The sequence below is a fragment of the Pelodiscus sinensis genome, chromosome 1 (genome assembly GCF_049634645.1).
Source record: "Pelodiscus sinensis isolate JC-2024 chromosome 1, ASM4963464v1, whole genome shotgun sequence".
Lineage (NCBI taxonomy): Eukaryota > Metazoa > Chordata > Testudines > Trionychidae > Pelodiscus > Pelodiscus sinensis.
Window position 1 is genome coordinate 231,597,516 of NC_134711.1, and position 247,094 is coordinate 231,844,609.

The 247,094-nt window shown below is 43.6% G+C and overlaps 4 protein-coding genes and 2 long non-coding RNA genes across 15 annotated transcripts; 5 read left to right on the forward strand and 1 right to left on the reverse strand.

Moving 5' to 3' along the window:
* Positions 1 to 246: 246 nt before the first annotated feature.
* Positions 247 to 45,978, forward strand: IL18R1 (interleukin 18 receptor 1). Of its 7 annotated transcripts, XM_075917380.1 has the most exons (12): positions 247 to 465; positions 9,901 to 9,961; positions 13,392 to 13,473; positions 15,188 to 15,428; positions 22,568 to 22,745; positions 25,031 to 25,184; positions 27,179 to 27,244; positions 29,508 to 29,661; positions 37,262 to 37,398; positions 39,433 to 39,594; positions 41,017 to 41,175; positions 43,402 to 45,977. In XM_075917380.1, exons 3-12 carry the CDS (start codon positions 13,419 to 13,421, stop codon positions 43,803 to 43,805), a joined length of 1,710 nt encoding a protein of 569 aa, XP_075773495.1. In that variant the 5' UTR covers positions 247 to 465; positions 9,901 to 9,961; positions 13,392 to 13,418; the 3' UTR covers positions 43,806 to 45,977. The 7 variants fall into 7 exon arrangements, with proteins under 7 accessions (XP_075773495.1, XP_075773503.1, XP_075773492.1 ...); XM_075917388.1 differs by lacking the exon at positions 9,901 to 9,961 and having other exon boundaries at positions 247 to 2,042; positions 15,191 to 15,428; positions 43,402 to 45,978; XM_075917377.1 differs by lacking the exon at positions 9,901 to 9,961 and having other exon boundaries at positions 247 to 2,042.
* An 11,246-nt stretch (positions 45,979 to 57,224) lies between these two features.
* Positions 57,225 to 107,754, forward strand: IL18RAP (interleukin 18 receptor accessory protein). The gene is given in 12 exon segments (XM_075917392.1): positions 57,225 to 57,344; positions 62,070 to 62,247; positions 81,280 to 81,550; positions 82,140 to 82,314; positions 84,442 to 84,616; positions 84,755 to 84,826; positions 85,098 to 85,221; positions 91,405 to 91,559; positions 94,806 to 94,943; positions 103,889 to 104,059; positions 106,730 to 107,062; positions 107,065 to 107,754. Coding segments are annotated over 11 exon segments (1,764 nt in total). The 5' UTR covers positions 57,225 to 57,344; positions 62,070 to 62,177; the 3' UTR covers positions 107,145 to 107,754.
* On the forward strand, positions 65,486 to 71,591 carry LOC142825487 (uncharacterized). Its single transcript, XR_012899884.1, has 2 exons — positions 65,486 to 66,379; positions 68,203 to 71,591. It is a non-coding gene; the product is annotated as an uncharacterized LOC142825487 (long non-coding RNA).
* Positions 107,755 to 115,175: 7,421 nt separating the features above from the next.
* SLC9A4 (solute carrier family 9 member A4) lies at positions 115,176 to 160,824 on the forward strand. Its single transcript, XM_006127647.4, has 12 exons — positions 115,176 to 115,860; positions 121,635 to 122,098; positions 128,083 to 128,342; positions 134,235 to 134,452; positions 137,050 to 137,252; positions 138,827 to 138,913; positions 140,456 to 140,526; positions 144,424 to 144,585; positions 151,070 to 151,166; positions 154,739 to 154,870; positions 156,529 to 156,619; positions 159,898 to 160,824. Exons 1-12 carry the CDS (start codon positions 115,605 to 115,607, stop codon positions 160,257 to 160,259), a joined length of 2,403 nt encoding a protein of 800 aa, XP_006127709.2. The 5' UTR covers positions 115,176 to 115,604; the 3' UTR covers positions 160,260 to 160,824.
* Positions 160,825 to 186,703: 25,879 nt separating this feature from the next.
* On the reverse strand, positions 186,704 to 190,972 carry LOC142825538 (uncharacterized). 3 transcript variants are annotated; one of them, XR_012899946.1, is made up of 3 exons: positions 190,720 to 190,856; positions 187,890 to 188,047; positions 186,704 to 187,695 (listed from the first exon to the last, which is right to left on the reverse strand). It is a non-coding gene; the product is annotated as an uncharacterized LOC142825538 (long non-coding RNA). The 3 variants fall into 3 exon arrangements; XR_012899940.1 differs by having other exon boundaries at positions 186,706 to 187,695; positions 190,791 to 190,972; XR_012899934.1 differs by having other exon boundaries at positions 186,921 to 187,695; positions 190,801 to 190,969.
* Positions 190,446 to 240,492, forward strand: SLC9A2 (solute carrier family 9 member A2). Of its 2 annotated transcripts, none has more exons than XM_075917393.1 (12): positions 190,446 to 190,864; positions 201,740 to 202,203; positions 205,581 to 205,831; positions 215,729 to 215,946; positions 217,894 to 218,096; positions 218,956 to 219,045; positions 220,603 to 220,673; positions 223,234 to 223,395; positions 224,695 to 224,797; positions 225,659 to 225,790; positions 229,234 to 229,324; positions 235,713 to 240,492. In XM_075917393.1, the coding sequence occupies exons 1-12, from the start codon at positions 190,621 to 190,623 to the stop codon at positions 236,078 to 236,080; spliced, it is 2,397 nt and encodes a 798-aa protein (XP_075773508.1). In that variant the 5' UTR covers positions 190,446 to 190,620; the 3' UTR covers positions 236,081 to 240,492. The 2 variants fall into 2 exon arrangements, with proteins under 2 accessions (XP_075773508.1, XP_075773509.1); XM_075917394.1 differs by having other exon boundaries at positions 224,695 to 224,791; positions 235,713 to 240,490.
* The last annotated feature ends 6,602 nt before the right edge of the window (positions 240,493 to 247,094 follow it).

Here is a 247,094-nt window from a genome sequence, read left to right on the forward strand (position 1 = left end):
GAAAATGGCGATCGGGGCTTTCTTGTGCAAAACCGCATCTAAATTGGCACGGACGCTTTTCCGCAAAAAGTGCTTTTGCGGAAAAGCGTCCGTGCCAATCTAGATGCTTTTTTCCGCAAATGCTTTTAACGGAAAAACTTTTCCGTTAAAAGCATTTGTGGAAAATCATGCCAGTCTAGACGTAGCCCAGTCAGGGGCTGGTTGGAAAACATGAAGGGAACAACCTAAGCTGAGGACTGAGAGTTCGGGCGGGGGGGGGGGGGGAGGGGGCAATGGATCCCCTAACCTCAGAGGTCTGCGGCATCCTGGCCTTGACTCCTGTACCCACATCACGTCTGTGCTGTGCTGTGCTGAATCCTGGAGAAGCAATAAACCCTCTCTATTCTACTGGCTGTTGGAGTCTGTTCTCGCTGCTACGGGGCTGCAGGGAACCCTGATGCGTCATCACACCTTCTCTTCTAACTGGTAAGTAATCTTAGCTCCTGTTTACTTACTCTTTAATATTTTTAAATCTCACACATTTGCATATCTTCAGTGAATGTCACGAAGGTGATGTTTATACTCTCAAATCCTTAGTGCAATCTGGAGTGATTGTTTTTCAGTAATGTATTTACTTCAAACATTTCTGGAAGAAATTATCTATCACATTCTCCTCTTCATAATTTAGACCATAAAACATTTTAAAACAACAATAATTGCAAGACTAAGTAGATTTATGCAGATAGTATCTCTTCTAAACATAGTGTTCCAAGTATCAAACATGTGTTAAAGCTCCAGAATTGACACCTCAAGATTTGGGTTTGGATAGATCTTGCTGTTGATTGTTCAAAATGTACAAAAATGGAAATGTGGCTGTAATTGGTATTTTGTTATATTTCACAATAATTAGGAACACTGTTTCTGTCAGTTAATTTCCAGGTTATCACCTGCAAAAAACCCCAAAGTAGCCTTTGTAATGGAATCATGGTTAAAGCTGCAACACGGCCCCCCCCCTTCTGAAATGGCACCCCTGTTTCTGGCAGTGCTTTTCAAATGTCAATAGGTACTGACAGATGGGTAAATAGATACCATGGGGATTTTGATGTGGCACTGAAAAAGTCAGTGAAAGTAAGTGGGTGCCAACCCAACTCTGTCAAGAGCTGACTGGGTGCTGCAAAAGCCAGCATGGAGTTATTTAAAGAGCTGGGGAGTACCCTGGTTGCAATAGGACAGTACCTGTAAGGTACTTTAAGTTACTTTTACTGTTGCTTAGGCACCCAACTATCTTTATAAATCTGGTCCTGTCACTGTGCTTACATGGTAAAGTTTTGCCAATCAAACCAGTATAGCTCTACTGATCTGAGTTCACTAATCTAACCCTCTATGGGGAATGTTTTATTAATTATGTATTATTATTATTATTATTATTTAACATAGCCCCCTTCCCAAAGGACACAAGCTAAAACCAGCCATCTTACACTTGAAGAGTCCACACGGGGAATTATGCTGGTATAACTATATTAAGTTAATTTTATCTCTTAGCTTGTACTAGTATAACATTTCTGGGCAGACAAGCAGGCAAGGTAAGTAGGCTCCGCCCCGTGCCTCAGCGGGACTCTGACCTGAGGCTGCCCTGCATTGCTCTTAGTGCCCTCGGGGGGTAGCCAGCTTGTCCGCGGGCGAACCTCTGCTTGGCCTGTCCTCGGAAAGGAGCCCGAGCCTCAGTTTCCCCACCTGCAGGTGGGGCATTAACTCCGGGCTGTAACGCCGCCTCCTAGTGCGTGTCAAGCAAGTGGGGCCGGGTCGCGAGCGGCGAGGGCTCCACGCAGGAAAGGGCGGCTGGGCTCAGCAGCAGCAGCAGCTCCCGCCTTAGCAGCAGCCCGGCGCATGTGCCTGGACGGCGGCGGCGCTCAAACCGGGACTCTCCGCGCTCCAGCCAGAGCCCGGTCAAGGAGGAGGGCGGCTTGCTGGAGTCTGCCGCTCAGCAGCGGTCCCTGCCCCGGTGCCTCCCTGGCAAGCCCGGCTCTTTCCTCCTTCGCCACCTGCCGCTCGGGTCAGAAGAGGTAGGTAGGGGTGGGTCGGTGTGTGGGGCGGGAAGTGTGTGTGTGTGTATATACACGTGTGTACGGACCGTACTTCGTTGCTGGATGGGCCGCTGTCTCTAGAGAATCCCCCCACCCCGGGTTGCTGGCCAACCCCACCGCAACTTCTTCAGCGGGTCGGTGGCTCAGCTAACCAGCCCCAGGTCCTGGCCGGGACGGTGGAACTCCCCGCGGCCACGCGAAGGTGGAGCGGATAGTCCCAGTGCCCAGGTCCCCTGAGGGAATCTCCGGTGCAGAGAGATGTAGTTACGTGTCCTCACCTGTGTGCCTGCCTCAGAACGGATTTGAAACAATCTGCTACTCATATAGCTAAGAGCCAGTGAGCAACCTTGTAGTGTGTAGGAGCCAGGGGGATCCCCCCTGCACCTCACTATCAGTTTCCTAATTACTCCTTTTGTAATTTCACATGCACTGGTTATTCATTTTTTTTCTAGCTAGCTACACTTTTTACCCTGCCTCTCTATTTAAAATTTTCGAGGCGGCTTACAATTAAAAAAAAAAAAAACCCACAGTAAATGTGTATATAATGTAAAATACTTTCTATATTTGATTGCATGATTGTTTGCCTGAATCTACCCTATGCAATTTAAAAGTCTCAGAAGAGTGGCTGTGTTAGTCTACAAAACCTTTTTTTTTAAAGGTCCTTTAGCACCTTAGAGACCAACCAAAAATATAAAAAACAGGACTATGTAGCAGTTAAAAGACTAACAAGGTGGTTAATTAGGTGATGAGCTTTCCTGGGCCAGACCCACTTCCTCAGATCAAATAGTGAAAGGAAAATTGGCACAACCATGTATTCTAAAGGATGCAATTAGAAAAAGGAACACATGAAAAGGACAAATCAATTTTCAGAACAGAAGGGGGATGAGGGGGGAGAGGTAAATGTCTATGAACTAATGATGTTAGAGGTGATAATTGGGGAAGCTATCTTTGTAATGGGTAAGATAATTAATGTCTTTGTTTAGACTGAGGTAAAGTGTTGAATTTAAGCATGAATGACAGTTCAGAGGATTCTCTTTCAAGTCTGGTGTTAAAAGGTCTTTGAAGCAGGATGCAGGTAATCAAGTCGTTGAGACAATGCACTTTCTGGTTGAAATGGCAAGACACTGTTTTTTCTTTAAAAGCGGTGAGGAGTCCTATGGCACCTTATGGACTAACTGAAGTGTTGGAGCACAAGCTTACGTGGGCAAAGACCAACTTCGTCAGATGCATGTAGTGGAAATTTCCAGAGGCAGGTATAAATATGCAGGCCAGAATCAGGCTGGAGATGACGAGGTGGATCCAATCAGGGAGGATGAGGCCTACTTCTAGTAGCTGATCTGGAGGCGTGACTACCAAGAGAGGAGAAGCTGCTTTTGTAGTTAGCAAGCCATTCACAGTCTTTGTTTAATCCAGAGTTGATTGTGTCAACACCTCCAGATCAGCTACTAGAAGTGGGCCTCATCCTCCGTGATTGGATCCACCTCGTCATCTTCAGCCTGATTCTGGCCTGCATATTTATACCTGCCTCTGGAAATTTCCACTACATGCATCTGATGAAGTGAGTCTTTGCCCACGTAAACTTATGCTCCAACACTTCGGTTAGTCTGTAAGGTGCAACAGAACTCCTTGCCGCTTTTGCAGATTCAGACTAACATGGCTACCCTTCTGATGTTTTTTCTTTGTGATCCTGTCTAATATCTGTTTTGTGGGCATTAATTCTTTGGCGAAGAATCACAGGCATTTACCTCCCCCCTTCTGTTCTGAAATTTGATTTGTCCTTTTCAGATGTGTTCATTTTTTTGGATTGTATCTTTTGGTATATATGGTTGTGCCAATTTTCTTCCACTATTTGATCTGAGGAAGAGGGTCTGGCCCATGAAAGCTCATCACCTAATAAACCATCTTGTTAGTCTTTTAAGTGCTACATAGTCCTGTTTTTTGTTTCAGCTACGCCAGACTAACACGGCTACATTTCTATCACTAACCAAAAATATAGATAGTATGATGAGCTTTTGTGGGCACAACCCACTTGTAACAGCTTGTAGCTCTGAGACCTCATTGTGACTGTCTTTGCTGATCCTTGACACATGGAAATGTCACTAAATCAAACTGACTCAAGGACGGGTAGGTAGTTTAATCAGGCCAGTTAATGCTATATGGGAAGGAATATAACATACTTATTTCTCCTTAATAATACCATTTTGAGAGCAGCAGGAATTCTTTAGTAAGACATTTGGATTGCAGGTTCCATATTCACCAGTTTAGGAATGCTAACATTCTCAACTGGATATTAGCCACTAGACACCGAATTGGTGTCAGTAAAGAGATATATATTCCTTTGCCTCATCTAGCATTCCTCTCACGTCAGCAGTTCACACAGAGCCATTGAGCACTTTTCCCTTTTCAGTCTTTAGAAACCAATGATCTAAAGGTATTCGGAAAAGTTCTTTCTGTGTTGTTTCACCAATCCAAAAAGATTGCTATTTATTTGTATTTTAGTAGTACCTAAGAGCCCAAGTCATAGATCAGAGTCCCACTGTGCTAGATGCTGTACAAACATTGAACCAAAAGACAGTCCCTTCCCCAAAGAGTTTATAGTATGACAGATGGAGTTAGATGGGGGAGTACAAGCAAATAATGAGACAATATTGATCAGCATGATCTGCAGAGGGCTCAGCTGGGGCACTGAGGGTATGTCTAGACTATAGGCTTTTTTCGACAGAGGCTTTGTCGAAAGATACTGTCAACAAAGCGTCTGTCGAAAAAGAGCGTTTAGACTATAGCCAGTTCTGTTGACAAAGCAAGCCACTTTTTCGACCAAGTCTAGACGCTCTCTTTTGAAAAAGCACAGTGTGGATATAATAGAGCCTTTTTTCAACAATAGGGCCTCTGTCGAAAAAAAGTGTTGTTCCTCATAGAATGAGGTTTACCACCATTGACAAAACTGCCACGTTCTGTTGACTTACTGTCGACAGAACTCGGCGGTAGTGTAGATGCTGGTATAGCTTTGTCAACAAAAGTCCACTTTTGTCGACAAAACCCTGTAGTCTAGACACACCCTGAAAGAATTGCTGGGCCCCTCAGCTAGGGATGTAAAATCCCATTTAATTATGTAACTGGTTAAACATTAGGTTTAACTGGTAAACCAGTTAAGCAGGATCCTGGGTGGCAGATGGCACGGTGGTTCAGGCAGGGTTGGAGCAGCAAACTGGTTAATTGTTCACATTTCTACCCTGGTGTTTGGGGTGTGTGTGTGTGTGGCTCCACGTGTCCGGAAGAGGCAGAGTTGGGGCAGCCAGCCCTTTGTGCCACCCAGACCATGTCCTTCTCCTGCCCACTGCCAGTCCTTAGTGCGCAACCTGGAGTGTGCCATCCAGGACTCCAGTAGTGATTTAAAGAGCCCATGTCTCTGGCTTCCACTGTGGCAGTTGGGAGACCTAGGCCCCTTTGAATTGCCAAGCTCTGGGGCCGTTGACCTCTTTGACCCTCCCATTGGCAGGCCTGAGCTCAGCGAATCAGCAGCATAACAGTTGTCAAGTTTTTTGTAGACTTCATGGAAGAAGAGAATTTTAAGGAGATATTTGAAGGAGGCTATTCTGGTGATTAAACAGAATAAAATAGGTATGGAAGGGAAGCATACATAGTAAACTAAGAATCCTGAATAGCCTGTAGTTTGGACTCTACAGCTGGAAACAAGTTTATAGGGAAGCTCTTGATAATATGTAAAGAATTAGTGAAATACTTTGTTGCTGCCATTTGTTAAATTTCATCTCCAGAGACTGATTTTGCTTTCAAACCGTAAATAATAACTCTTGCAGACTGTCACTTAAGCCAAAGATGGTCAAAACCATTGTTTGCTAGTTCACTTTTTTTCATCAAAAAACAACAAGGAGTCTGATGACACTTTAAAGACTAACAAATTTTACTGTATTATGACATAGGCTTTTATGAGTTGTGACTGACTTCAGATGCATGGAGGGAAAGAAAAAGAAATAGTACGGGTACAGAGATGGGAATGTTACATCAGAGCTAATTTAATTAGACATGTAAAAAGTTAATGGTTATCCAGTAAGCATTTACCTTACTGGAATTCTTACCGGGTAACTGGTCGGATGGCCAACTGCACCAGGCTGGAGCAGCTCTGGCTGAATCCAGCTGGTCACGTTGGGGTGGCTGGCAAGGCTGGGCCTGTGTTAGGCCCTTGGCCCAAGCTCTGCTGGAGCGACCCAGGTGGTCAGGCAGAACTCTGGCCCTGGCCATGCCAGAGTGGTCTGGATGGTCAGGAGTGACCTTGGCCGCATCATAAAAACATAAGAATGGCCATACTGTGTCAGACCAAAGGTCCATCTAACCCAGTATCCTGTACTGTATTTGTCTTGCAGTCTGCTTATTGACCACCCATGCACTATGATTTGTCACCACACACAACACGGAAGGCCTTACAGTCATTCTGAAGGAAATGGATGCTTCCTAACAAATGAGCCTGTAAACAACGAATTGTGTAATGAATTAGGGGAAGAAGCAATGCACTTAAACTGCAGCAAGGAGAGGTTTAGGTTGGACATTAGGTTGGATATTTCTAATGGTCAGGGTGGTTAAACCCTGGAATAAATTGCCTGGGGAGGTTGTGGAGTCTCCATCACTGGAGATATTTAAGAGCAGGTTAGATAGACATCTATCAGGTCTAGATCAGTGTTTCCCAAATAGTGCTCCGCGGAACCCTGGGGTTCCGCAAAGTGAAAGTAAGGATTCTGTGAGAATCTGATCACTCCCCCCCCCCCCACCCCCAAAAGCTGGTCTTAGGGGCAGGCCAGCATTTTGTTTGTTTGTTTGGGGTTTTTTTTTTTTTTGCTAGACAGTGTTCCTGGGTGGGTGGGTGGGTGGGTTTGTTTGTTTGTTTTGGTTGACCGGTTTCCCCCGGCAGGGGCCTGTACCCTTCCAGTTCTAGTAGTCTTAAGATTCTAAATGATGGTTGCAGCTGGTGCAAGATCATATAGCTGAAATATGGAAGGAAAAGATGAAACTAAACATTGCTAAAATGCAAAGGTTAACAGTGCCCAAGCCAAAAGAGATCTCAGCTGGCAAAAAAACCCCACCTCGAAACCAGTCTTGGTCAAAGCTTAAATGTAAAAATGAATAGCAGTTTAGAAATGTAAGCAACATACATGAGTCATTTCTTTATAACTTGCAATTTACACACATGGCCCCCAAAGCTCTTTGAAAATCTAAAATCATTTTAAAAACAAAAATATTCAAAACTTCCGCTAGTAAAACTTCAACTAGACAAGAAAGTTTAAAATATTTAGTCTCATAATAAACATAGCAAGGGACCTCAAATATATATAAATAAATCGTCTTTTTAAAAATTCCACTAAAAACCATTCAAATATTTTATTCAAAGTTGCAAAACTGACAGCTACTCTTTATCTGGCAGTGAGCATCTAGTGACAACAGCCTTAACTTTGTTAGTTAACTCTTCAAGTGAGCGGATGCTTTCACAAAGTTAAACTTTTTTTCCTTAAGTGATTAATATTAAACATTAAATAAGTGAAAATATAAAGAGAAACCCAAAATAAACACCCTAAATCCCTTTGTCAGTAATAAAGCAACTAAAACAATAAAAATTAACATCAAAATAAAATTTTTAAAATAATGACAGGTATTCCTATCATTCCCAGCTTCCCAGATTCAGCCGCTGCTGAAACTAACCAGCGGCTGACTCCAGGAAGTCCGAAGCAGAGCTGCTCTGCCCCGGATTCCTGGAATCAGCCCCTGATCAGTTTCAGCAGCGGCTGACTTGGGTACACCTGGGACCGAGCAGCTTGGGTGCTGCCGGGTTGGTCTGGCAGCGCCAAGGGTTGGCGCTACCAGACCAACCCGGCAGTCCTCCAGCTGCTCTGTCCCAGGCATCTGAATTGAGCCGCTGTTGAAACTGACCAGCGGCTGACTACAGGAAGCCTGGGGCAGAGCAACTCTGCCTCCGGCTTCCTGGAGTCAGCCGCTGATCAGTATCCGCAGCGGCTGACTTGGGGACACCCGGGGTAGAGCAGCTGTGATGCTGCCAGGTTGGTCCAGTACGCCACTCCTCGGCGCTGTGGGACCAACCCGGCAGCACTCCAGCTGCTCTGCCCCAGGCGTCCTGATTCAGCCGCTGCTGAAACTGACCAGCGGCTGACTCCAGGAAGCCCGGGGCAGAGCAGCTCTGCCTCTGGCTTCCTGGAGTCAGCCGCTTCCTGGAGTGGCGCTGCGGGACCAACCCAACAGCATCCCAGCTGCTCTGCCCCAGACGTCCCCAAGAGCAGCTGGGGTGCTTCCGGGTTGGCCTCACCGCGCAAGGAGTCGGCGCTACCGGACCATGCCGGGTTGGTCTCGCCGCGCTAAGGGTCGGCGCTACTGGACCAACCCGGCAGCACCCCAGCTGCTCTGCTGCAGGCATCCCAATTCAGCTACTGCTGAAACTGACCAGCAGCGGCTGAATCAGGGACGCCTGGGGCAGAGCCAGACTATCAGAAGGGGGGGCTATGAAGGTTCGGGGGTGGCATCCTTCCTCATAGCCCCCCCTTCCGATAGTCCGGCAAATCTGATAATCCGGCACCCCTTGGGTCCTAAAGGTGCCCTATTATTGGAAGTTTACTGTACTTAGCTTGGTGAATTTTCCTGTATTGTTCAGATATTGTACCTGATGTCTTTTTGACAGGAAACGTTCCCTCAGATTGTTCTGTTAATTTTTAAGAAAGGAATTAAAACCATTCTCAACATTACAACTTTGTCCTCTTCTTTGAAAGAAATCTTTTTTAAGACAAATTTAAATGGAAACAATTCTCTCACATGTTCCCTAATCATGATTCTGAAGGTGGTTACAGATAATTTGGTTCAGTTGCTACAATTTTCTAGAGTGTGGGGGAGAAACCCAAGAAAATCATTCAGATCTAGTAGAGAGAAGTTAAGGACCTGCATCTTGCCTGTGAATAGTAACTATTAGTCACAAGTCCAGATATTATGAAGCATTTTGCATTCCACTCTGTACCTTAACCTCTTCTGCCTGTTTCAAAGATAAATTTGAATCAAGAGTAGAAACTCTTAAAATGTGCTGCTAAAAAGGAAAAAAAACCCACAATACCAGAAACAAAACTACTAAAAAAATGGATGAGCAAGTGAAATTTAAATAGAATAGATATTAAATGGTGCTGCTGTTTCTATATCAGAAGTTCCATTCATCATGCAAGTGTAATTGGCCAAAAAAGTATAGGATTTAAAAGTCATACATTTTTAGATTTCAATTTCAAACCTTATGTAACTGTCCACATGTTGACTACCATTTTCAAAGGTTGTCTAAAAATTTTGCTTCTTAGCTGGTTAGGATGCCTGCTTCTAGGGAAAAAACTTTGGCTAGAAAATATTAGTAATGTAAACTCAAATAATTAAATAAACAAATCCTGCATTCATTTTTGTGCATAATCCCTGAGGGCACATCTCCACAGCAGCATTGTTTCAGAATAACTCACGTTATTCCGAAATAACATAGGGTGCATCTAACTACAAGCCTTTATTTCGAAAAAATGTCAAGCTGGAGGACTTCTTACTGACTCATGGTAACCCTGATTTCATGAGGAGTAAGGGAAGTCAAAGGAAAAGTGTTCTTTCTTCAACTTCCTGCTGTGTAGGTAGTGCCAAAAGCTGAGTTAAGCTATTTTGACTTAAGCTACGCAAATGACATAGCTGAAGTTGTGTAGCTTAATTTGACTTTAGCTCTGCTGCATAGATGTACCCTTTATAATCCAGATATTTATTTCAGGTTAAACAATGGGATCTTATTCATGTTACTTTTGGTTTTTAGCTCAGTGGTTCTCAACCATGGGTATGTGTACCCCAGGGGGTGAGCAGTGGTCTTCCAGGGGGTAAGTCAGCTCATCTAAATATTTGCCTATTTTTATAACAGGCAATATAAAAAGCATTAGCAATGTCAGTACAAACTAAAATGTCATACAGGCAATGAATGACTTTTATGCTGCTCTCTATACAGTGTCCTGAAATGTAAGTTCAGTATTTATATTCTATTTGATTTATTTTAGAATGGTATGGTAAAAAGGAAAATAAGCAATTTTTCAGTAACAGTGTGCTGTGACACTTTCGTATTTTAGTCTGATTTTGTAAATAAGTAATTTTTAAAGTTAGGTGAAACTTGGGGTATGCATGACACATCAGACTCCTGAAAGGGACATGGAAATCTGGAAAAGTTGAGAACCACTGTTTTAGCTAATTATTTGTTTGAGTGTAGGCAAGTTTCAAATTTCTTCTAGGACTAACTCAATATGCGTTACACAAGGAACAATAAGTACTCCCCATACTTAAGGAAATCAGGTGTTTCAATGCACATGCTGTGATTTTTACTTTTGGAAATAGGACATTTATGTAAGGCTACAAAGTGGAGTACAACCTTGAAACAGGTAGCAAACTTTGGGCCTGCACCCAAATAATGCCATTGAATTTCAGCGAATGGGATCAAACTCTCCATGACTATAGGTTGAACCTCTCTAGTGTGGCATTCTCTGGTCTGACAACATTCCTGCTCCAACATGATTTTAGTTAGCAGGATGACCACTGATTATGGGTGTGGCCAAGTTTCCTGTGGTCGCAAAAAGTTTGTCTACAGCCATCACCCTTGTTCTCAGTGTTCTGTGCTGTTCTTTAGCTCTAATGTACTCCTACATGTCTTCTACGAGCCCAGTAAGCAGTGGAAATGTTGGTAATGCTGCTAGATAGTATTGACCTCCTTGTGGTTTGGCAGCTTCTCTGGTTCAGCCCTGGTCAGGTCCTGAGGGTACCAGACTAGAGAGATTTCAACCTGTAGTAAGTAGCTCAGGAGCTGAAAAAGTCACAATAGTCCAGTTGCTAGGGAGGAGAATTTGGGTTAGGTATTGTCCTAAGTAAATAGATTTTTTACTTCTTTCATTATTTCTGGAATATTTAAAAAGAAAATACCCTCATTCTGTTCTCCCAAAGAAGAATCCAGTCTAGGTGGTAAGTAATACCGGCTCTCAAATGAAATGTTGGAAAATTAATTTATTTCTTTTTCTATGTATGTATGTGTGGGGGACAGGTGGGCTGGGGAGAAACAGTGAATCTTCATAATGGATCAGGAAAAGTGAATGAAAGAGTGGGAGAACATTTAAATCTAGTTGTATTATTTTATTTGTAATTTATTTTTAAAAGTGCTATTTTAACGATGCAAGACATGGCAGTTTTAATTCAAAATTGTAAATCTCAGTGGTAAGCTTATTCTTAAATTGCAAAAGGTTTAGTTAAGATGTCCCCAAACAAGCCTGAAATCAGAAGATTGCTTCTGTCAGAGCTGTCCATTGAGTCCTAAATTATACTGTGTTCCTTGGACATGTTACATGTTACATGTTCAGGCATGTGTATTCATGTGAGTTAGGGAGAGGGATGGACTAAAATTGCCTCATCTGGCGGTAGAGGTATGTAGTACTGTGATTGCTCTTCATTTTTTATTCTGATGAGTACACACAATTTTTACATTTGTGAAGTACACCAGTACAGTATTAGAACTGAAACTATTAGGTGCTGTGCTGATAACTCCTTGGCCCTCAATTAGTGCATAAACCAGTTAAAATAATGTATCCCTCTATCTAATTGGCACGTGAAATAAAATCAAATTGAATATTGGTGTGCTTCCTGATTTGACAACAAATTTTTGTATTTTTATCTGTAACTATAGATGTGTCCATACTAGGGGCTTGAGCTTATGGTCATTGAAGTCATTGGCAAAATTTCCATTGACATGACCGTATTTTAGCAAATATACCTTGCACCCAAATATAACCCGCACCCGAATATACCCCGCGGTTTTTGCTATTTCAGTAAAAAAAAATCTTGTATACCTCGCGCACGAGTATAACCCGCAGGGTATATAAGACTGTGCCGGGGGTATATTTAGGGTGCAGGGGTATATTACGGTGCGGGGGATCAGGCTCCCAGGCCGCAACCGAACAACGCAGGGAAACTTACAAGGGGCACAGCAGCCGGGAATGCTCTGGAGCCGGGGCAGAGGCATCCCCAGCAGAGGTGCAAGGCGGGAGGCTCCCAGCCCAGGCTTACAAAGGGAAGGAGTCTGGAGCAAGTTGCGGTCGCGGGGCTCAGCAGCCAGCAGCAGCGGTGGGAGTCTGCGGGCGGCCACGGCTCACAGGAGGGGGGTGCAGGCATGATGCTTGTTGCTCATTGCTCCTGGGCGATCCAGCCAGGCACCCTTCCCTGCCTGCAACCGCCGCACGCTGGACCCGCTGTGCGCTCGCTTGTTGCTTCCAGGCTGGCGCCTGCTCCATCACCCCGAACCATGCCCTGCTTGTTGCTTCTGGGCTGGGGCATGGTTCGGTGCGGCCCAGGAGCAGCAAGCGAGCACACAGCGGGTCCGGCAGGCAGCGGCGGCGGCGGCTGCTGGCAGGGGAGGGTGCCCGGCTGGATTGTGCAGGAGCAACAAGCAACAAGCACCATGCCTGGCCCTGCTCCTGTGAGCCGTGGCCACCTGCAGATTCCCGCCGCTGCTGCTGGCCACCAAGCAACTTGCTCTGGGCTCCTTTCCTTTGTCAGCCCAGGCTGGGTGCCTCCTGCCTTGCGCCTCTGCTGGGGATGTCTCTGCCCCGGCTCCAGAGAGTTCCCAGCTGCTGCGCCCCTTGTAAGTTTCCCCGCGTTGTTCAGTCGCGGGCTGGGAACCTAACCTCAGCCTGGCAAAGGTAGTGAAAGGGTGGGGGGGAGGGGCTTCTCTTCTATCGAGTAAAAAAAAACCCCTATATATCCCGCGCATGAGTATAGCCTACGCGGAGGGGGGGTGCGGGGTTTGTAAAAACGAATATGACCCGTGGGTTATATTCGCTAATAGACAGTAATGGTACAGTCATGATGGAAAGCCCTTACACCCAATAATTAAGGTTTGCAGGATCAAGTCTTTAGTTTGGATACATTCATAGCTAGAGTGAGCAACATTTTGTAATGTACAGTACTTAATCAGATATGCATCAAATTAGAAATTATATAGAACATCTAACATGAAATACAAATACTGTAAGGAAATGAGCCACCTCCAACTGATATGAATCTTCCCAGTAAAACTCTTGGATCGTGACTATGTACATTTAAATACACTTGGATAAAAAAGAATAACTTTCTGGTGGAAATCTCTTCTTCATTAGACATTTGTTATATTACTCGTGAACTTAGTAGTAGACCAATTTGTTGCGTATGTGATGAATCAGGTACACTTGTTTTTCTTCCAATACTCTGTCAGTTAAATTAAGAACACTTCACTTTTTTCAGAGAAGAAGATACAAGTCAGTCAAGAAAATGGCTTTTGGAAGTCTGATTATATTTTTAATGTTCCTCAGCAAAGCTACATTTGGTAAGCATAAATCAGTATAATATTGACAATAAAACATGGCATTATTTGGTATACTAATGGTATTTGGGCGATTTTCTTTTTTTAACCATTTTATTTTTTTGAAAAATGCAATTTTTAGTTGACTGACACTATTTGTGAATTTGGGTCAAATATGGCAAATAGATGCCCCAACATATTTTTATTGAAAAAGTCTAAATATTTTGTTTCAGAAATGTCAAAATGAAACATTTCAACTTTTTGTTTTTAAAAGACATTTTATTTAGAAATTTTAATAAACAAATCAATCAAAAAGGATTTGGATTTTTTTATTTCAGCTACAAAAGTGGAAGAATTTTCATTTTGAGTAGACTGGTTTGGCCACTGAACTGAAAAGTCAGTTATTTGTGCAGTCCTAGTCAGTAACTTATAATGCAGTGTGTTTCTGCTTCTACTTTCTTTTGCAGTATTGGAATCTACAGTACAGGCAGTCCCCGACTTACGAATGGGGCTTTTCTCGCCCTGGAGCTCATGGGCGGCGGGTCGCCACCCGTGTCCTCCGGGGCGAGAAAAGCTTCTCCCGGTCTCCCTGGTCTGCTGGGGGTGGGGGGTCCAGCAAAGCTGCTCGACCCCCCCAACAGACCAGGGACACCCGAGCAAAGCCGCAAACTGATCAGGCTGATTCCAGGAAGCTGGGGGCAGAGCAACTCTGCCTCCAGCTTCCTGTAGTCAGCCCCTGGTCAGTTTCAGTGGCAGCAGCTGAATCTGGAGCCAGTTCCGACTTACATACACATTCAACTTAAGAACAAACCTATAGTCCCTATCTTGTAAGTAACCCGGGGACTGCCTGTACATATCAGGAATTAAGTAGAATAATGGATAGTTGTTCTAATTAAATTCATAATGGGTCTAGACTAACCACTTTCAAAGCTTGGTAAAGCACAGATCCAATTCCAGACTTCACAGTTTTGATAGATCCATCTTTAAATAGCAAAGTTGTAAAAGGAGAGGAAAAGAGATGGTCTTAGAGATTAGGTTCTGACCTCCACCAAAAGTAGTAGCTTAGGTCCTGATCCAAGGTAGTTACAGTCATCAGAACATTTCCCATTGACTAAATGGGCTTTGGTTTAGAGCCTTGGTCTTTAAATAGCCCCACTAAAATTAAGCATCAAGATTCTACTCCACCTGAATACGTTCCTGAATAAGGATCGCAGAATTGGGCTGTGACAGGTATCAAGTGAGCTATAACTGAGCCAGGCACTCTGATCACTTACAAACCAATTAAATCCCCCCCAGCCCTCCTTTTGGATCTGTCTGTGACTAATTAGCAGATTCAAATGGGCAGAGGAGGACTAAAAGGATAATTAGTCCATTAACACAGGTAGTAGAAGAAAGGAAATGCAGCAAAGGGACAAATTAGTGGAGCTAGAACAGTCTATGGGTGAAGAGAGCTCTTCCCTGTCCTTGGCAGAGGAGAAACTGATGCTGTAAATGTTTTGATCAAATGTTTTGGGGGAAGAGCAACATAAACAAACTATAGGGTAGTGTTTAACAATAGAAAGTATCTGATTCCTTGATACAACCACATTCTTCAGTAGCTACTGGATCTCCTGAAAGAAAATCTGTTTAAAAAGAAACCAGGTAATTAGCACAGCAGACCTGTCAGGTATCATTAGAATCAGTTCAGTCTTATCTCAAAGTGGTGTCTTGCTTCTTAACCATTCTTTTTTCTATGAAGAAGAACTGTGCCCCTTGCATCGTTCCATTGATGTACTTGAAGGAGAATATTTTTTTCTTTGCTTCCCTGGATCAATACAAGAGATTTTCCCCAGTAAAACGTACACAGTGACCTGGTTCAAAGAAAGTAAAGGGAAGGTGAATTTGATCCAAGAAACACAGAGACTTGTTTTAAGTGGGAGACTTCTGGAGTTCTGGCCAATTGAACTTGGTGATCTGGGGAATTACACTTACAGACTCAGGTGAGTACATGCCTAGTGGATAAGACAGAGTCTTTGCAACTGTATAAAAATAATACCTGATCCACCACTACCCTAACCTTGTATAGTCATTGGCACCTATGCACAGGGTATGCTTAAAGCAACATTTATTCAAGTGACATTAAGGTACACAATCTATTATATATTCTGAAGAGTTTGTGGATTACTTTGTGCGAAATAAGGTCATACTTCACGATTAACTACAGATAAGAAATTTTGCATAAACAATCCTGCTACTTAAATTAGCTGAATGCACTACTTTTTACACTGGAATATGATGGGTGAAAGATTTAAATAATTATTTTAAATTTCATTGGAAAAAAGACATGACTATCATAATTAGAATTAATAAAAAATATTTGCTAACAAAATTAAAATTCAGTCGCCTGTTCAACTGACACTTTATTGCAAAGAAAATGTTTATTTTTACAAATCACAAAATAATTCAAATTAGCTATGGAAAGAGTAATGTAAGTTTTACTTGATAGGAGTTATCTTTTTCAGCATTCATTTTTGTTTTATTTACTTTTTTAAGAATGTATTTGCATATTACCTACTAAAATGGTAATGTTATAAACAATCAGAATTGATTGCTCAATATGATTGTCTAAAGATTTTTATGCACCAGCAATTTATTTCGATTTATTTTGATCTTTATTTCAACTAATACAGTTTAAAGTTCTTTGTTAATTATATATGGTAATTTTTCAATAAAATGAATAATGTTTGAAGTTGAAATCCTACAAGTTTAAAACTGTTCTTTTACTTCCCTTTTACAAACACGTTAATAAAAAATACCATTACATATATTTAATGTCTTGAACTTTCCTATAAGTGTAATCTGCGCAAAATGACTTTGGTTGGTTTACAACTAGTAGGTGAGGCCCATTGTTATTAACTACGCAGAGTGCTTATAAAGTTTAATATTAATTGCAAGTAAAGCAAACCTCTCAACATTTAAGCAAAACTTTTGTTAAAGAAGACTAGTGTTTTTTGTTCCTTCAAGACACTGCACATTGTGTATGTTTAGAAACAGATTAATAACATACTTCTTGTAATTGATATGGAAGAATTTATCTTACATTGAGTAATTCTGTGTGAGTGTTTCTGTTGAAATCAATGGGATTAAATTTATGTTAAGGTAATACACAAGATGAGTAACAATGGCATAATTAGGCTCTGGTTTCTATACAGAATTTTGCGTAATTGGAACTATTAAAAGCACAAATGTAATGGTTATATTTGATTTCTCACTGAGTATACTCTTTCACCTCAAAATAGCTTTTACAAAGCAGTGACTCAAATGGAGCAGTAAGACTGCTGCACTCTTAGTTGTAATATTGTTCAGTAACCCAGGAAGAAAGTTTAGTAATGGCTAAATCAGTTTTGAAAATTGGAAGATGTTTCAAGACACAGGCTAAAAATAATAATTTCTTTTTAATAGCGTAGTATTATGTCATCCAGGGGCTGTGCTTTTATTATGGAAAATTTGAATGGTCTTTTTAAAAATTACAGCTTAGATCTGTGACTGCAGAAGTATCGTAATAAAAAAATACAAAACTAAATACTCCGGTAATAAAAAGAGCCAGTATTTCATGGACTACAACTTTCTTAGGCCTAAGTTAGCAACAGAAAGTTCCATTATTTTTTGAAATAGCAAAACAACTAATGTAATTATTATGATTGTATTTGTTTTAACTTACATTTATTTTATTTAAATATAAACTTAAAATATAGAAATAATGTTCCGAATTTTGATGAAATAAAAATGGTTATTTATTAAAATAGTGGTTAAACATATTGACTTTTTCATGAAAAGTGAAAAATATTGATACCAACATTTTTTTTCCAAGATAATTCAGTATAGAAAAAGTAAATTTGGTTGAAAATTTGCAACCAGTCTATTGGACCATGGACTCAACGGCAGAGTTTTGGGAGGATAGGAGGGCGGGCAGCAGCTGTACACACTAAGGATGTTAAAGACTAGTCAACTATCTGATAAGCATATAGTTTTTTGACTAGTCAATCGGCACTTCTGCATTCCTCCTTCGAAATGTACAAGATCGCCTGCTGGGGCTCTTGTATATTTCAAAGGAGGAATGCAAAACTTCACGTACAGCCCAGGGCCAGCAGGAAGCCCTGCTTACTCTGGACTGCACGCAGGTGCTTGCTTTAAAGAGTAAGCAGGGCTTCCTGCTGGCCCTGGGCTGTACGTGAAGTTTTGCATTCCTCCTTGAAATATACAAGAGCCCCAGCAGGAAATTCCATCGACTAGTCAGTTAATCACATTTTAACATCCTTAGTGCACACCTGGGTGCTGCTTGCTTTTCTTCCTCTTCCCCGGACTATCAGGGAGAGAGGAAAAAGTACTTGGATTCTGTGCATGCCTCTTACTCCTGGCTGGTGAAGGGAAGGGGAAGAAGAGTAACGGAATACAAGTATTTTCCCCTTGCTCCTTGATAGTCTGGGGAATGGGAAGAAAAGCAAGCAGCGTCCAGGTGTGAACAGCTGCTGATCCCCCTACCCTCCCAAAACTCTGCCCCCTGCTCTCCTGAAACTCCGCCCTTGCATGTACAAAAAGAAATAGGTGAATTTGATTGAATTACTTATTCATGATGTATTCTTTACTCAGCTGTTTTGACCATGAAAAAAAATAGAAGTTCCTTAAAGAAAGCAGAAATAAACCAATGAAACATTTTCATGACAAATCACTGTGCTCTGCGGGGGGGAAAACAAACAATCACAAAATCAAACAAACCAAGCTCCCCCCACACAATAAATACAAAGAGGGAAGATTTGTTTGAGTCCATTTACCAGTTTAGCACAGAATTGACCACAGTTAGCACCATTTCTTGTCATGAATGTTTTTGATATATTTTTCAGGAGGAGTTGATTAAAATCTTTCACACATCTTTGTTGTTTGTATGGTTTTACACAACACATATCTTAAGTTCCTGTGGTTAACTGGAAATCAGGTCAATAAGCTCTTCCATAGCGGTTGAGTGATTTTTTTTGTATCTAGGTCAGTGGTCTCCAACCTTTTTACACCCAAGGTCTACCGCCCCGCCCTCTCTATTCTCCTCCTCTCCATCACTTGCTATCCCCAATCCTTATACTGCTGCTTTTTTTTAAAGGTTTTTCAACATTTGGAAGTGGTGCTCAGCCAGGGTGCACCACGCTCCACGTGGGCTGGTGCAGAGAAGAAGCTGCCTGGTCAGCTGGCTGTGGCCTTCAGGCCGGAAGAGGCTGAACCGTGCTCCAGCTGATTGGGCGGCTTCCCCTCTGCACCTGCCCACAGCTGGAGCTAAATGCAGCCTCCCTGGGCTGAGCACAGGGCAGCCGGGCTGGAGGGAAGATAAGTGGATACCTGGCCAGCTGGCCATGGTGCTCAGCCAGGGTGCACCAAGCTCCACATGGGCAGGTGCAGAGGAGAAGCCGCCGATCAGCTGGAGCACGGTTCAGCCTCCTCCGGCCTGAAGGCCACAGTCAGTTGGCTGGGGTGTTTCAGTCCTCCCGGTCTCCCAGCTCCCACCATTCCTTGCAGCTACTCACCTGTGTTGTTGCTTGGTGAGTAGCTGCTCCTCAAATGAGGAAATCTAATGTAAATGTACTGGGCAGGCACGCAGTTCAGAGAGGGCTTGAGCTACTCTTAGAGCCCCTGAGATCTACCAGTAGATCGCGATCTACTGGTTGGTGACCACGGATCTAGGTGATATGTAAGTAACTGAAAAGATTAGAGGTAGAAGTCAGTGGCAATCAAATGACACACTTTACGGTTCTGACCCTGCAAATAGTTATGCATTTATTTAGCTTTCATAGTGCGGGCCCTGCTGAAGTCAATGGGTCTACTCCCATGTTTGAAGCTAAATACATGCTTACGTGATTTGGGAACAGAACACTGAGCATTAAAATGGTAATACTAAATCAAAATCTGATCTTGATGGTGAAATAGCTGAGGGATGATTTGTAATATAATTTGTATTCAGTATTTTTTCGGGGGGGAAGTGAAAACTTAATTGCAGCTTTATGCATTTTCAGTCTCCAAGGTGCTTTGCTAAGGCTGGCTACATGTTTTGAATGTTAATGATTTCAAGTCCTGCCTCGCCCTGGTCGGGTTGGGATGGGACGGATGACAAAAAGCTGGTCGGCCCCAGGGCAGGAGGGATAAGGGGCGCCCTGACTGTCCCCGCCATGTCCTGGGGCCCCAACTGTCCCTGGGAACCCTGGGAGTGGAAGCAACAGGGCTGGGGGAGGAGGGAGTAGGGTTGTCATTGTGGCAGATGGAGTTCTGGGAGGAGGCACTTTTTAGATACAAAGCCAGGCGTTTCATCATCAGAGCTGTCAGGTAGGCAAATATGGTCTCCTGCTGTCTCACCTGCTGCTTCCTGGTGGCTCTTCTTTCCTGGCATTCAGCTATTCAGTCCAGGCACTCAGCCCGCATTTCCTTTATGAGGGAATTCATGCAGTCTGTCTGTTCCCTGAAGATCTTCTCCCTTGTACATTTCGCCTGCAGGTCTGAGCCAGGTGGGTAAATGCTATAAGAGGGGGATTATGCAGTGCGCTGGCTGCAGTCTCAGTTGTAATGGAAAGTTACAAGGGCACATATTACAGGAGATACATTGTGTTTAAAATTGATCCTAATCTGTTAGCCTACACCGAAGTTCTCTGTAAAGACAATGGAGATGTGTTCTGTGCAAGGCTAAAGGTTTGTTTTAAAGGGAATACTTTACAGGAAGGGTACAGGGTTCTCAGGAGAGCATTGGGACACCTTTGGTTTAGAGGCAGGCAGGCATGGTAAGGGGCCAGCCAGGGCAGGAACCTGCAGGTGAGAGGTGATGGTGGCAGAAGGCAGCTTTCTGCTGTGTCCTGCACACATCAGGAGGGGGTCCCAGCCTATCAGAGCCTGGAGGTGGGAGGGGGTTGTGTATCTGGCACAAGCAGCTTGCTGTGGAGAGTGCCTGAAGGACGGCGGGATGTGTGTCCTACACTCGTGGCCTCCTGAGGAGAGTGCTAATGGGTTCCCCTCCTCATTCATCTAGGTTGCTATGAGAAAGAGCCGTCTTCTCTGAATCACACCAAGTGATTGGGAGTGGATGCTGACTGAATGTGGCCATAAACTGGACCTTATGTTGCAATGCTTTGTGGTTTAATGATGCCAGATCACTTCCTTGTGGCTTGGCATGAGAGGGTGTCCTACCATGGAGAACGGAATAAGGCAGGACTCCCCAAAAAGCTTGTGAGAAGGATCAAAAAGTTCCTATCTGAGAGCTTCATGGAGATGTGCCGGCAAAACTCCTGCTCCATCTGCAGACACATTAACAAGCTATTCCGTGTCCCCTGATACTGTGGAGACAGGCAGTGCACTGCACATAACCTGCTTGTAGTAAGAAAAATAGTGAACTCCCCAGAATTTCCTTCCCCGGGGTTGGTGCTTGACTGGGAGACATCCTGGGAGGGAGGGGTCTGGCTCCAGCATCATGAACAGCTCTTGGCTCTCGAGACTCGTTGGTTGCCCATGGTCCTCTTCCTTCCCCTCTGCCACCACACTGTCCTCCATGCTGATGCCAGGCATGTCTTGGCTGAATTCCATGGACACAATGGGGAAGCTGGCAGTCCTTCCTCTTCCCCCTTCCCCCCCAATCACATCCAGTTGCCCTTAGAAGTGGCATCTGTGAGGTATTGCGCCAGACCATCCACTCCCCTCCTTTGCCTTGTGGTAGAACTGCCTCAGCTCTGATTTTGATTTGGCACTACCAGGCATCCCTGGAATAACATTTAGCTACCAGGCAGCTTGTGATCTTTGCATAAACATCCATATACCTCTTGCTAGTTCATAGCTTAGAGAGAATGGATTTGTCTCTCCGTGCCTTGATGAGGTCTAAGGTCTCCTGGAAATTCTACGCTGGCACTCTTCTGCACTCCTGCAGATTGGAGCCTGTCAGAACAGAAGTATTCAAATTTGTCACTGTGTTTGCATTGGTCGAAGTCACGTCCACTTGTGGCATGCTGTGCTGCTTGCTTTGAGATATGTTCGCAATGCTAGCCACGTGGCAAATGCAATTCTAATTTTTTCTGAGCTTTTTCTGCTTATCTGGAGAGCAGCTGAGGCACAAGTTCAGGCCATAGTGGTCAGAGTGGGGAACTGCGGGAGGCTTCCTGGAGGCCAATAACCCTCAGGACCTGACTGGTGCCAAACCAGTGAATTTGCTGACCCATGGGAGGTCAGTATTGTCTAGCAGCATTACCAACACTTCCACTGCTTACTAGGCTCGTAGAAGACATATGGGGTAAATTAGAGCTAAATAACATCATAGAATTCTGTGGAGCCAGGATTGGTAGCTCTAAACAAACTTTCTGAGACCACAGGAAACTTGCCCACACCCATGGTAAGTACACATCTGACTAACTAAAATCATGCCAGACTCACAGATGTTGCTGGATCAAAGAGTGACAGACTAGAGAGGTTCAACCTGTATTTAACTATCGTACTATAGTAATTAAATGTGTCTTTGGGGTACAGTAGACTTCTGATAATCTGGCATCTTTTGGACCTACGTGGTGCTGGATTATAAGATTTGCCGGAGAATCGGCAGGCTTTTTAATCAGCTGGTCAGGAGCGCTTGGCATTTTGATACCGGAGTACCAGGAGTGCCAAACAGTTGGATGCCGGACTATCGGAGTTTTACTGTAATATGTAGCTATGAAATAAAGTGTCCATGCTCAGTAATAATGTATGCTTCTCCACGAAGCCCTCAGGATTCACAAACTATTTTTAAAATTGTTATAGCAAGCCTCAGTGAACTAGATGAATAAGTCTGTAAAACCACTAACTGGTCATTTGAAGCTACTTACGTGTCATTATGCTAATTTGTACGCATATTTGCTCCCATATATTGTTTTATTATAAATAATTATTAAACTGATTGAAGATTCTCTTTTGGTATGCCTGTCTGTTCCTTATTCTGGGATTTTACTGAAAATAACACGTAATTTATGTGGGGGAAGTAATGAAAAGGAAGTAAAAGAAAATGGGTCAATATAGATTTTTTTTTTTTTAAATTATTTTAATTTGTTGTGTAATTAGCTAACCTACGTGACACTTTTTTCCTTTTATTTCATAGCAATGGAACATATAATGTCACATCACAAAAGTGGTCTCTGAATGTACTCAAAAGAAGTAAAGACAGTTGTTTTAACACAAATCATTCATCCATGCAAGTTAATGATGCTGGAAGAAGTTGTACATTGAAATGCAGTGCTGTGCCCCACAGTAAAAATGTCACCATAATATGGTACAAGGTAATTAACAAGCAAACAACCCATCATCACACATCATCAAGGGACTTACTTGATTTGCTTATATACTAGTTGGCACTTGGAAGTTTTGGTGTTTCAGATTATTTAGCATTAAGAGATGAAAAATAAATTCCATTCTTTAAAGTGAATCATAACCCTATTCTTTACTACAAATACTACCAAATCAGAGGATCTGATTACAACACAGTGGCATTTGTAATGAACTGTGTTCCATAACTGGGTTAAAGCCTTGGACAGAATACTTTCATCCTCCTGTTGCTTACGATGCTGGATAGCCCTCTATTCCTTCACTGATTTATAGGGATGCCATTTATCCACTCCCATCAGTTGGGATCAGAGATGACTCGTGGTCATATAGGGGCAGAGGAGCTGTCATGCTTGATCAGATCAGTAGTCGGTCCTGTCCGGTGTCCTGTCTCTTGCCAGTGGTCAGTGTCAGTTGCTTCAGAGGAAAGTGCAAGAAGTCCTGGAGTAGTCAGTTGTTTGTTAACCTGGTCCAGGGAATGTTTCCTACTGACCCACAATGGTTAGAGATTGGAGTGTGCACTAAAGCATAAGGGTTTGTATCTCTTTCCAAAGTCTTATTTGTTTTTTATTACCCATATAAATGTCCCATTCTTTTTTGACCCCAGCTAAGTTCTTGGCCTCTATGGTAACTTGTGACGATGAGTCCAGCAGTATACATTGTGTGAAAAGTATTTCCTTTTATCAGTTTTATATTCGCTGCCTTCATCATTCATTGAATGTCTCTCTCTTCTGTAATGAGAGAGGTGAATAGCAGTGCGTATCTGACAGCTTTATACCATTCGTAAATTTCTAGTATAATTTGGGAATGGTGTTCTATCAAACAAGTTATTTTGTTGAAATTCCTCACAATTTAAATATCTTTTTAATCAAAGACATTATTTAAATGGGTAACAATTTTGAAAATAATGATAAAGGGATTATTTTGAATCCTGGAAAAAGATTCTGAAATGTTGAATCCTCGCCCCGCCCTGCCCTCCATCCCCCCACCATCTTTTTTTAAACACACAAATACATTCTCTTTCTCTCTCAAAGCACGTGCGCGCACACACCCAAATTATGTCTGTGGAACACCAGCGGTCCACAAGCTTTTCAGGTGGTCTGAAGATTGTTCCCTGTAAGGTGTGCACGGACTAGATACCTAATTAGAGTCTCACAGGCATGGCTCCACTTATTAGGTGCCTGTATCCTCACATCTATACTGTGTCACTTAACATCAGTAAGGTGAGGTAGTGGCTTTTGGAGAGAGAGAGGTGATGGGACAAATAGGAGGGGGAGCAGTGTAGGGGAAAGAGAGATGGAGGGAATTTGGGACATGCAGGGCTGAGGCAGCCAGAGAAATAGGTGACTTTACCCAGCTACAGGGCTGCAGCTTCTGGGGGAGAGAGCCCGCCTTCCCAGCTTCAGCAGTGTGGGCTGCTATGGGAGGCAAGAAACTTGTATTGATATTAAAATATGAGTTGTGTGATTTTTTTTTTGAGAATAAAAAACCCTTTATTATTATTAAGAGGTTTTTTTATATAGCATTTTTTATCCAAAGTGCTTTATGATAGTTAGCTAATGGTATTAACAACATTTGGGAAGAGCATTAAGTTGTCCATCAAGATCCCTCAGCAATTTTCAAGTAGTCTCCTCCCCTCCCCCCCCTCCAAAAAAAGTTTGAGAACCATGCAATGGGGAGAGCATTCTCTTCAACTAATGAATTGGCTAAGCTTCTGGAGGAGCCTAGCCAAATTTTTGAAAAATGGATGCTTAAAATTCAGTTCCTCAATATATATTTAGATACCTTGAATAAATGTCCTGAATTTCAAAAGTACAGAGCAGACATTTGGGCAGGGGAGGGTGACACTCAATGAGTGACTTCACTTGAGAAGTGCTGGGTACTGAAGATTTTTTGAAAATGAGGCCTCTTGTTTAGGTGTCCAATTTGAGATAATTTTTTTAAATCTTGACTCCAGTTTTCCAACATTGGAGTAGCTAAATTGAATACTCAGTTGGGAACTTAATTTAGGTGATTAGCTTTGTTTACACCATTTCTCCTTATTTGTCTCTTATATTGTCATTTGGATGTCCAAAGACTGCATTTGGGTGCCCATGTTTGAAAGTTGGACCCAAGCTTTTTAGACATTTTGGAGTATACCTCCCCAGAAGGCTTCATTTTAAAATATTTATTTTCTCATTGCAAGCTTCAGAATGTATTCTTAGCATGAAACAAAATATTTAAATGTTCTTTATTGATACAGAACTGTAACATTTATGACTCTGCAAACAAGGAGGAACTGATTTTTTTAAACTTAACAGTTGAAGACTCTGGGAATTACACATGTGTGGTTTCACTTAGTTATGCAAGAAGGGCATTCAACGTCACAAGTACAACAGAGCTGATGGTGGCAGACGGTAAGATTGTTTCCTGGGGAGTCTGAAGACCATGTAATTATATGATTAAGGTGCACTTCCTGTGCAAAGTCCAGTTTCTCAGGTTTTGTGAAGAGAGATAATGGCCTACATTCTTCCAACTTTAGATAGCATTAGGTCATGCAGTTAATTGCATATTGTGATTAGTTGATATAAGCATGCTGTCTATTTTACAATTCAACATAAAAATTATGCAGCTGTACTATGGAATAGAGAGAAATGAAGTAAAATCCTGAAATATGCATGAGTTCAGAAAAGAGTGAACTTGAAAAATATTATCCTAGTTCTTGTTATACTATGACACCAACTACCCCAGGGATGGACCTGGCTCCCGCATTTAGAAAGCAGGTATGGAGGTGAGGTGGGTTCTCTAGTGAACTCAATCCCTGCCCACTCGGGTAGTGGCTAGGCAGCCAACACTGGCTGCCCCCAGGATGGAGGTGGGTTAGGGTTACATCGCCACATATCTATCTTCCTCCGGAGAAAGCAAAAACAATTTAAAAAGCAAAAAGAGATGCAGAAAAAAAAATCTACTGGTTTTATTTAGTCTTATGTGAATGTTCTGATTTCTTCCCACCCTTCCTCTTCAGTTCTATTAAATTTAGCAAAGATTTAGTAAGTAATGCAAACATTTGGGCCACAATGGTTCACAGCCACTCTGGAAGAGCGTAACAAGTAGGGTTCCACAGGGATCGGTTTTGGGACTGGTTTTGTTCAATATTTTCATCAATGATTTTAGATAATGGCATAGAGAGTACACTTATAAAGTTTGCAGATTATACCAAGTTGGAATGGGTTTCAAGTGCTTTGTACGATAGGGTCATAATTCAAAATGATCTGGACAAACTGGAGAAATGGTCTAAGGTAAATAGGATGAAGTTCAATAAGGACAAATGCAAAGTACTCCACTTAGGGAGGAACAATCAGTCTCACACACTTCTCTAAAGGAGTACTGCAAAGAGGGATCTAGGAGTCATAGTGCACCACAAGCTAAATATAGAGTCAACAGTGTGACACTGGCAAGCAAAAAAAAAAAAAAAAGCAAATACGAATCTGGGATGCATTAACAGGAGTGTAGTGAGCAAGACACGAGAAGTAATTCTCCCCCCCCCTCCATTTTTGCGCTGATTAGGCCTCAGCTTGAGTATTATGGCAAATTCTGGGCACCACAGTTTAGAAAAAAATGTGGAGAAATTGGAGCGAGTCCAGAGAAGAGCCAACAAAAATGATTAAAGATCTAGAAAACATGACCTATGAGGGAAGAATGACAGAATTGAGTTTTAGTCTAGGAAAGAGAAGACTGAGAGGGGGCATGATAGCAGCTTTCAAATACTTAAAAGAGAGTTACAAGGAGGAGAGAGAGAGAAATTATTTTCCTTAACGTCTGATAGGACAAGAAGTAACAGGCTTAAATTACAGCAAGGGAGATTTAGGTTGGACATTAGGAAAAACTCTCAGGGTGCTTAAGCACTGGAATAAATTGCCTAGGGAGGTTGTAGAATCTCCATCACTGGAGATATTTAAGAGCAGATTGGATAAACATCCATTAGGGATTATTTAGATAGTGCTTGGTCCTGCCTTGATTGCAGGGGACTGGACTTGCTCACTCACAAGGTTCCTTCCAGTTCTAGTCTTCTCTGATTCAGTGATTCCAGAATTGGCCTTTTTAGATGAATCCTCAAGAACCTCATAAACTGAATGTTATAGGAGTTGGTGACAAAAATTCAACAAGACCTAGCCTTTTGCTATTTTAAACTACTTCATAGTGGCAGAATGTCAGCCTATTGTTATTGTCATGCTGCTGTTAATCAGATGAAATTATATTGATGATTGATCAATGTTCATAAATATATTGGTAGTAGGCTGAAATCTATATGATGTGCTTAAACCATAGACTGAAAAAGAGCCAATGTATCATTTTACAGAGGTGGTATGTTAGTAAAATAGTGTTTTAAAATATTACATTTTTTCCTTAGATGCAGCTGAAATTGTTAAATTGGAAATAATTGAACCTGAAGAGACTTATGTCAAAGCACAAATAGGTATCTATCTGAAGAATCTTTGTGAATGTATATTGTTTTGTTTTGCTCTCTATATGGTGTAGTTGAGTTTTTTGAAACTCAGAACTGTTTGCAAGTTCTCTTTGCTCAGCTCCATAACTCACTGTTGGGCCAAGTGTTGCTATGTGGCTTCCCTTCAGATGAGTCATTGTTTCTAGTGAATTGCATGAACAATCACTGAGTTCCCCCTGTTCAAGAGGAAGCTGAGTTGCTCACTATGGCCAGCAAAAAAGAGTTTTAGTTGTTTTTAACCAGCTTCCCTTTTCCTGGTTCTGTAGACCTTCAAGCCCTGTTGGATGGCTGAGGCCTGGTCTACACTAGGAGTTTAATTCAAATTTAGCCGCATAAGGTCGATTTTTTTTTTTTCTAAACAATATTCTCACTCTACCAAGCCCTTTTTGTTGACATTAATGGCTGCTGAAATCAGTTTTGGAGTCACACAAAATTCAACCTTGCATGTTCAAATTTTTGGAAGTGTAAACCCAGCATTGAGAACGTTGAGGTTCTTGGCCCTCAGGAGACATCCCACAGTGTCCTACTCTGGTCAGAACTTGCACCTCTGCTGCTTTCCAGATGAACAGGAAAAACCCCAGGAAAGTTTGAATTGCATTTCCCGTGTGGCCAGCACACCTCAGACCAGGTAGCACACCTGAGCAGCATATGTGGCCATGACTTCCATGAGATCAAGTTCCGTGAGTCCCAGCTCCCAGGTGCTCAAAAGAGCACCAGCATGGAGTATGCAGGAGCTCTTGGACTTCATTGGGGTATGGGGAGAGGAATTCATTCTCTCTGAGCTCTGACCCAGCAAACAAAATACTGATATCGACATGAAGATAGCATAGTATCTGGTGGAGAAAGGATACTCCAGGAATGCTCAGCAGTGCCATGTTAAAATAAAGGCGCTAAGACATTCCTGTCACAAAACAAAGGAGGAAACAGGTGGTCTGGTGCAGTGCCATAAACATGCCACTGCTACAACCAGCTTCCTAAGCCAGATAGGTTCAACAGGAGAGATTGCAAGAGTCCCACATCAGACTATTCTATATGTTAGTGGTATAACACACTTCTCTGTGATGAGACCTCTGTTCAAAACCATTCTCTACTTCTGGAAGAAGGTCTCCCATGTCCTACGTGAGTTTGCTGAGCTAAAAGTTACAAAAACAGCACCCCAGACTCCTCCATCCAGTTTTTAACGGGATGCAGTTTGGTAGTCAGCCACTGAGTAAGCCTACTGGATCTGGCCACACACACAACTTGGGCAGATGAGTGTCTGTCTTTCTCAAGTTTGTGAATCACTCTGGGACTTAGGTGTTCAGGTACCTACAGAGATGCAGTATGTTCAGAGGCAAAAATGTAGGTGCCATTAGAATTTTTACCCTGAAAACATAGGTACCATGTGAGGTCAGTCACCTCCCTGGTTTGGTAGGAGTTTGAAGATCACAGTGGTGCCAAAACTGAAACGTGGGCACCTAAACCCCAGATCTTTCTGGATCTAGGCCTGAACCACCAAATAATACTCATGGAGTTCTAAAGTCAGGCAGCTCTTGTCCTCTACATTTATGTTGAACACAGCGCATAGCAATAACAAAACCAAGAATGTTTCTCTGATAATGAAATGCCTGTGCTATTAAATTAACCTTACAGTATTTGAGGGTCTCTAAACTGATGTCTGTAGTAACACATGGGCAAATGTAATAGTAAAATGTCAACACTGGGAGCTGACACAGCTGAAATGTTTCATCATTGGACAGAAAATAGCTTGTGATGTAGGGATATAAAAATGGAGGAATATGTCTTCTCATATGGAAGAATTGTGTGGAGATGTGAGAAAAGACTTTTGTAATCTGGTGTGCCACCTACTCATCACACATGTAGCTTGAGTGTATCTCCTTAGTTACATAACTGGGTTATATTAGGCTTTTGAAAAAAATGACTCATCACCCCTCAGCTGCAGAACATCTGAATATCTATCAGGTGAAGCCATCCAAATGCATTGCTAGTATCACAACAGTTAATGGGCTCAAAATGTTGTAAAGAGGAAATGCCCGTTAATTTTCAGTACATTTGCATGGATACTGTAATACACAGAATGCTTGACTGTGTATTTTGACATGCTGGGAGCTGCATTGATGATTGTCCTATGGCATTCACCTTGTATCTCTGGCAGTCCTACTCCCCTGTGCATAGGGAAGGTGTATACTATTCATGTGAAGAGATGTTAATTTTCATATTCTGTTTTGCCTAGGTAAAGAGGTGACACTCAACTGCACAGTTTTCTTGGGTTACTCAGGTGCTGCCAGTTTTGAGTATACCCTGTACTGGGCAAACAAAAATATAAATTCCTGTTCAGAGAGTACTAAGGAGGAATATTCAATATGTGAAAAGGAAGATGTTGTTTTGTAAGTATGTTTGTTGCAAAATATTTTACTTCTGTGTCTGTGCAACATAACATTCTACAGTTTGTGGCCTGCAAGTTAAGTACAGTAAAACTCCGATGGTCCGGCATCTGCTGGTCCGGCACTCCTGATGGTCCGGCACCATCAGGAACCCGGAAGTGCTCCGGGCAGCCAGACCATTGGAGCTGCTCTGCTCCCAGCTTTCCCAATTCAGCCACTGCTAAAACTGACCAGCGGCTGAATCTGAGAAGCCGGGGGCAGAGCAGCTGGAGTGCTGCTGGGTAGGTCCCATAGTGCTGCCCCTCGGGGCTGTGGGACCAACCCGGCAGCACCCCAGCTGTCCCCTATTCAGCCGCTGCTGAAACTGACCAGCAGCTGACTCCAGGGAGCACGAGGCAGAGCTGCTCTGCCCCGGCTTCTTGGAATCAGCCCCTGATCAGTTATAGCAGCAGCTAACTTGGGTACACCTGGGACAGAGCAGCTGGGGTGCTGCCGGGTTGGTCCCTGCAGCACTGAGGTGTGGCGCTGCGGGGGCCAACCCGGCAGCACCCCAGCTGCTCTGCCCCAGGCGTCCTGATTCAGTCGCTGCTGAAACTGACCAGCGGCTGCTGAATCAGGGACACCTGGGGCAGAGCCGGACTATCGGGGGGGGGGGGCTATGAGGGGTCTGGGGTGGGGTGGGGGGATGCATCCTGGGAGCCTGTCCTGGGAAGAGGCGGAGGGCTGGGTGGCAGCGGGTGGCTGGCTCTTGCCGTGCCAGGGCAGGGTCTGCTGGCTGGGTGCTGTCAGGTTTGTACATCTCCCCCCACCCCACCCCAGACCCCTCATAGCTCCCCCCCTCCCCCCCCCCGATAGTCCGGCTCTGATCTGATAATCCGGCACCCCCTGGGTCCTAAAGGTGCCGGATTATCGGAAGTTTACTGTATAACATCTGAGGTTCCTTCAGTCCTGTCTCTTATAGTCTACCTACCAGCTGGCCATAAATTTCCATGAAGAAAGAGTGAGCATGGCTTTTAATGAAGCATAACGTTTTGTTTTTACAGTCTATCACTGAATTTGAATATGCAGTGCCCTAGGCATAATCATAATTATGCTGGAGTCTCCCATTGCTCTGCTGTTTGTCTTAGTAGAGGCTTCCTTGGCAATAACTTTAATGTCCACTGCGTCTGCAAATTAACTGTGAAAAATTATCAATGAGAAGGAGAGAGAAATATGTAATTGTAGGAGAGCTAGGCAAGAACTGGAAATTAAAAACATTCTGAGATACTGAAATTTCAGAATTTTCCAGGAAAGGAAATTCTTGGAAACATTATTTTTGGGAAAGCGACGTTTCACTTTTGCGACATTATAATGTTTTGTTCTGAATTTTATTTTTAAATATTTTTTTAAGGAATTCTAAACTAAAAATTATTTAACATTTAAATAAAAAAACTGATTTTTTTTCTAAATGAAATTTTGTAGAAACCATCATATTACAACAAAAAGATTTAAGTTTTGATAGAGGCATTTTCTGATGAAAACATTCTGATAACAGAGATGAGGTTAGTTATGTAATATTGAATATGGTAGATCTTCAGAAGAAGGCATGTGTTCGAGGTCTTTTTATTTTGACCAATTTAAATGTTATAGCTAATATACTAGTTTTGAGTAATCTCTGTGTAGTGAATGAGACACTTTTCTGTTCCTGTTGTGTGGCCAGAGCAGAGCATGGAAGAACATGAAATAAGCCAGGAAGCCAGGCATGGAGGATGCAGTGACATCCATGTTACTGACATCTGTTATGGAGCTGCTGCTTGGAAATTATCCAATTCTTTTATGCTCAGTTGGATGAGGAAGATAAGGAATTGCAAATTCTAACACATTGTTTTCTGGGATCACTGTATCAGTTTGACCATGGAATCACAGCCCTTAGTCTCTCCAGTCTGTCTTGTCATCCAGGCAGACTAGACTTAATGATAAATGGTTACTTGCACCAAAAATCACAAAATATTCAGGTTGCTTTCCTGTGGGCCTTATAGTATAGAATACAGAGATTACAAATCAATTTAATGCAGACATCAATTTACAAGCATTCTATAGGCTCAACGCTAAATACAGTCGTATAAGACTAATACCTCTTTTGAGTAACTCTAATACATAGATGACATTCTCTATTCTCCAGCTATGAGTTAGTCAATTCTTTGCTAATGCCCACAATCTTGGTAAGAGCTGGCATCTGGCCTGTCAGTATCACACAATCTAGTGTGAGTCATAATTTTAGAGGGGAAAGTGATTTTTGGCATGATCAGCTCTGTTAGTCTCGATTCCCTGTATCGTCCCAGATTGGTCTACAGTATTCAGTGAGGAAGTTAACTTATTAATTGATTAATAATGCTGTAATAAAACACCAGGGAAGGATTTTATCTCTGGAGATGTATTTAAGGGAAACATTGACTGATGGGCACCTGTTTTGCTAAATTTTTCTCTAATATAATTAATATAAGGATTGACTCCTCAGGTTGATTTATCAATATTAATTATTTCACTTTATAAAAAAAGGGGATAGAAAAAACCATGGGAATTACCACCCAATTAATGTATTGGATTTTCATTAGATATCTTGTGGGGAGATTAGAGAACTGAACGGAGCAATGTACTTTAGGGTATGTCTACACTACAAAGTTAATTCGAACTAACAGCTGTTAGTTCGAATTAACTTTGATAGGCGCTACACATACAAACCGCTAGTTCGAGGGTTTAATTCGAACTAGGTAAACCTCATTCTATGAGGACTAACGCCTAGTTCGAATTAAGTAGTTCGAATTAAGGGCTGTGTAGCCACTTAATTTGAACTAGTGGGAGGCTAGCCCTCCCCAGCTTTCCCTGGTGGCCACTCAGGGCACCACCAGGGAAACTTGTCTGCCCCCCTCCCAGCCCCGGAGCCCTTAAAGGGGCACAGTCTGGTTATGGTGCCCGTGCCAGGTGCAAACCTGACAGCACCCAGCCAGCAGACCCTGCCCCTGGCACGGCACGAGCCAGCCACCCGCTGCCACCCAGCCCTCCGCCTCTTCCCAGGACAGGCTGGCGGCTCCCAGGAGCCTGCCCGGAGCTGCAAGAGGTGGGCGCCCGCCTGGTCTAGTGTGGAGATCGTGGACCTCATCCAGGTTTGGGGGGAAGCCTCCAACATCCACGACCTCCGCACTAGCCACAGGAAAGTGGCCGTCTAGGGCAGGATAGCTGCCAGCCTGGCCACCCAGGAGCAGGTTTGCATGAAAATCAAGCTGGTCCAGTGAGACCCCCCCGACCCTGAGCCCTGAGCTTAGAACATAAAAACATAAGAATGGCCATACTGGGTCAGACCAAAGGTCCATCTAGCCCAGTAGCCTGTCTGCTGACAGCGGTCCACGCTAGGTACCCTGGAGGGGATAGACCGAAGACAATGACCAAGCCATTTGTCTTGTGCCATCCATCTCCAGCCTTCCACAAACAGAGGCCAGGGACACCATTTCTACCCCCTGGCTAATAGCACTCCATGGACCCAACCTCCATGAATTTATCTAACTTCTCTTTAAACTCTGTTCTAGTTTTAGCCTTCACAGCCTCCTGCAGCAAGGAGTTCCACAGGTTGACTATTTGCTTTGTGAAGAAGAACTTTCTGTTAGTAGTTTGAAGCCTGCTACCCATTCATTTCATTTGGTGTCCTCTAGTTCTTCTATTATGGGAACTAATGAAGAACTTTTCTTTATGCACCCTCTCCACACCACTCATACTTTTATAGACCGCTATCATATCCCCCCCTCAGTCTCGTCTTTTCTAAGCTGAAAAGTCCCAGTCTCTTTAGCCTCTCTTCATATGGGACCTTTTCCAAACCCCTGATCATTTTAGTTGCCCTCCTCTCTCTTCCCCTCTCCCACCTCCTTTTCCCAGTCTTCCCAGAGGTTAATTCCCACCTCCCCCACCCCTCCAGTTTTGTTAAATAGAGTTTCTATTTTTGAACACACATGTCCTTTATTTTGTACATCAGGAAGGGGGGCTAGGGACGGGTAAGTGGAAGGATGTGACGGAGGAATGGGGTACGAGCCCCCGATGGGGAGAACTGGGGTGGCTCTGCGGGCTTCTCGGGGTAGAAGCTCTTCTGCAGCCCCCCGATTGACACCCCTTCCTCCCCAGATGGCAGCCTGCGACAAGTGCAGCCAGGCTGATGGCCGAGTGCTGTGATGTGCCGAGTGTGGGCATTCAGGGCACTCCAAGCCAGGACTGCTTTGCTGTCCCTCATCAAGGTAGACAAGCGAGCGGGGAACCCTGAGAACTATATGTTTGGGGTGGGGGTCAGGTCCCTTTAAGCACAGCCCTCGGCTAGCCTGAGACAGCAGCTCCACGCTCTAAGTCCTAATCTGATGCCCTGCCGGCACTGCTTCCAACCATCCTTAACCTCGGTTCAGGGTCCACTAAATGTGGACATGCTAGTTGGAATTAGCAAAACGCTAATTCGAACTAATTCAAATTAAGTTAGTTCGAATTAGTGCTGTAGTGTAGACATACCTTTATTTACTGGAGAACAAGCGGGTTTTCAAAAGGGTCACTCTATTTCAGAACTCTTTTTTTTTTCTTATTTGATTCACAAATATGTGAATCATTAAGAGGAGAATATTGTATGTGGCTCTTTGAGTCTATTGACAGCGATCATCTGGTGGGCCAATTGGAGATTGCTAGAATAGATACCTAATTACTTTTTCTTTTAAGGGCTCTTTTCAGACAATGACTAAGATAGGGATAGGCCTCTGGAGAACTAAGGGTATGTCTACACTAGCTCGGTAGTTCGAGCTAGGTAGGCAAATGAGGGCAACCCGAGTTGCAAATGAAGCCCGGGATTTAAATATCCTGGGCTTCATTTGCATCTTCCCGGGTGCTGCCATTTTTAAATACCCCTTAGTCCGAACTCTGTGCCCGCAGCCACATGCAGCACGGAGTAGGTAGTTTGAATTAGGATCTCTAATTTGAACTACCAGTACACCTCGTTCCACGTGTGGGCATGGAGTTCAGACTAAGGGGGATTTAAAAATGGCGGAGCCCGGGAAGATGCAAATGAAGCCCAGGATATTTAAATCCTGAGCTTCATTTGCAACTCTGGTTGCCCTCATTTGCCTACCTAGCTCGAACTACCGAGCTAGTGTAGACATACCCTAAGTGGTCCATTCCAGTTACAAAGAAGCCTTAACATGGCTGTCTTTCAGGTCCTTTTCTTCTCAATTTTTATATTGATGATTTTGTTCTAGCATTAAAAGAGGCTCAGTATTTCCACCCCTAAAATTATGGCTCACATTGTGACTATTTTATATGCAAATATAGTTTTACTATAATAGATTCCTTGGTGATTGAAGTGCTCTTAAAATGTGTTTGCTTTATACTCACAATGGTGGATCTTTTGATAAATTAAAAAAACAACAACAAGTAGTGTGGTAGCACTTTATAGACTAATGAAACATGTAGTGGCACAGCCCACTTCTTCTGATAGCTCGTGATACCATCTACATGTTTCATTAGTCTGTACAGAAAAACACAACAAATGGTCTGGTAGCACTTTATAGACTAACTCGGCTACTCCCTGAAGCTTGATAAATTAAATTATTCCAAAATTAAAGTAATTTTCTTTAGTTGGAGATGGAGGCTGCATAAATGTAACATTGATAGACATTATATTGATCAAGTTAGATCTTGCTCTTATCTAGTATCTGGTTCTCACAAAATGTCTTGTGGGATGAGCATATTCAGGTAACAAAAGAGAAAGTCTCAGATTCACTGCAAGTTCTGTTACATTTTATCTGGACTTCTGGGGTCAGTATAAGTGCACCAGCCCTTGGAGTTTTAAAGTATAAACTCAAATTTTGTATGGCACAGAAATGTGGAAGTAGAATGAGTCTCTGAGACTAGAAATGATTTTATGCAAATTTCTTAAGTTTCATGCTCTGTGAAATAATACTGCAGTCAGTCTCCTTAGACCTGAACTCTATTCTATCCAAATTCCTAAACTGTAGTAGTATTTTTTTTGATTTGCATAGGAAACTCAGAGCATTTGCCATGGTTATGCTTAGAGGAACAGCTCAGCAGGAGTCTGTTACATATATTTCCTTGATTAGAACATATTCAAAATGCTTTGCACTCTCTAGGTTTCTCAAAATTAGAAATGATTAGATTTAAGTTTTTAAAAGATGAAATCCCTGATCAAGTTGAGAATAGAGGATATTAATAAGCAGTTGGGAGTGGCAATTGTTTCTATTTCAGATGTCACTGTAGTTTCCCCCGTTAAAAGACTTATGGGTATGCCAGATATTTAGAAAGTCTGTGTAATAACATGGTAAGAAAGGCCTTCTCAGCACTCTCTATTATTTATTCATGCAGACAGCTTATTTAGAATGATATGATGCTGGCATTGGGAAGTGTAATCGCCTTTGAACATGCATCTTAAGGCAGATGGAAGATCTATCCCATCATTTATTAGGGTGCATCTACACTGCAGGGCTTAACTCAAAATAAGCTATGCAAATTGAGCTACGTCAATTGCATATCTTATTTTGAAATAGCAAGCATCTACACCGCACTTATTTCGAAATAGAGCATGCTTCCTTGGACTTCCCTTAATTCCTTGCACAATGAGGGTTACAGGAGTCTGTGTAAGAAGTCCTCCAGACACTATTTCAAAGTAACTGCCTTCTGTGTAGATGGGGACTATGTTATTTTGAAATAGCGCTAGTTACTTCAAAATAGTTTTGCAGTGTAGATGTACCCTTACATTGTATTTTGGATTGCCACTTGAGGTCAAAATGTTTTCCTGTATTTTAGTGCTGAATGGCTTGTTCTATGACCTCTCACAAATAAAATATGTATTAGGAACTGATGATTTATTTGTGATACAAGTGGTTGCCCTGTTTGCATGGTCCACCACTAAAATAAGAAAAAGGCAAGTGGCATGTTGATCATATGTGCATTAATGTATTGATGAGTATTGTAGTTTATTATAGCTTTGGATTTAACTGTATTAGTGTGCTACTTTTTTCTGCATTGGTCCAAGGCCAGGGTGCCATTAATAAACTACTATGGATTGTAATGTATAATAAATCTTGGATTTATTCGTGCATGTGGACCTGGGGGCAAAATAGGACCATGCTGATTCTCCTCCACTTCTTACTGATAGAGTATGATGTCCTTAGTGAAAAGATTAACTTGAGTTTGACAATGAGAAGAAAAAGTGAAGCATTGCAGTTACATGTCTAATATATGAGTTGGTTTATTTATTAACTGTTCTTTTTTTTTTAGTACAGCTAGTTTATTCTAACCTGCAGTCATAAAGAATCATAGAATGTTAATTTCTTATGGTAATAATTTGGTAAACATCAGGTTTTAGCTCTTAGCTGTGAAGCTGAATAAGACTATCTTGAAAGTTATTTGAAAGCTATGAGTGCCAATTTTTAGACTTATAAAATCCATTTGGGCGTGAAGGCTATTGGAAACAGCCATCCCTTTAAGAACACATTACATTTAGTATTTGTGCATTTAAATTATTTGATTAAAATGAATGCTTTGTAATAAGGAAAGAATGTTCATTAACTCTGTGCCTCTGCTGTAGTAATTCAGGAAACAAGAAGTATGTCTCAAAACTATTGTGGATTAAAACAGTTAAAGAAGAGGACTTCAATTCTAACTATACCTGCCTCTTGAAAACTCCAAATAAATCACGGGTTAAAAATTTTACATTGAAGAAAGGTAAAGTATTATATAAGACCCTTACTTCTGAAGTTTAATGATTTACAAATAACATATGTAGGCATTAAATAATTGGATTTTTATTGGTAAATGTCAGTTTCACTATACACAGACAAACTGATGACAGGCTATTTCATCAATAATAATCAAAATAGAGGGTGATGAGTAAAAATAGTAGAGAGAAAATAACAGTTTGAAATCAGTGCCAGTTCAGAAATGACTGTTACTCATTTGCTTATTTAAAATCTTATCTTGAATTTACACACATGCACACACAACCAGTATGACAAGCAAGAAAGAGAGAAAGAAAGATGTCTAAAAGGAACTCTTGATTAAAAACAGGTGAGGGTATCTTGGGCGCACAGACATATTTGTGTTAGAGAAGAAACAGGCGACCCAGGAGCGGATGGGGTAAACGGAACCACTTTATTGCCTATGCACGTTTACTTCAGACATTCAACACAATGTCCGAGTGGCAACAACCTGGCATTAGGCAAACCCTTTTATCTATTTTAGTATGTTAATTCACATGTCTATCACTACTTTTCCTAGAGCTTTATTTAGTAATGTTAATTCCCATAAAAATGAATATTAAGCAAATAATGAATGCAATTATACCCACCCTTAATTACTATTTACAGAATTTCTAATTAAATCAACATATTTTTATGCTACAAACTAAAAGGTTACAGAGATTACAAGGATTTTAACCCTGAAGAGATTTATACAGTACCAATGAGGATAAGCAAAAGACACAACAAACTAGAGCAGCTGCATACTTATCTGCTTTCCTAGGCTGCAAAGTGAAGGGGAAAAGCATGTTTAAGCATAATGCTGTGACTGAACTCTGAACCACTAATGCAACAAGGCCATTCCAGACCCCTATAAATTGTACTCTCCCCCCTCCCCCAACAATATGGACAGTTTGGGATGATATGCAATTCAGAGTGAAAGTCATTTCACGCAGCCACAACTCAGTTAATTGGGCTTTGTGGGTGAGGGGAGGGTCTGAGGAGGTAAAATACATCTCCTGATATGGTGCTGGAGCAGGGTGGCACCCTGCAGAGTAAACTTTGAAAGCTTGGTACTGTTTCGTTCCCTAGTTCAATACAAACTGATTCATGGCCATATGAGATGTTACCAGGAAATGATTCACATTGAAAGTTGAATTCTCTAGTCCTAGCCGTAAGATAATGATTTTTACTAAGAACCAGGGGATAGGTAGACCCGACTCTTCCCCCAGCTCCTGGGGATAGGAAGATTAGCAGCTGTGTCAGCCCCTGCCTATCTGTATCCCCTCCTCAGCTACCAGGGAGAGGAGAGCTGGGGCTGCATCAGCCCTGGCCTCTCGCCCCCCCTCCCCCCGATCACTGGGGAGAGGAGGGCTAATAACTGCACCAGCCCCAGCCTGGCCATCAGGGAAGGGAGGGCTGGGGCACCCTGCCTGTTGGCATTCCCCTGCCACTGGAGCTGGGCCAGTCTCAGCTTCTGGGCTCCCCTCTCCACTCTCTGGCTGTCAGGGCCACAGCCAGCCCATGCCTCTCGGCCCCCCCCCCCACACTCTGGTCACAGCCATGGCTTCTTGGCTCCTGCCTGCCTCTCCCCCCACAGCCAGCCCCGACCACTTGACTCTACCCCCAGAGCAGCACTAGCCTCTTACCCCCACCCCACGGGGGGTGGGGGGGAATGAGCGTTTGCTGCTAGGCCTCACTCGGCCCTGCGTTCTTCCCCCACACCCCCTCAGTTGCTGAGGGGAAGGGGGGCCACTCCGAGGCCTCACCAGACTCTACACTCTCCCTTGGCCACTGGGGAAGTGGGAGGAGAGAGGCTGCAGCATGGCAGTTAAGTTATGCTGGGGAAAGAGGAGGAGGGAGGGGGATAGGAGGCATGTGGGACACAGTGTGATGTGATGAGGTCACTCTCATCCCAAAGGAAAAACTTATATAGAGAGAGCGAGCGAGAGAGGAAAAAAAAATGCATATCATGAGCCAGCCATGTCACAAAGTTCTAATTGTTTGGGCTTTTGTTTTACAGGGAACCCTCTAGATCTCCCTCCACACGTATTTACTACTGGAATAATCGTGACTATATTCTCGTCACTTGTTGCTGTGCTCCTGGCAGTTCTTTCTGTAATATTCAGAGTTGACTTAGTTTTATTTTACAGAGACATCACTGGAAAAGATGATACTGTAGGAGGTAGGACTTGGCAAATGCTGCCATTGGTACAAGTTCATGTAGTGATATAAAACTATTAATAAAATAGTATACTCTGACTTCCGGTAGGTCCTATAAAATAGTGAGATGGAAACAAAAAATCCAGGAGAGGAGGATATTGCACAGGGATGGATGGAGAGGAGTAAGCAAGGCAAGACTTGGCTGAGGAGAGGAAAATAAAATAAATGAATAAGAAGTGTGTGGCTGGCAGAAACAGCATTGAAAATACAGACGTGACTAGGGCCGTGTCCAGACTCAGGGGTTCTTTCGAAAAAAGTAGCCTTTTTTCGAAAGAACTTCCCCTGCGTCCAGACTCAAGCCGCGTTCTTTCGAAATAATTTCGAAAGAACGCGGCTTTTCTTTCGATGGCAGTAAACCTCGTTTCACGAGGAAGAACGCCTTCTTTCGAAAGCTCCTCTTTCGAAAGAAGGCGTTCTTCAATGTAAAGAGGCCATCTTCGAAAGAGAGCATCCAGACTCGCTGGGTGCTCTCTTTCGAAAAAGCGGATTTCTCTTTCGAAAGATCCGCCTGCAGTCTAGAGGCGATCTTTCGAAAGAGCCTCTTTCGAAAGAAGCCTGCAGTCTAGACATAGCCTTGGAGTAGGAGAAAATAGCAAAGCTGTCAGATAGCATTGCATATTGTTTTAGCATGCATCATCCTGTAATGTGTCCTGATTTTTTTTCATTCTGAGAAGGAGTGTATCCTGCAGCTGTCAAATTCTTTTTACATTCACCTTGCTAAATCCTTGTTCTTTCCAGAGATCACTGGAAAGATGTTGCTCCAATGTCAATGGGGATTGTCAATGTCAACCTTAAGGAAGGCAGGTTAACACAAAGAAGCATTAGTGTGGCCCATGCACAAGAGCTCACCACTTGATATTGACAGTTGGTCTACTTGTACTGTGTCTGATCTTCCCTTTGTGGTTTAGTTTCTCGGAAGGTTGTGGTAATACAGCCCTCATGGTATTTAGATGCCTCAGATTTCTTTAACCCTTGTCAATCTACATTGCTAGATTGCATTGCTTGGTAATCTCCTAATAATGCATAGAAAAAAATTGCAACATACATCAGTAAATCTCAAAGTAGTTCATAGTCTTTAATGTTGGAGAGAAACTGAAAGAAACCTGGAATCCCACAATATCATTTTTACAGACTCACTTTTCAGAGTAAAACCACATTTAACGATGCAAGTTTCTATCCATAAGTGCAATTTAATTAGGTATGATTAGTGCCGGGCATAAAACTGCACATTACAATAATTTTCAATAAAAAAGGGACACAGTTTTTAAAGTATTTGTGGGGAAAAAAGTGACTAGATCTGTGTGTCAGATTGAAACTGGTCCTGGATATTTTGTGTGAAAGGTGACAGAACAGAAGGATGAGACAAATTGACTTTTTTTTCCAGATGGTAAAGAATATGATGCTTTTGTGTCTTACCTGAAAGACTCCATACCTACCAATGTAGAAGAAAGAAAATTTGCTCTGGAGATATTGCCCAGGACACTAGAACAACAGTTTGGATACAAATTATGTATATTTGAGCGGGATGTATCTCTTGGAGGAGGTAAGCAAATAGAATGCCATTGATACTGAACTGGTACCAAACTTTCACAAAATGTAATTTGTAATTAGAATGATCTCTATAAATGTGACATTTTTGCTTTTTAAACATGATTCTATTTTGGAGTACGAATGACAGTGTACACATTAACTGACATACAAGCAACATCAGAAGCTGTTCAGAAAGTGTAGACTTATTCTGTCCTTCATTTCAGTGTGTAGAGGTAACCAAAAGAAGAGCTTGAGCCAATGGCCGTTGAAATTAATGGAAAGACTCCCATTGATTTGAACAGTCTGAGTCATCCACTAGGTGCATCTTAGCCACAGTGTATAAAGTGTATAAAGGTGGGGATTAGCTCAGTGACATTCTCTTTCCCTTCCTAGAATCTGAAGGGCAGTCTTGGGCATCCATAGTTCTCAGACAAGAATAAAGAGGGTGGCGCATGGTTACAGCAGCTCTCTCTGCCATATTCTTGTCTGCTGTCAGACATAAAGATTGTGCCTCAGTGCTTCTTTAAGCTTCATAAATACCCCTACTCCCTGCCTAGGTTGCTTGAGGGCCTGGCATGACGGTCATCAAGATGTGCGCAGATTGCATTAGACACACTAATGTTAGGAGGCCAGTACCTTTTCTCTTTCCAGCAGCGTATGGAGTTGGAGCAGATTTTGAACCTTGATGGAACAAAGACCATAAAATTCTGTCAGCAAAAATATGTTGCCCTGCCCCCTAACCAAGAATAATCGGTGCAGGGTAGAATATTGTCCTTTATCTAGTTAATCTTCTGAATTAATCTTCAGCATTTGAAAACAAGCTACCTTAGGTGTTACCACAGAATGGGTGTGAAAATACTGCGTATGTCTTTCTTCATTTCGGGAAAGCTTTCTGCTTAATGCTTCTCAGAAACCTGAGAGAGCTAATGATTTGAAAATTAAGCTTGGCTTTATAATGCAACTATTTTTGCTGTATCTGTGCTATAAAAAACATTTTTCTATAGCACACAATATTAATTATCTTTGTAATTTTTAGTATGTAGAAGCTTTTATTAAAATTGACTGAGTTATAGTGGACACCTATATGATGAGTGCACCAGAAATACCTTAATAAGATAAATGTGATAACATGACATTTTGAATATTGCAAGATTTTATAAATAGATGACCCTTTACAAAGGTTTCAAATCTCAGACAGCACAGTGTGATTTCATGTTGCTCTGAGGTCTTATAGGGGAAAAATGTTTCTGTAAAGTTTTGGCTGTGCATGAGTATATTGTTACAGGTCATTTGCAGGATATAGGGATTCCCGATTTAATTTCATTCACTATTTTTAAATAAATATTTCTGCAGTCCCTGTTTTTAAAAAATATCAGGTTTTGAAAACCTGCAAAATAATGCTTCAGAGAGGCAGCCGAGTTAGTCTGTAACAGGAAAAACTTAAAGAACAACAATAGGTGCTACTAGTCTATTGTTGTTGTTTAAGTTTTTCCTATGGTTCCTATGGTTTTTCCTAATGGTTTGCTAGATGTCATTCCACAGCAGGGCTGTATTAAGAGGGGGGCTAGCCGGACAGCTGCCCAGGGCACCAAACTATGGATGGCATGTGATGGCAGCTGTAAGATGTGTAGTGCGCTGGGGGGGGGCGGGGCCGCATGTGCGCTGTACGCCCGCTGCCCGGGGCACAGGAATAGCTCGAGCCGGCCCTGTTCCACAGTAACACATACTGTTAGAGAGAGTGCTAATATTACCCACACTTGGTTATCTGTGGTACTGATACTATTGAAGGTGTGAGTGTCTGGTGGTACCAAAAAGTAGTAAAATGAGGGTTAAAAGATTACTGAATGTTATGGGGGTGATTAACGGTGCATGGCTGATGACTTACTGTGGAAGTACTCTGATTCTCAGGGTGGACCTTCATCTGTTTAAAAAAGGAACAGACAGAGCTGATATGTTGGTTTGTAGTTGCTTTCCAATGAGAAATTAATGTATGCTGGCTATAGGCAAATTAGGATTGCATTGCCATTTTGCATAAACTGCTCACAATTTAATATCTGAGATTTTTTTTTAAATCTTTTCCTTTTTTTCACGTTACTCAGTAGTGGGATAGACTAGGAAGAAACAAAACACACCGTAATTTAGTCACTTTGAAATGTGTCAAAATATGACTAAAAGATGTCTTGAGTTAATGTCTATACATTTCACTGATTTTCTTAAAGTCTGTATCTTTAATTTACAGCTGTTGTTGATGATGTCCATTCATTTATTGACAAAAGCAGAAGATTAATCATTATACTGAGCCGGAACTACATTTCAGACAGAGTCATGTATGAACTTGAGACTGGACTGCATAAGGCACTAGTTGAAAGGAAAATTAAAATAATATTAATTGAATACATGCTTATAAGTGATTATAATTTCCTGCCAAAATCACTGGAGCTTCTACCATCCAGGAGAGTTGTAAAGTGGAAAGAGGATAAGTCTCTTCCTTTGAATTCCAGATTTTGGAAGAATCTACGGTACCTAATGCCAGCGAAAGCTTCCACATCAAACATGAGAAGTCACAATGATTCTGTGAGCCCTACTTCAGAAGAAGGAACTCAAGCAACATCTGTGTATTGGGAGTCTAAAACATTCTTATAGCCAAAAACGGAAAAAGAAACATGCTGCAGAAATGAGCTCATGATGTTACTTACATGAAAGATACTAAGTGTGCATGTTTTAGGGAGGCGACATGGTCTAGTGACTAGAGCACTGGCGGGGACTTGAGATAAGAAAGCAAATCCTCAGCTTGTATACATTGTCATAGTCCAGAGAGCTAGGTTATCCCTGCCCCTCACTCCTTGGGGCTATGACAGTTTACACAAACTGGGGAACTGCCCTAAGAATTCTAAGTTCACTGTGCCTTGGATTCATTGTGTGACATGGGGCACATCAAAAACCTTTCTGTTTCAGTTTCTTCATTTCTCATAGAAAGACTTTCTACATACACACATTTGTGCAGCCATTTAAGGCCTCTGAATATTCTATATTTTCAAAGTATTATTATTTACAAATATGAGTTATTATTTATGCTTTCTGTTGAGCTAGCATGTAAGGATTCCAGTCAGGGATCAGAGCCATATTGTACGAGGCACTATACAAACAAATAACACAAAGACTGTTTCTGCAGTAATTAGTTCAATATCTAGGATTTAGATAATATAATACAGGTGAATAAAGTGACAAATCAGGGGAGGGAATTAATGGGTTGAAAGAAGAGGACAGGAGGACACGATAAAAGCAGAAAGCTGGTATATTTGCATATATTAATTCTAATCGTAGTCTGACTAGTTACTGGTGGTCACTGCCCAGACTGGTAGAGCCCTACAAACCTGTGGATATCAGTTTTATATCTGCATATGAGGATACAGATACAGTTCATTTTTTGCAGATATGGATGTGAGTACGAATTTTGTATGTAGAACCCTGCAAATGTGTGGATATATGATTTATATCCATGGATATCCACATCTGTAGATGTCAATATAGATATTCACAGCTCATTTTTGTGGATACAGATGCATATACAAATTTTGTATCGGCACAGGGCTCTACTGACCACTGCCAGATGGTAGTTTTTAGGAGGCATCATGGCAAAGCAATACTCTCTTGCTGAGTGATATTCAGCTCAGAGTACTCTGAACAGCTGTTAAAATGAATGCAATTAGGAATACCACTTTCTCCAGATATGCCAATAGGTACGACTTGTATCTGAGCTGCTTCCAGATGAGACAGTGGAGTTGAGGGGGGTCTGAAATATTTTCCCCACTCTTTATTAAAATAATTCCAATATCTAGGTTACCAATCTTGGTACTCCTGTGCCTTGGTACTGAGAATATTTCTTTAAACTAGGTCAGATTGGCAGTATTTTATACAGATTTTCACAGATGTAAATGGTCACATAAGGCAAAAGACAGTGGTGAATCTAGACCTCTATTTTGGCTTCTAGAATAGCCGATCTTCTAGGCTTATCCAGTATTTACAAGATTCAAGTACATAGCTGTGCAGTTGCACTTTGTCAGGATTTTTGTGATTATGTTTTTGAACATGGCTTTCAGATATGCACCTGATAATTTCTTTTTAACCATGCAAGACTTGAAGCTCATTTGAATTATTTATTAATTTACTTGACTTTGTTCAACCTGATGTTCCTAAATCTTGCCACTTAGTAAAATGTTCTTGCCCACTTTATGTCAGATGTAGAACCCATGGGGAATTTGCAATCAACATTGTTGGGATATGTAAAAATTAGTAGGGGTCTGGGAAAACTATACATCAGAGGATGGGGTCTAGCCAGAATAGGCATTGCATTGACCTTTAAACATGTTTTTCCCCTTTGTCCTGGCAGCCCTGGAAGACGGTTGCACTGAACAGTGTCTTGTTTTGTCTTTGCACATGTCTGTAAAAGACATTTTCAGGGTTGAAGTGCTTTCCCCACCCTATAAACTGCTGATTAAGACAATATGTAATGCTGATTCAATTAAAAACCAGTAAACAACATACAGGGGTGGGTATAATTGTATTCATCACCTACTTATTAATATTCATTGTGTAGGAGTTAAGATTACTAAATAAGGTTTTAGGGAAAGTAGTGATAGACGTGTGAATTAACATACTAAAACAGATTAAAGGTTGTAATTGTTGCCAATTTGTTGCTACTCGGACATTGTGTTGAATGTCTGAGGTAAACGTGTGTATGCAATAAAGCACTTCCGTTCACCCCATCTGCTCCTGGGTCGCTTGTTTTTTTTTTCTCTAACAGACACAATTCCGTTCCTGGCTACAGAAGAGCCTGCGGGGAGAGAATAAAATTGACAAGATGCTTCGAGGCAGGCAGTTGGCAAGCCAAAAAAAATCTCTCTTCTTCTTCTCATTTGTGACATTTTGTTACAAATTAGAATGTAATATTTTAAAAGACATGACATTTTTTTTATACGAAGGGATTTCCACTTTCCAGACAGCTCTAGTCAGATATTCCTATTGGCTATTCCCACACCAAACTGAGGAAAAATAAATAGGTCCTCAGAAATTCATGCAGGTTCTGAGAGTCACGATTACCTCTTTGGTACTGTAATCTGAAAGGAAGGTTCGTATTTTAAAAAATGCTCCCCAAAACAAATGTGTGGTGCAAAATTTATTCCAGCTGTAGCTATACTGACTACATAGAATTACAATAGGTTAATTTAGCCCTTGGGATATAATCCAGTACACCAGGGAACAATGGAAAAAAATCAAGCACAAATGAAATTGAATTCTCAACTGTATTTCTATTATATATACTGCAAAAGTCCAACATAAAATAGCAAGCAAGATACACCTCACAGATGACCTGAAAAAAACCTTGCTTATGCCCAACATAGGAGAAATTGTTCAACAGTAGTTTATTACTAGAAATGTTACTTCATTAATACCTGTTAATGAAACTCTGGATTGTTGGATGCATGCAGCACAGTTTAGAGGAGGATGACTAGTTCCTGTATCTCAGCAGGAATTCCAGGAATTATTTTTCCTGTTTGTAAAAGTGTACCATCACAGTCCATCCCTCCTATGATACAAAGGTATCAAGGGGGAAGACTAGTGAAAAAGTACTGTATTTAATAAATGAGGGATGGGATCAAATGAATGATATTTCCAATATAAACGAGGTATTGAATTTGTCTTTAAACAGTTGTAGTTTGCCTTGTAAACACAGGTGTGCATAAAGTGGACATAACAGAATGTTTGAACATATAGGCTGCGTCTAGATTGGCAAGATTTTCCGGAAATGCTTTTAATGGAAAAGTTTTCCGTTAAAAGCATTTTCGGAACAGAGCATCTAGATTGGCACAGACGCTTTTCCGCAAAAAAAACCCCGATCGCCATTTTACCGATCGGGGCTTTTTTGCGGAAAACAAATCTGAGCTGTCTACACTGACCCTTTTGCGCAAAAGCTTTGAGCAAAAGGGACTTTTGCCTGAACGAGAGCAGAATAGTATTTCCGCAAGAAGCACTGACTTCTTACAGTAGGAAGTCAGTGCTTTTGCGGAAATTCAAGCTGCCAGTGTAGACAGCTGGCAAGTTTTTCCGGAAAAGCGGCTGATTTTCCAGAAAAACTGGCCAGTCTAGACACAGCCATAGAAAACAGCACGTGCAGTTGATACTGATATACCTCTAATGCTATCAGTGTTGCTCTCTCCCTGTCACCAAACCCTTCAAATCCTGAATTAAAGGCCATGGACTGAAGGGCTGTGTCTAGACTGCATTCCTTTTCCATAAAAGGGATGCAAATTAGACACATCGCAATCGCAAATGAAGCGGGGATGTAAATCCCCACCACTTCATTTGCATAAACATGGCTGCCGCTTTTTTCCGGCTCGGAGCTTTGCTGGAAAAAAGCGCCAGTCTAGACGGGGATCTTTCAGAAAATAAACCCTTTTCTGAAAGATCCTTTATTCCTCTTGTATATTGCAAGATTTTGCTGTATGTTAACTGTATCAAGGGACTGCCATGGTTTGGGAGGCTGGCACATGACAGCATTTGCTGCTCTAGAGCTGCAACTTGGATTTTAACAATCGAGTGGATGAATTTAGATCTGTTGTTAGCACATATACTCTGCCATCCAAAGCAAAATATAGATCAATATTAATGCCAAACGAGTTGCTTCTGCTAGCTTTTTCAAAAATTACTTCTAAGTGACAAAGTTGAAAGTTGTAAAAATATATTTTGTTTTAAGAAAACCGATCTCGGACATATCTCTTAAACACTAGCTTAGCTCTGTCCCCACCCACATACTTTTTATCTGTATGTTGCTCTATCTAGGTATTAATATGGCATTAATGTCTCACTGCGTAAGATGCATGGTGCAAAGATGATTGGGAAATTCCCTACCACTGGGGCAGATTGTACTTTGCTGCAGGAAATTATAACCATCTGTACTGAATAAATTCTTTTATCATACAGAGTAGCAACAGGGGCATTCAGGTCACTAGGCTGAATTATACTCTATTATGTGCATGTAACCTCCCTGACTTCACAGTCTGGTAGGTGTGACTTTTCCTTTCAACCTCCTCAAGTTCTGGCAACTGCTGCTCGAGCAATGCTAGCGGCTCTGACTCATGCCAGGAAACTGATTACGGGTTGGAAATTTTTTGCCTGCTCTGTGAGTGTGGGTTGTCAACCACAGCCTAGGATGGGGGTAATGTGCAGATACTCCACACCAATGGGGCATCATTAACCTATGGAGGTATAATACCCCCACCCTCAGGATTCCAGGCATTGTCTGGTGAGTGTGTGTCCTATGCTATCTGTTGATGTTTTCACTATTTCTCCCTTCCTAGCTCTGTCAGCTTGGGATAGACAGGGTGCCTATCTTTCCCCCTGTTTTTCACACACAAAACAAACCTTGTGTTCTCCTGAGCAGAGGAACTATAATTACTGTTGGCCATTGCACAAAAGGTAAGATGTGGTGGACAAGGGGTGGGAGGAGAAGATGACTCCCAGAACATGCCTTACCCCTGCCACCTCAAGCATACTTGCTTTACAGGATCGGATCAGATTAGCTGCATCTCTAAAGAAGAGCAGGGTGGAGACCAGGTTTTTAGTATGCAGATTACTTTTAAATCATAGATGGAGGCTAAGACTCAGGTTTGGATGTGACAGTACTGAAAACTGATTAGATTTTGAGATAAAATGGTGGAAATCTCATTAGATCAGCAGCTTTGATTCAAAACCTGTTCTTCCAAGACTTCCGTGGCACCTGATTTGGTATCAGAAAAAAATAGTCCCTTTCCAGTCTTAGATCTGTTCTAAACTCAAACCTATGGGATCTCTTATACCTCAAATGTGACCTTCATCTCTGATATTCAAAGGGGTCAGGGTTTGAGTTTTTGGCTGTTCCTTCCCGTGCCTTTTAATTTAACAAATACTTATTACACACATTTAAACATGAAGGGTAATAATCTCCAAATAACATATTTAAGGGAGACAACTATTCACCACATGGGATAGGTGTAAACAAGAGGAGGCATAGCTTGACTGCTCTTGTCCTTGTGATGTTCCTCTCAAATTCATGCCTCCAGGAAGGAGTCAGATATGTCTACAGGTTTAGATGTCGTGTGTTGATCTGATATGTGTGACAGCAAAGAGGAAGGTTTAATGATCATCACAGAAACGTTTCAATGTTTAAATTTCTGAGAAGTATGAATGACCATAAAATAAAGGAATGAAAGGACCCAGATTTAGAACCAAGTGCTAGAGAAGAAGAATGATCTTGTGGATAAGGTGCTGATTTCATACTAATAATATCTGGCTTCAGTTCCTGTTCAGAGCTTTGTTGTGAGTTGGGGCAAGTCAGCTGGTCTTTCCATCCTTCTGTCTAGTTGTTAAATGAGAATAACTATTGCTTCCTATGCCCCAACCTATCTCCATCATGTCTTTTTAGACTGCAAGCACATTGGGATAGGGACTGTCTCTACTTACTATGTGTGTGGGGCTTAACCTTGTTGGGGCACCTATCCTTTCCTTTAATATAAAAAGTAATAATCAGCTGCTGTTGATATATAGGGACTGTCCTTGTGTTGAAAGGACTGATTTTCACCTGTTGGGCTTTGAGCATTTGCAGTTGCAAGTCATCAATGATATGTTTTTTGAAAATTTCTAGAGAGATCACTTTTACAGGCTTTGGGACTCAGTAAAGATCAATAAGGTACTTGTAAAATGCTCACAGGGAATTGTCTGGAACAGTTAGAAAGCTCTACTTTTAAAGGTTTAATTTTTGAAATGAATGAAACTAAGAGGCAGCAAACAGCCTCCTCTTGTCTACACCGTAAGCCTTTTCACGGGTGTCAGGCATATTGTAGATGAGCACTAAGAATTAAAAGAAAAAGTAAAATAATGAAACAATTATGCCATCTGTGTAAAGGTTCAGTTCCGCAAGGTGCAGCAGACCTCCTGAGAAGTGTTGGGCACTTTTTAGCTTCCATAGGCTGCAATGAAAGTTGAAGACACGCAGTATTTCTCTGTGATCTGCATCTTGCAGATTTGAGCCCTACTGTGGCCACTGGAATGTGTGCATTTAAATCTATGGCAATATTGATCTGACTTTAGTAACCCCAAACCCCTATTGGAACAAAACACCCATATCGTACTCCTCACGAGGGGAAAATGTGCATCCAACAATCAATGATGCCATCGTGGGAGTAAGTGGGAGCTGCATATGCAAAGAGAAGGATGAAGCCTAATGCTTCTTATAGACGTGTTCACATGGCTGGACCTCTGGACCCCCATGGAGCCACCCTGAAGCTAATGAAATTGTATGAAGGGGGGGTCAGGGTCAGGCCTATGTGCTGTCACTGTGCCTGTCTGGGAGAGAAAGAAAAGGCTGAAGCAGGATGTGGTAGTCCGGGGTTTATGGCAAATAGAATATGAAACAAGAAATATGACATGTAATTGCTAAACTGAGGCATGAGTGTCATGCTGTCTGGAGTGGTTCACGAAACATGGGTGCCAATGAGGCAATAACTCACCAAACTTGTTGTGAGTTCTATACTTAGATTTCAAGAACTACACCTGTTTTATCGGGACCATCACAGACAACTCTTGTGATAGAAATGTAGCCGTGTTAGTCTGGGGTAGTTGAAGCAAAATGCAGGACAATGTAGCACTTTAAAGACTAATAAGATGGTTTATTAGATGATGAGCTTTCGTGGGCCAGACCCACTTCCTCAGATCAAATAGTGGAAGAAAGTAGTCACAACCATATATACCAAAGGATACAATTAAAAAAATGAACAAATATGAAAAGGACAAATCACATTGCAGAACAGAAGGGGGATGCGGGGGGGGGGGGGGGGGGGGAGGAAGGAAGGTAAGTGTCTGTGAATTGATTATATTAAAGGTAGGGAGAGTGGGATGTTTGTGAGTTAATGGTATTACAGGTGATAATTGGGGAAACTGTCTTGGTAATGGGTGAGAGTTCAAATTCTTGTTAAGTCCTTGTTGGCAAGTGTCGAATTTTAACATGAATGACAGTTCAGAGGATTCCCTTTCAAGTGCAGATGTAAAAGGTCTTTGTAGCAGAATGCAGGTGGCTAAGTCATTTAGAGAGTGTCCTTTCTGGTTAAAGTGGCAAGAAACTGTTTTCTCTTTGTGATCTTGTCTGATATCTGTTTTGTGGGCATTAATCCTTTGGCGAAGTGTCTGAGATGTTTGTCCAATGTACATAGCAGACGGACACTTTCGGCACATGATAGCATAGATTGTATTTCTGGATGCGCAGGAATATGTGTTCTTGATCTTATAACTCACTTGGTTAGGTCCAATAATGGTATCAGCAGAATGAATATGTGGACAAAGCTGGCAACGGGGTTTGTTGCAAGGGAAGGTACCAGGGTTGGTATTAGTGTGGTATGTCCTGTGGTGGTTGGTAAGAATCATCTTGAGGTTAGGTGGTTGTCTATAGGAGACTATGGGTCTGTCTCCCAGAGCCTCTTTGAGTATGGTATCCTGTTCCAATATAGGCTGTAGTTTATTGATAATGTGTTGGACAGGTTTAAGTTGGGGGTTGTAGGTGATGACAAGTGGTGTTCTATTGTTGGTTTTCTTGGGTCTGTCTTGAAGTAGATGGTTTCTGGGTATTCGTCTGGCTCTTTCAATTTGCTTTTTTATTTCTCTGGGTGGGTAGTTGAGATTTATAAATGCTTGGTAGAGATCCTGAAGCTTCTGGATCTTGGGCATTCAGCTCTTGGGCATGCCAAGTTATTTTGCCACTCAGGCAAACCTGCCTCTGTGATTAGATGGTTCCTTACATGAAAAACACAATATTCACAATTCTCCCAGCACAGGTGCTGACTTTTTTTTCCTGTGAGTATTCCACCCCAGTGCCATCCTGAGGCCCTGCCTAGCCCATACCCCAACTGTTTCTGCCCCTGCTCTGTCCCCTCCACCAAGCACCTCCCATAAGCTGCCCAACAGCAGATTGGCTGCTGATTGGTGGCCCTGCTGAACAGCTGTGGGTACTGAGCAACCCCCGTTTTATTCTAGGGGTGCTTGAATTCTGGAGCCCCCATGGAGTTGGTGCCTCTGCCCCCCAGGCTCAAAGGGCCCATTACCCTAGATCAATTGCACGTTAGCTCTCGCATCAAAGACAAATGCTGACAGCCAATCCTGTAACAAACTAAAGATGTATTAACTAGGAAAAAGAAATGAGAGTTATTTAGAAGGCTAAAGCAGATAAACAGGCACACACAAAGGAGTCAGTCTTAGGTTTCAAAAGTAATAGAAGCTGCTGTGATCTGCAAGCTCTCTATGGGCTAACCTAAGCTAAGCAGCTTGGGGATCCTTCACTGAGGTTTAGAAACATTGCCCACTCCAAATGCCAAGCACTGCAGTGATACGGTTCCTTTTGCTCAGGGATTTTTATTCTCTTTCCTTGAAGTTGAAACTGTGATGGGATGAGAGTTTGGCATACCCTCCCTTCGCGGGTGTGGAAGGGAGTTTGGCATGCCCCCCCTTCGCGGGTGTGGAAGAAGCAATCGATCAGGTCACTTGACCACTGATGTGCCATAATGGTTCATCCAGTGTCTATGGGCCTTCTGTTTTTGGGCAGGGGATGACACTGCCCATAGCAAACTAGTATTTCACACTTGACAGTGCTTCTCTCCTACCTGCGCTGGAAGGAGAGGTGTCCAGTTTAATAACATAACCTTGTAAAATTACAAAATAAATACTTGCTACTTTATACCATGAGATCTAGGTGTTATAAACGAGATTAATGCAGGCAGCAACTCACAAGCATTTCATAAACTCCAAACACTAAATACATTCTCATAAATTTACCACCTATTTTATCAGCACTACCACACTAGAGAGACAAGTTGGTTTCACGCGATAGATTTGTCAATGTTCCTTGAAGCATAGGAGCCTTGACATGAACTGACACATGATTTGCCAGTGTCACATGAGACCTAGTAATATGAAGAGAGCATTACATAAAAAGGTACCTGTTTGATGATTATCATATGTGGGTGCTGATCTCTGAATATTTAAGTGACTTACTACTCTATAAGCAGGGTCTGTGTAATCATTATCAGCATTTTGACAAACCTCCCTCACCAGAAAACTTTCTTTGTTCTTCCTGCTTTGAAATGAAACAAAATAGCCCACAAGTTTTGTTTTGTTTTTTAAACGTGGCTAACAATAGATTTTAAAGAAATTATAGGCTCTAGACCAGGGCTGGAGAACATATGGCCCAGGGGCTGGATATGGGTTCTGGCTTTCCTCTGGGCTGCCCAATCTGGCCCTGCTGCCATCAGGGGTATCCCGGGATTCCCAGATGGGGCTGCCCAGCTACTGCTGTCCCTACTACTTCCAGGAGAGGGGGGTCCCTGCCTGGCTGCATGCCTCTGGAATCCTCGCTGCAGCTGGGGGTTTCCCACCAAGGGCTAGGATTCCCTGGCCACCTGGCCCAGCTGATGCCACGGGTTCCTAGCTGGGATGGAAGCGCCCCTGGTTCAGCTGCTGCTGGCCCAGCCCTGGCTCCCCAGCCCCTGGGGTTCTCTCAGATGGCTCCAGTTCCCACCTCCCAGGCTCTTTGGACCAGCAACATCCATGGCCCTGCCAGACCACGGATGTTGCCAGCCAGAAAGTCCCAGATTTGGGAGGCTCAACCTGTATCGGCACAGGAAAAGGTTCAGAAAAGGGCAACAAAAATGATTAGGGGTTTGGAACGGATCCCATATGAAGAGAGATGAAAAAGACTTGGACTTTTTAGCTTAGAAAAGAGGATACTAAGGGGGGATATGATAGAGATCTATAAAATCATGACTGGTGTGGAAAAAGTGAATAGGGAAAAATTATTTACTTGTTCCTATAACATAAGAACTAGGATTCACTAAACGAAATTAATAGGTATCAGGTTTAAAACAAACCAAAGGAAGTTTTTTTTCATGTGGCGCTCAGTCAGCCTGTGGAACTCCTTGCCAGAGGATGTTGTGAAGACCAGGACTTTAACAGGAATCAAAAAAGCGCTAGATACATTCATGGAGATTAGGTCCACCAGTACTTATTAGCCAGGATGGGTAGGGATGGGTAGAGAAGGATCATGTGATGATTGCCTGTTCTGTTCACTCCTTCTGGGGCATCTGGCATTCAGGGCCGGCTTTAGGAAGTGCAGGGCCCCATTCGAACAATTTCCACGGGGCCCCGCAGCAATTTTGGTTGAGGAAAAACAAACAAAAAAAGCACACAAGTTTCAACAGGGAGCCCGAGGAGTTTTTTTTGATTGAACAAAAAAACAAAAAAAAAAAAAAAAAAAAAAGCACAAAAAATCCCCCGCCAACACACACACATACCCTCCCGTGGCACAGGAAAACCCTGCGCTAAACTCACACCTCCTGTGGCGCAGGCAGCCGACGCACTCCTCCTCTGGGGCCAGCAGATTTGTATAATTGTTGGTGGTGCCCCATTAAGCACACCCCAAGCCCCCATTAACCATGCCCCCTGACCCATATTAACCACGCTCCGTAACCCCCGTTAACCAGGCCTCTGGAGGTAACATGCTCGGGTCAAGATGGACACATGACCAGAAGTAAAAGGTGTCATGTCACCCCTCTCAAAGGACTTTTCCCAATATCCTCCTACCAACAGGGATTAGTTTGGCACCCACCAAACTCCCCTCATGCAACTATCCTGCAATTGCATTAACCCAATGTGTGTGACATTAACTTGGGGGCAGAGAGGCTGGGGGAGGTGTTCCTTCTAAGCTAAGGCTATGTCTACACTTGTGGCTTCTTGTGCAAATATAGCCATTCTTGCACAAAAATCCACAGAGCAGCCACACTGCCCGCCTGCTCTTGTACAAGGAAATTTACAGTATGGCATGGTAAGAGCTATGCAAGAGCTACGCTCTTTTCTAACAGGTGTAAGCTCTCTTGCACAAGAGGGTAGTGTGGATGCTCAGCTGGGATTTCTTGTGCAAGAAACCCCTATGGCTAAAATGGCCATTGGAGCTTCCTTGTTCAAGAGAGCATCCACACTGCCATGGGCGCTCTTGCGCAACAGCACAGCTCACACATGGCAGTGTGGACATGTTCTTGTGCAAGATTTCTTGCACAAAAACCCTTGCGCAAGATGTTCTTGCACAAGAAGCCGCCAGTGTAGATATAGCCTAAGAGTTTCCTCCAATGAGCAGAATTGATTTTGTGTTGTGCACCTGTTTTGAGTTCATGTGGCTTGTTTGGATGTGCCACTGTGGCGCCCAAGTTCTTAATAAATGTTTTATAAACCTTAACATTTTCTCTCTGCTGCCATGTCTCCTCCCCTTGCTCCATCAGCTCCCCTGGTGCCTGCTGCCCCCCAATTTCTCTCCCTCCTCTGCTGTCCTGACTCCTGCCCTTCTCACTGCCCTCAGCCCTCCTGTGATCTGCCCCCCTCCACCAGCCCTTCTCTCCCCCTGCCCACTCCTCCAGTGGCCCCACTCTGATCATGTGAGCTATCCCTCTTCTAACACCTCCCTCTACAGACCTGCTCTGCCTCTCTCCTCTGGTGCTGGTCTCTCCCCTGCAGGTATCTGCCCTTCTGCTTCACCCCAGAATCCCCTGGCACCTGCACCTTCCCTTACCCCTGCACCCTCCTGGTGTCTCCTCCTTCCCTTACTGCCCCTGTCCCCGTTGCCCTCTTTTTCCTTGATGCCCACCCCCTCACCACTCTCTGCCTCATTCCCCTCCTGCCCCTCTGTGCCCTCCATCCCCATCTTTCTCATGCCCACCCCTTCTTTCAACCCTTCTCCCAGCACCTCCCCCTCCTCCCTCTAGCCACCAATGCCTTTCCCCTCTCCTCTCCTCTCCTCTCCTCTCCTCTCCCAACATCACCCTGTCCCCCCTCCCACTGACACCTCCCCTCCTGCCCTTTCCCTCATTGTCTGCACTTGGCCCCCTGCCATTTGTCTCTCCTCCATTCTGTCTCTTGGTGCCTTCCCCCTTCTTCCCCCTCCTCCTCCACACAAGCCCCTTCCTCTCCCTCCCCTCCCCTCCCCTCTCCTCCCCTCCCCTCCCCTCCCCTCCACACAAGCCCCTTCCTCTCCCACCCCCTTCCACTCCCCCTAGTTTTCCCTCTCCTCTCCTTTCTGCCTTCTACTTTGCGGGGCCAGAGTCTGTGCTTGGGCCCCGGACTCCAAACCCCAGGCCATGTGACGCAATGTGGTGCCCAGCCATTTTAAAATCCCAGGCCATGACACCATGTCACACCCAAGCATCTTCCCCACTCACCTGCAAACACCATGCATGGCAGCAGCAGCAGCAGCAGCACGTGCTGGTGAGGGGGAGCCGCACTGAGAGCCACGCACGGCAGGGATGGGCTGGGGCCAAGGGGGACGCTCTGGGGGCAGGTGGGAGGACGTGCAGGGTGGCCAGAAGGTAGGGTTGGGGGACCGCTCCAGACAGAACCTGGGGAGAGACCCAGCTCCAAATATTGCTGGCGCAGGGCCCCCTGCTCTGAATATTAACTCACTGCCCATGGCGCCGGCACACTTCCGGGTTCAGGGTGCAGGGCCCCATTCAGAGGAATCGGGGGAATCGGCCTAAGGCTGGCCCTGTGGCATTGTCTACTGTTGGAAGACAGGATACTGGGCTAGATGGACCTTTGGTCTGATCCAGTATGGCTGTTTTTATGTTCTTAACCCCCAACCCATTCCTACACCCTCCCTCCTGCTCAGATGCCATACCTCAAGCCCAATTCCTAAAAGCTCCCTCCCACACTCTGAACCCCTCATTTTTGGCTCTGTCCCAGAGCCAAGGGGAGCCCCATACAATCTGCTAGCCTGGGCCCCACTGGGCTCTGGTATACGAGGGGAGGGTAGGGAGTGCTTTTCTGTTTCTTTTGTTTTGCTTTTCACTTTTGTGCAGCTCCCAACTGATTTTTCTGTAGGTCAGCGGCCCTTGCATCAAAAAAGGTTCCCCACCTCTGCACTTAGACTTTCATATAAAGGTTGCACAATTTTTGTGCTGATCTTACGAGAAAACTAGCCGGAAATTGAGTATAAACATTTTACAACTAAGCTGAGAAAGGAAGGGATGATGACTTTGAGGTAAAGGAAATTCCTGTAAAGGAAACAGACTCACAGCTAGAACTAACCACAGCTCTTATCAAGTATGGTAGGAGATGCAGGTAAGATTTTTAGATATTACTTCTTTCAAGTAAAGTTTTTAACTGACACTCTCAAACTGTCTTCTCCCCTGCTTTTTACCTGTTTTATTGGATGGTTGGATGGTTGGGTGGATGGTTGGATGGTATACTTTAATTGTATATACATACTGAAATACTGTATTATCTTTCTGTGCTTATGCAACCATGGCAATATGCATATTTTAGTTGTTGTTTCGCAAGATTGTCTAGTTTTTGCTTCTTTCGTGGATGTATCTGGCTTTTCTCATCTCTAGATTGTTACTATTAATTGCCTTCTAGCCTTCTCCCCTGAGAGTCTGTTCTCTTTTACATTGATGTTCCAGGAGTGACTCTGTTGAAGTCAGTGGAAGTACACTGATGTTAGAAGCTATTTTGTGTATGGGTGAGATCAGACTCAAGACAATAAATTCTGTCATTCTCATGCTACTCTGCACTAGACCTTCAAGGGCTACCCTGACCCAGAATCTCTCATGAACTGGATTGTAATTTCTTCCGATCAAAGTTGCTATATAAACAAAATAATACGTGGCGTACATAGGCTTGCTACTATTCTGAAAGAAACCTGGAGGATCTGAAATAGGGTAGGGTAACATAGTTCAATAGCCTTTTAGACTTTAATACTTTACCACAGGAAGTGAAGATTAGATTTCAATAATTATTTTGTATCTGAACAGCTCTCCCCAAGTGGAATCGGTATCCTGGCTGGTGGGGCAAGGAACTTAGTTTTCTTCCCAGTTAACTGTAGTAGGGAAATTTGTCCCCTTCAAGTATTCAGTACATATCCAGGGGATGCTGGTTCTGCATAAAAAAAGCTGGATTGATTAAAAAAGAGATTGCTTTCTCCCCTGCATTCAGGTCCTCACTATGAGACCGTGCGCACTGCCACGCAGCCTAGGTTGCCCATCATTGCCCCTTCCACTTGTGATGAGAGCCTAGAATTAGAAATTGATGCAAACCAATAGGTAGTAGTGGAAGGGAAAAAACCTGGCTGGGCTTTATTTCAGTGGCAGACTTCCCAGTCTCTTCCTGATGCACAGAGTAATCAATCAACTTTGGGGTGTATCTCGAAGAATCATCTTGCTGACCCTTCCTCAAGCCAGCCTCCTGTCACGTGGTAATACTGCAATGAAAATTAACCTGCTTTCTTTGTAGTGTGATGGCTTTGATAGACTATCTCCCAGGTGCACCCCAAAAATGCTAAATCTGGCTTTGGGCAAAAGTGTTAGAAAGTGCATGATTTCTCCCTTGCTGCCTCCTCAGAAGGTCAAAGGGAGAGAGACTTTCCCTCCCCAAAAGAAGGGTGCTGAATGTTGGCTGTCGGGAGGAACCTGGAGGAGGAAAACAGTCTCATCTGGTGACTGGAAATTTAGTGTGGGTGCATTTGTGACAGTGAAGATACACATCAAAAGAATGTCCCAGGATGATTTTACACAAAATACAGAAAAAAATTACCGTTTCTAAGAAATAACAAATACATTATGGGTTGTCTTTAAATGAAGTTCTGACCTACCCTCTGTCAAAATGCTTTTATGCTGCACTTTCTGCCACTGATTGTCTTCAGAATTAATGTAGCATAAAACAGAGCCTTCTATTACTAAGAGGAAGTCACCTGATTCAGCCTAGCCCAAGACCCTTGGAATTGCAGCTTCATGCTGATTTTAAAATCCACGAGAAATGGGCAAGATGAGCAAGAACCGATTTAATATCAAAACAGAGGTGGGAAATGTGAACTATAATTAACACGTATAATGACAAACAGCAAGCCCTGGTCAGTTCCTGGCAGAGCAGCTGTCTATGTAGAATAATTTCCCTGTAGGCTGCAAAATGGGAGTGTGTTCATTAATGCTGCTGATGTCAAAATAAACTGGGGGAAGGAAGTGTGTCTCATTGCTTGTGTGAATGGGACCTGATTTGCATAGTGTGCCCACAGACCAAAAAACTCAACCAGGACTTTTTTCTACAGCATGAGTCAGTGCCTGTTACATGAATTTGCGAGTGCAGAGTCACTTGATGGACTGATGATAGATCAAAAAGAATAGGTAGCCAAAGTACTCACAATTCAAGTGTAGCTAACATACACAATCTTATTGTGAGGCTGAATAGTTCAGTTCAAGCCTTGTATGATGCCTAGACACTGCAGAAGTAGACACTGTACACATACTGGCTGCGTCTATACTGGCATGATTTTGCGCAAATACTTTTAATGGAAAAGTTTTTCCGTTAAAAGTATTTGCGCAAGAGAGCGTCTATACTGGCATGTGCCTTTGCACAAAAGATTTGCTTTTGCACAAAAGCATCCGTGCCAGTGTAGAAGCTCTCTTGCACAAGAAAGCTCCGATGGCCATTTTAGCCATTGGGCTTTCTTGTGCAAGAAATTAACGTTGCTGTCTACGCTGGCCCTCTTGCGCAAGAATACTTGCGCAAGAGGCTTATCCCTGAGCGGGAGCGTCAAAATATTTGTGCAAGAACCACTGATTTTGTACATTACAAAGTCAGTGTTCTTGCGCAAATACTTGCGGCCAGTGTAGACAGGCGGCAAGATTTTGCACAAAAGCGGCTGCTTTTGCAGAAAATCATGCCAGTCTAGACGCAGCCACTGAGAACATTGTTATTATTGCTAACTAGAAGATTCGCCTGGCATTGCTTGGGTCCTTAATTCACATAAGTTTTGGTTTTTTTCATTTAAATCATTGCTCTAGGGTGGGGCTGGGGATGAGGGGTTTAGTACGCAGGCTGCCCTGGGGAGAGAGGACAACTCCAGACTTTTCTTACCACAGCAACTTGGGGCCAGGGGAGAAGCATCTGTCCATGGCTGCTGCAACTCCAGCAGGCATAGCCAGGGGAGGGGTGCATGTCCCCCACCTGGGGGACAGACAGACAAACTCTCAGACATATATAATAGATAGCGGTCCCTTATTCCACCTCTGCCTGCTGCAGGCCTAGTGGGGTCATAACTGATTCAATCTCCATCTCTGCTCCTTTCTTGCGCCCTTGTAGTCATTCTGCAGTATAATTGTCCTTCCTACCAGACCCCTGCTTTTCCATTTTTATGAGAAACAATAAAATTCCAGGTACATCCCATTTTCCTGGCACAACCAAACCCTGACCTTGCTTTAAGTTATGATAAGAGGAAGGTGCATAGCAAATTTGGTGGTCCTAGCTCCTGCTGTTTAGGAGGAGTTCTTCAACAAATGGAATCACAGACAGACCACCGGACAGACAGATGAACATTTCTAACATATATAGTAAGAACTTTAAAAAAGACACAGGCTGTGTCTAGACTGGCCAATTTTTCTGGAAAATCAGCCACTTTTCCGGAAAAGCTTGCCAGCTGTCTACACTGGCTGCTTGAATTTCCACAAAAGCATGGACTTCCTACTGTAAGAAATCAGTGCTTTTTGCGGAAATACTATGCTGCTCCCGTTGGGGCAAAAGTCCCTTTTGTGCAAAACTTTTGCGCAAAAGGGCCAGTGTAGACAGCTGAGATTTGTTTTGCGCAAAAAAGCCCCGATTGTGAAAATGGCAATTGGGGCTTTTTTGCACAAAAGTGCGTCTAGATTGGCCATGGACGCTTTTCCACAAAATGTGCTTTTGCGGAAAAGCGTCCGTGCCAATCTAGACGCTCTTTTCCGAAAATGCTTTTAATAGAAAACTTTTCCGATAAAAGCATTTTCGGAAAATCATGCTAGTCTAGACATAGCCACCATGATTGTCTTGGATGTCAGACTGAACTGGCTTGCCTAGTGGAATTATAACTACAGCTATGATGAGGTTAGCTATAACCACTCGAGAGATCTTGGAGTTGTGGATAGTTCTCTGAAAACATCCACTCAATGTGCAGAGGCAGTCAAAAAAGCAAACAGAATCATTAAAAAGGGATAGAGAATAAGACAGAGAAAATCTTATTGCCTCTGTATAAAACCATGGTACACCCACATCTTGAATACTACGTACAGCTATGGTCTCCTCATCTCAAAAAAGATACATTGTCAATGGGTAAAAAATGATCTCTTCCCATATGATGAGAGATGAAAAAGACCGGGACTTCTCAGCTTAGAAAAGAGGAGACTAAGGGGGGATATGATAGAGGTCTATAAGCTCATGACTGATGTAGAAAAAGTAAATAAGGAAAAGTTATTTACTTGTTCCCATAACATAAGAACTAGAGGTCACCAAATGAAATTAAGAGGTAGCAGGTTTAAAACAAACAAAAGGAAGTTTTTCTTTTTGCAGCTCATGGTCCGCCTGTGGAACTCTTTGCCGGAGGAAGTTGTGAAGACCCGAACTTTAACAGAGTTTGAAAAAGAACTAGATAAATTCATAGAGATTAGGTCCATCAATGGCCATTAGCAAGGGTGTGTAGGAATGGTGTCCCTAGTCTCTGTCAGAGGCTGGGAATAGGTGATGGGAGAGGGATTGTTTGAAGCATCCCTGTTCTGTTCACTCCTTCTGGGGCACCTGGCATGGCCACTTTTGGAAGACTGGATACTGGGCTAGATGGACCTTTGGTCTGACACAGTATGGCTGTTCTTATGTTCTTTTGTAAAAATATGGTACATACCAATTTTCAAAAAGACATGATCTCTTAGTGGGAAATGATGTCTACCAATTTTATGCTGCAATGTTATGCACTGTGTGAAATACCACTTCCCACTCCCGTGTAGAGTGGACTTTCATTCAAAATAAAGCAATTTTCCTCCTTTACAGCAAAGATCATGTTGACAGGAGGCATTTCTGATCATCTGTTCCACAGTACTTCACAGGCCAACTAAGAACATATGTTTCCAGAGTGAATCAAAATTGGAAAGGAAAAAAATGTTTATTCTTTGCTGGATTCTACTATTGTTTATCAAAGGAGCAGAGGTTAGAGAGTTTAATCTGTCAGGTAAGAAATTGTTTCATGTTTGTGGAAATATTTCAAAAAATTAAAATATTTTTATTGGTTGGTAAAAAAATGAATTTACATCCCACCACCATTTCATGAATTTTCCCTGATTCTGTGTAAGATTTTCTTGTGAATTATAATTTTATGCATTTTTGGTTAAACACTGATGAAGTGCTTGGGACAGCATAAAATACAAAATTCATAGCCCAGGAGTTATAATGGAAGGGAATGGACATGTCAATATGATGGAAAAATAAAAACTGGAATTTTCAGAGCATAATGTAACAAATTGCTGCTGAAACTCCACTGGAGAATACGTCAGGATTAGATGACTGTCTTGCCATAGATTTTCTCCCTTTCTTAATCTCATCACCACAATCCGTTTCATTACTTTGAATGTCCCTTCCTTACATTTTATTGGGTTTCATGGTGCTATGTATTAGTGGAATTTCACAGAGCTCCAATTAATTTCTCTTGGAAAAGCTGCAGGGTGCCAGCTGTGATTCCTTTGACATCTTCATCCAAGGAAAAATACTGCTTCATAAAAAAGAAGAGGTCTACAATTGGAACTTTTGGGGACTTTTCTGTCAGAAAATCATCCTGGAGGAAAATAAAAAAAAATGCCCATGGGAAAATGGGGGCTCCCCATTTATCACCCCTGATTAGCCATCCATTGACTCATAAGTAGCTATTCCCCCCCCCTTCCTTTCCCTCTCCCTCACCCCACCTTCTGTACTAAATCTGATTTATCAGTTTAATGATGTGTTCACTTTTTTCATTGTATTCCTTTGGTATATATGGTCATGCCAATTCTCTTCCAGAATATGATCTGAGGAAGTGGGTCTGGCCCACAAAAGCTTATCACCTATTAAAACCATCTTGTTAGTCTTTAAAATGCTACTGTACATAGTTTTCCCTTTTGTATCTACATGTTTTGTTAGTCTTTAAAGTGCTACCAGACTATTTGTTGTTTTTTAAAGTGTATTATGTTCTGAGTAAGTAGTACAATAACGCACAGCTGTTTTTATCAGTAAAGTCAGTACTGTTAAATGTCTTCATTACCATCTTAATGGCTCTTTAACAGTTTCATTGTTATGCTAATAAGTCTGGCAGGGTGGGAGGCTTTTTCACTTTTGAGTTAAATAGATTCCCTCCAGAGAGAGACTGGCCAGGCTGCAGCAGCCACAGAACAGGGATAGGAAGAGGTGGTGGGGCTGAGGGGTATTAAAACCCAGCAGTGCCCCAAATGTTCAGGTACTCTAAGCAGCTGTGTATTCTGTGTATGCCTAAGGATAACTCTGATAGGAAAAAATGAAATTGGCAAGAGCATTTCAGGTAGGCAGCCAGAAGGCCAAAAATTTCTGTTTCAGTTCTTTCACAACAGAATATTTTAGAATTTTTGTCCTGTGAAACATTTCAAGGTTTTTCCTTTTTGTCAAGAACCAGGACTATTTTTTCCCCTGAAAACTTGATAATTTCCTCCTCGGCTGGAAATTCTGTTCTCTAGGCAGCTGTAACTGCAATAGACTATTGTTCAAAGTGATACGTCATAGCTAACAGGAAGATAATATAAGATTATCTTCACACAGTTTACTGATTATGTATCCTGTTGCCACATCATTTGATGCGGTGTTCTGACAAGTATCTTGCTCTATTTTAAGTTGATAACTGTTTGGCTGTGCATGCTCTCTTTGCGTGCTGCCCCAGCTCTGCACAGATAGCAGTATGTCAAACCCAGAAAGAACCGCCAATGACCACAAATCAGATAAGGGATTAAGGCACCACCCCAGGTTTTTTGTAAATCAGTGGCTCCCAACTGCTGGTTCACGGACCAGTGCTGGGCTGTGAACTGCTAGCTGTCAAGCCACCACGCACTGCCAGGCCATGCACATGCCTTGATGATTGGCTCGGTGGGACTCTGGAGCACGGCCCTGTTTGCCCAGAAATCCCCCTTCTTCTCTCCCCAGGATTGTCTCTTCTTCCTGTGCCCAGCACTGCATTGGCTTCTCTGCATGATACTGCCTTGATACATGGAATGCTGCCGGAGCCCTGGGGCGGAAGGGCCCCCAGGGGCAAGGGTTGCAGAGTGGCAGGCAGCTTGATAGGACCCAGCAGCAACAGCAGCAGGCAGGAGCTCTGGGAGCCAGGGCTGGGATTGGCCCCTAGAGCAGGAAGCAACTCGCAGCTGCTGCTTGCAATGACTCTGGGTCCAGGCTGTGGGACCTGGCAGGGCTGCTGCTGGGTCCCCGGAGCCTGGACTGCAGCCGGGAGAGGGAATTTCAGCAGGGCCAGTCCCGCTACTCCTGAGGAGCCTCTCCCAGGGCAGACCAACAGCCTAGCCAGCTCCTGCCCCAGGGTGGGCAGCACTTGGGGGACAGGTAAGAGAGACTCCCCCTTTCCCTCCGGGAGTGGTGCCTCCAGTGCCCTGGGGCTGCAAGGGGAGTGTTTGTCCCTGGGCTTCTCCCAGTGCACCTGGCTGTGATCCCTTTCTGGGGCCCAGAGAAGCTGCTGCCAGCTTCCAGAGTACTGGGAACCAGCCTTGGGGGGCCGCCAATCTTGGGGGGAGGGGCTGAAGAGGGGTGGAGGCAGGTGAAGGAGAACAGGGATGTGTGAGGCGGGGGCAAGAGGTCGATGTGGGAAGCATTAAAGGGAAGTTGGGGGAATTCACTGAGGACTTATGGGGAGGATGGGAGCAGAGGTGCAATGGAGGGAACTCTGGGAGGGGATCATAGGGAGAAAAGGGGGGATGCGGGGAGGGGAAACTGGGAGCAAGAGCAGCCTGGCTGGGGAAGGGAGAGACACGAGGCAGGGGTTGTACAGAAGGAGACGGGGGAGATACAATGGCAGCTCCCCACCCCATGAGGTAGGTGGAGGGAGGGCAGAGGTGATTGGTGGTAGCACTTGGGGGCACCAGCTCTTATGCCTCTGACAAAATTTCAGTTGCTAAATAGGGTGCCCTGTATGCCCCCTGCCCCTGTGGGTGCCCCTCCTTGTATCCTTCCCTCTGCAGGCACCAGTCACCACGGGGACAGGGGCTGCCCCACCCAGCAGCCAGAGGAGAATTCTTTCTGTGATATTTTTTTTTAGTGTTGTAGATATCAGCAAACTCTCACCCATTACGACATGTATTGTGTGGGTACAGATGTGATGTAAAATAACATGTGACCTCTTACAATTAATTACCATAATGAATATGCAAAAATGCAAATAAAATGTTACTGGTGTTGCCGGTGTTAGGCCCTAGAAGAATAGGCCTAGTGCAGTTATGCTAAAGCAAATGTAACAAAGGTTTCTGGGTAGTCCCTGGGTAGAACTGGAGATAGGTTCAAGCAGGGACGCATCCTACACGCTTGCTCAAGTTGCAAAATGAGATAAGCAAGAAGCTGCATTTTTGTACCTGCTGTGATGAGGAACAGTTTGTTTTGAGAACTGATAAGGAGCCTCCCTGTTTCTGCTCTCCCCATTTGTTCCAAACTCCCTGTTTCTGTTCTCCTTTGGCCATAACGAACTGTCTCCTTATTGCCCAGTACCTGTCTTTTGGGCTGATAAGAAATTGCTGATGCATTATGAATTGCTTAAGGCCATGATGTATAGTTGGCCAGATATGCATGGGAATTAGAGGTTTCTAACTGATAAAGGGGGGTTGGTTGCTTGGGCGAATAGTCTATGACGCGACGGAACTGTCTATATAAGCCTACCTGTAAATGAAATCGGGGCTGGTTCACTTTGGAGACGGGCCGCTCTCTATTGTAAGTGCGCACTATTCAATAAAGAGCTTGTGATTGGATCTTGCTGGTGTTGCCTGTCTCTTTGCGGTCAGACAACGAACAGAGGCCGTCCGGGTTCGAGTCCCCGACAAATTTGGCACCCCAGATGGGACCCGTCTGACTCTCCGGTGCAGAGGATCGGACTCCGAAGCAACGCAGCGCGCATCCTCCGGTTTTGAGGAGCCTTGCCAGGTGGCCTGATCCCTGCTCCGGCGATAAGGCGTGTCCTGTGAACCAGCTGAGGCCCGCAGAAATCCAGCAACATCACCTACCCGTTGTGTAGGATCCAGGACCTCGGGGTTAAAGTCCCTGAAGTGTTCGGGGTTAAAGTCCCTGGAGTGTTCGGGGTTAAAGTCCCTGGAGAGGTAAGCGCGCTCGGTATTGAGAAATTGGGTTAAGGATCCTTTGGCTAGTAAAGATGGGACAGGGCGGCAGTAAGTGCCCGGGGGACGCCCCGTTGACCCTGATCCTAAGGGATTGGAAGGACATTTCTGGAACGGCCGGTCAAGCAAAATCTAAAATGAAGGATTTGTGTCAAACACAATGGCCTTCACTCACTGCTAATTTGTCCCCGGATAATGATTGGCCAGACTGCGGGATGTTTTCCGTAGAAAGAATGAATGCCCTAAAGGACATACTGGTCAATCTTAGACCCGGACAAATGGAATATTTATTGTATAGTATAATTACAAACCAAAGGAATTTAAAAAGGCTCTGCAGGCTGTGTGTGTAGAAAAATCTGTTAAACTTCCCCCACCCTATGCCCCGGAGGTGGTAAAAAGAATATTCCGTACCATTTTCTCTATCCATCTGCCAACCTGGGCTGATGTGATTCAATTGTTAAATACCCTCCTCACGGAAAATGAGCATCAAAAGGTTAAAGAAAAGGCTGGAGCACATCACCAGAATCAAGCTTAGAGAGGTATGCCCACCGCTGAGCCTAACTGAGATCTGAATTCGGACGGGATGCAAGGGAAAAGTTTACCTAAAGTGGTTAGCATTGCGACACGGGTGTACAATAAGAGAGGAGAAGAGAGAGAAAGAAGGAATTAAGCGATTGTTGTTATATATGAAGGGAAACCTGCTTTAAAAATGACTCCTTGTTTCTTGCAGCCTCTTTTAATTATCTAGGCAAAGAAACAATAAAGTTTAAACATTTGGCTATAGACACTTTGTTAAATTTATTAAATAGAAATAAGGAATTCTACTGAAACTTAATTGGTTAACTGCATAAAAGAATAAAATCTATACATTGTAAATTTGTAAAACCTGCACCCTAAGGGTTAAATGTGTCTTCCAAGAAAACTAATTATTGTTTTAAAGAAATCCAAGCCCAGAAACTTCACTGTTTTTCTGTTCAAAGCTGAGTTGATAGCACTTTTGGCTTGCTTTCAGATCCAAGGTTGTGTGTGTCTGCAAACTGCCTGTCTGTTCTGGAAAGGGGGAGCATGTCCCCCATAAGTAAGCCTGTAACATTGTATATAAGTCTTTTCAGGAAAAGAAAACCTTTTTGCTTGCTAAAATATTAACTAGCAAGGGTCTTGTTCTAAGAAAAAGTTTCTGTGGCAGTAAATTATTTGAAGCTTCACACATTAGAGAAAAAAAAAAAAGCCTGGTCTGCAGTACAAGAAAGAAACTGAGGCATGTCATCTTTAACTTAATAATTAAACAATGAAGTAATTTACTCAAACCCTCTGAAGCTAGTGTGCAAAACAAAAGCATACCATTAGGTAACAGCAGGCTAATCAAAAATTAGCAAAGAACATTGGTAAAGAAAGTATTCTAAAATATAATGCACAACCCCAGTGTGGGTAGAAATGTTTTCTTTGTCTTTCAGATTATCAAAAAGCACTAATATTAGCTGAAAAGTAACTGAAGAAAAAAAAAAACATGGTTCTGTGTCATGACATAATAAGTTTGTGTTCTGTGTTCTATCCAAATTTGTCTTGTGTGTCCTAATTGTGATATATGTATTTCAAACATTGTTGTGTGTACGATATTGTTGTTTTAATGAAAGAATAATTTAAATCCCTTAAATAATTTTAACTTTGTGCTTTACACAGATGGTTTTTGCTTTTCTAATTCTAGTGGAGTTTTAGTATCAGACTATGCAGTTTGTACTGTATGGAATGTAGAGGAATCTGCTCCTCTACCTGCTGTTTTTTCCCTTCTCTCCTATGATCACCAGCTCCTTTGCCATCTCTTTCGGAACTGGCCCTTCTGCAAGACCAAGCCCCAGAATCGGGAAAGCAGGAGTGGAGACTGGCAGGGTGCACCTTGCACCCAGACCACTACTGGTGCAGCTCTGATGGCCACATTGTTGCCCCAGTGGTCTTGCTACTTCACCTTGCCTCTGTGCTCCATGGATTGTTACACGTTGGCAAAGGTAAAACAAAATTAGTTTGCTCCCAAATTCTCCCAAGCAGCCAAAGATTATTGTCTGGCTTGCCCTGTCTGCCAAGCCCACAATGTGGGTAAACCTGTAAAGACAGTTCCGGCAACCAGACCTCTGCCTTTGGGACCATGGCTGAATTTACAAATGGACTTTATTCAATTGCCTAAATGTCAATCTTTTGAATATGTGTTAGTTATTGTTTGCTTGTTTTTAAGATAGGTAAAAGCTTATTCCCTGCAGGAAAGCTGATGCCATCACAGTGGCAAAAAAAAAAACAAACTTCTAAATCATTACATCCCATCATGAGGAATACATTTTGTGATTTCCAGTGATAAAAGTACCCACTTTACTGGACAAATTGTTTAAAAACTGGCAAAGTACTACTCTATCAGACAAGCACCGCACTGCGCATGACACCTGGAGAGCGCAGGAGCAGGAGAGAAATGAAACAGGATTTTAAAGAACAAACTTGCAAAAATATGTAAGAACTCTGGCTTAACATGGGTAGAAGCACTCCCAATTGCCCTAATGAGCATAAGAGTGACTCCTAATTAGAAAACTGGACTCAGTCCACATGAAATTGCATGTGGCCGACCTATGAAATTGTTAAGCAGCCAAAAAATTGACCTGGCTGATGCAACACTTATTAAAGAAAGCATAGTCAAGTATTGTCAAGAACTTATGAGGTGTGTACAGTCTTATCATTCTCAGGTTAAGGACGCCTTCCAGGAGGTCCTGACTGTGCCGTGCCATAAACTACAACCAGAAGATTAGGTTTGCGTGAAGGTTTACCAGTAGAAGACTGCCCTGGAACCCAGGTGAAAGGGTCCCTACCAAGTCCTTCTGACCTCCCATACTGCTGTAAAGTGTGAGGAATTGTCCGCCTGGATTCACGCCTCCCACCGCTAACCGGTTCCAGTGCCTACACAAGTTGGCCCCAACAAAGAGCACTGCAGACCTGGTACCAAAAACCCAGGTCCAGAAGTAGACGGGGATCAGCACAGGCCTGGTACCGTCAATCCAGGCCCAGAAGCAGACGACATCGGACTTCAAGGGAGCCACGCACGTTCACCCCACCACGAACCGGGTGAACCAGAAGCAGACGACATCTGTGCCCAGGACAAATAGACTGCTACCCCTTTGGGCGACCTGAAGCTTCAACTTCGACTGAGGAAACCTTAGACTGGTGGTGTCCTTTCCCGGAAGGAAGGCCTCGTTTTCTGGCCTGGGTTCTTATGTTTTTACTTTTATTATTTGTTATCTTTCTCTTTTGGTAGTATAGGATGTAAAGGCTGTAGAAACTAACAGTTCTAACACCTTTGTTCATCTTGCATATGAGCTGAAAGCTCGAATGCCAGAATTACATAATACATCATGGTGGGTGTGTTCCCTAGTCCCAGTGGATAGTCAAAGAGGGTTGCTTATGGTTCCCATTCCCCTTTGTGCAATGAACATGACATGGACCCCATCTTAAAAGGATTCCTCAGGAAATCTAAACATTACTTAGGAAAAGACTGAGATTAAAAATAGAGGATTCCTGAATGTATAAGAAAACCCAGACATTAGTGCCTATTAAAAAGGTAGTCTACTGATTCTAGTATGCTTGTCAGAATCAGTCAGTGCACTTGACATTTCCCATGTCGGGTCTGCTTATACTCTAACTGAAGATAAATACCAAATTATCAATGGTACAGCTGACTTTCTGATCCCTAGGTTAATGAAAGTAAATATATCGTCCTGCGTACCTTCCTTCACACACACCCATTATAACTGCTCCTCTCTAAATTGTACTCAGTGCTCTCCTGGACCTAGCAACAAGTCTCTCTGTTTATGCTCTTATCCGAATGGTCCAACCCTACCCATCGGACCGGTAGGATAGAGTCCATGGAACCAACCCTTATTTAGAGTGTACTGAGTGTGCGGTAACAAAGCATATTTGACCCTTCCTCCTTCATGGAGTGGATCCTGCTACTTGGCCTGGTTGGAGCCACCTGTTGTTTACCGCCCTCATCTCCCCACTGGAAAGATTAGAAATATGAGGGACGCTGAGACAGATGCTAAAGAATCTCGTCCTCTTACTTGGCGGGCTGTGAATGATTGGACAGGTGTTTGTGCAGCATTTCCCAATGCTTGTGGAGGGGCCTTTTATCGAATAGGAGAAGGAGTAATGAGGCTTCAAGGAATTTTGGAAATAATGGCTAATATCACTGCTGATGCTTTAACTAATCTGGCTATCGAGCAGAGAAAGATCCGGCAGATGGTTCTCCAGAATCACTTAGCACTAGATATTCTGTTAGCCTCTCAAGGAGGAACATGTACCTTAATTGGACAAGAATGTTGTGTGTATATTCCTGATGTTTATAATGCCACTTAGGACAGAGTGCATCATCTTATGCAAGTAGCAAAAGATCATGGAGGAAAGAAAGGGGATTCTTCGTGGAGCGACCTGTTTAGCTGGTTTCCAAATGTCGGTGGTTGGCTCCATAACCTACTTCGTAGCGCTGTCATTGTTATTTGTGGTTTGGTAGTTCTCTATGTCCTAATTCGTTGTGGATGTTGCAAGTAGTAAGTTGTTACAATGTGTCCCAAGAGTCCCTTCACGGTACTCTAGGGACAAAGGGGGGACTGTTAGGCCCTAGAAGAATAGGCCTAGTGCAGTTATGCTAAAGCAAATGTAACAAAGGTTTCTGGGTAGTCCCTGGGTAGAACTGGAGATAGGTTCAAGCAGGGACGCATCCTACACGCTTGCTCAAGTTGCAAAATGAGATAAGCAAGAAGCTGCATTTTTGTACCTGCTGTGATGAGGAACAGTTTGTTTTGAGAACTGATAAGGAGCCTCCCTGTTTCTGCTCTCCCCATTTGTTCCAAACTCCCTGTTTCTGTTCTCCTTTGGCCATAACGAACTGTCTCCTTATTGCCCAGTACCTGTCTTTTGGGCTGATAAGAAATTGCTGATGCATTATGAATTGCTTAAGGCCATGATGTATAGTTGGCCAGATATGCATGGGAATTAGAGGTTTCTAACTGATAAAGGGGGGTTGGTTGCTTGGGCGAATAGTCTATGACGCGACGGAACTGTCTATATAAGCCTACCTGTAAATGAAATCGGGGCTGGTTCACTTTGGAGACGGGCCGCTCTCTATTGTAAGTGCGCACTATTCAATAAAGAGCTTGTGATTGGATCTTGCTGGTGTTGCCTGTCTCTTTGCGGTCAGACAACGAACAGAGGCCGTCCGGGTTCGAGTCCCCGACACCGGCACAGAGTGCCGGGGGGAGCGGAGAAGGGGCAGAAGGGGGGGGAAGGAGGGGAGGAGAGGGAAGGGGGGGAAGGTGAGAAGGGGAGGGAAGGGGGGGCTTTTAGGGTGCTTGGACCTAGAGCAGGGGCGCTTCATCGATTCTTTTGATCTTCCACTCCTCCGAGTTACCTAGGATCATGCCCAGTGACCCCAACAGCTCCCTCCTTTGAGAATACTCAACAAACGTTTGTCTGAGTTTTCTCATATTCTGAGGACAAAAGCTGATTAAGTGCTAAGGAACTGGGGTCATTTATGAGAGGGTATAGTGGGGTTCCCAGGGAACGGGAAGTACAGATTTTATGTAGGAGCGTTTTACAGCAAATGATCAAGAGGAGAGTGATGAGACATAGTACAAGACCTGTAAGCAGGAGGCAAACAATGCCTCCCCCCAGTCCGCCCAGGCTAGATAGCCAGTTCCAGAGGGAATCAAAAATTGTAGGGTCTTGCTCCTGGGCTTTCCACTGATTAAAAGCCTGTTCAGCTGACAGGATGTGTTTGTTAATATCCTGCGAGTTTTCTGGGACATAGGTACAGCATTCATTGCCCATGATGGCACACACCCCACCCTGTGAAGCCAGAATATAATCTAAGGCTTGGCGGTTCTGGAGGGACAGTAACCGCAGTTGGTAAAGCTCCGAGTTAAGGCTTTTCTCTATGGCCAAGGTGTCATTGGCGAACTTAGTGAGGAACACAGAGAGTCACCGATAAAGCTGGGCCAGTTGTGCCACCCCATAGGATGGGAGCAGGATCATCCCAAGCCTGTCCCCTTCACCAATGGGCTCAGGAGTGGCGTGTAGAGACCTGGTACGCCTGGGGCGACCAGGCGGGAGTTGGGCTAAAACGCAAAGAGGAGGGGTAAGGTGTCCTATATAGCAGCTTCCGTGCCATCGATGGGGCAGCCACTTATAAGCATAAGTTCCACATATATAAAAGGACTGGCCATTTGCCCCCATGCCATTATAGCCCTGTAAGTCACGCAGAGCAGTGCGGCGCGAGTAAAATTGCAAGCCCTCACCGGAATCTTGACCTGACGCATTGAACAAAGGGATAGAGGTGTTCGCTATGGGGGACAAATAATACTGGCAAGTGCTATTACCAGCAAACCAGGTGTGTTTTTCTGTGGCAGATTGCTGGCAATAGAGGAGCCCTGGGGGAACGGAGTGTAGTCTAATGGGCGATGGGAGATGCGTGCTGTTTCAATAGGGATGTCAGGACTCATTACTTAAAGCATATTTTTGCTCCTGGGTACAATTTTGGGGAACCACTCTCCAAGGTAACCCTGCTGCATGGTGAGGGATTTGAGAACACACCCAGCAGTTGGAGAGATTAAATTCGCGGGCAAAGGCAACCTTTAGGGCTTCATATGTGTTAGTAGCCAAGTTTTCAGAGGCCCTTCCCCATCCTGCATGTGTGGAGGGCGACACGGGAGACAACAAGAGACTGGCACCTGTGGCCAAAAGTATTAGTAGGGAAAACTCTGCATTAGAACCCATGGTAAGTCTACTGGACAGGGCAGCTACGTTCTTAACAGACCCCCTAACCCCTCAGAGCTTTTTAAACAACAACTTAAGTCCCAGAGCGTCAGTGGATGATGCTCTGGCGGGCTGGACGGTCCACTGTTCTGCTGGTGGCGATGTGGGCACTGCTTTCAGACGCGAGTGATGAATCCAGTTTTTGTGTCCCTCAACCTTTGCTGCCGTGTGGGAAACCAGCAGGACGGTGTGGGGTCCCTTCCACTTCTCCCGGAGAGGCTCGTCCTTCCAGGTACGAACGAGCACGGAGTCTCCCGGCTGCAAGCAGTGGACAGGGGCATCCAGCGGAAGAGGCTGTGAGTCTTTGGTGTACCTGTGAAGAGAAGAGAGAGCAGCAGACAGAGAGCACATATACTGAGATAAAAAGCCGCATCCCAGTTCCCACTCCCCTGCCTGAGCCGGTGTCCCATTCATAAGCCATGCCCTTCCAAACATAATTTCGAAGGGGCTAAGCCCTAATCTACACTTTGGGAGAGTGCGGATGCGGAGCAAAACAATGGGCAAAGCATCAGGCCACCATAGGGAGGCTTCTTGACAGATTTTTGAGAGGTGACGCTTACGGGTCTGATTTGTGCGTTCCACCACTCCACTGGCCTGCGGTCGCCATGGCGTGTGGAGCTTCCACGGGATTTGTGGCTGCTATGTGGTGGACCACCTTGGATGTAAAGTGGGTTCCGTTGTCAGATTCCATCCACTAGGGCAGCCCGAAGCGGGGGATGAGTTCCTTGACAAACTTGAGAGCCACAGTCTTGGCTGTACAGTTACGGCACGGGAAGGCTTCAGGCCATCCGCTAAATCAATCCACTAGGACGAGGAGGTATTTGAACCCTTGAGTCCGTGGGAGCTCAGTGAAATCTATCTGCCAAACCAATCCCAGGCCTGGGGTGGGTTCCAGAGTAGCTGATGGTACTGAAAATCCTGGTCAAGGGTTGTTCTTTTGACAGACCAGACAGTTGGCCTGTATCTGAGATGCTAGGGGCCGAAGTCCAGAGGTTAAGAAGTATTTATTCATAAGCCTCTTTGCCGGCGTGAGTGGTTTGATGTAGTCTCTGCAGCACTGGTTGGATTAGGTCCTTTGATAGGAGGATCTTTCCTTCTGTGGAGTGGAGCCATCCCTCCTTTTCCCGGAGCCCGAGCTTGGTGGCTAGGTTTCTTTGTTCAGGTGAGTACTGATGGATCGGGAGCTCCCCCACGGATGGGATGAGGGCCTGCATATAGCCGTTCTCTGCTTCCAGTGCTTGCACGGTGGCAGCACGGTTGGCTTCCTTGTCTGTCCGGGCATTTCCCTTTGCCATGTCTTGGTCGTCCCTCTGATGAGCCTTGCAGTGTACCACTGCCACTGCCGAGGGTAGTTGCACTGCTTCCAGGAGCCGAAGAATGTGGGCCCCATGCTTGACCAGGCAGCCTTGGACTGTCAGCATGCCCCTCTGTTTCCACAGACCAGCATGAGCATGTAGTACTCCAAAAGCATATCTGGAGTCGGTAAAGATGTTGACCCGTTTTCCCTCTGTCAGTTCGAGTGCACGGGTCAGGGCTACCAGTTCAGCAAGCTGGGCAGATGTCCCAGCAGGCATACCCTCGGCTTCCACGGTATCGTGGAGGGTCACGACAGCGTAGCCTGCCCTCCTTTGCCCGTCTACCACAACACTACTACCATCAGTGTACCACTCACAATCCGCATTAGGGAGCGGTTGATCCTTTAAGTCCGGACGGCTGGAGTATTGGGCATCTATTATCTCCAAGCAGTCGTGTTCCTGCTGCTCTGTCTCCAGTAAAAGAGTGGCCAGGTTAAGGGAGGGACAGGTTAGCAAGGTCACTTCGGGGTTCTCTAATACCTTAGCCTGATACCTAGCTACCCAAGCCTGGGTTAGCCAAAGACCACCCTTAGCATCCAGCATTGCTTGGACCATATGGGGAGTATACACTTGCATGACCCCCCCCCCCCAACGTCAGCTTCTCGGCTTCTTCAAGTACTAAGGCTATTGCTGCGACCACCCGTAAACATGCCGGCCAGCCCTTGGCTACTTGATCGAGTTGTTTGGAAAAGTAGGCCACGGGACGTCTCCAGGTGCCTAATAACTGAGTAAGCACTCCCAAGGCCACCCCTTTTCGTTCATGTACATACAGTTGAAATGGCTTGGAGAGGTCTGGCAGACCCAGGGCTGGGGCTTCCATCAGTTTTCTTTTTAAAATTTTAAATGCTTGGTCGGCTTCTGTGGACCAGTGAAAAGGGTCCTGATCTGTTCCCTTAACACATTAATACAATGGCTTAGCCCACAGTCCAAACTCTGGAATCCATATTCTACAAAAGCCCGTCATACCCAGAAATGCCCTGATCTGCTTGCGACTGCGTGGGGTGGGAATTTGGCAGATGGCCTCTTTTCTTTCATTTGAAAGCTGGCGCTCCCCTTGCCGTATGTGGAACCCCAGGTACCGTATTTCTGGGAGGGCGATTTGAACCTTACTCCGCGCTACCCGATATCCTCGGAGTCCAATAACGTTCAGGAGGCTGACGGTGGCTTTAAGGCAGGGGGTTAGGCCCACAGCGGCAATTAACAAGTCATCTACATCTTGCAGAAGGAGTACCTTGTCCTCATTGTCCCATTCGGCCAGGTCTCTGGCCAGGGCCTGGCCAAAAAGGATGGGGGAATTTTTAAATCCCTGGGCCAACACTGTCCAGCAAAGCTGTTTCTTAACCCTTTTTGTGTCTTCCCACTCGAAAGCGAAAATCTCCTGAGATGGAGCATCAACCGGAATCGTGAAGAAAGCATCTTTCAAATCAAGAACTGAAAAGTGGGTATACTGTCCTCCTATGGAGGCCAACAGTGTGTACGAGTTTGGGACAAGGGGGTGCAGCGTCTTAACCCGTTCATTAACCACCCTTAAGTCCTGGACTAGTCGATATATGCCATCCGGCTTCCGGACAGGCAAGATGGGGATGTTCCAGGCTGACTGACATTCCCGAAGTTTACTGTAGCTTAAGAACTGGTCTATAGTCTCCTGCAACCCTTCTCTGGCTTCCCTCTTAATCGGATACTGTTTGATCCGCACCGAGCTTTTGCCTGGGAGGAGCTGAATGCTGACAGGGGTTTGGTGTGTGGCCTTTCCTGGGATCCCTGATGACCATACTAGGGGGTACGCCTGATCCTCCCACTGGCTCCACTCAGGGGCTTGCACGGCAGAGGGCTCAGCTGCAAGAGTCATTATCCAGGCATTCTCGGGGGGTAAGGTAAGGGTTATTTCATCCTGGGTGAAATTCAGGGTGGCACCTAAGCGACAAAGCAGGTCCCATCCCAGCAGCGGCGTTGGGCACTCGGGGAGATAGACCAGCTTGTGAGTTATAGTTCTGTTTCCCAGAGCGCATTCTGCTGGGGCATACACTGGACACTGGGCTCCTTTTCCTGTGGCACCCACCACAGTGAGGGAGTCCGCCACGGGCAGCTGAAGGGCTTGGTTTACGGCGGTTCGTGCCACCCCAGAGTCCACTAAAAAGTCTATTTCTGAATTTCCCACCCTCATTTTTACTCGGGGTTCTGGGGGCAGGATGATCCGTTTCCCCTGACACCCCTATTCATGAGTCTCTGCTGCCATCATGGGGGCACATTCTCTTTTGGGGCATTCATTTTTCCAGTGTCCCTCCTTTCGACACAAGGCACACTGGTTGCGACCCAGACATCTTCCCTGCAGGCCAGGACGCCCGCGTCCACTGCCCTGTCCTCTTTCCTGTAACCTTCCCCTAGCACCAGCCTGTACTGCAGCTACCATCATTTTCACTTGCTTCTTTTCCTTTTCTCCCTCTCCCAGGGAATAAGCCCTATTTGCAGTTTCCAGAATCTGTGCCATGGACATGCCCATTAAGTCCTCATTTTTCTGTAATTTCCTTTTAATATCAGGGGCTACACGGCTGGTAAAGATCCCCTTTATAATTGTCTCAGTTGCCTGGTCATTGGGATTTGCGTTAGTATTTTGCCGGATGGCGTCCCGAATCCGCTGCAAAAAGGCAACCAGACTTTCCTTTGGTTCCTGTATTAACTCATATGGTTTTGCCCAGTTGTTATGTCGGACAGCTGAGTGCCGGAGACCATGTAAAAGCAACTCCTTGTAGGAGGTGAGATGGGTGTACTGCAAGGGGTCATTAGGATTCCACCTAGGATCTGCTAGGGGAACCATGTCTGCAGGCTCAGGGAGGTTTTGTGGATCCCTTTCATGTCTCCGCTGTGCCTCCTCCCTTGCTTTGGCTATAACCTGATTCCGCTCCACCTCAGACAATAGGGTCCTCATGAGGATATTACAGTCATCCCAGTCAGGCTTGTGGCTAGCCAAACACCCCTCGAACACTGAGATAAACCGGCTTGGGTTCATGGAGAATTCTTCAGCCTGTACTTTAAAGGCTGCTAGGACCACTGGGTTAAAAGGCACATGGGTGTAAACTTGCATAGTAGTGGCCTGGCGCCCCTCGGCTCCTTGGCGGGCTACCACAGTCTTGGTAATCAGTGGGTAGAATCCCACAGAGGGACCTGAGGCACCTGTTCCTTATATAGTGGGGGTGCTGAATCTGCCATTACAGCTGTAGGAAAGCTCTGGGGGCTCACATTAGTTACTACTGCACCCGACGGAGTTAAATTACACTGTTGCAAAATATCTGTTTTATTTCTTAAAGCCATAAACAACTGCGCATATAAATGTTCATGCCATTTACCCGTTCGCTGACAAAACAGGAGTAATTGGAGGATCGTGTTATAATTGATTGATCCTTCCGGTGGCCACCTTTCCTGGTCCTCCAGCTGATATTGAGGCCAGTCTACTGTACAGAACCTTTTCAGTTTACTTTTAGTCATGGGATCTGATCCAAACACTTTCCAGAATGCATTCTAAAGGCGTACACCATGCCCTGCCTGTCACCTGCCCCATAACCTCAGGAGACACTGGGCATCCCCAGGTCTTAACAGGCGAAAGTCCACCCCACTGGACTGTTCCTACCTTATCCACGGGACTGGTTCTGCACCATCGCCCGCAACTGCTTCTCTACTATTTGAGCGCGTTGCACCGTTGTGCCCTCCGGGGTCGATCAAACTGTGTCTTCGCCGAGGCCCCCGATAAAGTCATCGGTGCGCGCTGGGCGTCGGTTGTTGCCGCAATCCATCGACCACCGGGAGGGGTCTGGGTAAGGCTAAATTTCAGCCTTGAGCCCCACATTGGGCGCCAAGAACTGTTGCTGGCACAGAGTGCCCGAGGGAGGCAACAGCTGGGTTCGGTGCCCAGTGTGCACGCTCCAATAAACACACCGGTTTGGAGAAGCGAAAAAAGTTTATTTGAACGCTCAAATAGGTGCCAGGAGACTGGACATCTCAGATCATCGGCAGTTTTTCCTCCTTATATACCCAGGTTGTTTACTTGCAGGAAAATAGTGAACTGTAGCAAGATTTCCACACTGGGATATGTTGCCAGCCCTATCCTCCTCCTCCCCTCTACAGAGACACATCTGAATTCTATACCACTGATAGTAACTAGGCAACCTCAAGGTCTGTCTTGCTGTTCCCAGCTATTAGCGAGCCAGAGAAAAGTTATGCCGGGGGGCGGGGGGGAAGGGGAGGGAAGGGGGGGAAAGTGGGAAGGGGAGGGAAGGGGGGTGCTTTTAGAGTGCTTGGGCCTAGAGCGGGGGTGCTTCATTGATTCTTTTGATCTTCCACTCCTCCGAGTAACCTAGGATCATGCCCAGTGACCCCAACACTGGTCCTCTAAAAGTTTATGAATGGGTTTTCCAGTCCGCAGTATAAAAAAGGTTGGGAGCCACTGTTGTAAATGAAGCACAATAATAGCATCTGGTAGACACTAAGAGGATGTATGCCTGCGATAATGGACACAGCTCAGGCAGTGGTAGGACTTTCCACTGTCCCCTTGGCTGGACAAAGACTTCTCTTTATACATAGATACAAAGAAGTTATGCATCACTCCTTATGTATCAGGTGCAAGCCTCAGACATACCTGGAAGCCACCTCGTACATGTTGGTTCAATCAAAACATCCCTATCCATCATGCTGTCATTCCTAGAATGCATCAGTACATTTTTGTTTACCTATGGAGAATGTGCTGGTGTCGAGTTTTTCTGGTAATATCCTAGAATGTGTTTACATGATTTTTGCCTGATACCTCATAGTTGTGTTTCTGCAATATCAGCCCTATTTTTGCCAGATTCTGTGAACAGGTCCTGGCACTTGCTCACAGCTCCACTTCGCTTCATACTAGCAAAGTCTTGACTATTACTTTAATCCAGGCCTTAGGCCTCGTACCAGGCCTCTGATATACAGCCTTATATTTTAGGCTCTCTTCCTACTACATGTCCCTCTGATATAGTAGGACAAAGAGACAAAGGAGAATTTATGGTTGTGTATTGTTGAGAGCATTTGGATATGGAGGCTGCCATTGACATATGCAGTCTAAAGATAATGGCATTATATCTGGCAAATATAAACATAACATAATGACAATATTTTTATGTATTCATCACATCTCACAATAGGATATATAAGATCTTTCAAAGCATAGTTTAATTAGCATTGATGCCATGGAGATGAATATTATTATATCCATTTTGCAGATGAGATGAGAAAACTGACATATGGAGAGCCAAACAACTTGCTCAAGATCATATAGTTAACTCAGTAGTAGAGTTTGCATGAAACTGTTTTTATTTAAGTTTATGCTCCTCCTACATCACCTGGATGTCTTCTGTGCGGAGTGAAATTTAGTTAATGTAAATTAACTTTTGTATTAAACACATAAAAATAAAGATGGAGATAATGCTGTAATTGAATCATGATATTATGTCTACAGCAGAGGATAGCGCTGCCCATGAAAGATCTGGAACTTTGAAATACTTTTTTTTTATTAATGTACATAAGTAAAATCAAAACAAGACTGCAACATAATAGTTTGTGTTTAAAGACATGTGGCCAGGTCCTCAGGTGGTGTAATCAACATTGTCATCGATGGAGCAATGCCATTTTACACAAACAGAAATGTTTTTGGTTCTCAGAGCCTAGTCCAACTGCAATTAAAGTCTATTGGAAGTTGCAGGGGGAGCTGAATCAGACTTATAAACCCCAGACAGTCAATGTGAATTTATATTAATTAACTGTTATTGGACTACATTTTCAAAGGCAACTGGTATAGTGGTAGCTGTGTTGGTCCCTGAATATTAGTGAGACAAGATGGGAGAAGTAATATTTTTTTATAGGAACAACTACTATTGGCACACGATACAAGGTTTCAAGATACACATAGGTCTTTTTGTGTTGGGTAGGTGTCAGATGCCAGACTCCACCCTGAACAGGGGCATCCATCTCACTGTTTTTAGCTCTGTAATGCAAGCCTTATGAGCCCAGGTCAACAGACTCTGGGTACGTCTACACTAGCCCCCTAGTTTGAACTAGAGAGGCTAATGAGGGTGACCGAAATTGCTAATGAAGCGCGGGATTTATATATTCCGCGCTTGATTTGCATATTCCCGGCCGGTCACCATTTTGAAAACTGACTAGTCTGAAGTAACTGCCCGTGTCTACACGGAGCAGAGACGCGCGATTCCGAGATAAACCCCTTAGTTCGAATTAACAGTTAAACCGCATTCTATTAGCAATTTCGATCGCCTTCATTAGCCTCCCTAGTTCGAACTAGGGGGCTAGTGTAGATGTACCCAGAGTCTGTTGACCTGGCTAGTGTAGACGTATCCTCTGAGACTCACTTTTTTCAGACTATTTTTCAGTATAGACATAATTTAAGAGACAATGCCTGAGCTATTAGCTGGGAATATGCTACTTCCAGGCTTCATACAAAGTTATTAGACTTTTATTTCAAACACTAGGAGCCAAAAGATCTTAAGGACACTAAACTGTTAATTTCATTCTCTGGAGAGAGAGGGAAGGCAGCTATTAGGGGATGGATAGATTGATTCTGCTGGCCATTTTCCTCTCTCTCTTCCTCTCTGTGCAGGAATGCTATATTCATGTCAGCTTGCACTGACAGGTTTGTTGCTTACTTTTCAGGGTGTCTTCATAAAGGACCTGGAAGGATTTATCGTGCAGTTGCTAATGAGGAGTTTCTCTTGGAATGTGTTTTGCCATCCCAAAACCGGACCCACATGTTCAATAACTCATTTCTATATAAAAGTAAAGTGCTTTGGTTTTGGCAACACAAACCTGAAGAACCACTGAAGGCTCTCAACAATGAAACCACTAACCCTACTCAGGAAGGGAATGCCCTTTGGTTCAGACCAATAGGGATTAATGCTGCTGGAATATATATCTGTATGATAAGGTATGTCAGGGTGTCAAGAGGCTTTCTTTGATGTACAGCCATTGATAGCTGAAAATCATGGAATCATGCAGCTAAAGGGCTGCAACGTCAAGAGGTCATCTAATCCATCCCCCTGCATTGAAACATGATTAAGTATACTTAAGCCAGGGATGGGGGGGGGGGAAGAAATGGTGGGTCACTAGTGTTAGACCCCTCTTCCCCCCAGCAGGCTACTAATGCTTTATTTACCTGCGCCTCCATAGGTACAGCTAATTGTAGCTTTCACTGGTCGTGGATTGCCATTCCTGGCCAATGGGAGCTGCAGGAAGCACCATGAATCAGGATACTGCTCCCTCCAGCTCCCATTGGCTGGGAACAGCGATCCACGGCCAACAGGAGCTGAAATCATCCATACTTGTGGAGGTGCAGGTAAATACAGTGGCAGCAGCCTGACAAGGGCTAATCTGGGCAAACTGGATTGTGGGCCTGTATTTACCTATCCTGGACAGAAGTTTGTTTAACCAGTTCTTAAAAACCTAAAGGACACTAAACTCTTCCTTTGTTCTGATATGTTTTCCTTTGACCTTGGTTTCTTTGCTTTGCTGTACAGGGAAGAAATCTCATGCCTCAAAAACATCATAGAGGTTCAAGCAAAGAAGAATGCAAATTGTTCAGATAATGGCAAAAATGAGCTGTCTCTTCCCATTGAAATGGGACATTCAATTTCCTGTCCTGGGATACACTGTTACAGTCATTTACAAAGGTCACCAGTGACATGGTACAAGGTAATGGTCACTTTGTTCCAAGTATGTGCAAAATAAAATAAGTGCAGTTCTAAGCTACATTTGGCCACAACTTATACTGAAGCAAAATAAAATTGTTCGCAATGCACTGAAGGGAATATTTTAGAAGTTTTTAATTAGAGCTGAGGTGAAAATGGATTGTTTTTTAATTTTGTGGAAAATGTCATGATATGCGGGGGAATAAATGTTCCAGAATGGAGCAAAACCAAAAATTCTAAATTTCCCATGAAGTTAAATTAAAACAAAAAATTCAGGTGAATCAAACCATGTTTTTTCAATAAAATTGAAACATTTCATTCTGATTTCAACCCTTTAAAACTTTTGATTTTTTATAAATTAAAATATATAAAGATTTCATTTTGAAAACTTATTTAAAAATGAAATATCAAAATGTTCCATTTTGAAATTGTTTTAACATACCACATTTGTTTTGTAAATTAAATTTCATCAAAGTTCGTGTTTTTCAAAAAGTTTTTATTGAGATTAAAATGGTATTTCTTGAAAAAAAAATTTGCTGAAAAATTTCTGACAAGCATTACATATAAAGGCCGTAAAAATTGGCTCCAAACTAAAATTTGTCAGACAAGGAAAGGCTGTTCTTTCTTCTTTTTTTTTACCATTTAAAAGTGATCAGATCTGTATAAAGTTAAAAAAGAACAATAAATGGAAATTACTATTTAAGATATTTCTTTGCATTCAGGTAATCCCAAGTATGAAATTTAGTACATTTTCCTAAACAGAGTTACCTGCTATACAGGAATAACTCTTGATATATTGTACCTAACTATGCATCTGGTGTTACCTATGGGCATGTCTATACATTAGGGCAAAAATCGAGGTAAGCTATGCAACTTGCATAGCTTTTTGCAATAGCTTAAATCGAAATATCTTAATTCGGCTTTTGGCGCTGTCTACACGGTAGTAAGTCAAAGGAAGAACTTTCTTCCTTTGACTTCCCTTATTCCTCATAAATGAGGGTTACAGGAGTCAGAGTAAGAAGTTCTTCAGCTCGCCATTATTTCAAAATAATGGTTTGCAGTGTAGACGCTCTCTTTATTATTTCGGAATAACATCAGTTATTCTGAAACAATGCTGCTGTGTAGACATTGCCCAAATGTTTAACAAAGACTAGAACCATTTCTGTATAAAAAAAACCTTTTGAATTTCCTGTAAAAGATGCACATTTTCTATGACAAATTTTCCTATCTGGTTTCTTTCTGAACCAACTTTGAATTTGCTTGTTCTGTTTATTTAAGGCCTGATCCAAAATCTTCTGAAGTCAATGAGACTCTTTCCATTTACTTTAATGGACCTTTATTGAATTTAGTCATTCTAGAGGATAGATGCAACAAGTAGTCCTGTGGCACCTTATAGACTAAAAGATGTATTGGAGCATAAGCTTTCGTGGGCAAAGACTCACTTCGTCAAATGCATGAAGTGGATCTTTGCCCAAGAACTGGGTCTTTGCCCACGAAAACTTATGCTCCAATACTTCTGTTAGTCTATAAGGTGCCACAGGACTCCTTGTCGCTTTTGCAGATCTAGATTAACACGGCTACCCCTCTGATACTAGAAGATAGATGTGTATTAAGATGCTAAGAATGGCTGAAATTTTTAAAATCATTTAGTGTTGCTCTTAGTGAAAGCAAAAACAATAGCTGTATTGCCAACCCTAAGAATTCAAAAATCATGAATCATACATCAAGAAACAATAAGATTTATTTAAAAATCATAATGTGTAAAGAAAAGTTTTTATTTTATTTGCCTTCTGGTAGCTAACTTTTCAAGTCCCATTTCATTTTATTTGCAGAATTTTCTCTGCAATTATGAATGTTATAAACTAGCTTTAAAAAAAAGAAAGAAAGGTGATATTCTCATGTAATCAATTGCCTTCAGAAGTTAGGGGTTTGCAAAAACAAACATACACAAACCCACCCTAAATCTCATGAGACTCGTGGTATATTAGACACTGCTATTAACTTCAGTGGGAACAGAGCTGGGTCAGCATTCAGCTCTCTTGACAATCATGCTCTAAGATTTTAAAAGAGAATGTAATTAGTAGCAAAGAAAAAAATATCTAGTTCTTTCATTTTTTTTTCTTTTTGCTAGAATGGAATTCGAGTGACGAGACAGGATTTTAGACCAGGTCTAAAACTTACCAATGATGAAATCCGCCTGGTTCCTATTTATAAGCAAGATGCTGGTATTTATATATGTGATTACATTATATTTGACAACAGCATCCAGTGGATAATGAGACGAGTAATTAGAGTAAAAACCACTGGTAAGTAATGTATGAGCTCAAAATAATAAAATATCTGTAGTAACAGCTTATTTGCTGTTGGTAAATTACCCTAGCCTAAGTCATGATAACTACCTTTTCACTACACATAATAGAGTTTTATACTTTCTTGTATCGCAGCACGGCGGAATACTGTCCACACCCCAAACATCTTGTATCCCAGTGGCATGAAGACCCTTGAAGTAGAACTTGGTAAGTGAGAGCTTTTTAGGGTTTTTCTGGCCTGGAAGGACAGGACAATTTAATGAAGTACTGATATATTACTGGATGATAGAAACCAGTTTTAAGGCACGTATGGATCTTAGATCAAAACCTGAGACAGGGTACTGGCAGTATATGCCTTTGTTGGCATCAAAGGGGGAAAACGCATCTCAATCCAACAACAACCACTCTCTCAGGTGAATTAGGAGAAAGACTTTCCAGTAACTTCTGTAAATGGTGTCTCTGTGTTTGCTTTGGACAGGAAAACCTCTTAAAATGGAATGCAAAGTATTATTTGGCTATGAAAATAATGTTCACTCTGCGATAACTTGGTACAGGGACATCAAAGAAAGTAAAAGCGAGCTATGTCTGCTGAACTCAACAGGGTAAGGAGAGAAAACAACCAAACAGAAAAACTGAGCTTGGTTACTTTGCAAGCAAATGTAGAGTCTTCAGTATTGCCTTTATTTAATATACTGTCTTTTCACCTGGAGAACACTGGAAGTTCATTTACAATGAATCAGAGAAACACTCATACTAATGTGAATGACACATGCACCTTCTTTCTAATATGATATTATACATTAGCACTATACTATGTATGTGTGAACAGGTCTGTGGGTGTGTATACTTGTATACAAATATGTGTGTTAAAAGAACATTAGGGTTATACAGTGAAGCACTCAAAAGTTAGCAAGTATCAGCAACGGGGCCGACAGCCACCATGGGCTCTGGGGCAAGGTATGTATGTGTGTGTGTGTGGGGGGGGGGGGGAGGGGCTCTGCATGCACCTTGAATGAGGTGAGGCCTTAGGTGGAAGGGGCAGGGCTGAGATCAGTCAGCCGTTAGTGCCACCCAGACCGCTCCACATCACACAGGAATTCTGTGGCAGAGGCAGAGAGAAATCCAGTCCCCAATGAATGCATTTAACTGCCTTAACCATCAGACCCTCCTTTCTCTTTGATTGCAGTCCCCCACTTGAGTCACTACATACCTTCAAATTCTGTGACAAATGAAGTAGGAGTCCTACAGACGACAATCTCATTCACTACACCACCCTGGTTAATCCTGTGCACTGAATGAGACAGGATCATGTGGAAAAATGAATATGTGATCATGTCATTAAAGACTGTATCCTAATTCATATTCACAGGGGGGCTGAGTTAAGGTTGCACAGGAGACTTTAATTTGGATATTAACTTTTAAATGCTTGGCTTTTCAATCTTTAATGAAGTGTGTGTGTGTGTGTGTGTGTGTGTGTGTGTGTGTGTGTGTGTGTGTGTCATTTCCTAGATTAAAAAAAATGAGAAATCAGAAATCCTACTATATGGCATCATATTGACTCTCTCATGGGACATCAGCCAGGTTGGAATTTTTAGATCCCTCACACACCTCTGCCACTTGAGCTAATGGAATACCTGAATGCAATAGTAGGTTGTCATTGTCTGTGGACCAGTACTAGAGGAGGATGTGCTACATACTTTGCCAGTGGATTTCACAGGAACTTGGTGACAGCAGAAGAATAATGAGACTCAGGAAACCTGGGCTGCATTCCAGGGTTTAGAGGGGACTCTCCGCTTGTTTTCCAAAACACTTAATCCTATCCACTCTATGCCAGCCAGAATGCCCTGGACCCATCTGCTTGTTCCACTTCCTGTATCCTTGCCCAGCCAGTCCTATTTTCCCTCTCTGGGTTCCCCCATCAGATTCTCACTCTCCCCCCCATATTCCAGTCTCTTCCACCCACACATACTTCTAATCATAATCTCCTTGGGTATGTCTACACTACAGCGCTAATTCGAACTAACTTTGTTCGAATTAGTTAATTCGAACTAAGCTAATTCGAACTAACGGATCTAGACTAAAAAACTAGTTCGAATTAGCATTTTGCTAATTCGAACTAGCATGTCCACATTAAGTGGACCCTGAACCGGGGTTAAGGATGGCCGGAAGCAGTGCCGGCAGCGCATCAGAGGAGGACTTAGAGCGTGGAGCTGCTGTCTCAGGCTAGCCGAGGGCTGCGCTTAAAGGGTCCCGACCCCCACCCCGGACAGACAGTTCTCAGGGGTGCCCCGCTTGCAAAGCAGTCCTGGCTTGGAGTGCCCTGAGTGCCCACACTAGGCACATCACAACACTCAGCCATCAGCCCGGCTGCACTTGCCGCAGGCTGCCATCTCGGGAGAGGGGGCAATTGGGGGGCTGCAGGAGAGCTTCCACCCCCAGAAGCCCACAGAGCCAGCCCAGTCCTCCCCATCGGGGGCTCGTACCCCATTCCTCCCTCACCTCCTTCCACTTACCCTTCCCTAGCCCCCCTTCTTATTGATGTACAAAATAAAGGACAATTGTGTTCAAAAATGGAATATGTCTTTATTGAACAAAACTGGGGGAGACTGGGAAAAGGAGGTGGGAGAGGGGAAGAGAGAGGCTGGGAGAGGGGAGGGCAACTAAAATGATCAGGGGTTGGGAACAGGTCCCATATGAAGAGAGGCTAAAGAGACTGGGACTTTTCAGCTTAGAAAAGAGGAGACAGAGGGGGGACAGGATAGAGGTCTCTAAAAGCAGGAGTTGGGTGGAGAGGGTGCATACAGAAAAGTTCTTCATTAGTTCCCATAAAGAAGGACTAGAGGACACCAAATGAAATGAATGGGTAGCAGGCTTCAAACTAGTAACAGAAAGTTGTTCTTCACAAAGCAAAGAGTCAACCTGTGGAACTCCTTGCTGCAGGAGGCTGTGAAGGCTAGAACTAGAACAGAGTTTAAAGGGAAGTGAGATCAAGTCATGGAGGTTGGGTCCATGGAGTGGTATTAGCCAGGGGGTAGGAGTGGTGTCCCTGCCCAAGGTTTGTGGCAGGCTGGAGAGGAATGGCACGAGACAAATGGCTTGGTCACTGTCCTCGGTCCATCCCCTCCAGGGTCCCTAGGGTTGGCCGCTGTCAGCAGACAGGCTACTGGGCTAGATGGACCTTTGGTCTGACCCAGTATGGCCATTGTAAGCTCAGGGTCGGGGGTCTCAGTGGACCCCCTTGATTCTCTTGCACACCTGCTCCTGGGTGGCCAGGCTGGCAGCTCTCCTGCCCAAGCCGGCCACTTTCCTGTGCCTAGTGCGGAGATCGTGGACGAGGTCCACGATGTCCGTACTAGCCCAGGAGGGTGCCCGCCTCTTGCGGTCCCGGGCAAGCTCCCGGGAGCCGCCAGCCTGGTCCCGGGAAGAGGGGGAGGGCTGGGGGGCATCGGGTGGCTGGCTCGATCCGTGCCAGGTGCAGGTTCTGTTGGCTGGGTGCTGGCAGGCTTGCACCTAGCACGGGCACCGTAGCCAGCCCGTGCCCCTTTAAGGGGTCCGGGGCCGGGAGGGGGGCAGTAGAGTTTCCCTAGTGTTGGCCAGAGTGGCCACCAGGGAAAGCTGGGGAGGGCTAGCCTCCCACTAGTTCGAATTAAGGGTCTACACAGCCCTTACTTCGAACTAGTAAATTCGAACTAGGCTTAATCCTCGTGCAATGAGGATTACCTAGTTCGAACTAAGCGCTCCGTTAGTTCGAATTAAGTTCAAACTAACGGAGCGCTAGTGTAGCGCCTATGAAAGTTAGTTCGAACTAACGTCCGTTAGTTCGAACTAACTTTGTAGTGTAGACATACCCTTTGTTCTGCTACTGCTACACCCTCCTCCCTTAACACCTTGTTCAATTTCTTTCTCCCCTCCCCACCTCCTGGAAACCAGTCCCAGGGGCTCCTCTTCCAATCTCACTCTCTTCCTCCCCTCCCCACTAGTCTCTTGTCTCAGTCTCTGTGCCCTGACAGTTTCAGGTTTATCCTTGTACCTTGGCTCCTCATTAGACCTGTCTTTCCTCTGCCCAGACCCATTTCCACCCACTGGTACCCAGTTCCAGTCTGCTTGTGCAGCTAGTCCCAATGTCTCCCCAATTCTGCATCCAATCTCAGTGCCCCCCCTTAACTGATAACTAGCTCCCTGCTGCCCCTCACTTGTCCCTTACTGGGTGTCCTTCATCGGGTTGCTCCCAGTCCCAGTCTCCTCTTCAGCTTCTAGTCTCAGTCGTGTGGTGTTACTCGTCCCTGGTTCCCATCATGACTCTGAGTCACACTTTGTACCTTTTGGTTCCCAGTCCTAGTGCCTGCCTTTCCAACTCCCAATCACAAAATCTACTCTTTCAGTCTGGCTTTTGTCCTCTTCACTTTCAAGTCAGAGGGCTTCCTGCATGGGCATCAGCAAGGAGAGTCATTGAGAGCACACAAAAGACAAGCTCTCTGCTTTCAGTTGCAGTGCCTGGCATTGTCTGAGCAGCTGGAAGGAGCAACTCTAAAAAAATCTGGCTTTGGCCTGGCCCCTGTGGGATAGCATGTGCAGTCACTCTGGATGGCATGTGCAGTCTGGGCACAGAGGATGAAGCATGCCCACAGAGGACAGAATAGTTGGAGATTTTAGCTGATATGCTCAATAGGGATTTTATAGAGTTTGTGCAAACTGAGATTTTTCAAAAACTTCTAGCTTGGCCAAATGTGGGTAGTTTTTCATAGGATCCACAAAAAGCACATCTGTGACACACAGACCAGATTTGACATACTTGCTCCAAAGTGCTGGAATGCTAGAGCTTCTTCCAGTAAAGGTCATGGGCCAATTTTTTAAAAGGCAGACATTGGGCATGGAAAAAATGTTGTCCTTTGGTAAAGTCTGACAAAATTGTAAGGAACTGAAAACAGAATCTTATAATCTAAAATGTCACACAATCTTAATATTAGTCAGTGTTACCAACCTCACCTATAATGATAAAATCAAATCATTCATAAGATATTGTAAATATCTGCCAAGAGTACTCTGTTGACACTCTTCTTTCACTCTCTATTATATATATAATGATATCTTATGGATGATTTAATTTATTATGATTAAAGCCGCTGACTGGCACATGTGTGATATTCCAGAAATCAGTAGGTTATCAGCTTCTACAGATTGGTGCAAAATGGTTATAATGAACATTGTCTTTTTTAGAATTCATTTGGAACTCAAAATCCACACAAAGCAAATTGAATGATTTGTAAAAATGTGGGCATACTGCTCAATTTGGGGTAAATGGTGAACTGCTTTCAAGGAAATCAAGGTGATTCGTGGATTTGAGTCAAAATCACATGCTAATGTGATTTCACCAAATGATCAGGTGAAAGAAATGTGGTGGGATGCACAAGTATCCCTTCACCTGCAATGCTTAAGTGAAACACTGCACGGTCTGAACCAAATTGTGAATGAAATTTAATAAAGCCAGTCCCACTAGTTCTCACATTACTCTGTTCAGATGACCTCAGTTATTGGATGAAAGGTGTCCATGCAATATGGGACATGATTCTACAAATTCTTAGTGTCCCGCAGCACCTGAGAATTTTGCTAGCATCAAATTCTTTAAAGGTCTTTCAGTGCACAATCCCTCACCATTGCTCTAGTGTCTGATATTTAAGGCTGTAATTCAGCTAGGTACTTAGGTAGGTGCCTAACTTTAAGTACATGTCAATGGGACTAAGCATGTGCTTAAAGTTAGGCATGTGTTTAAGTATTTTGCTAAACCAAGGTCTGTGGATAGAGCAAAAGCTCTTTGTGAGTATTAGTGTCTTACTATGATATCAGAGCTTTCATACCAGGGCATCATTTTTCTTTTGTGACATTGTCACACATCCATAGGATTGGTGTTATGTCCCCAGCTTTGGAACACTTTCAGTATGTTAGACCTAGTATGCCACAGGTCCCACTTTTTCTCTTTGGTAAGCCACATGGTTTTACTGCTTCCTTGGACTGGACTACTGGGCTTTCAGCACTCTGGCTTCATCCATGAGTTCCATACAGCAAGTGTAATTGAGACAGAATTCTGATGGAGATGTGTACACTCTTCAGGGATTAATGCACCTCATCAAGCATTTGCAGCAACATACCAGGCAGTATTGTCAAAACAGTCAGGTTTATTAGTTAACTGGAATGCAGGATAATAAGTCCTTAAGTAGTATAGAGAACTGAAGGTTAAAGCACAGTCCATTCTTGTTAGCCCAGAGTCCAGTCAAGCTGAAGAGAGCTACTTGGTTTAAGTGCTGTCTAACATCCTTCATCTGGCTCCTGGTGAGTGTCCTGAATACTTTCAGCAGCCAATTCTTATTTTCCCATCTCATGCCTCTGCAGTCCTTTGTTCTCAGTTGGGGAATAATGCTCAACCTCTGTGTTGAAAGGTGGAGATATCCAAATCTCTCTGGGTCGTTGTCTATGTCTGGGCAATTGGATTTGCCATTGTTTTTTCAAATGCTCACTCTTATGAAGACCAAACCTTAGACTGCTAAGCAATACCCAAACCCGTGTCTCAGACTACCCCGAGAGCAAACAGTCCTTTTCCATCGGCTGGGTAACAATGGAGCATATAGGGGAAATTAAGAGAAAAACAAGGACTCCTAAAGTATTACAAAATATTCCTACTCCTTCCCAGACATGCAAAGTGAATGATAAGAATTTTAGCAGCTCTTTTTTTGTCCTGTGACTTGTGTAAATGAATAGTAGATGGATAATAGGAATGTTTCTCTGTTTAGGGTTGAGGTAAAAGAATTTGATGGAGAATCATTTGTTCATGTTGCCATGCTCAGGGAAGTTACTGAAAGGGACCTCAACAGCAACTTCATCTGCTTTGCTAACAATTCTGTGGGAAACTCGACAGGAGTGCTTAAGCTAAAAAGGAAGGAAAGAGGTAATTTATTTTGATCACGGTCACTAATATGCTGGTCATTATCATTGTCCGCTATTGTTCAATAAGTTATCCTGACACTGTTCTGGTTTTGGTGTTGCTCAGTACAGTGTCTAATTCAGTGCTTGTGAATGGACCTATGCATCGAGAAAGCCAATTGTCCTCTGAATTCCCGCCATTCTTTGTGAATCTGTCATTTTACCAGTTTATTCAGGGAAAGCTTTTCATCCTGAAGCAAGTGGCTAGTGACTTGGTTTGGAGTGACAGGGGGAGAGGGGCAGGACTGGTGGTGGTTGTGCTGCAAAAAGTAAACACAGAAGGTTCCAGAATATCTGGCACCAATGGGTGAAATTCATATTCCCTGTTATTTCCACCTTCCCATTTTAATCATTTCATAGCCTCTAAGAACTCTATTAAGGGGGCAGCAATATCTGGCTCTCCAAAAGGTTTTTACCACCTCAGTAGTTAACATTTAGGGTATGTCTAGACTACATGCCTCTGCTGACAGAGGCATATAAATTAGACATACCGACATAGTCAATGAAGTGGGGATTTAAATATCCCCATCTTCATTAGAATAAAAATGGCCACCACGTTGTGCTGGCTCAGCTGTTTGTTGGCATGAACTGGCAGTCAAGATGGGGATTGGTCGACAAGGAAAGCCTTTGCCGACCGATCCCTTATACCTCGTGAAACGAAGTTTACAGGATCGGTCGGCAAAGGCTTTCCTTGTCGACCTATTCCCGTCTTGACTTCTAGTTTATGCCGACATACAGCTGAGCCGACACAACGCAGCAGCCATTTTTATTCTAATGAAGTGGGGGATATTTAAATCCCCGCTTCATTGACTATGTTGGTATGTCTAATTTACATGCCTCTGTCGGCAGAGACATGTAGTCTAGACATACCCTTAATGTCTAAACAATGACTGTAGACAAGGTGATAGCTTCATGGAATGGACAAACATGCTGCCTTAAAGATGTCCCCACAGAAACAGTTGTAGGCTCCATTGTTTAGAAAGGTATCCAATGGATGGAAATGATGCCCCCCTTCAGAGTTTCCCTGAATTTCTCCTAATTAGGCTTCCTGAAATTCCGTCTTCTTTTCTCTAAGCTTCTCACAATGGATGAATGATGGCCCATGTGGAAAGTTGTCCAGGACAACAAAGCTAGTTGTGGATGACCATCTAATGATGAGACCGTCTAGTAAGAACATCTTCAGTGCCCATCTGGCCAAGATGACAATGAACTATTGCAGTTAGTGCCTCCAACCACATTTTAATACAGTCTGTTTTGAATGTGTTCCACCTCCACAAGAAAAGTACCAAATTTGAGTTAGACCTCTTCCTCAGAGGAAAAGGACTGAAATGTGAGGCAAAACTGATCTATGTTGGCATCATACTGGACTACTGCTTGAATTTCCATGACCATCTAAAAAGACTTATCTCACAAACAGAATCAGCAAATTAGCCAGTTCAACCTGGTGCACAAAAAGTGCACAGACACTCTGAACATTGGCTTTGGCCCTAAGCTATATCTTAGGGTGTGTCTAGACTACATGCCTCCTTTGACGGAGGCATGTAGATTAGCCAGATCGGAAGAGGGAAATGAAGCCGCGATTAAAATAATCGCGGCTTCATTTAAATTTAAATGGCTGCCCCGATCTGCCGATCAGCTGTTTGTCGGCAGATCGGGGCAGTCTGGACGCGACGCGCCGACAAAGAAGCCTTTCTTCATCGGCACAGGTAAGCCTCGTGAAACCAGGTTTACCTGTGCCGATGAAGAAAGGCTTCTTTGTCGGCGCATCGCGTCCAGACTGCCCCGATCTGCCGACAAACAGCTGATCGGCAGATCGGGGCAGCCATTTAAATTTAAATGAAGCCGCGATTATTTTAATCGCGGCTTCATTTCCCTCTTCCGATCTGGCTAATCTACATGCCTCCGTCGAAGGAGGCATGTAGTCTAGACACACCCTTAGAGAACACTGTTCCCTTGTGTGGTGATGTTTGCCTCACATAATCTGGTCAATCTTGAATTGAATTAGACTATGCATGCCCCGCATTTCTGTTCCGTGGCTACCAGTTCTGAGCAACATAGCAGAGCTGTGTGGTGGGACTGGGCTGCTGCAGATCCCACTGGACCCTTAGCCATTATAACGGGACCAGGTAAAATGTTCTTTGTGGTGACTGTGATTGGATGGGCAAAACCGCCCAGACTGTAGTAACTTGTGGAAAAGCACTTTAAAACTTTTCATATTTCACTTTAAAGAAGGAATGAAAGATCTAATGTCTGTTCTAACAGGAATTAAAGTGTTTTGCATGACTTAAGCAAGATTTGTTTTATTCTTTTAGGGGTAAAAATTGTCTCAATTCTATTATGTATATTACACCAATGTGTATTTTTGTTTGTTTTACAATAGACTTGCGGAGTCTGTCTCTCTAGTGGGATTTGCAGAATCTCAGGTTTTTGTGGGTGGGAGTGGGATAAAAATGCAAGGAGCAATGAGGGAGTGAGTTGGAATGGTATTGCGGAGCAGGACAGGAGAAGGATTAAAAAAATAGTCCTGCACAGAGTCTACAACATAGCCCCTTCTTACATTCATTGCAGCGTCTACAGCCAGACTGGTGGAAAAACTAAGTGTCAATCTAGGTATCCCACTGTACACTGACATTTTCAGTCACCCTCAAGCACCTCTTAACTGTGGAGTCTGTTGCAGACTCAGCTGCCAGATCGGAATCTCTGAGCAGCACCCTGATTGTGCAGTGAGTGGCCAGCTAAAGACATTTGGAATGGTTTCCTTGTCACAGATCCAAACCATTTGATCCTGGGATTTGACCTGCCACATCACCTTTGGACACTTCTGAACAGGTTCCAAACTCGCCAGGAAATATGTGCAGCGAAGCTCTGCATGTGCAGTCTGTGAGACAACCCACTTTGTTCAAGTGGTTTCCATCACTCAACGGTGCATATTGTCAACTAGTGTCAGGGGACTAGATTTCATGGTGGCATTAGGGTCCTTCATTCTGGGGATGAAACTGCCGTTGGGTGGCTCGGCAAGCATTGCAAACACTAGACGAATCCTCAGCATGCACTTCTCATGCAAATGACCACACTTCTTTAACGTTTGGCAGTGGGCAGGAGCAAATCTTGTCAGTCAGCTTAGTCCCCATCCCTAGCATTAGCATATCTTGTAAATGTCAGGGTTTTTTGTAAACATTGCATTTTAACAGCAATAATTTTGTTCTTACAGCACTTTTCAAATACATATTGCCTAGTGTGATTGCACTTCTAGTTGGACTCTTGTTGGGCAGTGCGTTTGTTTACCAGCATTGGATCGAAATAGTGCTGGTGTATCGAAATTACTTGGCCAAGGATGAAACTATAGGAGGTAAGAAAAATAGAACTATGACAGAGAGTTTTTTTAATTCAACTTTTTAAATTGTTGTTTGAAATATTTGCTAACCATTTACTTAAATGTGTTAAATCATATTAGGGTGACTTTCCATTGATTTCAGTGGTCTTTGACTCAGGGTCTTAGAGAAGCTGGAACACGTGGGGCAGTACATATTTACTGACTGAAGGCTTACAATGAGCGATTTACAGTATCAATCATTTAACCGGGGAAAATCAGAGTAGGAGACAAAACCCCATAGACAGAGGAGTGAGGTGTTTCCCTTATTTTAAAAAGAGGTTCTCACACCATTTCCTAACTTAACCTCAGATTAAACCAGTAGATTATCAGAGTGAGGAAATAGAGACATCTAATCATTTATTTGCCTATTTAATCAACATGATTTCTCATGAATATAACCAAGGAGTGAGACAATGTTACTTGATAAATCAACTTACAAGGGCACTTATTGGAAATATTTATATTTTTTTCTCTAAAGAAATACATGTTGGTCATAGTAATCAAATTCTGTTCATGAATATTTCAATAGCAACCCCAGGCCTCCACCAGAGTGGGGCTCCCAAGTGCTACAGTCTGTAAAAATGTGTAGGAAGTCTCTCTTCCTGCCTCAGATTGCTTACAAAGCTAATTTGCGGTGGAGCAATCTGGTGGTTTCTACCATCAAGGCTTTTTTCTGAAACACACCTGGCCCTGAATTCAAGTGAGTATATTCAAAGGGCAATTAATGAATTACTCTTTAGAAAAGTGATCCCAGTCCATTCCTGGGATAAAGAGGTGTTGACTCCTGGAGAGGTAAAGCATCATTTCTGTATCTAGTTACTGACTGATTATTCCCACTGTCCCTTACAGTCACTCCACCATTCTTTTCCTGCCCTACATGCTCTCTCTCTTCCATTTTCCTATTCTTTCCATCACTAGGCACAGTCTCCTCTCATTTCATTTGTTGACACTCCAAAATTCCCCCACGATACTGCGTCACAAATGTGATGTTTGCCAATCATCAGCCTGATCACTTTGCTTGTACCTTATATCTCTTCCTAGCAACTCTTTGTTTTTCCATTTAGATTGCAAGCTCTTTGGCCCAGAGACCGTTTGTAGTGTGCTTACCATAGTATCATGATAGAGATGCAGCCGTGTTTAGTCTGGTCTAGCTGAAACAAAAGACAGGACTATGCAGCATTTTAAAGACTAACAAGATGATTTATTAGGTGATGAGCTTTTGTGGGCCAGACCCACTTCCTCAGATCAATATCTGGTAGGAAATTGGCACAACCATATATACCAAAGAGATACAATAAAAAAAAAGTGAACACATATAAAATTGATGAATCAGATATAAGAACAAAGGAGGGTGAGGAGGGAAGGTTAGTGTCTGTGAGGTAATGACATTAGGGGTGATAATTGGGGAAGCTATCTTTGTAATTGGTGAGATAATTAGCATCTTTGTTAAGACCCATACGTAGTGTCAAATTTAAGCGTGAACGACATTTCTGAGGCTTCTCTTTGAAGTCGTGTGTTAAAATCTCTTTGAAGCAATATGCAAGTTTTAAAGTCATTGAGAGAATGGTCAGTCTGGTTAAAATGGCAAGCAGCAGTTTTCTCTCTGTGAGAGAGCCTGATGTCTGTTTTATGTGCATTGATTCTTTGGCGAAGTGTCTGAGACGTTTGTCCAATGTATATAGCAGACGGACACTTTAAGCACATGATGGCATAAATTATATTTCTGGATGAACAGAAATATGTGTTCTTGATCTTGTAACTGGCATGGTTAGGTCCAATAATGGTGTAAGCAGAGTAAATATGTGGACAAAGCTGGCACCGGGGTTTGTTACAAGGGAAAGTTCCAGGGTTGGTATTAGTGTGGTATGTCCTGTGGTTGTTGGTAAGAATCATCCTGAGCTTAGGTGGTTGTCTATAGGAGACTATGGGTCTGTCTCCCAGAGCCTCTCGAAGGGTAGTATCCTGTTCCAGTATAGGTTGTAGTTTATTGATAATGTGTTGGACGGGTTTCAGTTGGGGGCTATAGGTGATGACAAGTGGTGTTCTATTGTTGGTTTTCTTGGGTCTGTCTTGAAGTAGATGGTTTCTGGGTATCCGTCTGGCTCTTTCAATTTGTTTTTTTATTTCTCTGGGTGGGTAATTGAGGTTTATAAATGCTTGGCAGAGATCCCAAAGTTTCTGGTCTCTGTCAGTGGGATTAGAGCAGATGCTCTAAGGGCTTGCTATAGACGATGGATCATATGGTGCGTCCTGGATGGGAGCTGGAGGCATGTAGGTGACTGTAGGAGTCAGTGGGTTTTCTGTAGAGAGTGGTATCTAATTTACCATTGGTGATTTGTACTGTGGTGTCCAGGAAATGGATCTCTCGTGTAGAATGGTCCAGGCTGAGCTTGGTGGTGGGGCGTAGGTTGTTAAAGTCTCTGTGGAATGCATCCAGTGTTTCTTGGCCATGGATCCAGATCATAAAGATGTCATCGATGTAGTAAGTGGAGAAGGGGCAAAAGGGGACGGGATCTGAGAAAACGTTGTTCTAAGTCAGCCATAAAGATATTAGTGTACTGTGAGGCCACGCAGGTACCCATGGCTGTGCCGCTGATCTGGAGGTATAAGTTGTCCCCAAATTGGAAATAATTGTGGGTGAGAACAAAGTTACATAGGTTTGCTACCAGATTGGCAGTGGTATCCTGTGGGATAGTGTTTCTAATTGCTTGTAATCTGTCTTCATGTGGGATGTTGGTGTAGAGAGCTTCTACATCCATGGTAGCAAGGATGGCGTTATCAGGGGGTTATCGATGTTTTGTAGTTTTCTCAGGAAGTCAGTAGTATCTTGGAGATAGCTGGGAGTGTTGGTTGCGTAGGGTTTGAGAAGAGAGTCTACATAGCTGGATAATCCAGTAGTGAGCATGCCGATACCTGAGATGATGGGCCGTCCGGGGTGTCCAGGTTTATGGATTTTGGGAAGCAGATAGAACAATCCTGGTTGGGGTTCAGAAAGTGTTTTTGTGTGGATTTGGTCCCGAGAAGAGGAAGGGAGTTCTTTAAGGAGATAGTGTAGTTTCTTTTGGTATTCTGAAGTAGGATCAGAGGAGAAAGGCTTGTAAAATGTGGTACTGGAGAGTTGTCTAGTTGCTTCCTGGTCATAGTTGGACTTATTCATAATGACCACAGCACCACCTTTGTCAGGTGGTTTGATTATAATGTCCGGGTTGTTTTTGAGACTCTGGATAGCATAGTGTTCAGCGCGGCTGAGATCATAGAATCATAGAATCATAGAATAATAGGACTGGAAGGGACCTTGAAAGGTCATCGAGTCCAGCCCCCCACCCTCAAGGCAGGACCAAGCTCCGTCTACACCATCCCTGACAGATGTCTATCTAACCTGTTCTTAAATATCTCCAGAGAGGGAGATTCTACCACCTCCCTTGGCAATTTATTCCAATATTTGACCACCCTGACAGTTAGGAATTTTTTCCTAATGTCCAATCTAAACCTCCCCTGCTGCACTTTAAGCCCATTACTCCTTGTCCTATCCTCAGTAACCAAGAGGAACAAATTTTCTCCTTCCTCCTTGAGACACCCTTTTAGATATTTGAAAACCGCTATCATGTCCCCCCTTAATCTTCTTTTTTCCAAACTAAACAAGCCCAGTTCATGAAGCCTGGCTTCATAGGTCATGTTCTCTAAACCTTTAATCATTCTTGTCGCTCTTCTCTGTACCCTTTCCAATTTCTCCACATCTTTCTTGAAATGTGGTGCCCAGAACTGGACACAGTACTCCAGCTGAGGCCTAACTAGTGCAGAGTAGAGCGGCAGAATGACTTCACAAGTTTTGCTTACAACACACCTGTTGATACAACCTAGAATCATATTTGCTTTTTTTGCAACAGCATCACACTGTTGACTCATATTCAACTTGTGGTCCACTATGACCCCTAGATCCCTTTCCGCCATGCTCCTTCCTAGACAGTCACTTCCCATCTTGTATGTATGGAACTGATTGTTCCTTCCTAAGTGGAGCACTTTGCATTTCTCTTTATTAAACCTCATCCTGTTTACCTCTGACCATTTCTCTAACTTGCTAAGGTCATTTTGAATTATGTCCCTATCCTCCAAAGAAGTTGCAACCCCACCAATCAGGTGGTTCCTTAATTGGATAGCGTGAAGCAGAGTCTCTCACTGTAGCCAGTACAGTATGTTGATCTTAATGGGTTGTTCACTTTCAGTCCTTTGGGTACGACCCTTATCTCAGTTGCTATCATAACAATTCAACTACCACCAATGATTTATAATATGGCTACAGTGACCTCCACTGGTGAAATGAGAAAATGCAGACTTTTAGTGCAAAGGATTCTTTACCATTATTTTCATGGGGTAGCTGAGTTAGTCTGTACAGGATAAACTTAACACTTTAAAGACTAACAAAACATGTAGATGGTATCATCAGCTTTCGTGGGCACAGCCCACTTCTTCAGATGACCAGAGTGTTGGATGTTCAGAACTAAAATAAATAGGGAAGAAGCGGGGGGAAGGAAAAAAATGGGAGAGAGGGAAACAAGAAGAGGCAGTGGGTATACAAATATCAAGGGGAAAGCTGAGCTGGAATGTAACAGGAAAAACAAATAATCTATAAGCACCTAAAGACTGGATAGTCAAAAGAGGCAGATAAGAACCATTAGTTTGCACTAGAAAAGGAAGAGTACTAACACCAGATACTATACAGAAAAAGAACCATTGACATCTTCATTGTTTGGTAGGTTGGTAATGTCCCAGCCACCTTTATTTAATCCATTAGCATGAGTATCAAACTTGTGAATAAATTGTCCTCCTAGTCCTTCCCTTTGTATTTGGCTTGTGGAATTTATCTGTAACAAAACAGCCACTTGAAAATCTGTTAATGAGTGCCCAGGCAGATTGAAGTGTTCCCCAGCAGGTTTTTGTATGTTCCCTTTACAGATATCTCGTTTGTGTCCATTAATTTTTCCCGTAGGGACTGTCCAGTTTGTCCAATATATATCGCAGTGGGGCATTGTTGGCATTTGATGGCATAGATTACATTCCTGGATGTGCAGTTAAGTGAACCTCTGATTTGGTGGCTTATGTGGTTGGCTTATGTGGTTGGCTCCAGTGATGAATTTGCTTGTATAGATATGTGGGCAGAGTTGGCATTAGGGCTGATTGCAAGGCTGGGTTCCTGGATGTTTATGATGTAGCTGTGTAGCATGGTTACTGAAGAGAATTTTTTTCAGGTTGAAGGGTTGTCTGTAAGCGACAATAGGCCTTTCCCCCAAAGCCTCTGAGGGTACGTCTACACTGCTGGTTTTGCTGGCAGTGAGTATGCAAATGAGGCATGGACTAGCATACAGCCATGCCTCATTTGCATCATGTATGCACGCCATTTTTACACAAAGGGTTTTTGTGGAAAAAAATGTAGTGTGGACATGGGTTTTTTGCGCAAAACCCCCGTTGTCCACAAGATCTTTATGCTCCAAAAAAGGAGGTTTACCTATCTTGCGGAAAATGGGGGTATTTTTGCTCAAAAAACCTACATCCACACTACTTTTTGTCCACAAAAACCCTTTGTGCAAAACTGACGTACATAAATTATGAAAATGAGGTATGGCAGTATGCTAATCCAAGCCTCATTTGCCTACTCACTGCTGGCAAAACCAGCAGTGTAGAGGTAGCCTGAGAGTGAGGGATCATTTTCCTAGATAGATTGTGCATAATGCATTGGAGGGGTTTAAGTTGTGAACTGTAGGTAATGACAAGTGGACTTCTGTTTTTTTCTCTTTTGGGTCTGTCTTGAAGTAGTTCATGTCTGGGTACTTTTTTTGGCTCTGTCAATCTGTTTTTTTACTTCTGCAGGTGGGTATTTCAGTTTTAGGAATACTTTATATAGATCCTGTAGGTGTATGCCCCTATCTGTGGGATCGGAGCAAATCTGGTTGTATCTTAGGGCTTGGCTGTATACAATAGATTGAGAAATGTGTCTGGGCTAGAAGCTAGAGGCATGAAGGTAAGTGTAGTGGTCGGTGGGTTTCCGGTATAGGGAGGTGAAAATTTGTCCATTATTTTGTCCATTACTGTAGTGTCCAGGAAGCGGATTTCCTGTGGAACTGGTCCAGGCTAAAGTTGATGGTGGGGCGGAAGTTGTTGAAATCCTTGTGAAATTCTTCAAAAGTCTCTTTTCCATGGGTCCATATGATGAAGATGTCATTGATGTAGCCTAAGTAAAGTAGGGGTGTTGGGGGGGGAGCTGAGGAAACGTTGTTCAGGGTCAGCCATAAAGATGTTGGCATATTGTGGTGCCATGCGGGTGCCCATGGCTGTGCCGCTGACTTGAAGATACAAATTGTTTCCAAAACGGAAGTAGTTATGGGTGAGGACAAAGTCGCAGAGCTCTGTAACTAGGTGTGCAGTGCTGTTATTGGGGATGGTGTTCCTGATGGCCAGTAATCCCTCTTCATGTGGGTATGTTGGTGTAAAGGGCTTCTACATCCATAGTGGCTATGATGGTATTTTCAGGTAGATTACTTATGTTTTAAAGTTTCCTCAGGAACTTAGTAGTGTCGTGGAGGTAGCTAGGAGTGCTGGTAGCATAGGATCTGAGGAGGGAGTCAATATAGCCAGATAATCTTGTTGTATGGTGCCAGTGCTGGAGATGATGGGTCGTCCATGTTTTCCAGGTTTGTATATCTTGGGTAGCAGATAGAAAGCTCCCGGTCGGGGATTAGGAAGGGGTGTTAGTGTAAATTTGTTCCTGAGCAGCATCAGGTTGCTTCATGAGCAGTTGTTTCAAGGTTTTTTTTGGTATTCTTTAGTGGGATCCCAGGAGAGAGACTTGTAGAATCTGGTAATGGTGAGTTGTCTGGTTGCCTCCTGTTCATTGTCTGTCCTGCTTATGATGACTACAGCACTTCCTTTGTCAGCCTCTTTGATTATGATGTTAGGATTGTTTTTGAGGCTGTGTATAGCATTGCGTTCTGCATGACCGAGGTTGTATGTTATATGTTGTTGTTTGCTGACAATGTCAGCTCAAGCATGTTTGCGGAAGCAGTTGATGTAGAAATCAAGACTCTTGTTACGACAGTTAGTGGGGGGTCCACATAGAAGCTATCCTCTTGTGGGATCGGTGGGGGAGAGCAGAAAGATCAGTGTGTTGTACATCGGTGTGCTGGAAGTATTCCTTCAGGCGGAGGCAGCGAAAATAGGATTCCAGATCCCCACAGAACTGAATCATTTTCATAGGAGTAGTGGGGCAGAAGGAGAGTCCTCGAGGTAGGACAGATTTTGACTACCCAGTCTTTAGGTGCTTATAGACTATTTGTTTTTCCTGTTACATTCCAGCTCAGCTTTCCCCTTGATATTTTTATACCCACTGCCTCTTCTTGTTTCCCCCCTCCTCCCATTTTTTTCCTTCTCCTCCTTCCTCCCCCCCCTTCTGCCCTATTTATTTTAGTTCTGGACATCCAACACTCTGGGCATCTGAAGAAGTGGGCTGTGCCCACAAAAGCTCATGTTACTATCTACATGTTTTGTTAGTCTTTAAAATGCTACCAGACTATTTGTTGTTTTTTATTTTTACCATTATTGTATTTCTTAGTATTTAAGGTTTACAAAGGGACCATAACTCACCCTCCAAATCTGTGAGATGAAATTTACATGCTTATATTTTTTTACATGCATACTTTTCTGAACATGATGAACTTAGATGTAGTTTCACAAACTGAACTTACATCCAGATACAGAGTTTTAGTGACACTGGCTGTGCCTCACTTAGGACAAATGACCTGTTCTAGATCACATAAGAAACATAAGCACAGATTAGCAACAATAACCTTTCTTATAGTACTGCAAGGTGCTAAGCACACTTGCCTTAATTCAGTAATGCACTTATGTGCATGTTTATTTTTAAGCATGTGAGCCATTCCATAGACTTTAATGAAACCAGCACCTTGCAGAACTGAGCCCCATCCAGTACTTTTGTTCTGAATACTAGGCAATACAGTCAGTTCACAGCTGCCCCTGGGTGTCCCCAACATCCACTACTTCCTTGTCCATATTTCATCATTAATTGCTTCATCTCTTTACTCCTCAAAAGTTTGTTTTTAAAATAGAAATACTTATATTTTGATTTAAAATAAAAATATATCTGTGTGTCACAATAGCCAAAGATGAGTCCAAACTAGAATGGAGATCCAAACTTTATCAAAGCCTGGGTAAATTTGGGTCTGAATTTGAAATCCACAGCTCCACTCTATCTTTAATGGGACAGATCAAGAACCCAGGAAGTGGACCTGACCTGAACTGTGACCCATCTCTATTTATCAAACCTGGATTTTTATAGCATTGTATTAAATAATGCATGCATTTTTATGACAACCTGGTGTGTAAAAGAGATGGGTTTTTACTTTCAATAAAATGCACTGCATTTCACAAGCAGCTTGTGCACTGGAAATGGTCATGCTTTTCTTGAGTAGCCTTACCCTTTTATGTGATATAAATGAGACATAAAAGCTGACTACAGCACAGAGCAGTAAATTTGACAATATCTCTAAAATATGTAATTTAGTGGGCAAAGGCCAGAGCTTCAACTACAGCAAAAAAATGTGACTTGTTTTCTGCATGCTTTCTGAAACTTAAGTAAAGGTCTGATTTGCCATCTCTTTGCATCTGGCTGTGAATGTCAATAAAAGCTGCAAGGAAATAAAGAAGCAGGACTGATCATGAATTAATGGACTGACTCCATTACATGATTTGACAATTGTTTTCTCTTAATCAAGTATATTTGGTTAAATTAATCATTTAGATGCTGTGACTATAATGAGAATTTAGCACGATCTAAAGTGATAGGGTACTTCAGAAATAACTTAGCTAGATTAAATGCCTGGCAGATTTTTAATTGTACTTTCCTTTTTTAGATTGCAAAGAATTTGATGCATTTGTGTCCTATGCAAAACAAGACTCCTTTGGAAGTGATTCTACTTGTCTTAATGAGGAACAGTTTGCTCTGGAGGTCCTTCTGGAGGTCTTGGAAAACAAACATGGATACAAACTGTGTCTTCTTGACAGGGACATTCTTCCAGGAGGAGGTAAGGTCCCACATGATTTGTGGAAAACATCAGGAGACACCTCTTTGCTCCAATTGAATTTAATTTTCAAAAGCATTATTCATAAAAAATGACAACCATGTGATTTGGTCATGGTGGTTCTGCTCATCTCATTGGATCACAACCCCTAGGGTGTGTCTAAACTACATGGCTCCGTCGATGGAGCCATGTAGATTAGGCTGATCGGCAGAGGGAAATGAAGCCGCGATTTAAATAATCACGGCTTCATTTAAATTTAAATGTCTGCCGCGCTGAGCCAACAAACAGCTGATCAGCTCTTTGTCGGCTCAGCGCACTAGTCTGGATGCTTCTGTGCCAACCTGAAAGCCCTTTATCGACCTCCCCGTTATGCCTCGTAGGATGAGGTTTACCTAGAAGGTCGATAAAGGGCTTTCATGTCGACAGGGGAGCGTCCAGACTGCCCCGATCTGCCAACAAACAGCTGATCAGCAGAGCGGGGCAGCCATTTAAATTTAAATGAAGCCGCGATTATTTAAATTATGGCTTCATTTCCCTTTGCCGAACAAACAAATCTACATGGCTCCGTCGACGGAGCCATGTAGTCTAGACGTACCCTTAAAGTCTAAGGGTATGTCTATACTGCCACCTATGCTGACAAGAATATTCCACCCCTTCATAAGTTACACTGACACAAGTGCTAGTGTGCACAATGCCGTGTCAATAGAAGACCTTCTTCCACCATCATAGCTTATGTCACTTAAGAGGTGTCTGTGTGGGAGGGGTAAATGTTGACAACAGAGCTCTCTCCCATTGGCATACAGAGCCTTCAGTTAGCGGTGCAACTGTAGCACTGTACATGTCGACATGGCCTAAGACATCCTATTCACGCAGAATGTCTGTGTGGTCACTGGAGGCACATGAAGGGTGGAGCCAAGTTCTTTTTCAACTTTTCTTAAAGGACTAATACATTTTTTGTATAAGCATTTTTAAGATTTGCTTGATAGTGAAGCTAGAGCTTGTCATATATTTTCTAGTGGAACAGTTCTCCATTGGAAAATGCTGATTAGATGAATTCAAAAAGTTTGGTTTTTGTCAAAAATTTCAATGGGAAATTATTTAAACATTTCATTTTAGTAAGGTTGAAATAGTGCATTTTGAGTTTCTCATTTTACCTTTTTGTATATTTACCTGAAGATTTACCTGGTGTTATTCAGGTCCTTAACTCAGATACATTTTGTTTTTCTTCATTTAAATTATTATGCTGGGCTGGGGCTGGGGATGAGGATTTCAGTATAGACCAAACCCACCCTCTCTCACCACAGCAGCTTGGGGCCAGGTGAAAAGCCGCTTGTACCTCAAGCGGGCACAACTGGGGGAGGGGTGCATGTCCCTCAGCTGGGGGACAGATAGACACACAAACAGATACACAAACAAACTCTATGAAATATATAGTAGATAGCTGTCCCTTTCTCCATTCTTGCCCCCTTCTGGCCCAATGCCATTATAGCTATCCTGGTCCCCATCTCTGGCCCTTTTCTGGCTCCTGTGGTCATTCTTCAGTGTATCTGTCCCTACTACCAGCCCTCCCCTTCCCTTTCTATTTTATAAGAAACAATCAAATTCCAAGCACATCCCATTGCTTTGGCACAACCAAATCCTTAGTGTGCTTTAATTTATGATTAGAGGAAGCAGCATATACATTTGGTGGTTCTAGCTCTTACCATTTAGGAGGAGTTCTTGATCAAATGGACTCACAGATGGATGGATGAACAGACAGACAGATGCACAAACTCTCTCAAATATACAATAGATATAATATGTAAAAGTCGAAATATGTAGACTTTTATTTTATATGTTAGATAGTATAAAGATTACAATGTAAAGACAAAATAAAATATTTTGGAATATTTCACTGCACATAAAAATTTGAGATTTTGATAGTTCATTCTCATTTGGGATTACACAAAATTTTGAAATCTCTGAGTTTTCCATGGAATAATAATAACTGTTTTTCAACCAGCTTTTATTAGTCTCCCATCCATTTCTAAATATATATATATATATATATATATATATATATATATATATATATATATATATATATATATATATATATATATATATATATATATCACAAATTAATCATTTGTCCACATTAAATATGTTTTTATAATGTATTGGGTATGTTCTGCTATCTGTTGGATGCCACTTTTTTTCAATATATATATATATATCACAAATTAATCATTTGTCCACATTAAATATGTTTTTATAATGTATTGGGTATGTTCTGCTATCTGTTGGATGCCACTTTTTTTCAATAAAAAATAAAATTACTGCAGAAATACTGGGTCAAATGCTTCACTGTCATAGAAGACACATCTCCACTGAGGAATTTGGCTTAAAAAGAAGCGATCTAAATTCTACTTATAATTAAAGAGAAAAATCATTTGTCTAAACTGTGTATTTGGTATTGACTTTCTAAATGCTCCTGTAGTTTCAGTCATGTTCTATTCTTCCTACAGTGTAAGTGCCATTGCTATGTGCTGTTAAACAGTTTTATTTTCCTCCAATGTTGGCTGCATTTATGTAGTTGTTAACAGGATTATATTTAAATTTTTTAATGTTTTTGGTGCTTGAGTCTGAAAAGGCCGAAGTGTAAGCTAGCACTAATCATTGTTTCTTTTTCAGCTTACACTGATGATATCGTAACAGCTATTAAGCAAAGCAGGCGAGTTATAATTATCTTGAGCCCTGGCTATGTCAACGGACCCAGCATCTTTGAACTGCAGGCAGCGGTGAACTGTGCTTTGGAAGATAACATGATAAAACTGATTTTAATTAAGTACAAATCGTTCCAAGAGCCTGAGTCTTTACCTCCGCTAGTGAAGAAAGCTCTTAAAATTTTACCAGTTGTTACCTGGAAATCTTCTAATGCTTCCTCACCAAACAAACAATTCTGGAAGTACATGCGATATCACATGCCAGTGAAGAATACCAGTGGGTTTGGTAAAAACAGTCTAAAGTTTTTTTCCAAAGGTTATTTAACATGGCTCTCAATAGCAGAACGGCCAGTGGGAGAAGTCAGCAGACTAAGAAAGGGTGAGGTGATTGTAAAGGAACTTCCTATATCTGCCACCAGCTTACCACAAATTTAAGGGCTCATCATCTTTTATCTCATTGACAGCTCACCCTAACATAAAGTGGAATAAAAAACTGTCATAATGTGATAACCCTAAAATCTTCAGTACAAGCAAGTGGGACTGTGATATGTTTTCCTTTTATTATCATATTTAATATTTATTATTTTCAGCAAAGTTATACTCAGAATTTGGGCTCCACTGTGGTAGATGGTGACAAACCTAGGACAAAAGAGAACTTAAATTGTAACTATGTTATTAATAAGAAATAGTAATAATATCATAATTCCATTTCTAAACACTATACACTGTATACACAGACTTTCCTGTGTGAAGGGAATTAAAAGCAGAAAGCAATATGGCTGAGGTTTTCATTTGCCTCACTCTGCTGTTATCAACTCATTAGTAAAACTCCCCTTGATTGCAGTGGGAGCAGAGTTAAACCAAGGTTAAGCATTTTTGAAATTCCAACCATGGACTCTTTTGTATGTGTTCTTTTTGCCTTGAGGTTGAAAATAAGGATACACCAGTTTAAAGGTTTGCTTATTGCATTGTGTTTTCCTATGATGTTTTTCTATTTTTCTTGAAAAAATAAAAAATGTTGAAATAAAAAAGACTCCAAAGGAATTTTGTATTGTAAGTTTTCCTATATAGTCCAGAGGGAGCAGCCCTAAATTTCTTCACCCAGATTACTACTTTTTTGGTTTAAAAAAATCCACAAGAGAGGGCCTGTGGAGAGAAAAAAAAATCTGTGAGGATCCCCTCACATGGCTATGTCAGAATGACAGGGTTGAAATTATTCTGACATAGAATGGGGAGAAGTTCCATCTCAGAATGTTGGGGATCCTCCCAAATATCTTCCGTTTGCTCCCCTCAACCTACTAGCATCACCTTACTCTGTCTGAGTTTTACTTCAGATGACTTGCTGTCATCAACTGGACATGAACAGCACTGACTGGAGATAGAATTTCAGAGTGGGGTGACAACAACATAATGAAAGTACTGCAGCCTGTATCACCTCACAGCTCATATAGGCATTGAACAAGAGGGGAGACAAGCTGTAATCCAATGGAACTATCAGGTATTATTGTTTTAGGGGATTGAACCAAAGCATCCTGATGATTCTTGGAGTAGGGGAAAGAGTAGTCTACTAGATTAGAGACCTTTCACTCAGGCAGATACAGTACACATACACCACTGGCATGATTTCCAGATGTATTGAACACCCACTGGTCCCTCTGAAGTTGGTGAGAATTTCAGGTGCTCAGCAGCTCTGCTAGTAAGGCCATAAACCAACCTCCCTATTATCAGTTACTGGGCTAACTATACCTCTGAACCTTCCTATTCTGGTACCTTTCTCAGGGTGTAATCATGCAAGTCTCTTACTCTCACACAGGGCCCTGGGCAACCGGGCCTGACCGTGGATGGGGAAAGGGACCATGGGTGGGGAAAGGGACAGTTGTTCTGGAGCCCAGCGATTCAGAAGGATCCAGGGCTCCTCGCTGTTACCACCTTTACTACTGGTGTAGCAGTACCCAGAGCACCAGGCCCTTTAAATTGCCATTGGAGCACTGCATGGCTCTGAAGGCTGCCTGGTGGGGAATTGGTTCAGCATGCTCCTGGCAGCATTGAGAGCTGGCTGAACCCACCCCACCCCTTCTGCCAAAGGCCCCACTCCTCCCATGAGCACAGAGCTGGCCTTCCCTCATATCTTGCCTAAGGGCCTGGCAAGTCTGTTAGTCCCTCCTGTAAAAGCAGTCGCCTAGTGCTAATCACAGTTACCTCAGCAGGTCTAAGCTATGTTTGGTTCCTCCAGTTTTGCTCCTGCTGCAGAGATGACTGTGGTATCAAGTGGCCAGACAGCCTTCCTATAGCAGAGTATTGTTTATTTAGAACCAAAGCATTTAAAAGAAAACACATCTTAAGTCAATGAACGGTCTCTACACCTGCCTCCCATTCTTGGGAAGGCCTCATCTGCAACAGACACACCTTCTGCAGAGTCTGTATTGCATGACAGTCTGCTTTCCCCAGAAACAGCTCACAATTTTTTCCAGAGTAGGGTTTCCAGTTTTGGTTGGATGTTTTCCTGCAAGTTTCCTCACATGACATAATGTTCCATTAAAGATTTATCTTGAATTCCTGGAGACTCCCAGACAATCTTGGAGAGTTGGCAACCGATGTTCCCACTGATCTTTTCCATCCATGAGCAGGATAAATTTGTATGTGCACCAAGGCATGTGCAAATGTGTATCACCAGGGTGTTCTGCTAATCAGTTGGGCAGCCTTTGAATCTCTCCTGACCAGCGGCACGAGTGCACAGCTTACAGGGAACACTGTTGACAACCCTACTCCAGAGTTCATCTCTCTCCAGAGAGTGTCCTTTAACTAGTTAGCATCCTTTTGGAAGCTCCCATCATCAGCAACACAGCTGTGTAACTTTTAGCTAGAGACTGGAAGTCATCTTCACCACAAATAACTCATTGTCTTATAAGTCTCCTGAGTGCTTATGAGGAACATCTTAGAGACATTTTGTTGCCTCCTGGTTTTGTTCCCAACGGCCCCCTGTTGTGCTAGATCCGTGGTCACCAACCCATCGATCGTGAGGCCTCGACCAGTCAATTGCGAGGCATTCTGGGCCTCCCATGTCCTCCCACCCCCAAGAAGCCCCACTACCTATCTGCAGCTGCGCATCACTTCCAGGGGTTCCGGAAATGCGCTGGCTGCATCCTTGCCCCAGGTCTGTGGCATGCTGGAAACTTACCGGGGGAGTCCCCAGAGGCGCGTGCTGGGACTTGCAGGGGGCACATGCGCGGACTTCCCTGCTCCACAGGAGGGGGGAGTCAGGCCTGGAGGGGGTCTGTGACGGGGGCTTCCCTGCTCTGTGGGAGGCGCGCACCAGCCCTGGAGGAGGCATGCGACAGGGCTTCCCTCCTCTGCAGGGGTGGGGAGGGGGAGTCCTGGGAGGAGGCGGGTGCAAGGGACTCTCTGCCCCCACTGGCACCCTGCCACAGAACCCTGCCCCCACTGGCACCCTGTCTCCTGCTGCAGAACCCTGTCCCCTGCCCTCCAGACACCCTGTTCCATCTCCCCAGCTTCAGAACTCTGTCACCACTGTCCCCTGCTGCAGAACTGTGTCCCCACTGGCATCCTGTCCCCTGCTCCAGCACCCATGAGCAGCCTTCTCCAGTACCATGTCCCCTGCTCCCACCAGCACAGTTGGGGCCACATTAGTGAGGCTTCAAGGGGGTTTGGAAGAGGGTTTTTTTTTTTTTTGCATCTCACTTGTGTGGCCGTGTGGGGGTTTCGGGGTGCGATCACCCCCTCTTGGTCCGAGAGGGGGGGTCAGCGAACCCTCATGCCCCCTCCTAGGGCTTGTTCAGTCCCTGGGGCCCCGATGGGGGAACCCCCGACAATGGGTGCGATCACCTCCTCCCAGTAGGAAGGGGGGGTCAGCGAACCCGGCAATAGTTATCCGCCTCTGCGGGACAGGGCAGCAGGCCCCAGGTTTAGAGTTTCCACTCGCTGAAGTTCCGCCTGATGGCGTTCTTTCACTAAGGTCGTGGGTAGGGGGATATTTCCTTCGTGGAGGGAGGGGGACCCGGCCCCACCCTCTCTCCGGGTCCCAGTCCGGGGCCCTAAGCGACGGGGCTCGCTCGCGCCCCGACGCGGTGGACGAGGGGGGTTAATCCCTCCTCAACTCGTCCACCCAAGGCCGCCAAAAGCGCTCCGCCCCGGACTCCTTCCTCCCTCCGGGCGGTGCCCGCCAATCGTGCCCGCCAGCTTCGCACCTACCCTGGTTCGGGGTCCTGCGGTGGCTCGCCTCCGGAAGCAGTCTCTGGGGAGCGCTCTGGGGTGCCGTTCCGCCTCCGGCCGTCCCGCTCCCGCTGTGTGCGACGCGGTGGGGTGCGCCCCCCGTCTGCCGTGGGGCTGAGGGACCGCCAGGGGCAGTGGCTGTCCCAAAGACCTCGGGACCAGCGCCGGGCCCGCAGCCACGGGGTATGCCGCCCGGGCTCCGTCCTGCCTCTGGATCGGCTCCGGTGCTCCTGCCAGGAGCCTGCCTTCCTCTCCGCCGGCGCCCGGCCCTTTTGAGCCGGCCCGCCGCGGTAGCCGCTCCCTGGGGCCCCGCCCCTTCCGGGCACGCCGCCGCGCAGCGCCCCGCCGCCCAGCTGATCCGCTCCCCCCCGCCCCCGCCGTCCGGGGACGCGGGGAAGGAGCTAAAACGGCGCAACCGGCGCAGGCGCGGGGGAAGTGCCCCCGCCCGCCGCCGCCTCCCGCCCGCGCTGGGGGACCGCCGGAGAGCCGGTTCCCCGGCGTCAGTCTCCTGGGGATCGGGGCTCCGGCCGCCCCGCCCCCCGACCAGTGACAGGCTGTCACAGGCCCCAACTGACTTTTCTGTGGGTCAGTGACCCCTGACTCAAAACAGGTTCCCTGCCCTTCTCATAAATAAAAACAATGCAGAAACTTTTTGTGCATGACATAGTATTTTATTTAAAAATGAAGCCTGACCAACCAAGCCCCCATCTGGCCACAGCATCATAACACTCCTGCTCCACCACCCCCAGACGCTAGATCTGAGCCTTTCATACACTGGAACCCCCTGCTCTGAGCCCCTCACACACTCCAAACCAAATTTCTGCACCCTCACATCCACAAGCCTTTGGCTTGCTTAGTACCCCAACCCTCCATCTGACCCCAACACTGCCCGGACTGGAATCCCCTCCCTGAGCCACTATCCCCTTAGCCACCTCCTCCTGCATTCAGATTTCCTCCCAGAGCTTGCACCTCTCACCCCTTCCCACACACAAATTTCTCATTCCCACCCCAGAGCCTACACCTCCTGTCTCAACCCAGGGAGAGTACGGCTTTTTTCTACATGGCTTAGCTGTCTCTGTTTATTGTCCCAAATGGTGTGTTTGGAGGCCCATTTATTGCCCCAAATGGACAAATCAGGGCCCCAATTAGTGTCCCATGTTGAATATTTGGAGCAGTGCTTAGGGCCCAGAATGCACTATTGGGAGCTGCCGTTAGGGCCCTGTTCAGCGTTTTGTAGCTTTCACCGATAGCCATGTCAAAACACTGGAAGGTTTACACAAGTTATTTTTCAGAAAATGGAAAAAAAGGATGGCTGCAGGGGACAAAGACATACTAATGAATCCAATATGATTGCAGCTTACAAAAGTGTTTGAAATTGACTTCAGTAGTTTCATCCCCTATGCTGTCCTCTGAGTTTTGTTGGAAAAGGTGGAATAGTGCTTGTTCCCCACGTTCTGCTGTTTTCTGGATTAATTCAAAGTTTGTATCAGCTGTTTTCTGCTTCTGCTAGTTGTTGGGATGTGTTCAAAGAGCATATTAGCACTACAGTAACATGACAAGATGGTCAGTCAGGGTAAAGGCAATGCATTTGCTCCAGAATCATGTGAGGATGTTCTTGAGCCTTTAGGGTACGTCTACACAGCAACATTATTTCGAAATAACTTAGTCCCCGTCTACAGAGCAGGCAGTTATTTCAAAATAATGTCGAAATACTGCCAAGCTGGAGGACTTCTTACTTCAACTCCTATAGCCCTCATTGTATGAGGAGTAAGGGAAGTCAGAGGAAGAGTGTTCTATTTCGAAATAAGTGCTGTGTAGATGCTCCCAATTTCGAAATAAGCTATTTTGAAATAAGCTACGCAATTGACAAAACTCAATTTGCATAGCTTATTTCAAGTAAGCACCGCTGCGTAAATGTGCCCTTAGACAATACTCACACAATCTTATGCCAGAACTTAAGTGGGAAAACGATAGCTTGCAAATGGACATTTCAGAGTTTTCATTTTTTGTCTTGGACAAGATGTGGTCTACTTTCTTGTCAGAAATTAATTGTGAGCTGAAGAACTGTATATTCCAGATCTTGACCTTCAAATGGCTTGCTGGCTTAGTTAGTGGCTTTCAGCAGGTTTTGTTAGAGTCATCATATCTGACTCATAAATCCTTCAATGGCAATTGGCTTACAAGAATATCCTGCTCCTGGTATGCACCAAAGAATATCTCGTAAGTCAAGATCTTCAATAAACAAGAAAGTAATGCCAGGAAAACTTGCAAAGAACTAAAGGTGGTCAGATCCCAATAAGCTTTTACATGCAAGGCTTTCAACCCCATCTCAGAGATCATATTAACACAATTGGATGATAAGCTGCGTAAATACATCAGAGTAGAAGAAAGTTTAGTTTTTGACAGGCAAGAAGCTGAAAAGTCTTAGCAGCAAAGACCTAAACAAGCATGCTTGAGATTTAGCAAACAGCTATCCTGAGGATTTAAACGCAGAGAGCTTTCTTTCAGAATGAGCCTGAGCTCTTCACCAGTTTTTGCAAATGAATCTTGAAGGATGACTTGGAAACAGAGGTGCTCGATAATCTCCTTAGCAAGGTATGATATTCTGTAACATGGAAACTAGTACTGTGTATTTTTCTGCTCCTGAGAGTGTTTAGCCTGGTCACACAGTCAAGCTTGATAGCCAGGCATTGTTCTTCATTCTGTGTCTCCTGGAGTCATGTTTTTCTCCAAGTCACCTGAGATCATTTTGATTTTTCTCACCTGGAGAAGAAACAGGCTTTTGATCAGTGATGAACACACCTTTGTTTCAAGTTAACATTTCTGTAATTATGATACCTCAGCTTGGGATCTGTTTACTAATGGGAGACAGAAGTAGGGTTAGGGCGTTTGGGGCCCTGGGCCAAAGCAACTGTGGGTCTTCCCCATCCCTTCTGCCTGCAGTCACCTCCCTGCTCCCTCCCCAGTGCTCCTGCTGGGGAAACCCAGGGCAACAAGGTGGAGAGGTGCAAATCCCTAAGCTCTGATCCCACTCCCCAGCAGAAGCAGTGGGTCAGGGCATAGGAGTACCCATTTTGGGGGTTCCTGGGCATGAGCCCCATTGGGTCAGTGGCCAATCTGTAACTCATGGGAGACATTTCAGGCAAGATCCACAAAGGAGACAAGACTCAGCGTTCAAGTCCTAATGTTTAGATGCCCTGCCACTGAGGGGAATTCACCCATCCCAGTTAGGCACCCAGGCTCTCTCTAAAAAGTATGGGGACACTGAAGTTAGACTCTGAAGAAGGTGATCCTCAAAAGCCTTCAAGCTAGGTATGGCACTATCTAAACTAGCCAATAGGGAATGCCAAGGAGTAGAATGAGTTCTAAGCCCTGCCCTTCAAAGGCATTGAGGCTCCTAAATCCAAACTGAAGGGAGGGATCTGTGCCTGCTTGGGATTCATAGCAGAGAATCCTCTGCTGGAGCTAAGCACATCATGGGCCCTCTCTTGCAAAAACTGAGAAGGTATTGGTGCCACCACCCTGATAACCATTAGCCCAGTGGGTAGATCACTCATGCAAGATATGGAGACACAGGTTCAAATGCTCTAGTTTTAACTGATGTGGAGCAGGGATGTGAGCCCAACTTGTATGTGAGTGCCCTTACCACTGAGCTATGGGACATTGTGACTGGGTCTCTCTCTCTCTCTCTCTCTCTCTCCATTTCTCCTGTTGAAGCTGTTTCATGTATGAAATATTAAAACACTCACTGGGCCAAAAATCATGTGAGGATGACTGTACAATATGTCAGGTAGAGTTTTTATTTTGGGTCTGCACATCCTAAACTCAAAACCCCAGTCATCTGAAGAAGTGGGCTGTCCCCACGAAAGCTCATGATACCATCTACATGTTTTGTTAGTCTTTAAAGTGCTACCTGACCATTTGTTGTTTTTTAAGTTTATCCTGTACACTACAGACTAACTCAGCTACCCCCTGAAGCTTCAGTCTTTAAAGTGCCTCAGGACTTCTTTTTATACATTGAGAGTGCAACTTCGTGGATATCCACTAGATGTCACTAACAGAACCTTTGAAGGGTCTATTTTCAATTAAACTGGTTTATTACAAATAAAGTGAGTGTATACCATTAATCAGATGCTTGAGTTACCTGCTGACTTGGGCACATAGAGTACATGAAGGAGAAAGAGAGGGAGGAAGACAAGGTTATGGAGCGGGCAAGTCTACATGTTCAGCATTTTGGGATCTTCGCCCTGTGATTTTTTTTAACGTGTGGTATTTGGTAAATGAGTTCTGTTCATTATTTCCTAGTTTTCTCTGTTTCAAGGAAAACTACTAAGCCTAGAGCAAGTATAAAAATCTTCAGGGGAAGAGAGACTGCATTCCTGAACAGTGCAAGGTTGCTGAAGTTCTTATCTGGATTTCAAAAGCCTGCATATACCTGTGTCTTCATCTGAATTCAAAGACACTCGGATGTTGGGACTTTTAAAGTGATAACTTGATAGATAATTTCCTAAGGCAATCTCGATGGCTAGGGTCAGTGCAGACAGAAAGAATACATGCAGTCATGTGTACAGTACATATTACATATAGTATAACAGAACATTTCTGCCCCAGACATGGGCTCTCAGATATTTATGCATGGTAATTTTTTGAACTGGTTGCTGTTGCTACTGACTCTTGAGTGCCCTTCTGCTGCTACTTATTCTGATGTATCTAACCTGGGCAGTAACTCAACAACTCCACCTGACCATCACAATGCTGAGGGCTCTCCTCAGGATGAGAGACTGGATATTTTTACAGTGGATTATAACTATGTGCAAATTCCCTATGAAGTTACACTTTGGATACTTCTTGCATCCCTTGCAAAAATAGGTAAGTAGAACATGGCTAGGTGAAGTTTTTCTTTTGGCAGTGGGAGGTTGGGGGTGAGGGGGTGGGAGGGGAGAAAAAAACTTTTGTAGGTAAGAAGTTAAAGAAAGCAGTAAAACATGTTTGATAGCCAAACTGTTTTATAAATGTAGGAGAATGTTTCTAAATTATTGAGATTATTTTTGAATGCCCTTTGCTGGAAAAAACAAATGTCTTAGTTGTCATAATGCCAACTGCGTAGGCATCAGAAAAATGTTATAAATGATACCATGTAAGTTCTCTGAAACCCAGGACCTTTCTAGGCTACAAGCAGGTTCTGTCTGTCCCCAGGGAGGGGAAGCTAGCAATCTCCCCTTTTTCAGCTGTTTCTAACTTTAAATGGGACAATATATCAGGCGTAAGTGCAGCATGAAAGATTGAGATTGCATGTCCTGAACTTCAGGCCTAATTAACTTTGTGGGGGAGGGAGAAATGCTCAGGCTGGGGGGAATGGAGGGAAATATATCCCTGGAGATATTTTGAAATGTTTACTATTTGAAATAGCTCAAATGAAATTTTACTGGTTGGCCTGGATGAGAAGGACTAATGGGCAGAATGTAGACTAGCAGTCAGTGTACAAGATACTGTAAATGCAATTTATCATATGAACATAAACACCCACATACCTATTATATTGTTCAAACATACACATACATTTATTCTACAAGTATATATATGTGTATATATGAATGAGAGTGAAAGAGAGTGTACTATTTGCAGCATCAGGGCCATATTTATAACAAAGATTAGTTGGCATGTATCCTATATACAATAATTCATTATTATTAATTAGCATTTATATATTAGTTTCTAAATGGTACAATCATGTTGGGATCCATAGTGCTAGGTGCTGTACAAGCATATAGTAACTTTACAGCTCCTGCCCCAAAAGTTTACATATAATATCTGAATATTCCCATTGAGTAGTTGGTCAGTGAGATTGGTTGACTCCTGAAATTTGCCTTGTGATATAGAACTTTTCGTGTTTGAGCCATCCAGCATATAGGGAGCAAAGATAGTTGTCACTGACAATTGTTTCCCTGTGTGAAATTAGTTGATGATCTCAAGCCAGCTCTTAGAAACATGTCCTCATTAGTAAAACCATCATCAAATTCAGCACCAACTTTGACTCCTTTCTTGTTCACAGATTCATAGATTCTGAGACCAAAAGCACTGTAGCCATCTGGTCTGCCCTCATGTATAACACAGGCCATAGAACTTCCCCACAATAATTTCCAGAGCAGATCTTTTAGAAAAACATCCAATTTTGACTTAAAACTTATCAGTTATGGAGACTCTTGATAAATTGTTATGTCTAATTATTCTCACTAAAAAATGTATACCGTAGTTCCAATCTGACTATGTCTAGTTCAGGGGTTCTGAAACTCCACGGCACTGCGGCTCCCTTTTGACAACAAATATTTCTACATGACCCTCAGAGGGGGTACTGAATCCAGAGCCTGCCTGAGCTTTGCCTCCCCAGGCAGGGGCCAAAGTCCAAATCCCACCACTTGGAGCAGGAGGGCCAAAGCCTAAGGGCTTCATCCCTGGGCAGGGAGTCTATAACTCACCCTCGACACCCAGGACTGAAGCCGAAGCCTGAGCCCTGCGTGATGGAGTCCAGGTTTTGGCCCTGGGTGGTGGGGCTTGGACTTCAGGCTTCGGCCCAAGGCCTCAGTCAGTCTTATGCTAGCCCTGATGATCCTGTAAAGCAGGGTTGCAACTCACTTTGGAGTCCCAAACCACAGTTGGAGAACTGCTAGTCTAGCTTCAACTTCCAGCTGTTAGACTGTGTTATACCTCTCTATGCTGGATTGAAGAGTCCATTAGTGAATATGTATTCTCCATGTTGGTATTTATAGACTGGAGTCAAGTCATTCCTTAACCATCCCTTTGTTAAGTTAACTAGACTAGTGTTTCTCAACCAGTGGTACCAGTACCCTTAGGAGTACTCAAGAGAAGTCTGGGTACTTCAACACAACTGATATTTGGAGAAAACTGAATTTTTGTTGTAAGTTTTAGAAAGCTTTATTATTTTTGTACTTTTTATACCCAAAAATTTCAGCGCCTGCCTAGCTACGATTAAGTTGTTTAAACAAATGTGTTGCAATGGTAGTAAAAAATTGTGTGTGTCTGAAAACTGTAGGTACTAGGGGTACTTCTAATTTTTTTTTTTAAGGGAGTACTTCTTATATTTTTTTAAAGGGGTACTTTATGAAAAAAAGGTTGAGAAACACTGAACTAGACTAAACTCATAGACTCATAGACTCCAAGGTCAGAAGGGACCATCATGATCATCTAGTCTGACCCCCTTCACAATGCAGGCCACAGAATCTCACCCACCCCCTGCTAGAATAATCCTCTCACCTATATCTCAGATATTGAAGCCTTCAAATAGTTTGAAGACCCCAAGATGCAGAGAATCCTCCAGCTGTGATCTGTGCCCCATGCTACAGAGGAAGGTGAAAAACCTCCAGGGCCTCTGCCAATCTACCCTGTAGGAAAATTCCTTCCCGACCCCAAATATGGCGATCAGCTAAACCCTGAGCATGTGGGCAAGACTCATCAGCCAGACACCCAAAAAGTTCTCTATTGTAACTCCTATCATCCCTCCATTGACCTATTTCCCACTGATAATGAATGGTCAATTAGTTACCAAGATCATGTTATCTCATCAAACCATCCCCTTCATAAACCCATCTAGTTTTTTCTTGAAGCCAGATAAATCTTTTGCCCCCACTACTTCCCTTGGAAGGCCATTCCAGAACCTCACTCCTCTAATGGTTAGAAACCTTCATCTAATCTCAAGTCTAAATTTCCTACAAGCCAGCTTATATCCATTTGTTCTTGTGTCCACATTGGTATTAAGCTTAAATAATTCCTCTCCCTCCCTGGTATTTATCCCTCTAATATATTTAAAGAGAGCAATCATGTCCCCCCTCTGCCTTCTTTTGGTTAAGGTAAACAAGCCAAGCTCCTTGAGTCTCCTTTCATAAGACAGGTTTTCCATTCCTTGGGTCATCCTAGTGGCCCTTCTTTGTACCTGTTCCAGTTTGAATTCATCCTTCTTAAAGTTGGGAGACCAGAACTGCACACAGTATTCCAAATGGGGTCTCACCAATGCCTTGTATAATGGCACTAACACCTCCTTATCCCTACTGGAAATACCTCGCCTAATACATCCCAAGATCGTATTAGCCTTTTTCACAGACATGTCACAATGGCGGCTCATAGTCATTCTATAATCAACCAGGACTCCGAGGTCCTTCTCCTCCTCTGTTACTTCCAACTGATGTGTCCCCAGCTTATAACTAAAATTCTTGTTATTAATCCCTAAATGCATAACCTTACACTTCTCACTATTAAATTTCATCCTATTGTTATCACTCCAATTTACAAGGTCATCCAGCTCTTCCTGTATGATATCCCGATCCTTTTCTGAATTGGCAATAGCTCCCAACTTTGTGTCATCCGCAGATTTTATCAGAACACTTCCACTTTTGGTGCCAAGGTCAGCAATAAAAAGATTAAATACAATTGGCCCCAAAACTGATCCCTGAGGAACTCCACTAGTAACCTTCCTCCAACCTGACAGTTCACCTTTCAGTATGACCCACTGTAGTCTCCCCTTTAACCAGTTGCTTATCCACCTCTCAACTTTCATATTAATCCTTATCTTTTCCAATTTAACCAATAATTCCCCATGTGGTACTGTATCAAATGCCTTACTAAAGTCGAGGTAGATTAGATCCACTGCATTTCCTTTATCTAAAAAATAAAGGAGTCTATCACTGTAAGGAATGTTTATAATCCTTTAATCACCCTTCTTGAATCATAGACAACAGAACTGAACACATTACAACAGCAATTACACTTGTGCCAAATACAGAGGTAAAATAGCCTCTCTACTCCTACGTAAGATTTCCCTGTTTATGCATCCCAGAATGATATTAGCCCTTTTGGCCACAGCATTGAATTGGGAGCTCATGTTCAGCTGATTATTTTGTTAACACAGCAGTGCATTAGGTCAAATGGAGACATAGGAATTGCTGTGCTATACACATAGGAGATCTAATCCAAACTCCTGTCTTCTGAGTGGCCAGAACCAGATATGTCAGAGGAATGTACAAGAAACCCCAGAGTGTACAAGATGGGATTACCTGTTGCATTCATTGGCTGCTATTTCACCTCTATGGTTGTAAATTATTCAGACCAGAAATGAACACTGTTGCCATAAAAAGGCTATTTTTGTTTTTAAAATAGCTTTCCATGATTTCAGGTAATTTGGGCTAATAATTTTCACCCTTGGGTGTTGGTAGCTTAAGAGGTATAATTATGCCATCAACTGTGAAAATAATGTCTATAGTTTAAGGCACCAAAGCACTGCCAATGATTATATAGTTATTCTTAGTCACTTCACATGCACCATTCGATTTGGTTGAGGCTGAATATTAAATAGGAATAATGAAATCAGTGGACTTGAAATGGTGTGAAACTGGTACTAGTGAGAGGAGATTCAGACCCACAAAGCTTTCATGACAAATGCAAACATGTACATGAAAAGGCCTACCCTTGCAGTTGCTGGCAAAAGAGTCTTTGATTTTAGTGGGAATAGATCTGAGTCCAAAGTTCAAATTCAATAGGATCATTCTTACCAGGAAAACAATCACGAGGAAAATGGGAACTGAATTCAATCAGAGCTGTGACATCTTCTCTTCCCATTTCTTTGATGGCTGCAGGGAGATCTTTACTTGTGGCTCCATCTAATACTGATTTTATTCAGAGCAGAATTACAAAGCTCAAAGTCTGTGCTCAGAAATCCTATGCAAGAACAACATAGAGGAGCGTCAGAAACATGCAGCTTGTAGAGATTCCTCCATAGAGATTAGTCCTTCTGTGGAAGGGATCAGGGATTCCAACACTTTTAATCTATGGCTCACCTAGGATCTGTTCAAGTCTCAAGAGATGTGCCTGAAGCAGAGAGTTTCCTTACATTTAGGCTGTTGCCTGACCTCTCTGCAGCTTCTGGACAGCATTCAGCCAAGGTCTCTCCTGATGGTGATTGCCCCTAGAGTCTTGTCTGGATGTGGGTGTGAAGGGAAACAAATATGCTAATTTGCCCCATGGGTTTGGCAGCAGCAGAATTTACAGAGCTTGGCCACAGTGCCTACCTAGAACTGTCATCCCTTTCTCATCTGTAGCTGAAGCCCTCTGCCCAGCCTTCTTGGAAGGGTTACTGTAAGTTCTGAAAGAAGAGAGGAGTATCCTTATAGATGGCTTTCTCCACTTCAGCACCTACCCTATTGTGATGCTGCACTTTGGTTCCATCCCTGGGCACTGAGAGGAGTTTGATGTAATGAGATTTTATTGGGTTTCACCTCATCCTTTACTGCCATTGAGGATATGGTTTGGTGTGTTAATTTTCCTTGAGATTGTAGAGCAGCTGTTCAAAAATGTTTCTCCATGCTTGTAGACAGACACGCATTAAATAAAAAATGTAAACTCGGGGTGGGAGTTGGAGATATTCAGGGCCAAATTCTGCACCCAGTTATGCTGATATAAATCCAGAGAAATTTCCTTTGGATTTGCTATGGATTTATGCGGGTGTGACTGAGAGCAAAACTTGATAAAAGATATTGCAACTTGGGGAAAACATTTGTCTGAAGTCAGGAAGAGTTGGCAACATGGTAGCATGAAAACCTTTTGAACTCAGATCACTTTCCCATGTTTTATTCAAGGTTTCCATCTCTACCACCGACTGCCAAACCTCATGCCGGAAAGCTGCCTTCTGATAGTTATTGGGGCACTAGTCGGAGCAATCATTTTTGGCACGGATCACAAATCCCCACCAGCAATGACTACAAACATTTACTTCCTGTATCTCCTCCCACCCATTGTCCTTGAGGAGGGGTACTTTATGCCCACTCGCCCCTTTTTTGAAAATTTTGGGTCCATTCTATGGTGGTCTGTCCTGGGATCCCTCCTGAATGCATTTGGCATCGGACTCTCTCTCTATGGGATCTGCCAGATCGAAGCCTTTGATCTCACTGACATTAACCTGCTGCAGAACTTGCTCTTTGGCAGCATGATTTCAGCTGTGGATCCCGTGGCAGCGCTGGCTGTTTTTGAAGAGGCCTCCGTTAATGAGCAGCTTTACATGATGATATTTGGAGAGTCTTTGCTAAATGATGGAATAACTGTGGTGAGTTTGCTTTTGCCATTTATTTTAGCTCAAATCACAGAGGCAGAATATCATAGAGGAGAACCAGAAGGAACTCCACTGGAAATGCACTTATTTATTTATGATTGTTAAGGATCATGTGTGTATTTCAGTGGTGCCTAGACACTCTAATCAGGGATTCAAGCCCCATAGTGCTAGGCACTGTACACACATATCACATCCAGATAGTAAACACTAGACTAACCCATGAAAAAAGCCATATTGTTATAGCACTGCTGGAAGTGAGAGGAGAATCATGTTCCATATTTATTACTCAATAAATGACACCCACCGATGTGAATGACCTCGCAATAACTGCATTGTCAGTGATGCAGGGTCAGACCCTAAGCATTGAGAACTGTATTGGTATTGTAGAAGCAACAAAAGAAACCAGTCTATTCCAATCAGGCCCACATTTCCAAAGAAGCTTGTGATTTTGGGTGTCTCCATTTTTGTGTCACCAAAGAGACAACTTTAAAAGGGCCTGATTTTCGGAGGGCAGATGCTCATATCTTAATCAATCCTTTGTCAATCTGACACAAAATTGGTGATAGTAGAAAAATAAACAAAACCTGAATTTTATAACACAAAAGGGATGGTATTTGTGAAATTCTTTTCCAGGTGTTCAACCAGCTCTGCCGAAACTTGAGGCTCCCAGAATCACACGTCACTTAGGCCTTAGGACCTGATCTAGCAAAGCTCTTCTGGACTGCTTAACTTTAAGCATGCAAATTGTTTCATTGAAATCAATAGAACTACTGGTGCTAAAATTCAAGCATGGGCTTAGTAAATGTTTGGCTAGGGTGTTTTTTTTAAATCTAAAACACAGGCATCAAAAACAATTCTGACACAGGTTGAACATCAAGTGCTAGTGGAAATGTGATGTGTTGGAAGACTCATTGTTGAAAGTCTTTGCAGCTCATAGTACTTTGGGAGTGGTTTTTAAAAAAAGGGAAAGAAAGAGACTAATTTGATCTCTTGAGACCCAATTGTTATGAAATGGTCACAGGCTCCTAATTCCCCAATCAGAATGAAAATATATTAAAGTTAATGATGCATGCAATAAATCCTTGCTACTTAAATTTGTACGCACATTTCTTATGAGGTAACTCATTAATGACTGGTGTCCTTTTGTTATAACAGTAGCTTTTTAAAAAGACATTACATATTTATTAGGTTGAACAAAGGAAAATCTGAAGATTTATACAACATTGCTTGGATCCTTAACTCAAATATTTTTTCTTCATGTAAATCATTTCTCTGGGGTGGGGCTGGGGATGAGGGGTTCACTATTCAGGCTGTCCCTGGAAGATGACTACCCCAGCCCTCTCTCACTGTAGCAGCTTGTGGTCAGGTGAGACGTGCCTGTCCATGGGGGCATCGCTGGGGGAGGGGTGCAAGTCCCCCAGTTGGGGGACAGACAGACACACAGAAAGACACATAATCAGTTAAACTCTTTGGAATATATGGTAGATAGCCGTCCCTTTTCTCCACCTCTGCCTCCTGGTGGCCCAATGAGGTATTAGCTGTCCCATCCCCATATCTAATGCCTTGCTGCCCTCCCTGTGGTCATTCTACAGTATAACTCCCTTCTACCAGCCCCCTCCATTTCCATGTTATGAGAAACAATCAAACTCCAGGCACATCCCATTGTCCTGGCACAATCAAACACTGATCTTTCTTTAAGTTATGATAAGAGGAAGCTGCATATCAAATTTGGTGGTCCTAGAGCTTACTGTTTAGGAGAAGTTCTTGAACAAATGGACTTGCAAACAGATGCAGATTTCTAAAATATATAGTGAAGATAATATCATGGAAAAAAAATCCTTAAAAACTAATAAACTGTGGAATTGGAATAATGGCTTGGAAAATATTCCTATTGATGTGACCTGAGGCCTAATAGCGGTCACCTTAGCCATTTAAATTGAACCATTATGTTCACAAGAACTCTTTTGCCTGTGAAAGATAAAAGGGCTCAATAGAAGAGCTGGTTGGCTGATGGGAGCCTTTTTATCTTTCTCATGCAAAGAGTTCTTGTGAACATAATAGCATAACTTAAATAATCAACATTTTAAAATTGTCTTGGGCATAATGAAACACAGGAGTAACTTGAAAGGGTGGTTTTTCTAGGTTTGCTGCACCTGAGTGGACACTTGTATTAAAATCAAAATATATTATTCATTTAATCTTTACCTACAGCGATCCATTATATGCATAGATAATTTATATTCATTGACTTTACTCCCTTCCCCACCTCCCACGGTCTCTATCAAAATCATCATGTTGCTAATACACAGTTGTTCTGTGTTTCATTGTGCCCAAGACAATTTTAAAAAGTTGGAGAATAATTTTTTTAGAATGTATTTAGACATAGATCGGTGTTCCGCAAAGTGGTCCGTGGATCCACTCTGAGAAAACTGCTACTGGGCTGCTCCAGTTTATTTACTTACCTGCTCCATAGCCACTGAGCTTTGCTGTTCCCATTGGCTGTGGTTCCTACAGGTTCCCTTGGCTGCAAATAGTGAATCACAGCCAATGGGAGCCATGAAACTCCGTGGCTGCAGAGCTGGTAAGTAAACAAACCGGAGCGGCCCTGAAGCAGCTTTCTCAGAGTGGGTCTGTGGACCACTTTGAGAAACACTGACAGAGTAAGTTAGACATAGACTAGGTTAAGATTAAAAAATTATTTATCAATTAACTAGGCAAATATTGAGCAGTGTTGCAGCACCTTAGAGACTAACAAATTTATCAGGTCATGAACTTTTGTGGGTAAACCCCACTTTATTTATTTATTTATTGCAGTTACATACTAACACAGCTACTCCTCTGAGAGTATGGCTAGACTGCGAGGGTTTTTCGGGATACCAGAGGTATCCCAAAAAACTCCGCCACATCCAAGGAAAGTGTTTGCTCTTCTGCTTTTTTTTACAGACGAGCAAATGCGCTCTTTCGGAAGTCCCTGTATTCTTTGTTCCACGAGGAAGAAGGGGGCTTTTGAAAGAGGGTTTTTTTTTCCAAAATTTGGCCCAGTCTAGATGGACCAAATTTCGGAAAAGTCTTTTCTGACAAAAGTATCAGAAAAAGGTACACAAAATATGGAGCGCATTTTGCGTTTCTTTTTCTGATAGATCCTCGCAGTCTAGAGTACCCTGGGACTTTTAGTCAAATATTATGAAATAATACAAAAATGGTCAAACATTTTAAAGCACTAATTTATTAGAATAGTAACAAAAATGAATAAGCCTTTATGGGTTCCATGAGAGTTAACCTTGGGTAGGTACTTAGGCCTAATTACAAAAACAAGTTCCTTACGGGAGTTATTTTAATAGAGAAGTGCAAAACACAACGAAATTAAGTGCTGGAAAATGAAAAAATGGCACCATGATGCTACCAAACAAGTAGGCTGCCACCTGCACTACGGCATTCTTGCTTGAATATTTGACAATATTCGACTGAGATCAGATAGCAGGCAGTCAACTGACGGATCAATTTATGCATGACTGGCTTTTCAGGTATCATTTAGAAGTCATCAACAAAATCTTCCAAAAAGCTATAGGCTGTCTAACATAACACTTAAACTTATAATCACATAAGCTACGTCTAGACTATAACTGTAAGTCGGAAAATGATATGCAAATTGCAAACCACAATTTGCATATCTTTTTCTGCTTTTCTGTCGAAAGAGGCTTTTCTGATGTTTGGCATGTCTACACGATGCCAAATTTTGGAAGAACCTGCTCTTTTGACACAACTCGTTTTCCTCGTAGAATAAGGTTTACAGGGATGGAGAAAGAGTGTGTCTGCTTTTTCGAAAATGTTTTTGGAAAAGTGGACACGTTCCTTGGACGCAGCATTGCTTTTCCGGAATCCCGGAAAAGCACAGCAGTTTAGGCGTAACCTTAGTGGTGACCACATCACAACAGAAAAAAAGTTCTGCTCAGGTAATAAATGAACTCAGTCAATACATTAAAACTCAACACAGTGGGAAAGCTCCATTTTACCAATAGCACCCTCCTAATGCCCTCAGTTGACCTCAAAACCTCTATTAAAATCCTTAAAATATTTCTGTCAATCAAAGGATATAAATACTATGTCTGATTGATGTCTTAAAGGGAAACTGCAATATAACTGCCAAACCGCACTGTTTTAGGCAAAATATAAACCAGATCTATTAACTACAGAAAGATTTTAAGAGATTATTAGTAGCAGGCATAGAGATCAAAGTTAGTTACCTAAGAACTAAACATAGAAATTCAGTCTAAATGATAGGTGCTGACTCCATAGGGGCTCTGGAGCTGGAGTCATACTCCCTCCTCCCTTCAGTGACTCTCATCACTGTCACACCCACTGATCAACTCTTTCCCCTCCATCCCAGTGCCTCCCGCTTGCCATGAACAGCTGTTTCATAGCATTCCAGAGGCTTTGGGAGGGAGGGAGAGGGAAGGGCAGAGATGGGGCAGGCTCAGGTGCAGAAAGATGTGAGGCAGGGGTAAGCAGGGGCTGGAAGAGGTAAAGGAGGGGTGTGGGTTTGGGGGAAATGGTGGAATGGAGGCAGGGCAGGCAGGGAGGATAGGGTTGAGCAACCCACATCTAGAAGGGAAGTCAAAGCCTATGATCTAAAATCTAACTTGAATAGCCTTAAGCAAGATTAGAATCAAGCAGTGTTTCACCTTACCAGAAGGTACAAGCAGCTAACAGCTGTTCCGTACACAGACTAAACCACCTTCCAGCATGGGACCAAACTTGCCCAGGTCAAAGACTTTGCCTTCCAGACATTCTTCCAAGTTGAAATGGGGTGGGGTGAGGCCAAATGATGATGTCACTGTTTTTTTAATACTTGCTTCCCGCTTGCTGGAAAGATCTTTGCTGTGAGGTTCTGGGGTGTGTTTTTCCACTCCCAGAGTCTGCCTTTGGTGAGAAGTCTCTGGGTAGTGGATTGGCTGTTGATCAGCAATTAACGCCCATCTGTCTGGTGACAACTACTCTCTTGTTGCAACTGAAAGGCTGGCCATGGATGTTCACAACCTCCCAACATAGTTCAGTAATAAATATTACAATACTTCATCGATTCACATACAATGAGAGGATATCCAATCCAACCAGATATTAGTGTTCAACACATCATGATGCCTCAGAAAGCATAATTTATGCAGAGTACCTCATAGTGTAATTGCATATTAAACCACAAGTTGAGTACTATGAAGCTGGAGTTACCTTAGTTTCATTTAGTTTCTATTCTATTCGATTCGATTAAATTTAATTCAATTCAGTTTGATCCTTAAGTTCTTACTTTTCCCTCATCCTAGTGCTTCTGAGCATCTTCTTTGCTACATATTTTATGGTATCTGATGCATCATGTACTATCTCAAAACATAACACATTCCATACACCAGACACAGGGGATATGCCTACACAGCAGGGCTAAACTTGAAATAAGCTACGCAACATGAGCTATGCTACTTGTGTAGCTTAAGTTGAAATAGCTTATTTCAAATTTGGGAATGTCTACACAGCACTTATTTCAAAATAGAGCATGCTTCCTCTGACTTCCCTTAAACCTCATAAAAAGGTTACAAGAGTCAGAGTAAGAAGTCCTGCAGCTGGACACTATTTCGACATGTTGAAATAACTGCTTGTGTGTAGATGCGCACTTTGTTATTTCGGAATAACGTCCATTATTCTGAAATAATGCTGCTGTGTAGACATAGCCAGCGTGTCCCAGACTACCTGTCTTGTTCTTTTTACAATATGCATATGATACATTCTCTGGCATTTTGTTCCATTTCTTCACTAGTGTTCGGACCTCTGCCAAGTAGATAATTTGAGGTCCTATATGTTCAGATTGAATCTACAATTTTACTAAGGAATGAGAGTATACCACCATCTGTAGTACATATAACTAAAAACATTGGTAAAATCTACTTTTGAAAGATTTCTCATTTGCTGTCTATTATTTTTGCATTCAGGTTTTATATAATATATTCATCGCCTTCACCCAGATGCATAGATATGAAGAGATTGAAACTGTTGACATTCTTGCTGGATTTGCTCGTTTCTTTGTAGTGGGGCTAGGAGGAGTGCTGTTTGGCATCGTGTTTGGATTTGTTTCCGCATTCATGACCCGATTTACGCAAAACATTTCTGCCATCGAACCACTGCTTGTCTTCATGTTCAGTTATTTGTCCTATTTGTCTGCTGAAACCCTCTACATCTCAGGCATTCTGGCGTGAGTATTGAATAAGAATTTTCAAATGTCTCCCAGGGACAGAATTCCATTCTTAACAACATATTTTGTTTGGGGCTGGTATAATGATTTCTGCTGTCCTCGGCCCATTTTTTCCCCCAGTTTTGATTCTTTATGAGTCTAAATGTGCAATCTAATCTACTAAGATAGCTGTTTAAACACATCAAGATCTGATAGCAGAACAACGTACGTGCCATTATTTATTTCTATGTGGCATCCGAATAACATTATGAGAGGATGTAGTCAGTGTTCCCTCTAATATTTTCCAATGGTGAGTGGAGTGAGTATTGTCTTGTGCACCAATATAGAGGTCATGTGCGCTTGTTCGGATGTGTGCCACCATGATACCCACAAGTTGCTAACAAATATCTTCTATATATTTTAAAAATTATTTTTACTGCATCCAAAAGCAAGAAATAAATATAGCAATGTATACTCTCATACTGTGCTTTTCCTCAGTAGATCACACAATATTTTACAAAGGAGAGCAAATCATCACTATTTTATAGATGTGGAACTGAGGTATAAACCAGTAACATGTCTAAGGTCAATGACACATCCAGGTTTCAAACCCAGCTCTCCCAAGCCAAAATCCTATGCACTAGCCACTGGGTCACAATATTATAGCTAGAAGGATTACGGTCAAAATTTCTGAAGTCAGATGACTGGATAAATTATCCCATAAACAGAGATGTTCAGAACCTGCATCTCCAACAGATTTCAGCTCCTGTATTTCTCAGTGTCTCACTTGTCCTGTCTGACACATACCAAATTCTTATGACAAAAGAACAGATTGATTTTAAATATGCAGATTGATTTTAAAGTGTTATCTGCTTGCACTAGGGTTTCCAGCTCCTTTTCCTGGGTGCGGTGGGTAGTTTCAAAAACCACAGATGCCAATTAATTAATCCTGTGCTCTTCCCAACCCTGCTCTACATCCATTTATTCTGTACTTCCCTTGCCAGCCTGTGCCTTATCCCCTGGCATCATTTTTCAACCCCCCCCCATTCATTAACATGCACTCCTGCGCTGTTCAACTACCATTAAGAATAAACATTCATACTTGCATGTGCAGCTTGGCCAATCGCACATGCTAATACCATTCCCATTTCCCCAAGCACACCAATGTTTTGAAGAAAAAGTCAGTTACCCGTTTGTGCACCCAGCTCTCAAACAAGCCACGTGGTGTTCCGCCAGAGCTGTAACTGGGGCTGTGATTCCAGTTTAGAGATGCCTTCAAGGTAGCTACGTATCACCTATACAGCACTTTGCGTGGATCCCCTAACACACGACCCTGGCTGGCCCTGGGTGCCTGAGCACCTGCTTGCCACCCAGCACACGGCTCTGGCCCTGGCCAGAGCCACTGGAGGAGCAGCATCCTGCAGCTCCTGGGGAAGGGCTGAAATTAGAGCCAAGGCCAGGGCCAAGGCCGTGTGGTGGCTGCCCTGCTGCTCCTGGGGTAGGGCGGCCGCCTGCCATGTGGCCCCATCCTAGAGCAGCTGAACAGCCATTGCTCAGCTCTGCTGTAGAGGTGGGTGGGAGGCAAATTCTTGGTGCATACCTGCACAGGCATGCCCCTTAGAGGGAACACTGGATGTAGTTATATACAACATTGTTAATGTCAAAAGAACAAAGAATCTCGTTCTCAGTTAGAGCAATGTATATCAATTGTAACTCCATTGATTGAAATGGAATTATATTCAGGGCTCGACAAACTGATGTTTCCACTCGCCCATGGTGAATAGATTTCAGCGGGTTGCTCCATGTGCCCCATTCACTGGCGCTGCGCGCATGCGCAGTGCCAGTCTAGCGCAAGCGTGGTGCGGGGCTGGCGAGTAGCTCTTGCTGCAGTTTGTCAAGCCCTGGTTATATCTATATTAATTTTGAATTTGGAACTAAATCTGGCCCAAATATAAAACTCAGAAACATTAAACACACATGCGTATATACGTGAGCACACACACACACACACACACACATGCATACATATGGATGGTTGGATATTTATAGTGTGCATATTAAAGGCCAAGACAGGATGACAAATGTGAAAGTGCTCACTCTTGCTGGTATGTCATTCATGGGAATGTTGATTAGTAGAAAAAACTAGGTGGCTTGGAGAAGTCAAGCAAATGCCAGATTACAGGATGCCAAAGAGTGTACTGTACTTTCAAGCTCCTAAAGGGTCTAGAACAAGGGTGGGCAATAACCATTCATGGCCCAGAGGCTGGATACAGTTTGCTAGGATTAGCCCCTGGCAGGCTGCCAGATGCTGTGTTTATCTGAGCATCTCCAGGTATGGGCCATTTGCTGGTCCCATTGGCTATTGTTCACTGTTCCCAGTCAATTGGAGCTATGGGAAGTGGCATGGGCTGGGCCACCGTGTTGTACAGCTCCCATTGGCTGGGAATGGCAAACTCCAGCCAACTGGAGCTGCAAGTGGCCATGCCTACAGATGCTCAAGTAAATAAAGCATCTTTCAGCCAACCAGGTGCTCACTCTGGTGAACCACATGTGGCCCACAGGCTGCTTATTGCCCACCTGTGCACAGATTTCAGAATGCTTACAAAGAGGATTTAGTGTCCTTTGGAATCACTTTGGATGACTTGGAAAGAATGCCGCTCTGGTTGATGTAGTCAGCCTGTAGATGGAGTGAGGCATTGTCAGGCAGACTGGATCAAGCTTTGTGATAACTGGCATCAGTGCAAGAAAGAATCTACTGCTCGGATTCACAACATCGCCAGTGCATGGGTGTGCCCTACCTGCATCAGACTCAGCAGCCATCAAAGAACTTATCAGTGCATACTCTGAGCTCCATAAAGAGCAATGATTCCATTGATTAAAAGTTAGATTTTTGACTACAGTAATCTAGAAATAGTTCTATCACGGAGGATCTGATTCCAAATGTGTTCTAAATGTACAAGTGTGAGATGAAGAGGGAAGGTCATAAAGGACAGTATTTTATAGTAAACACAAAGGAAGAGAAAGTGGGTACATTAATAGGAGGCAGACGAGGGGGACAGGGATAGGAAAGAAGAGGGAAAGGATAGAGGGACGAGTGGAAATGTGCAGGGAGGCAGAGACAGTGAGGCGCAGCAAAGGGAACGTGAGCCAATTAATGGAGAGGAAAAAATACCAAAGTAAAAATGGAAGAAGTAGAAGACTGATGACATCACCAATTCTGAAGATAATTCCGCGGACTGATGCTGAGTCCAGTCTCTGGCTCCTGGGCTGGCAAATACCAGGGCTTTCCTTCCTGCCCTGAGTGCACATGAATGAGTGGGGATGGGACTTCACGAAGCCTAGTGTCCCTGAAAAAGTGAAGGCTACGTCCAAAGAGGACTCTCTCTTAGTGGGGACAGATGTTTGAACAAGTGTCATTATGAGTGCAAAAATGTTACCTTAGCTGTTCACTGCATGTTTCAGACTCTGACTAGTTTACAAACACCAGTTCACAGTCTCAGCGGAAAGCACACATATCTTGCAGGATCCTCTGAGGCACCTGTGTTTGAAAATTTAACCCAACTGTTTAATTAGATATAAAGTGCCTTGCCTCATACTCCCAAATGTGTTTATAAAGCAATATTAAGATGCTTCTTCTTCCAATCTAATTATTGACATATATATAGTTCTAATCCAGTTTTTCTCCACTGTTTTAAACCTTGTGTATGTATTTACACCTGTAGCAAAGTGGCCCAGATCCTGGTCCATGTTTTGCCCATTAATATATAATATATAGGTAATTGACAAAGCTCTCACTGGCTTCAGGATCAGGGCCTATCAGAGCTGAACATTAATTTATTATTCATGTATAGATTTGATCAGTCTTCTTGTACCATACAAATCACCTCTGTGAATGTTCATTATATAAACTTTATTTCACATGGGTCTTATTGCATTAATTTATTGAAAGTAATAAAATAATAATTTAATCAGGGTTTACTCTTCTTAGCAGCCTATTGCATATGTTAAGTATCAGAGGGGTAGCCGTGTTAGTCTGAATCTGCAAAAGCGACGAGGAGTCCTGTGGCACCTTATAGACTAACTGAAGTGTAGGAGCATAAGCTTTCGTGGGCAAAGACCCACTTCGTCAGATGCATGTCACGCATCTGACGAAGTGGGTCTTTGCCCACGAAAGCTTATGCTCCTACACTTCAGTTAGTCTATAAGGTGCCACAGGACTCCTCGTCGCTATTGCATATGTTATTGCTTGTTTTAGAGATGGGAATTTACAATTGCACCATTGATTATTGATGATTTTTGCATTTGGGTTATGAAAATGTATTATGCATATATCTTGAAAAGTCATCAGTATTAAACATTAATGTCTACTGATCTTGTCTTAGGATGTCCTTGGACCTGCTGAATGTCTCTGTTCCTCTGCAATACCCTACAGCTTTGTCTTTTTGGAAGAAATAGGAGACTTGAGGAGCGCTCAGAATATTCTGAGCACTCAAGATTAGAAAAATATTGCCATGTAGAAGGGTGATAGAACTAAAGTGATATAGATGGAAATCAGCTAGTTGACATGCTGGACTGTTAGTTTAGTATTCAATCTGCTTATTTATTTACAGTGTCCTTTAAGTTGAGGAAAACAAGACGGAAATGAGGAAGTCTTGAGAAAATGTTTGACTGCTGATTTAACAGAGAACACGGGATCTGCCATGCTGTAGGATACAGTAGAACCCCAGAGTTATGACATGCCAGGAGTGGAGATTGTTTGTAACTCTGAACAAAATGTTATAGTTTCTCTTTCAAAAGTGTACAATTGAACATTGACTTCATAGAGCTTTGAAACTTTACTATGCAGAAAAAATGCTGCTTTCCCTTTATTTTTAGTAATTTACTTTTAACACAAGATTTTTTTTTTATCCGTTGTTCCCTGATTGAATACTTCAGTCAGATGTGTGTATGACTAGTCAGTTTGTAATTCTGGTTTTTGTAACTGAGGTTCCACTCTATCTTACTCCATTATCTCATTGTCTAATTATCTTCAGTGTGTGAGTAAGATGCTCTTTTGTGTGAGTAATAGTATCAGCACATGGCCCACATTGATTATTGATATGTTTGGGCCAGATGGTGGCCTGGTTCACACAGCCAAACAGAGAAGTAATGAGCTGTATAGTGTCCTTTCACTGCCTCATTCAAGCAGTCTGCTTTTCTCCCTTTTTGAGCCTGCATATGAGCCACAATCTCAAATGCAGAAGGGAGAGAGCAGCATCTGCAGAGCTGCTGGATGCTTCTGAGCAGGGAGGGGTGGAGAATTATTGAAACGAGGCCTCCACCCCCTAATATGCTGGTTAGCTGGTGTACGTAGGGAGCACTCTGTAGGTACAGGGCTGATGCAGGGTCCCTCCTCTGCCAAGTCAGAGTGAGGGAAAGCTGGAGGCAGATTGTGGCACTGACTTGTCTGCTCCCAGGGCAGCTCAACATTGCATTGTTCCTTGCTTGGTGGTGGCAGCAAAGCCATAATTTTGCCCTTTCATTGGTATTTGTGATGCATTCAAAGCAAAAATGACTTGGAGCCAGACTCCACTTTCTGACTCCTTTTCTTCTTCTTAATGAGGGATATACATACTAGCTAGCCTGATTCTGGCACTCTTCCATTCAATATCCGTATCATTACACAATCCCTTATGCCTCAAGGAGTCCCACTGAAATTAGTGGCTCCATTTGAGGAGGAAGATACTGCATAACGAAAGGTCTCAGAATGTGGCCCATAGGTGGGCCCAAATAAGGAGATGAGTAGATTGTGTGGATTCAACTATTATAGTCTTCAGCCAGGATTGAAAAGAGGAGCCTCTCTCTTTTAAGATAATAAACACAGATGACCATTGCCAATATCTAACATTTTAAATGATGTTTCTGAATGAACAGGATGACAGCGTGTGCAGTGACTATGAAAAAATATGTGGAGGAGAATGTTTCCCAGAATTCCTACACAACGATAAAGTATTTCATGAAGATGCTGAGCAGTGTCAGCGAGACCCTGATTTTCGTGTTCATGGGAGTCTCCACAGTTGGAAGGAACCATGAGTGGAACTGGGCCTTTGTTTCCTTCACTCTGCTCTTCTGTGTGGTGTGGCGGGTTCTAAGTAAGAGACAAATACTGTATTTTAATATAGCCGTTCTGGGTAGAGGTGGTGTTTTTCATCTTTGAAAATAGTGCAAAGGTAGGTTAAGCAATATAGTGCTCACTTACGTAACCTGTTTAATAGGTGTGTCTTACTGACTAGCTAATTTCACAAATACTAGTACTAAACTGGCACAGGAAAAGACCCCAACAACCCAAAACTGGATTTTGTGATTCAGTGAAAAGGAAGCTTTTAAGTAAAATTAAAACACTTCCAGCATTCTGTTAATATTGAGGCTTGCAATATGTATTGCTATGTTTATTCTCGTAAGTGGGTTTCCTAATGGTTTCATTTTAGAATGTGGTTAATTTACCATTAGAAAGAGACCCTGAATGGTTCCTTATATATTTTTGGCAATTTGAACAATCCACTGTGCTTTTAATTAGGGAGAGAATATTAGTTATTTAAATTTATTCTTAAAGCAGATAAAGTTCTAAATATTGTGTACCCAGATCCTGGCTCTTTTCCACCATTCCTGGAAAGCCCTCTCCTTGGCTTGGATAGCATGAGTAGAGGAAATCTTCAGGTGAGGTAAAGCTGGCATAAATGGCTCTACCTCAGCTCTTCCCAAGCTCTCCACTGATTAGGGTGAGGCGGCCACATGGCCAAAAGGGAAAATGTGTGGCAGAACACCGATGCTCCCTGGCAGCAACCCAGCCCTGAGGCTGCTCTGACACACACTGGTGTAGTTGAATTGGCTCCTGGTTCCCCAGGATTACAGAAATGGAGAAGTATGTATCCAGCTAATTTTGCCCCAGGCCTTCTCGTTCTGAATTGGCCAAATCCTAGGATTGGCCACAGTGTTTAGAGCAATTAAATTTGTTACTAGTAATGGTATACAAGTCCCAAAATAGCTACTCAGTCAGTCCATTGCATTCAGACGCAGTCTGTTTGCTCTTGGTTCTACTGCCTGGGAGCAGCCATTACAGGGAAATTCCTCCTTTGCCCCTCTGGCCCAGAGCTGGAACATTCTCATTATCTCTGTGGGGATGGTACATGCCATGCACAGCCTGGTCACACTTGGGAAGTGTGAGAGGATGGACTAGCTTCAATTATTCTATGAGGATTCAGTCTGCTCAATGGTGGGACCATGCTCAATGAGGATGGAATCTTAGAAAAGTTTAAGTGGGAAAATGATAACATCTCTACACAGCAAATGCAAACTGACATTTTACCGTTTGATAACTTGGCCACATGTCAGCAAATTTTAATGGGGACAGCAAAAAGCACAGCCCTGTCACAAATGCCACCTCCTAAACCCCTGTTTCAAAGAATGGGGATTGTAGAACTTTACAAATAATCAGCCTGGGTCAGACACCTAGCAGGGAAAACTTCAGCCCAAATGGTTAGAAATTTGACAAAGCTATAAGCAACTGAAAACAGGTTTTCATAATGGGAAATGCCATGAAACCTTAATATTAGGCGGTGCTATGAGATCCACCTAGAAGAGTAATCCACTAATTTTGTTTTATTTGTTGGTGTATAAAATGGAATTTTATAACTGTTCATTATTTACTTCAGTCAGGATGCTAACATGCAATATAAAATACAAGGGCATTTAATTAAGAAAATAAAGCTTTTAGAAAAGAACCAGTGAGGGTAATGAAGAAAACAAAACAAAACAAAACAAAACAAAACAAGCAAGCCACTGAATATACTATATGCAGAAACAGCAGACAACACCCAGTCACACAGAAGTGCAGATCTATAGGGTGAGATAGGACCACAAGAGTAATCTATGTCATATAGACAGTCACGTTACATAGTTTTACCTTTGATTAAAAGCAAAACTAATTAGGAAAATAAAGCAGCTACCACAATTGCTGTTTTGTTACTGAGTGCCTTTAAGTGTGTCAGTGAGGAGCACTTGCAACCCAGAAGTCCAGGGCTCTGTTCCCAGCTCTGCTCCTAGTCTGCTGGGTCACCTTTGTCTTTTCCACCCTTCTGTTATTTGGTCTCCCCTTCTGTTACCTAGGGATATTGATACTGCCCTTTGTCATTTGTAAAGCATTTTGAAATCTATTGACGAACGGGCACCAGATAAAGATGTAGGTATTACTACATGCAACTATTTAAAAAGCACTGTTCAAACACGCTGGTCTTCTATTGTGCAAGAAAATGGCTGGAGTAACAAAGAAGGGGACCTAAATGCATTGGAGTGTGAAGGCAGAAGTATCTGAAAGAAAATTGTAGGGAAAAAATCAGGAAGAGCTCTTATCTATGATGTCTTCAAATCACCTCAGTTGAAGACCTCTCTAGAATACAAAAGTGTGTGTGTGTGTGTGCGGCGAGGAGTCCTGTGTGTGTGTGTGTGTGTGTAATATCACTTATCTCATCTTTTGAGCCTATTCAGCAAAACTCAAACATAACACATTTAAAAACATACACACTACATTAGAATAGTGGGTTAAAAGTTCCCATACAATAAGTCATCACATATATAATAGTATTTTAAAATACAATTGCAAAGAAAAATGTTAGTTTCCTAAGGCTAAAGATGCAGTTGCACTTAAATATTTCTTTGTTACTTTGTTGACAAGAGTTTTTCTCCCTCCTAGGTGTGTTTGGTCTCTTTTATGTCACCAACAAATTTAGGACTTACCCTTTCACCATCAAAGACCAGCTCATTATTGCCTACAGTGGCTTTCGAGGAGCCAGTAGTTTCTCTCTTGCATTTTTGCTTCCTTTGTATCTCTTCCCTAGAAAGAACATGTTCATTACGGCTACCCTTGTGGTTATATATTTCACTGTGTTCATTCAGGTAAGCAAGTTTCATAGTGGGTTCATTTCATATACAGGCAGTCCCCGGGTTACATGGATCCGACTTACATCGGATCCCTACTTACAAACGGGGTGAGGCAACCCCGCACTAGCTGCTTCCCCCCAGCAGACCAGGGAGACGCGAAGCTAGCGCACTCCCCCCCCCCAGCAGACCAGGGAGATGCGGAGCGGCTTTCCTCAGCAGACACCTCAGCTTGAGAATAAAGGACTGAGGGAAGTGAGGTGTGGGAGAATAAAACTGAGCTCTGGAGAAATGTTTGGCTAGAGTTTCCCCTACAATATGTACCAGTTCCGACTTACATACAAATTCAACTTAAGAACAAACTTACAGTCCCTATCTTGTACGTAACCCGGGGACTGCCTGTGATAGAGGTGTCTACAGGCTCTATAGTTAAACTTGCACTGAAGTTTACACTTAAATCAGAAATAATGCTTCTAGTTCATACTCCAGTTGCTTGCTAGATAGAGTCTTCATTTTTAATACAATAACTCTTCAGTGGATAATTACATTTTTGTATACTTTTGTTTCAATATTTACTAACTTCTATGGTGGAAATACTTAAAAAAAGATTCCCTTAAGAATTCTTCTGAAAATGGTGTTTCGACTTTTACTTCATCTTGCACACAAAGACACAAAAAAGCTGCTCCCCTTGGCTAAATCTACACTGGCCCCTTTTCCGAAAGGGGTATGCAAATTTTAAACTTCAGAATAGGGAAATCCGCGGGGGATTTAAATATCCCCCGCGGGATCTAAATAAAGATGTCCGCCGCTTTTTTCCGGTTTGTAGATAAGCCGGAAAAAAGCATCTAGACTGGCCCGATCCTCCGGAATAAAGCCCTATTCTGGAGGATCTCTTATTCCTACTTTGAAGTAGCGGCGGACATCTTTATTTAAATCCCGCGGGGGATATTTAAATCCCCCGCGGATTTCCCTATTCTGAAGTTTAAAATTTGCATGCCCCTTTCGGAAAAGGGGCCAGTGTAGATGTAGCCCCTTTGTTCATAACTGGAGCTATGCAGGATGGAAACTGTTCTGTGAAGAAAATTTTGTGATTTAAACATTTGTCTTTGTTCTGATTAGGAATGAAACCCTACAATTAAGAAATTCTCTGCAAAAGAAAATTCTGAAAATTTGGGGTAAAACATTATATTTTGATATAGTATATTGAATATATTTATAACTAATATATTCAATATATAAAAAATGTCAAAAAGTGATGCTCAGATAATGTTGATAGTATTTTTTCCTCTTGAATGAAATTAGTTTGGTATGAGTGGTTAGCAGGCCAGGTAGTTTGCAGAAACCAATTCTTAGAGTTGGTTAGAAAATGCTAATTCAACTGTAATATTGATTAAAAAATGGAAACTTTTTTTTTGGAAATTGTTTTCCCACTCCAGCCCCATTTTTCAATCAGCCTTGTAGTAACAGAAGCCGCTGTATTCTAGACACAGTTTTCATGATTGATCAAATAAGATATAGTCACATCATATTTTGCCTTTTCTCTGCTTGTTCTAAAAGATAATTAACTTTCTCATTCATTGACCTAAATGCAGGGAATCACAATAGGTCCACTGGTCAAATATCTAGATGTTAAAAAGACCAGCAAGAAGGAGTCCATCAATGAAGAGATTCATGTACGAGTAAGTTGTCTTTATCGATGAACTATATCCTAGAAAGAGAATGAGTGGGAGTTCCAAATAACTTCAAGAGAGTTAGGTACCTTGCTTCCTTGCAATTAATTGAGCAAATAAACCCAATAGGCTCCTTTGCAAAATCCCAGATGAGATATCTAAATACAAATTTTGGATGGTATTTGAGTCCAAAGAAGCTGTTGTGAAGTAATATCTGACAACCTATCGATGTGGATGCCAACTCATTAAAATTTCCAAACTACAAAATGGAGCTTTTTATAAAGTCACAACAGTAGAACAATATAGCAATTGGATTCCAGCCTTTCTATCTTAACATTTTGTAGCAATTAAGAAAAATCCCAACTACATCACAATGAAAAGTTAGGGTTGAAAAATCCACCACCAATTTACATGGAATCAGTGGTGTGACCGCACCACCTACAAACATACCTGAGCAAGCTTTGATTTAGCTAACTGGAACAACAACAGCAGCATGGATTTAATTGCTCAAGTACATACCAGGGTCCCAGGTGGGCTTGTATAGTCTCTGCTGTCATTATTCAAGCCATGTTAGATCAAAACTAGCTCAGTTCACACCTACATGTGCTGTATTCATGCCTCGGACTGCAGTGTTGAGTGGGCATCTTTCCCAGCTAGGGTCATCAACTTCTGCAAAATCTTTCTAAGCTCTAATTCAAATGTTTTTTTTGTCTTTATGCTTGAGATGAGTGGTTTCCAAATGTGAACTGAGATAGGCACCTTCATTGTCTCCACTGGCTGAAGGTGTGGTTCTTTCCACTGCTACTGTCTTTTGACCAGGTTTGAGTAGACATTAAAAAGCAGAAAAGTATTAAATCAGAGCACTCTGTTTTGTTAATTAAAATGAATAAAACCTCAGGATGCATTTTGAAGAATTCTGGGTTGTTTTGGAAGATCTATTTTCTTCTGAAACACTGTGCTTTAAATTTACATGCCATAATTCTTATGGGTAGGATAGAGAGAAGGTTATTAAACTAGCTTAATAATATTGTACAAAACACTTCAAAATGTGGTTAAATTTACCCATGAGAAGTCCTATTGAAATCCATGTGACTACTATATGTATAAAATTAAGCACATATGTAGATGTTAACAGCTAACTTTCATTTGATCTGAAATGTTTATCCTCAGTGTTTTATCTTTACATCGAAGCCATATATGATTTTATGTAAAATAGTATTATGTATAGTAATTATTGCTGGGAATTTTAAAGCTATTTCTATGGAAGTCCCACCTTGTTGTGAGAAAACATAGGAAGATGCCTGCAAAATCAAAGTAATTCATAGCAGATTTATTTGTATAAGTAAGACAATCTTACAGAAAAATAAAAAGTTCAGAGGTATTCCATATGGAGAAGTTTGCCTGGATTTTTATAAAATGTTGGATTTTCTAAGATTGGTTTAGTTTGAATCAGTGTCCAGACTCTTTAGAATCTGATTTTTAATTACCTCAGAACTGTGCTGACACTGATTTCATGCTATGACCATTGGTTTGATGTATTTTTTTCTATAGATGATGGACCACTTGAAGGCTGGAGTTGAAGATATATGTGGGCACTGGAGTCACTCTCAACTGAGAGACAAGTAAGAATGCTTTATTACTGTCTGGTAAAATAAAACAATTTAGCTGTGTCATATTGATCTATTCAAAGGTTAAAACAGTAGGGAATCCACTTTGTGCTCTCATAAGGTTTGATTAGAATGAAAATATTTCAGGTATGTGCCGTATCCTATTCTAAAATATAATTTGAACTCTTGTGTAGCCATCACCTTTTGGAGAGCAACATTCACATATGTTTCACTGCTGTGCCTCCTCAAAAGCTAGCATGAGATAAGCATGACAGAGGAGGAAGAGCATGACATTCACCTTCATGCCAGATGTGGACAAAAGCTGGCAAACAAGGCCTAAGGCCTAAGCCTAACCTTCTTCAAAGTGACAAGGAGTCCTGTAGCACCTTAAAGACTAACAGATGTATTGGAGCATAAGCTTTCATGGGCAAAGACCCACTTCGTCAGATGCATGTAGTGGAAAAATCCAGAGGCAGGTATAAATATGCAGGCCAGAATCAGGGTAGAGATAACGAGGTTAATTCAATCAGGGAGGATGAGGCCCACTTCTAGCAGCTGATCTGGAGGTATGAATACCAAGAGAGGAGAAGCTGCTTTTGTAGTTAGCTAGCCATTCACGGTCTTTGTTTAATCCTGAGCTGATGGTGTCAAATTTGCAGATGAACTGTAGCTCAACAGTTTCTCTTTGGAGTCTGGTCTTGAAGTTTATGCTCCAATACTTCCGTTAATTTATAAGGTGCTACAGGACTCCTTGTCGCTTTTGCAGATCCAGACTAACATGGCTACCCGTCTGATACTCTTCTTCAAAGTAACAACCAAATAAACAACAAATGGTCTGTTAACACTTTATAGACTAACAAAACATGTAGATGGTATCATGAGCTTTCGTGGGCACAACCACTTCTTCAGATGACCGGAGTTTTGAGTTTAGGAAGTGCAGACCCAAAATAAATAGGTTGATAGTATCCCAACCATCCTTCATCACAATTGAGTCAATTGGCATGAGACTTGAATTTGCGGATGAACTCTAATTTCAATGCTTCTTCGTGTATCTGTCTAGTAGAATTGGTTTGTGACAAGATAGCCACGTGAAGATCTTTTAAACAGTGATTAGGAAGATTAAAGTGTTCCCCAACAGGTTTCTGTATGTTTCCTTTACATATATCTGATTTGTGTCCATTGATTCTTTCCCGCAGAGACTGTCCAGTTTGTCCAATCTCTATAGCAGTGGGGCATTGCTGGCATTTGATGGAATAGATCAAATTACTGGATGTGCAGTCAAATGACCTTTTGATTTGGTAGCTTAGGTTGTTGGCTTCAGAGATGAATTCATTAGTATAGATATGTGGGCAGACTTGACATCGTGTTTGGTTGCAGGGCTGGGTTCCTGGATGCTTATGATATGATTGTGTGGCATGGTTACCGGAAAGAATTCGTTTCAGGTTGGGGAGGTTGTCTGTAAGCGAGAATAGGCTTTTCTTCCAAGGCCTCTGAGAGTGAGGGATCATTTTATAAGGTGAGTTGTAGATTGTGTATAATGCGCTGGAGGGGTCTGAGTTGTGGACTATAGGTAATAACAAGTGGAGTTATTACTATAGGTAATAACAAGTGGAGTTATTACCTATAGTCCACAACTCAGACCCCTCGGGAATGAATCAATGGACACAAATCAGATAAACGTAAAGGAAACATACAAAAACCTGTTGGGGAACACTTTAATCTTCCTAATTACTGTTTAAAAGAACTTCAAGTGGCTATCTTGTCACAAACCAATTCTACTAGCCAGATACACAGAGAAGCATTGGAATTAGAGTTCATCGGCAAATTCAATTCTCATGCTAATGGACTCAATTGTGATGAAGGATAGTTGGTACACTATCAACCTAACAGTCAATGAAGGTGCAAACATATCTTTGTGTAGATTCCTATGTCAGGAAGGATACTATCAATTGACTTTGATTCTTATCTGCTTCGTTTTAACTACCCAATCTTCAGATACTTACTGATTCCCTCTACCTTCCTGATTTTCTATACCCTTTGCCCCCTGTCTCCCACGTCCCTCCTTTTTTTCCTCCCCCTACCTTCTCTCCTATTTATTTTGAGTCTGCACAGCCTAAACTCAAAACTCTGGTCATCTGAAGGAGTGGGCTGTGCCCTCGAAAGCTCACGATACCATCTACATGTTTTGTTAGTCTATAGAATGCTACCAGACCATTTGTTGTTTTTTTCTGTACAGACTAACTTGGCTACCCCCTGAAGCTTCAAAGTGCCTCTTTAAATACAGACTTAGATTGCACAGTGTCCGAGGCATGGATCAGTCTTTTTATTTGAATATAAACCACTGTGCAAACATGTGGGACCGTATAGATAAGTTCATAATAAAAATAATAGTAAGTATTTTTCCCAGTTTCAGAATTATACTACCCTTCTGATTCTAGGAGAGAGAATATGAGAGATTCTGTATTAATAAAATAATTATGTGGGAGCAGCATGTAGGTAGATGAGATAGGTAGATAAGATGTTGACTTGATGTCATAAATTACCATTTGGTTTGTGACCTTTACATGATCAAATCTGTATGTGCCTATGATCATCTGTCTGTCCAATACCTCTGCATGCTCAGTGGTTGGTATAGAGCAGTAACACAAGCCTTTAAGGGGTCAAATATCCTTTCTGCTTGACAGATGGCCTTCATTTCCACAAATTTACAAACTATAGAATTCATCTGTAAATGGCCTAAAAATAGTCTTCTTGAAAATCTGTTGAGGATAATGCCTGAGTGGTGCACAGGTTATAAAATTCCCTATTTGAAGCCACAGACACAATCAAAGACACTGTCGCTGAGATAAGTTGACTGTCTGTCACTTCTCTTAGATCCATCCAATATACCTGATAGAAGGAGCCCAGGTGAGTAAATTATTGTTTCAGTCCAGTAAAAGCTAAGGAAACACATCATATAAAGAATCATATAGAAATGAAGGTATTCCGTTCATTAAGATTAAGTAATATGCCTTTAGGAATTAATACCTTGGTTAACTGACAGTATAATTTCCTGTGGACTAGAAAGCTTTACAGAGCATCCAGAGCACAGAATAAAGCAGATCTATGTACAGACTTCTGTTACAGCAACAAATATTAAAAATCGTTGATTGTAAGAAATTGTATACATTCGGTACTGCTTTTCATTACACTTTAAAGCACGTATCTCTGCCCTAGCAAACTGCCCCATAGGAAAAAATATAAGAGCTGCTGCTGTTTGTTAGGTAATGCCTGAAAGCCAATACACCCCTCAACACACATACACATTCAAACTGTGCATGCGGTATATTAGTGGTTTATTATAATATGCAGCATGCATACACACATCATTTTCTGGTCCATTCAATTTCCCCAGCATTCAGAATATTAGGACATATATATTTTCCTCTAATTGTCAGGATTCAAAATGATCAGCAACATAATGGGGCCTAACTACTGGGCCATTTAGAACATTATTGGCGTCTGGCTGAATAGGCCGGCATTGCTGTAAGTGCAGCTGCTGCTGTTATACCTTATTAGAATAGAACATTTGTACAAAAGCATAAAAGACTGGCCCCTTTTTATTCTTTTCATACAATTGTGGCAATGCCATATGCTTACACACACACAACCTTCTTTTTACCATGATTGCAGCTTGTTTCTTTCTTTTGTAGAGCAGATTTACTATCTATGTGGGCCAGTAGGCCATGCCCTTTGTCTTCCATCAGGTTTCTGTTCACTGATCCTTCAGCAAGTCCTGGGTGCCTACAATTTGGACTCAGTTTCTGACACAGAATTTTTCCAACATAGAATTTTATATACATGATTAATGTTGCCAGGGAAGAAGATCGACTCCTTTCCTTTTTTCAGCTGCTTTTCATTTCTGTCTCATAGATTTAAAAAGTTTGACAATAAATATCTAAAGAAAATCCTGCTGCGGAAGAAACAACCCAAATCCAGCATTGTATCTCTGTACAAGAAACTGGAAATTAAACAGGCCATTGAGATGGCAGAAAGTGGGATGATAAGTTCAGCTGCATCTACAGCTTCTCTCCAGTGAGTATCAGTTTTGTTACAGCTCACCAACCGTGGTGGGGGGGGGGGGGAGCGGGGGAGAGGACGGAGCAGGGGAATATGAAGAAACTGCTGATGGAGTCAAGGACCTTCCAAGAAATATGACAAGAGCAAGGTACTAGGAGGTGCAGTGGCAATAACTGTTAGGTGCTGGGACCTTGGCATGTTGTATTGGAAATGAGATGTTCTGCCATGATGGCTCTGTGTTCACACAGTGGGAAGGACTGTCTCTACCCATGTTTTTTCAGTAGAGAAGGGAGAGCCCGCAAGGCCTGGAGATTCAGACCTAGAGGCCATGGTACTCACTGGTAGCTTTGCACTGCTCCCGTGATGCCAAGCAGCCACATGTTTCATTGAACTGGCCATCAAATTCTGGCTTGCGGCTGCTTTGTGTTGAAAGAGCAACCCAAAGGAATGGAGTAGCTGGTTTGTCCGGCCGTCAGTTCAGAGTAGTAACCAGAATTCTGTGATCTGAAAGTTTGGGTTTAGCTCTCACGAGACTAGGCTCTTTCATATGATTGCAATGAGACATGATCAGAAATGCCATAAAGATGGGCTTACTTGTAGTACTTTGGTACTTCATCTTCTGTCTTGGCCAGAACTCAGGTGCAGAGAGGGACTAAAGAATAAAATAAGACAGCATCCTTTTTGGGGCTCTGGAAATGTTTGGTTTGACAGACGGGGAAAGGGTAAGGTTAGTTTTGTACTTTATCCAACTGCCCATTTCTAGTTTTCTTAACAAATAGGCTAAACAGTGCCAATTCATCAAAGGCTTTTGTTAATGGGTGGACAAAGGGGACATCCCAACTGTACAGAGGGAGTGGGCTAATGGCGCCACTATGCTGGAATAGTGAAATCTGTTCCCTGCAGTATGCTGATCTAGCCACCAGAGATACATGGAAGGTTTGAGTTTCTCTCTTCTCCCCCATACAGAGGATTCAACTGAAAGGCAATAGAAGGCTCTATGAAGCAGACTTGGTGAAATACAAACATAATCCCTATGGGGCAAATACCCTCAGTACAACACAGTTCTGGGTACTAGTCCAGGGACTCTGTAAATAGCAGTTGTCTGCTGTGAGCTGTCTATTAATGTTCTACTGCGATTCTAATTTCTTAGGCCATTTCTCCAGGGCCCCACACCATCCTTGCCCTTATCTCAGGGCTTTGTCTCAACAAAGTCCCAATGGCACTCTATGGGTATGTCTAGACTGCATCCCTCTGTCAGCAGAGGGATGCAGATTAGGCAGGTCGACATTGCAAATGAAGCGGGGATTTAAATATCCCGTGCTTAATTTGCATAAAAATGGCCGTCGTTTTTGCCAACTCAGCACTTTATCGGCAAAAAACGGCAGTCTAGAGGGGGATCTGTCGAGAAAGAAAGCCTTTTTCGACAGATCCTGTAAACCTCCTTGCAGGAGGCATAAGGGATCTGTCGAAAAAGGCTTTCTTTCACGACAGGTCCCCCTCTAGACTGCTGCTTTTTGCCGACAAAGTGCTGAGTCGGCAAAAATGGTGGCCATTTTTATGCAAATTAAGCACGGGATCTTTAAATCCCCGCTTCATTTGCAATGTCGACCTGCCTAATCTGCATCCCTCTGCTGACAGAGGGATGCAGTCTAGACATATCCTTTCCATGGTTCTGCAGCTCTTCCCACATGCCAAGCCCTGATCTTCAGCAACTGACCCTGGGTCTCAGTCCAGTCTTGCAATAAGCATTTCCCGGTGAGATGTCCTTCTGCTCTCTTTCAGCCAGCCAGTCAGACCGTTTTCACTCCTTGAGCTCCAAAGTGAAACTGCCTGGCTCTGCCCATCGTCTTTCTGTATACTGGCTTGCTGGGTCCTGATTAGCTGCTTCTCATACTACCTTGTCAAGGACCTCAAAAGACTCTACTGCTCTTTTCCTGGGGTGGGATGTGGCAAGGCCATAAACTTCCATGAGGGAGGCTTCGGGACCTAGGCTACCCCATCACACACAGACACAACATTGCTGTCTGTGGTTCTCACATTTTAGATAAGGGGAATAAATATTCTTTGTTAATCAGGGCACATCTTAGTTGAACCTTCTGGATTTGGTCCATGATCAGAACTTCCATTGGTGTCAGTGGGATTTTTACAAGTGAACTGTGCATTATGTATTTGCCTATTGACCGTGCAATAAGACATTTATATATGAGATAAAATATAGCACGTAGTTATGCTGGTTTAGAGAACATAAGCCTTATAATTGGGGATTTCAAAGGGAAAAGCACATCTAAGCAGATGCTGTAGATACCACATTTGTGTCTATATTTTAAAACAATATACCTTAAACATAATCATAAGAAGATAGAATGAGCTTGTTTTTGAGTTCACTTTCTCTGATTTCACTTTTGCTGTTTCTGAGCTTCACTTTTCCAATGACTCTTTGGACATCAGGGGAGTTAGATTTGATGTACACTGGTATAAGAAGGATCAGAGTCTGACTGAGGGTGCTTCTACACAGCAGGGCTTAACTCAAAATAAGCTATGCAAATTGAGCTATGTCAATTGCATAGTTTATTTTGAAATAGCTTATTTCGAAATTTGGGAGCATCTATACAGCACTTATTTCTAAATAGAGCACTCTTCCACTGACTTCCCTAACTCCTCATACAATGAGGGTTACAGGAGTCAGAGTAAGAAGTCCTCCAGCTTGACAGTATTTTGACATTATTTCAAAATAACAGCCTGCTGTGTAGACGTGGACTTCGTTATTTTGAAATAATGTTGCTGTGTAGATGTCCCCTGAATGTTTTCATTGCCAGTGATACAATTACACAAGGGCTATCTGATTAGGATGCTACTTTCTTCTGAGAAGAACTGGATGGAGAGTATGGAAATTCAAATTACAACAAAAAATGGGAAAATGGATAAGGATTTTTGGAGATTTTTTTTTTAAATTTTGTAATCAGCTCTATTTTTTAGAAAATATATGGGCAGTTTATTAGGTTCATTTATGGCCAGAATAGGTGGTTTTTGCCCACACAAATGTATAGGCAATCACTGTGCACCAGAAATAATATCATATCAGTAAAGTTTTTGCAAATAAAATACCCAGACTAGGCTCTGCAAATAAAATGCAGGAAGTTTCAATAAGCATCAGAGAAAGAATTTCAATAAATATTGTTTTATCGGGGTGGTAACAAGTCAAACTTGTTTTAGCTCAAAGCAGGTTTTTGAACTATACTGTATATTGTGAAATATGAATTAAAGGGAGTGCTAATTAAACTGAAAAGGTAACCTTTTCTCCATTCTCCAGGTGGCTCACTGTTATCAGTATAGCAGGTTAATGGCTAATCCCATGCAAAGACTACACTTTTTATTTGTGCTTTAGAACAATACAGATAATCTTCATGTTGTTTGTTCTGTTGCTATTTCAGTTCAGCTGAAACTGAGGGTATTTTATTTGAGTCACCTAAAGAACAAAGTGATAACAAGCACTGAGATAAACTAAGGCCTGCTGTTCCACCTACATCTGCAGGCAGAGGGGAGCCAGATTGGGTCGATCTGGAGTGGGGAAATTATCAGGATGAGGTGATCTGTGCATGATGCCATTCTCCACTATCCTTTCCCCTATCCTTTTTCCAATTCTTGATATAAAAGTCACTCTGCAGGTGTTCCACAGGCTTCTGGTTTCCTAAGTCTAGAAAGGGCAAACTTGAACAAGAAGTGGTTACACAGGCAGTTACTCTTTGTAGCATCAGGGATTGTAGTGCATAAGACTTCAGTTGTCAAACTATGTTTCATGGGCCACTGGTGCTGTGCGACTGGCCCACTTCTCAGTGGTCTGCAGAGAGTTTAAAAGCAGCCATTACAAAAAAAATTAGCAATTTAAGTGGTCATTGGACTATTCAACAAGGCACAGCCCAACTTCCCTATTTAGAGTGCTAATGGGTGCATTTATAAGTCCCTAGTCAGGCTGCCTAGACATTGAGTCTTTAACACATTTGAATTTTGGCAGTGTTCAGATACAAATGCCTGAACTCAACCTATCTCTCTAGCTTTGCTTTTCAAGTTAGATGCAAAACCAGATAAGGCTTATTTTCTAGTTATGCTATGAATAATTGAAATGATCCAGGAAAGAAAGTGGGGATTTTGCAAATGCAACAAATGATGGAAATGTTGTGAAATTAGCTGTGATTTCCCATTATTTGGGCTGCCATATCTTAGCCTGGATTCTGCTTTGAACCTGAACCCCAAACTCTAGTCTAAACTAATCCATATCTGAACATCAAGGTTCCCAAATCATTAAACAGATAATTGTTTTTTTAGTTTACTCTACATGCAGCTTCTTTTGATATTAAAGGCTGCATTCTTTTACTCATGTAAGGGAAACTGAAAGCACAAGCCTTTCAGAATATAATTAAAGGAATCCCTCCTTTAATCAAGCCATTCACCACAATTACATCACTTAATATGAAGGAAAAGATGGACAAATACATAGAAAAGGAAAAAATGGACAAATACATAGAAAAGAAAGCAAAGAAAAAAGAAAATAAGTGGGAACAATGAAGTGAACTTTGACTATGGTTCAGTAGGGATGGTGATGCCCCTTTATTTTCTATCCCTTTTCTCCATTTCCTGTTAGTATATGTGACTAAGCTCTCACAGAGGTTGACCTGGCAAATCCAGTTAACATTTCAGATCAACCAGGTTCTATCCTGTCTTTAGCAAGTAGGAGAGGTAGTTGCAAATGACTGTAAACACCTCTTAACACTAATTTATAAAAATGGAAGTTATTGCCTTACGCATTTTCTTGCAGCTTAAGATAAGTGAGGGAGCTATACACCACGACCTCAGACCTCAAACTTACTATGAAGTTGCAGACATATAGAATCAAGATTATACTAGCTCTATTGTAGAGAAATGAAGCATGAGCACAGAGGAAGGCTGAAGAGCATTGGACTGCTGGTTTTGATTTTTGTCATATCTTTGTCAGCTGTTCCAATCAAATGATTGGACATAGTTAGTTGAACCCAGCAACCACCTCCATATGCAATTATTTGGTTTTGGCAGCTTTCTTGGTAGGGATGTATTATTAGAATGGAAGGGTAAGTATTCCAAGGGGTGAGTACAAGGAATGCCTCTACTCAGCCATCATCACATGGGTGTCAAACACTGTGGTGGCACTAGAAGATTGCCAGTGATGAACATAAACTGAAAAGCTGTTTGATCACCTTAAGCACCTACCCAAAGATTGACTCAAGTTACGCTCTGTCCACAAGAAGGCCATCTCCCTTTGGGATTTGTCATGATGATCATTTCCCCAGTTACAAGACAACTGTAAACATTTTCTAGACCTGCCAGCCAAAGCACCGGGGCTGTGACATCCCCTTGGTAAATCCTGAACTTTCTCCATTTCTATGGGACTGTCCTTTTTAGCTCTTGTTTGTTAAACTTAAAATCTCCCGCTGACTGCAGGAGCCATGCTGCACTGTGGATTTGAAATTCCCCACAGAGCCGGGGTCAGCTGGGGACTCCCCAGCTAAGCCCGGGCTCCACAGCGCCACTTTGAAATGCCTCCTCTGCATTTCAAAGGGACAGTGCCACACAGCTGAGTGGGGCTGTCCCTTTGAAACACAGAACCGGCGTTCAAAGGGACAGTACTGCACAGCTGATCCCCAGTGGCTCAGCTGTGTGCAGGGCTGGCCTGAGCCCTTTTGGCACCCTGGGCCTGGGCGTGTGGCACCGCCCCCTGGGTGCAGGGCACATGCGCAGGCCCACCCCCGGGGTGCACAGTGCATGCGCTGCCCAGCCCAGCCCGGCCAGCGCTGCTGGCACATGCGCCAGGCCGTGCAGGGCCCCGCAGCCATGGGGGCAAGGGCTCTGCTGTCCAGTGCCACGGTGCCGACGCTGCGGGAGCCAGGCACGCAGCTCCTGATGGCAGCTATAAGGGACACCGCACGCCCCTTACAGCTGTCATCAGGCACCCCCCGTGGGCTGGTGCCCTGGGCAGCTGCCTGGCTCGCCCATGCCTCCGTCCGGCCCTGGCTGTGTGGTGCTGCCCATTGTATGCTGCCTCCTCCTTTCAAAGGGGCAGCCCAGCACAGCTGAGCCTGGGCTCAGCTGTGCAGCGCTGCCTCTTTGTAGAACACCTTTCCCTCCTCCTTCCCCCCCTTTTGCTGCATCTATCTGATAGAGGCAATAAAGAGGGGGGTAATTAACTAGTCAACTAGTCGACTGACTATCCGATAAGCTTTTACTTATCGGATAGTTGACTAGTCGACTAGTCCTTAACATTCTTAATGCAAAGAGCAAACTCCCTTCCCCCAAACTAAGAAGTTTTCTTTTTTAGCTTTTGTTGACAGTTTAGTATCATTGGCCAGGAAAGTGTCATTCCTGTCTTCAGGGCTCTAGAAATAATAACATAAGAAAATATATAATTTTATAGGAAAGGTCATTCCTGTGTGATTAGTATCATTTGTTTATCACTCCCTTCTGTTTACAGGAGCTATAGAAATCACAGAATGCATAGGCTTTCCCCTGCAGAGGTGGAGTCCATGCAGGACATGCTGGCGCATGGTCTGTATCAAGTACGACAAAGGGTATGTAAGTGATTCTTGTAACCAAGCTCTGTGCTTGTAGATCAAAAGAGCATGTTTGCCCTCCTCACAATCATCACAACAGCCAATGGCAGCTGCAAAGATTGAATTATTCTTCTCAGCATTGAACAATGTAAATGGGAAATATTAAGCTAGCTCCTCATCTGGTGTCAACTGGATTTTAATGGGGGGCACTCTGATTTATACCAGCGGAAGATCTGGCCTATTATGCCCACATCCTACAGCACAAAAAGTAAAAGGGAGTTTAGCTTCTAGCTTTTCACTCTGAGTTCTGGTCTGCAATCTAACAGGACCATAACCCCAGAAACTAGCTCTAGGGGTCAGGCTTCCCTAGCTGTAAAGATCTCAGTGACTCTTTTCTGATGTTGCCCAACACCTAGTGTATGTAGTTTCACTTTCCAGTCCCTCTCTCTAGTCACACACAAGCTGTGACCTGTGACAGCCGCAGACTTGCAGGGTGTTGCCATGGCAACCGAGGTGATGGCGCTGAGGTGGAATTCAGGAATAGGGGGATTTACCTCAACATATGCAGCAGGTACATTTTTTAAAGCAAATCACCTGCAGAGGAGATTTAAGACTGTTATTATTTTGACCTCAGTGAAGGAGAGGGCCATTAGGGACCAGAGCTGCTATTCAGGAGATTCAGGACCTCAGTGCAAATTTGCCAGGTTTGGGGGGGGGGGGGGCAGGTTTCATGGTTTGCTCTGTGGGAGGCAAACCCTGCCCTCACGATAGGATGATAGGGGAAGAATTCCCTCCCACCATGAGCTGGGGCTGATTTCGGCTGCTCAGAGATGGGGAATAATGCTGGCAAAAAATGGAAACTTTTGTTGGAAGGACATAAAATGCCAAGCTGGGCTGCCTCTGAAGAGGAGAACAGGCCTAGAAATTAGAGGGATCAGTCCTTCATTCCTTGGGTCTGACAGATTTATCTGGTGCAAGAACTGGGCGGGAGGGAAAGGGCACAAAGATGCATTCTTTGCACTCTCTTGATTCCTAAGCAGGCATAGTGCTGGGGTCCAGGCTACAGGAATATTCCTGGCCCGAGGGCCCTGCTCCAGCAAAGTCCGGGGCCAGGTCTCTCCCCTGGCCCCACCTGCTGCCCCTGCGTGCTCCCGCTGGTGCATCACCTGGCCCTTCTACTGCCCCCTGGTGATTTAAAAGGGTTGGAGGGCTCCCAGCACCAGCAGAGCAGTGGGGCTAAAGCAGATTCCTTCTTGCTCACTCTGCTGGGTGCTGGCACTTCCCTGCAGCCTCTGTGGGGAGGGGTGTGTCTGCATGCTGCCCCTGCCCCAACTGCCCCTGCGGCCAATGGGAGCTGCGGGGACAAACAGCAAATGAAGACCTCCCTGGCCTCCCGTGCTTAGGAGCTACTGCCAGGGTGATGTGCCCCAGGTAATCACCCCCACTCCCTCCCAGAGCCTGCGCCTCCCACTCCCAAAACTCTCTCCCAGAGGCTGCACCCCAGGCCCTCCCAGACTCAAACTCCATCCCAGAATCTGCACCCTCATGCCTTCCTGAGCCACCACCCCCTGCCCTGGCCCACAGCCTGCACCCTAGACCAAAGTTCCCTCTCATCTTTTCCATCCACGTGCATAATAAATGTTTCCATGTATGTTGAGGCATGTGAGAATGTGCACCCCCAGCAGATCCACAAAGCCGAGCTGTGGGTGCTCTGCTAATCAGCTGGGTGGCATTTGAATCTCTCCTGAGCAGTCGCACAAGTGCACAGCTTACATGGAATACTGCCCCAGGCTCCTTCCCACACCCTCATTCCCTCCCAGCGCCCTACCCTCACCCGCTCTTGCACTCAAACTGCCTCCCAGAGCCTGCACCCTCCTACACCCCAATTCCCTGCCTGAACCCAGAATCTGTACTCAGCACCCAAATTCCATCTCAGAGCATGCACCCTAGACTCCTCCACCCACTCAAACTACATCCCAGAGCCTTAGGCAGGTGGGTGGGAGGGAGTTTGGGATGGGAAGGGGTGCAGGGTTAGGGAGTTCTGGGCAGCACCAACATTTCTACTAATCTGCTACCCTTGTGTCCTCCAGCTTATGAAATCCTTTCATCCAGGGCTTGGCCACAAATCTGTAGGATGGGTAGGGTTGCCAGCTTTCTAATCACACAACACCAAACACACTTCCCCTCCCCTTTCCTGCCCCAAGATCCCACCCCTTTTCTGAGGCCCCAAGCCCACTCACTCCTTCCTGCCCTCTATCGCTTGCTCTCTCCTATCCTCACTCACTTACTCATTTTCATCAGGCTGCTGCAGGGGTTGGGGGATGTGAGAGGGGTTGAGGGCTCTGGGATGGGGTGAGAAATTAGGGTATGTCTACACTACCCTCCTAGTTCGAACTAGGAAGGTAACATAGACATACCGCACTTGCAAATGAAGCCCGGGATTTGAATTTCCCGGGCTTCATTTGCATAAGCGGGGAGCCGCCATTTTTAAATCCCCGCTGCTTTGAACCCCATGTAGCGCGGCTACACGGGGCTCGAACTAGGTAGTTCGGACTAGGATTCCTATTCTGAACTACCGGTACACCTCGGAATAGGAACCTAGTCCGAACTACCTAGTTCGAGCCCCGTGTAGCCATGCTACACGGGGTTCGAAGCAGCGGGGATTTAAAAATGGCAGCTCCCCGCTTATGCAAATGAAGCCCGGGAAATTCAAATCCCGGGCTTCATTTGCAAGTGCGGTATGCCTACATTACCACCCTAGGTCGAACTAGGAGGGTAGTGTAGACATACCCTCAGGGATCCATGTGGGAGGGGACTCTGGGCTGGGGCAGTGGGTTGGAGTGTAGGAGAGGGTGAGGTTGGCTGGGAGTACAGACTTTGGGGTGGTGTCAACAATAGGAAGTTTGAGGTACAGCAGGGAGTTGAGAAAGGGGTTTGGAGTGTGGGAGGGGCTGCAGGCTCTGAGAGGGAGTTTGGATGCAAAAGGGGATTCTGAGCTGGGGAAGGGGCATGGAAGTAGGTGCAGGGTATAGGCTCTGGGCAGTGCTTACCTCAGGCAATTCCTTTGGCTCTTAGGCAGCCCCCAGTGGCTGTGGTTCCTGGCTAATGGGAGGTACGGAATCAGTGCTTGGAGCAGAGGTAGCATGCGGAGCGCCCCTGGCTATCTGGGAGCTGCATGGAACCAGGCAGGGAACCTACCAGTCCTGTCCTAGCCAAAATTTTAATGGCCTGGTCAGTGGTGCTAATCAGAGCCACCAAAGGTCTCTTTTTGACTGAGCATTCTGGCATGTGAATAAGGATAGTGTAGACCTGGCTGTCTACCACCTGGGGTTTTCTCCACAATGGGGAATCCACAGCTGCACAGCTCGGGCAAGACTAGAGTGGTATGAGGGGGCCATACTGAAAGCCTGGCTCTGTCCCAGAGAAGTTAAAAAAAGTATGCCAGATCTCGTAGTGAATCTATGGCAGAGCCAGGAACAGAACCGCAGAGAAGTTCCTTGTTCCCAGTAGCATGCTGGACTGTGCTGCTTCAGCCAACACAGCAAATGTGCATTGGGAAAAGAGTTAAATAAATATACTTTCTATTTCAGACACCGTCTTATAACAGGCACAACCTGCCAACAGAAACAAGTGAGAAACAGGCAAAAGAAATTCTCATCCGTCGCCAGCACAGCCTGAGGCAGAATGTCTGGAAAGGAAACAGCTTACCTTGGGGGAAACCGGTAACTGTTATGCAAACTACAATTCATGTGATCAGGGCATAAAAATACCTGTATGTCTCTGGATATTCGGACCCCAGCCAATTGCAAAAGTTTGCTTTTGCAATAGTTAGAATGAATATTTCACACAGAGCAATGAAAGAGGAAAGCACCTGGAAACAAAGAGCCATATTCAACAATGATGTGATCAAGTTATGTCAATGACATGTCACTTGTAAGTCGGTCAGAACACAGTGTGATTGGTTTTAAACGGTAAACCACTGTTACTTGTGCTAACTTGTCATTAACTGTGTGTGCAACAAAACAAGGGAAGCAGACACACCTAGGCCTGGGCTACAGTAGGACCGTAGTCCGAAATTAACCCCCTAGGGTCAATTTTCTAAGCTACGTGTCCACACTACCAAGCCCGCTATTCTAGAATAAGAAACCACGGAATTTGAACTCTGTAGACCTGCTTTTCATGAGCTATGTCTACACTAGGAGATTATTTTGAATTTATTAAATTCGACTTCTGGGCACCCAATTTTACAAATTTGAACTTCAATATCCTCACCACGGGGAAGAATTGAATGTAGTCCGAGGCAAGCTCTGTTAATGTGGACGTGCTACCTCGAACTCAGAGCCCCAGGAAGCACTCTGGGGAACTGTGGGAAGCCACATGGAAGCCAGTAAGTTTGAATTAGTGGCACCAGAGTATCCACACTAACATTATTTTGGATTTACAAGTTCAGGAATAGTGTTAGTTCTCATGAAAAACAGGAGTACAGAATTTGAATCCTGAAACCCCTTATTCTGGAATAACGGGCTTGGTAGTGTGGAAGCATCACTCACAAATCTGACTTTGATGGGATTATTTTGGACTAAAATCCTAGTGTAGATCAGGCCATGAGGAGTAACGCTATTCCTGAATTTGTAAATCAGAAATAACATTAGTGTAGACTAACTATCTGGCCCCTGGGGGGGCCTCTCGCAACTTCCCAGAGTTCTTCCTCGGGCTCTAAGTCTGAGGCAGGCTCCATTAATGTGGATGTGCTACCTCAGACTACATTTGATTCTTCCCAATAGTGAGGACATGGAACTTCAAATTTGTGTCCAGAAGACAAACTTAGTAAATTGAAATAATCGCCTAGAGTAGACATGGCCCTAGGGACTAAGGCAAAGCCCTTTTAAGTCACTGGGACTCTTTCCATTGACTTCAGCTGGCTTTGGATCATATTAGGGCCAGATTCTGATCCTGTTTGGACTGGTGTAAATTCACTGTAAATGGGGTCAGAATCAGCCACTGAAAGTGCTGAAGGAAGGCAGGTATAGCGCAAAAACAGCACTATCTAAAAAACCACAGCTGCTTATTTGGATCTTGTTGCTAGGTGCTATTCTCACAGTAAGACAGCTTTACAGCCCCTTAGTGTGTAAGTTCATTGGTTTGGCCCATCACTGAATGCCAAAACAGCACCTCTATTGTTATACTAACTTTCCATTGTCTTTAATCCAGAATCTTCCTTAGCAATTTGCCCCCATTTATCTCAGATTGAATTTGGCCCATATAGTTTAAAATGTGTAAGTTAACAGCTTGGAATGTCCTGCATGCTGAACTGGTTCTGCTTCTGAATCCACGTTGTCACAATTAAATGTACTGTATGTTTTTCTGTCTTTGCATGTAGGCTAGCACCACAAATGTGCGTTTCCTCTCTTTACCCTATGGTACTCGCTATCCAGATAGACAACAAAAAGCAAGGCATGATGCTTTTACAGGTAACACAACACACACTTTACTCTGCATACTACTCCAAAAGGATACAGTGAAAAACAGAGAATTTGCTCCATGAATTTTACATCATCTCCTACAAAATCCAAAGTTTCTTTAAAGGGGACACATCCCTTTCACCTTTCTGTCTCTATGGGTGTGTCTAGACTACATACCTGTGCCGATCAAGAAAGGCTTCTTTGTCGGCGTGGCGCGTCCAGACTGCCCCGATCTGCTGACAAACAGCTGATCGGCAGAGCGGGGCAGCCATTTAAATTTAAACGAAGCCGCGATTATTTTAATCGCAGCTTCATTTCCCTCTGCCGATCTGGCTAATCTACATGCCTCCGTCGACGGAGGCATGTAGTTTAGACGTACCCTATGTGTTGTTCATATCACACCAGCTGTGGTCATCTGCTCAGGTCACTGAGAACCATAAGCTCATGTGTTACCCCTGTGCCTCAGCAAGGGAGGGATTTGCTGGGGTCACTTCCCTGCCACTTCCGCAAACTCCTTGAGACTCTGCCAGTCTGAACCTTACCTTGCACATTAGCAATCATTGAGTTCCAAGTCTGCAATTTCCCCAGACATGTCTAGGCACCCTGACTGGATGCTCACAGGAATTTTTATGTTCCCTGCCTCCAAACAGACAAGTGTACATACACCAGCCTGCTGGCTCACTCTTTATTTCAATGTAAAGCACCGAGATGGTTTATACTAAAGCTAAGAATAAGTGTACTAATGAACATCAAATATGTAAATGACACTAAGCAGGAGAGAGAGGTGGGGACAAACAAAACATAACACACTTTTTAGTGACTAAAACTATAATTTTAATAGGTTATAATTTTGCCTGAATAATTTTCTCACATCAAGTTACCAATATCTATAGGCCCCCAGAAGTTCCACCTTTCAGAAAATCAGAGGGTGCCATTCCCTTTGTTCCCTAAATGATGGAACACTAGAGTGTCTTTTGGCTGTCATATTTCCCAGAATCCCATGTCTTTACCTCAAGAGCTAGGAAGTCACTGGGGATTCGGATACAGTATGTCCCAGAGTGTCTATTATCTCTTCCCTCATCTCCACTGTGACAAATACTTTCTTTGTATGATGGTGACAGATCAGGCCCACAAATTCTATGTACTTTACATACACATAGTAAGATGCAGTCCTACTGTGAAGAGCTTTCCATCTAAGTAGACAAGACAGAGACTGGGAGGAGAAACAGGTTTAGAGCAGTGATGTGACTTGTCAGGATCACACAGCAGGCCAGTGTCAGAGCGAGGCATGGAATACTGGTCTCTTAGCTGAGCTAGCTCTCTATCCATTGTCCTTGTCCTGGGTAATAGGACAATGGATGGAGTCCAGTGGAGATCAAGTCCATTAGACATCCTTCCATTTTTGTTTACCTCTGAATTCCTGAAACACGTGTTTTGGCTGTTGAGAATGACTATTCATTTTTTGGCAAAATTTAAAAAATGGCAGTGAAGGTATTTTTAATCATCCTTGTGGGAAAAGGGGAAAAGCCAAATGTTGCATGTTTCCTGCATGTGTAAAATGATTTACTCTGTTCCATTTCTTTTTTTCCCTATTGAAATCAAAGAATGTTTTTGTGATCTGTGTGAGCAAACTACCCACTTTAGCTTGTGCATATATTGGTTGATAAGAACCCCACCAAAACCTTCAAAGTTATTTATTGTCAGAGATTCCAAAATATAGATATAGAACAATGGGAGGCAACTAACAGGATTTATGGTTCAAGGGATATCAGTCCTGCTAAAAATGTGTTAAAATTTTCAGCACAAAACAGCATATGATAAGAAGAGCTATCACAGTCCCTTTCTTAGGGCCTAATCCTTCCCTTATTGCTGCCACTAGCAAATCTCCTATTTTTTCTTTGGAGAATTTGGGACATAGCCCAGGAATGGTGCAAAGCAGCTGAGGCTGGGCTGAAAATCTAGCTCAGGGCATATAGTTTTAAAGGTACAATCAGTGAATCTATGCAGGGAGTTTACAATAATCAGAAGCTTTGTGCTACCCACTGGTTAATAATCAGGGAAGACAAAATAAACTTCAGCAGAACACATTGGGTCAATGAGATATAAAGAAAATTAGTCACTTTGACATATCCCATGGGACTTAGGCATCTAAATATATGTGAGGATCTGGGATTTAGGTTACTTGAGTGTCCCAGGCAGCATGGGTAAAACAAAATAGCCAAATTGCAAAATAGTGGTCATTATTCTCATGTTTCACAGACGTAAATATTTCCATGGCCAATACATCTGACACTTTGTAGCACTGATTACCCTACCTGGCTAGATATAGGCCACTTCTTATTGTCTCCAGTCCTCTTTCAAATCTAAGAAAATGTCCATTTTCTTTGAAACAACTATATGCATGTGTTTAATTGCAGTTGGATGTCATCTGTTTTATAATCTTTCAAGTATTTTTGTTTTTAGAAGTTCCTGTATTGTTATGAGTAATTATGTAATAGTATAGCTAATTTATTTTTACATCTTTAGATTTCAAATGGCTTGTAAGTAATAAAAGAGCAGAGATTTGCTTAGTTAAATAAATAGGGCAAGAGGACTAGTTCACCTTGGTGTAGATAGGCAAAAGTTTGTACCAGAGACCAAGGAAGTGCTTGGGGTGCTAGAGGGTGTGTTTCTAATAAGATTAGGGAACTCGAATTCCATGAAAGGCTTGTGCTCTGATACACCCAAGTTAATCAAAGGGCCTAGAAGCCAAACTTTCAGGTGCAACTGGTTCTTTTTGTCTTGTTAATTACAGGTGACCTGGAAGTCATCCTGTTTTTCAGTTGAAACCTTCTCACTAATCACATTCAGTCCTAGGGGATGTTTTCTGTAATGCTTCAGAACTATGGGTTTGGTTATCTGCCTGAATATCTTTGCAGAACTTAAACCTTAGAAGAATGTGTCTGCTGCACTAAATATAATAATGACAGTAGCAGCACTGAGAGCTAGTAAGATGGAGCAAAGTATGCTCATGTATTAAGGGTAGAGCAAAGCCCAATACAGGATGTGTTATCCACCAAAAATTGTGTCTCTCCCCTACTAAAGAAATATAGGGTTTTTTTAAGGCATCCCGCATAATAAAATATACTTTATTTTCCAGTAATTGCTGCAAACACTACAGCTCCAGTGTAACCTTATGATCTCAGACTAATACTTTATTATATTAAGTATTTTCATGTAATAGTTCTTAATAAAATACTCTCTCTTTTATTGTTAATAAAATCATTCCCTTTTGTGTTCATGCCCAGGTGATAGCAGCAGTTCTCATTCAGTGGTCTCCCGAATGCTCAGTTCACAGCTGCGAGCATGTTCTGTTGGAGCAAACTCTCGGCAGCAGGAGATGGTGCCAATGGAACTGTTAGAGAAAAGAGAGAAACTGTCAGATTTTGAAGGCCAGAGAGGAAGCCTACACAGGAAGGATCAAACTTCTAGAATAAGAAGACCAGCTTTAATGCCTAAGCTTAGGTTTGAGGCAGTGTTTGAAGAAGATATAAAGGGTTATCAATCAGAGGAGGAAGGAGCAGCAAGACCATCCATCAAATGGGCAGCAGAGAAAAAAAATGTGAGACATTTCCACAAGGCCCCAACCTCCCCATTCTGGAGAAAATAGCAACGTTCTTATGTAATAAGTGTTCATTTTGGGACCTTTGAACTAAATCTGATCCCAGTTCCAAGCACAGTGCAAAAGGTTCTTAGAAGTTCTGCAGGGAATCAAATGCTTGAATACTCAGATCAAGCTAATTTTGCCTCAAGCCCCTGATGGTAAATGACTACAGAATCTGCTGGAAAAGGGTTGTATGTTAACGTAAATTATTGTAAATATCCAGACGCATGTTATCTCACCGATGGTATCACATAATTCTGTCTTCTGTAATACGGCTATGAACCAATACAGCACTCAAGCATGTGCTTCGGTTGAGCTCATGAGAAATCCCATTGACTTCACATGCTTAAAGTTAAGCACAGGATGACATTCTTTCCTGGATGGGGGCCTATATGGCTGTGTCTAGACTGGCAAGTTTTTCCGCAAAAGCACCTGCTTTTGCAGAAAAACTTGCCAGCTGTCTACAATGGCCGCTTGAATTTCTGCAAGAACACTGACTTTCTACTGTCTGAAATCAATGCTTCTTGCGGAAATACTATGCTGCTCCCGTTCGGGCAAAAGTCCTTTTGCGCAAAGGCCAGTGTAGACAGCTCAAATTTGTTTTGCGCAAAAAAGCCCCGATGGTGAAAATGGCGATCGGGGCTTTTTTGCGCAAAAGAGCATCTAGATTGGCACGGACGCTTTTCTGCAAAAAGTGCTTTTGCGGAAAAGTGTCTGTGCCAATCTAGACGCTCTTTTCCGCAAATGCTTTTAAAGGAAAACTTTTCCGTTAAAAGCATTTGGGAAAATCGTGCCAGTCTAGATGTAGCCGAGATGTATAATTGATCACTATGCCTCATCTCTTACAATGTACTTCTGATTTGGTCCAACAAACACCTGATCTGAAAAATTTGGTAAGCACCACTGAAAGAAAAATTCCATTTTCTTTCTGTTCACAATTCAAAATAGAATTCAGAAGTTAAAAGAATTTAGCATATCATCTATACTAAATGCATGCAAAAATTTGATGAAACCCAAGTCCTATTTATATTTTTTCACTATGTGCAAAGAAAGTACAGTATTCGGCTTCCTTTAATGGTACAGAGGCAATGGCACAACTATTAGCAGAAGAATGAATGTTATCTTTTGTATTGGCACTGAATAAACAATGAATAAAATGTCTAAAAATCCAAAAACAAAATTCCACGTTATGAAACAAAAGGGCAATTGCACATAATAACTGAGGAGAGAGTTAAACCAAATCTCTAGATCCAATAATTCCTAAACTTTGGAAAAGTTTGTGTCTAGGTCCAAACTTTATGACTAGCCATATCTCTTCTACAGGATGAACTAAAATAGCCCCAAATATTGAGAAAGTTCAGATCTGAACATGGTGGCTCAGGTCCATTTCTAATAACAACATAATACTTTGCTGAATATATAACAAGAGTTCTCCTGGCTTTCTTAATTAAAATCTCCAAAGCAGAGGAGGAAAATATTTGGAAATTCACCACATCAGGTGGTGGGAATTTGACCTGCTCTCACCTACTCATGATGACAATAGAAAATTATAGGTTGTATTTAAGACCCTGTAGACAGTTTTAATGAGTTGGGGAAAAAGCAAATTAAATTGGTGTTATCCAACTGAAATCATAACATTATTTTAAAGTGTCACTTTGCACACCTACCTGGTATTTTCTTAATGTGCAATGCATGCTACCATTTCATGACTCTTTTAGGATGAAATCCACCCCACTTCACAGAGACCACAGAAGGTCCCCATAGCAATGGAACTGTTACAGTTTCATAGAACAACATAAATACATAAAAGCCAGTGGGTAAGCATGGGGACTATGCACTCCATGAACTCCAAAGTCAGGTAGGAGGCTGGGCTCAAGAGGATCAGCTGATGGGTCGGTCTTGCAAGTGGGAGAGGCTCTTTGAAATTGGTGGTGGAGAGAAAGTTGGAGGGAGCAGAGGTTCAAAAGATGGGAGGGGATGATAGGGTAAAAGGAGTGAAATCTTTGTACAGCATCAGTGTTCTCCTTGGAGAAATCTGTGGCTGCGTCTAGACTGGCTGCTTTGAATTTGCACAAGAACACTGACGATCTAATGTAAGATTGTCAGTGTTCTTCCGCAAATACAATGACTCTACCGTTTGGGAAAAAGCCCTCTTGTGCAAATGCTTTTGCGCAAGAGGGCCAGTGTAGACAACTGAGAACCATTTTGCGCAAAAAAGCCCCAATGGCGAAAATGGCGATCGAGGCTTTCTTGCGCAAAACCGCGTCTAGATTGGCACGGACACTTTTCCGCCAAAAGTGCTTTTGCGCAAAAGCGTCCGTGACTATCTAGATGCTCTTTTCCACAAATGCTTTTAACGGAAAAGCTTTTCCGTTAAAAGCATTTGCGGAAAATCATGCCAGTCTAGATGCAGCCTGTGAGATTCTGGGCAAACAGAGAGCGTCAAGGAAAAAAGTTTAAGAAGAATTTCAGTATAAAAAAAAATCATTAGGAGTTAAGCATGCAGCACATTTCCCCTTTCACAAGATTTCATGGAGAGCATTTGTGGGGATGGCTATACCAGACTATCTCACATAGGGGGGTGGGGTAGCTACTGCTACATGTGCAACAGCTGGGGAATGCACATCATCTGGCCATTGGTGCCTTGGGGGTTACCTAGGGAAAAAAGGGATCCAATGGAACTGAGGATAGACTTATGTAAGCATTTTTAAAAGAGTGTGCTTAAAATGTGTACTCTTTAATTCTCTATACAACCTTGGGTGCAGCATATTTAAAGGCCAATCAAAGGAGAAGAAGGAGCAAGCATATTTTAAAATTTCATGTAAGAGGATATTTCTTTTATCTGATTTTGTGTATGTTTTTTAAAAAATAACAATGAAATCAATGGGGAGCCTGGGACTATTCTCCTCCTATTTGTTCATTTTAAAACTTGTATTTTCCAGAAATTAACAGGTCAGATCCTCAACTGTTGTAAATCAGCACCAAATGATAAAAGTCAAAGGAGTTACACCTTGAAGATCTGTCCCTAAACTGGCAATGTGTAGTTTGTCTTTAGTTTGTTTTTCTAGCCATTAGAAAGAAGCACTGGAGGATTTTTTTCTTCTACATCATTATTTGCTGTTAATGGTTTAGTTGGCCATTAACCAAGAAGCAATATAACAGATGCCCATATAAAATACTTGCCAATAACTATAAAGTTCCATTATTATATTTTATTGAGGGCTTAAGTAATGCACTATGTACATATGAAAAGTCAAACCATACTGAGAGGATCAGCTGTGAGGGTTGAAATGATGCTTTCAGGGAGCTCCTTTCATGCATCAAAAGTGAAAAGGGAGAAAAGCACAAATTTCACAAATGGGCAGTCAAGACTGGCTTCAATTGCATTGCGAAGCTGTGGACTGATGTTTTGATGCTACATAAGAAAATATAGCTAGGGCAGGGAGAGGCTGTGAAAGGCCTTATATAAGAGAAGACAAGTCATTTGTGTTTACTGCAGTGGAGAAGGAGGGGCCAATAGAGAGATGCAAAGGGGGAAGTGATGTGATTGAAGCAACAACATAGGAGAACAGCAGTGCTTAATTTGTGCCAGGCTTTCCTAGGGCTGAGCCCTGGCATCTGTAGGTTTGGCAATTCATAGCCCCAGAACCTCTAGGCCTGTCGCATCAGTTAGGTGTGTAAAAAAATTGCTTGAGCCCTGACACCTCTTTCATTACAAATTAAGCACTGGAAGAGTGTGATCTTTACAGCAACATTTTGAATGGCTGTAAGTGAAGTAAGGGCTGGTCTACACTGAGAACTTGCATTCTCCTAGCTACGGTTCTCAGGAGTGTGAAAAATTCACACTATTGAGACACACAGCTATGCTGACCTAACCCCGGTGTAGACAGTGTTACTCTCTCTTGAGGAGGTGGATTAACTACAGCGATGAGAGAACCCCACCCATTGTTGCAGAGAGTGTCTATGCTGCAGCGTTAGACTGACCTCAGCTATCTTTTGGTCACCTAACTCGGTAAGTGTCTATATTAAATGTAACTCGCCTACTACCCCTATTTAATAAGTCTACCTCCACATGAGGCATAGCGGTTAGGTCAATGGTTCCCAAACTGTGGTCTGTGGACCTCTAGTGGTCCATAATGGCACTGCAGGGGATCTGCAGAAAGTTTAAAAGTAAGTATTGGGCCCACTGCAGGACTGGGATTTTCCGCCAGGAGATTCTTGACCGGGGCTCTCCGTTCACAACCATCCGTTGAGATTGCACAGTGATTTTAAGAAGAGCCCTGTGTAGCTTGAAAGTTTGTCTCTTTTAACCAACAGAAGTTGGGACAATAAAAGATTACCTCCTCCACCTTGTCACAATTAAAAATGGATAATCTATCTTCTTGATTATGTGTGGGTATTTCCCCATAGGACAAATAATGCAAGCATTTTTAGTTGGAGAGCACACTGTAATAAAGAACTTTGAAATCTAGAGGTATGTCTACACTAGCTCGTTAGTTCAAACTAGGTAGGCAAATGAGGACAACCGGAGTTGCAAATGAAGCCCGGGATTTAAATATCCCGGGCTTCATTTGCATGTTCCCGGGCGCCGCCATTTTAAAATCCCCCTTAGTCCGAACTAACTGCCCGTGGCTAGACGCGGCAGTTAAATGTTAATTCGAACTAACTCCTTAGTTTGAATTAACTGTTACTCCTCGTGGAATGAGGAGTAACAGTTAATTCGAACTAAGGAGTTAATTTGAATTAACGTTTAATTGCCGCGTCTAGCCGTGGGCAGTTAGTCTGAACAAATGGGGGATTTAAAAATGGCGGCACCTGGGAACATACAAATGAAGCCCGGGATATTTAAATCCCTGGCTTCATTTACAACTCCGGTTGCCCTCATTTGCCTACCTAGCTCGAACTAATGAGCTAGTGTAGACATACCCAAAGATAGCAGGAAGTATGATAATAGACTGACCCAGTTAAAAGGACTAAAGAGCTATGATGCTAAATTACCTAGTTTATTTATTTTCTTATGAGATTCTTTTCGGAATCTTAAATGCAAGTGAAACTCATGTAGGTTTGGTTTCACAGGTGTAAAATTTCAAGAGCTAATATTACTTCTTGTTGATTATAGTCCAGTTTAGATTCCCATTACCTATCCCTTCTATCAGAAGAGAAGACTGAAAAAAATAAGTTGAGACTTTGATTTTCAGCAGTGCAATTTTGGACCAGCAATAACTGTGCCCATATTTTTGGCCCACAGTGAGCTGTAGCTGCAAACAGTAACTGTATGCATCAACAAATCAAATAGCTAGACATCTAGTTAATATTTTCCAAACAACATTAGTCCTTTGAAGATGACACTTCCATACAATATTTAAATGAATATTCTGTATCACTATCATTGTATCATTGGTGTATCACTACTTTAGCTAAAACAAAAAACAGAACTATGTAGCACTTTAAAGGCTAACAAGATGGTTTATTAGGTGATGAGCTTTCGTAGGCCAGACCCACTTTGTCTGACCCACGAAACCTCATCACCTAATAAACCATCTGGTTAGTCTTTAATGTGCTACATAGTCCTGTTTTTTATTTCAGCTAGACCAGACTAACACGGCTACAATATCTATTACTACTTCAGCTACTAATTCCAGGGCACTAGAAACTGGTGGGCGAAACACCTACTATTTAGTCTTGGCTACACACTATTATCAGCAATGATAAGAAATAATGAACAACAATATTTATTCTTCATTGATGAAGTAAATGGATTCTTATTTTTAAGTCTTCTTGCAATAAAAACAACTACTTGTAGCCAGTTCCATTTGTCTTTACCCCACACTAAATTTCCCATCACTAAAGGCTTTCATCAGGTAGATACTCTGGGGTGGGGGCAGCGTGAACAGCCACCAGTGAATTAAAGTTGAGATTGTGTATGGAAAATTTTGTTTGCTGAAAGCAGACTTACTCTTTTCCCCATAGACCTACCAGTATATACAGTGTGAGTAATACATGTTCAATAATAATAGGACTTTGAACTTGCATAGCACCTTTCAGGCAAAGGCCGCATCATATTTTCCAAAGACCAGTTAGAATCCAGAAACCATGGAAGTTACTACCCTCATTTGAATGACAAAGACGTGAACAAAGAGATTAGGTGACCCTCAATCCATCTTTCTACCCCTTTGGCAATCAAGTGACTGAAATTTCCTCTGTCAGGTGACTGAAACTTCCTCTGTTGAACAAAACAGTGGACTAAAAATGTTCCTCTTATTCTCTCAGCACAGAAAGTGGAAGAACTTGAATGGAAAGGATGTTCTCTGTAAACAACCTGGAATAAATGAAAAACCCCTGCTGTTTAAGAACATCTAATCTCTTACAGTCCAAGTTAAAAAAGAAGATATTTGGAGAAAATCCATGTGACAGAGGCTACCTGAGTTATGCTTTTACATCAGGAGAGGATGTAGACCTATGTACCCACTAGAAGCAGTAATACAAATAATAAATACAAATAACACAGTCCACCAAGATGGACCTTAAAGTCTGATTGGCTTCCCTTTATTATTGGTTTGTTACTTGCGAAGTCAGGTGTCATTTGGCAACTTTTTAGTTTGTCCCTAAGTTTGGCCAGGGCCTTCACTTGAAACTTTGGACAACAGCTACATCACTCAGGAGGGTAACAAATCCACACCTCTCAATGACATAACTATGCCAGCCTAATTTCTGGTGTAGATGCAGGTAGGTTGGTGGAAGAATGGTTATACCTAGCTACCCTACCTCTGGGCAGGTCTGCACTATGGGGTCAGGTCTATCAAAGCTATGCAATTTGAATTACATTAGTAGTGTAACTCAAATTGACAGAGCTTAGAACTACTTACTGCAGGTCCACGCTGCACTGGGCTGACAGAAGAAACTGTCCCGTCAACTCCCCTTACTTTTCTCGTTCTGGCAGAGTACCGGAGTCAACAGGAGAGCGATCAGTGGTCACTTTATCATGTCTTCTAGACATGATAAATTGACCCCTGCTGGATCGATCACTACCCCATAGATCTAGCCCATAGTGAAGACATACCCTCAGAGATGTTATATTCCTATTCCAGTGGAAAATCCTCTTCTGTCAGAATAGGCTGTAGCTACTCTGTGGGGTAATGCTGGCATAGGTATAGTTGCATAGCTGCCTGGTACAGTAGACATAGCATTGGAATGCAATAGTTCCCATGATTGTGTTGTTGCGAAATAAAACATTGGTTCCCTCACTGTGTGCTACAATACTTTTGTAAACACCAACCTCCTGTGTTATAATTTCCGTTCAAGAATAGGCTTGTTAACAATATAAAACCCCGAAAGTTCTTCTATGAGCTTTCATTGCCTCCATTGAGAAGGTAATAAGTCTGAATAGGTATTTGAGGAAAATATATATATATATATATATATATTTATATACATAGAAAAAACTTTTCATGCACCAATTGTGCTTTGTAATTGACAGCAGTTACCACATTTAAGACAATTAAAAGGAGGCAGAAAGCATTTCCCTCTTACAAGAATTACTTACAAACAAAATACAGACCTATGAGGAGGGTTATACTCAGTTGAAAACATTATTCAAACTAGCTTCCCTTCCCTGTAATAGGAGGACTGATGAAAAAAGGTATTTGACTGACTTCTCTTGACACAAAAACCTCCCTAATTTGGTATAGGTATAGTATGCAAACACACACCTCTCAGGCTCTTTTAACAACACTGAATCTACTTGTAATGAAAAAGAGAAGTGAAGAATTTGCAGCACATTTATTTATTTATTGGCATCTGAAATTGAATCTCTTTTTACCCAGTGTGGTGCGCAGGACTGGGCACCAGTTTAAAAACTTCAGTTCTGTTATTGGATCTGCCACTGGCTAGACGTGAGTCCTTTCAGCTTTCTGTACCTCAATTTTTTCATATGTAAAATGAGATAACAATACCTTCCTTTGATATCTGTGGATAAAAAGCAATATATAAGAGCTACGTATTTTTTATTCCACCAGTACTGTTTGAAAAGAACATTATTATCCTGCTTGTAGAAACTGAAGTGTTTACTTCTGAGTAATCAATAAATGCAGGAAGGACAGTAAAGATTGTTGCAACAATTGATAGTAATTTATCAATTCATTCATGCATTGCACTTTGTTTCTAAAGCAGTCAATGACTGAATATGTGTTGGCTCAGTTGTTACACTGGGGTATCAGCTGCAAACTCCAGTACTTATAATATTGCTTGATCAACTGGATCCTTGGTTTTGAATTCCTTATTGTCACCAATGACAAACCCCAAATCTCTCTCCTCATCGTTTTCATAAACATGCGAATGCATCTTCAAATTCAGCTTATGGCTGCTGGCAAATTTACTAATCAAGTCCTGCCATTTGAAATGAGATTTTTCAAGATCCTTCAGAAACTTCCTTCCTTTTTTCCCACAAGCCTAGTGAGAATAATCTTCCCTGTGAAAAACTTAAACAACAAATTGTCTAGTAGCACCTTAAAGACTAACAAAACATGTAGATAGTATCATGAGCTTTCGTGGGCACAACCCACTTCTTCAGATGACAGGAGTATTAGAAGTCCAGATCCAAGAATAAATAAGGGAAGTAGGGGGGAGAGAGAGGAGGGAAAAAAAGGAGGGGAGGAAAAAAAAGAGAGACTGTGAGTAGATGGTTCAAATCTTGGCTAGAGGCTGATAGGAACAATTAGCACCTCCATTGCTTGGATCTGGACTTCTAATACTCCTGTCATGTGAAGAAATGGGTTGTGCTCATGATACCATCTACATGTTTTGTTAGTCTTTAAGGTGCTACTAGACTATTTGTTGTTTTTTAAGCTTTTCCTGTTACAGACTAACTCAGCTACCCGTCTGAAGCTTCCCTGTGAAATACCTTATATTCACTTGATGTTTATAAAAGCCAGAGTGCAGCTGTACACCCAGCAACATGCCTCCAGAGATCAGGGATACACAGAGACACAAGCTGCATACAACACAGCCAAAACCAGACACAAATCCTGTAAGTCTTTGTATGAATATACTCATTTCGAAAGCTGATCAGTGAATCCCCCTTTAACAATCTTTTCACTAATAGCTTTTTTCACTGTTATCCTCTGTGTCTTTTTCTGTTCCAATGCTCAAAGTTAGGGGAGAGTCCTACATCCAGTCTCATTTCATTCTGCTGATAAAGGAAGGCTTGTAGCAGAGAGCAAAAGTGCCGCAGTGACCTCTGCTGGGGCAAACCAAGCAATGCGCTCACAAAGTGGTTTGGTTTCAACCCTTGAGAAAATGTTAACTAACTGTTCCAAGTTCTCCGAATGGGTCTGACTAGGAACTGCGGTAAGCTTTGTGAGGAACAAATGACTTTGTGGCTGTATACCAGAAGGCCTACTTCCTGTCACATGCTCTTCTTCACCACCTGCAGGACAGATTTTTCCCCCTCTAGCTTGTCACCCTCACCAATCTGGAGTTTTTTTAAAAAAAATATCCAGGGTAGGTGTTGAAGAATGGTATTGTGGTGTTTTAGATGCTGCTTGTAATTATTAGAACTGGGAGCACTGGCTGTTGGGAATCTGGAAGCACAGGAAACAGGAAGGAGGGGGGAGGAGATGGGCCAGGCCTGAGTGAGAGCTACAGAGGGGAGCAGCAGCAGCTTTGTAAAGAGGTTTCACCTTTGGTAAATAAAGGCCTGTTGAAGTTTGTTACTACCTTGCTTGCATGATACAACAGATATGGTGGGCAGGGGGCAGTCAAAGAGTTCGCGGCTCACCAGCCGCGCTGTCCGGCGATCTGCGCATGCACAGATCGTTCTGCGCATGCGCATATCGCTGGAACCCGGCTCTTCCGGGTTGCAATCTACTCACCATGGGCAAGTAAATTGCATTATTTGTCGAGCCCTGGTTATGTTAAACTAAGAAACAACCTGTTATGTTATGTAATTCTGCTTTGGTGGGTGGCATGAGGTGGCAGCCTCTCACACCAACTTTCAGATGTTTTGAAGAGAAGAAACTTTTTATTAGGCTGTCTGCCTATTACCGAATCAGGTATCTAGGTACTATCATGCCTTTATGACCAAGAATCCGGGAAAACTTAATGGCTAACTGTATGCATGGGAATAGTCCCACTGAAACTGGTTATGCCTACACTTGCACTTTTGTTAACAAAACTTTTGTCGTTCACTCTCCACCACCGCCGCAAAGTTTTGCCTGGCAAATGCAAATGTGGATGCTGTTTAGTCTGCAAGAGCACTCTCCTGCCAACAAAGGGAAAGCTGCTCATTGGGGGCAGAAGTATTTTTTTCAGCAAAAGTGCCAACAAACCACATTCATGCAACAGAGCTGGGTTGATGCAGCCTTGTCGCTGAAAGTTGCATAGGAGAGACATACCTCAAGGTATTTAAGGACAAATCTTGCACCATTTAAGTTAGTGGTAGTTTTATCATTGATTTCAGTGGGAGCAGGTGCAGGACCTATGTGTCTTAGTGAATAAGGGCTCAGGGCCTGATCCTGCAAAGACTTATGCATGTGGTTACTTTCACACAGGCAGGGAATTTAAATCAGATCACAACAATCACATTTCTCACCATGTTCTTCAGGAAATGGTAAATCTGCTCATTTCCTGTTCTGACGATGCCATGCAATAATAGTGTGAGGAAGAAACACCCCATTTTCCAGTGTCACAGCAATTGTATATGGCATATATCACATTAATATTATGGGAGGATTTGAGGAACGTCCACATGCAATTGCATTCTTCCGAAAGAAAACTGAAAGAACACAGGGGTTTTTCCAACATTGGTAATCCTCATTCTACAAGGAAGAAGCCTTACGGAAAAAGGTGCCTGTGGACAGGGAGGACGGGGTTTTTTCGAAAGAAGAGGCCTCCAGGAAATAGCAGAGGTGCGCTGGTGGCCACTCCATACAAAGTAATCACAACTCTATAATTCCTGTCTCCTGATCCTTCTTAAAGCTGCAGGCACCCTGGACAAGCCTTGTGGCAGGAAGACGGCTTCCGAGCAGCACCCTGACCTTGCAGCTCTCCCTGCCACAGGCCTGCAGAACGATGGCACAGCCTCAAGCTCCCCGCGACCTTCCTGGTCCTCATGGGGAGCAGCCCCAGGGGTTCCAGGACCCATCCAGGGGGACCAAGAGGTGCGCCCCATCCTGGTCTAGTCCTGAGATCTAGTCCCTCCTTGAACTGTGGGGCGAGGAGGAGACCTTGCAGCATCCCCAGGCCAAGCGCAGAAATACAGACATTTATGGCTGGATATCCGACTCCCTGGCGGAGCGTGGGCACCCACCCCAGACCTTGGAAAAGGTCCAGAGTAAAGAGCTCCACCAGGGATATGTGTGTGCCAGAGAACGCAGCTCGCGCTCAGGGGCAGGACCCCATACTTGCCCCTATTACCAGGAGCTGCACCAGATCCTGGGAGGTGAGGAAACATCTTCCCCACCCGTCCTAGTGGACTCTGGCCTGGAGACCCCCATCATCACCCACCTGGAGGTCTCTGCGGACAAGGAGCAGGAGGGCCAGAAGCAGAGGAGGAGGAGACGGAGACCGTGACCCTTTCTCTGGAGCCTGTGCCTGTCAGCCAGGATGTCTCTCAGGCCTCCTTGGATGCCTGGGAGAGATCTTCAGGTGAGTGGTCTCACTTTGTCACACACACAGGGCAGAGGAGGTGGGCGCACAGAGGGTGGGGGTGAGTGTCACTCGGACTGCTCGGGCCGGACATCATGCTGTGGTCCGTGCACATGCAACCACATGCAGTATTAGTGTGCGGCACGCAGACACAGCTGGCAGCCCCTGAGCACACCTGGGATCCTGCTGCCAGGCTCAGGGGAAGTCACACACGTCCTGCCACGGAGGCCGGGGGAGCCGCCACGGCTGGAAGCAGGCTTGTCACAAGGGTGCTGGCATGACCCCACACGGACGGAGGAGTGCCACACATAGCACGCGGGCATGCCTGCCCGTGCGAGGCTGCAGCCGCTCCCCACAGACAGCACTGTGAGATGCATCTGTGTGTGGACCCCGGGGAGGGCCAGGCTGCTCCCGTCTCCTTTGCCGCCCATGAGGGGATCCCCTTGTAGTCAGACACTTCCCTTGGCTGCTTGACCCTGGGCCGGGGGGCAGGGGGGGGGAAGTGGGCAGCATGGTCCTCTGGGCACGTTGGGGGCCCCTATGAGGCATGGGCCATTCTGCAGGCCACACATGGCCTTATTCCTGGGACATCCTCCTCCTCTGGGCTGCGGACTGTTGATTGCTCCTCACAGAGGAGGGCTTGGACTCAGGGACAGTGTATGCAGGGATGACTGACCACCTCTCCCTCTGTGTGCTCGCCACAGCCGGACCAGCCAGGACTAAGGGCCAAGCCACACCAGCGCTACCACCTGCCAGAGCCTGTGGGACCGAAAGGTGTGCCAGGGTCTAAGAAGACCTGATGAGCCAGGTCCTGGGTTCCATCCTCCTGCCCTCCTGCTATGCCCATTGCTCCTCCACCTGCCTCCCTGCTATGCCTCTGCTCCCTTCCCATGTGATGCCCGTGGCCCCTCCCCAAGTAATGCCTATGACTGCCCCGCTGCCAACCCTAACCCCACTCCAGCCACCTGCCTTTGCTCTCCCCTGTGCTCCCCAGACCCACCCAACCCCAGCTCCGACAAGGTCTCTGAACCCGAGGTGGCACATTGAGCTGTCCACCCTCCCTCCCAGTTATGAGCGCCTCTCCGCCTGCCCACCTTTTCTGAATGTTTCATAAATACAGACCTCATTTTTTTGAAAACCAAACAGGTGTGTTTATTCAGAGGTCAGGGAAAGGGTGAAAGAAGAGGTTGTGGTGGGGAAGGGATAAGACCACAAGCCAGAGAACCCTAGGAAGGAGGCCCTGGGGGGAATTATTGGGGTCCTTGAGAGAACCTCTCCCTCAGGGCCTCCTGGATGCGCACCCCAGCCTGATGGGCCTGGCGGATGGCAGCTGTCCTCGGCTGCTCAAACGCTTGCATCTCGCTGCCAGCGTCTGCCTCTCACCCCAGGTGAAAAGCCTCCCCCTTCCTTTCCACAGTGTTGTGGAGGACACAACATGCTGCGACCACCTCAGGGATGTTGTGCTCCCCCACATCAAGGCAGGTCAACAGGCACCGGAAACATGCGTTGAGGTGGCTGAAGGTGCACTCCACTTGGATTCAGGCCCGGTTCAGGTGGGCATTAAATTGGTCCCTGCTGGGATCCAGGTGGCTGGTGTATGGCTTCATCAGCCATGGCATGAGAGGGTGGGCCACGTCCCCAACAGAAAAGTTCCAGTGGGGGAAGAATGTGCTTTGTGGTACAGGCTAGAGTGTTTGAACACTTGGACATTGTGTTCCCTGCCCAACCACCCAACAAAAATATCTGTAAAGTGTCCCCAGTGGTTGACCAGGGCCTGCACATCATCGAAAAGTAGTCCTTTCAATTTATGTACGGGGCTGCTTGATAGTCCAATACATGGATAGGGATGTGGGTCCCATCAGTAGCTCCAACGCAGTTCGGGAACCCCAGGGCAGCAAATCCAGATGGATGGCCCTCCACAGCAGGATTGAGTTGATGGCCCTCACCACCTGAAGAAGGAGACAAAGAAACATACAGAACAAAGAATGAGAAAGGGGGTGCCTGAGCCCTTGGGAGGCACCTGCCATACTCCCCTCCCCTGCCTGCCCAAACACCCCAGGAGCCACCTTCTATTAAGTGCCTCCCCCCAGCAGCAGGACTGTGTGAGGGTGGAACAGCATAACCCCCTGGGGATGGGACTCCCCCCTCTCGCCTCCACTCCATCTCCACAGCCCCAAACTCCCCTTTCCCAAGGGTCCTCCTTCTCCAACACTCTCTCCACCATAGAGTGCCTTACCTCCATGAGGAGGGTGGACTTCCCCATGCCGAACTGGTTGCCCACCAACCAGTAGCTGTTGGGGGAGGCGAGTGTCCAGAGGGCTTTTGTAACCCTCTTCTCCAGGAGGATGGCGGGCCACAGGAGAGTGTCGCATCGCCACATAGCTCCTAAAAGGTGGCCTTCTGCATGTGGAAGTTTTGGAGCCACTGCTGGTTGTCACCGCTCCATGACCAGCCGGTCCCACCAGTCCGACATGGTGTCCCGCCACCAAAAATGCCTCTCCAGTGTGGGGTGCGGTTGCCAAAGTGGAGCAGCAGCACTCAGGGAGAGGATCCCCAGAATGAGCTCAGGGTCCAGCTTGTGCAGGTCCAGGAAGGCAGCTGGAAAAAAGTGCTACAAAAACTGCAGCATGGCCGAGTGGTGCCATTGCATGCCCAGGGGCAGCTCCGGCTCCATGGCTCAAAGGAAAAAGCTGTGGCATCCAAAAAAGAACAAGGCAACCAGAGCAGGCACTACGAGAATTTTGCTGTCCCTCAAAGAGGTAACAAGCACGCAGCAGAAGCAGAGAAATGGCTGTTCAGGATGGTCCCTTTAAGCATGTGTCTCTGTAAGGCTCCAGCACCAGCACTCGGAAGCAACTGGTGACCTAAAGCCCTGGCTGAAGTGGTTCTGGGTAATTTTATATGTTTTATATGTCCAATCAGTCTGGACGCTCTCTTTTGCAAAAGCGCATCGCTTTTTCTATATGCTTTTGCATTGTGGACGCTCTCTTTCGGGAGAAGTTTTTTTGGAAGATCCCTTCCGAAAAAAGCTTCTTCCGAAAGAAGCCTGCAGTCTAGACATAGCCTGTGTGTGTTCTAATTTCTTCTATATAAAGTTTATCCAACCACATTCAGGGGTAGAACCCATCCTCTGCGTGAAGCCAGTTTTTGACTGAGCCCAGACAGTTATGTTTGTTTTCAAAAGATGCCCCTGGAACTTGCATTTGTGGGGCCAGATTCATTCTTGTTACAGGTTTAACAAGACCTGTAGGACCTAAGACTGACAGGTGCCAACCAAAAATTTTGCTGAACCCTGAGATGTCAATATTATGTAGCAGCATTACCAATAATTCCACTGCGTATTTGGCTCTTACAAGACATTTAGGGGTAAATTCAGCAGTGAACGCTACTTAAAATGTCTTACAGGTACTGTCTTATTGCAACCCAGGCCCCTGCCAGCTCTTTAAATAGTTCTCTGCAGCCTTTTGCTGCCACTCAGCCAGCTCTTGCCATAGCTGTGCACCAGGGCACACCTGCTTACTTTCACCTTTGGATAAATGAGAGCTAAATAACAGCACAGAACACTGACAGCCAGGTCTAGGGGCTATAAAAAAACTTTATAGGACTGTGAGAGATTTGGCCATGCCCATGATAAGTGGCTCTCAGGCTAACTAAAATCATGCCAGACCACAGATATTGCCAGACCAGAGAGTGTCATATTAGAGAGGTTCAACCTGTAGTACAATTTGCAATTTTTTTTTTCTTCCCTGCTTTGCTACTCAAGAGGGATTGAGCTGTGTGAAGGGGGGTGGTAACACTAATAGACTCTGCCAGGGAATGGAAGTTTTGCTGGAAGCTCCAGAAGATACCCATGTGGCAACTGCCTTGACAATATGCAAAACTGGCATGTCCCCGCTTAACTCTTACTAGAGCTACTCTCCCAATGACACTTTTCATTTTTGGACAGTGCTGGCCTGCACAGCACTTGTCAGTGGTGGGGAGGGTTGGGGCATGTTGTACTTTTGCAAACCCACTGGTGGGTCAGGGTGTGATACAGGAGGGCTGATCCACACCTATGTCCATTGTTTGAGTAATAGCTGAAAGAAGGAGATTAGAAACTAACTGCATAAAGCATTTTTCCATTCAATTCATAATGTCTGCATGAATTTCTATCACTGTCCTATTCCAGCATGCCCCATTTTTGTGTATGGGGAGATGTGATCGTTACTAGAGCGCTACCCAGGAGTTATCATTAAGAGCTTTCCCTAATGTAACAAAATGATATAGAACAAAAGCGTGCTATATTACTCTTTTTCTTCTAAATTTGAAGCGGTTTGACAGATCAAAAGGCTTACCTCCTATGGTACAAAACACAGTTCAGAATAATTGTGTTTGTACCTCACTGTGGTTTTCATAGAGGACTGGCTATATTTGTTCACTTACAGTCACTCCTGATTTAACTGAGATCACAATGAAACTGACGATCTGACCACACCTGGAACTTTGCCCCAGGGAGAGAAAGCTATCTCCATTAAATGCTGGAACTTGCCTTAAGGTACAAACTATCTGGAAAAAAAAACTGGTCTAGGGTAGAAATTAGGATCGGTGTTATCACTAACTTTCCACTGGCATTTTCCAGACTATCTGAAGAAGGACTAATTGATCCATGTATCTGTGTATACAGCACATGTATATAAATTATTTCAATTTGGGAAGCAACCATTTAGAATGGGAACTGCCCATTATTTAACATCTTATAGCTCATCTCTGAGGTTCGGCGGCAAGAGAAGGCATGCAGGCATAGGCACTGATTCTGGGGGTGCTCCAGAGCTCTAACACCCACTGAAAAAAAGAGAGGGCGCTCCATACTCACAGGACTGGATTAATTTTTTGTGGGTCTCGGTTCCTGAACCACGGTTCTCTCCCCAAATCTGCCAGTGTTCTGCCCTGAGGCTCCACCCCCCATTCTGCCCCTTCCTCCCCAGGTCCCACCTGCTGCTTGATGTGGGGAGTTGGAGTCATCATGGGTAAAAACAAAAGTCAGCATCTGTGCACACGGGTGCTAATTCTTCCTCCCGTCTTCCCTTTTTTTGTACTCCCCAAATGCTCCTGAGAACCTCCTTTACCCCTGAAGAACTCTGCCTGCAGAACTCTATGCTCCCAGCAAAACACACACAAATCTTAATAGACTAGAAAAAAATAGTACCCCTTGTCCTAAGAATCTGCATTCATTCATTTGTTTATGCAGTGCATTTTTTCCTCAGCAGGTCAGAGATGCAATGTTGTTAGGGCTCAGTTTGCAAAAATAATGACAACTGCAGTTAATGAGCATACATACCTGCCTCACCCTTTTTTCCATGATATAATGTGCCATGAAGACAGTTGCATAAGAAAGTAATTGGGGCAGGTCTAAATATGAGGCAATATATGTAAACCTCCAATTGCTGTAATACTATATACTAGCATGGTTTCTCCTGACTCCTGTCAGGCTGTTTCATTTGCCAAAGGGCACATTTCTATTTTGCCTCACTTCCTCTTACACTTCAGTAGAAAAATCAATTGAGGCTGAAATTTTCCCAGCAATGGAGAGGATTAACCAGACAATGTCCCTGAACTCTGGACTATCTAGAATCTTGAGACCCATAAACAAGCAATGAATGCATTTGTTTCCCCAACATAATTTAAAATAGACTATAACAGGAACAAGTTATTTCTGGGTATGTACTTGATACTAATACAAGTTGAACCTCTCTAGTCCAGCACCCTTATGACCTAACTGGTGGCAAACCAGAGTATTTGCCGAACCCTGGGAGGTCAGTATTGCCTAGCAGCATTACCAACACCTCCACGGCTTACTGGGGCTCTTATAAGACATTTAGGGGTAAATGAGAGTTAAATAATAGCATAGAATACTGAGAATCAGGGATAGTGATTGTAAACAAACTTTATAGGACCAAGGGAAACTTGGCCACACACGATAAATGGACATCTGGCTAACTAAAATTATAATGGATCGCGGATGTTACTGGGCTAAAGAGGTTCAACCTGTATTACCATCTGTAGGAAGAGAATGGATGATGCTCCACTGTATCCATGTGTTTTCACAGGTGACAGGTAAGAAGGGAAACATTATCACATCTTGTTCCATATATGTTGTTCAATTTACTTCCCTGCTGCTTGTTTCTTCCATTATGAGCCAGATTTGTACAGAAGCCTCATTCCAGCCTGACCTTACAGTGAGAAACACTTACACCTGCAAAAAATGTGTCTATTTTGGTCCCTGTACTTAGATGTGGGCTCAAAGACTATAACCTGGAGAAGTAAAAAAAAAATTGACAGAGCCAAAAAAGTATCCAGACATGAACTACTCCAAGACAGACCCAAAAGAGAAAATAACAGAACTCCTCTTGTTGTTACCTATAGTCCACAACTCAGACCCCTCCAACACATTATACACAACCTACAACCCATCTTGGAAAATGATCCCTCACTCTCAGAGGCCTTGGGAAAAAAGCCTATTCTTGCTTACAGATAACCCCCCAGCCTGAAATGAATTCTTTCTGGTGACCACGCCACACAACCACATCATAAGCCTCCAGGAACCCAGCCCTGCAACCACAAACGATGCCAACTCTGCCCACATATCTATACCTGTGAATTCATCACTGACCAATTCTATTCAAAGATGATTTTGCATACAGCTGTTATATACTCTGCTCCAAAAGATAGAACAGCATATTTTGCAAAGTAAGAGAAAAAGTGAAAGCTTTATTCCTCTTCCATCCATGAATTAAAAAGCGTTTTGTTCAAAATTTAAAAAAAAATCACAGCTGAATACAAATATCACGTGAAATGTTTTAACCAAGTAGGTGATATTTCTGAATGTTATCAGCATTTGAAAAAAGTGTTATATGATTGAAACTGTTTTGCAGCCAGAACTAAGGCAATTGTTACAGATGACGGCTATTAAGATAATGTCTAGCAATCAATTTACAGTTACAGCACAACCTTTGTCTCCCAGAGTTTTTTAAACAATCACAAGACTCTTAAAATCAAAGTTTTGTTTCCATTAATAATACACTACTCAGATAAAATATAATAAAAATAGTTTCTATGTTAGAATAAAATATAAAAGCATTCATATCACCACAGGTAACAAGGACAATTTTGTCTGGGTCTTATTTCACTCTCAGCAGCAGCCAAAAGGAAGTTACCATCATTCTGGGAAAACATGTGCTCATAGTATGTGTAACTGAAGTGAGGGATAATTAACACTGAAAGCTGATGTAGGTTTTCACGTAAGGCAAAAAAAGTTTTTTAACCTCTTCATAGAACTTGAATATCAAACAATGGGGCTATGTCTACACTGCACGCTTCTTGCACAAGAACTGTTTTGCACTAGAGTTCTTGTGCAAAAGGTCTTCCAGTTTCAATAGAAAAAGGAAAAGAAACAAGAATGTTTTCCATTTTCTAATTAGTTTTATAGATGATTTAAAATTGCTGTCAAAATTTTGATGAAAAAGGGGACAAATATTCCTAAAAATGTTCAAGAAATTATTTTCTTTTTTTCCAATTAAATGCAGTTTGTTGCTTTTTAAAAAAAGGATTACAAATCCTAGCCATATAAATATCAGAGACAATGCAATAATCATTACAACATTGAACTTTGGTTTAAAAAAATTATATGGTAATATAATATTTAGTATTAATAGGTGCACTATATTGTCAAGTGCAGCTGCAGTTTTGAACACATTATCAATAGGCACCTATTAAGATTTTAACAGGGCCTATAAAATGCCATTTTCTTTGAGGCTTCATTGCACATTAGCCTTTTCAAATGTGGTTGACAAAGGGATTGCTACTGTCAGTCTCCTGGAATAATTTACATGAGGGACACTGCAAATCTATTATCGAAACATACACAATGATATTGTCCAGAATAATTCCTTAAGGTCAGGAGAAAATTATACATGCAAATAAAATTGCAGGTCATGTGGTTTAGGATCTCTCTGAAAATGTGACTGAATTCTACAATATTGTAAGTATTATCTCTCATATAAATGATTATCTTTTCCCATTTTTAAAAAAGAGTGAGCACAATGTTAACAAATGAATATTTTTTTTCCATTTTAAAGATAGAGTCCACATAATAGTAGTTCATCCTTTTAACTCAAAACCTCTATCTGTATGAAAGAAATATATTGTTGCAAAGGTCTGACTGGACCATTGTAACTTGATCAAAATCTTCACATTAAACATCCTGGTCAGTGAGACCCTGTATAAAGTGTCTAGAACTGGTAACTGCTCATACTCACCATTGAAGGATCAATGCATTTTGGGCACTCAGCACCACTCTCTAAAACTGAGGTAGCAATCAATTTTTTAAAAATATAAAACAAAACTGAAATGCATGAATGACTATTTTATGTAACATCACATATTTTGAAAAATAAAATGCCAATACATGGTGCATTTTTTAAACAAAGAAAGCCTTAAGATTGTGCCTTGTAAAACCGAAAATTTCTATGCATAAAATGACAGCTACTCAAAGCATGAAAATACTCAGGAACACAGGAGATATTGCACAGAGTGGACAAATGAGTGGGTGCAGGTGTATTGTAGGACTGTGCCAGAAGGGCTATTTGTAATAACACAGCTGCAATGTCAGTGCTTTCTGTTTGCAGTAGTGCTGCAATGTTGCAGAGTTTCCTAAGGCAAAATGCCATAATGATAAGCTTTACTATTAGGCCTTAGACCAGGTGTTGGCAACCTTTCAGAAGTGGCATGCCAAGATTTAATCTATTCCCTTCTATTTACATATAGAAGTGCCAGGGAAAGGAAGGGGAAGGGGCAGGCTTGGGTAGGCTGGGTACAGTGACCATATTTTCTGAACGAGCTGCAGCTAGGGAGAATGGTTTAATTTAAATTATTAAACAGACTAAGTGCTTTAACTTGTTTATGTTAGTGTATCAAACTTCATTTTAAATGAAGTAAAGTAAATAAAGTTACTTTATGTCCAACACAAAAGGCTTCACTTTTTTTTGTTTGTTTATAGCAGGAGGGGAAATCTTTTTTTGTTTGGGGGCTACTGACTCATAGAAAAATAATTTGGGGACCTCACAAGTAAGAAGCAAAAAAACTTCTCCAAAAACCCCCAACCCTCACTGATGTGGCTCCCAATGGAGACACTTCACTCCTCTGGCACTCCAGTCTCACAGGGTGAGGGGAAGGGACAGGGAGGACTGAGGTTCAGGGTTTGCCATAGGCCAGATTTACTTTTCTGAGGTTCCAGAGTTAGTGGATTTAATGGATCTCCTTAGGCTCTGGGGTAGAGACAAGAATGAGGGGTTCAGTGTGTGAGACAGGGCTGTCAGCTAGTGGTGTATGGATGGGGTACAGAATCTTGGAGGGAGGTGGGTTGCAGAAGGGGGAGAGGTTGTTAGGGGTGGGTGGGACGTAAGGTGCAGAAGTATGCTGAGAGTAGGGTGTCTGGCTGGGTGGAGGGAACAGGAGCAAGAGAGGGTTCAGTGTGTGGCCAGGAGGGAGGGTGCAGGAGTAATGTTGGATGCAGGAGCAGGGTGGGGTAAGTATCTGGTCAGGCCATGGGGGAAGGTGCAGGACCAGGATGGGGGTAGGGTGTCTGGCCAGAAGGGAGGGTGCAGGACAAGGGAGGGTATTGGAGCAAGCTGGAGGTGCAGGGTCTTGGTGGGGTGAGGGGAGTGAATGAGGAGGATTGGAGTGTGGGGTCTGAGCATGAGGAGGGATGCTTACCTGGCTTTGTGCCCCCTTATAGTAACTGCTGTGGCCATGCAGTCCTGGGCCAGCCCCGGAGGCACCACTGCCGCTGCTGCAACCAGGTGGTCCTGGGCCAGCCTTGGAGGCCATAGGCGCCTCTAAGGAGCCTCAGCTACAGCACTGCCTCCTCCCACCACAGCCTAACCTGCTATGAGGAAGAAGGAGGGCTCTCCAGTGGCTGCACGGGAGAGGAGGGGCAGGACTGAGCTCCTGCCACTCATGCCACTGAAAATCAGCTTGTGTGCCATAGGTTGCCGACCCCTGCCTTAGACCTTAGTCCCTCCCATGTTTCAGCATACTGGGCTACCCACATTCTCCATGCTTCCTTATCAGCTGTCATGTGACCTATTTCAAATTAAATGTGTCTATGTCTTTTATAATCACATGCTTCCAAGTCATCCTAAATCGATCCCCTCTTTCTTTGTTGGATTTTCTGGCTTCCAAATGAAAGGCATAATCGGTAGTCGATTATGATCCATTTGTAACACATGCCCTAGCCATTTATGTCTTCTCTTACAAATGATTTGCAATTATTTCCTCATAGCTTACTTCTAATATTCTCCACTAGCACTTATGATCAAACACATCTAACCTCTGAGCATTTGTTTTCTCAAGTTGCCAGGTTTCACTGTTGTGGGTTTCAAATACAAATGCAGCGCTTGTGCATGTCTACAATGTTTTATGGGTGGACACAAGTACCCTTATGGCTGAAGCCCTATTGACTTCAGGAAGCTGTGAAAGGGTGCAGAGGCCCTCCCACATAGATACAGGCAATGTGTGAGACCAATATAGTAAGTGTTCACAACAAAGCAAGTCTGTAATGTTCAGCGGATGTAGGAAAAGTGAAAGCACCATTCCATTTATCGCAATAGATTATGATCATAAAAGCCTAATTGGGGCTATCTAAGTGCCAGCATTATCACACAAAACATGCAATTGCTGTTCTTAAAAAACAAATCCAGGAAATATTTATATCTAGAGTTCAGGGTAACAATAAATCTAAAAATAGACTTTTCTATGAATTCCCTGGTTACCAGCTCCAGTTTCAGTGCCTTTCCCTATTTGTCCCCTTTGGCTTGTAGCAGTATGTTTCTTTATCATTTCCTTTTTTATCTGCCAGGTAAATCACTGGTCCCAGGATTTATGACAATACATTCCCTTCTCCCCCTGACACTATATTCCACTCTTTCCTCTATTAATTTCCATTCTCATGCTTATCTTTAGTTATATTTATATTAACGCATTATGGAGCCTTTGGGTCCTATTCATCTGCCTATGTCTGTGAAATACTATAACTCAGAAGACAACCTTTGTATAAGTAGAGCTCTTCCACAGTCCTCTCCATATTTTCTTCTCTGTGTTGTAGAACATAAAAACATAAAAGATATTTTTCAAAATGTTGAAGAAAAGACACCATCAACAAAACAGTTCTCGCACACTTTTGGCCACTTTTGACAAACCAGATTCTAAAAGAATGGTCCGGTACTTAGAGTGCTAGCATGGTTCTCAGAAGAGGAGCGTTCCAGTTTCTATTTGCCACATGCGACCTTGGGGAAATCATTTAGCTTTTCTGTGCCTCCCTTCCCCATTGGAGAGAGATAGTACTGTGCTACCACACAGGGGCCTGCTGAGTATACATTAAAATTGAAAGTCCCCCGCCTCCCTCGCTACGTGATTGTGATTAACATTGGTAGATGGGTGTGGACACCATCTCCTTACCCCAGTTTTATCAGGGAATTTTGTTAACATACTATTCCATAAGAGGGCCTGAAGCCACAGAAACATAGATCCATCTTGTTTTGTAATGTCAGCTTGGCTGGACCTTTCTTACTACAAATGGCATCTTTCCTGGGCATTGCAAAACTTTTTCTTTCTGTATTCCTGGCTCCTTCTAGGGAGAGTTCCTTTGTATGCCAATGGGGTTGCCAGGTGTCCAGTTTTCTACTGGACAGTCTGATTTTTGGGCCCTTTGCCCAGCAAAAAAAAATCCAGAAAATACCGGACGTGCAATGACCGGTATTTCCTGGTTTTCCGGCGAGGCACCGGACGGAAGCCTGGCGGGGGCAGAGGGAGTGACTGGGAGGCGGGGTGCAATTGGCGCTGGGAGCCCTGGTTGCGTGTGAGGAGGCGGAGGGGCAGCCCGGTCCGTGCTCCTGCGTGCTGGTCAAGTGCATGGTGGAGCCACAGCCTGACTGACTCACGTGGGATGGGAGTACCCTGGGATCTGCACAGCCCAGGTCAGTCCTGCGCCGCTCCCCCGCCCCTTCTTAGCCAGCTGGTTGGTTGATTCTCCCTGCCTTCTCCTCCCAGTCTTCCCCGGACAGTACCTCCCCCCCCACCCTGCTGCCAGCTCTGCTGCCCGCTGGTTGGTTCCTGCTCTGGATCTTCCCCGGCCAGCCCTGCTGCACTCCCTGCCAGCTCTGCTTCCGGCGGCCAGTTCTCCCCTCCTCCTCCTCCTGAGCTCCTCCGGCCAGCTCCATCCCTGCCAGCAGCCCCCTCTCCCCACGATATCCTGTGGCCAGCCCTGTTCTGCTTGACCCCTCCTCCGCCACCGACCAGCCCTGCTTCCCGTCGGCCCCCCCATCTCCCCCGGACAGCTCTGTTGCCCCCCCGTATTAGCTCTGTTTCCCACCCCCCCTCCTCCCGGCCAGCACTGCTCCCTTCCTGGCCGGTCCCTCCCCCCATGAAGTATGTCCGGTATTTTTTTTATGACTGTCTTGAAACATGGCAAAAGTAATTTCCCCCATCACTGTCAGGAAGAAAAGAGCTGTTACTGCTGCCTTCAGGGGTATTTGCATTAAACCACTATTGAGAGAAAGAGACTACCTCATTGTGCACTAGGAAGTTTTTATTGATCGAGTTTTGAAATATCACATTACTCATTAGTAATGTGAACAGCCATGAAAAAGTCATGCTGATTACACTGCTCTACAATTTTTTAGAAGTCGTCTGCTTCAGAGATAAAATGTGCTATTTATTATGTATTTTGATGTGCTGAATTCAAATATGACAATTAAAACAACTGATTGGCTACTGTTTCCAAGATATTTAAGTTTTTACATTTTACGTCTATGTATATTGTATAGATAGTAGAGTTTTAATCATAAATTGTAAACCTAGGTCTTTTCATGTGTTTATGGTTGCTTTACATGATAATATTTCACCTGTCCTGTTTATGTAACACTTTAAAAATCAACAAAAGGGTTATATAAATAAAATTATGAAACAAAAGGCAAAAACTATTATGTACATAGTTTAGTCCTATTCAGTGTCTACTTGGCGCTTCTTGGCTTGTCTCTTGTATTCATTAAATGGAGCATCTCTTGTCACTGTCCAGCAATAGCCTGCAAGCATTGATGGGCTCCATTTGCCCTGATAGCATTTCTCCATTGTTGCAATGTCCTGGTGAAATCGCTCGTCGTGCTCATCGCTCATTGCTCCACAGTTCAGTGGAAAAAAATCTAGATGAGAGTGCAAAAAATGTATCTTTAGTGACATGTTGCAACCAAGGCTTTTGTATGCCTTGAGGAGGTTTTCCACCAACAACCTGTAGTTGTCTGCCTTGTGCTTTCCGAGAAAATGTATTGCCACTAACTGGAAGGCTTTCCATGCTGTCTTTTCCTTGCCACGCAATGCATGGTCAACTGCATCATCTTGAAGAAGTTCACGAATCTGAGGACCAAAAAGGCACTTTCCTTTATCTTAGCTTCACTTAACCTTGGAAATTTTCCATGGAGGTACTTGAAAGCTGCTTGTGTTTTGTCCATGGCCTTGACAAAGTTCTTCATCAGACCCAGCTTGATGTGTAAGGGTGGTAACAAAATCTTCCTTGATTCAACAAGTAACACTTTTCCTCCCAGGCTCCAATGACTGTCGGAGTGGCCAATCTATCTTGATGTAGTGGGAATCTCTGGCACGACTATCCCATTAGCAGAGAAAACAGCAGTACTTTGTGTATCCAGTCTGCAGACCAAACAAGAGAGCAACAACCTTCAAATCGCCACAAAGCTGCCACTGATGTTGGTCATAGTTTATGCACCTCAAAAGTTGTTTCATGTTGTCATAGGTTTCCTTCATATGGACTGCATGACCAACTAGAATTGATGGCAAAACATTGCCATTATGCAGCAAGACTTCTAGGAATAACATGATGCAATTCCTATCATGTATGACGCACTACTAGCTTCAGATTGCATCATTCATTGTTTTGCCTAAAAAGCAAGTACTGTCCAAAGCCAGTCATAGATTTATTCATAGATCCAGTCAAAGATGTATTTTAGTCATTTCTGGTTTAAATTGAGATCCCTTCCCTTTATAACTCACTTATCCTCCGCCATTTGCAAGTCAAGGGTCGTATATACTGACCCAATAGCATATCTTGAAAACTAGAGCCAATCAACAATTTTCAGCATCATTTTTGTTCTCAGTGACCCAGAATTAGTAAAGTTTGACTGCATTTATTTCAGAAGCATTTTGGCTGTAGAGCAGTGATATCCCAGCCACCCAGGCGCCCCAGTGATTCACGTTTTGCTGTGTCTCTCTGCAGGTGGTCAAGGCCATCAACCGGGTGCTGCTCCGCAGGGTGGTATGCCTCGCCGACCCGGACGCCGTCATCTGGGGGTTTGGCACCCTCGGCTTCCCCAACTGCGGGGGGGGGGGGGAGGGCATTGACGGGATGCACATCCCCATCCGTGCCCCGGAACACCAGGCCTCCCAGTATGTGAACCGAAAGGGGTACTTCTCCGTCCTCTTGCAGGCCATGTGTGACCACTGGGGACAGTTCACGGACATTAATGTGGGCTGGTCCGGCAAGGCACACGACGCACAGGTGTACCGGAACTCCTCCGTGTGTCAGAGGCTGCAGGCCGGGACCTTCTTCCCCGACTACCACATCAGGGTCGGGGACGTGGACATGCCCATGTGTCTGGTGGAGGATGCGGCCTACCCCCTACAGCCCTGGCTCATGAAGCCCTACACGGGGCACCTCAACCCCTCCCGCCAGGCCTTCAATGTGAGGCTGACCAGGGCCCGCATCATGATTGAGGGGGCCTTCGGGCGACTGAAAGCCTGATTTAGATGCCTCCTTACCCGTCTCGACCTTGCAGAGCACAATATCCCTCCCGTGGTAGCAGCATGTTGTGTGCTGCACAATTTGTGCGAGCGAAAGGGGGAGGCTATACTGCCAGCCTGGATGACTGAGGCTAAGCACATGGCTGGCCACTACACTCAGCCCCGCACTGCCACCATCTGGGAAGCCCAGCGAGAGGCTGTCCGGATCCGGGAAGCCCTGCGGGAGAGCTTCCATGTGGAGGAGGAGGACTGAACTCTCCCTGCATGCTCCACTGGGGCCTTCTTCCACCCTCCTCTCCTTCCCTTCCTTAACCCCCCTTCCTAATGTCAAATAAAGATACCTTTTTTGCCAACAAAAACCTCTTTTTATTTTACATAACTGGGGTGGGGGAGGGAGGAGTGAGGATGGGAGAGGGGAGGTGGAAACCTGGAAGGAGGGAGCTGGAAGGGGGTGGAAGGGGAGGAAGGGAAGGGAAAGCTCAGGCTTGGGGGTCCGGCTGGCTCTCCCGACTCACAGCACTGCGGGTGCAGGGGCGCCGGGGGGGAATGAGTGTGGAGGGTGGGGCAGGAGGGATGGGGGGTGTGGAGGAGGTGAGAGGGGGAGCAGGGGCAGTAGAGGCAGGAGGAGCAGGAGCAGGGGCAGCAGGGGTGGGCGGAGGAGCGAGAGCTGGGGCAGCTGCAGGAGCTGGAGCAGGAGGAGGCAGGAACCGGCCGACCAGGGTCTGGAGGTGGCCTCTGAGGGCACGGCCCTGCTCCTCCAGTGCCTCCAAGCTCCGCTGGTGCAGCCAAAGGTCCTCCTGGACCCAGTGGTCCTGGGTGCGGAGCTGGTGCTCCAGGAACCGGAGGTGCCACCGCTGGTACTCCTCCTCATTCCTGGCACACCTGCTGGCCCGGGTGCGGGTGCAGGTGGCTGTTGCAGGCGGGGTGGTGTGCCCTGCAGTCCCAAGTGCTGCGGCTGTGGTGAAACAAGAGCAGTGGTCAATTCTCCCTGGGGACAAGGTGGGTGAAACCCAGCCCCCTCTGCAACGCCAAGGCCCCTGCATGACACCCAGCTGCTGCTCCATGGTGGGCAAGGCCCAGGCACACGGTCCCTGGGCTCCCTCTCCCCCACCCTCCCCGTACACATAAGGGGAGCACGATGGTACTCACATGTGGAGCCCTCCCCGGCCTCGGACGACACAGGTGATGTGGTCTGTGGGGTTCCTTGGGGGTCCTGGGTCCTGGGCAGGCTCCTGGCTCTTGGCGTCCTCCTGCTCCTCCTCCTCCGTGTCTGGGACGGGGCCCTCTGCCCTGGGCTCGATCACCACCTGGGGGGCAGAGACGGCGTGAGCCCCCAGGATGCGGTCCAGGGCCTGAAAGTGGGGGCATGCCTCTGGGTCGGCCCCTGGCTGGCAGGCCCGGGAGTAGGCCTGCTGCAGGTCCTTAATTTTGTAGCGGACCTGCTCCCGGGTCCTCTGGTGGCCTCTGGTGGCCAGGCTGTCAGCCATGCGGCCGTAGACAGCCGCGTTCCTGTGGCTAGTGCGAGATCGTGGACATTGGAGGCTTCCCCCCAAACCTCGATGAGGTCCACAATCTCTGCACTTGACCAAGCGGGCGCCCGCCTCTTGTGGCCCTGGGCAGGCTCCTGTGAGCCGCCAGCCTGGTCCCGGGAAGAGGGGGAGGGCTGGGTGGCAGCGGGTGGCTGGCTCATCTTGTGCCAGGTGCAGGGTCTGCTGGCTGGGTGCTGGCAGGCTTGCAACTGGCACAAACACTGTAGCCAGCCCATGCCCCTTTAAGGGCTCCAGTGTCAGGAGGGGGGCAGAAGAGTTTCCCTGGTTTGGCCCTGGGAAGGGCTAGCCTCCCACTAGTTCGAATTAAGGGGCTACACAGCCCTTAATTCGAACTAGCTAGTTCAAACTAGGCTTAATCCTCGTAAAATGAGGTTTACCTAGTTCGAACTAAGCGCTCCGTTAGTTCGAATTAAATTCAAACTAGCGGTTTGTATGTGTAGCACCTATGAAAGTTAATTTGAACTAACGTCTGTTAGTTCGAATTAACTTTGTAGTGTAGACATACCCTAAGACATGTATGTTACTGTCTTCAGATCAGTTACCTTGGGAGCTAGGTGTACTACTAAAAACATAAAAATAGCCGTACTGAGTCAGACCAAAGGTCCATCTAGCCCAGTATCCTGTCTTCTGACAGTGGCCAATGCCAGGTGCCCCAGAGGGAGCGAACAGAAGATAACAGGTAATGATCAAGTGATCCCTCTCCTGTCTGCCATTTCCCGCCCCAGGCAAATAGAGGCCAGGGCAGGCCTGGGCAAAATACCACCCACGGGCTGCATTCGGCCCTCCAAGCCACCAAATCTGGCCCATGGAGGCAGGAGCTCCCCTGCTTGCCCTTAGCCCCATGCGTCCTGCAGAAAAGAGGCTGCAGGGCTCCGTTTCTATTTTGAAACTGGAGGGGAGGGGGGAAGTTTTAGGAGCCACTCCACCACCAGCACATTCTCATTGGCCGGTTTCTGGTAGAAACCAGCCAATGTGAGCTGCTTGTTAGAATAACAGGCAGCTAAGAAGAATCACACCCTCTCTCCTGGACTCAGTTATTCATGAAGCACATGGCCAGGCAGGCTGGCTGAGAAACATTTTAAACTCTGCAAGTAGGCAGGGTAGTTTGGCAGCTGGCAAGTCTCTTGGCCACAGCCTGCTTCTGGCATTTCAGCCCTTTCCTGCCCCAACTCTATACCCTCCTGCCCCTCTCCCACGCTCAAAATACCCAAACCCTCTGTCCCCCTCTTATTCCCATACTCCCTCCCAGATCTGGAAACCCTATCTCCTGCGCCAGATCACAATCCCCTCCTACCTTTGGTCACATCCCAACCCCCTGCACCCTAGTCCCCTGCCCTAGGTCACAACTGCCTGCTTCATCCCAACTCCCTCCCAGACTCCAGTCCTTTACCCCAAGCTCCCTTCTGCACCCAACCTCCATTCCAGACCCCGCATCTTCATTAATATCATAGAAGAGTGCAGCCCTTGACCACTTTCCAAAATCATAAGTGCCCCCCCCAAAAATGATTGCCCACCCCTGGGCCTAGGGACCCTATTCCTACCCATCCTGGCTACTAGCCATTGAGGGACCTAAGCTCCGTGAATTTATCGAACTCTTTTTTGAACCCTGTTTATGTCCTAGTCTTCACATCAACTAGGAGGCTAGAAATCTCTCCTTGTGAGCCTTATGAGGCTAGGAGGCAGCACTAAGGGCTAATGACTGACTCCTGTCTAGGGCACTGGGTCAGTATAATTTTGGGGGTGGGTGCCCCATGTCCCTGGCTGGTTTCTCAGCATTGGGGAGGGGCGGGGGCAGCCAGGAGAAGCTGGGGCGTTGGTATGAGGAGGGGAGGGAGATGGCCTGGCGGGCAGAGGGCAGGGCTGGCGGGGGCAGGAAGAGGACTCCGGGGCAGGAGCCGGTGGCAGGTGGCCAGCAGGTGCCAAGGAGGCAGCGGCTGAGGAGGGCCGAGCTGGCTCGCTAGCCGCTTCCCCCTTTCCCCCAAAGGCGGAGAAGTTTTCTCAGGGGCTTTCCGGCGCCGTCCGGGCGCTGAGCTGCCGGAGCCGGGGAGCCGGCGGCAGGGGCGCGGTGGCTGCTCACTCCCGGGTCCCAGGGGCGGGAGCCGAGGGGCGTTGCCGGGCTGCGGCGCTGCAGGCGGCGGGGCTGGCCCGGGCGGAGGCAGGCGGCCGGGGGCGGAGGCTGGGGATGGAGCGGAGCGCGGGGCGGCCCAGGTGAGCAGCCGGCCCCGGGAGCGAGGGGTGGCCGGCCCGCAGAGGGGGCTGCAGGCGGGATCATGCGGGCAGAGCCGCCCCAGGCCAGGGGCGCCCCTTGAGCAGCCGGCCTGGGAGGCGCAATGGGCTGCGGCTGCCCCCGGCTCCCTGCCGGGCTCCTCGTCCTGCTCCTGGCGCCCGGAGCCGCCTCTGCCTTCGCCGAAGCCGCGATGGGCACCGACCCCAGCAGCTCCGGGACTCCGCAGCCGCCCAACGCCACCCCCTTCGAGGAGACCCGGCTCCACGTCTTCACCCTGGACTACCCCCACGTGCAGATCCCCTTCGAGATCACCCTCTGGATCCTGCTGGCTTCCCTGGCCAAGATCGGTGAGTGCCGCCGGCCCCGGCCCCGCCTGGCTCGCGGACCAAAGGGAGCCCAGTCCGGAGCGGCGGGGGGAGGAGGCGAATGGTGTCTAGCAACGCAGCAGGCAGGAGCAGTACGAGGGCGGCAAAGGGAGAGCCCCGCAAGGCGCGCGTCACCTGCCTAGCCCCCTGTGAAAACCTGGACAGATGTGGCTCCACATGTGGCTCCCCCCCCCCCCCCCGGCTGTTTAGCCACGGAGGATGGGGACCCTCATCAGGCTACGTCTCCCTCAGAGACCCCCGGCTTCAGAACTCCCTGCAAAGCAGAGAAAGTCCCGAAAAGAGTGTGTCTTCCTTATTACGCGTATTCCCTGGCTTCTTCCCTTGGCAAACACCCGCCTAGAGTCTTCGTTTGGCAAACACCTGCCTAGAGTCTAAGTCCATCGTAGGACCCTGCTTGTTTCTGTAAAACAGAGCCCTGCATAACACCGATGTAATCAACCAGGCAAGAGTCATTCTGAATTACCGCTCAGTGCGATAAATTCAGTGAAAGCTGCCCAGATGAAAGAGAAAGGGTGTGTGGTTTTATTGAACCAGCTTCTGTTGGTGAGAGAGCGACAAAGCTTTGGAGCTTACACAGAGGCTCTTCCGGTCTGGGAAAGGGCTCCAAGTGCACAGCTAAATACAGAGTGAAACATTGCTTAGGCAGTTAACATGTATTTCCAGGCACTATCCCAAGAGAAGTGTCCCTTTTACACCCCTTAATGTGGAGAATGGACAAGGAGTAGGGGAAGGCAGCTTGTGGGGGCTATAGGGTGTTATAATCCTTGTAGTATCTAGCAAAGTTATGAATTAAGCTCCCAGGCTCATGTTTTGCAGGTGTTGTAAAGATTTCTTTTGAGAACAAGGACTGATAGGTCAGATACAGGGTGGTAGTTGACTTTTAGCGTTACTGACAAGTGGTCATTAGCAGGATTTTCTTCTATTGCTTAACTTGAAATTTGAAGCCATTGGCATGCCTTGGCTGAAAAAAGTTTTTTGTTTCTTCAAGAGAAACAGGCTTAATGAGAACATTAGCTTAAATTGCCATTATAAAATGTCCCTCATTATAGGCCTAAACAAACATAAAGCTGAAAACATTTTATTGTAAAATATTAATAATGTAGCACAAAAAAATCCCTTAAATTCCATCTGTGTATACATGAAACATTCACTAGACTGAATCTCTAGATACATACTTGCAAGTATAGTTTAACACTGTATTCCTTTTCATAAAACATTACAGTACATAATGGTAGGCAATTATATCATTTATGTTTAATAAAGAATTACTTCTAAAGAAAATTGATGATGACAAGGGATTGATGGAAAGCAAACCAAAATGTTATTCGCTATGGATTACGCTTCTCACTCAGCTAACTTCTGTGAATACAGGCAGTCCCCAGTACAAGATAGGGACTGTAGGTTTGTTCTGAAGTTGAATTTGTATGTAAGTCGGAACTGGTACATATTGTAGGGGAAACTCTAGACAAACATTTCTCTAGAGCTCAGTTTTACAGGCAGTCCCCGGGTTACGTACAAGATAGGGACTGTAGGTTTGTTCTTAAGTTGAATCTGTATGTAAGTCGGAACTGGCGTCAGCCGCTGCTGAAACTGACCGCCAGTTCTGACTTACATACAGATTCAACTTAAGAACCCCAAGCGTCCCCAAATCAGCTGCTGCTGAAACTGATCAGCGGCTGATTCCAGGAAGCTTGCGGCAGAGCAACTCTGCCTCCGGCTTCCTGTAGTCAGTGCTGGTCAGTTTCAGCAGCGGCTGACTTGGGGACGCCTGGGGCAGAGCAGCTGGGGTGCTGCTGGGTTGCTCCAGTAGCACCGCTCCTCGGCGCTACTGGACCAACCCAGCAGCACCCCAGCTGCTCTGCCCCAGGCGTCCTGATTCAGCCGCTGCTGAAACTGACCAGCAGTGGCTGAATCAGGACGCCTGGGGAAGAGCAGCTGGGGTGCTGCCGGGTTAGTCCAGTAGTGCCCAGAGCGGCGCTGCAGGACCAACCGGCAGCGCCCCAGCTGCTCTGCCCCAGGGTCCACAACAAAAGCCTGGTCTTCTGGGGGGGGCACACTAGCTGCGCCCCCCCAGCAGACCAGGGACACGGGGAGCAAAGCCGCAGCGGCAGCGGGGTGCCGCGCCTCTGAGGCTTTGCTCTGGCAAAGCCTCAGAGGCGCGGGACACCGCCACTGCTGCGGCTTCGCTCCCGGTGCCCCTGGTCTGCTGGAGACGGTCCCCAGCAGACCAAGGGCACCGGGAGCAGCTTTTCTCACCCCGGAGGTCGAGGTGGCGGATTGCTGCCTGCGAGCTCCGGGGCGAGAAAGCCCCGTTCGTAAGTGCGGATCCGACATAAGTCGGATCCGCGTAAGTCGGGGACTGCCTGTATTCTTCCACATCTCACTTCCCTCAGTCCTTTATTCTCAAGCTGAGGTGTCTGCTGAGAAAAGCCGCTCCGCGTCTCCCTGGTCTGCTGGGGGGAGGGGGCGCTAGCTTCACGTCTCCCTGGTCTGCTGGGGGGAAGCAGCTAGTGCGGGGTTGCCTCACCCATTTGTAAGTAGGGATCCTACGTAAGTCGGATCCATGTAAACCGGGGACTGCCTATAGTTCCTGAAAGATGAGAAACGTTGAATGAATTAGAAAGGTCATTCATTCTCTGATGTGAGAAAATGTGTATTGCATAGTTTCAGGGTTATGGTCTACTTACTAGGGAAATATATTTTTGTTTTAAAATTAATTGTTTTATTTCTTGTTATAATAAAAGTATGGATTTAAATTAGTAACAGAGTGATCAGGAAGACAAAAGATTTTAGGATCTCTGTAAAAATCAATTAAGACTATGTATAAAGGATGACATTCATTTTAATTAGATCTCTTCTAAGCAGTCCTTCAGAATCTTAACCTCAAAGAATCTGTTTTAATGGATACTTACCATTACCATGTTTGTTTGATTTCAAGTGCCTTTTTTTGTGTCACTCATTTAAATTAAAACTGTGAACGAACTCATGTAGATACAGGAAGCCCTCACCATTTGCGGGAGGTACATTCTTGAGATCACTGGGAATGGAATGAAATGAATACTGATGGGGGGGGGGGGGGGGGAGGAGTTGAGGGGAGGGGAGGGTGTGCTCTCACACAAAACAACCACATTTTTACACCCACTTCTAGTTTCTGGCATTGACCACATACAATAGTAATGAACTGTGATTTTCATGATATTTATATCTATGATTATGTGTTACAGTATCATATTCCCTATGAAATTTCCTGGTACTGTATGTTTCTGTTGCTGGAGCACACTGAAAAAGTGTCATCACGCTGAGTCATGTGCTTGGGCTGGTGCAGCGCAGAGCACTGTGAATATGCAAAACCACGGTTAGCAAAACTGCGAATGGAGAGGGCTTCCTGTAATTATGTATTGAGCCAGTTCAGTTACTGTATCATTTACTTGTATAACTGTGGCCTTTCTACTTGTGAAACTTACATATAGAGATCAGGACTGCCACTGGGAAGGGAGCAGTTGCCTCAGGGGGACTGTTGATTTAAAAGGGCCTAGGCCTCTGGGATGTGGCCACTGCTACCACTGCATCAGTGGTGGCTACAACCCTGAGCCCTTTAAATACCCTCTGAAACCCTGTGTGGTGCGGTGTGGGAGGCACAGCACAGTCCTGTTGGTGCTGAGGGCTGGCTGGCTGTAGTTCCACCCTTTCTGCTGAGGCCCTGCCCCTTCCAGAGTCCAGAGCCAAGTCCTCCCCCATTATCTAGCACTGCCTGGTAAGTGAATTCTGTCACTAGCACCACTACAGAGCCACATTCTGCTTAGTAGTCCTATAAGTCTGCTCCTGCAAACACTTACTCACATGTGCTTAACTTTACGCATAATGTTCTTGACTTAAGCAAAGCTACCACAATTTCATCAGTTGAGGTTCTGCCCAGTGGGACTACTTATGTGCTTAAATTCGAGGGCTACGTCTAGACTGGCAAAACTTTTCCGTTAAAAGCATTTGCAGAAAAGAGCGTCTAGATTGGCACGGACACTTTCCCACAAAAGCACTTTTTGCGGAAAAGCGTCTGTGCCAATCTAGACGTGGTTTTGCGCAAGAAAGCCCCGATCGCCATTTTCGCCATCGGGGCTTTTTTATGCAAAACAGTTTTCAGCTGTCTACACTGGCCCTTTTGCGCAAAAGCATTTCTGGAAAAGGGCTTTTTCCCGAACAGGAGCAGCATAGCATTTCCGCAAGAACACTGACAATCTTACATGAGATCGTCAGTGTTCTTGCAGAAATTCAAGTGGCCAGTGTAGACAGCTGTCAAGTTTTTCCGCAAAAGCAATTGCTTTTGCGAAAAAACTTTCCAGTCTAGATGCAGCCAACCATGTAGAGAAAATTTTGCAGGTTCAGGGCCCACCTTGAACACCAACGTATTACAGCTAATTGCCTGATACTTGTAATTCATTTTGTATTCACCTCACCTCATTTAAAAGCATACTGTAAATTCGATTTAAACCAAAATTTAGATGTAATTTAGTTGTAATAAAAGATCTTGCAGAAGTTAAGGACAATGGACATATTTCTATGATTTTGTAAAAATTTGAATGATATAATTTAAAAAATGTAAATTTTCTGGTGGACTGTTTGCAAACCAAATTTTGCAGTACTTTGCTAATGCTTGAGATTGCAGAAGATGAAAAGACTAGTTTAATTTTATTTTCTAAGATGAATGCAATTCAAAAATAAACTGCATACATTGGGAGAAGTAAATAATACAATTTCAATTTTAATAATCTAAAGTATTGTCAGTAATACAGAGCATTTGTTTATTAAAAATGCAGTAAACAATAAGCCCATTTCAAAAATTACTCCTGTGCATAGGATATGATTAGACTTTATAACCTCTTATTGGTCATGAACAAAGCTTTAAGACTCTGAAGGCCAATTACATTTTAATATTGTATTATTACTAGAGCAGGTCAGAATATTTTTGACTAAATGTAGTGTTGTCAAAATATGCAGTTCTGTTGAAACCAAAATATGATTCAGAGAACATGTTGATCTTACCAGTGTTTTCATTTAGAAGGCTTCAAAGGTCCTAGTGGCTTCTGGTCACTAGAGATCAGAGGGTATGTCTACACTACAAAGTTAGTTCGAACTAACGGACGTTAGTTCGAACTAACTTTCATAGGCGCTACACTAGCGCTCCGTTAGTTCGAATTTAATTCGAACTAACGGAGCACTTAGTTCGAACTAGGAAAACCTCATTTTACGAGGATTAAGCCTAGTTCAAACTAGCTAGTTCGAATTAAGGGGTGTGTAGCCCCTTAATTCGAACTAGTGGGAGGCTAGCCCTCCCCAGGTTTCCCTGGTGGCCACTCTGGCCAACACCAGGGAAACTCTTCTGCCCTCCTCCCAGCCCCGGAGCCCTTAAAGGGGCACGGGCTGGCTACAGTGTTTGTGCCAGTTGCAAGCCTGCCAGCGCCCAGCCAGCAGACCCTGCACCTGGCACGGATCGAGTCACCCACCCGATGCCCCCCAGCCCTCCCCCTCTTCCCTGGACCAGGCTGGTGGCTCCCGGGAGCTTGCCCGGGACCGCAAGAGGCGGGCACCCGCCTGGGCTAGTGCGGACATCGTGGACCTCGTCCACGATCTCCGCACTAGGCACAGGAAAGTGGCCAGCTAGGGCAGGAGAGCTGCCAGCCTGGCCACCCAGGAGCAGGTGTGCAAGAGAATCAAGGGGGTCCAGTGAGACCCCCGACCCTGAGCCCTGAGCTTACAATGGCCGTCCTGGGTCAGACCAAAGGTCCATGTAGCCCAGTAGCAAGTCTGCCAACAGTGGCCAACCCTAGGGACCCTGGAGGGGATTTACCAAAGACAGTGACCAAGCCATTTGTCTCGTGCCATCCCTCTCCAGCCTTCCACAAACTTTGGGCAGGGACACCACTCCTACCCTCTGGCTAATACCACTCCATGGACCCAACTTCCATGACTTGATCTCACTTCCCTTTCAACTCTGTTCTAGTTCTAGCCTTCACAGCCTCCTGCAGCAAGGAGTTCCACAGGTTGACTCTGCTTTGTGAAGAACAACTTTCTGTTACTAGTTTGAAGCCTGCTACCCATTCCTTTCCTTTGGTGTCCTCTAGTCCTTCTCTTATGGGAACTAATGAAGAACTTTTCTGTATGCACCCTCTCCACCCAACTCCTGCTTTTAGAGACCTCTATCCTGTCCCCCCTCCGTCTCCTCTTTTCTAAGCTGAAAAGTCCCAGTCTCTTTAGCTTCTCTTCATATGGGACCTGTTCCCAACCCCTGATCATTTTAGTTGCCCTCCCCTTTCCCCACCTCTCTCTTCCCCTCTCTCACCTCCTTTTCCCAGTCTCCCCCAGTTTTGTTCAATAAAGACAGATTCCATTTTGGAAGACATGTTATCTTTATTTTGTACATCAAGAAGAGGGGCTAGGGAAGGGTAAGTGGAAGGAGGTGAGGGAGGAATGGGGCACGAGCCCCCGATGGGGAGGACTGGGCTGGCTCTGCGGGCTTCTGGGGGTGGAAGCTCTCCTGCAGCCCCCCAGTTGCCTCCTCTTCCCAGATGGCAGCCTGCGGCAAGTGCAGCCGGGCTGATGGCCGAGTGGTGTGATGTGCCCAGTGTGGGTAGTCCGGGCACTCCAAGCCAGGACTGCTTTGCAAGTGGGGCACCCCTGAGAACTGTCTGTCCGGGGTGGGAGTCGGGACCCTTTAAGCACAGCCCTCGGCTAGCCTGAGACAGCATCTCCATGGTTTAAGTCCTCCTCTGATGCCCTGCTGACACTGCTTCCGGCCATCCTTAAGCCCGGTTCAGGGTCCACTTAATGTGGACATGCTAGTTCGAATTAGCAAAACGCTAATTTGAACTAGATTTTTAGTCTGGATCCGTTAGTTCGAATTAGCTTTGTTCGAATTTACTAATTCGAACTAAGTTAGTTCGAATTAACATTGTAGTGTAGACATACCCAGAGAGAGTAAGAGAGCACAGAATCCAAAACCTGAGATTTCAAAATAAAAAAAATGGACATTTTGACAGAGTGCTGTTTCCCAAAAGGTTTTGGGTTTGCTCCAATGAAGAATGAAAACAATGGCCTTTTTCAAAATGATTTCTTAAAACTATTTTACCAAAATGTTTCAATTTGTGTGAACAATTCCATGCCTAAAATAATCATTTTTTAAATAAAATGTTATTGAAATAATTTTCATAAGTTTTAATTGAGAGCTTGTTTCAATAAGGCATTTGATGATTTTTCTGATAAATATTTTGAACAATTCCTGAAAAAAATTCATGAGACACTAAAAAACAAAACAGAAAAATATGTACACTTTGAATTCTTGGCCATGAAAACGTCAACATTTTAGGGTGTTTTATTTTTTGGAAAATAGCTTTTCATTCCCTACTAGCTTTATTTTGTATTAAAAGTAAATACTGGGTTGGACTTAATGGATAAAATTTCCAAGTGTGGGCCAGAAAAAATGTGAGAATGACTCTGTGGTCAGTGCACTCACCTGGTTCAAGTTGCAGTCTCGGATCCAATGAATATTTATGTATTTTATACAAAGTGGGTCTATCATGTGAGTGGCTTAAGACCTGGCCTGTGCAGTTATTCTCACAGTCTAAACTACATGCCTCTGGCGACAGGAGGCATAAGGGATCTGTCGAAAAAGGCTTTCTTTCTTGACAGATCCCCCCTAGACTGCTGCTTTTTGCCGACAAAGTGCTGAGTCGGCAAAACGCAGTGGCCATTTTTATGCCAATTAGGTGCAGGATATTTAAATCCCTGCTTCATTTGAACTGTCGACCTGCCTAATCTGCATCCTTCTGCCAACAGAGGGATACAGTCCAGACATACCCACAGGCAGGGATAGACAGGGGAATGCTTAGTTTGACAGTTTAGGTATGTCTACACTTGAACACTATTTCGAAATAACTAACACTATTCTGAAATAACTTAGTCCGCATCTACATAGCAGGCAGTTATTTTGAATAGTGTCAAAATACTGTCAAACTGGAGGACTTCTTACTCCGACTCCTGTAACATTCACTGTATGAGGAATAAGGAAATTCCAAGAAAGAGTGCTCTATTTTGAAAGAAGTACTGTGTAGACGCAGCCAACCATGTAGAGAAAATTTTGCAGGTTCAGGGCCCACCTTGAACACCAATGTATTTCCTTGTCAACCGATCCCTGTCTAGACTGCCGCTTTTTGCCGGCAAATTGCCGCATTGGCAAAAAGCGGCGGACATTTTTATTCTAATGAAGCACAGGATATTTAAATCCCCGCTTCATTAGCAATTTTGATATGTCTTAATTTACATACCTCTGGCGACAGAGGGATGTAGTCTAGACATACCCAGTGAGTTTCACAGCTTATCAACATTCACTCAGGTTCTTATTTTTAATTTTTTTTAAAAAAATCTAAAATTACTTGAGAGATATATATTTTGGACGGCAAACTTTCTATATTGGTGCCCTGAAACAGAAAAAATAATTACGCTTGTGGCCTTTTTGTTTAAAAATGTCTTCAATAGAAAAGGTCCCTTATGCCTCATAAAACGAGGTTTACAGGATCAGCCGACAAAGGCTTTCTTTGTCGGCCGATCCCGTCTTGACAGGCCCTTTTTGGTGACAAACTGCTGACTCAGCAAAATGTGGTGGCCATTTTTATTCAAATGAAGCACGGGAGATTTAAATTCCCGCTTCATTTGCAATGTCGGTATGTCTAATTCACATCCCTCTGGTGACGGAGGAATGTACTCTAGACATACTCTTATTGTTTACAGTTTTTTTTCTGTTTGCTTTTTACATGAGAAATTCACACTTTTGGGCCTGTCTAGATGCAAAATTAGGGTTGTTTGACATGCAAATAAATCTAAGTGCACTGAGGAATTCTTCCTACACAGTACCCAAATCCACACAGACAGTTAGTGTGCAGCATGCTGACACGACATAAATGTACACCTCAGCCTGCCACGCCCTAATTGTTCATCTACACAAGCCCTTTGGCTACCCTGGAAGACTCTATGATGGCCAGAGACCTAGTGAAATACGATGCCATGAGATACAAAAGATCAAAAGCTGGAAACTGAGGCCTGGTGTACACAAAGTTTTTGTAGCAAAGTAAATTATTTTTGTTTGTGGGTATAAGTTTTTCTGAAATGGTTAAATCAGTACCATGTATAATATAGAAGCAGTGATGTCAGTAAAAAGGTGCCTAAAGCTTAGTGTACATTAGGAAATTAGGTTGGTAATTGCTATGTTGCTCTGGGCTGTGAAAAATCCATATGGCATGTGATGCAGTTAAACTGACCTAATCCCTCATGGAGACAGTGTCAGGCTGATGGGAGAATTCGCCTGTTAACCTAGCTGCTGCCTCTCAGGAAGGTGGAGTATCTACGATGATGGAGAACCTCTTCTGTCAGCCTAGATAGCAGCCTTCATTGAAGTCACTAGAAAAATGTAGACAAGCCCTTATACTGGTAGGCTACGTCTACATTGCGCTCTCTTGCGCAAGAAGATACGCAAATGAGGCGTGGCAATGAATATCGCTGCATGTCATTTGCATACCTAATGAGTCACCATTTTGCACAATGGGCTTATTTTGATATGCATTTTTGTGCAATGGGCAGAACGGTTCTTGCACAAGAGGGGGTTTTTGCACAAGAAGGAGCAGTGCAGACTGCTCCTTCTTGCACAAAAGGCCCTTGCACAAAATGGCAGCTCATTAGGTATGCAAATGAGGCACAGCGATAGTCATTGCCATGCCTCATTTGCATATCTTCTTGCACAAGAGAACACAATGTAGACACAATGTGTAGCCCCACAGTTTATTTCCATTCCTATATGGGAATAGCAATACCCACTATCAGACTCTTTATCCCTGTAGAGCTATATCACAGTAGAGGGATTGTGCTGGTTTAACTGTATTAGTACAGTGAAACTGGTACAAGTTGAATGTGTAGACAGTTCAAAGCTGGGAAAGGATTTAGTATCAGAATGTTTAAAGATTGCATGTATGTTAACAACCATTTAACTTCAATGCCTAAAGAACATTCACAGGATGTATTTGTTAAAGGGTTAACATATCTATCCCTTGAGGTACCACTGAGAGAGGCTATAGAAAGATCCCTGAGTCCCTAGTGGATACTCCAGCAAAGCCAAGTTTGATCAGATCAGACTTGATATTCTTGATATTTTCTATGGAAAAATGAAACAGAAAAAAAACCCATTTGTGTGGAGAAAACCTTTTTCATTGTCTAAACAGAATGAGTAACACATTTTAATTTGAAGTGTTACAGGATCACTAAAGCCCTAATGATGTTAATTACCTTCTGTAATAGGTATGGAAATTTAGGTCCCCACTGAAAATCTTTCCCAAGAATTTGCCTATTTGTTTGTACAGCAGATAGCATACTGGATGTTCAATAGAATTGTGAAATAATGAGGCATAAGGCACAGATGTTAAAAATTGAATGAAAAACATCGTGTCTTTTTGCCTACTATGAGAACTGTTTGCACAACCGTGATAAATTTCTGCACATATGTTGTTAGATCTCTTACTATTCATTTGCATGTGTATTTACTGTAGTTTTATGGCCTGTATTTGCCTGGTGAGTGCATGGGTAGGGAGATGGCTATTAAATCTAAATATCTACCAAACAAGGCTATTAATCTTTCTCCATCTCTTGCTGCACAATGAGATTATGTGTTTGTCTTCTGTTTCTCTGAACTTGTCTTTGAAGTAAAAATACAGTTAGTATAAAGAACAAATATCATGATTTGCTTTTAGATTTTGGAAAAGTAATTATTTTATTTTCTTGTGGTTTGAACTCCCCTTGAAGGCTTTCATCTCTATTACAAGTTGCCCTCAGTTGTGCCTGAGAGTTGCCTCCTTATTCTGGTTGGATTACTACTGGGTGGAATTATTTTTGGAGCTGAGGAAAAGTCCCCACCTGTAATGAAGAGCGATGTTTTTTTCTTGTATCTTCTTCCACCAATTGTACTCGATGCTGGATATTTCATGCCCACTCGTCTTTTCTTTGAGAACTTTGGTACTATATTCTGGTATGCAGTAGTGGGCACACTCTGGAATTCTGTCGGCATTGGACTTTCCCTGTTTGGAATTTGCCAGATTGAAATATTTGGCTTGACTGATATCACTTTGCTGCAGAGTCTGCTCTTTGGCAGCTTAATTTCAGCGGTGGATCCTGTGGCCGTGCTGGCTGTTTTTGAAAATATTCATGTCAATGAACAGCTCTACATCCTAGTGTTCGGAGAGTCTCTGTTGAATGATGCTATAACTGTGGTAAGTTACTATATAAATCACTAGCAGACTTACCCAGCATTGTCCAGATTGTTCAGGGTAGGGGTCTGGTGGTGTGGGGGGTGTAGTAGTCAGGAAAAGGTCTTGGAGATGTGTGTGGGGTAGGGTTGCCAGATGGTTTAACAAAAAATACTGAACACACCCTGTCCCTAAAAAAAACAAAACAAAAAACAAACAAAAAAAAACCACACACCTGGAAAAAATTCTGTTGAGCAAAAACAAAAAAACAAAAAAAGGAGGGGGGAGACCAAAGTTGTTGAGCAACTGTTTCTGTGTGTGTTTTTTTTTTTTTTACTGGACTGGGGACCCGAAGAACGGACAGTCCAGGCAAAAATTGGATACCTGGCAACCCTAGTGGGGGGAGTGCAGGAGGTTGGGGGTGAAAGGGGTGTGAGAGTGAGCGGGGGGTGAAGAGGGTCTCAGGAGGTCCAATCTGACATGGGCCTTTTCTCTCCCCCCAATACCCATCCTGGCTGCCAGGGGAATTTTCTCTCATCCAATCCTCCCTCTGGCCGCCAGGGATGTTTTCTCTCCCCCGGCCCCTCCCCTGGCAGCCAGAAGCCTTTTTTCTCCCTGTGCCTCTGGCACTGTGGCCAAAGGCCAGGATGAGGGAAAAGGTTTTGGGACGGGGGTCTACTTACCAGTATGCTGGCAGGCAAGATGGCAGAGCCACAGCCCTGCTGGCTACTTCCTTGGTGGTGCAACTGCCCCCAGTGGCAACTCTACAGGATAGTTTTCCCCTGTGGGTTCGCTGTCCCAAGTGGCTAATCTCACTATCATATCCCTCCAAACAGCAGCCCCTCCCTTTGCATGTTATGGAAAACAGTCCTTTCCTCAGGGGTTCTGATTGTCCTGGCACAGCCAAACTCTGACTTGCCTTAAGTTAGGAGAAGAGGAAGCTGCCTACCAAATTTGGTGATCCTAGCTCTTACCATGTAGGAGGAGTTCTTGGACAAATGGACTCGCAGACAGATGCACTGTAACATATATATAAATTATTGTTGCTACTACTTGACTGCATAGCACCATCATCCTATACAACTTTCTTGTCACTATCTGCTAAGAGCGAAAGCCAGTTTATGCAAGTCTTTATTTACTCTAGAACGCATGCTAATGTTAAAGGAAGGATTATAAATATTTCATAGATTTTAATATCTGAACTCTTCAGGTATTTATTATTGAATTCTATCAGATTTTTAATAAAAATTCAGTGATTTTCCAGGGATGGAGAAATGTCTGTGAGGAAAAGGTAGAAAAGAAAGGTGATCAGCATGGATTCCTGTGGATATTTACCGAAAGAGTGCAAATCACTGGGAGACTGCAAGGACAGTTTCCAATTAGTGCTAATTTGATGTGGGCACCAACTTATTTCTCACAGGACACCAAACAGCCATTAGATGACTAATCATTAACTAACCAAACTTGATTTCTTTATGTTGACCTGGAGATGAAAGTCTGAAGAGCCCAATAGCCTTTCCGTCCCTGCAGAGCCATACACTTCTCCATGTATAAATCTGTTGTCACTGTGTCTAAAAGATTACTGACATTTATCCTTACCTGGCCTTATCTCCACTGAAATCCTTATCCAGGCATAAATAATCTCCTGTCATCATCCCTGTAATGTCCTGTTTTATGGTCAATGTAAATCTGGCTTTTCACACGTTAAGCGGAAACATCTCTCTTTTTTTCTCCGTCACTGGCTTCCTATTCATATCCCAGGTAAATGAAAAATTGTCTTTCTTATTTTAAAACTTTTAAAAGATTTTCTCAGTCTATCTCACTGATCTCATATCCCTCACCCCATTCATCAGCCATTTTCTTCTCCTTCCTATAATACTTATAGTTGAGACATTATTTTTTCACTTATACTTACTTCTTAATCTACCTCCTTCAAGTGACTGAATCATACCCTCTCTTTAAAGCTTGTCTTAAATCTTAACTTTTTTGTTAGCTTATACCTGAAACTCTCTATTATGCCTGTGATGGTGCTGTGTATTAGGTTTGATCAAATACAATACTGCAAAAACAAGGCAGGCAAATATTAATTCCAATTCCAAATGGCTGTTTGGTTCAGACATGTCTATGCTTGTCTTTATTTATACTTAACAATCATTCATGCAAAGGTGTTTCTGTTTGCACGAATATTTGGGGAATGTCTTTTCTTCATATTTATATGGAGCCTTCTCACTATGTAATTGTTTTCAACAAAAACAACATTGAAATATCAGTTTTCAGCTCGAACAGCATCTAACCTAAACACAATTGAGCATGCTGTGCTAAAACACCCACTGTTTTTGAGGCTTGAAATCTGTGTGCCATGATCAAAATGACAGTGACTCCCACCCACCACTCTGTACCTACACTGCAGAGGTAGTGTTATACCTCAGCTGCAGATAGTTGATGCAGTCTTCATGTTTGCCTCCCTGCTTCTAAAGACATAGAGATCTTGACCCTGTGATACGGGATGTGATATGTGTCTCATTCAGCAGAGGAGCTGACCATGCTTACAACTTCACTTTTTGAAGTCTCTTTTGACGTGTCCGGTTAGACTTTTTTAGAAGTTGTGTGAGCTTCTATTTTTATCCAGAAATGTTCTAGAATCATAATACCTGCAGTAAATGGGAGTTTATATTCAGTTCAGTTCCACTTCTGAGGCAGTGTTTAAAGACATCCGAACAATTGTTAGAAGGCCCAGTAGCTTGGCATTGGGCCTACTCATGGCTTCTGGTTGTGATTTTGCACAGAGTTAATAAGCTGATTCTATTTAAAATGTAACCCAGGTGATCACATTGCCCAATGTTCTAAACAAAACTTGGCAGGAAGGAGAGGGATAGTGGCCATTTAGGGTTTGCTCTGTCACAGTTCAGCTGAGAAGATATGTTTTCAGACCTGTTGTCCTGCAACCTCACATGTCTAATGAAATTACTTGATTTTATTAGTGATGATAAAAATTGTTCTTTTCTTTTTTTTTCTCTTCATTTTGTGACTAAGGCAGGGAAATTATGAAGTTAGGAAGTCTGAAAGTGATTGGCAGCATAGAAGGGACACGGGAATTTGCATCAGTCAGGAGAACTTGATTTTATTCTTGGCATTGCCAATGACCTGCTGAGTGACTTTGAGTCAGTTTGCCTTTCTGTACCTCAGTGTCCACAATCTGCAAAATAGGTACAGTAAATTGATATTTAATCCCCTTTATGAAGTACTTTGAGAGAGAGAGATTATTAAGTAGTTAGCATATTTTAAGTGAACACAAGGTAAAGACAAAAATGAAAAGTTTTCCATTAGAATGCAGGACTACAGTGACTCGGAGAGGAATTGGGAAGGCTTCTGAAAAGTAATGTGCTTTCTTTTCTCCATAGGTCCTGTACAATTTGTTCAAGACTTTCTGCCAGATGCACACAATTGAGACCATTGACATATTTGCTGGAATCGCTAAATTCTTTGTAGTGGGGATCGGTGGAGTGTTGATTGGAATCTTTTTGGGATTTGTGGCAGCATTTACAACCCGCTTCACCCACAAAATCCGAGTGATTGAGCCACTTTTTGTCTTCCTCTATAGTTACCTGTCATACATAACAGCTGAAATGTTTAACCTCTCAGGCATTATGGCGTAAGTACATGAAAAAGATACTTGGAAGTAGCAATGCAAAACCAGTCCTCAATGCGGGATAGATTCTGTAGAAAGTACTTCACAATGAGTACTCAGTTGTTTAAGTACTGTTCAGTGGAGATAATGCTATTCCATTAATGTTAAATGAAAAAAATACTATCATTTAGGGATGTTAATGGTTAACTTTACTGGGTGATGCGTACCGATTACTGGTTACCCGGCAATCTGGCTTGGTTGAAGCAGCTCCTCACATGCCCACGGTGTGGCACAGTGGCCTCGGCCTAGCCAAAGAAGCCCCCTGCCTGCCATGGGGTGCAACAGGCCCGACCTAGTCTGAGCAACCCCCACCTGTGGCAGGCCCAGGCCGCTTCACTGCACTGCGGGGAGGAGGGGTGTTCCCGGTGGGCCAGCCCCACCATACTGAGGGCTGGGGGCACTCCAATATGGTTAGGCTCAACTCCAGTCTAGTCAGAGCAGCTCCTGCTGGTGGGAGGAAGCCACTATAGACTTACCAGGTCCCCCACCCACTCCAATTTAAGTGGTTAACTGGTTAAAAGTAACATTTAATCGGTTAACTGATTAAATGGGATGTTACATTTCGACTCCCATTTACTAAATTGGGAGTAAGAATTTCAGTATCTTGCCCTAAAATGATCTTATAATAACACTTAATCTTTGCTTTGTGGGGCTAGATTTACAATAAAATTTAGGTTTGACTCTGAAGGTCTATCTGTGCTCCATGTCCGCTAACGTGGGCTTGTGGGACTCTGGCTGTGGGGCAATAAAATTGTTGTGTAGCTGTTCAGGCTCAGGGTGGAGCCCAGGATCTGAGACCTTCCCTCCTTGGTCTTCAGCTGAGCTCCAACATCTGCACTGCAGTTTTAAAGCCTGGCAGCCTGAGCCGCACAACGTGGGCCAGCTCTGGCCATGATTTGGGTCTTTATTGCAGTGTAGCTGTATCTAGAGTGTAGAAGTGCCTGCTTTTCTGTTCCTAGAAAATCACTAGAATTCTCCACACCAGAGTCTGGTACAATGACTCGCTCCCCGGAGAATGAGAAGTGCCTCAGAATGAGATTCACAAAAGCCAAGCCCAAAGTGGCACCTCACGTGAACTAGCCAATGACAGATGCCAAACTAAGAAGGGTGTATAGATTGCAGCTCTGGAAACTGGTAATCTCTGGTCTGGCGACTTCCATGGTCCAGCAGGACCATGAATGCTCTTGGACCAGAGAGCCCTGGAGCCTAATGGCAGGAGGGCTAGCAGTCCAGCGGGGGCAGCAGGGCCAGAGGAGCCCCACAGCAGTGCTGGGCCAGGGACCAGAGAATTTCGGCAGCCCACAGCAGTGCGGAGCTGGGGGCTGAGGAATTCCAGGTGCCCACAGCAACGTGGGGTTGGGGGCTGAAGAAGCCCAGGAGCCTGTGGCAGTGCCGGGTTGGGGGTCAGAGAATCTTGGCTGCCTGTGGCAAGAGCCGGAGAACCCCGACAGCCAGGAGCAACGCGGTGTTGGGGGCCGGGGAAGCCTGGTTGCCTGCATCAGTGCAGGGCTGGGGAAATCTGGCTGCATGCGGCACTGTGGGCCAAGGCCGGAGAACCCCGGCCGCCAAAGGCAGCCTGGGGCCGGGGCTGGTGGCAGCAGAGGGGGGAAGAAGGTAGAGGGGACCAGAGGCAGGAGCCAGCTGGTTCGTGGTTTGTGGCAGAGGACACCTCCCCTGGACTGGCAAATTCTGTCATTTGGGACCCAGTCAGGTCCCAACCATGCTGGACCAGGGAGGTCCAACCTGTACTAAACTCTGTCCCTCCCTTAAAGATAGGTGTCAGTTTTTAGAGCAGCACCTCCTCTTCTTTAGTGGCAAGCCTTCTTTTGGCATAAAATGCCTACTTTGTTTTTGCAATAAAATAAAAGGGGATGGGCTTCCTCATGGCATTTAGCCCAGTAGTTAGGGTTGTCATCTGTGATATGGTTCCAAGTCTTCTCTTTCCCTACGGGAGTGAAGGAGTTTGTACTGCCTCTCCAATGAGGGCTGTAACCTGTTGACTCTGGGATAGTCTCAGGCGGGGCTGTCTCATTTGGTCCTTTTGAAGCTGTTCCACTGTGACTAACCCATTCAAAAAGCCACTGGAGCAAGGGAGCTAGACCCTGGGTCACCCATCCACCAGGTCAGTTTTTTCATTGAGAGTCATTTTCAAGCTTGTTCTCTCTCTTCTCTCTCTCCCTGGCCCTATGACTTTTAAAATTGCTTATTCATAATGGCACAGCTTCAGGAGGAGAGAATGAAAGGATCCCCTCTCTACCTCAGAATATTGTACTCCCTTATGGCTAGGACATTCTCCTCAGTGGTGATAGAGCCCATCAAATAGAGGGAACTTACACCAGATATCTGACAGCTGGGTGATAATAAGTTATGAGAGATTGTCCTTCCCCTTTTCTTCATCCCACCCTCTTCGCCCCCTACCACTGCCTTGTGTAAGTTTGTCTATAAATGCCCACTCTGGTAGGTGAACTCTGCATGTGATTACTGAATATGGCTGCATGGGTGAGTTAAGTGAAGGAATGTCTTTCTTTCTCCAGCTCATGAATTGTTCTGCAGCTTAAGTGTCCAAATACCTGGCGTGGGGCTCCAGTGCACATATAGAAACATGGTCACCTAGGGGACTTGTACAGCAAACTGTTAGCCACTGAACTTTTTAAATGCCTACAGGGCTTGGAGATAACTGAGCAGAGGTTTTGTGAATCCTAGGAGGCCTGTTTTGGGGATGTAGAGACCTATAGTGGCAGTTGGGATCCTCAGTTGTTTTTGAATCTACCTGTTGGGATGTGGGCGTGTGTGTGTGTATATATAAATATATATATAATATTCTTCTGTTAGTTCTAAGTTAAAAGTATTATTGTGCTCCACTAAAGCACTTCAATAAGAAGGGTTAAGTCATCCTTTCAGTACTGCGTAAAATGACCCGTAATGACCTCCATTTTAGAAAAGACTATCATGACTTCAACTAAATTAAACCAGTTTATTGTGATTCCAAGCAATATTGTGTAAAGAACAATCTTCTTTAAGTATTGCTTTGTTCTAGTAGCAAACATGAGGCAGTGAGATTTTAGAAGTGATAACATTTTATGAAGCTTAAAACTTACTACTTAGTATCTCTAATACTTGGTGAAATTTTTGTCACTGTTAGAACATTTTCTACCATCTGATTGAAGAAAAAATTGTTTATTAAATATCATGGTTGTGGCAATTTTTTTCCAGGGCTAAGAAGCAGTTAAATGGGGGGAGGGGGGGAAGGGGCAGGAACAGCCCAAATTATTTAAGTACTATAAACATAGAAATATTCTCCATACCCCAAAAAAGAAGAGAAAGAAGTAAGGGATATCCTAGTGAAAGTAAGGATGTGAAAGGTGCATCGGTTTCTTTCTCAGATATGAATCTAAATAAAGTAACATATAAATCTAATTTGACCCAGTTCTGAAATGAACCATCTCTTCCACTGGTTGCTATTCATAGCATTTGTTTGGTTTCCAGTTTCCTCCTGTTCTTAGTCAAATGTCATTGGCAGCATATGATCATGTACTTAAAGGGCTTCCAAATCAAAAAGGGGAGTGAAGCATTATATTAAAAAGCCATAGTGTTTTGCATGAAAGTGCTGAACTGGACATTGTGAGCCTAATATAAAATTAATCGCACTTCATGTCTCCTAATGGGACAAGCACATAGGTGCCAAATAATAGTGAAAGTGTACAGCTGTATGGATGAATACTCAATACTGTTACAGCCGTAGTGTCAACATGTGATTGGCCTCTGCATGGGTATGAAAGACGGAGGAAGTGCTAGGTAGTATTATTAATATTTGATATTCTAACATGACCACAATATATTTATACTGAATGTGTTTTATTCTAAACTAGCAGAAATATCCGGCATTGCCCAGGGAAAATATAGTAAAAGGTGTGATGAATGAACTATGTCAATGATATTAACAGAGCATTTTTTATTGGAAATACTTTTCTCATATATTATTTTAAGAAATTAACATAGCTAAGTACTTTTTCTGGTATCATAGGGAAAGGATCTCGTAGTTGCAGTTTATTTGACACACTTAACAGAAGAGTCCAGCAAATGCCTATGAGCAGGTGCTACTAAAAGCTAATTAGTGGCTCAGGTGGGGCTCTGGGGGTCCAATTGGGGCTCTGGGGAAACCGATTTAGAGATATAACCAATCCAGTGATTTAAGTTAGGAAATCAGTAGTATCCGTGCAAAATGTTGTGTTTCTATTATCAGGCGCTACTAAAAGCTAATTATCAGTGGGCCTAATTGGGGCTCTGGGGGAACTGGGGAAACCAATTTCGAGATCTAACCAAGCCAGTTATTTAAGTTAGGAAATCAGTAGTATCCATGCAAAATGTGGTGTTTCTAGCTCTTACCATTTCGGAGATCTTTCGGGACAAACAAACAAACAAACTTTCAGAAATATTTATAAGAAGATTTGTTTCATACTTATAATAGTTTACACGTGTTAATTATTATAAAATATTTTACTCCTTGCTACAATGTGCCATCTCCACAATACTATGCTTGGTCATTTCTGGAATAGAGTAATAACGATTATGTATCGCCTGTCCTGTGGGCCTACGTGGAGAGTATACTCCCTTCTCCCCTTTGTTTTTCTGTGATGTCTATTTGGGCCTTTTGGTTTTGGATAGGGTAAGTGGACACTGCATTTATTCTTCCTCTCTCTCCATTGTGCATATGGGCAGAGAGCCTCCATGGGTAGTGCAGCTATACATTGCCCTGTGCACAGGGCAAAAAGTAAAAGCATATTGTACCTCTTAATTTAATAAAGCACCAAAAGCACATGATGTATGGCATTGAAATAAAAATTGTAATAGCAGGTCCAGGGTTTCCTCTGCCACCTCTTCAGTCATTTTGAACAGTAAAAACTAGAAGGCTGTGGGTTCACTCCCACAATAGGACTTGAGCTCTTAGTGAGAGGTGACACATCAGTGCAGTACTTGTAGAAGACAGCATTGTGGGATGTCTCATCATTTCTAGAAGACTTTAAACCCCAGCCACTTTTGTCAATGTCCAGTGGCCAGACAGAAGTTATGACATTAAAACTGTCTTATAATGTATTATTTAAAAACCCAGAGTTTTCTCTGTTTTGAAAAGGAGGTTGAAAGTGGTGTTTACTCTCTCATTAAGGTAAAAGTCTTGGATCCTTACACTTTGGGAAAAGGTTGTTGATTTGTCTGAAACATACATGATAGTTGCATGTGCCAGAGATGACAGAATAGTGAATTGCTGTATCAATGGAAGTGGAAGACTGTGCACATTGTACTCACAACATGCTGCCTCAAAGATTAATTTTAATTATTTTCAAAGAAATTCTCTCCCTCCACTGCCAGTATGTTTTCATGCATCCATTTAATAGAATGAAAGAAACACTGGAAAGAAACATATTGAAGTTATGGCATTGGTAGATTACTGGAAAGAAAAATGCAGTATTATTAAACAAATAATACCTCTTGACCCTGTCTCCTCATCTGTGTGCAACTTGGAAATTGATTGCGGCCAGAGGAAAGGAGGGAAAACAGGTGTTAATGCCTTTTCCTTTTAACCGAAATATCCCATGCAACATACTTGTCATAGGGACAAGTGACAGACATTTATAACTCCTGGCCAGATGACTCATCAAAAACTGCTGGAATGGACTAATCATCTCCTAAATAGCCTCTATCAGAGTGTTCTCTTCAGGAGAGGAAATTATTATGCTGTAATTAGAGCTGGGCCTGAATCAAAGCCATGAACTCGATTAATAACGTAGCAGTGAAGCTGAACTTTTCAGTTTGTTCCCACCTCAAATTATAGTACTGTACTACATTTTCTATTTGTAATTTTTATAAGGACTGTGAAACAGCAGAACTATTAATATGTGTTCCTTTCTTTTTTGTAACAATGATTGAACAGGCTAAAAGAAATATGCACTGAAACTACAGTTAAGTTTAGTAGGTCAGAGAAACTTGAGGACTGAGTCCAGAGCTCTAGTTTATTACAGCCACAACAGAAACTGCACTGTTTGTACAAGTAGACTTGCATTATGCAGAAACACAAAATACAGTTTGATTGTAATCAGCCCTTTATTCTTTTGCTGATTTTAAAACAGCAGAGTCACCAATCAGAGAGCAAATAATGCAGGAATTACATGTAAGTTGCATGTGAACAGAAAGTACAAAAAATGAAGAGAATACCTACGTTTCCCACTCACAGATTACGTTGGCAATATTGGTCTCCACTGGAAAGAAAACATTAAAATAAATATTTGTACTTTTCACCTTTTAGAAGCTTGATAGCCATCTTGTAATTTCATTTTCCAAATGAGGAAACTAGTACAGTATAGGATATTTTTGTTCAAATAAAAGTAACGACTCTAAAGCAATATCAAATGCAATATTGCACATTGACTGATAGAAGCATATTCACCATGTGACGATTAATGAAGATTTATAGCAGTTATCAGCCTGGGTATATCACCGAATTAAACCAGTTACTGGATTCCCTAAGTGAAAGTAATATTGTATTGAAAAAAATGAAGATGCTGTCCCTTTAAATGTTAGTGGTTAAAAATATGAGATGTTTTAAGTTACAGGTTGCAGAGGGACAAATTAATCTGGTGACAGATTCTTATAAGCCATCCTCACACAGATTCTCAATTAGCTCAGGATCCAAAAACAAACTGCTCCCAGAATTAGCTGACTCACCCTGGAGCAGTCAGGTTTTCCTGCAGGTCTGTAATCATGATAAGAATTAAGTTTAAGAGGGTAATAAATAGAATCTAACATTTAAGTTCCTTTCCTATGAGAGTCCTATGTGAGTACTATGTGAAGTTCAGGCTTCCCAGGTGAAATGCTACATTGGTTAGACAAAGTGCCAGCTCTCAAAGTACATATAGCCCTCAAGGCCTCACTGTGACATTCATTAAATGGCACCTTGGGAAAAGTAAACCCTTAAAGGAGAGAGCCCTGCAAAGCATACGAAAAACATTCGATATATGACCTGTGAAAATAAACCAGCTGATAGAACATATGGAAAGCAAAATAAAATAAATAGGGTGTTTTCTGCAGTGGGATTTTAGTCACAAATGTAGCTGTACCAGTGAAAAAAATTACTGGTCACATAGGGTATGTCTACACTACAGCGCTAATTCAAACTAACTTAGTTCGAATTAGTTAATTCGAACTAAGCTAATTCGAACTAACGGATCCAGACTAAAAAACTAGTTCGAATTAGCGTTTTGCTAATTCGAACTAGCATGTCCACATTAAGTGGACCCTGAACCGGGGTTAAGGATGGCCGGAAGCAGTGCTGGCAGGGCATCAGATGAGGACTTAGAGCGTGGAGCTGCTGCCTCAGGTTAGCTGAGGGCTGTGCTTAAAGGGACCCGACCCCCACCCTGGACAGACAGTTCTCAGGGGTGCCCCGCTTGCAAAGCAGTCCTGGCTTGGCTTGCCCGGAGTACCCACACTGGGCACATCATAGCACTCGGCCATCAGCCCGGCTGCACTTGCCGCAGGCTGCCATCTGGGAAGAGGAGGCAATTGGGGGGCTGCAGGAGAGCTTCCACCCCCAGAAGCCCGCAGAGCCAGCCCAGTCCTCCCCATCGGGGGCTCGTACCCCATTCCTCCCTCACCTCCTTCCACTTACCCCTTCTTAGACCCCCTTCCTGATGTACTAAATAAAGGACAATTGTGTTCAAAAATAGAATCTGTCTTTATTGAACAAAACTGGGGGAGACTGGGAAAAGGAGGTGGGAGAGGGGAAGAGAGAGGGTGGGAGAGGGGAGGGCAACTACAATGATGAGCGGTTTGGAATAGGTCCCATATAAAGAGAGGCTAAAGAGACTGGGACTTTTCAGCTTAGAAAAGAGGAGATGGAGGGGGGATATGATAAAGGTCTATAAAAGCATGAGTGGGGTGGAGAGGGTGCATACAGAAAAGTTCATCATTAGTTCCCATAAGAGAAGGACTAGAGGACACCAAAGGAAAGGAATGGGTAGCAGGCTTCAAACTAGTAACAGAAAGTTGTTCTTCACAAAGCAAAGAGTCAACCTGTGGAACTCGTTGCTGCAGGATGCTGTGAAGGCTAGAACTAGAACAGAGTTTAAAGAGAAGTGAGATAAAGTGATGGAGGTTGGGTCCATAGAGTGGTATTAGCCAGGGGGTAGGAGTGGTGTCCCTGCCCAAAGTTTGGCAGGCTGGAGAGGGATGGCACGAGACAAATGGCTTGGTCACTGTCTTCGGTCCATCCCCTCCAGGGTTCCTAGGGTTGGCCGCTGTCGGCAGACAGGCTACTGGGCTAGATGGACCTTTGGTCTGACCCAGTACGGCCATTGTAAGCTCAGGGCTCAGGGTCGGGGGTCTCAGTGGACCACCTTGATTTTCATGCACACCTGCTCCTGGGTGGCCAGGCTGGCAGCTCTCCTGCCCTAGACGGCCACTTTCCTGTGCCTAATGCGGAGGTCGTGGACGAGGTCCACGATGTCCGCACTAGCCCAGGCGGGTGCCCGCCTCTTGCGGTCCCGGGCAAACTCCCGGGAGCCGCCAGCCTGGTCCCGGGAAGAGGGGGAGGGCTGGGGGGCATCGGGTGGGTGGCTCGAGCCGTGCCAGGTGCAGGGTCTGCTGGCTGGATGCTGGCAGGCTTGCACCTGGCATGGGCACCGTAGCCAGCCTGTGCCCCTTTAAGGGGGCCGGGGCCGGGAAGGGGGCAATAGAGTTTCTCTGGTGTTGGCCAGAGTGGCCACCAGGGAAAGCTGAGGAGGGCTAGCCTCCCACTAGTTCGAATTAAGGGGCTACACACCCCTTAATTCGAACTAGTAAGTTTGAACTAGGCTTAGTCCTCGTAGAATGAGGTTTACCTAGTTTGAACTAAGCGCTCCGCTAGTTCTAATTAAGTTTGAACTAGTGGAGCACTTGTGTAGCGCCTATCAAAGTTACTTCGAACTAACGTTCATTAGTTCGAATTAACTTTGTAATGTAGACATACCCATAGTTTTTAATGGTGCAGCACAATTAGTACAACTGCAGGTTACTGTGGCTTAACTGCAGGACCCTAACTCCCATTAAGAACAGAAATCAAAGTGTCACACCTTCAAAGGCCCATTGACTTTCAGTGAAATGTAGGCTTTTGAGTGCCTATGTTACTTCTGAAAATGCAAGTTAAGTACCTAAATCACTAAGACATTGTTTTTTATCCATGGAATCTCTTTCCTATTCAGAGTCAGTCAATGAACAGAAATAGATCAATATATTGCATTATGACCATTGTGGTCAAGGACATAGAAATACTTGCTATCAGAAGACATGGAAGGAATAAAGAAGAAATATGGATGTTGTTCTTTAATAGAGATAAACTGTTCGGTCCTTAGTCCTTGCGAGTCTGTTTTAGGAAGGCTTGCTTCCTCTCTCATCTGCTGAATGATTGTACTGAGCATCTCAATTTCAGTCACCCATGCTGGCAATGTACATATGCTGAAGGGTAGGTGTGTTGTCTTGCTTTGTTTTTTTTGAAGGGGCTGTTCTGAGAGCTCAGCATAGACTCCTGAGCAACCCTACAGAAGGTCTTTCATTTTGTCTGTGTGGGGCAGCCTGTGAGAGAAGGTCCTTTCCACTGACACTTCTTCAGAAAACACACCACTCTGAAAAAACTCCCTCCTCTATAAATACATCAATACATATATTTTTTAAAATAGATCATTGAGAGTATTCATTATGCTTTTAATTCAAGTTCTGGCCAGTATGGAAGGGAACACTTCCTCCCTGAATATTTCAACAGTGGTCTCTTTAGATGAGTGGATTTTAAAAAAAATTAACTAATCACCTAAATGTTAATGTTTCACTTTGCAGGATAACAGCTTGTGCCATGACCATGAATAAGTATGTGGAGGAGAATGTTTCCCAGAAGTCCTACACAACCATAAAGTATTTCATGAAGATGCTGAGCAGTGTCAGCGAGACCCTGATCTTTATTTTCATGGGAGTGTCCACAGTTGGAAAAAACCATGAATGGAATTGGGCCTTTGTTAGCTTCACTCTCCTCTTCTGTTTGATCTGGCGGGCCCTGGGTAAGACAGTCTTGATATCCAGCTGTGTACTTGAGCATTCTTCACAAAAGGAATGTATATCTTTTGTGGCACAAGAGGAATGTATATCTCAGATGCAGTAATAGCTGATCTGAATAAGATAGGGGAAGGTTGAATATCTGCTTATGCTGGATATTGGAGACTAATAGCTTCTTCCCTTGCTATTGGCTGGTGACCTCAGACCAGAGCTCTCGGGATTGCTAAAGCTGAGTTTCAGTAGCTCACAAAATAGTCTCCATACTTTTAGGTGTCCTTTATTTCAAAGAGATTAGTTTTCTTTCCAAACATTACTTTGAGCCTCAGTCCTGTGATTATGAAATGGGTGGGAGTCCACTCATTACTGAAACTAAAATATCATAGTTGTCATAAACACATTGGTTTAAAAATAAACAAAATATGAAAGAAAAATTCTCAAAATTATGCAGTGCCACAAAAGAAAACCAAAAAGACTTAGCATTTCTTATGTTTATCCAAGTCAGTCATTGTCAGAAATATCTAATAGCATTAAAATGGGGGATACCATAGTTAAATTCCTGTTTACTGTCTTGTATTATTCTTAAACCAGAAAAGAAGAATGTGTCTTATTATCTCACCTGTCAAGAGCTATCCTAGGCCACAGATCTGCCGAGTTTTAGGTACCTACATCACTTGAATACCCCAATTGACTTCATCATTTTTGCCAGTAAAGTTAAACATTGATGATACTATGGCTACATCTAGACTGCACTGCTTTTTCGGATACCTGGAAAAGCAATGCTGGGTCCAAGGAACGTGTTCGCTTTTTTGGACAAATTTTCAAAAAAGTGGATGCACTCTTTTGCCATCCTTGTAAACCTCATTTTATGAAGAATAACGGATGTGTTGAAAGAGCACTTTTTTCCGAAATTTGGCGCCGTGTAGATGTGCCAAATTTTGGAAAAGTTTCTTTCTACAGTAAAGCAGAAAAAGATACGTAATTTGCATACCGCAAATTGCGTTTCGTTTTCCGACTTACCCTTGCAGCGTAGACGTAGCCTAAGTGTTTCCAGGATTTGAACCCATGTGTATGGAAGACAATGGGTCACATTTTCCAAAGTGTCTAAGTCCCAGCTTTGAGGTAATTTACACACTTACGGTCAGGTTTACAAAAATGTTTAGGTACCTAAAGATGCGGATCATTGTCTAATGGGATTTTCAAAATGTCTTAGTGATTTAGGATTAGATTCACAAAGGGAGTTAGGTGCCTACCTGCCACTTTAGACCCCTGAATCTCAGAATCAGACCCCAATGGGTTTCACAGCTCTACCCCGCTCGCCCCACTCAGCTGCCTCCAAACCCACTCAGCTATACAATTTGTGTAGATTTCAAACTCACCCAGTGCCTAGAATGTATTTTTAAAATTCTGTAGGCACCTATGTTTTCCACCTTGGCACATGTGCAGTGCAGCCTCGCTCTACGTGTCTGGATGCCTAAACTCCAGAGCAGTGCAAGAACCAGAGTATAAGCTTCCTTCCACCTAACTCACCTGTGGGTACAATCTGGTAGGTGTGCTTAAAGTCTGCTTACTGGGTCAGGCCTCACACAAAACAGGGGAGAAGAGGAAGAGGAGAAGCTCTCTCATAACCTTTAGTCCACTATTTAGGGTACTCCATCTGAGATGTGGGAGATGTCCAGTCTAAGTCCCCTCTGTTCTTGAGAGGAGAAGGTATTTGAACAGGGATCCTCTGCCTCTTGGCCGAGTGCTAGTCTAATCCTCTGGCTGTGGAGTAAAAATCTCTCAGTCTGGTAAACTGACATTTCCTTTCTTAAAAGAAACCAAACCAAACCAAACCAAACCAAACCAAACCAAAGAACAACAAGCAAACTGTGTGTCATAAACAATAAGCAATGCTGAGGATTTCCATACCACCTTAGCTTTCCCTTTGACAATTGTCTTCATCGTTTCTTCAGGTGTTTTTGTTTTGACTCAGATCATTAACATGTTCCGGACAATTCCTCTAACTTTTAAGGACCAATTCATTATTGCCTATGGAGGTCTCCGAGGAGCCATCTGTTTTTCTTTAGTATTTTTGCTTCCTGTTGCTGTGATCCCCAGAAAGAAATTGTTCATTACTGCTACTATTGTGGTGATATTCTTTACCGTTTTCATTCAGGTGAGAACTCTCCTCCTGTCACGTTTTGTTTCCCAGATGTTTTGTGAAGAAGCATTTGAGAAGAAACTTAAAACATTTAATCTACCTGAATGAGCCTTTTTCAGAGGGTTTTGTCATAGTAGCATAGCTAATAATTCAGTGTAGCCAGAACCTAAGAAGCAAAGGTGTACCAGGTATTTATTAACAATTTATAATACTTTTAATATTTATTAATATTTAATATTTAATATTTATTTCCTTCAGAAATAAATATTAAAAGCCAACATAGCATGTTGGGCAACCCAGAAGTTTGTGCCTGCTCTCAACATATCTAACTGAGACTAAAATCTCACTAGATTTTCCACAGTCACCTACTCCTACATATTAATTTCCATATTATTACTTAGTTTCTTGAATTTTAATTTCTAAAACAGTAGCTGACAGAAAATGTAGCAAATCTGTGGTTTGAATTATGAATGATGTGCTTCTGGTTTCATAAGCTGATTGTTATCTCTGAAATTCTTGAAAACCTTTTATTGGAAAAAATGATTGCCATTAGCAAGTGACATGTCACTAATAGGATTTGTCAGATGAATACATCCGTTTTTATGGACATCAATTGTTTGCCAGAGATTCCCTTTGTACTAATAAGACTATATTATGGGAGGGAACACATTGCCAACTAAATGCAACACTTGCTAATAATGGGTGAATTCATATTTGAAACTAGACAATGCTATGAAAAGCCATAAAGGCCTCCAGGTTGGTTGTTACAGTTTTGACAGAAATAAGAGGTTATTGGCTGAAATATATTTCTCTATTCCTTTATATCTATGAATAAACAATATATATATATATATATTTGCTATTTTCTATACAGGGAATAACAATTCGTCCACTGGTGGAGTTTCTTGACGTTAAAAGATCAAATAAGAAGCAGCCAGCTGTCAGTGAAGAAATTTACAATCGGGTATGCCATAGCTTTAGCATTCACGGGTGAAATAGTGACTCTATCAAAGGCAATGACAAAACTCCCATTGACTTCTGTATGGCCAGATTTTATCTGAAATGTGATGTAACAAGATATTTGGATTTAATTCTACAAACTATCTTTTTTATATATACACTTTGGATTGTTCATTGTTGATCTGCTATGCTAAAATTACATTCCTTTACTCTTTGGATATGAATTTTCTGCAATTTTAGGACTAATCTACACTAGAACTGTGTTACCTTTTTAACTAAACTGATTTTAAATTCAACTAGTGAAACTTGTGCAAACCTTAAGGTAGACTCATTTAAACTTTACATTGATTTCTCTGTTATTCTAAGGTAACATTTACACTGCAGCGCTATTTACCCCAAAATAGCCATTCCACGTATTTTGAGTTGGCCTATTCAAAATATAACAGACTCGCTGTTCCAACATCCCTGTAAACTTCATTCCACAAGGAGTAAGGGACGTTTCAGAATAGCAATTTATTTTGAAATAAGTGCTGTGTAGACAACACCAAATAAGCTATTTCGAAATTAATGTCAAATAAGCTATACAATTTGTGTAGTTCAAATTGGATAGCTTATTTTGAGCTCCAGGTGCAGTGTAGATGCACCCTAAGTGACATACTCCTACTGTTAAATGACTAATTATATTTGTGAATCCCATCTTGGGTGCATCACAATTTGTAACATATTTGCCTACTGAACTCCTCTGAGCAGTAGGGAAGTGCTATTATTCCCATTTTATAGATGGGAAACAAAAGCACAGATTGATGAAGGCTCAGATCCTAAAAGGGTTTTCAGGCCTCTAACTCTGGTTGATTTTCAGGCTTCTGCACTTATGAGTCTAAATGTCTTTGAGATCTAAGGCTGATGATACGTCTCCATTGCATCCGGGAGCAAACCACCAAGCCCAAGTCCACACAGACCTATGTGAGCAAGGCTCGTCTCAATATGCTAAAAATAGCCATGTTGCTGTTCACACTGGAGTTCATGATCTTAAGCTCCTTCCACTCTCCGGTACAAAATCACAGGTTACAACAACAAAGCAATGTCTGTAGAGCTATTTTTATGCACACTAGCATGAGCCTCACAAACACAAATCTGTGCACCTGGATTGTGAGGCTTGCTCCTTGTTGCAGTGTGGACATACCTTAAGTGATTTACCCCAAGGTTACACAAGGAGTTTGTGGTTGCATAGGATATTGATGTCAGGTCTCCTGAGTTGTAGGCTAATGCCTGAATCCCTTCACAATCCTTCCACTCAACTTAAAGCAATTTAAATACTGACTAAACTGGTTTAAATGCATCTGTTGACCTTTCCAACCTTGTGGTTCTATGATTCTACTTTACAGATTTGCATTGGTTCAATTTGATGGATTTTTCAATTGATTGAGTTAAACTAGTGTAACTTTTCTAATACAGACAAGATCTTAGTAATTTAACTAGGCTAGCACTAAAGCGTCATATCTAAGAGCAAGCTGAATTATGTTCATAAGAATTCATAATGAATTTTTATGTTTGCCTTTAGTTCTTTGATCACGTGAAGACTGGAATTGAAGACGTATGTGGGCACTGGGGTCACAACTTTTGGAAAGACAAGTAAGAATGTTATTTAAAACTCTTTGCTGTAGAGGAGAGACCTAGTTGGCTGAGTGGAAGAGCTGGCTCAGAACAGCAAAATCAGCCAGTTGGGTGGTGGATTTATACCTTGGGGTTGTACTCAAGAGTGTGTTTGGTTTGGTTTAGCATGCCCGGGTTGCAGAGTGAGATGAAATAGTTTTACAAAACCACAAGAAAACAGAACAAAAAACTATAGCAGGCTAAAAACCCAGCCCTATGACCCTTGTCTATAGAATTCCATCATCTCAAACCATTCATTCTCCATTTCTGGTTTTTGCAATGTTTGCTATATGCATTTAGAGAGTTTGTGTAAACCTGTAGCCCAGAGCCTCCTTTGCTATTCCAGCGTGTACAGCTTTGTAATGGTGAAACATGGGGTTATTTCTTTGATTGGTGGGAACCAATTAGAATCCATTGGATCATATCACAGAAAGACTCAGGAAATGGGTGACTTTGAGGTTCTTGAAAGAGTTGTATATTAGACCAGCAGGTTGTTGCATGGTTCTTTATGGTTTTATTTTAAACTTAGTAAGGAGAAGAAAGATCAAGTTCAGTGAGCATCCAAGAAGGATTGCAATTGCTACACTAGAGGCAATAATGGGTAACAAAATAGATTTTTTTTCCAGGAGGACATTAAAAGTTCAGAGCATGAAAGGCAGTGAGTTCAAGTCACAGCCTTTTTGTCACTATTACATGAATATTTACTGCTTCCTTTGTCTTTTAGGCAAATGTCTAATTAAAAATAATTGCCAATAAACCAACACAATTAAAAGCTAACTATGGTTAGAGCAGTGGTTCTCAAACTGCAGTCTTCCAGGTGGTCCATGGCTCGAGCACAGCCCCCCCTCCTTTTCCCTGTAGTGGGGAGCCCACACTGGTGTCCCAGCCATGCCTCCCTTCCCCTCTCCCCCGTGAGGTTGGAGCACTAGCAACAGCTTTCTGTTGGGGGTGGGGAGAAGTCTCAAGTCTGGCTGCATGATCCAGCTTGCAGGGAAGGAAGTGCTCCCCCTTCCTGGCTGGGGGAACAGTGGGAGGTCATGCATGGGAGCTGCCTGGGGCGCAAAGGCAAGTAAGTGACCCCCCCATTTCCTCATGCCCAGACCCCTTCACCCCCAGCCTGCTCCTGTACTCTCCCCCATGGCCACATACCCTACTCCCAGCCTGCTCCTGCATCCTCCATTGCTCCTGCACTCTTCTCCCCTGACCAGACACCCTACCCCCAGCTCATTCCGGCACTCTCCCTCTTGTCCTGACACCCTACCCCCAGCCTCCTCCTGCACCCTTCGCCCCAGCCAGATATCCTACCCCCAGCCTGTTCCTGCAGCCTTCCTTGCTCCTGCACTCTTCCTTCCCCCCGGCCAGACACTGCACCTTCCCTTGCTCTTGCCTCTTCCTACTGGTCAGACACCCTCCGCCCAGCTTGCTCCTGTACCCCACCTCCCACCCAGATCCTGCGCCCCCATTCCACTTGTTGCCAGCCTTCTTCCTCACACTAAACCCCTCATTTTTGTCCCAACCCTAGAGCCTAGGTGGATCCACAAAATCCACTCACTCTGAAATCCCAGAGGTGTAATTCTGGCTTATGGGAAGCCCTGAACCTCAGTGCTCCCTGTCCCTCACCCTCCTCCAGTGAGGCTGGAATGCCAAAGGATTGAAGTGTCTCATTGGGGGGCCATATCAGTGACGACTGGGTTGTTGTTGGTTTTTTTTTTGCTTCTCACTTGTGTGGTTCCCAATTGATTTTTCTGTGGGTCAGTGGCCCCCAACCCAAAAAAGGTTCCCCACCCCTGTGCCATAAACAGAGAAAACATGGGAACCTTTTGTGTTGGACATAAATTAATATTTTACTTTATTTAAAATGAAGATTGATAAACTAATATGAGAAAGTTAAAGCACTTAATCTGTTTAATAATTTAAAATTAATATTTCCTTTCTTTCTGGTTAAATTAAACCATTCTCCCTAACTGCAATAATAGCAAAATGGCTCAGGTATAATTATGTAATTAACTTCAGAGCGGTAGCCGAGTTAGTCTATGACAGGAAAAACTTAAAAAACAACAAATAGTCTAGTAGCACCTTAAAGACTAACAAACCATGTAGATGGCGTCATGAACTTTCATGGGCAAAACCCACATCTGAAGCTCATGATACCATCTACAGGTTTTGTTAGTCTTCAAGGTGCTACTAGACTATTGGCGTTTTTAATTTTTTTTATATATATAATAAACACCAAGTTCCCATTAGCAACTGGTGGACCACAAAAAGGTTTGCGTTGAGCCAGGTGGGCCACGGGCCAAAAAGTTTGAGAACCACTGGGTTAGAGGGTGGGTGCATCAATGTATGTGTCCCATAAACCCAGCAGAAAGGAAGATTTACTTGATCCTTGATTACCTCATTAAATGATATTTGATTTGTGTGGCCAGAAATCCATCCCACAGGGAGTAACCTCTATCCCCCTCACTGCAGCCACGGAATATTTGCTTTCCTGAACTATTTGTAACATAAACTAACTGGTTGGGTTTGTTTGCTTCACACACAGGTTTAAAAAATTTGACAATAAGTTCCTGCGGAGGCTTCTAATCCGGGAGAACCAGCCCAAATCCAGCATTGTGTCCTTGTACAAGAAGCTAGAAATCAAACATGCCATTGAGATGGCAGAAAGTGGGATGATAAGTACAGTGCCATCCTCAGCTTCTCTCAAGTAAGTCAGGCCAATATGACTGAGCCACCATATAGGTGTGTGGGTTTATTACACAACAGCAGGTGTGTACAGGGAACCTCTCTTCTTTAAGGCTTGCAACCTGGTGTTGCCTGACATTGACTCTGCAATTACCATTTCCCCCACAATGAGTCTAAAATGCATGCCATTAGAGAGGCGTCTGTAGCTTTGGGGTTGCTTGGGCACTGCCACGCTAAGAGAAGTGAAGGTGCAACCACCACCAGTGGGATTTGAACCTGGGACCTCTGAAGCTTAGTACAGGAGCCTCTACCCTCTGAGCTAAAAGCCAACTGACTTTCAGCTCATGCTGTAGAGGTCTCTTGTTCTTATCTGTTGCTGTGGTCTAGGTGCCACTGCATGGGACAGTCAACCACCCTAGGTGTGTGAGTTACAAAGGGACTTTTTGTTGCTTTGTTTTATCTTCATCCCATACACACCAGAGGTCATCTTTGCTCTTCCAGGTTGGAGAGCCTGATGGGGATAGTGGGAACAAGTATCCTAGAGCAGTGGTGCGCAACCCGTCTTCCTGGGGGAGGAGGGGTTGCCGCGCCACGTGGCTGCCAATGATCGGGCCAAGCCCCTGGCCACCTGGGTCTAAGCGCCGCACCGCGCAGCCAATATCTGGGCCCAGTTCATGGCTGCCCAGGTCTAAGTGCCACACTGCGCAGCCGCCAATGGCCGGGCCCACCTCCCAGCCATCCGCATCTGAGCCCCGTGTCACGTGGCCGCCAATGGCTGGGCCCAGCCGTAGGAGTCGCGGGGGAAAAAAGGTTGCACACCACTGTCCTAGAGTACTGCGTATTCCCACAGGGAGTTGAGTCAGACAGTGCCTGCTCTTCTGAAAGTAGCTGGTATAGCCAGGGCCAGATTTAGGGGCAGGCTACTGTGTAGGGTGCCTAGTTGGAGGCACTGGGTTTAGGGTGCTGTAAGTTATTCAAAAGTTTAATAAATGAAAGAGGGGCTATTTGGTTTAGGGTCAGTTCTGAGTACAGTAGCTCAGCAGTGAGAGGGGAGGCTTCCTGGGCACTTTGAAGAGTACCTTAATCAAATGTGTAGTTTAAGCTAACACATGCAGAATGTTGAGCGAGCATGACACTTTGGGTGAATTTTAAGCTTTACCATTGACCTCAGTGGAGTCTGGATTCCACCTTTCATCCTGAAAAAAAAATCCCTTGTGTGGACTTGTTATTTATATCTTTATGGAAGTAAATTGGTAATTTTAATTTGTATGTTCAGGTATTAAACATTTCTTTTTCTCTCTCTTTCTGTACTTTGCAACAGTGATTATGAGGAAAATATAGTAAGGCCTCTATCCCCAGATGAAATGAATAACATGCGAGAAATATTAACAAAGAATCTCTATCAAATACGACATCGAGTAAGGGTGAAGTTATATTTTATAGACTATCCCACGTCAGCTTGGAATGTAAAGATTATCTGTAAAATCCATTCTCACACCAGAGTCTCAGCTGGGGATCGGTTTCTTTCATGTTTGCAATAAAACTGCTTCCATAATAAGGGCTTTACTGGCTTGTTATACAAGTGCTAAATATTATTGTTACATTACATCCAGCTTATTTACATTACATCTGAAGGCTCATACACCCACAACCCCATGGAACCAAACCCCAGTTTTGTCCCACTTTTGTCTTGCTACTGGTTTGGTCAGCTCTTGATGTGAAATTGGTCTTCTCATTTCCGGTGGGTCTGCAGTTGTGTCTATTGAAAGTGTGTGTTGATGAGCTGGGGAAAAGGTGAACTAAAAGCAAAAAGGACACTGCACTTACACCCTCCTGTGGCTAAAATAGGTTGTATGTCTGTGATTTTTGGAAAGCATTCAAATGAGGAGCTGGCTTCAGCTCGCTGGAGCTGAAAATATTTTCCCCCTTTGGTGACTGATCTTTTCACCTTCAAATGAATGTCCTCTATTGACATGTTGAATGAGCTAGTGTGAGTCTGGCATAAACACTGCATTAAGCCATTTTTCCGAGTTCTTTTTCATGATAAATATTGGCAGGTTTAACAAAGGCAGGTGCCTAACAGAAGCCCTGTGGTACAAATGACTAAACAAACATTGACTTACTCAGATTGCCCTTAATCAATTTTTAATGTGATTTGGTTTGCAAGATATTTGTGACAGCTTAAGACAATGATAAAACAAAGAGTGCAAGTAGTTCCAGTTGGAAATCTTCAATGCATTAGCTATTGTGCTTTTTAAAATGTTGCCACTGCCTTTGTTTTTCAGACGATGTCTTATAACAGACATAGCCTGGCTGCAGATTCAAGTGAAAAACAAGCCAAAGAAATTCTGATCCGTCGACGGCACAGCCTGAGGGAGAGTGTAAAGAAAACCCACAGCCTGAATAGAAACAGACCGGTATTTGCACTGTAGTATGTTTGTAGAAAATAATGTGTCCTAGCTAAATATCACGCAAATGCTCCCCTGGAACACAGGAAAATTCGAATGTGCAAGGGAATGTGTAAAAATCAGTCATTTGCAATATTTAACACTTAGGCCTCTGATCTTGCACCTTGTTCTGTTCATGACCACTGAGCTTGTTTGAAGCCCCATTTACCTCCATAGAGCTCCATGAAATTGCATTTGCGTGGAACATGTTGTAGGATCAGGGTCTTCTAATGCAGCTGTCATTCAGAAAATCCATATGCACAGTACTTCAGACATAGAATGAGAAGGTGCTGCTGTATATTAATGGAGCCTGTCTGGTTGAGATAGTGGCAGTGGGGCAGAAGATCTGTTCAGAGGATGCTCTGCAATAATGCAAAGATGAGAAATTTTGACCAATCTCACCAAGCCACGCCCTTCATTTCAAAAGTGCCAGGCATTCTGTAATATTCACCGGTGGCACACAAGATCTTGAGCTTTGAGGTAGCATATAAACGCTCCTTTCCCTCCTCCACCTCACCAAATAAATTGCATGGTATGCAATGTATTCTCCTTCAAATTATAGAATGATAGATTCCAAGGGCTGGACGAGACTTTAGAAGGTCATCTGAGTCCAGCCTCTGTCCAAAGCAGGGCCAAATAATGTCAGAAGGGCTAACACAATCTGTAATGCAATGATCATAAACTTCAGGTCATCTCTGAAAGTCTGGAGGGACATAGTCTTGCAGCAGAGGCCACATTTACAGCTACTTTGAAATCAATTAGCCTACCCACTTTAGGAGAAAGGACAATTAACCATTATTTGAATATTTATTTTCTCATGGCCAGGTTACTTAGTAATTACTGTACTCATTGTTACAGCTGAGGTCAGAGTGACATCTGCAAGAATCACCATATCTCATCATCATCATTAGTGAGGCTACCCTAACATTTACTGTAACACAGGAACTTGTTCTGGAAGCACTTGCCCTTGTCAGTACAGTACTTTTCTGGTACTGCAGCCATAACTACAAAGTGCCTTGGGCATTCTAATAACTGATTTACTAGCCTGGAATAGAAGACAGACCTATGAGGCAAAGCAATGTTGAGGGTGGGAAAAAAAACCAGAGGGGTCCAAGTCAGATTGTCAAAATGCATGGACAGTAATGTTTTTTAAAATATTTGCTTGTAGATAATGCTGGGGGTTTTTTTTGTACTTGATCAATATACCTTCAGCTCAGTGCTCATGGGGAGTACTACAGTATCTAGAGGAGAAATGTCAGACAAGAAAAGGATTTCAGCTTCAAGTTTCTTTTGGGAACACAAAAGAGTGGGATGGGAAGATGGGGGAAAGGGATAGATTTTTTAGAAGCTATATATATAACCCACTGTCCCTTTAAAATCCACAAACCGGATACACTTGAGAAATTGTAGATAAAAAATTAAGAGCCCTATGTCGCAAGGTACTTACCACCTTCTGGGAGTTGCTGACTGTCTTCAACTTCACATGATTTTGATGGCTCATGACCTTGTCGGAGTTAAGCCTTTAGGCCTTTATCTTGCAAACATGTTTCACACTGTGTAAGGAGTTTCCCTATGGCAGGGCTACTCAACTTTGGAAGCCTCTGGAGCCACAATGATACTCACAGCACATGCCCAGGGCTGCCACTTAATGTGGTTGCATATACAAGCATATATATATATATATATATATATATATATAAGCAAATAACATGAATACAAAGATTAAGGCAAGACTACATAACATGCAGGCCCCACATATCTCAGTTCTGCTGATGTTAATAAAATGCAATATTTACCGATTTCCACCTATATGACAGCACTTTTAATGAGCAATGACAGTCCAGGAATTTAACTACTAAAGCGCATATCAATTAGGGTTACCAGGTAGACCCTGCCAAAAAAACCGACACACTTGATCATGGGCGAGGGGTTGGGGGAGGGACGGGAAGCAGAGCTGGCGGGGGGGAGGGAGGTCTGGGGGCCACGGGGCTAGCTGGGAGGAAAGGGGGAAATGGGAAGCAGAGATGAGGGGGGACCGCGGGGCTGGCTGGGAGGAACGGGGGGAGGAGGGCTGAGAGGAAGGGGAGATGGGAAGTATAGCTGGGAAGGGTGGGGGCCGCGGGGCTGGATGGGAGGAGGGGGTGGCCCAGAGGAAGGGGGTCGGGAAGCAGAGCTGGCGGCGGGGGGACGGGTGCAGCCACTGACCACAGCCGGAGTCCAAGGGGCCGTGCCCCCGGCAGGCACTACCTCGAGTTGCTAATAGAAGAGGGCGGGGGGACTGGCTTGGAGCCACTCCCCCTGCCCGGCTTCTGCACGCACCCAGAGGCTACCAGCTGAGAAGCAGGGCCGCGATTGGTGCTGGGAGCCTCTAGTCACATGCAGAAGCCAGGCGGGGGGAGTGGCTGGGAGTTCCAGCTCCTCTCCTCCGCCCCCCTCCCCCCCGGCTTTTGCATGCGACCACAGCCTCCTAGCACCAATCACGGCCCTGCCTCCCAGTTGCTTCCCCGCCCCTGCCAGGCTTCTGTCCGGTGCCCAGCTGGGAATTCAGAAAATACTGCACATTGCACATGTCCAGTATTTTCTGAATTTTTCTACTGGACAGACGGTGCAAATACTGGACTGTCTGGTAGAAAACTGGACACCTGGCAACCCTAATAGCAACAGAAGACCATTCGATTGACTTGCATTGTGAAGTATGTTCCCAGTGGAGACCATGTTCAAAGGATCCCACCCATAGGCCGTGTGTTGAGTCCCGAGTAAACCCAAACTGCACCGTGGTTGAGCCCTATGTAAACAGAAACCACAAACAAACAGGCTGTGGGCTGCATGCAGCCCACGGGCCACGATTTAAGTAGCCCTGCCCTATGGCCTCATTGGAATTACTCACATGTATCAAATTTCTCAGATGCATAAGTGATTACAGGATCAGGGCCTAGATTTGTTCTGGCTCTGAGAATTTGTAATTCAACTTTCAACCTTGTGCTAATTTAAACTGAGTAATAAAGTTCTAAACAGGGGTTGTGCATAGAAAGACTTTGTGTTTGCCTACTTTAGCAAAAGTGGTCAAGGGAAGGTTGGGGGTTAATGAACATGTAATTAAATCTGACCTTTTCTCCAGTGTGGAGGTATATTCACATATTTTATGTATGTTTAGCTGGTTGATATTCGGAAGCTTAGGCTTCCTATTGGCTAGGGCAGGCCTTCACCCACAAAGTGTTGCAAAAGGTTAACCTGGGTTTGTTCTCGAGAAAAGAGCATGATTAGCTATTATGTGTTTGCTAACCTCAGCCTAACCTTCAGTCCTTTTCCTAATGTAGACAAACTCTTTCAGACTTCTCTCTTGTGTTCCCGGTATTCATTATGTGATATTTCATGCTAGTATATCTTAACACTTTCTGCATTTATTTACACAGGCTATCACCAAAACAACACGGTTTCTGTCATTGCCTAAAGACACAAAACTGCCAGAGAAATTACGAATAAGGAATAAGAAATCTTTTAGAGGTAATGCAAAATGTTCTGATACCACCAGCAGTGTGGCTATCTATCTATCTATCTATCTATCTATCTATCTATCTATCTATCTATCTATCTATCTATCTATCTATCTATCTATCTATCTATCTATCTATCTATCTATGTAAGATTTGTGTGTCTGAGTCCATCTGCCTCTGTGTGTCTGTGAGACCATTTGTTCAAGAACTCCTGCTAAATAGTAAGAACTAGGACCACCAAATTAAATATGCAGCTTCCTCATCTCCTAACTTAAAGCAAGGTCAGGTTTGGTTGTGCCAAGAAAATGTGAAGTGCTGGGAATGGGACTGCTTTCCGTAACATGGAGAGGGAAGGACACAGAGAGAAGGGATGCAATATGATCTCTGGGGGCAACAAGCCTGCAGGGGAGAACTATATTACAAGAGTGTGGCCAGCAGGGCTACGGCTCCACCATCTTGCCTGTTACCAGATCTGGTAAGTAGCCCCCGCCTGTCCCAATCTCTTTCTTCCCCCTGGCCTGTGGCCGCAGCACCAGAGGAGAGGGGCAGGAAAAGATCCCTGATGGGTGGGGGGATGGAGGGAGACAGAGAGAAGGTCCCATCAGCAAGGAGGGCCAGAAAGAGAAAGAAGACCCCTGGGGGCTAAGGGAAGACAGAAGGTCCTTGGCAACCTGGGGACTTGGGGGAGACAGATGGCCTGTGTCAGCTGGGAGTTCTTGGGGGAGAGAAAATGTCCTACTGGCTTGGAGGAGAGAGAAACTCCCGCTGGATGGGCCCCTGCTCTGAGCCCCTCCCTCATCCCCCAACTCTCACTCACACCCCCACACTCCCAGTCTCCTGCCTTTTCCCCCACATGCCCAAGTCCCTGACTACTGTACCTCTCCACACCACCAGCCCCCTGCCATGAAGGACCCGGGCAACACTGGTTAAGTCTTATAGTATTGCATGGTTGAGATGCACGAACCTCAGGCTGGCCCCATTTACCTCTGTGAGTAATCCTTAGGCCAGCAATTCTATTCACATCAGCGAACTTACTCACATTAGTAAGGGCTACTAGCTTGGGTGAGGGCTGGCAGGATTGTGCCCGTCTCCTAAACTAGAGATGCTATGACTTCTTCAGCTATTTTTAGGACCTCAGCACTATTTGGCTGAAAAGCGGCCACTGTAAGTATTTTGTAATGTCACCTTAGAGCAGGGGTGCCCAAACTTCTCCTGTCACACTCCCCACCCCAGGGTAATGGAATCAGTTTGCACCCACTTTCCATTAGTACACATTTGCTTCATTGGAGGAGCATGGGCTGAAGGTGACGTTGGGGGCTGAAGTGGGGATAGGAGAGGAGCTGGCCTGGGAGTGAAGAAGAAATGAGGGCAAGGCTGAGCTGGGGGCAGAGCAGGGTGGGGTGGAGGGAGGGAAGAGGGGAGTAGAACTGTCACTGGGATTGGAAGGGGGCTGGTTGTGGAGTGGAGCTGCAGCTGGAGCCAGAGCTGGGCTGTGGGTGGAGTTGTGCCGAGAGCAAAGTGAAGCTGGGTGGCACTTCCTTTCAGCCCCCTGTGGGAGCTGCATCCCCCCCCACACATGCTCCTTGAATGTGCCCCCTCAGGTGGTGCATGCCTCACAGTTTGGGGACACTGCCTTAGATAATACTGTGTTGCTTTGCCATTACAAATATTGCTCTGATGGGGCTATGAAGCGCTGGCATGTCTTATAAAAATTAAGATAAAATAAGGTATGCTAATTTGCAGAATGAATTAGAAGCGGCTTTTCTGCTCCAGTAAAGTTTGGTGGTGACAGAATATATTTAATTCAGGGTGAGAGAGAGGAATAGTGAGAACAAGAACCTTGACACTTTGGGTTACATCCTAGCCCTGTTGACGCCAGTGGGACTTCTGCCATCGACCTCAATGAGGCCAGGAGTTCACTCTATTTCTGAGGATGAGAATAAGACAACAATGGTCACATCATTTGAAAAGGGACTTAGAACAACACAAATAATTAACTCACGGCAACATATCTGGAAAGCAAAGTATTCAGTCCTTCATTTACGTGACTTTAAAATACAAATACATTTCCCCCATGATTCCCTTTTTTTCTTAATGCCAGCGGTTAGCTGCATCTATGACCTGACTCTGCAAACCCTCACTCATGGGATTAGCTCTTACTCACATAAATACTTACATGGGATTAGCTGTTACATAAATACTTCCATCAGGCTTGCCTGCGGTGGAAAGGAGGGAGAAGATGGCAACTGTCCAGGGGCCCATTGATTCAAAAGGGCCTGGGCTTCCGACTGCCACCGCTGCTACTGCTGTCTGGAGAACTGGGTCCATAAATCACTGCTGGAGCGCCACTCTACATGCTACAGGTGGTGCTTCAAGAGGTGGTGAAGGAGGGGGCTAGCCACAGCCTCGCCCCTTCTACTCGAGACTTTGCTTCTTCTGGAAGCATGGAGCCAGTACTATGCCAGCCTGGCCAAGAGGTCTAGCACTTCTGTCCACCCGTTTTGACGTCCATAAAAGTCAGTGCGATTTCTTTAGGTAGCAGTTCTGCATCACTGAAGTCAAAGAGAAATTATGATTTAGTTCAGTGTGAACAGGCCCATAGGAATCAAGCTTATTCATGTGAGTGAGGTTTTGAAGGTCTGGGCTCCGCATATCTATGACTTTCTCCATCTATATGTTCGCTATAGGGATTATCCCCTTCAAAATATCCTTAAAACATTTCCATGTGTTATGATGCTAACCTCTTGCCTTCTTCTCCCTTCACCTTGTGATGCTAAAACTTGAGTATTGTCTCTGCATTACTGCACACACATAGCAAACAAGAGGCATTGTCATAGGAATTAGAAAGAATGAAGCCTAAGCGTACGTCCACATAGCAGGGCTAAACTTGAAAATAAGCTACGCAACTTGAGCTACGCTAATTGCGTAGTTTAAGTTGAAATAGCTTATTTCAAATTTGGGAATATCTACACAGCAGTTATTTTGAAATAGAGCACTCTTCCTCTGACTTCCCTTACAATGACGGTTACAGAAGTTGGAGTAAGTGATCCACGAGCTCAACATTATTTCAACATTATGTCACAATAGCTGCTTGTGTGTAGCCGTGGACTATGTTATTTTGGAATAATGTCCATTATTTCGAAATAACACTGCTGAGTAGACATAGCCTAAGATCCTAGACTATTTTCCAAACAGACTCTTACGTCCAAACCAGGTGAAGAGTAGCCACAACATGTGGCTAGATCATTGAACATCTAGTCGGAGAAAGGACACCTGCATTCGGCTCCCAATCTGACACTGACCTTGGGCATATCACTGCTTTTCTCTGTTTCAGTTTCTCAGTCTGCAAAGTGTGGATAATGCTTACTTTCCTTTGCAAAGTGCTTTTTATGCCATCAGTGAAGTCCTATTAGCACACTAAGGGTGTGTCTAGCACAGCAAAGTTATTTTGGAATAATAGCTGTTATTCCAAAATAATTATGCGAGCGTCTACACAGCAATTCCACTATTTCAAAATTATTTCGAAATAATGGACGGCTTATTCCGGCTTCTGTAAACCTCATTATACAAAGAATAACACCTATTCCAAAATAGTTATTTCGGAATAGGGGCTGTGTAGACGGTCCACTTCTCCTATATCGAAATAGCCCCTCACCAGGGCCATACTACGTTATTCCTGCAGGGCCTCTAAATTGAGATAGCATGTCTACATTAGGGAAGCCTGCCTCAGATTAATTTTGAGGCTTTCCTGCAGTGTAGATGTGCTATTACGAAATAAGCTATTTCAGAATAACTATTCTGGAATATCTTATTCCAAAATAACTATGCAGTGTAGATGTAGCCTAAGTGTTACTATAGCAGCTAGCCCAGAATGCCAGGTTCATGGATGAATTTGACTCCGTATGGGTGATGTGTCTTTTTGGACACTGTAGTGTATTTCATTCCCCAAATAGCACAGTGTTTGACAAATTGATGTTTAGACATTTGGTTTTTCATCAGTTTTTAAATTTTTTAATGGAAATTGGACAGCCTTTGTGAAAATTTTCATTTTGTTGAAAACTGAATTTTCCATAGAAAATTCCAGTATGAATGGAACATCTTTGGCCTGGCCTCTATATTATTTTTATTATAATTTATAATTAGAACCTGCTCCATCTGATTCTTTGCCATGTAAAGTAACAATCAAGAGCAAGCACTGGGAAGATGCAATACATTTACATCCGGTAACATTTCCAGCCCATGCTGCCCGTCATAATTAGTGATACATGACCCCCATGCAAACTTGTCCTTGCAAGTTGGTTCGTATATCTTTGCTTTGCTGGAGTGTAGTGATGCCTTTTATTCTGTAGCTCTGGCTCCAGAGGTCATCCACTGTCACCTAGAATTAAACATTGAAAAGGAAATGTGCCTCAAGATTATTCCATTGTCAAAAAGTATATAATTTGACACATTTAGAAAAAAAGGCAATAAGCCTGCCACTAGAGATGGAGGAAGGTATTCTTCAAATAAAATTATGTGGGTGGATGGGCAATAATATAGCCATATATTTTGCTGACCTCTTCCTCCTTTGGGCAAGAGAAATGCTGTGAACTGTGAACTAATGGGAACTGTTCCTATGACAGTCCCACAGTGAACTTCTTTTAAATATTATTAAAAATAGATTTAAAGCACCATCAATGACTTAAGTATAGGAAAAAAACACAATTCATTTGTAAACAGTAATTGCTATAAAATATGGAAGTATTAAAATTATGGAAAGTATGCAAATATTGATGGAAATGTTAAGAAATTTAAAGGAACACTGTTAAAGGGGAAATCTATGTATTTTCAGGAACTAAACTAAACTAAACCAGACAGTGACCAATTAAGAATATTTGTTGATAGATTATTAGTTTTAATGGAGACAATTTGTACTGTTCCCAGTGGAGAGACCAATGAGAAGGGGTTTGAAGGATTGGAAACTGAAATTTACTGCCTGGTGTTGCCTTGACAGTGTCCTTTCTGTTGGTTTAGTGAGATAGGAGACATGACATCCCACCTCCCCAGATTCTCAAGGAAGGGCCCTTGTCCAGTGGAGGGTTGGTCCCTTCATGCTGCTTCTTAGGATCTCCTCCCGACTGGTCCATGCAGCTGCTGCAGAGAGAAACATGCATGCACAGAGGCTGAGTTAATATTGATTTGAGCTCTATACACTCAAGCAAGGATGTTCAATGTAATACCTGCTGCATAGAGATGGCAAAACATTGCAAAGAGCAGCTCATCCCACTTTCTTGTCCATACAAACTTACCAAAGCAATACCTGCGGAGCATTCCTAGTGCAAATTCTTCAGGGCTAGGGAGGAACTATATGCAGTAGACCTGACATTTTCCCAGTACGGACCCTGTTATACTTCAAGCTGAAGGTATAAATTCCAGCTTGAAGAGACATGCCCTCCAATCTAGTGTGCTAAAACCAGAAGTGTCACCATGGTGAAATTGAGCAGTGGGCAAAGCTAGCTTCCCAAGTACATACCTAGCAGGTGGAATTGTATTGGGGCAGCTAGCCCATTTGGCTGCTCACAGTATGATGGCTATCAGTGTGCCCTGTATTTTTTCCACCTATATGTAGAATAAATTTTGTGGTGTGCACCAAGGCAGTGCAGGTGCGCACCACCAGTAGACACACATACTGCCAGCTGTGAGAGCTCTTCTAAACAGCTGGGTGGCACCTGAATCTCTCCTGGGTGGCTGCCCAGGCACTCAGCTTACAGGGAACAGTGGTGGATATGCTATGTTTAGTGTATTGGCTCAATCAGAGCTAGTGTGGGGGTGTGGAATTATACCTCCAGCTCAAAGTGTAGATGTAGCAAATGGGTGCATCTCCACTACAATAAAAAACCTAGATCACTGAGTCTCAGTTGGGCTCAGTTGAGGTTTCAGAACCTGGGCTGCTGTCTGAACATGAACACTTACATTGCAATATTTTGCTGTATGGGCCAATCCCTGCGATACCAAGTCAGCTAGGATGGGCCAGTCAGAGCCATGGCAAGTGCCTTAAGAGTCTCATTAATATAGTTGCATTTTCTTTCCCTTACGTAAGTGGAAGGGATCTGTCAAGGCTATTCCAAGGGTATTACCCCTCCCATTCACCATAGGAGCAGATGGACTGCTGTCTAGAACAACTGGAAATGTATAAGGAAATGTCACAAATGAAAATGTTCAGCTGACTGAGCACAAGTGCAAAAATCTGTCTGAAAATTTCGGGGAAAACAGGCAAAATGGCTGTGACTGTCAAAATACACACAAGCATTTTTATTTTTTGTAGTTAATAATGTGCATTGTTCATTTGTTTTGTTTACAGCACCATACGGGCAGTTATACTCTTTAACTAACAGTTTAATTTTGTTTTAAATTAACAGTAGGGGATGACAGCAGTGACTCTGAACTGGAGGCTCCTACCACAGTGCTCAATTTAAAACCCAGAGCACGAAACATTTTGCAAGACCAGAGGCATCAGCAGCCTCAGCAGCAGTTTAGGATGGAGTTGAGGAATGAAGTTAATGGAGACCATGAAGGAAGGGGAGATCACAGAGAAGCAGCCTATGAAACTCACGCGTCCAGAGGGTACAGACAACCACTGTTGTCGAGACCAAGATTTGGAACACTGAGTGAAGAAAATGTGACTGAAGATGTTAGATCAGCAAGACCAACGCCACCTCCACGATTAGTCAGGTGGGCATCAGATGCTGAAAGGCATAACAACAAATCTGAGAATCAGACATACTGAAAACATATGAAGTAACTATCAATAATAAATCATAGATTTTAAAATAGTATTCTCAACTATCTGACTGAAGAATGGAATCTATTTTAAAAACGTTGTGTGGATCCTTTGGGATTTTTGCCCATATCATTAATTAGCTGGATGAAATACTAAACCCGAGACACAAAAGAAAATGGCTTTTCAGAGTTACTTTTAGCAGTGCTCTGACAATTATGTTCTTTTTACTACTTCCTTCCATTACACCAGTTGTTCTGGAACCAAATAACCGAGGTTTTCTATTTAATTATCAAACTAAGAATGTTTTTAAAAGCTCATATAATGAAGAGAACCTTAAAAAATATTCTATTACATTTAATGTTTTATTTATGATCGAATTTTGCTTGTCTAGATCAGATTTTTAATGTGACTAGCACTGAAAATTGCACTATGTCCCTGTCCCATAGACCTTACAAGACAAATAAATGTATTGGTGCAGGCTATTGTTAGAATGACCAGTAAAGTAGGATGTGGCAAGGGCTTGTGAAGGCTGGAACAGGGTCAGAAGAGGAGGACATGGCTGCAGAAGCAGATTCTGAAATCTCATTCATGGGAAATGGGCTGTAAAGTCAGGTGAAGGACATTAGCTCCAGATAAACTTAAAAAACAACAAATGGTCTGGTAGCACTTTATAGACTAACAAAACACTTAGATGGTATCATGAACTTTCGTGGGCACAGCCCACTTCTTCAGATGACAGGAGTTTTGAGTTTAGGATGTGAAGACCCAAAATAAATAGGGGAGAAAAAGTGGGGGGAAGGAAAAAAAAAGAAAGGGAGTGGGAAACAAGGAGCAGAGGGTATACCTCTCCCTTATTTATTTTGGGTCTGCACATCCTAAACTCAAAACTCCGGTCATCTGAAGAAGTGGGTTGTGCCCACGGAAGCTCATGATACCATCTACATGTCTTGTTAGTCTACCAGACTATTTGTTGTTTTTTAAGTTTATCCTGTACAGACTAACTCGGCTACCCCCTGAAACTTACTAGCTCCAGCGTAATGCTGATCCATACTATCAGCATTTTCCTCCCAAGCATATAACCAATGAGAGGTGCTGAGCACTTTGAATGTATTGATGAATGCCCTCAACTTTCATGCATGTTCTGGGAGTACACATCACTTAGCTCCTGTCAGGAGCAGGCACATCAAAAGAGTCTGATTGAAGAACTACCTCCTGTGTCTGCTATGGAAATGTAGAATTATTGTAATACAGGCAGTCCCTGGGTTACATGGATCCGACTTACATCGGATCCCTACTTACAAACAGGGTGAGGCAACCCCGCACTAGCTGCTTCCCCCGGCAGACCAGGGAGACGCGAAGCTAGCGCCCCCCCCAGCAGACCAGTGAGACACGGAGCGGCTTTTCTCAGCAGACACCTCAGCTTGAGAATAAAGGACTGAGGGAAGTGAGGTGTGGGAGAATAAAACTGAGCTCTGGAGAAATGTTTGGCTAGAGTTTCCCCTACAATATGTACCAGTTCCGACTTACATACAAATTCAACTTAAGAACAAACCTACAGTCCCTATCTTGTACGTAACCCGGGGACTGCCTGTACTGGTCATAGGCTGAGGTCGGATGGTCTCATGGTTAGGCATGAAGCAGGAGTCAGGAATTGTTGGTCTAGTTCTCAGCTCTGCTTGTCCTCTTGGGCAACTCATTTGAATTCTTTGTGTCCCCCTCAGTAAATGAGCATAATAGTCCTTCCTTTGTCTCTCTTGTCTTTGTCTAGATTGTAATCTCTGTGGGACAGAGACTATATCCTATTATTTGTATGGCATGTTGCACAATGGGGCCCCAGTCTCAGAGGCACTAGACGCTACCATTAAATTTATTAAATAAAATAAAATAAAATAAATACCAAATCAATGTATTTTTTGTCCCAATTTAGCTGGCCCTGGTAGTTTTATTTATGTAGAGGTTTTTTTCCCCCAAATGCCTCAAACTTTCCTAAATTCTGCTACAGTTACTGTGATCCTTTTCTCATGTCAATATAATTTCTCTACTGTGAAATGTTGCTTTTTGAGAAAAGAATGTATCTGTATTTAATGTGGGAATCACTCATCTGTGTGTAACCATCCTCTTCTCTTTGGCTTATAATGGAGTGAAGTGATGCCACAAATATTCATGTATACAAATAATTGTGAATTAATTTTTCAGCAACATGTTTTGGTTTTTTTTTTTACATTTATTGGAACTATCAACAAATACTGCACTACTCTCATCATAGCCTGAGCTGGAATTTTCAGATTAGAATCCAGGTCCAAATTTCACCCATAATGAGATTCAGATCAACTTTGAATTATGACTTTAAAAAAGCATGATAAAATGATGTCTGTAGAAAGTTAGTTTGGCTTACCCCTTATGAAGGGTTTTCTTTCCTTTGCTGATAAGGACTAACCAAAAAACTTGTAAATGAATAAGTTGCTTAGCCCTGGTCTACACTAGAGAATTATTTCAAAATAACTCCCTTTATTTTGAAATAACAGAGGACAGGAGTGGCCACGCTACCAAGTTCATTATTTTGAAATAAGGGGCTGGTTATTTTGAAATAACAACTCCTGCTTTCCACGAGGAATAATGCTTATTTCGAAATAGCGGTAGTATGGATGCTCCACTGCTATTCTGAAATAACTACTTCCCAAAGTCATTGAAAGTAATTACTCCCCAGTGCTTCCTGGGGCTCTAAGTAGAGGTAGTGCATCCACATTCAGGGAGCCTGACTCAGACTAATTTTGAGGCTTCCCTGTGGCATGGATATGCTATTTCAAAATAATTATCTCAGGTGTTATTTTGAAATAATTTCCTGGTGTAGACATGCCCTTAGTGTCACATTTTGAAAAGTGACCTCACAGCTCCTGAGAATCTGTATCTTCCACTGATGTCAGCTGATGTAGTGGGTATTCAGTGTGACTGAAAAAGCAGCCCAAAGTGTTTAAATTGGGCATCCCAAAACGGAGGCATCTAAAAATGAGGGCCATTTTTAGAAACATGGGTCTTAAACGCTTGATACAGGTTGTACCACCCAAATCTGGGAATCTCTCATCTAGCAACATCTCTGGTCTGGCATGACCATGGATGTTCCTGGATGAGAGAGCTCCAGGACAGCAGAACCAGGAGCTAGGAGCCTGGTGCATCCCCACGAGTGGGCTAGCAGTGGAACCGCACGAGCCTGGGCGGACTGCAGTTGGGACTATGCCATCCAGTAGTGGGACCAGGACCACAGCAGCCCAAGAGGGGAAGCCGGGCCGGGCCACGTCAGCCTAGGAGATGGCAGGGCCACAGCAGCCTGGATGGCGGTGGTGGTGGCCTCGGTGGCAGCATAACTGGGCTGCCTGGGCTGGGGCTGCAGCAGCCCAGGAGCGGAAGCTGGCCACAGCAGCCCAGGAGAATCAGCGCAGCCAGGGCCACGTGCCACCCAGCTGTGGGGCTGGGGCTGCGGCAGCCCAACTGGGCAATGTGCGGAACTGGGGCTGGCCTGCAGATAGCCTGCAGTTGGGAGGGGCAGCGGGCTGAGGGGCTGGTGTCAGGGAACCTCCCGTTGTCCAGCAAATTTATTTTTCCAGGACCAGTCAGGTCTTGAGGGTGCTGGACAAGAGAGGTCCAACCTGTACTTCAATTAATTTCGAAGAGTATAATGCTTATCTTAAATAAACAGGCACCAGATAGTTGCAGAATCATTATATTTTAAAGTATACTCTCTACTACCATTTCTCTATACCAGGGGTGGGGAACCTTTTTTGGGGCATAGGGTGCTGACCCACAGAAAACTCAGACAGGCGGGGGATAGCGGGGATGGCGTGCCAGTGCAGGCTCCCCAATGCTGGAGGAGGAACCCTGAGCCCCGGGGGCCTGATCTAACTGGGGACCGCATCTGGCTCCTGGGCCTAAGGTTCCCCACCCCTCTACACAGAGAAAGAAAATTGGAGCAGTATCTTTAAAACTTAATCTGAACTTCAGCTATACCCTGCAATGTGAATTTTGTGTTTTGTTACCCTATGTCTAACTCTAGGGCTATGTCTAGACTGCAAGCCTCTTTCGAAAGAGAGCGTCTAGACTGCACGTTGAACTTTCGAAAAAGTGGCTTGCTTTTTCGAAAGAAAGCATCCAGTGAGTCTGGATGCTCTCTTTCAAAGAAGCCCTATTTACATTGAAGAACGCCTTCTTTTGAAAGAGGAACTTTCGAAAGAAGGCGTTCTTCCTCGTGAAATGAGGTTTACCGCCATCGAAAGAAAAGCCGCGTTCTTTCGATTTAATTTCGAAAGAACGCGGCTGCAGTCTAGACGCAGGTGAGGTTTTTTCGGAAAAAAGGCTACTTTTTTCGAAAAAAACCCCTGAGTCTGGACACAGCCTAAGGGTGTGTCTAGACTACATGCCGCCGTCGATGGAGGCATGTAGATTAGCCAGATCGGCAGAGGGAAATGAAGCCGCGATTAAAATAATCGCAGCTTCATTTAAATTTAAATGGCTGCCCCGCTCTGCCGATCAGCTGTTTGTCGGCAGATCGGGGCAGTCTGGACGCGACGCGCCGACAAAGAAGCCTTTCTTGATCGGCACAGGTATGCCTCATGAAACCAGGTTTACCTGTGCCGATCAAGAAAGGCTTCTTTGTCGGCGCGGCGCGTCCAGACTGCCCTGATCTGCCGACAAACAGCTGATCGGCAGAGCGGGGCAGCCATTTAAATTTAAATGAAGCCGCGATTATTTTAATCGCGGCTTCATTTCCCTCTGCCGATCTGGCTAATCTACATGCCTCCGTCGACGGAGGCATGTAGTTTAGACGTACCCTAAAAGTTTATGGGTATTGAAAAGTTAAAAGCCAGATAATATAAGACTATTGTCTAGCACCATCTATTGGCAGTAATGATGTATTGAGTATAGACACGGTTTTCATTCCCTTCCCCACAAAACAACCAACTAACAATGTCTACAGTGACAATTTCAGTCACACAGTAGCAAAGGAGACAGCTAAGGTGATAGAATTAAACTGGCTAGGATGATGTAATCAACACTCTTTTTTCGTGAAAAATATTGTGTGTTCTAAAGTGACAGTGATCAGCACTTTGGCTGTGTCTAGACTGGCCAGTTTTTCCGGAAAATCAGCTGCTTTTCCGGAAAAACTTGCCAGCTGTCTACACTGGCTGCTTGAATCTCCACAAAAGCATGGACTTCCTACTGTAAGAAATCAGTGCTTTTTGCAGAAATACTATGCTGCTCCCATTCGGGCAAAAGTCCCTTTTGCGCAAAAGGGCCAGTGTAGACAGCTGAGATTTGTTTTGCGCAAAAAAGCCCCGATCATGAAAATGGCGATCAGGGCTTTTTTGTGCAAAAGCTCGTCTAGATTGGCCATGGACGCTTTTCTGCAAAAAGGGCTTTTGCGGAAAAGCGTCCGTGCCAATTTAGACGCTCTTTTCCGAAAATGCTTTTAACAGAAAACTTTTCCGTTAAAAGCATTTCCAGAAAATCATGCCAGTCTAGACGTAGCCTTTGTGTTTACATAACAAAGAGAATACGCCTTGCATGTGGTCTAATTAGCACATAGCTGGGCAGCAATGGCGTGCTAAAGGTCGGTGGAGTCTAGGGCTAAGGCTACCGCTCTCAGCCCTACAGAACAGAGGTCAGAGTTGGTAAAAGGGTCAGGGCTGCCACCCAGCCCCCACACAAAGTCTGGGATCAGGGTCACTGCCCAGCCCTTCTTGGATGGGGTTGGTGCAGATCTGCCACCTCACACCACGCAAGAGGATCTGGGTTCTTGCAGTCCAGCCCCAGCAATGGGGTTCAAATGCTGGCCCCGCTCTGCGAAAAGGTCTCTCGGCTGGGAGCACTGGGCACAGCAGTGTGTGAGGGGGGGGATAGGGAGCTCTGTGGTTCTCAATCTACAGCCCAGCTAATATCACTGCTCTAATAGGACATCACATTGGGGCATTAACTCATTGGACTATCCACAGACAACTGGGGCCTGAGTTCTATATGGTTAAGTTGTGGGGGCATATTTGAAAGATGGGGACTGAATCTGAAGGGGTGGGGAAATTAACCATGTGGTAATAATGAAATCAGACCAGGACAAAAATGACTTGTAAATATCACCATTCACCAGCTACTTTCTGGAGGGCAGGCAAGATGTAAGTGTGCGGGGGGGGGGGGGGGGGGTGGATTGGAGTAAATTCATACAGAATACAAAAAAATAAAATTGTGTTGAACTTGAAAGTGCACGGCCATGTCTTTTCACAGACATTGAATCTAAACTTTAGCTTGATATTTCTGTACAGTGAAATATTGTGTGTTGCTGTTTAAAATATGATCAATAATTTCTGACTTAACATCCTATTGAGTGTGTTCACACCATCCACTTCAAGCCCATTAAGAGTGTACTGCCTTGACTCATGTTTAGAAAGCGCTCTTTAAGACAAAAGGATCAGTGTTCCTCTAATCTGTGCCCCTGCGCAGATGTACACCAAGAATTCCAGGCCTGTCTACCTCCTCAGCAAAGGCACACAGCGGCTGTTCAGCTTTTGCAGGGTGGGGCCAGGTGGGGCTTGACCCGTCCCAGGAGGAGCAGGGCAGCCCTCACGTGGCCCTGGCCCTAGTTTCAGCCTTTCCCCAGAAGCCGTGGGCCATAAGACGGGCAGCTTCGGTGGCACTGGCCAGGCTAGAGCCACAACCAAGCCTCATGCAGTGGCGGCACCTGCTCTGGCTTCCCTGTCCAGGGCTAAAGCCGTGGCCACATCACAGGCAGTGCCTACTTCAGCAGTCCTGGCTGGACCAGAGCCGCAGCCGAGCTATGTGCGATGGACGCACCTGCTCCAGTGTCCCCAGCCAGGCCAGAGCCACAGGGTGGGGGGGTGAAGGGGGGGGGGGAGAGCAGAGGGCCAGAGCCAGGTGGTAGGGTGCCATGGTTCAAGCTTGATTAAAGGGCTCAGCCTCGGGATCTCAAACGGTAAACCTGTAGTTATCAGAGGATTAAAATAGCTGGCAGATGACTAGAGAAAGGTTCTGCTCCCTGTTCATATTTACTTAAGAGCCTAAATCACATTCATAGAATCATAGAACTGGAAGAGCCCTCAGAAGGTCATCAAGTCCAGCCCCCTGCTCTAGGCAGGACCAATCCCAACTAAATCAACCCGGCCAGGGCTTTGTCAAGAACCGTTCTCTTTGCCCCTCTATATTCATATCACTTTTGAAGGCATCAGTGTTGATTGTGCCACTGACTAATTTTTCTCCCAGTGGAAGTTATTTCTCTAAATCTCTCTCTCTTTTGCGTGCATTCACACACACTCTGGCTACGTTTACCCTGGCCCCTTTTCCGAAAGGGGCATGCTAATTTCACAGGTCGTAATAGGGAAATCCGCGGGGGATTTAAATATCCCCCGGGGCATTTAAATAAAAATGTCCGCCGCTTTTTTCCGCCTTTTAGAAAAGCCGGAAAAGAGCGTCTACACTGGCCCCGATCCTCCGGAAAAAAGCCCTTTTCCGGATGATCTCTTATTCCTACTTTGAAGTATGGAATAAGAGATCCTCCGGAAAAGGGTTTTTTTCCGGAGGATCGGGGCCAGTGTAGACGTTCTTTTCCGGCTTTTCTAAAAGCCGGAAAAAAGCGGTGGACATTTTTATTTAAATGCCCCGGGGGATATTGAAATCCCCTGCGGATTTCCCTATTACGACCTGTGAAATTAGCATGCCCCTTTCGGAAAAGGGGCCAGTGTAGACGAGCCCACAGTGTGTAGAGGCAACTAAAAATTTCTTGATATTATTTTGTGTTGATGCTAAATCAATAGGCAGTTGATGCTGACATATTAAAGGGGCTTTTCTATGATTCACTGGGGTCTAAAGCATGCAGAAACTATAAGAAATGTAAATAATAATTAGATTATATCCGATATACCATGTAGTAATGTGAACTGAAGAAAAAGAGCTAGATAAAATTTTGAAAGAAAGTCTAAAGAATGGAGGGACTGTTACGATGGCGGTAAACCTCATTCTGAGGAAGAAGCCTTTTTCTGAAAAAGGCGTGTGTGGACCCAGAATAAAGTGTTTTTTCAAAAGAAGAAGCCTCCAGGAAAAAGCACAGGTGCCCTGGTGGCTACTCTGTCTATAATAATCACAACTTAAATGCAAAATAGTGTCCAATTAATGTGGACACTATCTTTCGAAAAAGCAGGTTGCTTTTTAATTGCGCTTTTGCTGTGTGGACGCTCTCTTTCGAAATAAGCTTTTCCAGAAGATCTCTTCCAGAAAATCTTCTTCCGAAAGAAGCTTGCAGTCTAGATCCAGCCTTAATCACATGCTTAAATTTAGGTACATACAGAAGGCAGTAGGACTTATAAATGTGTTTCAAGTCCTGAACAGAGATGTTTTCCTGAATGGGTGCCTAACAAATCAGCAAGCAACAGGTCAACTGGACCCAAGAAGACAACCAGGCAGAGGAAGACTAAAGAACTGAGGCTATGTCTAGACTACACTGAAGTGCCAAAAGAGGATATGCAAATTCTGTGGGAATTTGCATATCTTCTTCAGATCTCACTTTTGAAAGCAGTTGGGATGCATTTTTTTCGGCAAGCCACGTAAACCGCATTTTTTGAGGAAGAACGGCTTTTTGAAAAAAGGGGAGAGGGTTGCTGAAAAAAACGCATCCCGACTACTTTCATTTTTGAAAGCTCTGCTTTCAAAAGTGAGATTAGAAGAAGATAGCAAATTCCCACGGAATTTGCATATCCTCTTTCGGCACTTCAGTGCAGTCTACATGAGCCCTGAGAGAAGGCAATAATGTAAAATAAATATTGCATTGGATGCTTATTTCATTCAACTCTGTTGTCTTGGCTACCTGTATTCTGAAATGCATTACAAGGAACAGTATATAAAGTTAACAGAAGACAATTACTGAAACATGAATAAAAATGGAATATTATTTCACTTTATTAATTTTTAAAAAACAATTTTAGTGCAATTTTTGTAACTATCACTACAGAGAGTAATCCTTTCTAATGTACTTCAAGATCACGTTTTATTATAAATAAAAGCCATTTTGTCCAGTAGCATCAGCTACCATATATCCCTGAGACCGCATCTTCAATTGGCTTCTCATACCACATATTCTTTTTCCATAGTGCACATTTAGACAATAAGAAAAATACAATCCTCTAAACCAAAAATCAATCACATATTAAGGTAAAAATTGGCTGTCGATAGAACCAAGTGTTTCAGCTTGTGCATAAACCTAAAAAATAAAGTGTTGAGTCCTATCACCCCTAAGAATGGTAGGCAGACAATCGTTAAATCTGCTGAAAGCGAATTTCCTGGTGCATTTGGCCTAAGACATCCCCATACTTTTGGTACCAATGTCACAATTTAGAAAGATAAAAGTTAGTCTATCTGTTGGTTGCCGGGAAAGAAGACCAACAAAGCTGTTAAACCCTTTATACCAAATACAAGCTTGCTATGTTTTATTTCCCCATTCATTCCAAGTGGCAGCAGCAAAGCAAAGGTTAAAGCAAACTGTTCTGGGAAATTTGTTTTTTCCTGACTGGAGGAAAAAGGGCAAGAGATTTAGGCTATGTCTACACTGCAAAGCTATTTTGGGATACCAAAATAGCTATTCCATGTCTTTTGAGCAAGCCTGTTATTTCAAAATAAGTTCCATGAGGAGTAAGGGATGTTTCATAGTAATTATTTATTTCAAAATGAGTGCTATGTAGACAGTGCCAAATTTCAAAACAAGCTATTTTGGAATTGACTCGAAATAAGCTACACAATTTGCATAGCTTAAATTGCGTAGCTTATTTCGAGCTATGGGTGCAGCATAGATGCACCCTTAGTGAGGAGGATATTTTGAGGCTCCTTGTCTAACAGTCACTTAAGATACTTACAATTTTTTATCTCTAGTGACCAAAAGTCTCAATTGAAAGTCAACAGGACTTGGGCTTCTAAGAGCCAAGTGACTTAGGAAAACTTTATTCTAGGCCACAAAAAAGATAAAATATACAGTACCTGAAAAATAAGAAGATTCCATTTTCTGAATGAAGCTTAACTCTCATGCAAAAAACAAGGGTTCCTCCTGAAAACAAGCATATATAGGGTATGTCTACATAGCAGGGCCAAAGCTGAAATAAGCTATGTAACTTGAGCTACATCAACTTCGTAGCTTAAGTCAAAATAGCTTATTTCAGCTTTTGGCGCTGTCTACACTGCAGGAAGTCCAAGGCAGAGCACTCTTACTCCGACTTCTCTTACTTTGCATAAAATGAGGGTTACAGGAGTTGGAGTAAGAAGTCCTCCAGCTCGCCATTACTTTGACATTATGTCAAAATAACTGCTTATAGTGCAGATGCGGACTATGTTATTTTGAAATAACATCACTTATTCCGAAATAACACTGCTGTGTAGACGGCACTCATATAGATGAGTCTCATTAAGTCTACCCATCAAATTTAAAGTAATTAAAATATTTGTATGTTCCCACTATGCTATCACTGAGATCAATGGGGCTTTGCCAGCAATTTCAAATAGGAACAGGCACTCTGTAAGAGAAGACACTTGACTGAAGAAGGAAGGAAAAGATGATTGAAAAACAAAAATTACAAAACACCATCTGTGATGGCTTTGAAGTAACATTTAAAGATGCATGTGCACATTATATATATTAAATTTCAATTAAAAACTGAAGAGAAGCTCTGAACACTATATCAAATAATTAGAGGGGAAATGCTATGAAACTTTCAGAGGAAGGCACTATAGGACCAAACTTTTTTTTTTTTTTTTTTTTTTAAAGAGTGGATCAAATATAATGCTCATAAAAAATGGGCTAGTAACAGTGACCTGAACCTCGCACAGTATGGACCAGTGCTATGAAAACCATCCTCATAAGCCTCTCATTTTCTCAATGCTGTTACCTGTATAAACATTAGTTTTGGCCTTCTAAAACAGATACACACAAATGAAGAGTAAGCTGCCAAACATTTTCCCTTATTACCTAAATTGGCATTTTAAT

What these genes read in the sequence shown, in the direction of transcription:
- IL18R1 (XM_075917377.1), top strand. Translation starts at nt 13,419, where the DNA reads ATGGCTTTTGGAAGTCTGATTATATTTTTAATGTTCCTCAGCAAAGCT. An exon ending in CCTCAGCAAAGCTACATTTG is followed by an intron (nt 13,474 to 15,187) that starts GTAAGCATAAAT and finishes TTTTCTATGAAG; the next exon opens with AAGAACTGTGCCCCTTGCAT. An exon ending in GAAAAGGAAGATGTTGTTTT is followed by an intron (nt 29,662 to 37,261) that starts GTAAGTATGTTT and finishes CCTCTGCTGTAG; the next exon opens with TAATTCAGGAAACAAGAAGT.
- SLC9A4 (XM_006127647.4), top strand. Translation starts at nt 115,605, where the DNA reads ATGGGCTCTCAGATATTTATGCATGGTAATTTTTTGAACTGGTTGCTG. An exon ending in CACTCTCAACTGAGAGACAA is followed by an intron (nt 140,527 to 144,423) that starts GTAAGAATGCTT and finishes TCTGTCTCATAG; the next exon opens with ATTTAAAAAGTTTGACAATA. An exon ending in GCTTACCTTGGGGGAAACCG is followed by an intron (nt 154,871 to 156,528) that starts GTAACTGTTATG and finishes CTTTGCATGTAG; the next exon opens with GCTAGCACCACAAATGTGCG.
- SLC9A2 (XM_075917393.1), top strand. Translation starts at nt 190,621, where the DNA reads ATGGGCTGCGGCTGCCCCCGGCTCCCTGCCGGGCTCCTCGTCCTGCTC. An exon ending in AACCTCTCAGGCATTATGGC is followed by an intron (nt 205,832 to 215,728) that starts GTAAGTACATGA and finishes TTCACTTTGCAG; the next exon opens with GATAACAGCTTGTGCCATGA. An exon ending in TTTGATCTGGCGGGCCCTGG is followed by an intron (nt 215,947 to 217,893) that starts GTAAGACAGTCT and finishes TCGTTTCTTCAG; the next exon opens with GTGTTTTTGTTTTGACTCAG.